Raw genomic sequence first — 223,383 nt, forward strand, 5'->3', positions numbered from 1 at the left:
AGGGGTCCTAAAAGACCAGGTTCAGCCGCTTGCTACTGAGAAAATCCAAAGGCAGAGGGACCGGCATTGGTGAAGCAAGAAAGGAATTATTTCAGTGAGGCCAACACCAGCAAGACATCAGTCTAGCGGCTCAAAGACGGTCTCTGAAGTAGCGAAAATAATTCCAGGTTTTTATGAGGAAAATGTGAGCCAGAGGTCAGAGAGTATGTGCAGGTGGGCAGAGAAGGGCAAATTCATCATCCTCTTGGGGTCAGTCCTGCAGGGTCTTCCTGGGCCAGGGAAGTTCTTATTGCCTGCAGGGGTAGCTTTGGTGCCCATCAGGGGACCCTTTGCCTGCAGGGTCTTTTGCCTGAGTTAAGAGAGAAGCTGGAAAGAAGGATTCTCAATTAGAAAGTTTGAAATCGGGATGCCTGGATGGATGGGTTAAGCCTCTGCCTTCGGCTCAGGTCATATCTCAGGGTCCTGGGATCAAGTCCCGCATTGGGTATCTCTGCTCAGCAGGGAACCTGCTTACCCCCTTCTATCTTTGCCTGTCTCTCTGCCTACTTGTGATCTCTATCTGTCAAATAAATAAATAAGTATTTTTTAAAAAGAAGGAAAGAAAGAAAGTTTGAGATCAAAATTTAGGTTGTTCAAGTCCTCTTTCAATTTTACCTAAAGTTGCAACCTATTTCCCACCTATATCTTACACTTGGCTCTGTTTTATTTCTGCCTCTGTCCTTATCATTATCTAATACACCATTTGCTTTCATTTATTTTGTTGACTGTTCCCCCCACCCCCATGTAGGCCCTGAGGGCAGGGACCTTGCTATCTTTTGGGTGTTGAAGGATTTCTTTTCCTTCCTTCCTGGTCACGCCTTTTGGAAGAATGATGAGGTCAACCAGATAGATGAAGAGTGGTGTAGCAAAGCGAGGCTTATGGAGAGTTTAGTAAGGCTTATTGAGCTGTTGTATCAAGCTCTTCAACAGGGAGGGACCTGAGAGGAGGCGCGGAGCAGCCACTGGAGTTTCTAAGTCTAGGGGCTTGGAGATTTTATTGCCTTGTTGTCACTGTTTTAATCTGATTAACCCTCCGTATGCCGGTCATCCAATCAGGTTTTTGTCATCAACCTATCATGTGGGAAAGGGTGGAGGGCACCTTCCAGGGCAGGGGCAGGCAGGGCTTATCCCTACCGGCCTTTCTCCCAGATGTGCTTCGTCATGGGGAACAGCCCAAATCACCTCCTTCGGGACCTGGCCCTGAATTCAGATTAGTTGAACAAATGAGGTTTTTTCATTTTAACCCAGATGCTGCAAAGGAGTTGAGTCCACACCCTGCTCACTGCGGTAGTGTGTGAGCCCATCGATAGGGGGGCGAATTGAATGCTTTCTGCTTACACACACAGAGTAGAATACTTGGCCGGCATTAAAAGAAATAAGGTAGATTAATACTTCTCAAAATGCTGTCCACAGACCTCTGAGAACTATTTTGGGATACTAAGACCTCATTTGCCTTTTCCAGTATGTTGACATTTGCACCAATGGCACAAAAGCAGAGGTGGGTAAAACTGATGTCACCTTAGCTTACATCAAAGCAGTGGCTCCAAACCTTGCTAAGATTCTCCTGTCCTTCACCTTCAGGCTCTCCTGCTTCTTATTTTGTTTTCCTTTCTTTTGTTTTGTTAATGTAGTTTTGAAAGAGGACTTGAACTACCTTCATTTTGGCCTCAAGCATTCTTTCTTTCATTCTTTCTATTTTTAAGATTTTGCTTTTTTATTTGACAGAGAGACTGTGACAGAGGGAACACATGCAGAGGGAGTGGGATCCCAGGATCATGACCCCAGCCTACCAACCAGAACCAAAGGCAAACACTTAATGATGAAGGAGAATTTTTAATATTTAATTTTATTAGATTCTGATCCTTCAGTATATGTCTCTTTTTTGGAGGGGGCAATAATTAACATGCAGTGTTCATTAGTTTCAGATGTACAATATGATTCAACATTTCTATGCATTTCTCAGTACTCATCAAGGTAAGTATACCTTCCTGGCTGGCTCAGTGGGAGAAGCATGAGACTTTTGATCTCAGGGTCATGAATTTGAGCCCCACATTGGATATAGGGATTAATTTTTTTTTACATATTTTATTTATTTGAGAGAGAGGGGTCAAGAGCATGTGAGAGCATGTACAAGCAGTGGGGATGGGCAGAGGGACAGGGAGAAGCAGACTCCCCCTGAGCAGGGATTTGGGGCTTGATCCCATGACCCCGAGATCATGACCTGAACCAACGGCAGCCGCTTAATCGACTAAGCCACCCAGGTGCCCCAATTAATTAATTCTTAAAAATGGCTAAGATAAGTGTACTTTTTTTTAAAAGACATTATTTATTTGAGAAAGCAAGCACAAGGAGAGATCAAGAGCAGGAGGAGGGGCAGAGGGAGAAGCAGGGAATCCAATGTGGGGCTCGATCACAGGACCATGACCCGAGCCGAAGGCAGATACTTAAGGACTGAGCCACAAAAACAAAAACAAAATCAACCAAACAAAAACATAGGGGTACTTATATCTTTTTGAATCAGAGTTTTCATTTTCTTTCTTTTTTTTTTTTAAGATTTTATTTATTTATTTGACAGATAGAGATCACAAGTAGGCAGAGAGGCACAGAGAGAGAGGAGGAAGCAGGCTCCCTGCCGAGCAGAGAGCCCGATGCAGGACTCGATCCCAGGACCCTGAGATCACGACCCGAGCCGAAGGCAGCGGCTTAACCCACTGAGCCACCCAGGCACCCCAGAGTTTTCATTTTCTTTGGGTAAATACTAAGTAGTGGAATTACTGAATCATATGGTATTTCTGTTTTTAATTATTTTTTTAGGATTTTTGTTTTTTAGTAATCTTTACCCCCAGTGTAGGGCTTGAAACTATAGCCCTGAGATCAAGAGTCACATACTGTAACAACTAAGCCAGGCCAGATGCCCCTGTTTTTATTTTATTTTTTAAAGATTTAATTAATTAATTTATTTATTTGAGATCAAGAGAGAGCAAATAGGCGGAGCAGCAGGCAGAGGGAGAAGCAGGCTCCCTGTGTGGGGCTCGATCCCAGGACACTGGGATCATGACCTGAGCTGAAGGCAGACGCTTAACCCACTGGGTCACCCAGGCATCCTGAGTAGTATAAATTCTTTATGTACTTTGGATACTAACCTTTTTTCAGATAGATAATTTCCAAATGTCTTTTCCCGTTCAGTAGGTTGCCTTTTTGTTTTGTTTTGTTTTGCTTCACTGTGTAGAAGCCTTTTATTTTGGTATTGTCTCAATAATTTAATTTTGCTTTTGTTTCCCTTGCCTAAGGAGACACACCTAGAAAAATGTTTCTTCCTTTTCTTTGTAGGAGTCTATTTATCTGTTTGAGAGAAAGAGTGCATGCATGTGAACTGGGGAGGGGCAAAGAGAGAGGGGGAGAAAGAGGGGAAGTATTTCAGCACTCTGCTGAGCCTGGAGCAGACTGGGGGGGTCTCGATTCCATGACCCTGAGGTTATGACCTGAGCCAGAACCAAGAGTCGGGTGCATAACCAACTGAGCCACCTAGGCACCCCTAGAAAAAGGTTTCTATGACTGATGTCAAAGAAACTACTGCCCATGTGTTATTTTAGGGATTTTGTGATTTCAGGTCCCATGTTTAGGTCTTTAATCCATTTTGAGTTTATTTTTAAGTATGGTGTGAGAAAGTGGTCCAGTTTCATTATTTCACGTGTAGCTGTCCAGGTTTCCCAACACCATCTGATGGAGACTGTCTTTTTTCCATTGTCAGTGAACCCTCTCACTCAACGATAGACCTCAACACACTTCCCTGAGGTTTTGTCAACGACAGGAACATTCTAAGGGCCTGGCCAGAAAGCCCTGATAGCAATGGAACGCCTGGAGGACCACACCCCACAGTCCCCTTCCCCACCCAAGATCAAGGGCTGAACATTCCCCCTTCACCCATGACATGCACTCTTCCTGCGCTCTTGTACCCCCCTGAACCTCTCCTACAACACGGTCGGTGTCCCTCTTGCTGTCAGAGAGGCTGCTTGTTAAAGCCTGAGTCGGCTACCTCCCCTGGCTTCCGGCACCTGAAACGAAGCTCTCCTTTGCTCTTTTCCAAAACCTCCTCTGAGTTACTTGCGTCTGTCGCAATGAGTTTCGATGAGTTTATCTGAGTTTGCTCAGCAACAGTGTTGCAAACCCAGCCATGGTCTACCCTTTCCATTTGTCCAGTTCCCTCTGGATTCCCAGCCACCAAGCCTCTGGCCTTGGCAGCTCCAGGGTTCACCTACCGGCTTCCAGAGTTAGTGGCGCTGACAGGTCCTTTCCTAACACCACTGTATGTTCTTGCCTCCTTTGTCATAGATTAATTGACCATAGGACTGTGGCTTTATTTGGGGGCTTTCTTTTCTGTTCATTGATCTCAGTCCATGTCTTTTTTTTTTTTTTTTTAAAGATTTATTTTATTTGAGAGATGGAGAGTGAGCACGAGAGAGAGAGAGAGAGAGAGAGAGAGAGCATGCACCAGCGGGAAAGGCAGAGGGAGAGGGAGAAGCAGGCTTCCCGCTGAGCAGAGAGACCGTTGCGGGACTCGATCCCAGGACCCTGAGACCCTGACCCAAGCCAAAGGCAGACGCTTAACGGACTGAGCCACCCAGGTGTCCTAATACATGTCTTTTAAATTAATATTTGACGTGATGAAATGGGATGCACACATAAAACTCTTCTGCTAAAGACCAAAGTGTGGTGGTCATCTGTAGAAGAGCATTTACACGATTGATTGAGCTATGAGCTGAACTAGCCGCCTTTCCCAGGGAACATTACTTCTTACCGGAAAGAAGTGATGAACTATGAAGCACCCAGGCATCCCAAAAATGACTTAATATATATATACACACACACACACACACACACACACATTGGGGAGGGTATGTGCTATGATGAGTGCTGTGAAGTGTGTAAACCTGGCGATTTACAGACCTGTACCCCTGGAGATAAAAATACATTATATGTTTATAACAAATTTTTAAAAATTTAATAAAAAAAGAAAAAACTGAAAATATATATATATATATTTTTAAGTAGGCTCTGCCCCACATGGAGCCCAATGCAGGGCTTGATCTCTTGACCCTGAGATCGAACCCTGAGCGGAGATCAAGAGTCGGATGCCTAACTGATTAAGCCACTTAGGTACCCCCAAACATATTCCTCTAAAACAAATAAAAGCCCTGAAATTTTAACCTGTTAAGGAAGTTGATAATGCAAGCACAAGCAGGAGGCAGAATGCCTCCAGGGATGGAAGTGGTCCCAGTTTTCTGCTCTCTTGGAAGTTTTCTTCTTCCAGGAAGTTAGTTTATTCCCTCTTCTTTGTAACTCGAAGGTCAGCCCTTCCCAGAGGGCCTGGAGACCCCTGCCAGCCCATCTGCCTCAAAAAGACATATCTGCTCTTGTCCACATGCCACAGAACTGGGATAGGACTCAGTCCTGCAGGGATCTGCAGAGCGAGAATAGGCATATTCTATTTCCCAAAGATGGCCACAACGGTATGTATCGCATCTCATTTGCTATTCTTAGATGTGATGTTGTCACTCCTCCACTGAGAGGTGGAGATTTATATTCCCTCTCTTGTGACTGCCTTGACCAATAGAGTTCAGTTTTGTGATTCCTGAGCCTACCTGCATCATAAAAGGCAAATCCCTTGGGGTGCCTTGGTGGCTCAGCTGGTTAAGCATCTGACTCTTGATTTCAGCTTGGGTCATGATCTCAGGGTCCTGGGATCAAGCACCACATTGGGCTCTCTGCTCAGTGGGGAGCCTCCTTCTCTTTCTCCTTCTGCCTCAGCTCCCCCTGCTTGTGCTCCCTCTCTCTGTGTCTAATAAATACATAAAATCTTTTTTAAAAAAGATTCTTTTTTAAAAAATATCACAAGTAGGGAGAGAGGCAGGCAGAGAGAGGGGGAAGCAGGCTCCCTGCCAAGCAGAGAGCCCAATGTGGGCCTTGATCCCAGGACCCTGAGATCATGACCAGAGCCGAAGGCAGAGGGTCAACCCACTGAGTCACCCAGGCACCCCTAAATACATAAAATCTTAAAAAAAATTTTATTTTACGAAAGATGGGTCCTATTTGCATGGTAAATATTGATATTAACCCATCATTCAGCAATCATGTTTTGTGTTTGTCAGGCACCCAGCTAGACGCTGAAGGGGAGCAGGGCTTCTCCTTGCCATGTCAGCGATCGTGACTCACCTTGGGTCACTAGTGAGACACTGAGACTTCATTCTTCACGGCTACGTGTTGGCCAGGGAGCATCACAGGTATTGGCTGCTTTGCTGCCAGGAGTGGCCACAGCCTAGGAAGTGTTCCATCCTTTTCTACTACCTCAGTGGCAAGGAAGCTTGGGGGTGCCTCGTGGGCATAGTCCCAAACTGTCCCTTGCAGGTGATATGCCTTTTTTGAAAAGATATTTTATTTATTTATTTGAGAGAGAGACAGAGAGAGAGATCACAAGCAGAGGGAGGGGTAGGGAGAAGCAGACTGCCCGCTGAGCAGGGAGACTGATGCGGGACTCAATTCCAGGACCCTGGAATCATGACCTGAGCCAAGAGCAGACTCTTAATTGACTGAACCACCCAGTGCCCGATGATAATGGCTTTTAAGTGGCACCCAGATGACACTATCCAGAAATACTTCCTTAGAGAGCCACTGACTAACAGAGCAGGTAGTAACAGATGGATTATAAAATCTCAGAGGGTAAATTCCACATTCAGTGTTCTTACCAAAAAACAAAAACCAAACCAAACCAAACAAAAACCAGAGGGACACAGGACACTTTTGGAGGTGATGGATATGTTTATGACCTTGATAGCAGTGATGGTATTCCAGGTGTTTGCCCACGTCCAAACATTAAATGAAGCTGTTAAGAAAGAGTGCTTTCTCCTTTAGCAACACTTAGACAACAAAGTTGAATTGCATTCAAAATCCACTCTAAGTGACATGAGAATTTTCAATAGTATGTTCTATTCATAAGTGAAAGAAAAGGCAAAGCTATTAAGTTGTTTGTTTGTTTGTTTTTTAGATTTTATTTTACTTTGAGTCCTCTACACCCAACATGTGGTTGGAGTTCACAACTCCATGATGATGATCTGGAGGCTCTTCCCACTGAACCAGCCAGGCACCCCTAAATAACTTTTTTTTTCATGTGTCCTCTATAGATGGCTCACCCACCCACCCCTCACACCTCAGCCAGGGCCACAGACTCGCCCAGGCCAACCAGGTGGCCAGAGCAGACAGAGCCCAGGCTGGGGCCGACCGGTATTTGCAGGCTTGGCTGATGTCATAGTCGCCTGTATTAGCCTTCCTTAGGCAGAGCTACGACTGTGCTTGTTTTACCCGCTTGTCAAAAATGCTGCTTTGGATAAGGAAGATGTGGTCCATAGACACTATGGAGTATTATGCCTCCATCAGAAAGGATGAATACCCAACTTTTGTAGCAACATGGATGGGACTGGAAGAGATTATGCTGAGTGAAATAAGTCAAGCAGAGAGAGTCAATTATCATATGGTTTCACTTATTTGTGGAGCATAACAAATAGCATGGAGGACAAGGGGCGTTAGAGAGGAGTAGGGAATTTGGGTAAATTGGAGGGGGAGGTGAACCATGAGAGACTATGGACTCTGAAAAGCAGTCTGAGGGGTTTGAAGTGGGGGGGGGAGGTGGGGGGGTGGGAGGTTGGGGTACCAGGTGGTGGGTATTATAGAGGGCACGGCTTGCGCGGAGCACTGGGTGTGGTGAAAAAATAATGAATAATGTTTTTCTGAAAATAAATAAATTGGAAAAAAAATGCTGCTTTGTGGGGCGCCTGGGTGGCTCAGCGGGTTAAAGCCTCTGCCTTCAGCTCAGGTCATGATCCCGGAGTTCTGGGATTGAGCCCCGCATTGGGCTCTCTGCTCGGCGGGGATCCTGCTTCCTGCTCTCTCTCTCTCTCTCTGCCTACCTCTCTGCCTACTTGTGATTTCTGTCAAATAAATAAATAAAATCTTTTTAAAAAAATGCTGCTTTGTTTATTTATTCTTGAGCTTCCATTTCTCTCTTGTGTGTTTCACAGAAAAAGCTGGAGCCCCTGAAGCCACGCGGGTATCTTGCCTATTGGGGAGCCAGAGTTTTGTCACCCTTGCTCGCTCTCTTTTCTGTTTGCTTATTCGTTTTTAGTACTTTTTAGTATGTTTTAGCATCATTTATTTTCAGTGAATGTCAGAAACTCAGCCTCCTCCCCAAAAAGAAAGAAACTAAGCTCCCCACTCCCTGCGGGCGCCTCCCACTCCCGAACCTCGCGACCCGTGGGTGCCACCTCCAGCCATGGGAGCGCGCGGGTGTCACTCGGGGGCGCTCGGTTTTTCCCACCTCCAGCCTGTCCTGGGTCGCGAGCACCTCCAGTCGGGGTACATCTGGGAACGAGAGAGGAACCGCCGGAACGGTCGTGAAACTTTCCTGCTGCCGTTTCTCCACGGAACTCAGGGTCCCCCGAATCCCTCCGAGCGGGCGCAGGCCTCAAGGTCGGAGCTGATCAGTGGGTCACTTCTCGTTCCGAGGCGCGGTCAGCCTCCAGTCCGGAGTCCCGGGGAGCAGGCAACGGGGTGGGTGGGCGTCCGGTGGACGCGAGAACACCTGCGGTCTCTGGCCGGGAGGGCGGGTCCAGCAGCCGCCGCGCCTCCTTAAAGCCACGGCTCCGCCCCGCCCGCCCCCTTCTCGCGCCCGCGGTTCCACCCAACCGCCGGATTCCGGTCGCCTGGGCAGAACGTCGCAGAACCGCGAGCCCGCTCGGAGCGCGCGGTCCGAAAGTCCCCACGTCTGGTTCTGCGTCCCCGGCTCCCCAGATCCGTCGCCATGGCCAGCCAGGAGCTGGCGCGCAAACTGCAGCGGCGACTGCAGTGGGAGGAGGCGGAGGAGGGCCGCCCCCAGACCGCGTCCTGTGCTTTCGCCGCGCGGGATCCCGAACCCGAGTGCGAGCCCCTAGCCTGGGCGCCCACCGCCAGCGCGGACGCCGAGCTGAGTGCGCAGCTGACCCGACGGCTGGACATCAACGAGGGCACCGCGCGGCCTCGCCGCTGCAAGGTCTTCAACCCCTACACCGAGTTCCCGGAGTTCAGCCGCCGCCTCATCAAGGACCTGGAGAGCAAGTTCAAACTGTGAGCGCCCGCGACGCCCTGCGCACTGCGCCCGGGAGGACCCTGCGCCGTGGGACCCGGGGGGGGGGGAGCGGGAAGGTGGCGATGGGCGGGTCTTTATGGCCCCGAGTCCCCGCTCTGCTATGATGGGACAGGGTAGGATAATTTAGGAGACCCGGGGTGCCCTTAGCATTTAACCCACACCTCAGATCCTGCGCGCCGGGAGCCCGTGCCGGTGCGGCGGTGGTGGGGTTGGGAGGGGAACCTGGCCTGGCCGGGACCCCGAGAGCAGTGGCCGCAGCTCTCCCTGACTGAGCTCTTAAGTTCCCCTGAGCCCCAGGCTCCCGGGTCCCGACGGCCGGTCCCGCCCCCTCCGCCCCTAGCGGCCAGAGGTGCCCGCCGCGCAACTTCTAGGAAACCGTGTCGCTCGGCGCCACACCTGCCAGCATTAACTTTACCGCCCAAGGGAGAAATTAGCCCCATTGTTTATCTTTTCAAACAAAGGAGGAAAGTTATCCCTGGCTGCCGCGCAGGGTCTGATGTACCCAAAGAGGCTGAGAACTGAGTGTTGGTCAAACTAGTTGCAAAAGATCAGGACGTTCCTGGAGCGAGTGTGTCTTGGGAGCCTCCTGGCGGCGTCGCCGTATCTATTTTACCCCTTGCGTTTTGGGTAGGAGGCGCCCGTCGGAACCCGACGAGCTTCTGGCAACCGGTCGGACCGGGGCTCTCTTATGTCCCGCGGTGAAAGCCCCGCCGAGCCCGGGAGCTGCTGGGCATTGGAGGCAGCGTAGAGAGCTTCCAGTATTCGGCCTTGCATTCTGGGAGGTCCTTGGACCTCAGTTTCCAAATCTGTAGAGTGAGGGCGGTAATTGTCCCTGCCTTTTAAGGCCATACGGCATTTTGTACACCCTAAGCTCCTAACCGAGCTATTAATATTATTTCCAGAATTGGACCAAGACCGGAAAAATGCCTGGGGGAGCAGAGGCCTCCGGCCAGGTCATGCTTGGGGCGTTTTTTAAAAGCGCTTGGAATGTGTTTGTCCTCCCGGGTGGAGGTTCTATTTAAAGGCTCTGTGGCCAGCACTGTGTGGCCAGAACCTTGGCCCCTTCTTGAAGCTGGGCTCTCGTCCAGCCTCGGCCTCTGTGGAGGTCAACGGAGGCTGGCACCTGGAGCCTCCCTGCCTCCCTGACAACCTGATTTCCCTGGCTTCCAGGCACTGTTCTGTGGTGTTCACACCTGGTGGGTCTAGTTTGGGTAATTAAGGAAGGCTGAGTTTTGGCAAATGAAAAAAAAAATAATTGGCCTGGGGTGGAGATGGAAAAGCAGTGGGTGAATGGTTTGTGGGTCCCCTTTGGTTTCTTCCTCGTCAGGGCTCCTCTGGCTCCTTTGCTCCCATGTCCCAGCAGTTCCTCACAGTCCAGCTGGACTGGGGGAAGGGGGATGCGTCTTGGGGACCACCGTCCTCAGGTTGCTTTGAGGTGACTTGGGCTGCTTTATTTATGCTATTGCTTTTTTTTCTGCAGAACATCTTTGAAAGGGTAAGTTTATTTGCACACTGCCTAAGGGTAATACAGGGAGTCCACACAGGGTCTTTAGGCATGGTGGCATCCGTGAAGAAACAGGGTCAAGCTAAAGGGACAGCAGTGTGTGGTCTAGGGTCCCAGTGTGTGGCACTACATGTTAGCTCTCTGGACCTGTGGTATAAGGCAGAATTTGAGGTTGCGTTTTTGTTTTTGTTTTTTAAAAGATTTTATTTATTTGTCAAAGAGATACAGGGCGAGAGATGGAACACACGCAGTGGGAGAGGGAGAGGGAGAGGGAGAAGCAGGTTTCTGGACCACAGGGAGCCTGATGCAGGGCTTGAATCCCAGGACCCTGGGATCATGACCCGAGCTGAAGGCAGATGCTTAACCGACTGAGCCACCCAGGCACCCCTCGAAATTGTGGGTTTTTTGTCACCTTTAACCAAAATCAGAGTAAACAAAAAGGGAGGTTAATTGGCTCACAGTTTGTGTCAGGTATGGTTGGACCTAGGTGCTCAGATGATGCTATCAGTGCTGTTTCTCATTTTCTTAAGCCAGCTTCCTCTCTGTGTGGTCCCCATTCTCAGGTGGCTTATTATGCCAGGTGGTGGCAGGCTGGCCACAGCAGCTCCAGTAAGTCCAGAGGGCAAGAGTGACCACAGCAAAGGCTTTATTGTGTGTGTGTCTCTCTCTTTAGCTTTACTATTGTTTCTTATTGGCTCTGAACCAATTGCTGTGGCCCGGGGAATTTGTGGCTGCCATTGGCCAGGCCTGAGCCACGTGCCCCACCCTTAGCCTCCGGGGCTTGGAGGTGGGGAAGACTGGCTTTCACAGGCTCCCTTGGGGCTCTTGCTGAGGGAGGATGGTCAAGTGCTAGTTTGCTGTGAATGACCTTCATAGGTCATCTTGAACCCAGAGTGTGGGCAGGCTCAGCCCTGCTTCTTTGTTCCCCTCCAGCCATGACTGAGCTGTGCCCAGATGGGCAGCTCCTGTCATCAGGGAGTGGGGTCTGAGGCCCAAGCTGGTGCCCAGAAGCCTTCCTAGGAATCACCCCCTTGTGTCTGGAAGCCTGGGGAGGCAGAGCAGCCCCTCTGGTTAGAGTCAGCTGAGCCATAGCCAGAGACACCAGTGAGGCAGGGGAAATAGTATCACCTTCGGATTCTGACAGACATAGGGCTGCCGGGGCCTAGGCTCTGTGACCCTGGGCGAGCCTCATAACCCCTCTAAGTCTTGGTTCTGCTACTGGTAAGATGGGCACAATGGCCTCCCGTGAGGGGCAGGTAGCTGCTGCCCCTGGAAAGTGCTGCCATTCTTTTCCCACTGTGTTTGGCCCTCTGAACCTGGTGTCAAGACCCAGTTAGGCGTCATGCGTGCGGGCAGGGTGGGGACATAGACCCCTTATTCCAGGGTCCTTAGCTGTGACTGTTGGTGGTGGGGAAGTTGTTTAACCACTTGCATCCTGTCATCAGAATGGGGGCAGTTGTTCCTTTCGGTGGGTTTTGGGGAGATGAATGGGTGACCTTCTTAGATGGCATGTGATGTAAAAGGGGAGAGCCCTTTGCTGCAGACCGGGCTTCACATTGGCTCCAGCCCTGTATCCCTGTGCCTGGCCCCAGTTTCAGGCTCCCCATGCTCCCCAGAGACATGGATTGCATGGCCCCAACCCTCCTGAGCTTCCACAAACTCAGCAGCCACTCTCTGACCTTCTTGGTTTTTCCCTCTGCAAGTGCCTGCCTGTTTCTCCCACCACGGAGGCAGCTGGGACGCAGCCGTCCCTACCCTGCCAGAGTCAGCGGGCCCTAGGTTGGGAGATTTGTTACCTGGCTCCTTCCAACCTGGCTCAGCATGTGGCAGTGACTCTAGGCTATGGACCAACCTCATGGCCCAGCCCTGATTCCCTGCTGGCCCTCTTTCAAGGGTGCTTCTCCCTGCTGACCTGCATGACTTAAAAAACAAAACAAAACAAAACAAAAAAAACGAAAAAACCCCCAGCAACTTTTCAACTATGCATAGGGAGGTCCTCTGACCCCACATGCACTCCTGCATGGACCCCTAGCTGTAGTTGCCTTGGCCCCTCCCTGAGGGCAGGGCCAGGAAACCCCTTACTGGGGTCTACCAGGCTCCTTTGCTGCCAGGAGGAGCCCTGCCCATCTGACCCGTCCCTGACTCTCCTCCCTGCCCTGTGAGGGTGTCAGCTCTGCATCCATCCTGCTGGTGCTGGTCATTTCCTGCTTTGCCCCCCAGTCAAAGCATGGCCTCTTCATCCCTTTCCCTTTTTTCCTTCGCTTTTCTTTGCATAAATAAATAAAAGCATAAGTGTGTTAAAAATCCCAGCTTGGGGCACCTGGGTGGCTCAGTGGGTTAAGCCTCTGCCTTCGGCTCAGGTCATGATCTCAGGGTCCTGGGATCGAGTCCCGCATCAGGCTCTCTGCTCAGCAGGGATCCTGCTTCCCTCTCTCTCTCTCTCTGTCTGCCTCTCCGTCTACTTGTGATTTCTCTCTGTCAAATAAATAAATAAAATCTTAAAAAAAAAAAAAAAATCCCAGCTTGCGGGGTGCCTGGGTGGCTCAGTGGGTTAAGCCTTTGCCTTCAGCTCAGGTCATGATCCCAGGGTCATGGGATCGAGCCCCGCATCGGGCTTTCTGCTCAGGGGGGAGCCTGCTTCCCCCCACTCTCTCTGCCTGCCTCTCTGCCTACTTGTGATCTCTCTCTCTGTGGCAAATAAATAAATAAAATCTTAAAAAAAAAAAAAAAATCCCAGCTTGCTTTCCAAACTTAACCCACTGGAGGAGCAGTACCGAGGCTGGGAAGAGCAGGGACGCAGAGCCAGGCTCCCCGGGTTTAGACGCGGACTCTTACCACTTGCTACCAGGAAGGTGACTTAAAAAGCTCTGTGCCTCAGTTTCCCCACCTGTCAAGTGAGGGTGAAATAGTATGGGCTCATGGGGTTACTGTGGGGATTAAATAAGCTCATGCATGTGAAGCAGTTAGCTTGATTCCAGGCCCACGGTGAGGGCCCTGGAGGTTTGTGTCACTCAGTTTTAGAGGGTCACACCCCTGTCATTCTGGTGGATGTGCAAATTTTGTGTTGTTTTCTTTTGCTTAATAATCCAAAACCAGGGGCGCCTGGGAGGCTCAGTCGGTTAAGTGTCTGCCTTTGGCTCACGTTGTGATCTCCGGGTCCTGGGATTGAGCACCCCCCCGTTGGGCTCCTTGCTCAGCAGGGAGTCTGTTTCTCCCTCTCCCTCTGGACAACCCCCCCACTTGTGTTCTCTCTTAGACACATAAATATATACAATCTTTTTTTTTTTTTTCCTGAATATTTTATTTATTTATTTGAGCCAGAGAACACAAGGCGCAGGCTGGGGGTGGCGGAGCAGAGGGAGAAGGAGAAGCAGGCTCCCCACTGAGCAGGGAGCCCTATGTGGGACTCCATCCCAGGACACTGGTATCATGACCTGAGCTGAAGGCAGAGGCCTAACCAACTGAGCCACCCAGGTACCCCTAAATATATAAAATCTTAAAAAAAAAAAAATTCAAAACCACTTTGCAATGTCTGAATTATCCTCTGAAGTTGATTTCCCCTGCAGTTGGAGCTGGAGTGCAGCAGCCTGGCCGCCTGCTGAATGAGTGGTTCCGTGGGGGGCTGTGCCCTCCCTTACTGCCTTTCCAGGCTCTGTGGGTGGGGGTTACTCAGCCACTGCTGGGGGAGTGGAGGAGTATCCTAGGGCTGCTGGGACCAGATCACCATAACTCCGGGGCTTTAAACAGTGTGAACATATTCTCCCGCCTCCTGGAGGTTGGCATCTGAATGCAGGGTGTCAGCAGGGCTCGGCTAGCTATGGAGCTCAGGAGAAGAATCCTTCTGTGCCTCTTGTAGCTTGTGGTGGTCATCGGCAGGCCTTGGCAGCCCTCGGCTTTACAGGCGCCTGGACAACTCCACCTTGCTAGTGTCTGCTCAAGTGTTCTTGATCTTGATGATGTCAGGACACTAGCCTGTGGATGTAGGGCCCGCCCTGATCTAGGATGACTTCATCTGCGTTTAATTTATTACATCTGTGATGATCCTATTTCCAGATAAGATCACAGTCTGAGGGTCCGAGTGGCGGTGAACTGGTGGAGGGGGGGCGTTCAACCTGTTACTAACAATTGAGCAGAGTTCCCCAGTCCATGTGGACCCAAGAGTGGAGGGAGTAGGGGGCAGGAGGGAGAGCCCCCCACATTTGAGCATGTCAGAGCCTTAAAGCCAGCATGATTCCCAACCCCCAGCAGACGGAGGGTCTGTGTTCCCAAAGCCCCATCCCAATGACATGGAGTGGCCATCTAACTACAAACACAAAACTAGTGGAAAAAACCTGACCGCCGAATTCCTGTTTAATCTGAGTTTCTAGATCCAGGCTCTGATGTCGCCTTAGTTCACTCAGAGCCTGACTTGATGGGTAGAAAGTATGCCCATTCTTTTTGTTCAGGGTGAGAGAGAGAGAGAGAGAAAGAGAGCGGGATTCACGTAGATACTGCAGAATGGGCTTTGATCTTCTACATTTGATTTTCCTATTTGAAAGTATTTCGCTAAAATAAAAAGAGAAGGAAAGGAAAGGAAGAGAGGTAAGAAAGAAAGGAAAGAAAAGGAAGGGAGGGATGGAGGGAAAAGAAAGAAAGAAAGAAAGAAAGGCAAAAGAAAAGAAGAGAAGAGAAAGTGTTGCTTAGGGATATCTTACATTATCAAGGCTTGGGGAAAAAAATAGATCCTCCCCAGGCTGTGAGCGTGTTGGGGTCTTGGGCTGGGGGGTCACTTGTCTTCGTATCCTTAGGGCCTCCTGCGCACCTGAGCCTGGCTCCCAAATGGTGTGTTGTAGGAGGAAGAGAATTTTCGAGTGGGTGTGGGAAGCCAGAGCCATCATCCGCCTGGCCAGAGAAAGTTCCCTCTTCATATCCAAGTGTGTTACTGGATAGCCCAAGCCAAGAGAACAGTGGCCTGATTTTAAGTGAACAGCGAGAAGGCCCAGAAGAAACTGACTCTGTGTGTGTGTCCAGGGCTGTAAGGCGAGCTGGTGGAGGTTAAGGCTGGATAGGAAACTTTAATTACCCCCCAGGCTTCTCCAGGGGCCTCTCGCAGAGGGAGGTATGGGGGTGGGGGGGCAAGCAGTGAAGGGCAGGACCCAAATGCAGCAATCTGGAAATGTGCCTGTGATGTCTTTGTAGCTATACTCTAATCTCCAGTTCCCCAAAGAGAGGGTGGGAAGAAGAGCATTTGGCTCTGAGAGAGTTGTCCTTTTATGGAGCATCCGCGTGGTGATGTCATAGCTGCCCTCCGATACCACATCATGGCTGAGCCCATCACGGCTGAGCCTGGGGAAGAGCAAGGATATTATGGAACTAGGGAGGGAGAAAGGGGTGTAGACTTGAAGGGGAGGCATTTGCTGTAGAGATGAAGTCGAGGAGGTTTACTGGAGAAGAGGAAGAGGGGAAGAGGAAGGGTAGGAGGAGGAGAGAGAGCGGACCAGGGGACCCACCCTCAGGTGCATCTTTTTTTTAAGATTTTATTTATTTACTTGACAGAGATCACAAGTAGGCAGAGAGGCAGGCAGAGAGAGAGAGAAGAGGAAGCAGGCTCCCTGCCGAGCAGAGAGCCCGATGCGGGGCTCGATCCCAGGACCCCGAGATCACGACCTCAGCCGAAGGCAGAGGCTTAACCCACTGAGCCACCCAGGCGCCCCAAGGTGCATCTTTTGAGTGAATTGACTTGGAAGATGGGGAAGGTGCATGAAAATAAAAGGAATCTCGAATTTCGGTGCTTTTCTCCTCCTTTAGAGAAAGGCAAGAGCTTCCATCTCCTGATTGCTGCTTTGGTCCATAGTGACCTGCCTTCTATTTGACATTCCCTCACCTCCACTGGGTTTTGCAGCCTTAAACTCTGGCTGCCTTAGGGTGAGGCGCGAGAACCCTGGGCTCTTCGGAATTCCTGGGGAGCATTCAGCCAGAACTCTGACTGGCTTCTGCTTTGAGGCCTCGGCTTCCGGCACAAAAGGCACCTTGACTGGAAACTAGAACTGTTTCTCAGATCCCTTCAAGTACGGTTGTTTCCCTGGGCTTGCCTTGGATGGGGGGCTGGAAGGGTGTGCCCAGTTCTGGCTATGAGACATCTGCGGGGAGTTTCTTCCTCCTTCCCTGCTCCCCATGTCTCTCTCTGGGGAGGCTCCTTCACCATCCTTTTTTTAAAGATTTTATTTATTTACTTGACAGAGATCATGAGTAGGCAGAGAGGCAGGCAGAGAGAGAGGGAAGCAAGCTCTCCACTGAGCAGAGAGCCCGACACGGGGCTCTATCCCAGACCCTGAGACCATGACCTGGGCTGAAGGCAGAGGCTTTAACCCACTGAGCCACCCAGGCGCCCCTCCTTCACCATCCTTAAGGAGCCTTCCCATGCAATGAGAATTTGAATAAGAGGAATTTGAAACAGGAGCGATCGAAGTTGAAATTCAGTGAGTTATTAAAATCTTGCATTATGCAAAAAATATCCTTTCCCCTTTCTCCCTCATATGCTCAGGTTACAGGTGCCTCCTTTCAAAGCTGTGAGGTGTAGGGGACTCCAACTTCACGTATACTCTAGCCCTGTTGGGCCCCGAGTCCAGCGGGTAAATAGAAATCCCTTTCTCGGGGCGCCTGGGTGGCTCGGGTCTTGGTCTCAGGGTCCTGGGATCGAGTCCCGCATCGGGCTCTCTGCTTGGCGGGGAACCTGCTTCCCTCTCACTCTCTCTGCCTACTTATGATCTCTCTCTGTCAAATAAATAAATAAAATCTTTAAAAAAGATACAAAAAAAAAGAAATCCCTTTTTCTGTGGGGTTGAAGGAGGGTTCGATTTCCCCTGGGTTATGCTGCCTCTGGTTCAGGATGCTGCAGAGCCAGTTGGTCCCTAAACGTGCGCTGAGCTGCTGGGGTCTTGGGACCTGTGGCAGCCAGGCCAGTCAGTGACCCGGGGGGGAGATGCTCTGTGGAGGAGCCCAGCACCTGCTCTAGGTTTGGCACACGTCTGCCTTCAGTTTCCTGCTTCATGAAGATCTGTGCCTTTTGTGCACCTTTGCACGTGCGTTTGCATGTGCTGACACACATGCTCTCGTTCACGCTCCCCCCTCGCACACTCAGTGCTCGTGTCCCCTGCGCGATGTAGTCCGGCCCCTAGAGCCTCTTTCGGTTCCTGTGTCCCTCAGTGTTGGTGATCAAAGAGCGCTGTTGGTCCTAAGTCCTAGGTGCTCCTTGGAAGGCCCATGGGCAGGGGCCTCTGAGTCGTTGAGGCAAAGACCACACCATCCTGCAGGATGGAACCTGCCTTGTGGTCAGCGGCCTGCCAAGAAAATGGACCCCAGACATGGATTCATTGGTTCCGAGGCTGTGTGACCTTTTGTGATGCCTTCCCCTGTGTTCCCCGCTCTGGTCTCCCATGATCTATACTTTCGTTCAATGTAATCCATGGTGGTACTATGACGATGGTGACGATGGTGATGGTGAGCCTCCTTCTTATCTACTGTGGCTGAGCTCGTCACCATTCATTCAGTGAAGCTCCTGCCGGGCCAGGTTATACAGACCGATCCGGAAGAGTCACTGCCCTTGAGAAGCTCAAATAAACTTAACAGGGAGCCTGATTTCAGTGATGCCGCTTGACTGGGAGGAATGCAGGTCCTGGAAAAGTCATCCACCACGCCTGTGCAAGATACTTCGCGGGGCCTAGCAGCCTCCCATGAAGATGCTGGGGGGGCACTGGGCTGCTGTGTTCAGGGAAGGGGTCTTGGTCTTTCTGGACACATAGCCAGGGAAGCGCAGCCAGCCAGGTCTGGGAGGGGATCCAGGACCTTGACAGAGAAGCACTGAAGGCCCAGGCATTGAGGGTCCTCGAGAAGGAGGGTGGCGGCCGACAGCTTGGAGCGCGGTGGGGACCCACCTGACCACGGCGGGCACAGGGAGAAGAGACTCCAGCTTGGTTCATTGTGGAGAAAAAAGTTTTCTCATGGTTGGAGTTGCTGAGAAACGGAAAGAATTGTCTGGAAGGTGTTTGGCTCTTTTCTCTGGGGCTTCAGTGGGATGCAGGTGGTCTGACTTCTTGGGCTGGGACTTTGGGAGGCTGGGGGATGGACTGTATGACCTTCTAGTTTCCTTCAAGGCCCCTGGTGGGCAGACTCCTTCAGGAAGGGGTCAGACAGTAAATGTGTTTGGCCTGTGGGTTCTCGGGTCCCTGCTGCCACTGTGAGGCAGAAGCAGCCGTTCACAATACCCACCAGTAAGCCCTGCTCCAGTCAGACTTGGGCAACGGGATTTGGCCTGCCGGCTGTAGTTCACCAGGCCCCATTCTAGGTGTTTAAGTCCCTCCGGAGTCCTCTGAATCCCAAGCCCTGGGAATCTGGGCTGGTCTCTCTCATCCCCTTCCTGGGTTTCACTTCCTGAAGCAGGCTCAGGGCCTGAGGGAAAAAGAGGCAAAAGCCAAAGGGGACGGAGGAGAGAGCCCAGAGCCCTCCCTGGCCACAAATGGCCACCCTGTTCTTTGCCAGCAGAGGGGGCCGGCAGCTGGCACCCCCGCAGCTGGGGTCCCCGGTGCGACACTGTTCCCTGGGAAGGGCTGCCTGGGTGTTAATTCTCCTGAGAGGTGGTCCAAGGTGTTTGGGCTAGGCTGTGGACAAGCCCTGGAAAGACTTGAAAACTCCAGATGAAAAGGAAAAGCCAAAGCTAACTGGGTGGCAGAGACTTTGGCCTTGGGCATCTGCCCTTCCTGAGCCCCGTGGCTAGAGCAGGAGGAGCTCTTCACCTCAGATCTTCAGGCCCCCTGAGATCATGTCTCCAGGTGCAGGTACCGCTTTGCTGAGGGGATCCGGCTTCTCCACGGGGCTTAAGGCCCATTTCCCCGAAGCTGAGACCCACTGGTCTCGAGGAAACAGACCAGAATCTCACAAGTACAGGGAAAAACTTGTAGAAGTATGATGTCCCCGTTCAGAATCTCTTGTAATATAATGAAGATACTGTAACTTGGAGAGTGGAAGCCTGATGGTGTTCTCTTCTAAGGGGTCCCCTCCATCAGATTAGGTACCAAGTCCTGAAGGCACGTGCTGAGACTATCTGTGCCCTTCTCCTCGTGTGAGTCGGGAGGCCTTTGGTTCAGGTGATGGAAAGCCCTGCCCCGAGCTCATCGGTGAAGAATCATCTCGTATAACGGGGAGTCTAGAAGACAAGGGTGGCCCTTGGTGACCCTATAATGGTCAGCTTTATTGATCACCGGCCTCCCCCCAAAACACTGAATGGCCCCCACTTGTCGAGTACCTATGATGTGCAGGCACTTTCTCTTAGCATTTACATAGCATAACACTGTGAGGTCGGTACACTTATCATCCCCCATTTCACAGATGGTGACACTGAGGCAGAGAGAAACTAGGTCACTTGCCCAGCATCACACATCATGTAAGTGGCGGAACTGGGCTTCGAACCCAGAAAGGCTATACTCTTGTTCCCTGTGACACTAGCCTCTCAGTGTCATTACCACCTCCCGCCCCCACCCCCAGCCATCATCTCAGGCCCCAAACCTCAGCCATCCTTGACGCCCTCCCTTCCATAACCAGGCCGGGCTGGGGGTGGCACAGCCTTTGTCAGCTTCCTGACCACCTGGCCTGGGGCAGCTGGTCTACCCCGTCCCTCTTCCATGTTGTAACCTTTTGCCAGAGCCCAAATCTCATTACCTTGCTTCCCTCTGTGCTTGGGGGACAACATACAACATTCAGTAGCTCCCAGTTGCTTAAGGGATAAGGTTCAGGCTCCTCATGATACTGCAAGGCTGGCCCCAGCTGGCTCCACTCTTACTGGTCTGTTGCCTGTCCCTTCCCCGCGACTCTCTCATACCCCCCAATTTCTAGTCGATTGCACTTAGTCATGGTTGATTCTCGTGACATTCCCTCCCTTTCATGGTGTTTGCCCTGGGAAAGCAGAGACCAATCCTTGAATGTGGCTAAATACTTCTAATCCTGGTGCCCACCTTAGGGCCAGCCCAGAGCAAGGGCAGGGTTGCCTTGACCTCTGAAGAAGGGTCTGAGCTCTGCCTCGAGCTGCTGCCCTGTGGCCCTAAGAGCTGCCTCTGGGGTGCTTTGCAGCCCTCGGCCGTGGTGGTGGTGGGGCATTCCTTCTAACAGTGCCACTGACCACGAGCCACACAGACGCAGGCGTCTGTAAGTGAGATGTGGAAACAGGTAAGTGACCACATTCTCAGGTTGCCCCCAAGATCGTGTGACCACTCAGCATGCAGGCAGAGCCTGAATTAGGTCCGCTGGTACCAGCCCCATGTTTTTTCCACTGAGGGCCTGTAGGTCCCTTGGCCCCCAGAAGGGCTGCTGGATTTAAGGTGGTTCCAGCCCAGCAGAGGGACACAGGGAAAGGACTGGCTGGCAGGGAAGTAGTGCAGTGGAGATGGGAGACCCTGGGGTCCAGAGGCTGCCAGCCCTGGTGTTTTTCCTTCCTGTTTAGAGGGACAACTGAGCCCCCCATCATCCACTTGGGTTGGGCCTGGGGCCTTGGGCCTCCACTTCCCTCAGGGCCTCCCCCTGCCATCTGTCTGTCTCTCTGACTCCTGGGTTTGAGGGTGGAGGAGGGGTGGGGCATTGTCAGGGCTGCTGCAGGCCTGACCAAGTTGGTGTGGAAACCCTGGGTCATTTGGGGGAAACGTCCCCCGAGATCCACAAGGCTCTTGGGAATTCCAAGGAGAATTAGGTTTGCAGGGGCATGTCTGGCCTTGTTCCCAGCCACTCAGAACTTTTATAGGAAGTGTTGGGAACTGAGGGGAGGCACCCCATGACCATACCCTTGCAGCAAAGAACTGACCCTTGGTCGTTTGACATTCCTGCTCAGAAGAACCGTTTTGGCCTCCCTGCTGCGTCTACTAGGGATTGCTCGGGGCAGGCTTCCCACGGGACGCCAAATGCCACTTGAGACATCCTATGGGACGCCAGAGCCCTGCCCTCACCACACTGCTCCTCTTCCCTGTCCTTTCTGGATGGATTGCCCGGAACTTTAAATTCCCAGATCCACTCACTCCACTCCCTGTTCCCAAACTGAGTCCTCAGCCACCTACCCTTAACCTAAGCCCCAGCAAGGGTGTCCCCATTTCTGAAGAACCAAGGGGAGACCCCTAGGATTAGGGTCTTTTACTTAACGAGATATTATCAGCCAAAAACAAGTGAGCCCAGAAAGTTAGAGTAACTCGCCCAGAGACACACAGCATCAGTGTTACTAGGGCTTTGCACCAGGGGACCGTGACCTGGGGAACACGCTCCCGGCCACTGCTGTCTTTCGTTGTCCTTGGGAGGAGCCCCTGAGCTCTAATGGACCAGACTGTGCCTGTTACATTGGTGTTGCTGAGTCAGACTTTCCGAGGCCAAGCCCTCACCAGCTCAGAGGGTTCTTGGCATCGGTGCCTTCAATGTGGCCAGAGGACTTTGCACTGCTGACCTATTGTCTCCCTGTCACTGGCATGTTCCCTTGAGGATGGTCATGGGATTCCGGTTGCTTTGTTTCCACGCTGGGCTTCTGGCATCAGCGGGAGAATTTGCATGTAGCGGAAACCTCCCTGTGTGCCCCCCACTGGGTGGGGAGGACCTAGGTAGAGTGAGCAGCCCTTCTCTGAGGTCATTCCCTGCCGTCTCTTCCTGAATCCACAGGGCGGTCCCTGGCAGGGGCCGTGTACTCCCCTGCCATCCATTTGGGACAAAATAGATGTCCTGGGTCCTCTTGAAGGCACTGCCTCCCCTCTGCTGTCTTGTGAGGTGCTGCGCACACAGTGGGTGGCCCAATGCCTCTCTGCCTCCCCACCTTCCTTTATGAACTGCCGGACACTGTGTCCGAACCGAGGCTGCAGGGTGCCATGGCTGATGGGTGGGAGGGACCCAGCCTCCACTGGCCTCCTACCACCCGCAGAGAGGCTGGCCTCTACCAGAAAAGGAAGGATGTTTGCTCAAAGTGAGCCCCTACAACACAGCTTGCACTCACCGCCCCCCTCCCACCACTGTGCCATCGTTCCTGCATCCCTGGGAAAAGTCCAACCCATACCCTGAGCTGAGAGGTCTTTCTGAAGAAGCAGCCTTCTGATGTCCCTTCTCTGGTTCCAGTTCTTTTGGAGGTGGCTCCCATCCCCCCACCCCCACTGCCCTTAGGAAGACACAGAACTCTCAGAATGCCCCCTGGGAGTTGGTTCCACGCCACCCCCACCCCCACCCCCATTCTGGGACATCCTAGCACCTCTGGACTCCTGACAGTGGCTCCCTCTCTTGGCTCTGCACTCTGTTTCCTATTAGTTCCTGCTCCTCTGTGCCGACCGCCTCCCTCCACTCCAGCTCTGCCCAAGTTCCTGCCAGATCAGTGCTCAACGGCCTCTTTGTACATCTGCCTGCCCGCTGGGACTGGTCTTTGTGCTCTTCTGCTCTGGAGAGGCCCCAGGTAGACGGGAGCCAGGTGGTGAGGGAGCGCAGATGAATGGAATGGGGAGCCAGGAACTGATTGGAAATCAAAGACTCTGGGCTCAAGCTTTTATGCAGACTGAACCCTCAGAGTCCCTGTGGCGTTGTTGAACCTGCTCCCCCAGCCTTCCTGGGGCCTGCTTACTCTTACTTTGCATATACTTGTAACACTTGAGATGTGGTTTCTGGGCCTGCTCCCAGCCTGTAGCAAATTGGAGGGAAGGAAGGAAGGAGGAAGGAGGGTAGGAAAAAGGAAGGAAGGGAGGGCCCATGACTTGACAGCCGGAGAGGATCCTCCAAGGATAGGAAACCAGAACCTCAGAGAACAGAGCAAGGAGGGAGATTTGGAAGAGAAATGACAGTCCTGTGACCTTGGGGCATCCTGAGACTCCTCTGGAAAGGCACAGTTCGAGACCCCCAACCTGGAGAAGCAGAGCGCCCCGGAAAGGCCCCTGGCTTTGGGGATAGTCTGACACTGTGTCTTTCTCTGACTTGAAAGTGATTGGGCACCACAGGGTGTTGTGAAAATGTATGTTTTTAATTCATGGGGCAGGCCATTTCTAACAATCCTGGGTGACCTTGAGGCCCTGGTCTGGGGACCACACCCAGAGTCTCGGTGCCTGCCTGCTGGAAAAGGCCTTGCTTGATTTCCATTCAAGGCCTTTCTGTGTAAAAGAAAAGCAGGGGAGTTCCAGTGTACTGGACCAGAGGCAAGCCTCTCAGCACTGAGACATTTTCTGGGGCACTGCCATCCTCCTGCGAAACACCCCCCCCCACATTGCTCCCGGCTGGGATCCCTGGGGAGTTTCTGATGGCTGAGCCTCTGGCAGACAAAGGCGGCTGGCTTCTTTTTTCCTTATTGGCAGGATTATTCTGGTGAGGGGAAAACCAAGAAAACCCAGGGGCTCTGCCCAGTGGAAGCTGAGAGAGCAAGTGATTCATGGAACCCGGAGGGGCCAAGTGCCCGGTGGACACGGGACACCGGCCCCTGTCCCCTTGTCCCCTTTACTAATGGACTTTTGCTGGGACCAGTCCAGGCACCTTCCCAGGGCCAGGGTAACCACAGAAGTGGGCATGCTGGGTGAGGGGTCTCAGCCCATTCCCCTCCACCCACTCCCCCACCCAGGGACGGCCCAGTCAGTACAGAGCCCCGGTCAGTACAGAGCCGTTCAGAGTAAGCCCTGGCAAGAGACCGGGCCTCACACAGCCTGGGCTGGGCTGGCACTGAGCACAGGCTTCCGGGAGATTCTGCATAAGGGGCCTCGCAGGCTGTGCATTTGGGTTTCACCCAGAATGCTGAAGACGTTGACAGCTGTGTGAGGCCCACTCGAGAGAGGGCCGCTCTTCAGAGCTGGGGCCCTGCAAGCTGTCTCCCTCTTCATGGCTGCAGACAGGTAGTCCTTTTAAAAATAGCTCCCTCTCCTTGGCTGCCCATGGGGTGCCCGGGGTGGGGGGAGTGTAGGTGTGTTATCCCCCTGCCGAGAATCTCCCCAAGCAGGTGGCAGGCTTGGGTGTCGATGCCCGCCATGTCTGCAGGGCTATCCCCAGGGCTGATGGGACTAGAGTCCCTCCCTAGCAGATGCTGGAGAGTGTAAAGATGACAGGGACTGAGGATCTGTTAAGGCAAAAAACATGGGAGAAGTTCACCAATTCAGAGGAAGACTAGAAGGAAACCCCAGGAGGCAAACAAGGGTGCAGGGGCTGGAGTTTTTGGATGGTTTTTCTTTACTATCCTGGCTTGTCTTCAATAAGAAAAATCTGGGTTAAAATTTAAATGATTGCAAAAAACTGGTATTAGGAGCTAAGATGTTGGTAGGGGAGGAGCCAAGGGCTTAAGGGGACTCCAGCAGCCTGCAGGCATTCGAAAGACCAAAACTATGGGGAGGGAAAGGGAATATTTTGATGGTTTGAAATAGAGGAAAGGGAATGCAGTTTAGGCCAGGCTTGTAGGGAGAAAGCAAGCGCCAGATGGGCCTGCAGTTTCCCCTGAAGCCCCGGGTCCCACACTCCATTGTGTCAAAGGCTTTCTGTCCCGGGTAGCAGGGGTTGGGGACCTGCGGGAGGTGTCTTGGTCATGGGTCTGGCCTGGGCAGGCTGTTCTGGGTGCCGAACCCTTTCCATGGGGCTGGATTCCACACCAAAAGGAAGGTGATTTTCTTGAGGGCAGGGGAGGAGGCAAAGGAGGTTTCCAGAATGCAGGACACGAATCCAAATGCATTTACCTTTCCCACCGGCATGAAAGTGGGGTAAGTTAGGCAGTTTGCACATGGCCTTGTCTAATGGGACTTCCATGCCGGACTGCTTGTGGCAAGGGCACTGAGCTGGCTTCAGATGGCTGTTTTGCTCCCTGGCCTCACCTCCAGCTTCCTGCAGCCACCCCCACCCTGAGATGTGATAATGAAGAATGTGATGTGAAGCCTGTAGGCTTCAGAAAGCCCTTTGTCTTTTTAATACCATACTTTCCCAGGAATCTTCTCTCTGCTTTCGCTTTGAGGGGCAACCTTGCCATTCTGTTAGGACTGCCTGAATATCAAGTCTTATCTCCCCGCTCCCCCGCCCCAAAGTAATTCTTGTGACTGGGTTGCTTGGCCCAGGGCACGGGCTGTGGGCTCAGGCATCAGGCGAGGGGTCCTAGTGACCTTGGGCTGGTTGATCTTGATGGGCCCCAGGTCTTCTCAAGCTGGTCAGTCCTCCATCCCTCAAAGCAGTGCTGGAAGGTTAAATCAGAGGAAACTTATGTGAAGGACTTGCCTGGTGGGACTGTTTCTGCAGATGTTTGTAAGACGGCAACCTTGGTATTCTTTTGGTCTGAAATGAATGCCTGTCCATGCGGGAGGGGTCTCCTGCACCATGCTTTGAGACCAAAATCCATGCACGTTCAGGACTCAGCAATGTGGCTCCTATCATTTCTGCCAGAGTCTTCAGGTATAATCTGTAAAAGGTGTAAATTGGACAGTCCCACGAGTGGTCTGTTTGTTGGGGACACTGAGTGTGCGCTCTGCCCAGGGGCCCCACCCCACCGCACCCCACCACCCCTGCCGAGTTGTGGGCCAGGTAGTGGAGACTCAGTCCATGACCATTCCTACAAAGCAAGGCGCCTGCTGGGAAGTCCCAGGTTCGTTCTCACCCTCAAGAAGTGGCTTCATGGCACACTTCTGCTTTTCACCATCTATCCAGGGGGGTGAGTAATGACCACTTCACAGAGCTATCTGACTAAACGAGGTGATTTGCACACGGCCCAATGCTGAGTAAGAGCTTGATAAACCAGAAACACAGGTGGCTACTGTTAATTCTCCGTAGGGCTGGTGTAAAGATGAAAGGATGGGCATGTGAGACAACGCTGCGGACCACAGAGCTGACCAGTCGGAGCTGTTAGCTTGAGCTTGACTTTGAGCCCCACGGTGCTGTGAGAGGAACAGAAACAACAGAAAAGATGACGAAGGGGCCCTGGGAGGCTTTTCCTGCCTGTCTTGCAAAGCCAGGCCCTGAAGGAAATGACCACGGACCACCCCTTATAAAGAGGGTCTCTGTGAAGAGGGAAGGATGCCCTTCTCGGTTATAAATCCCAGCTCCACAGGGAGGGGTGAGGACGCCACCCATGTCACTTCATGATCCCACCAGGACTTATCCCTGCTGGCCCGGGGAGTGAACCCCAGTCTTCCCGGCCCTGCTCGGCTTTGGAGATGTCCTTTCTACATCTACACGCCGGCTTTCTTCCTGTGCCAGGCGGATGGCCCGCTGTGCCAGCCAGATAGGCCTGCCTGGCAGTAGCTGGAGCCCTTCCCTCTCTCCCTGGGACTTGCCCGCCGGGGTCCTGGGCTTCTGCTTCCAGGTCCTGACTCAACCACAGCTGTCACACTGAAAGATTTCTGCCCATTGAAAGATTTCTTTAAACTCCCTTAACCTGTTTTCCAGACTTTGTTGAGGCCCTTTCTGAAGTACTTGTCGTTTTTCGTAGGCCTGGAGAATGTTTCGGGCTTGTGGGCCTAAAAGAAAGTTTTTCCAAAACTTATTTTTTATTTTTTAATCTTTTTAAAATATTTTATTTATTTATTTGAGAGTGTATGTGAGAGAGAGCCCAGGGGGAGGGATAGTTGTGGGGGAGGAGAAGCAGACTCCCCAAATCTGAGTAAGGAGCCAAAATAGGAGACTCCTCCATGTGGGTCTCGATCCCAAGACCCTGGGACCATGACCTGAGCCGAAGGCAGAAGCTTAACCGACTGAGCCACCCAGGCATCCCTTTTCCAAATCTTGACTCGTGTGGGTCAGAACCCCAGAAGAGAAGGAGAAGCCTGACTTCTCAGCCTGCGCATGACCCCACAGTGACAGCCCCACTGTGCTGGGGGAGGCCATACTTGCTGAAGGTTATGTGAGCAGCGAACCCTGCTCCGTTCTTCCCCTGCTAGGTGAGGACCAATTCCTATGTGTTACCTGACCTGTTCTTCCCTCCTCCTTTCCAGCTTCTCTCTGGTTTTGGGACCCTCCCCACCCCCACATACCTAGGCTTTTTGCTGCTGCCCTTTCTCTTCCTGTTGAGACCTTACCCCTTTTTGCTTTTGCCCCCAGTGATTCCCATCTTAGATGCATGCCTTTCTGCAAGCCGATGCTCCTCCTCTCTGCAAACTTGGGTGAGACACGCACTGGGGAGAGGACATTTATTCAAAATCCCAGCATAGATGGTACCATCGTCGTAGTTTAACTGACTGTCCTAACCTTGAATTGTTTCAAGAGGCATGTCCCAAAGCATTTTCCTTGGGACACCAGGTTGCCAAGATGTGCCTTCTAGTGGAAAGTTCCCGAACACAGTGGATTGTGTGATCAGATGAGTCTGTGTTCTCTGTTTCCCTGCCGTAGGTTTCAGATGACCATATGAAGGCTCTGGAAAGTTCCACACTAAAAAAGCCTGTTTATTTTGACTAGAACTCTTTGTAGCAGAGGCTGTCCCTCCAGCCTGTTCGTAAGAGCTCTTCTTACCTCAGGTCTTACTCTAGTTGGCTCTTTTTCGCAGAAAGCTCTTCCCTGTGCTGGTTCATATCCTTCTCTGTCATGTCCACACCCACAGCCCAGCTCTTTCTGCTCTTCGGGCACGTTTCTGGGAAGTTGAAATGCATCATGGGAGGACAGTGGCCTGTTTCCCAGGGCCAGATACTGCTGGTTCCTTTCACTCCCATCCTTGCATGGGGTCTTAAGTCCATGCAACCTTTTTGGGTGCCCCCCACTGACTGGGCCCACATCCCGCAATGTGTGGGGCCGGTCTGGAGTGGAGACCGTCACAGGGTTGGGAGGACTGTGGCTCCCTTCCTTCAGGATTTGGGATCTTGGGGACACAGCTGCTACATTAGGAAATACCCAGCAGGGGGAGGCGGCATCTAGTGAGTGCTAGAGGACTGACAATGGGGCTGTTGGCTCTCAGAGAAGGAAGGGGGCAGCTCCCTGAGCTTGGGGTACAGAAAGGCCACAGAAAGGCCGGGTGGTGGGATGTCCATTCAGGGTGGGAGGAATGGCATGAGTCGGCTGCTGAGGCTGGAACAGAGCACGCTGGGGAGTTCTGGGCCTCATCTCCGGCCCCACCACGTGGGCCTCAAAATTCCACCAGCCCTCCGGCTTAGATTTCTGATTGCCCACAGGCTGCATTCCTTGGTGGGTGATGGTGTGGCTGCCAACAATGGTGGGCTTTTGTTGTTGGGAGGGTGGGGTGGGGGATATAGATAGTGAAGGAGCTGGATTGGTTTCTCTGTTTTTACTGTGGGGAAAATACATGTAAAATTTGCCTCCTTGACTGTGTAGGTGGGCCGGTTGGTATACATTCACCCCCTTGTGTGACCATCACGGCATCTTTCTCTGGACCTTTTTCTCATCCCACACTGAAATTCTAACCCATGAAACAGTCACTCCCCCAGGTCCCGGTAGCCACTGTTTTCTACTTTTTGTCTCCATTTTGACTTTCTGGGTCCCTCACAGTTACACAGTATTTATCCTTTTCTGTCTGGCTTATCTCAAGCCTGCCTTAATGTTGCCAGGGTTCCTCCCCAAGGTAGTGTGTGTCAGATTTGCCCTCCTTTTTATCATGAATAATATCCTCTTGTAAAAATATGCCATATTATGGATATACTGCATTTTGTTTATCCGTTCATCAAAAATGGACACCTGGGTTGTTTCCGCCTTTTGGCTACTATGAACTGATTTGCTTTTTTTTTTTAAAGATTTTATTTATTGGGTGCCTGGGTGGCTCAGTGGGTTAAGCCGCTGCCTTCGGCTCAGGTCATGATCTCAGGGTCCTGCGATCGAGTCTCGCGTCCGGCTCTCCGCTCAGCGGGGAGCCTGCTTCCTCCTCTCTCTCTCTCTCTGCCTGCCTCTCTGCCTACTTGTGATCTCTCTCTGTCAAATAAATAATAAAATCTTTAAAAAAAAACATTTTATTTATTTATTTGGCAGATCACAAGTAGGCAGAGAGGCAGGCAGAGAGAGAGGAGGAAGCAGGCTCCCCGCTGAGCAGAGAGCCCGATGTGGGGCTCAATCCCAGGACACTGGGATCATGACCTGAGCTGAAGGCAGAGGCTTTAACCCACTGAGCCACCCAGGCGCCCCTGAACTGATTTGCTTTTTAATGCAAGGTGTTCTTACCTGGAGAGCAAGGGGATCCCTGAGGAGCAGAAAATGGGAAGGACTTGAAGGGAGAAGGGGAAGGGGGTTCTGTGAGAAAACTTTGTCACAGCCCAGGTGTGTAGAGAAGTAGGGGGTGGACAGTTTGGCAGAAAGCAGAGAAAAGAAGGCTGAAGAAGGTTCCCCTCAGCTCAGGCACCAAGGGGTAGAGGGCAGGGCCAGGATCCCCCCACTGTGGTGAGGCTGGGTTTGTTTCTGGGCAGTGGGGGCTAGAGGAACACCCAACAGAGATGCTGGCTTTGTGGTAAAATCCAAGCAACGGGGCAGAGCCTGGTCCCCTCTCGGAAGTCACTTGCACAGATGTGACCGTTTGGACCTGGAGGCTAGATGAGCATGATGGGGTCAAGCATAAAACCAGAGAGCTGGAGCCAGGATAGCCACATGCAAGGGTGGGGACCAGCTGCCACAGGCAGGAGACCAGAAGGATGAACGGAGAAGGGCATCTGTGTGGCGCAGCTGGGTAGGTGTCTTATTCCATTTCGACTCAGGTCATGATCTAGGGGTCCCGGGATCGAGCCCCCAGGGGGGGGTCCCTGCTCAGCATGGAGTCTGCTTCTCTGACTCCTTGTGCTCGTCCCCCTGCTCCCTCCTATGCTTGCTCTCTTTCTTGCTCTCAAATAAATAAATAAATAAATGGGACCCAACGGGCAGCTTTTGGAATTGTCCTCTGGGAGAATGTCGGGGATGCCCAGGCTCGCTCTGCAACTTGTTGCCCAGCCTCTGGAGGTTTGGTCAGTGTTTGCTGACCAAAACTGGGGGATATAAAGGTAACTGGGCATGTTTTTTATCCTCAAGAAATTTACAGCCTCATTGAGGGGATAAAGGACTTAACAACAACCCTGTTGTTAGGTTCAAGATCCCCTTTGAATCATATTGTGCAGTGCCCAAAGGCGTTTCAAGAAGGGGGTCCCTTCTGGTCCTGTGACCCGGGTGGGCACTGCCAAGCAGCAGGTGACTGCATTATTTTCCAGTAAATGAGGCCAAAAGAATTAGGTGTCCTATGACCAAGTGTCCTGTCATCCTGTGTCCCATGATCAAGTGTCCCGTGATCCTAGCCATGGTGGTCCCTTGTTAGCATCCTTCCTTTGCCCCTGCAGGTATGATGCTGGACGGGATGGCTTCATTGACCTGATGGAGCTGAAGCTGATGATGGAGAAGCTGGGTGCCCCCCAGACCCACCTGGGCCTGAAAAACATGATCAAGGAGGTGGATGAGGACTTCGATGGCCAGCTCAGCTTCCGTGAGGTACCCTTTGGCCCTGAGCCCCTGTGCAGAGGGCCCCAGAGAGAAGCCCCACAGTTAAGGGCCCCTGGAACACAAGTAGCTTTAGCCTTTCTAGAGTACTGATTGGACAGTCTACCTAGAGTTCTTTTAAAGATCTCTTTAAGAAGCTCGTGAAGCGTGGTTCATGGGGAGAATGGTCGCTGAGCAAATAGTCACTGTGCGTAGGACAGCCTCCTTTGGGCAAATGTTTGGGTGTTGAGAAATCTGGAAGGATGTTTACCAAATAGTGGATATGTGTGCAAAGTTTTAGTAGATTTATAGTTTCATGTTTTCTTAGATATTAAAACTTTAAACTTTTACAATAAGCTACTTAAAGATGATCAAAAAGCAATTAAACGAAGGCTCTTACTCCGGGCTCCTGGAGCTCCTTGTGTCCCCATAACAGTCCAAGGGTGGGCTTTTTGGCCTTAGAATCCCTGAAATTGCAGGCAAAATTTCCATGTACAGATCTCTCTGGAAGAGTACAAGTAGATTCAAAATCTGATCTCTAAATGTGTGAGAACTTTGGTGGTAAGGCCGTTTCTGGCTGCAGGGAGAGTCTCAAGGACACTGGGTTTCTTCCAAGGCAGGGATGCAGCCCCGCAAGGAAGGGTTCCATGTCTTATGTGCTTGAGTCTTACTGTGAAGCCTCCAGTCGTGTCTGTGTGCGCTGGTGTCAGAACAGGTTTGGGGACAACATCCGAGCTCGAAGCTCCGAGCATTAGCAGTCCCATTCTGTCCTATCTCAGCGGGGCCCTCCAGGTCTGGGACTAGAGAGCACTGTCCTTGCTTCCCGGTGTGTGACCTTGGTTACTCCAGAAACACTGGAGTTCCAGCATCCTGGTTCCTGATGGTGAGAGCTTTGCCCAAGTACAGGTCTTCTCTCCAGGCTCACTAGGGCCCATGGACGTTCTTCCCGAGGTCCCCGGGGCTGAACCGGCAGCAGTGAGTCCCCTCCCCAGCTGTGGTGAAACCAGCCTGGCTTCTCTCTGCCCACAGATCAGCTCCAGATCCGCCCCTTCTCTTCCTTTCCTGAGCTGGCAGATACAGAAATAGAAGATCCCAGAAAACCTGTGTTGGGCATAACCCTCAGGATATTCTAGACCAGACTTCTCGTTCCAGAGCTAAGGAGCTAGAGGGCCAACACGGTCAAGACTTAGCATGAAATCACGTTCCAGCTCAAGGCTGGATCTGGGCAGCAGGCTTGGTGCCCACAGCCTCCCCTTGTCAGCTGCCATTCTCGCCTCCACAGCTGTCCCTCTGGCTCCCCCACCTCTCATTTGTGCTGGGCACTGGCTCCTTCAGCCCAGCTGTCCAGGGGTAGAGAAGGTAAAAGCTTTCGCGTGGATGAAGCTTTGGAGGCAACACCAGGGAAAGAGCATCTGTGGCAAATTGTGACCTGGGGGGAACAGAAATCGAGAGGGTATTGAGAGGGCTGTGCAGGTCACTGGCCGAGCAAAAAGACACGCTTCCTGCCAAATCCAAGATGCTTGGTTTGCTTTTCTTAGCTGCATGTTTGGCCATTTCCCACAGAAATGCCCACAGGTGGACATCAGAGGTTTGGAAATCTCCAAAGTATTCCTGTTACCGCATTTCAAAGCCTCAGTGACATTCCTTTCGGTCCTTTGTTGCTCTGAGTCCCGTTGTGGTCCCATTTGTAGCAGTTGTGCCTGGAGGGGCAGGATTTGGAGGTGGGGATATGTTTGCCGTAAATACTCACAGCCCAACATCCTGGTTTTTTGGTTGTTTTTTTTTTTTTTTTTCAAATTTTGTTTTTAAGTAATTACTACACCCAGTGTTGGGCCTGAACTTAAAACTCCAAGATCAAGAGTTGTACACTCTTACCAGTGGAGTCAGCCAGGTGGCCCATTCTGCTGATTCCCACCAGTACTGGGAGCCGCTGGCGTGCTGGTACTTTGGTTATGTAATGACAAGAGGCTTCTTGTCAGAGATCGGTCTCCACACAGAGCTGCATACCTTGAGCAAGTTATTTTACTTCTGAGCCTTCATTTTTCTGTCTTTAAAATAGGGGTGTTGGGATGCCTGTGTGGCTCCGTTGGTTAAGCATCTGCCTTAAGCTCAGATCTTGATCCCAGGGTCCTGGGATTGAGCCCTGTGTCAGGCTCCCTGCTCAGCAGGGAGTCTGCTTCTCCATCTGCCTGCCACTCCCCTTGCTTGTGTGCTCTCGTGTTCTCTCTCGTGCTCTCTCTCTCTCTGACAAATAAAATCTTAAAAAAAAAAAAAAAAAAAAAGCGAGTGTTAAAGGGCATCTGAATGGTTCAGTCGATTAAGCTTCCAATTCTTGATTTCAGCCCAGGTCATGATCTCATGGTCATAGGATGGAGCCCCACGTCTGGCTCTGCACTCAGTGGGCAGTCTGCTTGAGATTCTCTCTCTCCCTCTGCCCCTCCCCCTGCTCCCACTGCCTGTCTGAATAAACTCTAAAAATATATAGCCGAGTTAATAGCTTTCCCTCAGGACTGTTGTGAGAACAGCGTTCTCTCTCCATGCTGGAATCAGTTGGAATTCCTGATGACTAGTGACAGAGAATGCCAGCTCATTTACACAGGAAAAGAAAAAACAAAAACTCTCAGCTCCCATAGACGGGAGATGAAGAAGTAGAGGTGCGTTGGGCACAGTAGTGCAGCATATTCCTCTGGTCAGAGCTCAACCGTGCTTTCTTCTGTGTCAACCTCACCTTTTCTTTCCACATCGCATGTTCTCCCTGATGCCTGCCAAGATGGCCGCCAGCAGCTCCAGGTTCCATTGTCCCAGGTTAGCAGCCATGGGGGCCTGAACCGGCCTCAGCTGGCCTCTGAATGCTGCTACTGGGGACTTGTCCCCACCTCCTGGACCAGTCATTGCAATCAGGGGACTGTGATTGGCTGGGTCCCTGACATGCCCCACAGGGCATCATAGCCAATGGTCCCCACCATCATCATCATGTGGGGGCCAGGTGGCCAGATAGACAAAATTGCTTACTTCTATAGTTCTTTCCTCACAGCCTGGCATTTAGTAGGTCCTTAATGAATGCTTCTGTTCTCTTTATTTCTCTTTGGATTAACTTGACCAAAGCAAGTCACATCCACATCCCCACTGAGCAGGGAGCCTGATTCAAGGCTTGATGCCAGGACCCTAGGATCATGACCCAAGCTGAAGGCAGATGTTTAACTGACTGAGCTACACAGGTGCCCCTCCATTATATCTCTCTTAAAGAAAAATTGCTCCGGGGCACCTGGGTGGCTTAGTAGGTTAAGCCTCTGCCTTCGGCTCAGGTCACGGTCTCAGGGTTCTGGGATCGAGCCCCACATGGGGCTCTCTGCTTAGCAGGGAGCCTGCTTCCCCCTCTATCTCTGCCTGCCTCTCTGCCTACTTGTGATCTCTCTCTGTCAAATAAATAAATAAAATCTTAAAAAAAAAAAAAAAAAGAAAGAAAGAAAGAAAAATTGCTCCAAGGCCAGATGTGCAGTAGTTTTGTACAAAGGTTGGGTGATGGGTTTACTGGATACCTGTCTGTACTGGGAATTACGGGTTCCATTCTCTCCTTCTACCCTACCTTCCTTTGGGTGGGGCCCTGCCTGGTATTAGGTTGCTCATCAGCATCATTGTTGGTTGGACCATGGATGGACCCCTGGTGGGACTAGGTCCACTAGATTCCCTGTCCTGGGAATTTGAAATTGGGGTGAAGTACTGCAAATTGGTTCTGCAGCTGGCTATTCCTGCAAGAATAAGTCAACATTTTTATATAACAAAGTCCTCCTCTTTGCTTGAGCCAACAAGTTTGTTTCTGTCACTTGTGATTTTAGAGTGCCAATTCAGGGAAGATGTTTGCATTACCGGTCAGGGCCATGAAATTACATTTTTCTTTTTTTTAATTTAGGGGTGCCTGCATGCAACTCTTGATCTTGGGGTCATGAATTTGATCCCCATGTTAAGGATAGCGCTTACTTAAAAAAGAAATTAAATTTAGAAATTCTTTAAATTTATCAGATGTGTTTGTTAGCTTGTGCCTGATATTACTGTTTTAGCCTTGTTAGTTCTCTTTCTCTGTTTCTTTGTTTTCTGCTTCTTCTCTCCCCGCTCCCTGCTTTGCTCATAGTCACAACTAGGACACTTTCCAATTCCCCACAACATACCAGTCTTTGTAGACTATAAATAGGAAGACAAACAAGGCTGGGCAGTCAGAGAAATTGTCATTCAGGAGTTGGTGATTACAATAAAATCAAATAGGAATGCCTGGCATGCTTTTCTGGAAGGCTGAACATATACAGGTTGAGCTGGATTTTCCTTTTTTTTACTTTCTTTAACTGGCTGGCGTCAGGACCCCTAATTTTTTTTTTTTTTAAAGATTTTATTTATTTATTTGACAGACAGAGATCACAAGTAGGCAGAGAGGCAGGCAGAGAGAGAGAGAGGAGGAAGCAGGCTCCCTGCTCAGGACCCTGGGACTCCATCCCAGGACCCTGGGGCTCCATCCCAGGACCCTGGGATCATGACCTGAGCCAAAGGCAGAGGCCTTAATCCACTGAGCCACCCAGGTGCCCCAAGGACCCCTAAATTAAGACAGGGCTGCTTTGGTGCTCTGTGAGCTGGCAGAGTGAAAGTGAGCACACGTGGAGAAAAAGATCCATGAGGAATACTTTAAGCTGCCTGTAAATACCACATACACTGTAGATGTGAGAAAAATGAATCTTGGGGATAAGGAGACACTGCCCTGCCCCCCACCAAGGTCACTAGGATTTTTGCTAAGCTGGGGCCATTCTCCATCTTTTTTTTTTTTTTTTTTTTTAAAGATTTTATTTATTTGACAGAGGGAGAGACAGCAAGAGCGGGAACACAAGCAGGGGGAGAAGCAGGCTTCCTACAGAGCAGGGACCCTGATGCAGGGCTCGATCCCAGGACCCTGGGATCATGACCTGAGCCAAAGGCAGATACTTAATGACTGAGTAACCCCCCTTTTCCATCTTTCTAGAGCTGCCTTCCCAGTGTGGAGGGGCTGTCTATTTTGTATTTACCTTGTGTAGCAAGGGAGGCATGGGGGAGATGTTTCTGTAAGCTGTAAATATTTTAAGGGCGGGCAGGGTCCCGAGGGACAGGTTTTCACTCCTTCCCTCTGCAGATGGCTCACATTTCCATTGCTGACATTTTGGCTACTGCCTTCTCTTCATGAGAGCCCGACTACAACCGTCCCCCTGTAGCCCCCTTGCCCTCCATCCTGTTCTTGGGAGTCTCCCCTCCAAAGGGCTTGTTTTCCGACACTTAGAGCCCATATTCTGACTCTGCTAGTCTGCAGCAAACTGAGTCTTTACCGGCCTCTAGTGAGGAAGTTTGAAGCTGCAGGTGGACAAACATGGCATTTCTGTGGAGCCAAGGGGCCCACCGCAGCCTTCCGCAAAGCTACATATTGGAGAATCCTGCTTCATCCCTTGCTTCGCAAGAATTACAAAGACAGGCTTATCCGCGTGACATTTTGGGGTTAGTGGTGGTAGAGGCTGAGACTTCCATTTAACGAAACACACTTCCCTCTAGGGACTAAAAGTCTTGGCAGGAAAACACACCCAAGGTGGAATTTGGAAAGCCTGTTGAATTTGTTTGCCCTCTCAGTCTACGTTAGGTAAAGTCCTTTTCTCTTGGGGAAACCATTTTTTAGAGGGGATGGGCATGAAGGAAAAAAAACCTCCTGAAACCTCAAAACTCCCCTGGAGACCCATGTGTTTTACATAGCACCGAAAACCTGGAAAGGCTTCTTTCAGTGCTGACTTGGAAAAAAACAATTATAGAAGTTTGGACAATGGTTATTTGACAAATAAATTCGCCAAAATTCTTTAGAGAAGTAAAAGTCTAAAATCATCTTGGGGAAGGGCTGGAAGATGGGAGACTTGCCTTTTCAGCCTGGCTTATTTATTTAAAAATATGTCCTGTGGCAGGGGTAGGGGGATATATCCTGGGTAGGCTTTTTAGAACAAATTGGCTTTAAAGATTAATGCATTCAGGTCACAATTTGGAATCTGGAGGAAGAGGACAGATTATTCCATAAATGGTGTGGAGATCGCCAACTAACCATTTAGAAGAAAATAGGGTTAATGATCAACCTCCCAGGATAGATCAGAATAAATTTCAAAGATTAAATATTTACACGTTTAACAAAAAAGGAGTCATAAAAGCAAGAGACAAAAACATAGGTGATTGTTTCTGTAACCTTGGTGGCAAGAAAGGTTTTTCTCAGCATAACACTGGTATGCTTGTGAGAGAGAAAAAAAAGACTGACAAATCATATAAAATTTTTAGAAGTAAAAAATGATCATAAACACAATGAAAAGGTAAGTGATAGCTCAAGTATTTGAAACATACCAGTTTTTGTAAAGATCTCTTAGAAAACACTTGGGAGGGGCATCTGGCTGGCTTAGTCGGTGGAGCATATGACTCTTGATCTCAGGGTAGTGAGTTCGAACTCCACACTGGACGTAGACATTACTTACAAAATAAAATCTTGAAAAGAAAAAAAATAATAAATAAAAATAGGGGCACCTGGGTGGCTCAGTGGGCTAAAGCCTCTGCCTTCGGCTCAGGTCATGACCTCAGGGTCCTGGGATTGAGCCCCACATCAGGCTCTCTGCTCCTCGGGGAGCCTGCTTCCTCATCTCTCTCTGCCCGCCTCTCTGCCTACTTGTGATCTCTGTCTGTTAAGTAAATAAATAAAATCTTTAAAAAAAAGGAAAAAAAATAGAGAACACTAGCAAAAGCAAACATACGTGGTCCTACGCACGTATTGATACCCTTTCTCGTAGGCGTGGCAATCATGCCTTTCCCCTGGGCTGGAGGGGATCACTGTAAGTCTTCGTGAGGTTGACCTGGACTCTGATCAACCCTTTCCTGCAGTTCCTGCTCGTATTCCACAAGGCTGCGGCAGGGGAGCTGGAGGAGGACAGCGGGCTGATGGCGCTGGCCAAGCTCTCCGAGATCGATGTGGCCCAGGAGGGCGTCAAAGGTGCCAAGCACTTCTTTGAAGCCAAGGTGGGTGTTTCCTTCTTGTGCAGGACGGTCTTCTGTCCCTTCACCCTGCCCGATACGAGCTCCCAGTCAGTGATTGCTTCATTCACTCGCCCAGGACAAGCAGAACAGCAGCAGCTTCAGTGTGTGTATCGTGTGTGATTGAAGAGGAACGAGTGTGTCTGCGTGCAGTCTGAAAATGAAAAGCAAGATGGAAAAACAATTAGATGGCACGTGCGTTCCATCCTGGTTTCTGATTGAAATGGGTTTGCTGGTATGAGGTTCCCGATCGAGTCTGGATCCAGACCTCCCAGAAGAACTCCCTGCAGTTCTGCCCCGAGCTGCAGTTGAATTAATGGAGCAATTTCCTGTACCTTTACGTCTTAAGTGCTTGTGTGTGAACGAGCAAACAGTGGGGCCAGAGGAGGGAGCCCCGGTGGCCTGCCCCCTGCCCCAGTTTGAACCAGTATTTGCTCCACTGACAGTGATGTAGGGGGTTGGGAAGCAGTCTCCAGTGCATGGCTCCAGAGCCTTTCTGGATGCTTCCATTCATTCACACGCTCATCCCGTCATCAGACACTTACGGAGAGCCTACCCCTGGCTGGGTGCTGTCATTTTCATTTCCCCAGAGCACACCTGCAGAAAGAGAAATCAGAGAGCCTTCCAAATCCCCAGTCAGCCAGAATGGTGCAGTGGGGAGGGCTGCCTGGCATCAGGTCCTGCCTCCTCCACTGACACTTTTACCACTCTGTGCCTCAGTTTTCTCATCTGTACGGTGGAGGTGATAACAGGATGACCATGAGGATTAAATGAGCTCACATATTGAAAGTGTTTAGGGGTACCTGGGTGACTCAGTTGGTTAGGCATCTGCCTTTGGCTCGGGTCATGATCCCAGCATCCTGGGATCAAGCCCCACATCAGGCTCCCTGCTCAGTGGGGAGTCTGCTTCTCCCTCTCCTTTTGTAACTCTCCATGTTCACGCTAACTTTCTTCCTCAAATAAATCAAATCTTAAAAAAAAAAAAAAAGTGTTAAGTGAGTGCTTGGCTCACTGTGAGCACTGGGTACGTGATAGGAGCTGTTGGGACTCCCTCCCATCCCAGATGGAAGCCAGCCTCTTGGGGAGTGATGGCTTATTCCAGGAGCTTGCCCAGAAACGCAATGTCCCTGGCAACCATCCTGGCCGTGCTCGCCCCTGAGTAGGACTGGCTCCTTGCATTCCATGATGCTGCTTGGAGACAGGGTCAGTCATCGTTTTGCCAGTATGCAGACTGTGAGTCATGGTGAACCCCTGACACCTGAGTTCCTCCTGCTATCATCTGAGGACTTGGGATAGGCCAGCCACTCATGGCATCTTCAATGCCAGCATTCTGTGTCCAATCCTGAAAGTGGTTTGGCCCTTCCTTCATCACTTAGCATTGATTCAACATAGCTCTGGGGATGCCAGGCACAGTAAACTCTGGAAATAGAGCTCCTTCACAAGGAGCTAGTAGACAGAACTTTTGCCTTCCCCAGGACGGCGCACATAGTCTCATGAGGAAAACAAATTCTCAGCCTTGAAAGAGAGGGAATAGAGAGGAGGGATGGATGGGTTCTGGAAGGATGGGTCCTCTTTAGTCATCGCCCGATAAGCCAACGCTTGGAGATCTTTGGGTGATGGCTGTGGGCAGGGGCCTGACATTGAGACCCAAGTTTTGCATGACACTTTTTGGGCCACTGCTGCAGCTCAGCAAACCGTGCTCTTGTTAAAAGTCCGCATGAAGTCTCTGGAAACCACGAAGGATCTTATGACCCGACTCTGATCCTTGTTCTGGCCTTCCTTGCCGCCCAAGCACATTTCTTCAGATACTGCCATGCCTTTTCACCCCTGGGGCCTAGTGCCTGCTGCCCTTTCCCTGAAATACCCAACCCAAAGGCCCATTTCTGGAAAACTCTATTCCTTTCATGTTAAAGTGTGGAAGGAGCAGAGTTTGGCTGCTTTTCTTGAGAGAGTCCACCCTCTTCTGTGTGCCTTTACTATGAATAGAAGTAGTACTACAATGATCTGTTCAAGGGGTGCCTGGGTGGCTCAGGCAGTTAAGCATCTGACTCTTGAGTTCGCCTCAGGTCCTGATAGGCATGGAGCCTGCTTGAGATCCTCTCTCTACCCTTCCCTCTGCTCCTCCCCTAGTCTCAGACATTTTTGGTGAGAGTGTAGAAATGGTCCCAGCTTTACAGACAGCATTTTGGGGCTGGCTGTGAGTGCTTTGTATCCTTTACTTCTGGGATTCTGCCCCTAGGATTCTATCCCTTAGAGGCACTCATGCAGATAAACGTAGATGTGTAACAGGGATTTTATACAGCATCAATAGAGAAAAGTTGGAATCAACCAAAGCTTCCATTATCAGGGAATCGAGTCCCTGGTGGCACGCCCGCCCGTTTGCACACTCTGAGTATGAACAGATGTACGAAACAAAGGAAGCAGAACATTATGTTTACAACCCAATTTTGTTAAATCCAACCTGGCTAATTACATATCTGAGTATTAGTAATAGCTATGACTGACCAAGGGACTGCTTTTTTATATTTTTGGAATGTTTTATAAGGTGCGTGCACAATTTTTATAAAGAAGAGAAAAGATGAAAAGAATAGCAATGAAATGTTTTGAACTTGTCTGTCTGCCTCTGCAACCCAGACTCAAAGGCAGAATGGGTGTGTTATCTTTGTAATTACAGACCTGGCACGTAATGGCCCTCAATAAACGTTTGCATGAATGACGAGTCGAGGGAATCATCACTCAGATTTGGGAGAGGGCCATAGAGGAGCTGACATTGGCAACAGATGTTCAGAGATGAATGGGGATTCACCTTGTAATCAAGGAGGGGAGGGCGTTCCTGCCGTGGGAACGCAAGCACAAAGGCTCCGAGGCACGGAGGGTAACAAATGTTGGGAGGCTGGCCCCCAGTCCATACCGGATCCAGGTGCACGGAGAGCTCTGGTCTCCCCTGAAGGTCTGTCCTCTCCAGCCTGCTGACCACCAGACCAGAAAAATCTGCAGATCAGCTTCTCGGGTCTCCTCCCCTCCCGCCCCCCAAGACCTACTTGGGATTTCCCAGGGTAGGGCCCGGAAAATGTGGAGCATAATGGGCTCTGCACAGCCTTGCTGGGGGGCCATGGCGGCAGGTGTGGGGGGCCCTCCTGGGGCCTCTACCTGACCAGTGCTGGGCACTGGGGAGAGGCTGGAGTCAGGGAGGCTTCCACAGATGTCCGGAAAATTGTAGGTCCGTTGAGGGTAGTGAGTGGGGCTGGGGAGAATCCCAAAGGAACTAGCAGTCTCAGTATGTAGGAGTGCGTGCTGGGAGGTGAATAGTAAGATGTTCCACCAGGGGGCGCCTGGGTGGCTCAGTGGGTTAAAGCCTCTGCTTTTGGCTCAGGTCATGATCTCGGGGTCCTGAAATCCATCCCCGCACTGGGCTCCCTGCTCAACGCGAAGCCTCCTTCCCCCCCTCTCTCCATCTACGTCTTTGCCTACTTGTGATCTCTCTCTTTCTCTCTGTCAAATAAATACAATATTTTAAAAAGTATTCCACCAGAAGGAGTCTTGTGGAGCTGTGTTGAGAGGGATTGATGATATTTTTAAAATAGAGACAGGGACACACCCCTCCTGTGGGAGTGGTTTGAGGAAGGGGATGGCAGGCACTTTGGTTTGAAGGACACCGTGGGGGCGCCTGCCTGGCTCAGTCAGAAGAGCATGTGACTTTTGATTTCAGGGTCATCAGTTGGAGCCCCGTGTTGGTGTAGAGATCGCTTAAATAAATTTAAAAAAAGAAGAAAATGGAGGGCACAGTGTTTGTTGTAGAGTCTTATTCGTGCCCTGTGGGACAGAACTTGGTCACACTGTAAGACCCACGGATCCCCTTACCCAAGAATTCAACACTACCACAGGATGCAAGCAGCAAGAGGTTCTTTATTGTAGCGCAGGCGCCTGCGGGTGGTCAGCAGCTCCTGCTAGCTGAGCACACCAGGCTGGGGTGGTGCAGGATTTTTATAGATAGGTACAAATAAATTTTTGGAAGGGGCAGGGATGATTGGCTGACAATTTGAACATTTGAAAAAGGCATACTTGGTGTTTGCGGATTGGCTTTGGAGGACCCCCGCGCGAAGAGAAAGGTGGGGAGGGGGAGTTGGGCCTTTATTACTCAGCAGAGAAGCATCCTGCCTACGTGACTATGCGCCCCCTATGCCTCGGCTATTAGCAAAAGGTATCTTATTCAAACAGGAGACCAGTGTCACGCCTTAAAAGCCAAGCGGTTACAGAAAAGCAAAAGAGCGGTTAAGTAATTAACAACTGGGGGAAGGGTCTAACAGGGGGAGGGTGAAGCCAAGCGATTACAGAAAAGCAAGAAAGCGATTAGTTAATCAATGGCTGGGGGAAGGGTGTCTATACGCGGGGTCTTTCAACACCTGCATTGGAGAGTCCAAAATGCCTTTCTTCCTAGGGACCCACGTGTCTGATTATAATTCTGCTGCTAGGAAGAATGGGGATGCTAGATACTGAGGGTCGTGGAGTGATCTTTTCACGCATGTTTGTTGCCACACCGAGCACTGACAAGAGCTGGGATACCATTACCCTGACTGGGCTTTCTTCTGGAGTCGGGGTGGAGTCTGTCTCCACAGACCCTTGGGCGTGCACCAGGGGACCGTCTTGGAGGAGGAGAGAAGGGGGAAATGAACGCTTCACGGACACCCGACGACACAGACAAGGGGAGCCGCCTTCACAAGATCCAAGTACCACCTCGAGATTTCGAGGAGGCTGACTGTGGGGAAGGAAGTGAGCAGAGATAACAAGGAAACCCAGGGAAAAAAGGCCATTTTGGAGGACAGGAGCACTTTGAGGAAGAGGTGAAGTCAGATGAGGCCAGGGTGGGGGTGTTGGCTCTGGCAAGTGGGTCATTGGAGACTTTTGAGAGAGCAGGTTCCTTGGTGGAGGGCAGATGGCAGTAGGGTAAGAGGTGAGTGGGAACTGGGGAGAAACAGCTTGACTTTTCTGTGTAGATGGCGGGCAGAGGAGGTCTAGACAAAGTGGGAATGGTAGCTTGGAATCAGAGAACTTTTGTTTCTGTTTTTGTTTTTAATCTAGAGTAGACAGGTGTTTTTAGAACCCAGGGAAGTGGTCCCCAGAGAAGGAAACAAGATGAAGACACAGAGTGGGGTGATTGGCGAGACAGCACTCACAGACCATAGAATCAAGGTGACTTTTTTTAAAAAAGATTTTATTTATTTATTTGCCAGAGAGAGAGCACAAGCAGAGGGAGAGCAGCAGGCAGAGGGAGAAGCAGGCTCCCTGCTGAGCAGGGAGGCTGATGCAGGGCTTGAATCCAGGACTCTGAGATCATGACCGGAGCTAAAGGCAGACGCTGAACAACTGAGCCACCCAGGCGTCCCAACTTTTTTTTTTTTAAGATTGTATTTATTTGAGAGGGAAAGTGAGAGAGCGCAAGCAAGGGGAGGGGCAGAGGGAGAGGGAGAAGCAAACTCCGCATGCTAAGCAGGGCTTGAATCTAGGACCCTGAGATCATGACCTGAGCTGAAGGCAAATGCTTAACTGACTGAGCCACCCAGGCACCCCAAGAGGTAGCTTTTATAGTGGAGAACAAGGACCCCAAGTGAGGGAGTTGCAAAGGCCCCTCCCCCTCTGACCTGGCCAGCAGTAGTGGGCAGGTGGACCTTAGGTTCATGTCTTATCTAACACATGGGAGGGGGAGAGGTGGTGGCACCCCACTCTGCAGATGAGAACACTGAGGCTTAGACAGTGGTTTGTTGGTGAATGTTTAGCAACTGGCTCTCTGAACAGAGTATGCATATACATATATCCGTATGTTTTTATAAATTTTAATGATATCAAGGATAGATAGCACACAATTTGCAAATAATAAAGTGTACAGTACTTTTATTATAAATTCCACATGGTCTGTTGATTATCAAAGAATGGTTCCTTAATTTTTTCTGGGCTCTGTGTCCGTTGCAAGCCTATGGTTGCAACTGACAGAAGAATCTAGGTCCTACATGAGTGTTGGTTGATACTTTGTCTAACTTAATTCATAAGAAAAAGTGAATGGAACTCAATTTCATTCATTCCTCAATGATGTGAGCAACTTTTTTGCCGAATTTTTAAGAAGATTTTATTTATTTATTTGAGAGAGAAGAGAGAGCACATGGGTTGTGGGAACAGAGGGAGAGGGAGGAGCAGGCTCCCCACTGAGCAGGGAACCCCATGTAGGCTCCACCCCAGGACCCTGGGATCATGACCTGAGCCAAAGGCAGATGCTTACCACCTAAGCCACCCAGGTCCCCCCCTTGCCAAATTTGGTAATAGTTTTCAAGTACTAGAAGAATATTCCATAAAATTCTTTGGAGGTCTTCATAGTATAAAGGCTACAGATACTACACATTTTTCAGCTTAATCTACATTTTTAACATTCCCATTACTTTCTTAAGAAAAGATTGTGAATGAAACAATAAATCAAACCCTGCTTTGTAGCACTTTGTTGGGTTCCGAGGTGTAAATACCCCTGGGCCGGGGGTCGTTGCTTTCAAGCTTCCAACAAGATGTTGCCAAAGGTGGATTTGTAAGTAGCATTATCCATTGTTTCCCACCTTAGAGCTGGAACAGAAACAGACAACCTCCAAAACAGAAAGAATAAAATGTAACAAGATAATTAGGAAGCAATGACTTTGTAATATGTATTTCTCTTTTTTCTAATCTAATTATAGATTTATATAATTTAACTTATAGTATTTTTTTTTAAATTTTTAACACTTAACAGCCAGCTCGTAAAATTCCTGAAAACCAAACAAGGAAAAAAAAAATAAAGGTGAAGGAGGAGAGGTGTCGGAGCTAGGGTCCAAGTTTTCAGCTTGAATCCAGGGCAGTGGTTAACGAGAGTCAGTGTGAGCCAAGCTCTACTATAGGCAATTAAATCTGTCTTCTAGTGACTCCAGTGTAGGGAGCTGGAAGAGACAGAGCAGGGCCTCAAGTGCTTACGAAATACCTGGGAAATTTGGAAAACATAATTTCCTAGTCCCTACCCCTATGCGGTTGATTCTTTCAGAGATATCCTGTGCTCAGACACGGACCCCTGTGCAGTGCAGGGAGAATGTAGGAAGGGATGTTACTATTTTTCATTGAGATGTGAGAGTCTGCATTGTGTCACCAAGGAGGTAATGGATTGAAAACCAGAGAGGATAGGATAAAGAGCATTGTTGGAAATAGATAAATCTCAGCTGCACTGGCAGAGAAGTAGAACATACAAGTAGACACCCAAACGTTGAAGCTCATGATGGAGAAAAGATGGTGGACCCAGGAACATGCTAGTTAAAAATAGTGAGAGATCTGGGTGCCCCACTGGCTCAGTCAGTAGAAGGTGGAACTGTAGGTTACAGGGATCAAGCCCCATGTTGGCCTTGGAGCCTACCTAAAATTAAAAAAAAAAAAAAAAAAAGTGAGTGGTTAGGACACATTGACTTAAAATCATTAAATATTCAATGAAAGGGAATGCTTTTTTTTTTGTAAATTTGAGATAATATGTGGACAATGTGATGAACTATAAAAACATTTAGTAGGTTGACTCCCCCCCCCAAAAAAAAAAAACTCAGTTAAGTGCTGGGGAATTTAGGGATTAATTCTTCAATGTTACACTTTCTTTTCAATGTCACAAACTAGTTAAAACACACTGAGAAAGATTTTATCACATTCATTCTCTAAAGCCATCATGATTCTGATAACATAAGATAAAAACACATCAGAAAGAATATTAATGTAATGAATATAGCTGCGGGGACCTTAATACATTTGAAGTTTATGTTAAGACTGCAGGGATAAGTTTTAAAAATATCATCGGTATCAAATATGAAAAATGTGATCATTTTCAGTGAAACATCTCAAAACATTTGGTAAGCTTAATACTCATTCATTGGGCACCTGGGTGGCTCAGTGGGTTAAGCCTCTGCCTTCAGCTCAGGTCATGATCTCAGGGTCCTGGGATTGAGCCCCGCATTGGGCGGCAGGGGGGGAGTCTCTGCTCAGTAGGGAGCCTGCTTCCCAACCCCCTACCCCGCCCCTGCCTGACTCTTCCTACTTGTGATCTCTCTCTTTGGCTCTGTCAAATAAATAAACAAAATCTTTTTTAAAAAAAATACTCATTCATAATAAGACATTTAAAAATACGAAAAGAGGGGCACCTGGAGACAGTTAAGCATCTGACTCTTGATCTCAGCTCAGGTCTTGATCTCAGGGTCATGAGTTCAGGTTCCATGTTGGGCTCCATCCATGCTGGGCATGGACCTACTTAAAAAAAATAAATAGGGGTGCCTGGGTGGCTCAGTTGGTTGAGCATGCTGCTCTTGATTTCAGCTGAGGTCATGACCTCCGGGCTGTGGATGGGCCTGCATTGAGCTCTGTGCTGGGGGTGGGGGTTAGGGAGTGGGGAGTCTGCTTCCCCTCTCCCTCTGCCCTCCTCCCCACTCACGTGCATGGTTACATTCTCTCTCTCTCTCTCTCTCAAATAAATAAATCTCTTAAAATATACATGAATCTTTAAAAAAAAATAAAAATATGAAAAGAATGTGCTTAGTCAACATAATGGGATATTTTCCTCAATATCAAGGCATTCTGTAAGCAGTAATATTAAATAATGTAGTGCAGGTGCAAGAATGAAATCAGTGGAACAGGATAGAAACAGTAAAAACAGACCTTCTTCATGTGGGAATTTAGTACATAAAAAGATAATTTTCAAATCAGTGGGAAAATGATAGACTATTTGGTAAAAGGACATTGAGAAAATTGGCTCTCCACTTAGGAAAATGAGATAAAATCCTTCTAATTGATAATATTCCTTCACTAACATACAGTGTAAGTGACTTTAAGAGCTGAATGGGAAAATAAAACCAGAAAAATAGGAGAGGAAAATGGGTTCAGAGCCCTGGAATATAGAAGACCTTAAACATGACTTAAGAGAGAAAAGCCCTTGGGGAGCCTGGCTGGCTCAGTTAGTAAAACATGTGACTCTTGTTCTTGGGGTCCTGAGTTCAAGCCCCACCTTGGGTGTGGAGCCTGCTTAGAGGGAGAGAGAGACAAAAGCCAAAATGGAAGTGGTTGAAGATTATGATGATATCAAAATTTAAATATTCCCATGGCCTCAGATAATCTTGAAGTTAGACAAGCAAAAGACTAAGTAACTGAAAAATATTTAACAAGGGACTAAGTCTGAATTTGTAAAGAATGGAGAAGTGGGAAACCCCGGGGATAGGGATAATTCAGCAAAAAGGAAATAAAAGAAGGTGCCAGGTTTGTGGGTTTTTTCCCCTATCTGATTGGCAAACAGGAAAAAGGTTACTGATAAACGTTGGCGAGGCTGTGGGGAAATGAGTACTCAACATTCCATGATGGTGGGGGTGTAAATTGGAACAGCTACTTTGGAGAGCAATTTGGCAATCTTTACTAAAATAACGTGCACACCCAGCGCGTTTGGGAATTTTACCAAATTGATGAGACACTAGTGGGGGGCGGGGGAAGAATCAGTTCCAGAATACAGGGTTTTAAGATGGATGTATCTGATAATACATCTGTAATAATGATATTATTACAGATAAAAGGTTTAAAGAATTGGCACTAAATCCCATTCACAACATCCTCCAAAACACATAATACTCGGAAGTCAATTCAGAATGATTGATCTATTGTAAAGGTATCCATTTGCCACTGGCACAATGAGACAGTTGGAATCAGAATCCCAGCAGGGAGTTCATTAGTTTTGGTTTTTGTTTTCTCCCCCTAGAACAAAACAATATTATTGTGAAATGTAAGGTTGACATGGGAGTGGGTAATAGGCAGGATATGAAACAGTGTCCGGGAAAACAAGTGAAGTAGAAAGAACAGCCCTGGCAGTAGAACCATGTATATAACACAGGGGCAGATGAAGGATGGCATCGTCAGTAGTGGATTGGGCGAACTTGTGAAGCCAAGTCTTTGCTCTGGGGGATGAGGGGGTCCTGCCCCGCAGCAGGACTGGGTTCCCGTGTCACCCGGCTTTAGCCAGCTTGAGTTCTGTTAGATGAGCTGCTCCATCTCCCAAGTTTCTCCTCCTCTCCCTCAGTCTGTTGGTTTGTTTTTGCCATTTCTCTGCAGGTCCAAGCTTTGTCCTGTGCCAGTAAGTTTGAAGCTGAGCTAAAAGCCGAGCAAGATGAGCGGAAGCGGGAGGAGGAGAAGAGGAGGCTCCGCCAAGCTGCCTTCCGGGAGCTCAAGGCTGCTTTCAGCACATAGTCAAGTAACCTTGACCTCCATCCACACAGTGCCTCACAGATGCCCCTGAGAGAGCTGGCTGGGCACCCTCACCCCTGCCACTCCCACCCCTACCCAGCCTCCACACCCACCACCCAGTGCAAACTCCGCAGCCTCATGGGGGGGCAGGAGAGGCTCTCGTCCTTGTGTGGGAGGGGCTCCCACAGGGTCCCAGGGTCCTGGGATGAGCCAACTGGCCCCCTTGCTTCTCTTTCCTGCCCTCCTTCCTATGTAGCCAGATTGTGCCTCTACTTGGCAGTTTGTACTTTTTCCTTGTCCCTTTGCCACTCTGCATCAGAGAGTGTTAATTTGTGCAGATATTTCTTTCTTTGATGGTCCTCAGAGGAGATAGTCCCTAGAGGGCTCTGATGTTAATGTTACCCCCATTTTCTTGGGTGATTCTCTGCCCCTCTCCTCTCTGGGTCCCCCCCCCCACCCTTGCTTTGTTTCTTATCCAACTTCCTGTTTCCATTCTGAGCCTGATTCTGCCAGTTGCTTTTGCATCTTCTGTCTTTTGATGATGGTGAGGTTGAAGGCAAGCCAGGCTGGGCCACTGCCTGTCCCCTCTTCAACAGGGGGAGTGGCATGCTGCTGAGGTGACAAAACAGTAGAAAAATAGAATATTCTGTTCCTTCCTGTCACCTTTCTCCTGTCTCTTAGCATTCCCCACGGACCCGCCCTCTTCAGTCCTCCTCCCTTCATGTCTTCTCATTTCAGCCTTTCCTCGTACTCTTAAATACTGTGCAACTTACCTGTAAGAATAAGAAAATAATCAGAAGTGATATTAATGCATAGAAGAATCCCTGTTAAGTCTGACTATGCAAATTCTAATCCAGCAGACCCCTACATTCCCAAGTGACAAATCCAGAGCTTTTCAAAATCCCCAAGGTCATGACCGTCCTCATCTGGCCAGTTTCCAGCTTTTGCTCCCAAGATGTCGAGGTGATGCTGTTCTTACCCCCAGTGCAAATTTTCATGTTAGGTGTTTCGGGGATGGCTCGCAAATACCAAGCGTTTGCTGTATTTTTACAAATACTTCCTAGCGTCCTATTTATTACTTCTCTTTTGTAACTGCTGTCTTTACCACAGGAAAACATCTGCATTTCTACTTTACAGCTGTCTCTTTTTAAATAAACTGTGCAAGTGGACTTTGTTATCACAGCCATGTGCTTCTGGTCTTCTTCGATTTGGAGGGAGAGAGGAGGGCACTTTTTGCAGGGGCCACATCCATCTACTCCTGGGAGTAGAGTTAGAAGTGGTAATTAGAGGGATGCCTGGGCGGCTCCGTGGGTTAAGCATCTGCCTCCTGCTCAGGTCATGATCCCAGGGTCCTGGGATTGATTCCCACTTTGGGCTCCTTGCTCAGTGGGGAGCCTGCTTCTCCCTCTGCCTGCCACTTCCCCCTCTTGTGCTCTCTGTTCACTCGCTCACTCACTCTCTCTGACAAATAAATAATAAGATCTTTTTTAAAAAGGAGAAAAGGAGTGGTAACTGGAGGGTCAGCTTTCCTCAGGGGCATTCTATGTACTGAGGTTGTGAGTCTGCCGCTCTTCCCCTTCTCATCACTGAGGACTCTCACAGCCACAGGTAAAATCTGAAGCTTAATTTCTTTTGCTTCCTAGACCCTTCAAACTCTGATGAGGGCCAATGAGCCCTCCCACCTTCCTATGTAGATTCTGGGGCATTTGGGGACCTGAGTAAGAACCTCTCTCCAAAGAGAACACCCATAGCTCCCCAGGGAGGATCATTACGGGTTGTTCTTTTTTTTTTTTAAGACTTATTTATTTATTTGATGGACAGAGATCACAAGTAGGCAGAAAGGCAGGCAGAGAGAGAGGAAAAGAAGCAGGCTCCCTGCTGAGCAGAGAGCCTGATGCGGGGCTTGATCCCAGGACCCTGGGATCATGACCTGAGCCGAAAGCAGAGGCTTTAACCCACTGAGCCACCCAGGTGCCCTGTCATTGTGGTTTTTGCCCAAAACCAAGACCTATGATTCTTTGGCATCATTTTTCCAGGTAGGGTCACCCTCCAGCCTCCCTACGTGAGGAAGTGGGCACGAAAAAGAGATGGAGACACTCTGACCATAACAATCCAGGAAGCGTACTTCTTGGCATTTTCTCAAACGAGCTGAGAACCTCTCTCTGTCTACACAAAAGCCAGCCCATGAATGTTTCTAGCAGCTATTTCTTAAAACTTGGGAGCATCCAAAATGCTTTCCAGTAGGTGAATGGATAAACTGGTCCATCAGTACAACGAGATACTAATTCAGCCATGAAAAGAAATACTAACAATGAAAAAAACTGAGCTGTCAAGTCACAGAACGATGGAGGAAACTTAAAATGCATAGTGCTAAGTGAAAGAAGCCAGTCTGGGAAGTTTACACACGGTATGATTCCAACTATGACATCTGGAAAAGGAACTACGAAAACTGAAGTTAAAAAGTCGGTTTGAGGGGCACCTGGGTGGCTCAGTGGGTTAAGCCACTGCCTTCGGCTCAGGTCATGATCTCAGGGTCCTGGGATCGAGTTCCGCATTGGGCTCTCTGCTCAGCAGGGAGCCTGCTTCCTCCTCTCTCTCTCTCTGCCTGCCTCTCTGCCTACTTGTGATCTCTCTCTGTCAAATAAATAAATAAATAAAATCTTTAAAAAAAAAAAAAAAGGTCGGTTTGAGGGATGCCTGGGTGGCCCAGTGGGTTAAAGCCTCTGCCTTCAGTTTAGGTCATGATCCCGGGGTCCTGGGATTGAGCCCCGAGTTGGGCTTTTCACGGGGACCCTGCTTCCCTTCCTCTCTCTGCCTGCCTCTCTGCCTTCTTGTCATCTCTGTCAAGTAAATAAATAAAATCTTAAAAAAAAAAAAAGTCAGCTTGAGAGGGAAAGGGGGCAGGATGAATAGGTGGAACACGGGGGATTTTAGTGGTCCTGTAGTGATCCTGTAGAGGTCGTAACACATTTGTGAAAACACAATGCACAACACTAAAGAGCATGCCCTAATATAAACTATGGGTTTTACTTGATGATAAGATATTATTATGGCACATCAGCTGTAACAAACATAGCGCACTAATGCCAGGTGTTAGTAATGGGAAGGGGGAGGTGCAGGCAGAGAGATATATGGGAAGTTTATTTTCTCCCAAGTTCTGCAAATTTGAAACTGTGCCTGGGTGGCTCAGTGGGTTGAGTGATTGCCTTCAGCTCAGGTATGATCTCAGGGTCCTGGCAATCGAGTCCCTGTTCAGTATAATTACTTCAAACATCCATTGTCCTCTCTGGACAGCTAAGCCCATGTAAGAGCTAAAAACTTGTGACTGCAAATGATAGAAAATGTAACAGAGAAGAACTGAAGACAAAACGAACAAATAAGGGGCGCTTGGTGGCTCAGTCGTTGGGCGTCTGCCTTCGGCTCAGGTCATGTTCCCAGGGTCCTGAGATCGAGCCCCACATCTGGCTCCCTGCTCCTCGGGAAGTGGGCTTCTCCCTCTCCCACTCCCCCTGCTTGTGTTCCTGCTCTCGCTCTCTTACTCACTCTCTCTGTCAAATAAATAAATAAAATCTTAAAAAAAAAAAAAAAAAAGAAAACATATAATTGGACCATGTAGCTGGAGACCAGGGGTAGGACTTATTTGCCTCACCTTGATCACAGAGTTCTCTAGATGTTGTTCTCTTCATGCCTCTCACCCACAGCTCCCACTTGCCCCCTCTGTGGCCATGACCATGGCCTTCAATGGCTTTTTTCTGGGTCTCTGCCATGGCCTCCTGGCTGCTTTCCCTGCCCCCATTTGCCCAGACTGGCCACCCTGCAGTTAGGATAACATTGGTTTCTAACATCTCTACTTCAATTTTTGCTTCCCCCACTTTTGGGATCTAGCCCCTACTCACCTGTCCTGTCCCATTGCTTACCCCTCCTCCTTCCCATCCCTCCTTCCAAACCGCTTTCCAGGTACACAGGATACCTAGTGGTTCTTAGAAAGTGGGGTTCCTGAGAGCTAGGCACGACTATTTCCTCCATCTGGCACTCCCTCCCTCCCCCTGGCAAAGGACTCATTGTTGATGACTCAGCTCAGGGATTATCTTCAGGAAGCTTTCCTGATGGCCCAGGCCAGGTGAGATACCCCTTGGGGTTTGTTTCGTTTTTCCCTACTGTACTCTTTATGACATTATGCAATACCCTTCTTTTCACTTCTCTTCCTCTTTGGACAATTAAATTGAAGGGCAGGAACTCTGCCTTACCCACCGAGGTAGACCTAGCATGCTGCCCGGCCCGTGACAGGCTCCTCTGCCTATTTGTTTCCCAAGGACAAAGCGGGTTTGTCACAGCAGAGATGGGTAAGGAGGACCTCTATCACTGATTCAGGGACCTTCTAAACACCCTGACCTGGGAGCTGGCCTGAGGGAAGAGCTCTGAAAGTGAGGATAGTGGAGATGGTGGGGACATCCTTCTCAATGGAAAAGTGATGAGTCTATTCCCCAAAGGCCCTCCTTTGAGCAATAGGGAAACCCAACAAATCGACAAACCAGTTCTGCCTCTGCCCTGGGGGCTGTGTGACGTAATGGGATTTGGAGTCAGATGGAAGCTAGTAGTTTAGCTTCTCTGATCCTCAGTCCTCCCCCTGTAAAACCCAGATGATGATCACTGACCTGGCCGATTCCAAGCCTGGTACTTATCAGTGCCCAGGACGTGATTGGCTCCCTCTCTATCTTCCACCTCGTACAACTGCAGTCCTGTTTCCTCCTGAGTCTTGGGCAAAGGATCCCAGGCCAGGGTGCCCAGTTCTGGTTGCTGCCTTGGCCCCAAGCTCAGGTGCCCTCTTTCTCGCTTCTCTGTTCTTTTGAGGCTCCTGACCCCACCAGCCCAGGGAGATTCCTGCTCACCTGCCACGCCCCCTGCAGCTGCCACTTGCTGAGCCCTCCAGGCTGGATTGCTGGATCACATGACCTGACATCTGTGGCCTTACCCCTGCTCAGATTTCTCCCTGCTGACCTTGCCTGCCCACTAGACCAGATTCTGGCCACATCTCTGCCTGCAGGGCTGAATTATAGCAACAGTGGTTTCATAGACATCCTCAGGGTCCTGTGCTGGTGAGGGGTCCTGGGGGGCAACTTAGGGTTCTACAACCTAGGGAAGTGCTAAGGATAGACCTTTTCAGGGGTCAGTTTCCCCTACCCTGCATCCTTCCTGAAACCAGTCACTTTCCATACTCCATCTCATGGGATTGGTAGAGGTGCACAGCTGCTCTTGCCTTCTTGAAAGGCAATTTGGTAGACCGTTAACATTGAAAATTTTAGGAGCACCTGGGTGGCTCAGTCAGTGAACTGTCTGCCTTCAGCTCAGGTCATGATCCCAGCGTCCTGGAATCAGGCCACATGTTATCTGCTTCTCTCTCTCTCTCTCTCTGCCTGCTGCTCTGCCTACTTGTGCTCTCTCTCTCTCTGTCAAATAAATAAATCTTTAAAAAAACCTTAACATTGTATTTATCTTTGCTTTAATGAATCATTCCATAACTTAGTAGCTTAACACAGTAATTAACATTTACCATCTCGGGGCACCTAGGTGGCTCAGTGGGTTAAAGCCTCTGCTTTCGGCTCAGGTCATGGTCCCAGGGTCCTGGGATCGAGCCCCGCATCGGGTTCTCTGCTCAGCAGGGAGCCTGCTTCCCTTCCTCTCTCGGCCTGCCTCTCTCTGCCTTCCTCTCTCTGCCTGCCTACTTGTGATCTATCTGTCAAATAAATAAATAAAATCTTAAAAAAAAAAAAAAGACCATTTACCATCTCATGCAGTCTCTGAGGGTCAGGAATTCAGAGGCAGTTTACCAGGTGGTTTGAGCTCAGCGTCTCTCTTGAGGCTGCAAAACATCAGTGGGAGGGGCAGTCATCTGAGGCTCATGAGGGGCTGGAGGATCCCCTTTCGAGAGGGCTCCATCATACGGTTCCCAAGATGCTGCTACCTGTTGGTCAGAGGACTGAGTCACTTGCTACATGAACCTCTCCACCAGGCTGTTTGAGTGTCCTCACAACACGGCAGCTGGCCTTCCTCAAACAGGTGATACAAGAGACCAGAGATCAGCCACATTGTCTTGGCTCAGGTCATGATCCCGGGGTCATGGGATCGAGTCCCACATTGGGCTCCCTGCTCAGCCAGAAGCCTTCTCCCTCTCCCTCTCCCATGGTTTGTGTTTCCTCTCTTGCTGTCTATATGTCAAATAATTAAAGCCATTAAAAAAACAAAACACAAAAAACCCTCTAGCTTCAGGGGCGCCTGGAGGCTCATTTGGTTGAGCATCTGCCTTCAGCTCAGGTTATGACCCCAGGGTCCTGGGATCGAGCCCCACATCGGGTTCCCTGCTCCGCAGAGAGCCTGTTTCTCCCTCTGCCTGCAGCTCCCCTTGCTTGTGCCCTCTTTCTGTCAAATAAATAAGTAAATAAAATTAATCTTAAACCCCCAAAAACCTAGTTTCAGGTCACACTCTGGGGGTGCCTAGCAGGCTCAGTCGGTAGGGTATACAAGTTTTAAAAAAATATATTTTATTTATTTTTTTACTTGACAGAGAGAGAGAGAGAGAGAGCACAAGCAGGGGGAGAGGGAGAAGAGGGCTCCCCACCGAGCAGGGAGTACTATGTGTGGCTCACTCCCAAGACTCTGGGATCGTGACCTGAGCGGAAGGTAGATGCTTAACCAATGGAACCACCCAGGCGCCCGTGCAGGGGTGTATTTAGAGCGATACTCATTACTGTCTTGCTTGTCATAGCAAAACTGCTGGAAACAATCAGGATGTCTATCAGCAGGGGATCGATTAAGTGTATTATGGTACAGACATGTAAATGAACACGGCTAGGGAGTCATTTAAAACATGGGGAGGATGCCAGGGGGTACTGTTTCTTGGAAAAAGGTTAGGGTCAGAGCAGCATGCATAGAGCTTTTGTTTTGTTTGTTTTACAGGAGAGATACAAAATCATGGTTCTGCCCACGCAGACTAAGGTGCATGAGGTCAGAGATCAAGTGGATTTGGGGCAACCATCATATTAGCACTTGGTGGTGCTGAGAATGGAGAAGGACATCATATGTGTCTATGCATCCAATGCTTTGGGGGAAGCCATACCTGAAACTGTCAACAGTGGGTGACCTCACTAGGGGACAACCTGAGGGTCTTGAGTAGGACTTGGGGGGATTTAAATTTTTTTCTTTATATGTGTTTGCATTCTAAAAATGTAAAAACCGTAAGCATGTATTGCTTTACTGCTATTTATAACGGTTAGTGAAAAAGAGAGGAGACTGTCTAGCCACCATGAAACTGAGAAGGGCAGTTTGTACATCCGTGTGGGAACCCTCTGGGACAGCTGCAGTATGAAATCCTAAATATGCAAAAGAGTCAAGAGAAAACAGAAAAAAAAAAAACATTTTGGGACATGTTATGGGACATTTATGTGAAAGGATACATTTATTACATTCCAAGACAGTTTTTTATGATTTAATTTTCTTGGTATACATCTGAAGGTTAGAAATGAGAGTAGAATTTAAAATATGCAAGTACTTTTATAATAAAAATGTTTTCAAACATAAAAATGGATCTGTTTCCATAGTTATCTGAGCAGCATTTCCCTGATGTTTGCTCAGCTCTCTGGCTCTGTATCTTCCCCCACTCTCTTACGTGTGTTTTCTTTTTGGTTTTCAGTTATGAATGTAACAATTTTAGTTAGGGTCCCAATCTGAGTGGCCATTGCCCTCTTCACCAACAAATCCATCCTTCCTTTTCATCCACTTCCAAACTTCTGCATCCTCCCTTCCCTATCTCCTACTCTTTCCTTATATTCTATTCTCCGGCTCTGTAGACAATTCTACTCACCAAATTCAATGGCTGTTTCCCCCACCCCAGACTCCTTGACCATCTTGTAGATTGGGCCCTGCCAATCAATTTCTTCCTGCCTCTGTTCTGAGACTGGCTTCTGCTCCTAACCTGGTCCTACCTGTAACTTTTCTCTGCCACCAGCTGCGTGTTTTCCTCCCAAGAGTCTGTCTTATTTCCATATGTTTCCTTTCTGCAATTTGCTGGTTGTAGGTAATAACCCACAATTTCAAAGATCTCCTTTCTATGGAGGACTCTCAGATCTGTAGCTCAGACCCCTGAAACTTCAGTTGGGGCTGTTGTGGGGGGCAGCTACATGGACCACTCCTTGTAGTCTAGGCTTCTTCACAGAACGGCACCCTCAGACCATTTGGATCTATTACCTGGGAGCTCTATGCTTCAAAAGAGACTGTTTTAGCAAGTAAGGTAGAAGCTCTATCACTTTTGTAATCTAGCATTGGAAGTCACCTCCTTTCACTTTTGCCATATTCTATCAGTTATATATAATAGCCCCAGGGGAAGGGAATTAGATTCTACCTCTAGAGAGGGTAGTGGCAAGGTTCGAGAGGGGTATGTTGGATGGACAATATTGGTGTTGCCATTTTTAGAAAAATACAATCTATGGCAGTGGATCCACCAGTATTTGTTACATACTAAACTTGCTTCTGGTTAAACTCTGTACTCCTTCCTCCCTCCCCCGTCCCCCAGTGATCTATTATTATTAACCTTCTCTGTTTCTATCAATGATACAACACGGGTGAAACTTTGTTATTTTCCCAACTAGAGTGGGTATCAGTCTACTGTTGTAACTTTAAAACCACTATTTAATGAAACATTGGAAAAACAGAATGAATACCAGGAGGGGAAGGCACCCTTCCTCAGAGTAGATAATCAAGAATTGATTTGATTCTGTAGGTATTTACTGAGTGTCTACCATATGCTAGGAAAATGTCAGCTGCTGAGGACATAAAGTCAATTACTCCTTCCCCCTCCTCCTCCCTCTCTTCTCTTCCTTTAGTTTTGGTTCCTGCTCTCTAGAAGCTTTTACTCTGGGGCTAAAAACGTGGCTAAGATGCTCTGAAAAACAGTTGCAGTTTCTGATAAAGTTAAAAACACCACATAACCACTAATCCCATCCTGAGGTATTTATCCAAGTGAATTAAAAACCTATGTTTGCACAAATACCTGCTTCTGAATATTTATAATGGCTTTATTAATAATTTCCCCAAACTGGAAACAACCCAAATGTCCCTCAGCCTGGGAATGGATAAGCAAATACATGGAATAAAATGCTACTCATGAAGAGAAGGAGGAGAAGAAGGAGTAGGAGGAGGAGACGGACAGAAAACATAACAGTGGTTTAGGGGCCAAGAGTGGGGGTTAGTGCGGACTACAAAGGGTTATTGAGGGAACTCTAATGGATGGTGGGACTATTTTGCACTTTAATTTTAGTGGTATTACACACACCTGTATGCATTTGTCAAAAGTTGCAGAATACCACTACAAATGCTAATTTTACTATATATAAATTATACCTTAATTATATATATATTTAAATTATATCTGACACATATAAATTATATATATAATAAAATAAAAAAATATATAAAATTACAGACACTGGTGGCATAGCATCAGAGAGGTGGAGGGGGCATGACAAGGTGGTTGGGGGCATGGGCTCAGTAATCAGCCTGGGCTAGAAAGTCCTGGTTGGAATTTAGAGGAAGTAAGGACTTCTTCCAGGGGCCTGGTTGGCTTTCTTAGTGCACCAAAGTGCCATCCTCAGGATTACAAGAGAGAATGAAAGTCTTTTTAAAGATTTTTGTTTATCGGGGCGCCTGGGTGGCTCAGTGGGTTAAGCCGCTGCCTTCGGCTCAGGTCATGATCTCAGAGTCCTGGGATCGAGCCCCGCATCGGGCTCTCTGCTCAGCAGGGAGCCTGCTTCCCTCTCTCTCTCTCTGCCTGCCTCTCTGCCTACTTGTGATTTCTCTCTGTCAAATAAATAAATAAAATCTTTAAAAAAAAAGATTTTTGTTTATCTATTTGACAGAGAGAGACACAGTGAGAGAAGAAACACAAGCAGGGGAAGTGGGAGAGGGAGAAGCAGGCTTCCAGATAAGCAGAGAGCCTGATGCAGGGCTCAGTCCCAGGACCCTGGGATTATGACCTGAGCTGAAGGCAGACGCCAGGACACAAGCAGGGGAAGTGGGAGAGGGAGAAGCAGGCTTCCAGATGAGCAGAGAGCCTGATGCAGGGCTCAGTCCCAGGACCCTGGGATTATGACCTGAGCTGAAGGCAGACGCTTAACTACTGAGCCACCCAGGTGCCCCAGTATTGCTTTTTTCTTTTTCTTTTTCTCAGAAATAACGGTTCAAGGGGCAAGGTCGGTGGTCTAAGGGAGGGGATTAAAAAAAGCTTCACAGAGGCAATAACATATGATTTAGGCTTTTAAAGATGAGCAGGAGTTATGCAGATTGGCAGCAAGTGGGGTAAGTGTTGGGAAAATCATTGTAACAAGAGGGAATAATACTAGTAAAGGTTAAAACAGAATGGCTTGGGCGCCTGGGTGGCTCAGTGGGTTAAGCCGCTGCCTTTGGCTCAGGTCATGATCTCAGGGTCCTGGGATCGAGGCCCGCATCGGGCTCTCTGCTCAGCAGGGAGCCTGCTTCCCCCTCCCTCTCTCTGCCTACTTGTGATCTCTCTCTGTCAAATAAATAAATAAAATCTTTTAAAAAAAAGAACAATGGCTTATTTGAGGACCTTTATTTTTTTAATTTTTTATTTTTTTGCTTTTTTTTATACCACTTTATTCCAACCTGAGCACCTCAATATAAAACTAAACAACACTGGTGAACTGTTTTCCTTACCAATTCTGAATTACTGTAAGTGTACAAGTTTGGCTAGCAGTTCAACACTTAAATAGATTAAATCATTTCTGACACATGGTAGATTTCATATAATGAACATACCTAAAACAATTAGTGCAATATACTGAACTGATCAAAATAAAATGAACTTTGGAAAACAAGCCTGCAAGATTGTTACTAACATACTACAATACTTATGTTACAAATCACTGGTACATTGTTTATTATGGTTCTAGCCATGTAGGAACAACTGGAGCCCCTTTCTTTCAAAGGGAGAGAAAAGGAAAAATTAGCTGTTTTAGTAACTGTACATTTTGTATACTTTTAAGTAACTCTTAAATATTACAGGAAAGTAATAAACATATATGGAGACTACAGTGCAGTACCCTATTTACAGTGCAGCTGAAGATCGAATTTAAAATAATCAGGTTTGAATGTACATAATTGTTAGTGCATTGACTATATTATAGGACCTTTATTTTAAAAAATATTTTACTTATTTATTTGTTTGTTTAATTTATTAGAGAGAGAGAGAGAGCCTGTGAGCGTGGGGATGAGGGGAATGAGCAGAGGGACAAACAGATTCAATGCTGAGTGCAGAGCCTGATGGGGGCTCAATCCCATGACCTGAGCTGAAATCAAGAGTCGGATGCCTAGGGCACCTGGTTGGCTCAGTCAGTTAAGCATCTGCCTTGGGCTCAGGTCATGAACTCAGGGTCTGGGATCGAGCCCCATGTTGGGCTCCCTGCTTAGCAGGGAGTCTGCTTCTCCCTCTCCCTTTGCCCCTCCCCCTGCTCATGTGCTCTCTCTCTTTAAATAAATAAATAAAATCTTAAAAGAAAAAAAAAAGAACAGGACGCCTAACTGACTGAGCCACCAAGGCATCCTTGAGGACCTTTAAATATGGGCATATCTGAAGCAGTAAGTTCAGGAGAAAAAGGAAGGGAAAGGGGATGATATGGGTCTAGAGTTCAGCAGAATGAGATTGTGAAGGGTCCTTTGGAGATTCTGCATTTCTAACAAGCTTTGAAGTGATGCTAATGCTACTGGCTCATTGACCACATTTTAAGCATCAAGGACATAAAGATCAAGGGAATAAAGTACTGCAGAAAATAGGGAGTGGCCAGTCACATTGAAGATGGGAAAGTACTATATCATGGTCAGTACTGAAAAACTCCAGAAATCAACTTGTAGGTTGAGGTATCTGAGAGCAAGCAAGAGAATAGAAGCCACAGTGTTGTGTTGGTGATTGCTTGCCAGATATTGAAATTGGGTGAGTATAAACAACTCTTTTTCGTAGTTTGAGTTTGAAAGGGAACAGAGAGGTAGGGAGGTCGTTGGTGGGGGAATTGTAGTTTTTACTATTAACTTTCAAAATGGAAGACATTTGAATATTTTATTTTTTACTTTTTTTTAAGTTTTTTTTTTTTTTTTTTTTAAATTTGAAGAGAGATCACAAGTAGGCAGAGAGGCAGGCGGAGAGAGAGGGGGAACCAGGTTCCCCACTGAGCAGAGAGCCTGATGTGTGGCTTCATCCCAGGATCCTGAGATCATGACCTGAGCAAAAGGCAGAGGCTTAACCCACTGAGCCACCCAGGTGCCCCTATTTTCAACTTTTTAGAGTAAGCGCTATGTCCAAAATGGAGGTTGCATTTACAACCCCGAGATCAAAAGTGGCATGCTCTACCAATTGAGCCAGCCAGGCACCCCAACTTTTGAGTATTTAAAAAAACTAAGCCTAGGGGCTCCTGGGTGGCTCAGTGGGTTAAAGCCTCTGCCTTCCGCCGGGGTCATGATCCTGGGATGGAGCCCCACATCGGGCTCCCTGCTCAGTGGGGAACCTGGTTCCCCCTCTCTCTCTGCCTGCCTCTCTGCCTACCCGTGATCTCTGTCTGCCAAAAAAATAAATAAAATCTTTAAAAAAATACAAAAACAAAACTGAGCCTGGGTGGCTAAGTCAGTTAAGCGAGGGGATTCTTGATCTTAGCTCAGGTCTCAATCTGAGGGTCATGAGTTCGATCACCTTCTTGGGCTCCAGTGTGGAGCCTACTTAAAAAAAAAAAAAAAAAGCTGTTGAGAAGGATCTTGTGAGGGGCGCCTGGGTGGCTCAGTGGGTTAAAGCCTCTGCCTTCGGCTCAGGTCATGATCCCAGGGTCCTGGGATCGAGCCCCGCATCGGGCTCACTGCTTGGCGGGGAGCCTGCTTCCTCCTCTCTCTCTCTCTGCCTGCCTCTCTGCCTGCTTGTGATCTCTGTCTGTCAAATAAATAAATAAAATCTTAAAAAAAAAAAAAAAGAAGGATCTTGTGAAAAGGGGAGAGGGTTGGATACACAAGGAAGAATAGGACAAACTGAGAAAGGTTGTGTTGTCAGATATAGAAGTAAAAATATACGATGCCCAGTTAAATCCGAATTTCAGAAAAACAACGAATAACTTTTCAACCCATGTCCCATGTCCCCAGTATTTCTGGTGTCTTGTATCTTATCTGGCAGCCCTCAGAAGGGAGATTCTTAGGCAAAAGGGTTATAGCCCTTAATACAGTACCAGAAGGGGGTTGGAGCTGTATGGTCCTTCTCAGCTGTCCTATTTCAAGACTCTAGAATGAGATCCCAGTTCTACCAGAACCGTTAACAAGTAGAGACACTGCTTTCAATTTCAGCTTTCGTCGTTTCCCTCTTTTCCCTAGGATGGTAAACGGGCAGGAAAATGCTGGGTGAAAAAGCTGTGAAAAAGTTCTAGTGTTGAAGATCAGCTCGTAATTGATGAAGAGCTTTTTGAACAGCGAAAGGGATCTGGATTGGGTGCATAGGACGGTGAGTCACAGGGCGTCTGACCGGAGTCCAACTCTGGACACCAACTCTACTCAACTCAAGGGCAGGCAGGGAGCCCCATCCCAGGGACCATAGGCGCCTGCGCCCTGCCGCGGCCCCGCCCCCTCCCAGCCTGGCATCCGGGGCTCGGGTAGGGGCGTGTCCGGGGAAATAGGGGCGGAAGGCAGCGGAAAGGAAGGATGTCGTGGGAGGCTGGAAGAGCGGGTAGGGAGGCGAGGCGGGGCGGGGGCGGAGCAAGGGGCGTGACGGAGCGGGCGCGCTATCACGTGATGTGCGTGGCGACGTGTCGGCCATCTTGTGTTGTTGAGGCTGAGGACTGACTTGGGTTCTGAGAGACTCCCTGTCCCGGACCGCAGGTAATCAGCCACTCCGTCTTACTCCCTTGCCCGGCTCCGCTCCGCGCCCCAACTCCGCGGTCTCCCGCCACCCCACACGGAGCCGCCAGGGCCTCCCACCTGCGCTCGCGTCCTAGCCGCTCCGGCCTGACCCGGCCCAGCCGCATGGACACCCACAGGCCGCCCCGGCAGCGGCCGCGGTCGGCTCGGGCGTCAGGCGAGGGGACAGGTCAGGTGCGGGGCCGGAGGGATCCTCCTGCCTGGCGGGGGACACGCCGGGCCCGGGCGCGTCTCGGCCGCCGAGCCGGGGAGCCCCCTCCTCCAGAGCCCGTTGGCATCGCAGGGGGAGTCGAGGAGGGGAAGAGGGTGATGGGGTGGGCAGTGTCAGGCCGATTTGCTCAGGGCCAGAGGGTTTGCCTTCTGCTACCTGCTTCTTGGGCCGGCCACCCGCGCAGCCGGGGGTGTCCGGGGTAACAGCTGTTTGGGCCGGACAGCTGCTTCGGCCGGCCCTCCTCCCCACACCTGGCCTCCGGGAGGTGCGCCTTTGCCTTCCTGACCGAGCGTCTGCACTGGGGAGACTCCTTCCGTGGCGAAAGGACTGGGTCTGGACCAGGCCTGAGACAAGGTGGAGTCATGATCTGAACCTGGGACCGAGGTCGGGAAAGTCGAGCCCGAGGCAGCTTTGGAACCCGAACATTCACGTCAGGTTGAAATGGACATTAGTCTTTACGTATCAGCAGTTTCCCACGAAGCACTTTGAATACTTCAGTTCTGTGACTGAAACATAAATCAGATTTATGTTTTCGACCACAGAAGGGTGTATGAAAGAAGCAGCTTGTATGATCGTGTTTGGGAAGCAATAACGTTGATCTGCATTTATGTAGCTCTGTGTTTTTTTTTTTTCCTTTTCCTTAAAGTCAGAGCACTTAAGCACACCTAGTTTCTCTGTAAGGAAGGTAAGTATTCCAATTAAACTTAGAAGAAATTGAGGATGGGGTGAAAACCTGTGAACAAGTTTCTTACCCAGTGTTCCGTATCTTGAATTTTAGGCGGTTTGGATTCCCAGTATTATGTTCAGGGAAGACATTCTCTCCTGTAGTGTTTCCTTTTTAGAATCTAATGACTTCTTAGATTTAAGACAATTTTCTCTTGTCTTTCGTTTTGGTACATTGTTTCATCCATCTAATATTTGCAGTTCTAGCCTTACAGAGTTTGTCCATTTTGGTTAGAGCATAAATGTGTTCTGTCATTCATTGATGATTTTATGTGTTTTACCAATTAGTGTACCAGATTTTGGAGTGCTCAAGCTGGATGGAATATGTACTTTTCTGTTGCATCAGATGTTGACATCAGTAGAGGACACCAGGAAAAAAATTTAGAAGTTGCGGGTATCTGGAAAAATGTCACACAGTTCTTCTTTACATTTAACACCAAGAAGTACACTGGTAATGGTGGTGATTTATAGGAAAAGAAATGGTTTTACACCTTATCTATACTTGACAGAGCGTTTTAGAGTTCGAGGCTGAGGATGCAGAAGGGACTATGTACTTCCATGCATTCATTCATTCATTTATGTATTCATTTATGTGACAGCTGTTGAAACTATTACACGGTTGGGTGCTGGGAGCAAAACAGACCAAAAATTCCTTTCTCAGTGGAACTGATTTCTACACAAGTAAAACCTTAGGTGAAATATATAGTGTTGTGGTAAATGATGTGGGGAAAAAAATGAGACAGGGGAATAAGATTATAGGGATTTGGGGGTTAATTTGGGGGTGGTGGTGTTAATTTTAAGTAGAGTGCTCTGGGAAGGTTGTATAGAGAAGCTTATGTTTGAGGAAGGACCTGATACTGGTTAAGGAGCTATTCCTGTAGCTATATGGAGAAGGAATGCTCCAGGCTAGGAAAGCTAGGGCAAAGATACTGAGGCAAAAACTGAGGTGGGAGCAGGTCAGGTGCTGGGAAAAATATGGAGGCTAGCTTGACCAGAGAGGCACAAGGTTGAGGGAGGCTAGTAGAATATGTGTACCCTACTCATGGGAGCTAAGATGAGAGGGGTTATTCAGTTATTTAGTCAGGGACTTAGAAATTTTTTCTGCACCTCTTATGACTGTTAGAAAGGGAGATCAGATTCTGGAGATTTAGGCCAGTATGCCCAGATCCTCTTCTTTCTGTATGACACACACTCCACCCCAGTTTGGAAAAATTCGGGCTGCTCATATAACATATCTCAGAAAATTGTCATGAAATATCTTTGTTAAACTTTTTAAATGAGATGGATGATAAACTGCCCAAAAGAATTGTTTTCAAAGAAGGGACTCTTTGGAATACTTCTGAATATTTGAAAATGTAGGGAAATTAATTTGCTTTGAAGTTTAGACACATCATTAAGAAATATAACCTGGAAGAATGATTGAATCATCAAATTAATTCACATTGTTCTTAATCTGATTAATAAGAATTGAGAATTTCTCTTAATTCTGTTCTGTCCAGCCTAGTTTAAATTTCTCAGGGTCTCTTTCACTAATTTGTTTGTATGTCTTTTGTAACATTTTACATCTGTAGAACTTTTTGTGCTGAGTTATTTCTTCACTTTTACTTTTCAGATTCGTTCTCCAATTCTTTGATACCTAATAGGCTTTTTTCTATGGAAAGAAATTTTTTTCCGATTCCCCTCTAGCTTATCTCCATATGCTTATTACTGAGCTTTCAAAAATGTTTTCTTTTGTTTTAATTCACCTGAGGAATTTAATATCTTGGTTTTGAAATGCTTTTGCTGGTGAGTCAAGTTGCATATATGAAAAATAATTTGTCATAGCTTGCTTGAAACTCATGAGAAGAGAGGAATTACAGCTTCAGGGTGTGAGTAGAGCTCCTTGTCTAAAAGGAGACATAGCAGTGATAGGGAAGAAGTGGTATCTTAACGAATTGCCTTTTTCCTTCTTGCTCCTTCGTTGAATTTTTGAAATGACATTTCCGTATTCTTTGATGTCGTATCAGCTCATTCATTCTCATGACTCTGCATTTTCATACTTCATGTGTCTTTTTGTGTGTGTGTGTATGTGTTGACTTTCACACTGAAGATGACACTGCTGATAGTGATTGTTGTCTGGGAGCACCTTTGGATGAAAAGATTATTCCTGTCCCTTTTACCCTTGTCATTCTAAAAAAGATCTTTGATTTGTGCAATTTTCAAAGACTGACTTGATTTGTAGTTCTCCATTATCTCTTGCTAATTAAATTTTCAGTACTTTATGTTTTATTCTATTTCTTATAGATTATAGTGGGACCAGTCTCATTAGGTTGAATCTACAGCCTATGTTGGTGTTAATCCGGGTATCTTAGAGGCAAGTTAAGTGTCCATTTTCCTTTAGCAGTTTGAATTGCCTTAACATTATTTGGTCATCGTTGTAAAACTCTGAACCCAAACCTTTTTTTCCCCTTTTAACCCTCCTAGGATTTTATGGTGATCAAGTTCTAGGATTTTCACTCTTTTTTTTTTTTTTTTTAAAGATTTTATTTATTTATTTGACAGAGAGAGATCATAAGTAGGCAGAGAGGCAGGCAGAGAGAGAGAGATGAGGAAGCAGGCTCCCTGCTGAGCAGAGAGCCCGATGTGGGACTCGATCCCAGAACCCTGAGATCATGACCTGAGCCGAAGGCAGCGGCTTAACCCACTGAGCCACCCAGGCGCCCTTCACTCATTTTTAATGTCTTGAAAAGCTACATTTTAAAAAATATAAGTAGATTTTCACTCCATAGGCAAGCTTACTTACAGAGTCCTAATATTTCTTGACCTGATTAGCATTTTTTCATTTTTTATGAAGGCGACTGAGAAATATAGTAGATTAATTAATTATACAGGAATGCAGAATGATACCTTTGTTGAATTGCCCATGTATATGTGTATATACACACACACATATATGAATATATATATGCGCACGCACACACACACATATATATATATATATATATATATATATTTTAAAGATTTTATTTATTTATTTGACAGAGAGAGACACACACAGAGAGAGGGAACACAAGTAGGAGGAGTGGAAGAGGGAGAAGCAGGCTCCCCACCGAGCAGGGAGCCTGATGTGGGGCTTGATCCCAGGACCCTGAGATCATGACCCGGGCTGAAGGCAGATGCTTAACCGACTAAGCCACCCAGGTGCCCCGAGTGTGTATATATTTTTAAGTAAGCTCTGTGCCCAACTTGGGGCTTGAACTCATGATCCCAAGATCAAGAGTCACAGTATGTTCTACCAACTGAGCCAGCCAGGCACCCTGAATTGCTCATAATTTTTTGTGTGAGGTTGAGGGAGGAGATGGAGGAGGTTTGAAAAACCTCCCTTAAGTGGCCACAATTAAGTTTATAAAAATATTTTCAATCTGTTATGTACCTATCTGCTTCAAGTAATTAAAGTACACAATATTATATTTTCTTGTTAACCACAGAGTTTCATTAACTACAAAGAACTTGAACTTAATTTATATGTGTAATGGGGGATACTCTTGAGCTTGTTCTCTTGAGTTAGGCCTAGAGAACTTTATTACTTAGTTCTTCCCCTCTTTTCCTTTGCCTGCCCTTATAAGAATAGACTTAAGTGCATGAAGTTGATTGACCTTTTGGACATTATAATAACATGGCTGCTGTTTTTGAAAAATTAAATCAAAAGGCAGACTTGGCTTACAGTGCTTTTTTGCTGTTAATAAAATTATCAACTTTAATTTGTAATTATTGTTTTTTGACTCATAGCAGCATTCAAAGCATTATTTGATTTTATCTGAGAAACCACTTGAAGCTACTGTTTCAGTCCACTCCTTGTCACTTGAAATATCAATGTCCTGTGGATTTTTAAGATGCTGTCTCAGTAGAGCCTCAGAAGAAGTTGTGATTTTTGCATCGGAAAGTACACCTGGAGCTTTCCTCCTTGGGCATTTTGGCAGTGGTTATATTTCTTGGGGTCCCTGATTATTTGCATAGGATACATCCTGTATTACTGTGTTGTTGGCTGTCATTTTTTTCTATCAGGTATGCTTAAAAATTAATACCAAAGCCCTGTAATGTGGTTTTGAATGAAAACCCTAAGTCATCACTTTCCTAAACCCTGTATTTCCTAAACCCTCATTTGTTAGCTTCATCTGAATCACTTAGAACTTTTGTTAAAAACGTGTTTTTTAGTCCCATTCCAGAGCTACTGAGAGAAACCCTTTAAAAATGAAAGTGGCAGTTTATAAGCACATAACGTTGATTCTAATATTATAACCAGGTTTGGAACTTTTTCTGTAAAACTACTCATGATAAGAAATTATGTTCTTATAGTTTTCTAAGAGATTGATTCTTGGGTCAATTATTTTAATACTTTTGTTATTTACAGTGTTAAAAGGACCTGAACAAAATCTGCTCACACCTCCTGCTGTGAACCAGCAGAACTTTTGAACAGGTGAGTGTTGAAGGGAAGCACAGAGCTGAGGGCTTATATAAACATAATTTTTGCATTTAACATTTCAGGGGTTTTTGCCCTATGTATTTTCCTGAGGTTATAGATAGTGATAAAAACAACTTCTCAGGTACTGCTCAGATTTTTTTATGAACCGTAAGAATAATCATGCCCTTTCTGCATTGATCCTGGTATGGAATTTTTGTCTTAAACTGTTGTAATGATTTTCTGATGGTGTGAAACAGGAAAAAGAATGCTTTGGGGTCAGGAAAAAGGACTGTTGGCTTTCATGAAGGACACAAACCAGAAACTGGAAAACATTCAGGAGCCAAGACAGTCTGGATAGTACTTAACTCTCTGCTGGCTAGTCATTGTCCTCTCTTGTCTCTTTTTAGCCTGCTTTAATTGTCTTTTCACAAACTGGCCTTTTTCTGCTTTAACACATGGGAAGAAAATCACCACTTTATTCCTGGAGCCACATATGAACTCAAGCTTTAGTGCCACTAGCCAGCTGGTTACTAGCTCATTGCCCATGTTTCAGATTCCTGGGAGAGAAAACTTGATTGGTTGAAGTTTGTTCAGTTCTCTGTCATTGGTCCAGTTAGTATGGCCTTAGGGTTGGAGTCTAGAGATGCAAATGTAGTTGAAAAATCTCACTTCTATGAGTGGATGCAGGTCTCAGAGAAGTTGTAGTGCTGGCTCTTCTAGGTAGAAGCCCACAGAACCTTCTGGATGTTTTTCCTTTCCTAGAAAAATTTCCTGTAGTTAGGTTGGCAGTTTCAGTTAATATGTCCTGAAGAGTTAAAGTATATGCTTATCTTTTGGTCAGTGAGGCCCAGTAGGTCTCACTGAGCATTCTTGTTTGAACTTTCTAGTGCAATATTTTAACAAATGTTCTTGATTTAGGGGGTTCAGAGGAGTGTTTGTGATAAAAGTTTAGCAAATGAACATAAGAAAGTGAGAGACTTGGTTTTTGGAAAAATTCATTGATTATTTTTTATTTTTTATTTTTTATTTTTTATTTTTAAAGATTTTATTTATTTATTTGACAGAGAGAGATCACAGTAGACAGAGAGGCAGGCAGAGAAGCAGGCCCCCTGCTGAGCAGAGAGCCCGATGTGGGACTCGATCCCAGGACCCTGAGATCATGACCTGAGCCGAAGGCAGCGGCTTAACCCACTGAGCCACCCAGGCGCCCTCATTGATTATTTTTTATTGATCACTTTTATAAATTTTAATTTCTGGGTACTTTTTATAGTATTAAGCACCCTGGAGTATTAGGAAGCCATGGAGAGTTTGAAGACTGGGTCTTTCTTTCTTTCTTTCCTTTTTTCCTTCCTTCCTTCCTTCCTTCTTTCCTTCTTTCCTTGATTCCATTTGTTTATTTGAGAGAGAGAGAGAGAGCACAAGCAGGGGGAACAGCAGAGGGAGAGGGAGAAGCAGACTCCCCGATGATCAGGGAGCCCGATGCGGGGCTTGATCCCAGGACCCTAGGATCATGACCTGAGTGTAAGGCAGATGCCCAACTGTCTAAGCCATCCAGGTGCCCAAGGGTGGGCCTTCCTACATGTGAATATGTATTCACATTATTTGAATTATAGCAGGGATTTTTCACTGTTGAGAAAGAATCAATGAGATATAGTATAAACTTTTGTATTGACGTGTTTTTGTATTCCAGAATTACTAGGTAATACTGAAGTTTTTTTTAATGGAGCATTTTGAAGCCCTGTTTATTTTTGTTTATAGCTTGTATGTACTTGGTGATATCTAATTTTTTTTTATGACTTAAATCTTGTTGGTGTGTTGGTATATTGAGTTTTTTTTTTTTTTAAAGATTTTATTTATTTATTTGACAGAGAGAGATCACAAGTAGGCAGAGAGGCAGGCAGAAAGAGAGGAGGAAGCAGGCTCCCTGCTGAGTAGAGAGCCCGATGCAGGACTTGATCCCAGGACCCTGAGATCATGACCTGAGCCGAAGGCAGTGGCTTAACCCACTGAGCTACCCAGGCGCCCAGGTATATTGAGATTTTTGATGCAAAGCCTAGGGATTACTAATAAAAGTTATGTATTATAGAGTATGTATTCAATGACAGGCCACGGATGTGACTTCCTCTGATACTTTTTTTCAGCCAGGGTTTCTTTAGCAGATTGCAGCTGAGTTCATTTTTAAGGTAGAATAGTCTTCTCTTATATTGTATGTTTTCTTTAATTTGGATTTTGAGGTAAGGTATATTCAGGCTAATTGAGTTAAGGCTTTGTGCAGTTTAAAAAGATTGCCACACAATCTGTGTAAAACTTCCACAGGCTCTGGGGATCCCTCTCTGAAAAACATTGGCTTGTTGAAGAGATTATCAAATGACGTGGTAATGTTTGTGGTGGTGTAATTTTTTCCGGAATAGTTTACCAGTTGCTAATTTTGTTCTTTCACCAAAAGGGGAAAAACTAGAAATGTTTACATATTGTTCAGAAGCTATGGAGAGAATGACAGTTAACAGCTTTTCTTCTTACTGTGATATCGTGGCCAGTATGTTCTTTGGGAACAAAGCTTCTTTTATTCAAGTTGTCCTGGCCCTGGAGAAAGTCTTGGGGACTCTGGTCTCTTCTGTATTGGTTCTTTGGTTGTGGTTACTGACAGGAATTGGCAGAGGTACTGTCCTGGAACTTTCTAATTGGTAAATCATGGCTCAGGCCTTGAAGGCATGGTCACATCCAGGGGCTCTCATGATTAGCTTCTTGAGAATTGAGGTGATACCGTCCAAACCATGGTCAGTTGAGGGACTGGATATGAGGCCATCCTGTAGATCAGTGGGTCAGAGAGCTTTAATTTATGTTTTGTAATCTGACACTATTATTTAGTCTTTGAAACTATTTCTACCATTTTTTTTTTAAGATTTTATTTATTTGACAAAGAGAAAGAGAGAGCCTGTACAAGCAGGGGGAGTGGCATGCAGAAGGAGAAATTGGCTCCCTGCTGAGCAGGAAGCCCTATACGGGACTCTCTCCATCCCAGAATCCTGGGATCATGACCTGAGCCAGAGGCAGACGCTTAAGGGACTGAGCCATCCCAGGGGTCCCTCCGCCATTGTTAATGAAGTTTCTGATAGTATTTTAGGAGGATCTGTTGTCTTCCCTACCCAGAGGCCTTACTATATTGCTTAATTGAGTGATGCAGAGGGTTAGAAGTGGAAGAATAGTGGAACAGAGTGGGAGATTGGGAAAAGGAGAAAAAGTGACTTCCACAAAATTAATTCCTCTGAAACTTGGAAATAGAGGAAAAAGGAAAATGTAATCAAGCAGTATCGAGCACTGTATCATTACTTAGTTAAAAGTTTGTGACCTTTTAAAGCAGTGTTATGGGGACACCTGGGTGGCTCAGTCATTAACATCTGCCTTCAACTACCATAATGATCCCAGGTGCCTGGGATCAAGCCCCACATCAAAACCCCGCATCCTGGTCCCTGCTCAGCGGGAAGCCTGCTTTCTCTCACTCCCACTCCTCCTGCTTCTGTTCCCTCTCTTGCTGTCTCTCTCTGTCAAATAAATAAATAAAATCTTAAAAAGGGCAGTGAAATGTAGGTTTACTTTTCTGTTAATTATTACTTGTAACTTGAGGTAAATAAGGTAACCTCTTGTAGGCTTATTTCCATTACCTGTAAAGTATATCCTCTCGTGGTTGTGAGTTAAGAGTCTAAATGCCCTGTGTAATGCCTGGCACCTAGTAAATGGGCTCTCAATAGATGGTAGCTTTTATGATTGTTATTGCTATGTAAATAGGTACATTTTGATTATAAAATTTCATCTTTGTAATCTGAATAGAGACATCAGCGATTTTCTTTGTAAGTCTTTTTTGTTTTGTTCTCCAGCCAACAAATATTTGAATAGCTGCTTTGTGATGAGTCCTGGGCTAGCCATAGTGGTGAGCAAAACACACAAGGACCTATCTTCATGGGGCTTATAGCCCAGTGGCAGAGTCAATCAGAAAATGATATAAGTAAATTTCAAAATGTGAAAAGTCTCTCTGTCCTTGGAAAAGATACATTTATTTTTATTTTTTTGGGGGGGATATATTTTTGAGACCTAGATACTTTTTAAGTAAGTGTTGCATTTTGAATGTTGGTGTTCTTGTTGTCAGTGGTATTTTATGCCCCTTGATAATGCTTTTCAGGATATGTATGTTGGTCCTAAGTTAATTTATGTATTTCTTTTGTCTTTTTTTTTTTTTTTCTCTGAGATAGGGATTCTCAACTTCTTGCTCTTAGGTCTTCTTTATCCTTTTATTTTTTATTTTATTTTTTTATTTTAAAAAAGATTTTATTTATTTATTTGACAGAGATCATAAGTAGGCAGAGAGGCAGGCAGATAGAGAGAGGAGGAAGCAGGCTCCCTGCTGAGCAGAGAGCCCGATGCGGGACTCGATCCCAGGACCCTTAGATCAGACCTAAGCCGAAGGCAGAGGCTTTAATTCACTGAGCCACCCAGGCGCCCCTCCTTTATCCTTTTAAAAGGTAGAGTACCCGAAAGAGCTTTTGACTTTAGTTTTGTGTGTCTGTATTATGTTGAAAAATTTAAAATGATTTCTTCATTTAAAAGTAACGGTCATTTCGTTACATGTTAACATAAATATAAAGATTTTATTTATTTATTTGACAGAGGGAGATACAGCGAGAGAGGGAACCCAAGCAGGGCGTAGAGGCAGAGGGAGAAGCAGGCTTCCTGCCTAGCAGGGAGCCCAGTGTGGGGCTCTAGCTCTATCGCAGGACCCTGGGATCATAACCCAAGCCGAAGGCAGGCGCTTAACTGAGCTACCCAGGTGCCCCTATAAATATATTTTTAATGAAAAACACCCATTTTTAAAAAAAGTATTTATTTATTTACTTATCAGAGAGAGAGAGAGAGAGAGAGAGCGCGCGCGCACATAGGCAGAGTGGCAGGCAAAGGGAGAAGCAGGCTCCCTTCGAGCTAAGAGCCTGATGTGGGACTCTTTTTTTTTTTTTTCCCCAATTTATTTATTTTCAGAAAAACATTATTCATTATTTTTTCACCACACCCAGTGCTCCATGCAAGCCGTGCCCTCTATAATACCCACTGATGTGGGACTCTTATCCCCGGGGTGCTGGGATCATGACCTGGGATCATAACCGACTGAGCCACTCAGGCATCCCCAAAACACCCATTTTCTAAAATATTTTTAAGTTTGGTGAAAAGAGTATCATGGCTTTACAAACTTCTCGCAAAATGCTTTTATGTCTTCAGGGAAGGCAGCTGAATTCTTGTATCTGCTTCTGTGTTTAGTCAGTTGCTGTTCATTACTTTGGTTGAAGTATAGGAAGGACATTCATCCTCACAGAAATATGTATTTAGTTGGAAAAGGGGGGAATATTTTAGGACCTTTTCCAGTAATTGCAGATACTCTTTGTACACCAAAATTGGACAGGTGGTAGTTTTTAAAGGTTAGTTGCAACATGAAATTTGAATTCTATCAATGCACCTTTTATATTTTGTTACATTAAAAAGCATTGGTCTGTTTCCCACCTTAAAGGAATATTTTATATAACACAGTATCAAAAAATGCATTCATATAAATCATTACCCATCAGGAAAGCCTTTAATTATTGGGAAAGTCTTCAGTACTGGAAAATCCATCAAACTCATGGTGGTGAATAGTTTTCCAAAATTCCGATTTTGCTTGAAAGCTCAAATTTTATTATTGGCAACAAGTACAGTATTTTTTGTTTTTGTTTTGTTTTTGAAGTGACAGTGTCAATTTGTTCATTTTTGAAAAAATACCTGCTAAATACTGGGGTCTGGGTGTCATTTTCTCTTTGACTGCTTTGCATGATCAGTGCAGTGCCAGCACTGAAAAGTGCAAATAACATCTTAGTATTGTTAAAATAATAGTGTTTTTTTTTTTTTTTTAAAGATTTTATTTATTTATTTGACAGAGAGATATCACAAGTAGGCAGAGAGGCAGGCAGAGAGAGAGAGAGGAGGAAGCAGGCTCCCTGCCGAGCAGAGAGCCCGATGTGGGACTCGATCCCAGGACCCTGAGATCATGACCTGAGCCGAAGGCAGTGGCTTAACCCACTGAGCCACCCAGGCGCCCAAACATCATGAATACCTTGAAAGAGTTTCAGAAGACTTTACCTTGAATTGGTACTCTTGGAAATGGAACAGTTTTCAATGTCCTATTTACATATGATACATAGGGTTTATTTTTATTTGTTATTATTATTATTTTTTAATTTATTTGACAGAGAGCACAAGTAAGCAGAGGGGCAGGCAGAGAGAGTGGGGGAAGCAGGCTCCCCGCCAGGCAGAGAGCCTGACTCGGGGCTCTATCCCAGGAACCTGAGATCATGACCTGAGCCGAAGGCAGAGGCCTAACCCACTGAGCCACTCAGGCGCCCCTAGTTTTTGTTTTTTAAAGCATTAGAAAAATAAGTAATAGTTTGAAATAGAAACTGGAGTAAACATATCATTGAAGTTTTTTTTAGATTTCAGTGAGGTTTTTTGTGCTGGATAGATACGATTTGTTCATAAGTTGTGATTAGTTATAAAATAGTTCTCTTTAGTAGTCTTATAAAATCAGTCTTCTATGTCAGCGCTGTCTTAAAAACTTTCTGCTATGATGGCAATGTTCTGTAAATCTGTACTATCACATACTTGTAGACATTAGCTGCTTACGACTTTTGAGCACCTGAAATGTGGTTAGTGTGATTGAGGAACAAAGTTGCATTTTTTTAAGTTCACAAAACGCTTGAGTTATTACCTTATTTTTATAGTAGTCTTTTTTTAAAAAAATGATAGTCTTTATTTTATTTGTAAGTATTTAGGGATGTCTGGGTGGCTCAGTTGGTTAAGCATCTGTCTTTGGCTCAGGTCATGATCCCAGCATCCTGGGATCGAGTCCCACATCAAATTCCTTAGCCTGCTTCTCCCTCTTCTCTGGCCTTCCCCCTTGCTTGTCCCTACCTCTCTCTCTCTTTCTGACAAATAAATAAAATCTTTATTTTTATTTTATTTTTAAAAAATATTTTATTTATTTGACAGAGAGAGAGATATCACAAGTAGGCAGAGAGGCAGGCAGAGAAAGAAGGGGAGGCAGGCAGAGAGAGAGGGGGAAGCCAGCTCCCTGCTGAGCAGAGAGCTTGATGTGGGGCTTGATCCTAGAACCCTGAGATCATAACCTGAGCTGTAGGGAGAGGCTTTACCCACTGAGCCACCCAGGTGCCCCATAAGTACATTTTCATTGAGTCATTTAAAGGCACATACTATCAGTGTGATTTATCACTGTTAATGTTACCTTGATGTATGGTTGACTTTGATTTCTTGTCAGGTTTGTCCACTATAAAGTCACTCTTTTCTCTTACCCCTTGAGGAGCTGAATTAAATTTTACTAATTTTAAATATAGCCACCTGCAGTGAAAAGGTGCTATGTAAGATAGCATAGTTCTAGACATTTTTCCTTAGTTTTAAATTTTATCAAAAATTTTATTTTTTTAAGATCTTATTATTATTTTTAAAGATTTTATTTATTTATTTTTCAGAGAGAGAGAACGAGCACAGGCAGACAGAGTGGCAGGCAGAGTCAGAGGAAGAAGCAGGCTCCCCGTGGAGCAAGGAGCCTGATGTGGGACTCGATCCCAGGACACTGGGATCATGACCTGAGCTGAAGGCAGCTGCTCAACCAACTGAGCCACCCAGGCGTCCCAAGATCTTATTTTTAAGTAATCTCTACACCCAGTGTGGGGCTTGAACTTACAACCCCGGGGTCAAGAGTTGCGTGCTCCACTGACTGAGCCAACTAAGTGTCCCTAATGTTTATTTCAGTCAATTTAAAGAAGGATGATTTTGGGGGCGTCTGGGTGGCTCAGTGGGTTAAGTCTCTGCCTTTGGCTCAGGTCATGATCTCAGGGTCATGCTCAGCAGGGAGCCTGCTTCCCCCTCTCTCTCTGCCTGCCTCTCTGCCTACTTGTGATCTCTGTCTGTCAAATAAATAAATAAAATCTTTTTTGAAAAAAGGATGATTGGGACGCCTGGGTGGCTCAGTTGGTTGGACGACTGCCTTCGGCTCAGGTCGTGATCCTGGAGTCCCGGGATCGAGTCCCACATTGGGCTCCCAGCTCCATGGGGAGTCTGCTTTGCTCTCTGACCTTCTCCTCGCTCATGCTCTCTCTCACTGTCTCTCTCTCTCAAATAAATAAATAAAATCTTTAAAAAAAAAAAAAAAGAAGAAAAAAGGATGATTTAATGTAAAAGAAATATAAAATGTTAATCATGGAATGTATTATTCTCTGAGGGAGGCAGTCTATTTTTAATAAGCTTATTAGTCTTTTTAAAATTCACCTGTTTTTTGAAGTATAACTTACATAGAATAAAATGCCTTCGTTTTAAGTATGCTCTATATTAAATGTACATTTTGATGAATATTGATAAATGTATATACCTGTGTAGCCATCACCACAATTAAGATATATAACATTTCCTTCACCTGTAGAAGTCGTCTTCTTTTATAGTCATTTTTCCTCCCCCACTACTGAATCTGTTTTCTGTGACTGTAGATTAATTTTGGTTCTTCTAGGATTTTACATAAATGGAATTATTCCGTATATATTCTTTTTGGGTCTGGCTTCTTTTGCTCAGCATAATGTCTGGTTCATTCATGTTGCTGCATGTATCAGTAATTAGCTTTTTGTTGCTGAGGATATTGGGTATGACTACTACAGGATTTGTTTATCCATTCATCTTTGGATAAACATTTGGGTTGTTTTTGTTTTGGGGTTGTTAGGCATAAAGCTGATCTTAGTTTCATGGCATGGGTAGTGAGTGATTCAGATTTTGCTGGATAACAGTGCTTGTCACAACACTGTGTATCTGGAATTTAAATTTCTTTTAGGGTGAGGAGAAAAGTCAGTAGAACATCTATAATTTTTTTTGAACATGTGCCATAAAAATAGTAAGAGAAATAAATAGTATTTTGCAAGGTCTCATATATACTGTGTGGTCCAGATAGATGTAGATAATTCTTTTGACTTTTTATCACTTTCTCAGAAAAAAGTTCTTTGTTCCTTTTCCTAGGGTTAACTGTCTAGTAATGAAATGAATAACTGAAGTCTAATTTTGCTTCATGAAGTTTTGTCATCTGTAAATGTATTTATACATCAGTAAATGTATTTATTTATTTGACAGAGATCACAAGTAGTCAGAGAGGCAGGCAGAGAGAGAGAGGAGGAAGCAGGCTCTCTGTGGAGTAGAGAGCGTGACGTGGGGCTCGATCCCAGGACCCTGGGATCATGACCCAAGCCGAAGGCAGAGGCTTTAACCCACTGAGCCACTGAGGTGCCCCAGTAAATGTATATTTTTAAAAAGTTCAAAAATGTTTGCAATTTGGGGTTCCTTGGTGGCTCAGTTAGTTAAGCATTTGACTTCAGCTCAGTTTATGATCTTGGGGGCCTGGAATCAGGCCGGGCATTGGGCTCTGTGCTCATCGGGGAGTGTGCTTGTCCCTCTCCCTCTCCCCCTGCTTGCGCTCTCTTGCTATCTCTCTCTCAAATAACTAAATAAGATCTTAAGATGTTTGCATGTTAGTGTACCTGCTGGCTCAATCAGTAGAGCATTCAACTCTCGATCTCAGAGTTGTGAATTCAAGCCCATGTTGGGCATGGAGCCCAGTTAAAAACATTTTGCATGTTTAAAAATGAAGATCAGATGGGTGCAAAAGGAAAAAGTGTTTTCTGTTACAATAGTTGGGAGTAGAGTTTCCTTAAAAAAATTTTTTTTAAAGAAGATTTTATTTATTTGACAGAGACACAGTGAGAGCGGGAACATAAGCAGGGGGAGTGGGAGAGGGAGAAGCAGGCTTCCCGCTGAGCAGAGAGCCTGATGCAGGGCTTGATCCCAGGACCCTGGGATTGTGACCTGAGCCGAAGGCAGACACTTAACGACTGAGCCACCCAGGTGCCCCTAAAATATTTTTTAAGGTTTTTTTTTTTTTTTTTTAGTAATGTCTACACCTAATGTGAGGCTTGAATTCACAACCCTGAGATCGAGTTGCATACTTCACTGACTGAGCCTGTCAGGTACTCCCTTAAAAAAAAATTTTTTTTTTAAAGATTTTATTTATTTGATAGAGAGACATGGCGAGAGAGAGGGAACAGAAGCAGGAGGTATGGGAGAGGGAGAAGCAGCCTTTGCGCCGGGCAGGGAGCCAGATACAGGGCTCAGTTCCAGGGTCCTGGGATCATGACCTGGGCAAAAGGCAGACGCTTAACGACTAAGCCACCCAGGTGCCCCTTAAAATTGTTTTTTAAACTGAGTTAATGTTCAAAAAGATACTGACTTTTAGGGGTGCTTGGGTGGCTCAGTTGGTTAAGCGTCTGCCTTTGGCTCAGGTCATGATCCCAGGGTCCTGGGGTTGAGCCCCATGTTGGGCTTTCTGCTGGGCAGGGAGCCTGCTTCTCTATCTCCCCCTCTCTCTCTTTCTCAAATAAATAAAAATCTTAAAGAAAATTAACTTAAATTTTTTTTGGGGGGCGCCTGGGTGTCTCAGTGGGTTAAAGCCTCTCCCTTTGGCTCAGCCCCACATCTGGCTCTTAGCTCCACAGGGAGCCTGCTTCCTCCTCTCTGTCTCTGCCTACTTGTGATCTCTGTCAAATAAATTAAAAAAAATTGTTTTTTTAATTTAAAGATTTAAAATTTAAAGATTTTATTTACTTATTTGAGAGTGAGAGAATGCATGTGTGAGCATGAACGGAGGGGAGGACACAGAGGGAGAGGGAGAGGGGAGGGCTCCATTCCAGCACATTGGGATCATGCATGACCTGAGCTGAAGGCGTTCAATGTTATTTTCTGTTTTTCTTTTTCTTTTCTTTCTTTTTTAAGATTTTACTTATTTTACAGACAGAGATCACAGGTAGGCAGAGAGGCAGGCAGAGAGAGAGAAAGGGAAGCAGGCTCCCTACTGAGCAGAGAGCATGACATGGGGCTCGATCCCAGGACCTTGAGATCATGACCAGAGCTGAAGGCAGAGGGTTTAACCCACTGAGCCACCCAGGTGCCCTCTGTTTTTCTTTTTAAGATTTTATTTATTTGAGAGAGAGCACATGGCCAGGTATGTGCCCAAGTGGTGGGGAGGTAGAGGGAGTGGGAGAAGCAGACTCCCCACTGAGCAGGGAGCCCAGTGTGGTGCTCAACCCCAGGACCCTACAATTGCCACCTGAGCCGAAGGCAGGCACTGAACCAAGTGAGCCATGCAGGTGCCCCTTTAATGTTATTTTCTAGGAATAAGAATATTTTCCTACATAATCACAGTAAAAATTTCAGTCATAATTAACATTAATATAGTACTATTACCTAACCCATGACTCTTATTCAAGTTAATAGTTGTCTCTTTAATGTTTCTTACAGCATAATTTTTCTTGTTTCAAGATGAAGTTAAGAATCATACAGGCACTTGGTCTTTATATCTCTAAGTCTCCCTTAATCTGGGATGATTCTTCAGTTTTTTTGTTTGCTTTTTGTTTTTTATTTTGTTTTTTAAAAATATTTTATTTATTTATTTGACAGAGAGAGAGAGATTACAAGTAGGCAGAGGGGTAGGCAGAGAGAAAAGGGGAAGCAGGCTCCCTGCTGAGCAGAAAGCCCGATCCCAGACTCAATCCCAGGATCCCAAGACCATGACCTGAGCCGAAGGCAGAGGTGTAACCCACTGAGCTACCCAGGCACCCCTTGTTTTTTTTTTTTTTTTTTTTGACTCTTATGACTGATATTTTTGGAGAGTATAGTTGATTGATTTTGTGTCCTATCAGGTTGGGTATATCTGATGTTTTTTCAAGATGAGCTTCAGTTTATGGATTATTGTCAGGAATGTAACAGATACTGCATTGTTCTTCTCATTGCATCAAGTCAGGAGGCACATGGCGTCCATTTGTTTCAGTGTTAATGATGTTACCTAACTTAGTCAGATGGAAGAGATGCAGAGGGCAGGTACGTGGGAGTGGGTGCAGAGCTTCAGTGCTCTCTTTGCATACCACCTTCTCCTTGAAGCTCCACTGTAGTTTGTTTATTCGTTCATCTGTGGATGATCATTTGTGGTGATGAACACAGTAGCCAAATGTCAGTTTTTAGTAATTATGAATAAAGCTACTTGAATATCTTATCTTTGTCTTTTGGTAAAAATTTCCCTTGAATATATATCTAGCAGTGGATTATGGGATTATGGGGTAGGCATATATTGAGATTTTGTAGATATTGCCAAACTGTGTTCTGAAGTGGTTGAACTAATTTGCACTAATGGAGTTATTAATGTTGTGTTATCTTAATCCAGATCTAAGGTAAAAATAGCTTGCTGCTGGAATGGGGGTAGAACTATTCATTTATTTGAGACTGTGTGTGTGAGGAGTGCTAGAAGAGTAGCTCTTTTTTCTGCCTTTGGGAAAATGGAGGTAAGGAAGTGTGGGGGGAGTTTCAGTTTCCCATGTGTTCATTCTGGTAGTCTTTGTCAGATGTGGATAGTACAGCCTGTACTTCATCCCAGATTTGCCATAATTTGGGGGGAGCCAAATTTTACATCCAGGAGATGGAGATTTGTAGCAGTGGACAGTTTTTATAAGAAAAAATAAAAAAGAAAGATTCAGGAGATTTTAAAGGAGTACATGTTTTGAATTGTTAGTAGTGGTAGCTAATTAGGTTTCACGACTTCTAGAAGCCATATCAGGGAACACTTTCAGAGTCAAGCTGTCAGCTGCTGTGCTGGGTTCTGATTCTGCTTTGGCTTCTTCTTGCTATGTTTCTCCAGTTAGAACTTAAACTACATAGATCTGCAGCTCCTTCATGTTAGTAGTGATTGTGTGTGCCTAGAAGTTGTCTGGCTTCTTGACACTTTGCCAAATTGTGAGAAAATGGTAGACTTAAGAGCTGAGAGGCCAAGGTCTCCCTTTTCTTTGTTGCATACCCAACAATAAAAAGAACTGGGTTGATGTCTTCTCTCTCCTCTTTTATTTATTTTTTTTAAAGGTGTTTTTTTTTGTTTGTTTGTTTGTTTGTTTTTTTTTTTAGAATTTTTATTTATTTATTTGAGAGAGAGAGACAGTGAGAGAGAGCATGAGCGAGGAGAAGGTCAGAGAGCGAAGCAGACTCCCCATGGAGCTGGGAGCCTGATGTGGGACTCGATCCCGGGACTCCAGGATCACGCCCTGAGCCGAAGGCAGTCGTCCAACCAACTGAGCCACAAAATTTATTTATTTGACAGAGAGATCACAAGTAGGCAGAGAGGCAGGCAGAGAGAGAAGGGGAAGCAGGCTCCCTGCTGAGCAGAGAGCCCGATGCGGGGCTCAATCCCAGGACCCCAGGATTACGACCTGAACCGAAGGCATAGGCTTTAACCCACTGAGCCACCCAGGCGCCCCTCTCCTCTTTTAAAAATGTATTCACATGCATATAGAGTGATAGATGTCCCAAAGAGGAGCTGAGGAACCCAGGAAAACTAGAAAAATACATAGAGAAAAAGGAAAATAATTATACTAGTAATCAGAGATAAAATAATTGCTAGTGAGGACTAATTTAGTATAGAGTTGTTAAGATGTTGACAAAAAGGCCAGGTTATATTGTATTGGTTGTTAAGTATAGGATGCAGTTTATCAAAGAAAACCAATTTCCTGGTGTTAATCATAGAGGGAATATATTAGTTGAATTCACTTATAAAGAATTTTGAGTAATGGACAATGTCTGAAAGAGTGGTTATATAGGTTATGTAGCTATTTTTAAGTCAACTCTCAAAAATTTGAGCGTAGACCTATGTCTGAGGTCCTTATCCCAGAATTGGAGTAGCCAAATGAGAGAAAAGGTCAGAGGAGGGAGATGAGAGCCTTACCTTCTGTTCTGTCATAGTTGCTTAGGTATGAGAAAGGTATGCTAATAGGGTGGTCTTTGAACTAACAGTATTTTGCATGCATTCTATCTGAAACACTTTATACCATTATGTCCACTATGTCTTTTTCCAGCTCCTTCCTCAAAGGGTGCTTCTATATTTCAGAGACGCTAGGATGAGGACTTGTCTCAGAATTTTTGAGGACTGCTAACTCCATTGTGTCATGTGTTACTGTTATCACTGGGCATGAGATGAATGAAAGTCCATCTGGTTATTCATCCCTTTTGTTGTTTCATCTCCATAACCACTGAGTTTTTTCCCCCGTTGACCCAGTCTCATGGTTTAATTTCTTTCCAAGAACTTTTTTTTTTTTTAAAGATTTTATTTATTTATTTGACAGAGAGAGATTACAAGTAGGCAGAGAGGCAGGCAGAGAGAGAGAGAGGAGGAAGCAGGCTCCCTGCTGAGCAGAGAGCCCGATGCGGGACTCGATCCCAGGACCCTGAGATCATGACCTGAGCCGAAGGCAGCGGCTTAACCCACTGAGCCACCCAGGCGCCCCATCTTTCCAAGAACTTTTATTGAAGTTTCTGAGGTGTCATTTTTGGGGTTGCCTGGGTGGTTCAGTTGGTTAAGCGTCTGCCTTTGGCTCAGGTCATGAGCCTAGGGTTCCGGGATAGAGTCCCGGGATAAAGCGCAGCGTGGAGTCAGCTTCTTCCTCTGCCTTTCCCCTTGGCTTGTGCGTTCTCTTTCTCTCTTAAATAAATAAAATCTTCAAAAAAAAAAAAAAGTGTCATTTTTGTGTGTTAAACCTTTTCATATGTTAAACTGTTCATAGGCAGTTTTTCAGCTTTATTAAGGTAACTGAAGCCCATCCTGCCTTGATATTTTGCCTTCTTTTTAGCCCTCTGAGGTTACCAGTACATTTCCCTGCACAGTGGTAGCTGTGTTGGTAGGCACAATCAGGAACTTGATTCTCTTCCATTCATTGCCTGTTCTTTTCCTTTGCAAGGGTCACCATTTAGTCTGGTTTACTCTTGTTGTCTCTATATAATTATTAATACTCTGCTTGTACACACGTTTTCTGTGTATGTATGTACATAAACTGTACCCCTCATGTGGGGCTTGAACTCAGAACCTTGACATCCAGAGTCCCATGCTCAACCCACTGAGCCAGCTAAGTGCCTCCGCTCACCACATTTCTGTAACTACTCTTCAGATCACCAATGACTTCGTTGTGGAAGCTAGTGAAGACTTTTCAGTCTTTGTCTTTTTTGATTTCAGTGTTTGAAACTTTTGAACTATAGAAACTTTAGAAAAAAAATTGTGCCAGTACTGTCTTTGTTGTATAAACAAATTAGAAACTTACTAGGAGAATTACTGTATATAATTCTACCATTCAGAAGTAAATATTAACATTTTGGGACATCCTTATGTATACCTACTAAGAATATATTTTAGAATGTGTCAAATGTTATATTGTCTGTACTCTATAGCCTGCCTTGAACACTTAATACGTTGTTGACATCTTTTTATGTCAGCGAATGTAGTTATTTGTTATTATCACCTGTCTCTCTCTAGGTATGTAGGTCTGGCTTCCACAGTATCTGCTGAATTTCTAACACCCCTCCTTTCCTTTTAGCTCTTGCTAATTTGTTCTCCTCCTGGTGTCTTGAATGATCTTCCTAAAGTGCCAGTTTCAAAAAAACAAAAACAACAAAAAAATGAAATACCAGCTTCATCCTAGACATTTTCTTGTCCTAATCTTTTATAGCCTTTCATTGCCCTTGGGATATAGTGTATAAAGTCTTCTATGGTATGGCCACGAATTTACCAATCTTCACTTTAGTTTTTAGCTGTATTGAATAAATGGATAATCTCCCCAAATATCGTGGCTCTTTCTCCTATCTGTTTAAATTCAGTGAATGTGGAGAAAGTGAGAGTCCATGATAGGATGCAAAGTTAGTGCTAGAGATCTCTAATCTTTCTCTTCTTGCCAGTATTCTCCTGCATTATGTTTGCTGAGCTTTGTTCTTGTCTCTTGAGCTTGTCCTTGCTTGACTTCTGCTTTGGGGTAGTTTCATTCAATTTTTGGTTATAGTTAAGTAGATTTATATCCAAATCTATTTTCTCATTCCCCCTGACTCTGTAGTGGAATATAGTCTTTATTAATGGTGTTTTGGGGTATTTCCCCAGGTGCTTTCATTTTGACCAAAACCACGATTGTCTTTCCTCCCAGATTTTATTTTTCTAACTTCTGTTTACTTTCAGTTCTTACATGCAGATTGAAAAAGCATTCCACCTCAGTATAGAATCCTGTAGGTCCCGTTCCATTTCTGCATCCTTTGTTTAGATTTTCCTTTCCAAAGGGACCAGTGCTGTTGCTGCTGAGGAAATGGAGTAGATACTTAAATAGACCTTGGTTTTATGCATGCCATTGTAAGAGAGGGAGGACAAGGCAGTCCTGGCTTGAAGGAATGGCATGAAGAGACGAAAGAGAATGCTGTGGAGAGTAGAAAAGTTCTCATTTGGCCTTGAGTTTGGAGGTGAAACAGTAGGAGATTGAATTGAGGAGGTATGGGTTATCAGATTGCTGGGGACCTAAAATACCAGGAGTTTTGCTATACATGGTAGGTTTATTTACTTATTTATTTTTATTTTTATTTTATTTTTTAAAGATTTTATTTATTTATTAGACAGATTACAAGTTGGCAGAGAGGCAGGCAGAGGGGGAGGGGGAAGCAGGCTCCTTGCCAAGCAAGGAGTTCAATGCGGGACTGGATCCCAGGACCCTGGGATCATGACCTGAGGCTAAGCAGAGGCTTAACCAACTGAGCCACCCAGGCGTCCCAATTTATTTATTTTTAAAGCTTTTATTTATTTGAGAGGGAGAAAGAGAGAGCCAGAAAGAGAACACAGGCAGGGAGGGGGGCCAGGGGAGAGGGAGAAGCAGGCTTCCAGCTGAGCACGGAGCCGATGCGGGGCTTCATGCAGGGCTCAATGCAGGGCCCACATCCCAACCTTGGAATCATGACCTGAGCCAAAAGCAGAGGCTTAACTGACTGAGCCACACAGGTGCCGCATACCCACACAAGCGTCAACCATATTGACCGTTTTACAGGGGGTAGGCATGACCAGAATGGTGCTTTGGGAAGAATAATCTTGTTGGTTGTGAGTAGTTAGTGATCAGGAATTAAATTAGAAATTTTATTGTAATAATCCAAACATGAGTTAACAGAGGCTTAACTATAATGAAAGGAGAGTGCAAGAGGAATCTTGAAGGAGGAACTGACCAAATTTGAGACAAAATGACAGGGTATAAGGAAGCAGGGAGGAAGAAGTTGCAGATGATTTTGTACTTTTAAGCCTAGCTGACCACTGAGTTCTGAGAACTAGGGTACCTTGATCAGTTGTTGACGAGGTAGATATCTAGGAGGAGCAGGGAACTGAAAATGCCTTCTAGGTCATGGGAGAAAAAAATCAAGTCTGTAATTCAGAGCAGGGCGAGGGTGGTGGTGGTGGGGCCCTTCCCAGGGTGTTGAAAGTCTGGAAATTTCCTTGCTCTTGTTATGATGACAACCCCAATCTCCAAGTGTTCCTTATTCTGTGACTTAGTAGGCAGAGTTCTACCATTGTGGTAGAGAATACCATTGTAGATTAAAAAAAGGTTCAAGACAGTATCTAAACAGAGTTTATAGTTAAACCATAGGTATGCTGAGGGAAGTCAGAAAAGAGAAACTTTTGGGGAATGGCAACTAAATCGGAAGGAAACACAGGAAAACAGTACTAGTACATTATTGGTCATGGAAGGAAAAGGAGAAGAGTTTTGAGAAAAGGCAATCTAGAAAGGCAGAAGAGCACAGCATCCAGAGTCTGGTTCAAATCCTGACTTGTTGTAAAAATTCAGGACTGTTTTCTGATGGTCAAAAGTCTCCTGGGGCTTTGAGTTGACCACATTTAGCTCAAGGCCGAACCCCTATGCATTTCAGGACCTCCTTGCATCCTTAGAAAGACCAGTTGAGAAATAGGCCCACTTTCCATTCTGACTAATTTATAATTCAGAGGCATTGGGTAAGACAGTCTCTCTAGTACATATATAAACACATTAGAACTGGTGTCATTTAAATGAATGTGGAAGGAGCAGTCTAAAGTGGGGAATTCAGAATTAAAGATTATAATACTGTAAGCATTTAAATGAGATTTCTTCAACAGTCATGACTCTTAAGATTTCCTGTTTTAATTCATAAAAGAGAACAGGTAGAACACCATTCTGAGTAATATAGGTCTCTTTAGTGATAATTAAATCACAGATTATTATTCTTGGTTCTTAAGAGTTTTTGAGAAGGGCGCCTGGGTGGCTCAGTGGGTTAAGCCACTGCCTTCAGCTCAGGTCATGATCTCAGGGTCCTGGGATCGAGTCCCACATCAGGCTCTCTTCCCAGCAGGGAGCCTGCTTCTTCCTCTCTCTCTCTGCCTGCCTCTCTGCCTACTTGTAATCTCTCTCTGTGAAATAAATAAATAAAATCTTTAAAAAAAAAAAAAGAGTTTTTGAGAAATTTTTACATTAGGAAGTAATCTTATGGAAACCATGTTATAAGTGGTAGTTAGGTTTCCAGCTCAGGGCATTAAAAAAATAGCTTTTAAAAAAAAGATTTTATTTATTTGACAGACGGAGATCACAAGTAGGCAGAGAGGCAGGCAGAGAGGGAGGGGAAAGCAGGCTCCCTGCCGAGTAGAGAGCCCTACGCGGGGCTCTGTATCAGGACCCTGAGATCATGACCCAAGCTGAAGGCAGAGGCTTAATCCACTGAGCCACCCAGGCACCCCTAAAAAAATAGCATTTAATAATTTGTGTAGTATGGTTAGGTAGTTTGGCACTACCTGAAAGGTTTATAGGTGGAATGGTAAACAGGACCAGAACAGGATTTCCTTGCTTGTTCCTTAGATTCTGCCTAAGTCTAGGGCTTCTCCTGTAATTTAGTCCTGCTTTCTGCAGTTGGAAAGGTTAGGCATTACACAGCTCTAGGGACTCCATTTGCATCCTTTATGGTATTAGTGGCCATGGAGCTTTCTGCTTCTGAGGCCTGCATCTCCTTAAAGTAATAAAGGGGGAATTAAAAAAAAAATCTCTTAAGTGATTCTAATATCTTCATAACTATCAAATCAGTTTTTATTTTTTTAAAAATATTTTATTAGTGTGTGTGAGAAAGCACAAGTGGCGGGCGGGGGGGAGCTGCAGAGGGAGAGGGAGAAATAGGTTCCTGGTGAGTAGGGAGCCCAGTGCAGGGCTTGCTGCAGCGCTTGATCCCAGGACCTTGGAATCATGAGCTGAGCTAAAAGCAGACGCTTAACCAACTGAGCCACCCAGGTGCCCCCAAATAATTCAGTTTTTAATGGAGAGTCATTTGCCTTGTAAATTCAGTCTGGTTCAAATCTGCTTGCTTTATAAAATCAGAGCTGTTTTCCGATGGTCCAAGTCCCACGGGGGTTTGAGTATAAAACATTTGGCTGGATAGGGTGTAAAATGGTAGTAAAAACACTCCCTCAGGATGTTTTGTCTTACAGTGAAGTCTTATGGTTGATGTAGCCTCTGCAGGTCTTTAAAAGCCAAGTAGGTCCACTTTTTAAAAGCACACTGAATTGATTTATGCCAAATATGGCCACAGGACTGTATTGATTTACAGTGGGCATCTTCTTGGGGTCTGATCATCACTACCTTGGCAAGTCATTTCAGTTGGAATGTACCATAATTTAATTGAATCCAAGTGTTCATCAGTTGTGAGATTCTTTATGTATTACTGAAGAAGAAATCCTCATACTATGACGTAAGCTCTGCTACAGAGTTTTTTAATTACTTAGATTTTTTTTTAAGATTTCATTTATTTGACACAGAGAGCACAAGTAGGCGGAGCAGCAAGCAGAAGGAGAGGGAGAAGCAAGCAGAAGGAGAGGGAGAAGCAGGCTCCCTACTTTGCAGGGAGCCGATGTGGGACTCGATCCCAAGATCCTGGGATCATGACATGTGCTGAAGGCAGATGCTTAACCGACTGAGCCACCCAGGTACCCCCCCCCCTTTTAAAAGAGATTTTAATTATTTAAAATTTTTAAATTAAATTTAATTTTTTTAAAGATTTTATTTGACAGAGATCACAAGTAGGCAGAAAGGCAGGCAGATAGAGGAGGAAGCAGGCTCCCTGCTGAGTAGAGGTGGGGCTCGATCCTGTGACCCTGGGATCACGACCTGAGCTGAAGGCAGAGGCTTTAACCTACTAGCCACTCAGGCATGCCTAATTACTTAAAATTTTTATTTTCATTATTTTCCCTTCAGTTGTCTGCAATGGCTCGCTTATTTTACATTTTCAGATTCAAAAGACATTTTAAAATTATTACTTTTTGGGACGCCTGGGTGGCTCAGTGGGTTAAAGCCTCTGCCTTCGGCTCAGGTCATCATCTCAGGTCCTGGGATCGAGCCCCACATCGGGCTCTCTGCTCAGCAGGGAGCCTGCTTCCTCCTCTCTCTCTGCCTCCTTGTGATTTCTGTCTATCAAATAAATAAATAAATCTTTAAAAAAAAATAAAATTATTACTTTTTAAGTAATCTCTACACCCAACGTGGGGCTCCAACACATGACCAAGCTCAGGAGTTGGATGTTCTTTTTTTTTTTTTTAAAAGATTGTATTTATGAGACGGAGCAAGTGTGTGGCACACAAACACGCATGCATGCGGGCATGCGTGAGTGAGCAATCATGAGCTGGGGGCGAGGGGGGTGGTGGGCAGAGAGAGAGGGAGAAGCAGACTTCCTGCTAAGCAGGGAGCCTGACTCAGGGCTGATATCAGGACCCTCAGATCATGACCTGAGCTGAAGTCAGTTTCAGGAAGTGAACCACCCAGGAGCTCCAAGACTTCCATGCACTGTGTCATCCAGGTGTCCATTATTTTACATTTAAAAAAAAAAAGATTTTATTTATTTATTTGACAGACAGAGATCACAAGTAGGCAGTGAAGCAGGCAGAAAGAGAGGCAGGGTGGGTGCTGAGCAGAGAGCCTGATGCGGGACTTGTTCCCAGGACCCTGAGATCATGACCTGAGCTGAGGCAGAGGCTTTACCCACTGAGCCACTCAGGCACCCCATTATTTTACATTTTTAAAAAAGTTCTTTTAAATTTATTTAAGTGTAATAGATTATTATTACATAGTATATATTTTGTGTATATTTCAAAGAGACAATAGAAGTGAAATATATTGGTTAAGGTACTCCTCAAATTTCTGCATATTATGTCTGACTCTTCTAAATAATGAAAAATTTAGGATTATGGAAGTTTCCTTCCTCCCCTCTTCCCCCTATTATGTCATGTTATTAAGGGTATTCATAATGAAATGTTTCTTAGGGGACTGCTCCGTTGTTTTCTTACCAATGTAAAATTCAGTGATTTCTTGCTTCTGAAGTTCTTAAAACCAGTCCAAGTTGTTTAATTTCCCCCTTTAAGTACTTTTGCAGCTGGTGCAGATGGCCACATGTGGGTTGTGCATTGCCCAGTCTCTGCAGCAAACAAGAACAAGCTTTATCTGTGTGTGGTTTTTTTGGTTCTTTACCTCAGGGTCTGTAAAGCACTTACAGTCACTTCTCTGATGGTGAAAAGTTATTTCACTAATATCCCATTGCTGTTTGCTTTCTTTTATATACTGCATTTCATTTCAATTTAGAACCATATTATAATCTTTTGGGAGACATTTTAAGCAGCAGTTTAAAATCGGATACTAACAACAATGCAGTTGAAAGGATGCTAGTAAACAGTAAACTCAGTAAATGACTAAGTTTACTACGGGCAGACAGTGACACCTGTGGCACAACTTTATTTGGGCTGAAAGCAGTGGTAACAGGACACTAATTAAGATGTATTCCAGTTTGGGAGAGGTTAAAATGTTGGAAACCATGTGTCTTGTGGTGTTGTTATTGGTTTGTTTGTTTGTTTGTTTGTTTTTAAATAGAATCACCAGTTACTTAAGAGGTGGAGGAGGGCACTAAGTTGATCTTAAGCTTGAGTCTGGTGTGGAAGCTTGTGGGGCCATGTAGCAGTTCAGAGTTAAGTTAGAATATTGGGTATCTCCATGGAACCCTCAGAGTCGAACTGGGGCTAGAAAACCTTCCAGAGAAGGGCAGATAAATTATTTTTTATTTACTTTTATGTTTTTCCCCACCCACTGAGCTTTCCCCCCTTTTTCTTTTCTTCCCAGAAGGCAAATAAATTAATAGCTGATTATGGATGTTAACGTACTTTTACTTTGCCTTTTCTTCATTTTTGACCAATTTCTAGTTTATATGTATATTTTGTTAAAAAAATTTATTTATTTATTTATTTATTTGACAGACAGAGATCACAAGTAGGCAGAGAGGCAGGCAGAGAGAGAGGAAGAAGCAGGCTCCTTGTTAGGCAGAGAGCCCAGTGCAGGGCTTGATCCCGCGACTCCGGGATCACGACCTGAACTGAAGGTAGAGGCTTTAACCCACTGAGCCACCCAGGCACCCCTCTAATTAATATTTTTAAGCTATCTCTATACCTAATATGGGGCTTGAACCCACAATCCTGAGATCAAGAAGAGGTTTGGTCTACTGAATGCTGTACTGAGCCAACCAGATGCCCTGAGGCATTTTTTCTATTTAATATTTTTTAGATCTGACAAACAGAAATAAAAGGGTGATGTGAATTTATCTTGGAGATATTTACAGTATATTTACAATACTTATATTTTGTCATTTTTAAGCCGTAATATTCTTTTTCCATTCTGTCTCCAGCTTTATGGAGATATAGTTGACGTATAGCATTGTATAAATTTAAAGCATATGTATAGCATTGTATAAGTTTAAAGCCTATAATGTATTGATTTGATACATTTATATATTGCAGAATGATTACCACTATAGCATAAAGCTAACACCTCATTCCATCACATACTTACTATTTCTTTTTTTGTGGTGAGAACATTTAAGATCTAATCTCTTCACAACTTTCATGTGTATAATATGGTAATCACTTTGCTGTACATTAGATCCCCAGAAGTGGGACTTTGTACCCTGTGAACACAAAGCTCCCTATCTTCCCCACCTCTCAGCCTCTGGTGACTCCCACTCTACTCTATGTTTCTCTGAGTTTGGTTTTTCTTTAGATTCTGTATATGAATAATACCCTACAATATTTGTCTTTTCTTGTCTGACTTCACTTTAAACTCTGATATTTTATAATGGTTTTTGAAAGGTCACTAATGAAACTTCCTAGCAAATTATTTTAACTTGATGGTTCAAGATAATTTTTTTTTTTTAAAGATTTTATTTATTTATTTGACAGAGAGAAATCACAAGCAGATGGAGAGGCAGGCAGAGAGAGAGAGAGGGAAGCAGGCTCCCTGCTGAGCAGAGAGCCCGATACGGGACTCGATCCCAGGACCCTGAGATCATGACCTGAGCCGAAGGCAGCGGCTTAACCCACTGAGCCACCCAGGCGCCCCAATTTTTTGTTTTTTAAGATTTTATTTATTTGACAGAGAAATAGAGAGCACAAGCAGGCAAAGACAGAGGGAGGGGGAAGCAGGCTCCCCACTGAGCAGAGAGCCCAATGTGGGGCTCGATCCCGTGACCCTGGGATCATGACCTGAGCTGAAGGCAGAGGCTTTAACCTACTGAGCCACTGAGGCGCCTCTCAAGATAATTTTTTTAAAAGAATCACTAGTGTATAAAATGCTAAGCAGAAAGTGGGGAGAGTTGTGGAAGCTGTGAGATAGGAAGGGGGGATGCTTATTTTAAGAATCTTTAACATACCTCATGGTAATGGGAGAACTGTTGCAAGGGAGTAATATATATTAAAATGTCAATCTGTTACCTTCATTCACTCCCTATTGCTCAATGGCTAATGAAGAAGGTCCTTAGTTTGGTCCCTGATGTCCTGCCTGGTCTGTTCCCACCTATGTCATTGGGTTCATCTTATACCATGCCTCCTTTCCCCCAGATAAACATAAGAAGATGGTGAATTGAAATGTAAGGGGATTTATGAATTTTACTTTTCCTGTTATACTGTTATAAATAGGGATTAAAAAATATTCTGTTGGCTCTGGTTAAATGGAGCCAGGGAATAAGTAAAACACCTTAGATATAGTTTCTGGGCTGGAATTCTGATTTCCTCTTGATTAACTGGATGGAGATATTTTTCTCATTAACAGGTTTCTCCACATATAAAAATCTGTTGTAAAGATACCGGAAAATAATGGCAGCGGAAACGCAGACACTGAACTTTGGGCCTGAATGGTGAGTTTTCAAAATCTCATCCTATCTGATATTGGCTGTACAACTAGTACAGTAGTAAGGTATTTGTACAGATATTGGGTGGTTTGTAAATGTATATGTTTTTGAGACTTTGATTTTTGTGCCTAGTTGAAAACAATGTAGCTTCTCTAGGAATAAATTATGTTTGGTTAGTGTCTGTATTCTGTATTTAAAAAAAGCTTTCTTGGTCTGGCTTTGTAATGATAACAAGATATTCTTGGTCTGGTTTTGCACTGGTAATGGTTATGTAATGATAATGGACTTCTTGCAATCCCACCACTCTAGCAAATTATTTGCCTTTTTTTTTTGAGCCCTTGTCTAAGTGCATATAAAATTTCACCTATAATTGTAACATTTTTATCTGTATATGTTTTCTGCTACAATGCTGTTTCGTGAGTGCTATTCATAGACTTATTTGAAAACATAGTTTTTATTGAATTATTATTTGAATTTTATTTTATTGATGGTCTAGGCAGGTGGTCCAGAATTATACTGGCTATTAATTGTAGCTCATCTAAGATTGGGATAGCATTTGCCATAATAACAATTAATTGACCTTTGAGTCTCTTACAGATATGTTTGGACCCTGAATATGGAATTCTCATGGAATTTTGAGATCCATCACATTGTAGTGTGATTTTCCCCCTCTCTTCCTCCTTTCCCCCCAATGTTGGTGATTGAAGATCCTCTCGTCCGTGGCATGAATAGTTGCTTTTTTTATTCAAATCTTGGGCCAGAGGCAGTATATAAAATAGATAAATTGGAATGGTGTCTTAAATATTCTTGATTGTTTAGGTGAAAAATGGTGCAGACCTCTCTAGTAACTCTTTGCTTGAAGACACTTATTAACTTATTTTATGCATTTCTTTTTATATGTAATTCCTAAATTTGTTTGGCCCTTATAGCTAGCATTTGGAAACTGAGGAGAAGTCACTACTTGAAGTTCTAGGAACTGAAGCAGCTTTTCTACTTTGAGAATTATTTTGAAAATGTTGACCTAAGTAATGCTGTACCTGTTTTAGTTCTTAGTTTGTGTTTTAAAAATAGTTTTATTGCCGTATCAGTATATGTTTCTGAAGAAATTGGAGATTACAAGTGAGCCAGAGGAAGATCTAATCACCATAATTTTACCATCCATGATATAACTACTGTAAATAGGTTAGTTTATCTCTGTGGGTGGTTTTATGTATGCTTATTTGTGTATATGTACATTTATTTTCACAAAAATGGGATCATACTGTACATTCAGCTTTGTAACCTGCTTTTAAAAAAAGAGCCACATCAAAAGTATCTTTTTTTAATAAATGTTTTCTTTATCTTAAATGGTTGCATTGTATGATGTACCATCATTTATTTAGCCTTCTAGATGTAGCATATATAGGCTGTTTTCATTATAAAAATATTTTTGATGAACATTCTTACAGCTAAATCTTAATTCACATCTTACTAGCTTTATAAGGTGGGTTTAAATCTGTATAGCTCACTTGTTGAACTGTTTTGTGTGTAACTCTTCTGCCTTTGTCTAGAATTTGTAACCGCTTCTCTTTTGTATTTACACACTTTTCTTTGTAAAAACATGATTAAACTTGTCAGCTAATTTAAGGAAGTTGTCTTCTCCCGCCTTTTAAGAAAAAGAGACAACACTAGGAATTCAGCCTAAAGAAAAAACTGCTGGAGATGTTCTAGAGTTAAGTTAGTACACATTTAGCTTGATGCCCTGTATCATTGATTGACAAACTATGGCCTGTGAGACTATAAATACAGTTTTTATGAATAAATTTTATTGGAACATAAAACATACCCATTTATTTCCGAATTATCTGGCTGCTTTCATACCATAGTGGCAAGGTTGAGTAGTCATAGGAGAGGCCATCTGGCTCTGAAAGCTTACATTTACTCTTTGGCCTTCTACAGAAAAAAAAGTTATTTGGCCTCTGCCCTAAACCATGAGTTTCTGGAGTCGTTTCAGTGTGTCACTGACCCAGTCTACCAGTAGCACCATACACATTTTTTTCATTGGTACTCTGAAGTTTTGTTTGATCAGTCCAGGTTTTATACAAAATTTGAACTGAAGTAGCTTTAGTAGAAGTCCCATGCTTAAACAGTAGCTTTACTGAATTTTTACTGTGCAGGCATTATTAGAGCTTAGGGTCCTTCCCTTACTCACCTGGAATGCTTTTAAACTGAGGACTGGAGGTCTAAATAGGCACACTGCCTTTTTGGTAACATATATCAATGTTTCTTTTGGGAAAGGGAATATATGAGACCCTTAAGTAACTCAGATAACCCTGAGCTTAGAAGGTGCAGTATGAGTAGAAGCTGCTGCTGTGTTTCCATGCATGTAACATTGCATTCATTGTGGAACCTGAAGTAAGGAGCTGTGCCCGGAACACTTGAGAATCAAAATTTAGAGTGATTGCATTCCATTAGAGTGTCGCTCTGAACCGTACAGAAACGAATTCAGTGATGCTTTATTCTGTTCGCTAAGATAATTATTTCTATTATGATGTAAAAACAAAAGTTCAATAAGAAATGGATGAAATGAACAGATTTACTGATACTTGGGGAAGTAGTAAAGATGGGAGAATGTTGAAAATTGTGGTAGAGACAGACCATGAATGACCATATACATAGACTTTTTAAGGTAGGGATGTGGGGTCATTAGGTCTTAGCTTACCTCTATATTTAGAATAAAAATATGTATTATATAACACTAAAGCAATTTAAAAAAGGTGTGATAGATTTAATGAAGGAATAAATAGTTTCTAGGAATAAAACAATAGTCTTTACTCAAATGTTACTGCCTTAGACCTCTCCTGACCCATCTGTATATAATACCTTCTCCTTATTTCCTATCTCCCTACTCTGCTTAATTTTTCCTTTTTCTTTTTCTTTTCTTTTTTAAAGATTATTTATTTATTTAAAAAGACAGACAGAGATCACAAGTAGTTAGAGAGGCAGACAGAGAGAGGAAGGGAAGCAGGCTCCTGGCTGAGCAGAGAGCCCGATGCGGGCCTTGATCCCAGGACTCCGGGATCATGACCTGAGCTGAAGGCAGAGGCTTTAACCCACTGAGCCACCCAGGCGCCCTTAATTTTTTCTTAATGGTCTATATCTAAATGGAACGTGGCAACTATTTTACTCACTTATTCTCTTTATGATTTAAATCCCATCCTCCAGTTCCCACTAGACTGTGAGCTCCACAGAGGGCAGGTACTTTGGTTTCAGTTTTTGTACAGTTTGTTCATTGCTGTATCTCCAGTGCCTGCATTATATAGTAAGTGCTCAATAAATATTTGTTCATTGAGTGAATGAGTTGTTGGAAAGTAAAGTTGATTTTTAATGTTTTGTTATTATAAATATGTGTGTGTATATATCCTTGAACAATTTTGTTGGTACTGCTGATTATTTTGGAGTAATTCCTTGGAAGTAGAATTATTAAAACAAAAATTGCAGTTTTAAGGCTTTGGATGAGGTGTGGACAGATTGACCACCAGAAGGGTTGTGTGATTTTAATTCCCATCCCATGCCTGTTTACTTCACCCTTGACAAAACACAGTACTACCTTACAAAAAAACGAAAAAAAATGTTTTTGTTTTGTTTTTTAAATATTTTATTTATTTATTTGACAGAGAGAGATCACAAGTAGGCAGAGAGGCAGGCAGAGAGAGAGGAGGAAGCAGGCTCCCTGCTGAGCAGAGAGCCCGATGTGGGACTCGATCCCAGGACCCTGAGATCATGACCTGAGCCGAAGGCAGCGGCTTAACCCACTGAGCCACCCAGGTGCCCCAATGTTTTTGTTTTAAATCTGGTAGATTTAGGTTTTTTTGATTTTTAAAAAAAAATTTTTTGTTTGGTTCAGTAACAAAGTAATTCATGCTTATTCTAGAAAACCATGGAGGAAATAGTAGTACAAAAAGAAAAAGAAAATACACAAGTTATCCTTAATTCTACCGTTCAAAGAACCATTGTGAATATTTTGGTTTGTATCCTATTTTTTCCCCTGCAAATGTTTATATATATACTTAAAGACATTTAAAAAAAATTCATTATTTACTTGTTTTTGGGGGGATTATTTTTATTTTTACGTTGAGTATTGTAAATAGATAAATGTAGATGATAAAGGAATCTATCGTAGGGGAAATAAGCGCAGATAGTTACCTGGCTTTATGGGGAAGAAGCCAAGGAATCTCCTTCTGGTTTTCTTCCATCTCATCTCCTTGGTCTTAAGGAAATTTTTTCTAGGTCTTTTCCTTGCAAGAAAGTGAGGCACTTATTTCCCCCAAAGCATTTTGTTTATACCTGTGTTAAAATAGTTACATTTTTGTGTTGTGTCTCTGTGTTTACCTTACTCAGAAAAGAACATAAGAAAGGCACTGTATTTCTCAATTTTGGTAAGCCCATAGTTTACCCATGTGTACTAAACATAGGCACTTAGTAAATATTGGACTCAAGTCTCATGGGGGTGGGGAGAAATGAGGGCAAAGAAGAAAAACCTGTTACTGTTGGGTTACTAAGTATCATCTTATGGGCTTGGGGAAAATGAGAGAAGTTCTGAAGAATGGGATGCATTAATCATCCCAGTTTTCCAAAAAGAGTGAAAGATATTTGTGCGGTCTGAAGGGATAAGTAATTTTGGTATTATCCAGGGGTGTAATTTATTTATTTATTTATTAGTATTTTATTTTTATTTATCTGAGAGAGGTGGGAAAAAGAGGGTGCGCACACATGTGAACAGGGACAGGCAAAGAAGGAGAAGCAGACCACTGCTGCAGGGAGCCTGACATGGGGCTTGATCCCAGGACCCTGGTATCATGACCTAGGTTGAAGACAGATGCCTAACTGACTGAGTCTCCCAGGCACCCCCAGGGTATGTTTTAGAAGAGAATATTAAGATTTGTTTAGAAAATATTTCTCACATGCCTCCTATGTTCTATGTCTTGTGTTAGGTGCTGAGGCAACACGGTTGAAAGGACATGGTACCTGCCTTTGAATTATGTAGTGGGGAAGCTGACAGTAATTTCACTATAATGTTGACGTGTGAAGGAAGCGTAGCGAAGAATAGTATATTCATCTGCTTATTTGATGCCTATAGACATCTCATCATTCATAATTTTCTGAAACTGAGCTCATGAGTTTTTCTGTTTTAGATTTATTTAATCTTAAAATACCACAGTATGCCCATTTGCTCAGTCCCAAAGTCTTGGAGTTATTCTGGGTATTTCTTTTACTTCTGTATCTCTACATCTAGTCAATTCCAGTGCCATTTCTGTTTCATCTCCAACATATCTCAAATCTGTTCATTTCTCTCCACCTGCATTGCTGTCACCCTATTATAAGTTACCGCCATCTCTGACATAAATAATTGCAGGAGTGGCCTGATGTTTTCTGGCTTTCATTCTTCTCATTGTTCAGCAGCCAGAGCAATCTTAAGATATAAATTGGGTCAGATTTTCTCCAAAATCCTTCAATAGCTTTATGTCTATTTGCATGACTTTTTATTGGCTTTTTCTTCCACTAGCCAGTTAGTTCCATGAAGGCTGAGCTGGTACTTGTGTCTAGCCCAGGTATTGAGGATTTTGAGCTCTCTTCCCTGTACCATTCTCTTTCCAACTCCTCCTCCTCCTCATTCTAACTTGACTCTTCCTATTCCTTCTTGGCACTTAATAACTTCTCTGTTCCCCCAGCAGTCTTCCCTCCCTACAAGTGAAAATGGCTTGAAAAAATAAAATTTTCCTGATAGCAGAAAAGGCATGTGTGAAGACAAGGGGGCAGGGAACAGTAAGTTTAAGAGAGGAATTCTGAGACACTGTCTTTACTATACTGTGAAGTGTGGGAGAGATGAGCTTGGAGGCATCCTTTCTATGTTAAGAAACTCGATTTTATTTGATCGTTGCGTGCCAATGAAGAGTTGTTAATCAGGGAACATTTTATTTGGGTTTGCATTTTAGATGTATTTGTAGTAGTGTGGAGGATGAACGATGACTAGTTATATCACTTAGGATGCTGTTGTAGCAGTCCAGGTAAGAAAGAAAAGTGTGGATAGTAAGATCGATAGGATGGCTTGAGAGATTTAGGATCTAAAACTGGTAGGATGTGATAATTGGACATGGGACATGGTAGAAGGTGAAGAGTAAAGGATGACTCCCAGACTCTTAATCCAGTGGTTGAGTAGATGGTGATGTCCTTACCTACCTTAAGGTGATGAAGGGGTTTGGGATGAGTAAGCTGATGAGTAGGGTTTGGGTGTCATGTTAAAGCAAAAGCTGAGAGGCTCATATGGAAGACTTAAAAGCTCTAGGGAAGAGGTCAGAGATGGAGTTGAGAATCAGGAGCTTACCCAGAAATGTTTTTTGACTCCTATACTTTCACACATCTACATGGATACTCCAGATTGCCTTCATAAACTGAAGTTTGGATTTGGAACAATAATAAGTGAAGATTTGGGGGTGTCATGGGGTTTTAGAAGGTCTTCTAATGCTTCCCTTTAGTTACTACTGCTTATATTAGACCTGGGCCTTTTGTGTTAAACAGATCTCAGTATGACCAGAAAGAAGAAGGTGACTGATGGGAAATTGTCCCTTGGATTTGTGTGAGGTTATTGATGAACTTCACTGGAGCAGTGGAGTTGTAGGGGAGAAGCCAGATTATGCCAGTGTGGGTTTTTTTTGTTTGTTTCTTTTTTGCTCTGGGTTTTTTTTTTTTTTTAAAGATTTTATTTATTTATTTGACAGAGAGAGATCACAAGTAGGCAGAGAGGCAGGCAGAGAGAGAGAGGAGGAAGCAGGCTCCCTGCTGAGCAGAGAGCCCGATGTGGGACTCGATCCCAGGACCCTGAGATCATGACCTGAGCCGAAGGCAGTGGCTTAACCCACTGAGCCACCCAGGCGCCCCTTGCTCTGGGTTTTGAAGTGACCACAAGTATGGATGTGGAGATGTTTCTGAAATGAAGAGGAATGATGAGCAATAGTGCATAGCTAGAGGGGATGCTGCATTAAAGGGGTTTTAAACAACTCACTGTCAGAAGAGAGGTTAAAGATCATTGGTGGGTTTTTAGGGAGGGATGTTACCCAGGTGTGTTTTTAGCTTTTACAAATATCTGTAGGTGAAGAGGGACTTGGAACAGGATTTGCCAATTATTGAGTAGAGCACAGATCTCCTCATTGAGGCTACTATCTTAGTTTGAATTACTCTCTGTTTGCCTTAGTTCATTCTCTTCACAGTCCTGGAGGAATCTCTTGAGAATGCACTCTGGTTGTGTTACTCTTAGATCTGGGGCTTATAAGAAATACTCAGTCCTTGACATTGGACATTCAGTCCTTGGGCAGTGGGTGTAGGGTCCATTGGAAGGGACCAGGGTGGTAAGTGGATTTGAAACCTTGTGAGGAGCAGATGAAATTAATGTTGAGCCAGGAGAAGGAAAGTCTCTAAAGAGACATTGTGTCTATTTGCCAGTACGGGAATGTTTTTCACTTGAAAGAACGTCTAAGATGTGCCCTCTAGTGGTTGGAAGGAGTGGCAAGCATACTGGTTTAGTATCAGAAAGTTACTTTAACATAGTTTCTTTTTTAAAAAAAGATTTTATTTATTTATTTTAGAGAGTATGAGTGTATGTGTGGGGGGGGGGCGCAAAGAGAGAGGGAGAAGGAGGATTTCAGGCCAGCTCCCTGCTGAGCATGGAGCCTGCCGTGAGGGGCCTGTGGTGAACCCGAGTTCATGACCTGAGCCGAAATCAAGAGTTGGACGCTCAATCGACTGAGCCCCTCAGGCGCCCCTATTATAAAATAATTTATAATAAAATATGTATGTTTTAGGGGAAGTGAATCATGAGAGACTATGGACTCTGAAAAACAATCTGAGGGGTTTGAAGTGGTGGGGGGGTGGGGGGTTGGGGTACCAGGTGGTGGGTATTATAGAGGGCACGGCTTGCATGGAGCACTGGGTGTGGTGAAAAAATAATGAATACTGTTACGCTGAAAATAATTAAAAAATAAAAATAAAATGTATGTTTTAAAATTAATGTTTGGCAAAGTAAACCTTGTCTATTTGATTGATTGATTTTTTTTAAGGTTTTATTTATTTGAGAGATAGCACAGGCAGAGGGAGAAACAGGTTTCTCACTGAGCTAGGAGCCCGATATTATGACTAAAGCTGAAGGCAGATGCTTAACCAACTGAGCCACTCCCAAACCTTGCCTATTTTAAATAAAGTTTGGGAGTTTTGATCTTTTTAGTCATGAAAACCTAGGTTTGAGACTTTGTTTTGTTGGCTGAGTGTGGGTAAGTTGTTTAACCCTCATCTGTTCCTGGAGTTGTTGTGAAGCTGAAATGAAATGATGTGAAGTAATTCCTATGTAAAATTCCCAGCTTCAGTTCTCAGCGGATATTCCACTTTTTCAGGAAAAAGCCCAGCCATACATGAATTTGGTGGAAAGCAGTTTGTGGAGGGCCCTCTAGCAGTGGTTCTTCATGTGCATGTTGTTTTCTAACCTGGTTGTTCCAACCTGTCTTACAGGAGTTGGACTAAATGACCGCTATGTCCAATATTTGGAAAGAAAACAAAAGACCAGCCTAGTAGCAATAAGCACTTCTAGCACCTAGTTTGCATTTTTAATATGCATTAAGGAGAATCAGGCTCCCAGGAGAAATGGTTGATTCTAGGCCTGAGGCAAGAAATACAAGCTATGCCTAGAACATAGAACATATTGACATAACAGAAAAGAAGCTGTTAAAGACTGTTGGGGTGTGTCAGAAGGATTTAGGAGCATACCTGAAGAGTCTCCTGCTGGTCAAAGATGAGACAGTTTGAGGGGCACCTGGTTGGCTCAGTCAGTGGAGCATGTGGGTCTTGATCTCAGGGTCATGAGTTTAAGCCCCTCATTAGGTGCGTAGCCTACTTGAAAGATGAGAATTTGAATACTGTTAGTAATTGCAGTGAAATAACTTAATTAAAATTATTTGTTATCATTGGAAGATGCTAGGGAATTAAGTCCCTATTTTGAAAACTAATTAGAAGAATCAAGACTTTTCTTTCCTATATGAACTATACTATTCGGTAACAATACTAAATAGTGTAAGAGAGAAATTTCTCCTTATAGAAATACTCCAGCTAATAAAGAAGGAATAATAGAATAAAATCACTTTGTAACCTTAGTGAATGAACTTAGGCACCTTGGCATTGGTCTTCAGGGACTGCTAGACTCAAAAAACGAACCAGGCAGTAAGTGCTTCCAAATGGCATAACATACCACTATATGGAAGTAGTCTTTCCAGATCAGATCAGGTCTTTACATCCAGTCACCAATGTACATGAAATGCAGAGAACAGAGAAATATGTTAAGGTATATCACAGAGATAAAAATCAGCAAAATCCAGACTAGAAAAAATTCTTTTGGAGAGGACATTCCAGAGTATTTACTGATGACAAAACTTCCTTTCAAAAATTTCCCCCAGGGGCGCCTGGGTGGCTCAGTCGAGTTGAGTTAAGCATCTGCTTTCAGGTCAGGTCATAATCCCCGGGGCCTAGGATCAAGTCCCGCATGGGGCTCCCTGCTCAGCAGGAGGCCTGCTTCTCCCCCATCCACACTCCCCCTGCTGTGTTTCCTCTCTCCCTGTGTTTCTGTCAAATAAATAAAATCTTTAAAAAATAAAAAAGTCCCCCCAAAATCTTGGAAAGTTTCCTTCAAAAATTTTTTTGAAAGCATATGATTTCCTTGAAAACAGTATCAGAGGAGGGTTAGATGGAGTGGTAGAAGGAGCAGGGTTGGCCATGGGTTATGGATATGGGGGCTGGGTGAAGGTATGTAGGAGTTCGTTGTGTAATTCTTGGTGTTCTTATGTATGTTCAAAATCGTCCATAAATAAAATGTTAAAAAAAGTTAAGTAGAAAGAGAAGATAAAAACATTGAAAAAAGACCCTAGCAATCTTGAGTTTACTAATATATCCCCCCTTTTCTCCGTATTGTACATATAAACACTTTTTTATATTTATGCACATATAATTTTTTACTAATATACAAGTAATGTTCTGCTTTCCTTCATATTTTTTTAAAATGTGTGGATCATTCCCTTTTTTGAGTATGTGAATAAAGCTGAACAATTTGGGGAATATATTTTAATGCTTCAATTGAATTTTCCTTTAGGCTAAACTACTGAAGTAAAGTACCTTGGTCCCCTTTACCCTTGATACTTAACTACTTTATAGAACTTCAGGCAGCCCTCAGATAAGGAGCTCCTGCTGGTAGTGGTTTTGCTACTTGCTGTTTGACACAGTGCTGCAGTGAGATTTTATTATGGCCATTTTTTGCTGAGTTTCACCCACCTTTTTTTTTTCCTCTCTAAATAAAAGCATCTTATAAAAATGCTCCTTCTTCCCCAGTTCCATTCCTTTTGGAGTATATTTTTATTTTTTCCTAGAAGTAAATATGGCTTAAAATTTTTTTTCTTGTATTAACTCTTCAGTGCATTTCACATTCAACATACTGATCATTGCTTCCAGTAAAAATGAATTCTGAAATACTGTAGGCATATAAAAGTATAAAATTTGTAACAAACATTTCTGTATAGCATGAATGAGAAAATAAATCATGCAGGTATAATTAAAACAGCCTTTATATTTCCCTTCCCTTTGCAGATAGAACCTTATCCTGAATTTTGTATTTGTCAATTTATGTTTGTTTTTATACTTACTATATTTTATATGTATTCTTAAACAGTATAAATTTATTTTCAGGTTTGCTTGTATATCTTTGTTGTAAGCTTCTGTGTTTTGCTTTTTCTTTTGTATAGCATACGTTCTTATTTAACAAATACTAATGTTTTATTAAACATTAGCAGATCATTCTTTGAAGTGGTGGTTCCACTGTAATCCCACAAATACTGCTTGATAATTTCCATTGTTTTACATCCTTACCAACAGCTGGTATTCCAGATTTATTAATTGGTATTGTCAGATTCATTAATTCTTACTAATCTAATAGGTATAAGGTGATATTTCACTTATGTTTTAATTCTGTTCCTTTTATGATTTGAAATAGTCACCTCTTCACTGCCAGACTTCTCAGGGACATGCCATGATAACCTTTTAAGTAAGGAGTTACCGCATGGTCGTCTGGTTATTTCTCAATGAACTGTTCTCTTAATGTGCTATGACAGCAGGTTGTATTAAAGCTAAAATCTTGGATACCTTGAGAAAATGGGATTTCTTTCTGCTCTTTTAAAGAACTAAAATGAACACTTTTGTAGTATATAAAAATAGAAGTTCTTAGTGCCAGAATATTTGACATTTCATTTTTTATGTCTCTCCTATTCTAGGCTCCGGGCTCTGTCCAGTGGTGGGAGTATCACGTCCCCTCCTCTTTCTCCAGCTTTGCCGAAGTATAAGTTAGCAGACTATCGTTATGGTCGAGAAGAAATGTTAGCACTTTTCCTTAAAGATAACAAGGTAAGAGAAAAGTAAAAAGTTCAGAATTATCAATGAGATTTTAGGGTAGGTACAGTGATACACTGATAGATGAAGTACCCATGGTTTTTCTGGGTTTTTTTCCCTGCTTTGAAACCTGCAGTCATTGACAGAGAATCTTCTAAGTGTGAGGAGCTCAGTATGTTTTAGAGAAGACCTAAGATTTTGTTACAGGAGTAGAAAACTTCATGGAAACAGGGAATATTCAGCACTTAATACTTTAATTTCCTTTTAATGCCTCCTTCATGTCCATTTCTATCCCAGTTTGATGGCTGCACCTCTCTTAGTTGCACCTCTTACTCTTCATTTAGAAGTTAGGAGTGAGAAGAGGAGCATTTTTTCTTTCCCTTTTTGTATTAAATATAGACAGTTTTCAGTTGAGAGAATGTCTTAAAATGTATCATGTTTGTGTCACTTATAACGGATCAAAACTCAGTGTAAAATACTTACTGTCTGACTAGTGAGAGCTAATATTTTCTATTTTTTAAATATACTTTGTTTTTACTTTTACTAATGGTTTGTGGAATCTCAACTTTTTTTTTTTTTTTAAGATTTTATTTATTTATTTGACAAACAGATCTACTTGTGATCAAGTAGGCAGAGAGGCAGGCAGAGAGAGAGGGGGAAGGAGGCTCCCCATTGAGCAGGGAGCCCGATGCAGGGCTCGATCCCAGGACCCTGGGATCATGACCTGAGCTGAAGGCAGAGACTTGAGCCCACTGAGCCACTCAGGCACCCCCGGAATCTCAAATTTTAATGATGGTTGCTAAGGACAGATGAAATTGTTGATGAAACTCTCATTAATACCTTGTGGCCTTGAGTTAAACGTAAGGATTTTTATTCCTCCACTCTGTACTCTGGAATACCGGAGTTAGTGCTGTATATCATATCTGAAAGTGGTGGTCTGATGGGAAGAAGAGGAAGGTGACTGGGGTTTTTAATATTTGACCCTCTCAGAATATGTAAGTACTACTGAAGGTAATTGTGGTTGAAGAAGCTTTACTCCATATTTATTATAATCACCAAGATGCAGACAAAAGTGTATTTTTTCTTATAATTTTTGTAGTTGGAGGGATAGCATTAATTTCATGGTCATGTGTTTGGTCATACAGATACCTTCAGACCTACTGGATAAAGAATTTCTGCCTATCCTACAGGAGGAGCCCCTGCCTCCGTTGGCTCTTGTACCCTTTACAGAAGAGGAACAGGTTTGTGCTTACCTTTGAACCTTAGGTCAAACCCTTGTTCCTTTCCACTGAGTCTTGAGAATCGGAAGTTACTACTTATGCCCTCAGGCCTTCCATCCCCACAGATCTGTTTTCTTCTTTCTGTTCACTTGAAGTGTGGATGTCTCTTATAGTTGGCGAGATTCTGCTTTAGTCCTGAAGCTTTTTGAGTGTTACATAGAGCAAGGAAATGTTTCTAGATCCTTAAGGACAATGGGAATCATCCATTATAATTTATTTGAGTAAAGAGGTATTTTTTGGGAAGTAGGGCCTTCTTTTCAGAATAATAATAGTTTTTCAGAAATAATTGGTAACCTGAATTCTCACCAATGCATTCTTTTTTTTTTTTTTTTTTTAAGATTTTATTTATTTACTTGACAAAGAACATAAGCAGGGGGGAGTGGCAGGCAGATGAAGAGGGAGAAAGGAGCCCAATGTGGGGCTCGATCCCAGGACCCTGGATCATGACCTGAACCAAAGGCAGTTGCTTAACCCACTAAGCCACCCAGGTGCCCCCATTCTTCTTCTTCTTTTTTTTTTTTTTTAATTAATTAACATGATGTATTACTAGTTTAAGAGGTAGAGTTCAGTAATTCAGTAGTCGTCTAGTGCTCATTATATCATATGCCCTTCTTAATGTCTGTCCATCACCCAGTTACCCCATCTCTCCACCACTCTCCCCTCTAGCAGTCCTAGTTTGTTTCCTGTGATAGAGTCTTATGGTTTGTTTCCCTCTCTGATTTCATCTTGTTTCATTTTTTCCTCTCTTCCCCATGACCCTCTGTTTTGTTTCTTAAATTCCACACATGGGATCATATGATAATCATCTTTCTTTGATTGACTTATTTTGCTTTGCACAAATACACTCTAGTTCCATTTGTGTTGTTGCAAATGCAAAATTTCTTTTTTTTTGGTAGCTGAGTACTATTCCATTTTATATATATACCGCATTTTCTATACCCATCCATCTGTTGATGGACAGCTGGGCTCTCTTTCCATACTTTGTCTGCTGTGGACTTTGCTGCTGTAAACATTGGGGTGCAGCTACCCCTTTGGATCAGTACATTTGTATCTTTTAAGTAAATACCCAGTAGTACAATTGCTGGGTCATGGGGTAGCTCTATTTTTAACTTTTTGAGGAATCTCCACGCTGTTTTCCAGAGTGGTTGCACCAGCTTGTACTCCCACCAACAGTGTAAGAGGGTTCCCTTTTCTCCACATCCTCACCAATATTTGTTGTCTCCTAACTTGTTAATTTTAGCCATTCTGATCAGTGTAAGGTGATATCTAATCGTGGTGTTGATATGTATTTCCCTGATGCCAAGTGATGATGAGCTTTTTTTCATGTTTCTGTTGGCCATTGATTGTCTTGCTTTAAAAAAAAAGAAAAAAAGAAGTTATTTATTTATGTGACAGAGAGAGACACACACACACACACACACACAGAGTGAGAGGGAACACAAGCAGGGGGAGTGGGAGAGGGAGAAGCAGGCTTCCCTCTGAGCAGGGAGCCCAGGACCCTGGGATCACGACCTGAGCTACCCCGGCGCCCCATTGGTTGTCGTCTTCAGAGAAATGTCTGTTCATGTCTTCTGGCCATTTCTTTTTTTTTTAATTTTTTATTTTATTTATTTATTTGACAGAGAGATCACAAGTAGGCAGAGAGAGATGGGGAAGCAGACTCCCTGCTGAGCAGAGAGCCAGATGTGGGGCTTGATCCCAGGACCTTGAGATCATAACCTGAGCTGGAGGCAGAGACTTAACCCACTGAGCCATGCAGGCACCCCTTCTGCCCATTTCTTGATTGGATTATTCATTCTTTGGGTGTTGAGTTTGATAAGTTCTTTATACATTTTGGATACTAGGCCTTTTCTGATCCAACATTTGCAAATATCTCCTCCCACGCCGTTGGTTGTCTTTTGGTTTTGTCAGCTGTTTTCTTTGCTGTGCAAAAGATATTTATCTTGACAAAGTTCCAATAGTACATTTCTGCCTTTGTTTCCCTTGCCTTTGGAGATGTGTCTAGCAAGAAGTTGTTGCAGCCAAGGTGAAGAGGTTCCTAGCTATGTTCTCCTCTAGGATTTTGATGGATTCCTGTCTCACATTTAGGTCTTTCATCCATTTTGAGTCTTTTTTGTGTATGGTGTAAGGAAATGGTCCAGTTTCATTCTTATGCATGTGGCTGTTTAATTTTCCCAACACCATTTGTTGAAGAGACTGTCTTTTTTCCACTGGATATGCTTTTCCTGCTTTGTGGAAGATTAGTTGACCATGGAGTTGAGGGTCCTTTCTGGGTTCTGTCTTCTGTTCCATTCATTGACCTTTGTGTCTCTGTGTCTGTTTTTGTGCCAGTACTGTACAGTCTTGATTACAGCTTTGTTTGTAATAGAGCTTGAAGTCCGAAATTGTGATGCCGCCAAGTTTTTGTTTTCTTTTTCAATATTTCTTTGGGTATTTGGGGTCTTTTCTGGTCCATACAAATTTTAGGATTATTTGTCCCAGTTCTGTGAAAAAGTTGATGGTATTTTAATATGGTTTGCATTAAATGTGTAGATTGCTCTAGGTGGCATACACATTTTCACAATATTTATTCCTCCAGTCCATGAGTATGGAATGTTTTTCCATTTCTTTATGTCTTCCCCAGTTTCTTTCATGAGCATTCTGTAGTTCTCTGAACACAGATCCTTTGCCTCTTTTGTTAGTTTTATACCTAGGTATCTCATGGTTTTGGATGAAATTGTAAATAAGATTGGCTCTTTAATTCCTCTTTCTTCTTTTAACTCATTGTTAGTATATAGAAATGCAAATGATTTTTGCTCATTGATTTTATATCCTGTCACTTTACTGAATTCCTGTATGAGTTCTAGCAGTTTTGGTGTGGAAATTTTGGGTTTTCCACAGAGTATCACGTCTTCTGCGAAGAGTGAGAGTTTGATTTCTTCTTTCCCAATTCAGATGCCTCTTATTTCTTTTTGTTGTCTGATTGCTGAGGCTAGGACTTCTAGTACTGTGTTGAACAACAGTCGTGATAGTGGACATCCCTGCCATGTTCCTGACCTTAAGGGCAAAGCTCTCAGTTTTTCCCCATTGAGAATGATACTCACTTTTCATATATGGTGGGCTTTTCATATATGGCTTTTATGATATTGAGGTAATGTTCCCTCTATCTTTACACTGTGAGCTGTTTTCATCAAAAAAGGGTGCTGTTCTTTGTCAGATGCTTTTTCTGCATTTATTGAGATGATCTTAGCGTTCTTGTCCTTTCTTTTAGGAGTGTAGTATATCACATTGATTTGCAGGTATTGAACTACCCTTGCAGCCCAGGAATAAATCCCACTTGGTTGTGCTTAGAAATGCATTCTACCACTAAGGGAAAAAATACAGATCTTCAACTCGAAATGTACTCTTCTGTCACCAAATTTTGTTTATGATAGTGTGAGAAAGTTAGATTTTTGGCTGAAAAGTAGGTTTTGTGTTGTCTTTATGTGTCTGTGTCTTATGTCTTATGTCTATGTCTTATGTCTATATGTGCTATTTCCAAAGATAAATATGAGTTTCTGATTTCAAGAAATTTGTTATTTATTTATTTATTTTTAAAGATTTAATTTATTTATTTGACAGACTGAGATCACAAGTAGGGAGAGGCAGGCAGAGAGAGAGAGGGGGAAGCAGGCTCCCCGCCAAGCAGAGAGCCCGATGCTGGGCTCTATCCCAGGACCCTGGGATCATGACCTGAGCCAATGGCAGAGGCTTTAACCCACTGAGCCACCCAGGCACCTCTGATTTCAAGAAATTTTAAAGTAATTGTAGTAAAATGGAAAAAATAAGAACTTTGTTGGAATGTTGGAATGCCACTTTCTTGATTCATTTATATTTTATAGATTTATTTATTTTAAAGAGAGAACGTAAATGCTCGAGAGTAGGGAGGGGCAGAGGGAGAGGGAGAGAATCCAAAGCAGACTCCGCAGAGTGTGGAGCCTCACATGGGGCTCGATCCTGTGATGGTGAGATTATGACCTGAGCTGAAACCAAGAGTCCGATGCTCAACTAACTGACCACTCTGGTGCCTATGGAATGCCACTTTAATAGGAGAATCATCATTGCTTTTGAAGATTTTATTTATTTATTTGTCAGAGAGGGAGAAAGAGCAAGTGAGCACAAAGGGGGAGAGCAGCAGGCAGAGGGAGAAGCAGTCTCGCTGCTGAGCTGGAAGCCCAATGTGGGACTCAGTCCCAGGACCCTGGGATCATGACCTGAGCCAAAGGCAGCTGCTTAACTGACTGAGCCACCCAGGCATCCCTTGTTTTTATTCTTTATTTTGTATTTTATTATTATTATTATTTTTTAAGATTTTTTTTCCCCAATTTATTTATTTTCAGAAAAACATTATTCATTATTTTTTCACCACACCCAGTGCTCCATGCAAGCCGTGCCCTCTATAATACCCACCACCTGGTACCCCAACCTCCCATCCCCCCGCCACTTCAAACCCCTCAGATTGTTTTTCAGAGTCCATAGTCTCTCATGGTTCACCTCCCCTTCCAATTTTTTAAGATTGTATTTATTTATTTGACAGAGATCACAAGTCAGCAGAGAGGCAGGCAGAGAGAGAGGAAAGCAGGCTCCCTGCTGAGCAGAGAACTCAATGTGGGGCTTGATCCCAGGACTCTGGGATCATGACCTGAGCCGAAAGCAGAGGCTTTAACCCACTGAGCCACCCAGGCGCCCCTGTTTTTGTTTTTTAAAGCAGTTTTTTTGAGACATAATTCATGTCATAATATTCACTCTTTCAAAGTATACAGTTTGGCCGGTTGTATAACCATCATAACTCTCTATTCCAGAACATTTCACCATTACTTTTATGACAACCCTCTGCCATTATTTTGCATGAGGAAATCACTCTGTTTAGAAAGAGACGCTTATTAGAAGATCTCTGTTAAAACTGTGTTAAGTTCTAAGGAGGTGTGATATTAATCTCTTGTGATTTTTATTGCCATAGTATCATAAACATTTTTTGTTTTGTTTATGATTTCTTCTGAACCAGGCTATTCTGTCTTTATTCATGAAATCCAGTATCATCCAGGATTTTCAGCAGATATTTTCATGGCCAGGAGGTATTTATTGATATAAAAAGCATGAAATAAAGAAAGGGTACTGTCTCCAGTGATGGCTGAAAAGTTTCTTTTCATAATTTGCCAATTTCCTTTTCAAATAGGTTTGATGTATGGCAGTAGTTTGGTTTAATTTTTCTTTTAAAGATTTTATTTATTTGACAGACGGAGATCACAAGCAGGTAGAGAGAGAGGAGGAAGCAGGCTCCCTGCTGAGCAGAGAGCCTGATGTGGGGCTTGATCCCAGGACCCTGGGATCATGACCTGAGCCAAAGGCAGAGGCTTTAACCCACTGAGCCACCTAGGCGCCCCTGGTTTAATTTTTCTTAAAAATATTTTTACTATGAAGTCTTTCGAACAGACAAGTATATAGAACATTATTATAAATCCCAGTATATTTATAATTGAGATATGTGAATCTTAAAATTATTACACATTTGTGCGTTTTTTTAAGAAATAAGACTTCTCATATTGTGGGTGTACCCCTCCCTCCTTTCCTTCCCAGAGATTACTTTGAATTGGATTATTTTTCTCATATTGAATATTTTCATTATGTGTTTATGTATCCATATGTCATGAAAGTTTCATTTTATAGGGTTATAAATTTTTTTTTTAAGATTGTAATTTATTTGAGAGAGGGAGATAGCACAAGAGACCATATAAGCAAGGGGAGCAGCAGAGGCAGAGGGAGAAGCAGACTCCCCACCGAGCAAGGAGCCCGATGTGGGACTTGATCCTAGGACCCTGGGGTTATGACCTGAGCCGAAGGTAGGCACCCAACCTACTGAGCCACTCAGGTGCCTGGGTTTTAAAATTTTTTAAAAAGATTTTATTTTATCATTGTTATTTTTTAAAAAGACTTTATTTTTAAAGATTTTATTTATTTATGACAGAGAGATAGCGAGAGAGGGAACCCAAGCACAGGGGAGCTGGAGAGGGAGAAATAGGCTTCCCACTGAGCAGGGAGCCTGATATAGGGCTCGATTCCAGGACCTGGGATCATGACCTGAGCTGAAAGTAGACGTTTAATGACTGAACCGCCCAGGAGCCCCTAAAGATATTTTTTTGAGTAATCTCTACATCCAGTGTGGGACTCAAACCTATAGCCCTGGGATCAAGAGTCACATGCTCTATTGGCTGAGTCAGCCATGTGCCCCTAAATATTTTATTTTTAAGTAACTGTGCACCCAACATGAGGCTTGAATTTATAAGCCTGAGATGGAAAGTCATTCACTCTACCTACTGAGCCAGCCAGGTGTCCTTTTAGGGTTATGAATTTTATATTGAGGATGGCATACTGTAGTTTTTATTCCGCAGCTTGTTTTTTTCTTTCAGTAATGATTTTTATTTTTTTAAAGATTTATTTATTTGTCAGAGAGGTAGAGAGAGAGCGAGTATGCACGTGCACGAGCAGGGGGAGCAGCAGGCAGAGGGAGAAGCAGTTTCCCTGCTGAGCAAGGAGCCCGATATGGGACTCTATCCCAGGACCCAGGCATCATGACCTGACCCAGAGGCAGAAGCTCAACTGAGTGACCCACATAGATGTCCATCAATAATGATTTTTAGATTTATCTATTTTGATACACATAGCTTTATTTTGTTCATCCCTGCTGTATAGTATTCCGTATGTGAGAAAAATCCCTAGATTTTCTACTCTCCTCTGGTTATATATTTAGGTTGTCTTGAAATTTTGCTCTTGCCAATTACGCTGCAATAATCATTCTTAGACCTGCGTTTTGATATTGAATTTGTTGGATTTGGTTCTTTGTGTTTTTTTGTTTGTTTGTTTTTTAAGATTTTATTTAGAGTATGTGTGACTGTGGGGAGGGATAGAGGAAGAGGGAGAGAGAATTTTGAGCAGACCCCACACTGACATGGGGCTTGATCCCACATCCTGAGATCACAATCTGAGCTAAAACCAAGTAACAGAGGCTCCACCAACTGAGCCACCCAGGCACCCCAGTTCTTGGTGTTTTTTTAAATGCACAGATAGAGATAATGTAATGTGGGTTTTTTTTTTTTTTTTTTTAACGACTTTATTTATTTATTTGAGAGAGAGACAGTGAGAGAGAGCATGAGAGGAGAGAAGGTCAGAGGGAGAGGCAGACTCCCCATGATCTGGGAACCTGATGTGGGACTCCATCCCAGGACTGTGGGATCATGACCCGAGCCAAAGGCAGTCACTACTCAACCAACTGAGTCACCCAGACACCCTGTAGCGTGGGTATTGCTATGTTTATTTCTATAGTGATTTAAGCCATTTTGCATTTCTACCAGCCACATATGAGAGGTCTCATTTTTTTTCTTTTTTACAGATTTTATTTATTTATTTGGCAGAGACACAGTGAGTGAGGGAACACAAGCTGGGGAAGTGAGAGAGGGAGAAGCAGGCTTCCTGCTGAGCAGGGAGCCCAATTCGGGGCTCAATCCCAGGATCCTGGGATCGTGACCTCAGCCAAAGGCATCAGCTTAACAACTGAGCCACCCAGGTGCCGCAGGAGGTCTCATTTTTATGCAGCCTTCCAGCTCTTGGTTTTTAAAGTTTGGCCGAAACAGTGGTTGTGGTAATTGTTTTTTATATTTCACTAGTCACTAACAGCTTGAGCACCTTTTCATATCCTTATTGCCATTATGGTTTTTGATTTGCCAATGTTCTTTGTCCATTGTTTTATTGGATTGTTTGACTTTCATGTTGATTTTATAATTTCTTTATATTTCCCTTAACATCAATAAAAATCTTACAGTTATTTTAAATGAAAGGTACTCAGGGGCACCTGGGTTGCGCAGGGTACTGGGATTGAGCTCTGCATTGGGCTCCATGATCAGTGTGGAGTCTGCTTGAGATTCATTCTCCCTCTCTCTCTGCCCCTCCCACTCATACTCTCTGTTTCTCAAATAAATTTTCTTTTTTAAAGACTTTAGTTACTGACAGAGCACAAACAGGCACAGTGGCAGGCAGAAGCAGGCTCCCCACTGAGCAGAGAGCTGGACATGGGGCTTGATCCTAAGGTCCTAGGATCATGACCAGAGCCGAAGGCAAATGCTTAACCAACTGACCCACCCAGTCGACCCTCAAATAAATAAATCTTTATTTTATTTTAGAAATCTTTATATTTTATATTTTATATAAATTTTTAAAATAAAGATTTATTTATAAAATAAAAGTAATTGTAGGAAATACAGAAAGGTATAAAGGAGAAAATCTTACCCATAAACTCACCGTGTAGGGAAAATTACTTGTTAACATTTAGTATGTTTTATTGCAGTCTGTTTTTCTTGTGTATCTCTAGTTGTGAAAATATAGTAATATAGACTGAGTCCAATAGCATATTGAAAGGATTATACACTGTGACCAACTGAAATTTATCCCCAGAATGCAAAGGTGGTAGAACATGAAATCATTGTAATAAACCACTTAATAGAATGAAGGAAAAACCACTTGATCATCTCAGTTGATACAGAAAAATTATTTGAAAAATTCATCACCTTCCTTGATAAAACTTAGAGTGAACTGAGACCTCAGGGACTTCAGTGTACTGAGAACTGAGGGACCTTTATCTGTATGATTAACGGCATTTATGAAAAACCCACAGCTAATATCATTCTTAGTTGTGGAAGACTGAAAGCTTTTCCCCTAAAATTGGGAACAAGAAAAGGTTACCTGCCTTTACTGATTGCCAGCATTGTGTTAGAAGTTCTAGGCAGAGCAGTTAGGCAAGAAAAAGACATAAAGGTATCCAAACAGGAAAATAAGTAGAAATTATTTATATTTTTGGGTGACATGACCCTACATTTAGAAAATCCAAAACATAAAATCCCACACATAAAAAACTGTTAGCACTGGTAGATGAATTTAGCACAGTTGTAGGGTACAGACAGCATCAACACTCCAAAATCAGTTGTATTTCTATATGCTAAAAATAACAATCCTCAAAGGGAATTAAGACAGTTTCATTTACAATATAATAAAAAATAATAAATTACATAGTAATAAATTTAACCAAAGAGATGCAAGACTTTTTTTATTTTTAAGATTTTACTTAATTTTTTGACAGAGAGAGGGAGATCACAAGTAGAGAGTCAGGCAGAGAGAGAGGGGAAGCAGGCTTCCCGCTCAGCAGAGAGCCTAATGTGGGGCTCAATCCCAGGACCCTGAGATCATGCATGACCTGAGCCAAAGGCAGGGACTTAACCCACTGAGCCATCCAGGCACCCCCATCATATATTTTTGCAAGGAAATATTAAATATGTCTTCCCCCTTTTAAACCATTTTTAAGTATTTTTTTTTAAAGATTTTTTTAAATTTATTTATTTGACAGATCACAAGTAGGCAAAGAGGCAGGCAGGGAGAGAGGGGAAAGTAGGCTCCCTGGGGAGCAGAGAACCCGACTCGGGGGGCTCAATTACAGGACCGAGCTGAAGGCAGAGGCCCAACCCACTGAGCCACCCAGGTGCCCCTATTTTCCCCCTTTTATACAAGTGATAATGTACATTAAGCATTGTTCTGCACTTCCAACATTGAATAATTTTATTAAAAAAATTCTCTGCAAATTTGGCAAAATGTTCTTCTATTGTTTTAGTTTGCATTTCTTTCCCCAGTGTAGTGACGTTTTTCAGATATTTGCATTTGTTTTTTTTTTTTTCTTGTCTTTGTTGATTTTTCTTTGGATAGTAGTCTTTTTCTAGTCTCTGTATGTATTTATGTAAGCTAACCCTAATCCTAGCCTGTTTCCTAATTTTTTAAATTTCACTTAATGCCTTAGTATACCAGTTCTTACCTTTTGTGATTATCTTGCAACTTTTTAAGGTATTTATATATATTTTTAATAATTTCTCTTTAGTTTCCTTTTAATTATTTCCTAGACTTCTTAGAGATTAAATGGGCCAGAAAAGCTTTTTAATATAGTAGGGAGGACTTGCTTTTAGTTACCAAAACATGATAGATATTTTAATCAATAGAATGAGTAATTGATTCATCCAGGAACATCCTGTAACACTTCTAAGAAATTAGAATTAGTAAGTGCCAAATTTTTTGTAAAATCAGAGATTATTCAGCAGAGTGCTGCTGGGAACTCTTCTTTAACAATTTGAAGGAGTCAAGTTAGGTTTGCCCTAATACCTACACAGCTAAAGTAGCTTTGGAATGACTAAGGAGGTAAATCTTCATTCTGCTTTTATAATGGGAAGGTTTATTTCAAAGTGCTAATAAGGTCTGGATAGATACTGTGATTATGGTAGTCACAGAAGATCATAAGGTCCATTTTTGGACTCATTAAAAATGTATCGTTTTGAACTTCCTGACACTTGGTGTTCTTTGTTTATAAAATATGCTGAAATAGGGGCACCTGGGTGGTTCAGTCGATTAAGCTTTGGACTTTGTGATGGTCTCATCGGAGGTGTGATTGGCTCTGTGCTCAGTGGGGAATCCTCTTGAGATAAAATTGAGGGCGCCTGGGTGGCTCAGTGGGTTAAGCCACTACCTTCAGTTTAGGTCATGATCTCAGGGTCCTGGGATCCAGTCCCACATCGGGCTCTCTTCTCAGCAGGGAGCCTGCTTCCTCCTCTCTCTCTGCCTGCCTCTCTGCCTACTTGTGATCTCTCTCTGTCAAATAAATAAATAAAATCTTAAAAAAAAATAAATAAAATTGATGCTTAAACATCTCATCACTGTTTTGGTTTGGCATTTCCTTTGTATATATTTCTCAGTTTGAGAAGCATGACATAACTGCTACCTTATTTAGATTGTTGTATTTTATTTATTTGACATCAAAGAAAGTTACTTATTTTTGGATAGATGATACATGTATATATATAAAAAATTCAAAAAGCACACATAGTGAAAAGCAGTTGTGTGAATCACCCTGATTCTACCTACCTACTGTTCCTCAGGAGTAGCCACTGTTTCAATTTTTTTGTGTTTCCTCCCAGGGATAGTTAATAATTCTATAACTACTTACATATTTATTCTTATACATGCATAAACATAAATGACAGTATGCTGTGCACATAGTTCTACACTTCACTGTTTTCACCTAAACATGTATTGAGGAGATGATAGCAAATACTTGTTCAGCTTTTAATGTGTCAGATACTGTTGTAAGCACTTGTCACATCATATGTTAAGTGCTGGCACCAACCCATGAAGTAGATGTAAATATTTTTCCTATTCACTTTATCTAGATGAGGAAAATAAGCACAGAGAAGTGGAGTAAAGGAACCACAATTCAGTTTCAGACAATCTGGTCTTTCTGTGCTCCTTACTACTGCTATGCTTTATAACTTTATGCATTTGGTTGACCATATGAAATTGCAGTTTTTGTGGTTAAGAATTGGTTGAATATTAGGAATATTGGTGAGTTCAACCCAGTAAATAGAGTTGCCTCATTTTTTAAACAACCTCATAGCTGCATAGAATTCCACACGTAGATGGCCTTTTTTTTTTTTTTTTTAAAGTCAGGTGTGTGCCCAAGGTGGGGCTCGAACTCATGACCCCAAGATCAAGAGTAGCATGCTCTTATGGACTGACCAGCCAAGTGCCCCATGATTTTTAAATTAGCTCCCATTGATTGATACTTAGGTGGTTCCTAAATTTGATTTTACAAACCATTCTGCAGTTTACCATCTTTCTGCTTTTGTGATTTTTCACATGTTTTACAAGAGAATTGTGTCAAAGGGTATAGACATTTGAATACACTTTGAGAAATTGTCTTCCAGATATGATAGAAGTTTGCACTTTCAGCTACCTTGTGTGAGGGTATAGGAAGGCATATGCAAGTTTCTCTACATCCTATTGATAAGTACATTTGAATTTTATACATGTTTGGTAATACGTTCATCTGCATGGGATCCTGGCATACATAATATGGTTAGCTCTGGACTCTTGTTTTTCCAGTGTTAGAATATATCAATCTAGATTTTGGGACTTTATAGTCTTGCTTATGACCCTGAGATCATGACATGCGCTGAAATCAAGAATTGGATGCTTAACTATCTGAACCACCCTGCTGCTCTTCTATCCAACTTTTAAGCCTCGCTTCTTGCCCCTCTGCCACGAGGACCCTTAGCTGCAGCCATGTACAAGTTGCATTTTCTTCATGTACCACAGCTCTGCATTTTTACACAAATGTCTGTGAGATTCTAACGGTACAGAAAGTATTCAAATAAGCATATATTCCAACATTCTCTGAGTTTAAAAATGCTACTGCAGATTTTTCCTTCAAATAGCTAGGATTTTTATATTTTTATAAGTCATGTTTACAATTTAAAAAATCGCTTCTTACTCTTCTTTTCCCAAGACCTTTGTATTCCATTTATCCAGAAGTGTCAACTAAACATTTTTGGCTCCCGGGCTTCCTGTGTTCTTGTGTCTTCCTCTTCATATTTGAAGGTTTCTCACTCACTACTATCTTACTGCATTTGGCCCTATCCAGATTGGCTCTGGATGCAAGTCAGGCTTATGACTGAGAGATTAGGGTTTTGTTCATTTTTTTTCAGGCATTCCTTTCCCCACTCTGTTAAGATGGTTGATCTTATTTATGTAGATTCTTATTTGGCACTTATTTATTTATGATTCTTGTCGTTCTGTTAAATACTACTTGGAGTTGCTAATTCATGTTAGTGAGCAGAATAAGGCAAAAATGATGATTTTTCTCCTTACTATGCTACTCTTGATTCATATTTCTTGTGATCATCTCTTGTTTCCACCTTTCACTAGTTAAAGAATCCTTTCAAACCGGATTTCTTTTACTAAAAGTTTTCTCTATTACAGTGCATATTTACCCCATTTGTTTCTGGATACATTAGAGATTATTTAGTATTTCCTCACAGAATCTAGTATAGTACAACGCATTGGTGGTTTGTGTTTGTTGATCTGAAATGTTAATTTGAGATTTACAGGTAAAATCAGGTTTTGGATCATCTTAGGATGTGGTGTAGTTACGGTTTCCCATTGCTTGTATTTAATGAGATGCCATTTTATAGTTGAAGTGGGAGACGGGGAAGAGCAACATACGGTTTGATCTGTTTCATCCATTTTTTCTTTCTTTTTTCCTTTCTTTCTTCTTTTTTTTTTTTGGCAGAGAAACTTTTCCATGTCTGTAAATAGTGCTGCTGTCCTGCGATTGACAGGACGAGGAGGAGGAGGAACAGTGGTGGGGGCTCCTAGAGGTCGAAGTTCTTCAAGAGGGCGAGGTGAGCTTATTCATGTGGAAAACGTGATAACAGAGGGAGAGAGAAGTCACTTTAAACATATTTTAATACTTGATTTTTAAAAAACTGTTCTTTGACATTAACTGTATACTAAGTGTCCTGAACATTTGTTTTCTGAACCATTTTTCAGGGTATCTGTTCCACAACCCCTGATTTGGAGCAGAGAAGGGTAATTCTTGAGTGTGAAGGATTTGAGATGGTCCTAGTTAACTTTGGCAGAACTTTATCCGTATTCCTCATGCCCAGGGAACCTTGCACTTTGCCATAGCTCCCAGAAGTGTCTTGGCTGCTGGTGAGGCACTGAAGTCCCTGTAGGCCTCTAGGACACAAGATTCTGTGTAAGGTGGTGTGCCAGGAGTATTCCCAGCCAGAAGAGAGGCTTTAGGAAAAGCTGCCTCATCAGTTCTTGGGCTGTTTTAGAGGTAGAGCAGAAATAATAAGCAGTCACTTATTTAACCTATGGTTTTATAGATATATCTCAGAAGAATTATTATTTTGATATTACTTGGGTTTTTTTTTTGCTGTCTATTCTGTTTCGTGTTCACTGATTTTCTGTAACATAAAGATGTTTGTAATATAAATATTTAGCATTTCTTTCTTAAGGTGGTTAAGTCATAGCAGTAGCCTAAACGCATCCTGTTGTTTTTGAAGAAGTGCTTTAGAAGTGGAAAAATTGGGTATCTACAAAATTAGATGCCATTGTCTCCACATACCATACCACCTAGATTGACATGATCAAGAGTGTGGAATATTTAAATTATTTTTTTTAAGATTTTATTTATTTGACAAAATAAAGAGAGAGAGAACACTAGTGGCGGCAGGGAGGGGGGAATGTAGTGGGAGAGGGAGCTTTGTGGGAGCTAGTATAGGGCTTGATCCCAGGACTCCGGGATCATGACCTGAACTGAAGGCAGATACTCAGAGACTGAGCCACCCAGGCAACCCTCTAAATTCTTTTTTCTTAAACTGATGCCTTATGAATAGAGTCATTTACATCTAATCTTTACAGAGACTATATGAGATTATGCATTCCTGTGAAGAGTTTGCTTTCAGTCATCTGTTCAGAATGTGGGATTGCAGGTGTGGTGAATAATGAAGAGGCTAACTAAAGTTCTGCACCTGTAGGCCAGGTACTATTACCAAGGCGTCATGGTTTTTCCTTCTGAATTTGTCAGTCTCTAGAACACCAGTTTTTAACCTAAAGAGTTGTTAGAAAATACCTCTGCAACAGAATACGGGGTGGTGAGATTTAGGCATGTGTGTACTTCAGAAGCTCTATGTGCAGATTTCCACATGTAGTTAGGTTCCATTTGTCCAGAATTCATCTGAGATCTGCATCTTGATGGTGCGGTGGTGTTTTGGAGATGGCTCTGCTACTTTCTATGGTGGGCTGGCAGCAGAAAGAGAGGTCATACTTAGGCAATTTTGCCTATTATGGTCTTTAGGGCCATCAGTCCTACTGAGATGATAACTCAAGAAGTGTGCCCCACAAACCCGCTGTTTTTTTGTTTTTGTTTTTGATCCTGTATATTTAAAAAAAAATTTTTTTTTAAAGATTTTATTTATTTAAGAGAGAGCATGAGAGGGGAGAAGGTCAGAGAGAGAAGCAGATTCTGTGTGGAGCAGGCTCCCGGGACTCCGGGATCATGACCTGATTCGAAGGCAGTTACTTACTTAACAAACTGGGCTACCCAGGCACCCAAGCCAGCTGTTCTATGAACTTCAAGGCATCACCAACTTTGTGTGCTGCAAATACTAACCACTCTCTCCAAACAGTCTTTAAAAAGTTCTGTGTTGAGAAACAAAGATTGATAAATTTCTCCCTGTTTTATGATTTCTTTGAAGTAGGGGGCTATCACATATTATCCTGCAATCAGAATTTAAACAGGGCATGTGCAAGAAAGATACTGTGACAAAAGTAGTGACTTAATTGACATTGATGTGAACACATGGCATGAAACTAGCTCAGTGAATGAACGGACTCTGGGAAAAACAGTTTTTTAAAAAAGATTTTATTTATTTATTTGACAGAGAGATCACAAGTAGGCAGAGAGGTAGGCACAGAGAGAGGGGGAAGCAGGCTGAGCAGAGAGCCGGATGTGGGGCTTGACCCCAGGACCCTGAGATCATGACCTGAGCCACCCAGACGCCCCCAGGGAAAAACAGTTCTATACTATTGTCCGAACTGTGATTTCTTTTTCTAATGATTGCATAAGACCATTATCTGGTTTTGTTTTTTTCACTTAGTACTTAATTTTAATTTGTTGGTTAAGTAATGATTATTATGGCTTTGTTTAGAATGGGCAGAGCTAAAATTAGATGATTATTTTGGCTCTTTTTAATTTGAGGAACTTTGATGTGAAAATTCACTGACTTCTAGACTTCTAAATATCATAAACTACTAAAATTTAAACGAACAAATGAGCGAGAAAACAAAGTTGTCATCTTTGTATTTTATCTGGTTAAGATGTTTAATAATACAGCAAATCTACATAGCTGTCAGCCACTTGTTTTCATCAGCATTAAAATGAAGTGGGGTGTGTGTGTGTGTGTATTTTTAGAGGAAGTATATTTTATTCTCCCAAAGTAATCTGATGAAATCTTAGACAATAGGGCAGTTCTTTAAATACTTAGCTATGTGAAAGATTCATCATGTTATGTATACTTGCTTTTTCTTTTCTTTTTTTTTTTAAATATTTATTTATTTATTTGACAGACAGAGGTCACAAATAGGCAGAGAGGCAGGCAGAGAGAGGAGGAAACAGGCTCCCTGCGAAGCGGAGAGCCCGATGTGGGGCTCGATCCCAGGACCCTGGGATCATGACCTGAGCCGAAGATAGAGGCTTTAATCCACTGAGCCACCCAGGCGCCCCTTGCTTTTTCTTTATAAGAACTTTATTTATAGATGATTTTGGTCCTAGTACTTTGGATATTGTTCTTTATGTTGTACAAACTGGAGACCTCTAGAATCTGATTATTTTTGTGTGCCCACTCATAAAACTTGAGTCTGATACCTTGAGGACCAGTACCGATGCTAGTTAAAACTGGCAGAAAATACTTTGTCTGTGGTTTGCTTGTTTTTCTGGCAACCTGAAGGCTCTTTTTTCTATTCAAATTTTCAAAATAAAACTCGTTTTCAGGATGCCATGTACTTAATGGTTTACCTGAGAAAGTTGTTCTCTTTAGAAGAGGGGACTTTCACCCTAAAAAAATCATCATTGTGGGAATTCACCACAGTTTTTGTTTGCGTTGTACTGTTTCAGGATTTTATTTTTATTTATTATTTTTTTAAGATTTTATTTATTTATTTGACAAACAGAGATCACAAGTAGGCAGAGAGGCAGGCAGAGAGAGAGAGGTGGAGGCAGGCTCCCTGCTGAGCAGAGAGCCCGATGAGGGGCTCAATCCCAGGACCCTGGGATCATGACCTGAGCTGAAGGCAGAGGCTTAACCCACTGAGCCACCCAGGCGCCCCTGTTTCAGGATTTTAGATAAAATGTATACATATCCTAAGGAGAGAGGTACTGGAACTGGGAGTCAACCTTAAGTTGATGTATATTTAGATTGACAAAACTGGAAGATAACTTTAAGATTATTATAGGTCAAGCCTAGTCCTCACTTCCATTTTATAGATGACGAATTGGATTATCTGGATTAGTTAAAAGGGTGCCCATTGTTCCTAAGATTACCCAGATACAATTGTGTGTGTTTCATAATAAGGTTGTATAAGGTACAACTATATTCTGAGGTTTTGATAAACTTTAAGGAAGAAATAGAAATCCTGCTGGATATTTGCAATAATTATTTAACTCAGTTGTTTTTAGCTTTGGAATGCATTCATGCTTTTGTTCAAGATTTGTCATCATTTTTCTTCTTTTTTTAAAAGATTTTATTTACTTGTTTGACGGAGAGAGACACAGCGAGAGAGGGAACCACAAGCACTGGGAGTGGGAGAGGGAGAAACAGGCTTCCCACTGAGTAGGAAGCCCAATGCGGGGCTCGATCCCAGGACCCTGGGATCATGACCTGAGCCGAAGGCAGACGATTAAAGACTGAGCCACCCAGGTGCCCCCATCATCATTTTTCTTTGGGTGGGTTTACACTGTTAAAGAAGTCACGCTATGGATGATGGCGAAGATTTCATCTAAGTACAGCCCTGGACTCCCCACCCTTTCCCAGTTTTCTGACCTGTGTGTTGAATACAGATGTGCATGTTAGTTGAGAAAACCTCACATTGCACAGAAAGTATAAAGCTAAAAGTTCATATTTGCTTTCTGCCCCTAGATTAGCAATTGGATGTACATTCTTCCAGACTCTAACTGCAGCTCTATCATTTGTATAAGTGGAGTTATTTATTTATTTATTTTTAAAGATTTTATTTTATTTATTTGATAGAGATTACAAGTAGTCAGAGAAGCAGGCAGAGAGAGAGGAGGAAGCAGGTTCCCCGCTGAGCAGAGAGCCTGATGCAGGGCTCAATCACAGGACCCTGAGACCATGACCTGTGCCGAAGGCAGAGACTTCAACCCACTGAGCCAACCAGGCGCCCGAAGTGGAGTTACTTATTTAAGTATTGGTCTTTGGCATGCTTTTGTCATTCAACAGGATCGTTGTAGATTTCTTTCAATGTCAGCGTTTTATCTTCTGTGGCTTCATAGTGTTCTCCCAAATTATTTTATCAGAATTAATTTATTGATTAGGTCGTTTCTGGTGTTTTACATTGCAACAAACTCCTTAATATATATTTATTTGCATATTTGTGTATTTCTGTTAGGATAAGTTGTAGTTAGAATTGTTGAGTCAGTTTTTGATAGATCTAACCACATTGCCTTCAGTAAAAGCCAGTTTACCCTTGAACACCTAGAGCCTCTCAGTACCTCCCTGCATTTGGCACATTCTCACCAGACCTCTGGTTCATATTTGGTCCTGATACTTTTCCTATTTGAAGATTTGAGCAGAGGGGAAAAGAGTGCCTTTGTTGCTGTGGAATATCCTTTATGGGTTAGTTCACAAAGTAACAAACCCTATGAAATTAGCCTTTCTGTGGAGTTAGATAAATTATTTTAACATTTATGCTTGGCTTTTATACTTTATCTGCTCTCTTTGCAAGCTCTCTAAATCTTTCAGTTTTGTTGAAAACAATCCAATAAATACCCAATTTGTAGTAATAGTTTATTGATCTTTTTAGAATTTTACTGTTGAACTTTTATGTCAAAGAACTGAATGTTGATACTGTTTCTTGTTCAGGCCTGGGACTGGGACTCTTATATCCCTTTCTAACTTGTTTCTCTAAACCTCCTGTGGTGTAGCCTCTTTGGTGCCATTATTGGTTTCTCAGGTAAAGATCCATCAGGCCTTGCTAAATGTTTAAATATAGACCTTCTCTTTGTGTAGAAACAGAACTTCAGAGATTAACCTTTGGTGTTGAATATGTTCCAAAGTTGACATCTGAGTATCATTTTTTCTGTTTTCTTATTTTCAGGCAGAGGCAGAGGTGAATGTGGTTTCTACCAAAGAAGCTTTGATGAAGTAGAGGGTGTGTTTGGTCGAGGAGGTGGCAGGGAAATGCATAGGTCACAGAGCTGGGAGGAAAGGTAACTAAAAGATCCAGATCTTGGTATAAAGGTTTCTTTGGTGTAAAAAAACATGTTTTTCTGCTTTCTACAGAGGAGGTACTTCTGTGTATAGTTACACAGTTTCATTTAAAAAATGCTGTTGAGTATCAAGCTATATAAATGATCCTTATTTAAAGGAAGAAACATTCTAGATAAGTAGGTTCATGTTTTAGTGCCAGCATGGATATTTCATAGCTAATCAGATTTGCTCTTTGCTTAGCATTCAGTTGGAAGCATTGACAATTGACATTTTATTGATTGTTGCTGTTAGTCAAAGCATCTTCTCTGTTCTTTATGACTTTATGTGATGTCTGTTGGATGAGAGAGGGCAGTTGCACAAAGTTATGTGTACAAAGATGTCTACTGTGATGATGTTTACAATGTAGTTCGAAACAAGCCAGACAGCTTAATATCAGTGTGGTTTCTTAAATGATGGTACATCCACACAGTGGAATATTTATGTAATCATTAAAGTTAGGATGATTTTGAAAATATTTAATGATGTAGGGAAATATATTTTTAAAGCAGTATATGAAACTATGTATAGTGTGTATCTAAAATAAATCATGTATCTAAAAAAAAATCTATAAAAAGAACAATTCTGGGTCAATAGAATCTAGCTTTTGGTAAGTGAGATAGTGGATATTTCTGTTTTCATCTTTGTGCTCTTCTGTATTTTCCAAATGTTAGGCAGTAACCATGCATTTGTTCTATAATTTGGAAAAGAAAGCAATGCTATTGGACCAAGATAGGGCAGTGGGTGTCATAGATGGGAAATCTATATATTACTCTCAAGTCTTGTTTGAAAACTTATTTTATCTTTTCTAGAGGTGACAGACGTTTTGAAAAACCAGGACGAAAAGATGTAGGTAAGGCTTGCTTACTGTTTTGAAGTATTTTTATCTGGATTTCATTGATAGTAGTTGGTAACAAGGCTCAAAGATCCATTTATTGAAAATTGACTCCATTACCTGCACCTCTCCAGTAGATGGGGTTGTAGCATCACTTGCATTTGTACTTCCATGGTTATTTAAGGGCTCTTCTGTATGAAACCAGGGGTAATGAACATAACTATTAGGATTTACTTGGTTTAACTTTTTAAGTTTGTGTGTTCTTTGTGAGGCATATATTCTCTATTAAGACTGTCTGGTGAACTGAAATTCAGTCTCTTAACTCCTTTTTTCCAATGTAGATACATCTCATGGGGTGAGAGGAAAGAAGGAAAATGCTAGAAGGCTTGTTTTTGTATCAGGGAGCATTGAATAATTCTTACTCTAGTTTTTTTTTTGTTTGTTTGTTTTGTTTTTTTAAGATTATGCTTATTTGTCAGAGAGAAATATAGAGAGAGAGCACAAGTAGGGGGAACAGTAAGCAAAGGGAGAACCAGGCTCCTTGCTGAGCAAGGAGTCCAATGTGGGATGTGATCCCAAAACCCTGGGATCATGACCTGAGCTGAAGGCAGAGGCTCAACCGACTGAGCCACTTAGGCATCCCAGTTACTTTCGTTTTTTATTCATCTGATTTTTTTTTTTTTTGGATGTATAATCTTTTTGTCTTTTTTTCTTGTTTTGAGATGAGCGCAGTCAAAATAAATTATAGTTAAGGTAGCCGCTGACTTAAAAGATGCATAGTAAGAGAACATGATTTCAGTGATTGTGGTTTATGTTAAAGAATTAAAGAATCTGGGGTGCCTGGGTGGCTCTGCCTTCGGCTCAGGTCATGGTCCCAGGGTCCTGGGATCGAGCCCCACATCGGGCTCTCTGCTGAGTGGGGAGCCTGCTTCCCCCCCTCTCTCTGCCTGCCTCTCCGCCTACTTGTGGTCTCCGTCTGTTAAATTAAAAAAAAAAAAAAAGAATTAAAGAATCTAAAGGTTAAGATGGGCTTTCTGACTGATTAAAGGTACTACCTTCCAAACTGCCAGTAGGTGTTAATGTCTGAGAGGAAAAAAAATGCTGATTCACAGTAATGTTGGCGTTATAAAAACCACATGCAAGTTCCAAATTCCCAGAAGTACCAGAAAAGTTCTCCACAGCATGATTACATCTGACAAGAATAAACATTTCTCAAAAATGTGTTAAGTATGTAAATAGCACAGAGTGATTTGTGAATTTTTTTAACACTAGTAATTAAAACAGTCAGATTTGCATCACTGTTTTCATATCAAATCCATTTTAGCAGATCAGTAGTTTAAATTTCTCATTAACCTGGCATCGGGAATGGTCAATTGTATTTATATTGAGTGTAGCACGAAATTTAGAAGTCTGGGTAGATAACTTACTGTTAGTTGAATGGCTTTACTTGTATTGTAGACTATTGGATAAATATTATTTTGGGACGGTTTTTAGGACTTCTGCTCCCATCCATGTCTGGTACAGTACTTTTGCCAGTGAATAGGAGAGATGATGAGGGGTAATTTAAAGAATATAGGGTTTCAGGTCAGAAGAACACCAGTAATCTAAGTTCTCAGATATTTAGTAGTCTCTAATAAATGGAGGTAGAATGCCTTACAGAATTTTTAGGATTAAGTAAGAGTGTATGGACTCCTCTTTATTTGTTCAACAGTTACTGAATTCCTATTCCTGTGATAGGCCTTGTTCTAGGTGTTATATAAATATTCCTTTTCTTTAGATGACAGTGTTGGTGTGTGATCAGATTTTTAAATCATTCGGTATTTAGAGGGTTAGCTGTAGAATGGCACAAGTAGCACTTGAGATCAGAATTAAGATGGAACAAGAGATCAAGTCTAATCAAATGGAAGTTTAGGGGCGCCTGGGTGGCTCAGTGGGTTAAAGCCTTTGCCTTTGGCTCAGGTCATGGTCCCAGGGTCCTGAGATCGAGCACCGCATCAGGCTCTCTGCTCAGCGTGGAGCCTTCTTCCTTTCCTCTTTCTCTGCCTGCCTCTCTGCGTACTTGCGATCTCCGTCTGTCAAATAAATAAATAAAATCTTTAAAAAAAAACAAAAACAAATGGAAGTTCAACAATAGAAAATGGCAAGCAGTTCTAGCATAAGCTCTAGAAATGAAGATCTGGAGTAATGGTGTCATAGCACTACGGGCTCAGTGTTAAACCAGCAGCAGAATGGTGCCGAGCGCAGCATTTACTAGGACTAAAGTGTCCTCATGAGGCAGGCGCTAGGGACGCCCGCTGTCTTTTATGTTGACACAGGACAGCTTAAGTATTGTGTGCAGTACTGGGGCCACACCTGGAAGGGATCCATATGTTGGAGTAGGATGTTTGGCACATTTGACCTCCTGTGATGGGGGATGCATGAAGGAAAGGGGAGCTGTTTACACAGCAGACAAGAGTATGGGCAGGACGGGTTGGGGAGGAGGGTTTTTAGGGTTACTCTCTGCAAATATTTACTTAACAGTCATAAAAGAGGAATTGAACTTGATCTGTATGAATATAAAGGGCAGGTTTAAGGAGGCAGAAACTTGACACAATCTTAAGGTCTGATAGAGTTGTCTGAAAATGATTTGGGTTGCCTGGGAAAGCAGTGTTTTCCCTGTTAAGACAATAGCTTGGTTTTAACTATTTGACACATTGTCATATTTTGGTGGTTTGGATAGAGTGTAAAGTTCCTTTTTCATTGTTATTTTAACTATATTTATTCAGTTTGGGTTATTTCCCCAACCACTCTATTAGGTTTTTTTCCTTTGCCTCTGTAGGTGTATCTTTTAAAAGATGAGTTCCATAAAGCCAAGTTGATGTGAAGTGGTTAAGAATATAAGGAAAGTTTTTCTTACTAAAATATCAGGGCAAGTTTCACATACATATATTCAAATAAATCATAGTGGATTTTATTGAATGTTTCATGACAAGATGCTCACTTCAAGTTGTATTAACTATGCTGATAATTCTGAGACTTTCTTTTTATAAGTAATCCTCTTTTGTTGAAAATATTTATAGATTAAAGAAATCTCATAATTGTATTGTGCACTCTTCAAGAACGGCAGTACTAAAGTAATTTGGTTGGGACAGGGTGATATATTGGTCAGTTGTGAGATGTGCTATGACATCAAATTAAGATAATTTAAGTATTAAATGTTCCAGAATACCAAAGTTTCCAGAATGACTTGTTGGTTTTAAAATTAGAGATGGTTCATATCATATATTTACTTTTTATTTGGAGAGAAATGGGTGTGTTTACAGACATCTGGGCAAGAATCCTGAATATTTTCTGTGAACACAGTAAGGGAGAAATGTGGAGGTGGAGAAGGCCTCTAACCTTGGAATTATAATTGCTATTCAGTAGGAATTGATGGCTGGGGAGGGAGAGATCAGTTCTGGTGATAATCTTGTAGTATGATTTTGTGAGGGTGAAATTGGAAGATCATTAAGAAATAAAAATTGATCTAGTTGATACCAGTAGGTTCAGCCCAGTGTGATATCAATTAGTGCATTTTGGTGTGAAATTCTTTAAAGTAGACATAGCAGCTTTTGGTTATAAGGCTGCTGTTAGCAGTAGGTATTATAGGCTTATATGTGCATAGATCTAGGCCTTATGATTTTTAGTAATTACTTATCTAGTTTGTTGGGATTGTCATGCTATCTGTATTGGTTTCCTGAGCATTTTTTTTTAAAAGATTTTATTTATTTATTTATTTGACAGAGAGAGAGAGAGAGAGAGATCGATCGATCTCATGTAGGTAGAGAGGCAGGCAGAGAGAGAGAGAAGGAAGCCGACTCCCTGCTGAGCAGAGAGCCCGATGCGGGACTCAATCCCAGGACCCTGAGATCATGACCTGAGCTGAAGTTAGAGGCTTAACCCACTGAGCCACCCAGGCGCCCTCCTAAAGCACTTGTAAAGTTAATTCCAATGTGGTCTTCTAGTCATGTGCCCAAGATAGCATCACTGGGCTCCAAGGTTAGTGAGCTAGAGAACCAGGAGTTAGAGCTGCTGTTCCCACCTCCCAGTACTTACCCCTCTTTGCGTTTGCACTCCCTTCTCCTGAAAGGATACTGATATCTTAGCAGAAAACTTAATCCTTAATGTAGAAACTGCGATTCTCTGAAGTAAGTGAAAGAATCATGAACAGTGCTTTCAGAAGCTTTCAACTACCTAGACAGAAGTTTTTGATTGCATTTCTTAGTTGTCTACTTGTGAAAAACATTTATTAAGTAGCATTAGTGTATCAACACAGTTGTTTTGGGTGTGTGTAGAGAAGTCACATCTAATTTTCAGATGCAGAGCTTATATATACATAGTGTACTTTGGGAGTTCTGTCTCTTGGATGGGGAACATGCTGGGTCTGTGGAGAGACTTTTCCTGGATCTGCTCACTTCCTTCTGTTACTTTGAGCAGCTTCACTTAAGTAGTGGAGTTGTGATCTGCGTAAGTGATGTACAGCTCTTAGGAAAAAAGATACCATGTAAATCTTTGATACTACTTTATTTTTACAGGTTAGATGAATCTGGTTCCTTTATTATAGAAATAAGAATTTCTGCTGTCTGTATGTGTTAACGACAGTTCTGGGTTGGAAAAAAATTCTATTGGTCTGACTAGTGTTTAAGAATGCCTAAAGTTTTTAAACAGCAAAAGTTTACAATTACTAAGTTTCTGTGTCCTTGATATTTTTTTTTGCTGTTATTGCTCTTAGAGCACTCCAGAGTACTTTATTTTCTTTTCCTTTTCATCAAAGAGTAGAAAAATGTGACTTGCTGCTCTGTCCTACTCTTCACAACTGATTGCCTTTACTAGGCTCGTGTTTATTTCATGGGATGATTCCTGGCTGGATCGTTATTAATGGGGAGAGTTAAGTCTTTCATTTTTCCTACTAAACCTGAATAAGGGGAATTCAGAAAAGAAGAGCAGCCATGAACCTACTTGAATTCTGATAGGGTAAGCTTTTTTGGTTTTTGTTTACTTTGAGGACAGTTTTTTTTTTTTTTAATCAAAATTAAAAGTATGCAGAGAATGGTTATAAATTAAACTGGAGGTAAGGGGAAGAGTTCATCTAACTATATGTAAAATAAAAATTGAAGCAGAGAGAGCATAATTTTCATGGAGTATTAGACTTGGTAAGAAATAATAGAGTTTATCTATTCCAACCTCCTACTGGTGAATAAACACTCATTTTGTGTTTGTAGAAAAAACTATTTGAAGTTGGAAACAGGAATTTGGGTTTGAAAGTACTTTGTTGCCCAATTTTTTGATTTATCTATTGGAGATGTTTTTCCTATTTAATATGTAACTAAACCTTTATAACTACAAAAACTTAAATATATTTGCATTTATGAGTTACTTAGGGTGTCTTTTTTTATACCATTGTATAAAGAAATTTATACATAAATTTTACATAGGTAAGAAGGGAATGTTTTTACTTAGGTCAGAAGCCATTCAAATGAATCATTGATTATAATTTTTAAATCACTATTTGATTTTTATGCAAGGTGGCTTTATAGTAGATAGAATTTTGCATCTCCTTACAAAAATACCACCTTACTGGTTTCATTCAGGCTGGATCTGTTACTTGATCTGATCAGTTTCTACCACAAATACATGAATATGTGCATGTGTTTGAGTATCATGCTGAAATGCTTTTAGAGCTATGTATAAATCTATACTTTGCTGGGTTTTTTGTGTGTAAATTTTTGTTCTTAGATGTCAAAAAATTAAGGGGGTAATACTTACTCCAGTTTTGTAGTATGAAGAACCAGAGGAGTGATCTTGTTGTCTTGAAAAAATAACAGTTTTAGAAGGATGTTCATTAAATATTGTGAAACATCATTCTACCCAGGGAGCTAGGTTTAAGATAAGACTGCTGCTTCAACTTGCAGATGAAAATGAGAGATTTGTGGTTGATTTTAGAGTTTGGCTGTGTTAAACTTAATTGTCCTGTTTTACCTTCATTAGTGGTATCATACCACTTTATTATAAATCCACCAATATTTATGTATAAATATCTGTCATGTTGAGATGCATTGATTTCAGCAGATAACCACAGATACAAACTTGTAAGGTAGAATGTTATATTTCCAGAATGTGTGTATTGTTAGCTCAGCCATTTTTATGGGCACAGGTTTGATTACCATGATGTAATCGGAGAGATGTAATCAGCATTGAAAAAAGAGAAAACATGAGATATGAAGAAAAAGTAGCTGCATAACTGGCTGTGTATATTTAATACATTAAAAAATAGGGTGTAATGAAGACATCTTATTCTGTCAGTCCTGTTTCCGAGATCTGAAAATTGTCCATGCTTTGTCCGTTGATACGGATGTCCAGGTCAGTCCTGTTTGGGCTCTTGGAGACTAGAGGAGTTGGAAGTTCAGGAACAGTCTTGTCAAAATTCTCCATCTTGATTTGATATTCACCTTTGGAACCCCGGGTCAACAGAGAGGCAAAACAGTGATGTAACATGATCTCGGAGGGTAGGTAGGATGTCCTCCTTTGGCATATTTCTCCAGTGCCTTCCTGCATTGCTGAGAGGAACACAACTAATTCGAAGTGGGGAGGACTTTCATGCTGGAGCAGAGTAGCCAGAGGACTTGATGGTATAATGGAGTGATAGTAGGTTAGTGGAAAGATAAAGAATGGACATTCCTCAGAACTGATGCCATCAAGATGGAAGTCCACACTGGTCTGGTTGAGTTCACCGTTTTCTCTTTCCTGATAGAGTACAGCTGAGACCCGGACACTGGTCAGAGGGCTAGGTCGAGTGTTGGCCACTTGGAAAATTAGATTAGGTTTGCCATCTATGTGAGCTACTACTGCTAAGTCTGTAAAGCGAATTGAGAAAGCTCGATTTTTTGGCCGGGCAATCTTCGCCACAAAGGCACCTAAATTGGAAATCATTGAATTTTTTTAGAACGAACACTTAAAATAAAATATGAATACCTTTTCTGAATGAGAAGGATGTATCAAATAGTTATACATTTTTTGATGCCATGCCTTCCAAGTGAGTCAAGAATTGATGAACACATTAATTTGGGTAGTCTCATTTGCCTGAAGAATTTTTCACAATGTACATACATCCTTGTTTAAAAGCTGTGATTTCAAAAGGGTTAAGCAGAATTCATTTTGTTACATAGAAGTGTAACTTCGTCTTCTCATTTCTTAAAAAGTGTAAGAATGGTCATTTATTACATTTCTGCCCCCACTTAAAAAAAAGCAACAAAATAAATGAATTTCATTTGTAATGATATTGTTTCAAATTGAAGTAAAAATTAGATTGAGAATAGGATGATTTTGGGGTAGGGAGGGGACCAGTAGAATGAGTGACACATTTTGAGCAGTTTTTTATCTCTGAAACTTATATAACCTTCCCTCCTCTTTTTATTTTAGAAGGCTCTGGCTCTGTGGTGATTTCAGTGTACTTTTCCAAAGTGCATCTTCTGTGTGCCCCCAAGCTGTGGGTCAGGATTTCTTAACTACTTCAGTCCCTCAGATCTTATTGGCAGGCTGGAAAGATCTGTGGACCTCTTCTCAGAATTATGCTTTAAGTGCATAAACATAAAATACATATGAAGGTAGCAAAATACACTGAAATTGAGTTGAACATTTAAAAAACTAGTATAGTACTATTTGTGCTTTTTTAATGCATTAAACAATAAAATATAGTGGCGGGTTTAATAGTATACTTTTGAAGTACTGTAGTGGGATACGAAAATATCTGTGATTTCTATTTGTATCAAAGTTACCAATATTGCTGATACTATTGTTTTTTTGTTGTCTGTTTGTAGTAGAAGGACATGACGATTTTCAATTAGGGGCTAGTGGAAAAAGATTAAAGTTTTTCCTAATTTCATGGATCCCCTAATTTTTATCTAATGACCGACCTAGTTTAAGAATTCCTGTAGGGAAGTTAAGTGATTTGTTACAAATTATAGAGCCAATTGGCAGCACACTGGACTTCATTCCAGATTGTTCTTCATTTGGCCCTTCACTTAACTTTTTCAGAATATTATTGTGTAATGTGTTAAAGCCAGGTCTTCTTTTTTATTTGTTTTTTGATTTTTAAACTATATATATATCACTTATAAAAGTGACACTAGCCCTACTTTAATTAGAGGAAAGTCTAATGTGTTATCAGGGTTTATAAATAAAATTTCATAATCTTTGTAACCATATTTCCAGTAAGGATGTGTATACTTACTTGATCTCTAAATATAATGCTGACTATTGTGCTCTGGGATCACTGATGAAGAATAAATGTTGAACTGATAAACTCAGAGGAGGATATTCTAACCCAGTAAAGGGGAAAAAAATAAACATTTCTCTGTTAGGTAAAATGATTGTCAAAATATGCATTTAACATATTTATCCACTTATTTGACGAAGTATTTAGCTTCTCTGAAAAATGCTTTTTAGACCTCTTGTTAATATTTTTTGGTGTAAGATGTTGCTGCAAGTTAGTGTCATAATGGTCCTTTTTTTTCTTAAGGAGTTCCAACAGGTAAAATTTAAGTGTAGAGTCAGGTTTCTTATAATGTCACCTCTCATTTGGCCCTTAGACTTTTCTTTTTCAATCTTCGACATTACCTGCTAATAGTGCAAATTAAATTATTCTACAGCACAGTTGCTTATAACTGAATCCCCTCCCCAAACCACTTGTAATTTTTTTTTTTTTTTTTTAAAGAACAAAAACAATTACCTGTGATAAAAGCCTCTAGCATGAGGCCTAGGAGCATTTGTATGGCAAGTAAGGCGATTGCACTTGGACAGTCACCACTGGGGAACATGGTACCATAACCAATTGTGAGTTGTGTCTCCAGGGAGAAGGAGAATGCAGCTGTGAAACTGGTGATGTACTTCACACAGATAGTGTGGTTTTCAGGTGGGGCATCATGATCTAGTTCCAGATCACCATTCATCTCAGCTAGAACATACCAGAGCACTGCAAAGACAAGCCAGTGAACAACAAAAGAAGCAGAAAAGACCAACATCATCCAGCGCCAGCGCATGTCCATTAGGATTCCCCAAGCATCTCGCAGATATGCAAGACCTCTTTGAGCACCATCCATTTGAAGTGTGCTATGGCCGTCCTTGGTGACCATCCTCCGGTAGCTCTGAGTTAGAAGAGGAGCAATAACTTTGCAGTTACTGCCATCCATTTCAGGCTGTAATTATCTGAAACCAAGAATAAATTAGTAAGCTCTTAACTGTTTTACAGTTAATACTAATAAATTCTGAGACCTCATTCACTTGCTGCTCTCTTTGGAATGCTTCCCTGGCTACTGGGCAAACTTTCCCAGTCTGACAGCTCTCTCTCTTTTCTCTTCACGGAAGGGGGCATTTATTGACTAAGCCATTCAGTTGCTACCTTATCATGGCTTGCCTTAGGCTGTCTGTTATTGTTTCCTTGAATGACTGTTAAAATATTGTTTGGCATTTTAACATTTCCAAGTATATTTCAAAATCACTGAAGGTTGGTGTTATGGTTTGTGTCTCTTTGACATCCTTGTCTCTTTCTTGTGCAATTCCAGACATAAAGTATTTATTGGTTTGACTAAACATATTTGTGTAAATAACAATTTTTCATAATTAATAATTATGGATAATTCATGACTAAAAGAAATAAGTTAAATGTATGTGCTCCTCTCTGTAAATAACTAGAAATCATTTGAAAATGTAGTGTTAAACTGCCTGCAGATGTTTTGAAGCTGAACTCTGCCCTATGACAGGACTAAACTTTTAGAGATCCATAGTTCTAATGTATGCTTTTTAATTAGCCTCTTCAAAATTTTATGAATAGGCTTTGTTTTTGTCACTTTGCAGCCATTTTCATGGATTCTTTCCATGTCTAATGGATTGCCATCCTCTGAATATTCTAGATTCTGATTAGATTGTGGGGTGAGGAGAAAATTATTTTCTTGGAAAAATAAGAGATTCTAGGTGGAGATTCCTAGGTAATACTAGTTTTTTTTTTTTTTTGTTTTTTGTTTTTTTTTAAGATTTTACTTATTTATTTGAAAGAGAGACAGCACAAGCTCGGACAGATTGGGGAGAAAGCAAGCAGGGAGTGCTCAGCAGGGAGTCTGATGTGGGGCTTGATCCCAGGAGCCTTGGATCCTGACTTAAGTGGAAGGCAGATGCTTCACCGATTGAGCCGCCCAGGTGTCCCAATAACACTGATTTTGAGAGTAAGTAAGCCAGGAAAAAAAGCTTCAAGTTTAATGAACTAAAATAACCATTAAGGCACCAAATGGCAATTTTAAAACATTTTTAAAGATTTTATTTATTCATTGGAGAGAGCAAGAGAGAGAGAGCACGTGCGTGCGTGTGCACACAAGAAGTGGGGAGGGGCAGAGGGAGAAACAAGCTCCCCGAGTCTGATCTGTGGCTTGATTCCAGGACTCTGGGATCATGACTTGAGCCACCCAGGCATCCCCCAGATGGCAAGTTTGTTTGTTTGTTTAAGATTTTATTTATTTGAGAAAGAAAGAGAGGTAGAGTGAGAAGAGAGCGTGAGAGGGAAGAAGGTCAGAGGGAGAAGCCGACTCCCCGTGGAGCTGGGAGCTCCATACAGGACTTGATCCCCGGGATTCCAGGATCAAGACCCTGAGCTAAAGGCAGTCGCTTAACCAGCTGAGCCAACCAGGTGTCCCCAAATGGCAATTTTTTTTTTAAAGATTTAGTTTATTTATTTGGGGCGCCTAGGTGGCTCAGTGGGTTAAGCTGCTGCCTTTGGCTCGGGTCATGATCTCAGGGTCCTGGGATCGAGTCCCGCATCAGGCTCTCTGCTCAGCGGGGAGCCTGCTTCCCTCTCTCTCTCTGCCTGCTTCTCCATCTACTTGTGATTTCTTTCTGTCAAATAAATTACATAAAATCTTAAAAAAAAAAAAAAGATTTAGTTTATTTATTTGACTGAGAGATCACAAGTAGGCAGAGAGGTAGGCTGAGAGAGAGGGAGAAGCAGGCTCCCTGCTGAGTAGAGAGCCCGATGTGGGACTCAATCCCAGGACCCTGAGATCATGACCTGAGCCAAAGGCAGAGGCTTAACCCACTGAGCCACCCTGGCACCCCCCTCCCATGGCAATTTTTAAAAGATAATTAATGTAATTGGTTTTTAGCTGTAAACAGTTGAACTATAAAACAGTAGGTATGCTTTTCTCTGTGTTGAGAAGAAGTCTAAGGTATGCTTTCTGTGTGTTGATTCTTGCTTTTATCAAAGCTGTCTTAAGACTTTTATGTGGAGCCTCACAGGAACAGAATGGAAGATGCAGCTATGCTTTCCCTTTCTTTTTGCCACAGGACAGTGCTAGGAATTTACATTTGACTCTGCCTAGCTGCTTCCCTCAGAAATAGATGCTCTGGAGAGTATTGTGTATTCCCTTCCTTACTTTTTGTGTGACAATGGCACTTAAAGACTAGAGGCTTTTGGAGCAGCTTGTTGCTTGTGCTTGCTGAGTCGTTCCCATTCTAGAGACTTTGGGGCTGTGGGCCTTCTTGTGATACTGGTATTGGACATTGGCCAGCTGGGTATATACTTTCCCTCCTCCCCTGAGGCTAATTTAACACGTATTGTGATATTAGAGACATTCTCTTGTATTTTCTTCAGATTGTATTACTCATGGAACACTGGGATAATGGTTAAAGTGTATTTAGAGTAACCATAGAGATAACCATTTTATTTTCATATTATAAAGTCATTATATATATTAATACTTTATAATTCATTATTCTAACAAGTGGTCATTATCTTTTGTGTATTTTTTTTTCTCAGCAAAGCTATTTAATGACTCATTTTGTTAGATTTTTAAGTGTTTTAGGAGACCTTATCTATTGTTTTGAAAGTAAACAACAACAGCAATAGTAAAATTTTCATAGGCACTGTGCTAGGTACCTTCTATATTGCATTATCTCTAATTCTTTGGTATCTCAGCAAGATAGTTTTGGGTTTTTTTTAAATATTTATTGAGAGAGGAGGAGAGTGGGGGGAGGGATAAAGGGAGATGGAGAGAGAATCCTCAAGCAGACCACACCCCCTCCCCTGCCATGGTTGCAGATCCCCACACCAGAGGTGAGTCTCAGTAGAGAGATCTCACCCTAAGATCATGACCTGAGCCAAAATCAAGATTCAGAAATCTAACTGACTGAGCCACCCAGGTGCTCCAGCAAGATAGACATTATTGTCCCGTTTTCTAGATGATGTCACCAAGGATTAGAAACATACACTAGGCAGATGGGGGCCTTAGATTATTTGTAGTATTATCAACATCTGGCTAACTTAACAGGTTAATTTTCTTACTACAAGAAGCTGTTTAGAAAGTTTGGTGAAAAAATCTTTCCCAAGATGACTGACATTGTTTTCATAAGATAGTCTTTGACGGCCATGTTTTTAGCATTGCTAGTAGATGTTCTTCTGGTCCCCATAACTATCTCAGGTATCTGTCTTAAATCATTGTTAACCCCATACATGATTCTTATGACAGTAATGATTAAAAATATTAGCCAGTATGTATTACTTATTATGTGGCAGGAATTATGCCAGTTACTTGTGTTAACTCATGTGAAGCCCATAGGCAATGCCTGGTGCAAAGTAACCTTTCAGTCTTGGCTGCTTTATTATTATTAATGTTCCTTAAATTTTGAAATAGTAAGTACCGTTTTAATTCCCATTTTACAGATAAGCTGAAGCATAGTGAGTTTCCTAGGATCCCAAAGGTAGTAAGTGTTCATGAATTCCATACCAAGTCCAGAGTTCAGAGTCAGTAATGTTTTGCTTAAAAAGTAGACATTTTGATCCTGGTTAGCCTTTGTGAATAATACTACATTCCATTTGACTAGTTAATTGTTTAAGAGTCATTACAGAATATTTGGTCTTTAGGAGTGTTTAGGTTTATACCTATGATTTGTAGATAAGAAATGTATTTTCAGTTAAAGAAGACATAAAATTTGAAGATCGGCACCACTACAATTACTACATAGTCTAATCTTTTGGATATTATAAACCAGTACAAATTAAAGCAAAATGTGGAGAGGAGACTTCCTACATAGCATTTCCAAATTTGTATTTTGCCAGGTGAGAAAGTAATTTTTAGAACGTATCATACTAATTTTATAAAAGAAAATGCATTTTGACACTTGAAGAAGATATAATAAGGATATAATAAGGAATGATAATAGTCTGCCTTCAAAAGATTGTAAACCATTGCACTGTCCTTTACGGTTTTTTTTTCTTCTTTTGAGGTGAAATTGGTATGTAACATTATATTAGTTTCACCTTCGTTGTTTGTTGCTTCCTGCCTATGTGAAAATGCCCATCATTTACCTTGTACCCTAGTGCTTACTGCAATTAGGGAACCACTGTCCTGGTGAACGCTACTAATTGCTGATTGTTTCACGGTAGTTTTTTGGGGGAGGGAAAGTTCCTTGACTCTTGATTTTCAACCTACTTTATTAAGTTCTAAAACTCATTACTCAGGGAGATAGCCCTTCTGTATATATTATAGCTAACAAAAGTATTATCATTTGGGCTTTTTGAGGGTTATTACTTGTTACCTACAGTTTTGTAACAGTCACTATAGGCTTCAACAATTTCTTTTTTTCGGGGCGCCTGGGTGGCTCAGTGGGTTAAGCCACTGCCTTCGGCTCAGGTCATGATCTCAGGGTCCTGGGATCGAGTCCCACATCGGGCTCTCTGCTCAGCAGGGAGCCTGCTTCCTCCTCCTCTCTCTCTGTCTGCCTGCCTCTCTGCCTACTTGTGATCTCTCTCTGTCAAATAAATAAATAAAATATTTAAAAAAAATTTTTTTTTTCTCTTGCAGCTAACTAAATACATGGAAAAGCCTGTGAACAGGAATGTCAAGGCTAATATCAAAACAGTGAAGCAATCTCCTTTTTATGTACATGCCAATCTTGTTTAGGTTGTGTGGTGGGGTGGAGTCATTGAGAGAATAAGATTTTGATCTCCATTTAATGGATTATCTTGAATAAGTCCATTTTTGCATTCATGTAAGCAGTATGGGTTAGTAAATGAACATCAGGTGGGGAATCTAGCGGACCCTGCTCTGGCTCTGTTGGTTCCACAGCCGTGTCAGCTGGGCAAGCCACCCAATCTCCTTGGCCAGCCTTCTTATATTAAAAAAAGAGAGAGACGAAAGGGAATTAAGTAACATGCTCTCTTAAAACTCTGTAAGTTTAAAAATTTCATTTCCCTCAACTGACAGAGGTTTTTTAGATGATATTTTTTCTTTTTTCTCCTATGTCGTTTTACATCTGCTTGTATGGTATTTAAAAATTACATTATTGTTGCCTGATACATGTAGATTTTCTCTCCAAGTAGTTTTCATATCTTTATAGGTGTACAAATACCGTTGAATGTGTTTTTGTTTTGGTTTGTATTTATATGGTTCTCACAAACTGATCCCAGTAGAAAATAAAATTGAAGCTTAGGAAGGTTTGTTTGTATCTCTGTGTGTGGGCTGTAAAGTATTTGCTCATTTACAGACTTAAAAAAAAATACTTTATAAAAATGATAGTTTGGCTGCTTCAGTGGCTGTGAAAATTAGGATTCATTTTTCTCATTTGGTTTGTAGCACTTAAAATTGCATATTTTCTATTGCCATGTTGTAAGGTGGTATTGTAGTTCATATTAAACAGTTAATATAATAGGCTATAAATACAGATGTTAAATGATCACAGTATTACTATGTATTTGCTTATAACTGGTGTAAAAACTGATTGTTTAGAGTCTTAGAATCATCTCTCTTACCCTCTATAACTGGGGCAAACAGTGTGAGTTCTAACTCTCTTATATAAGCTCAGAGATTCTTTTCTATTTTAATTTCTTATTTGTAGAAGCATCTACTAATTTCGGTAGTACTGGCTTTAAAAAGACATTTAAAATTAAGTATTCATCACTTTTCATGGCTTAAAAATATTTTTTTGGGGGGGCTCATTTGTTCTTGTACACTCATGTTGGTTTTTTTAATCCCTTCCAAAAGAAAGATATCTATATATATATATTTAAAAGCCAAGGAAGGGGGATAAAAACAAAAAAGCCACTGTATTTTTTCTAGGGCCTTTCCTTTCTACTGATTTCCATATTATAATGTGGAATTAGTATTCATTTAATAAAACAGGAAAATTTCTAGTAACGCTCTCACATGGGCTATTAATTCCGTTTTCAAAATTTAAGGAAAAAGCATAAAGAATCTTAATGTATGACTCTAGAGGTAGTATCTTTGTTTTAAAAATCTATTGGCGATGTCTGGCTCTGTCCCTATTTGCCACTCAATTTCTTTCTCTGTTCCCCTTAAGGAAAGAAATAAGAATGAATATTATTTCATGTACTCACCAGTTCTTTTGCTGGGTCAGCCTGTGTTTGCACAGGTAGGTCTTGAGGAAACTTGCGGAGTCTGTCTTTTTGATAAGGTAACTTTAATCTACAAGTCTAGCTTGTAAGTTCTCTTCTTGGACTGGGTTTACAGTTCACATTCCTCTGTTTATAATGTCGTGGGGGCTAGTTTCAGCTGAAGCTGATGTGATTGGTCACTTAGTCTGCAGGGGGGCCAATTAGCTCTGATCATGTGGAAAAGAATGCTGGTTTGTTAGGAAGTCTTTCTTTACCCAACACAAACCTTAACAATTCTGGAGAAAGCCTCCAGAACTGACTTGGAGAAGGGGTGCATTTTTTCCCTCTAATCAGGACCGGTCTTTAGTAAGTTTGCATAATCTTACTTAAGAGTTTATTTGAAAGTTCAAAGGGATAAAATTCCCTGCAAGATTTCCTTTCAGCCGTCTTTCCTTATATAGCATGTTGAAGTGTGAGATACTGCCTTTACTATTCTTTTTAAAATTTTTTCTCCATTTCTTTGGGGAAGATTTTCCTTGGGTGAGGACTTCCAGGCATGAATTAATTAATTGATTTTATTAGTTTTCTTTTCATATTCCACCTCACTAGAATGCCACTAATTCTAGAACTGGTAATATATGTAATTTAGTTACCTGAATTTTGGGGAGGAGGGGCAAGGAGGCAGGCTTTTTTTTTTTTTTTAAAGGCTATGTGGAGAGATCTCAAGTAAGAATAAAACTTGTTTGGTACCTTGCACTTACCTTTGAAAAACACACATATGTGAAGGAGCTGAAGAATTTTCTTAAGGCATGCTTTAGTAACGTTTAGGGGATGATTTTCTGAGAAGCATATGGTTATGTGCAGTAAGATGAAGTGTTCAGGGTACAGAAAATTTAACTTAACATCTAAATAGTGTTCAGCTAGAAAACTTCCAGCTTGTAGCAACCTTGAAATGAGCTATGGGATGGCTTTGTGTAATGCCTTTACTGAGCAGTACTTTTCTCCACCTCCGTTAGTTGCTGATTTTAAAACTTTGATCAAATGTCACATGTAAGAGGATCTGAGAAACAAAGGCTGTGATTGTTCAAAGTAAAATCATGGAAGAAGGCCTGCTGGGAAAATTATTAATGTAGACCAATATAATGCTACTTAGAAGGTAAAATCCGCCTTTGTAGATTCCTTCCCCTCCCCCACAATTAAGAAAAATATTAATTCCTTCTTTGTTTTATGAATGCCAAACATCTTAGTACAAGTTCAGACATAACCTAGGAAACTTTGACCTTCAGAACTAGAGAAGGTAAAAGCATAAAGTAGGGACTTGTGATGTGATGCTTATTGCCTACGCACACTGGTAGGGAATTATACTTTATATCAATTGACAGTTGATGGATTGCGGGGGTAAAAAAGCCAGAGCAAATACAGTGTGACACTGCCTTTAAGAAAGTATGGGAGTGTATTTGCCATGTGTCCTGCATCACCATTATAATTAGCCAAGATGGTGAAGGATTTTACCAAACTTAGAAGCCTCTTTCCATAATATACTCTGTTTCAGAATATGTTAAGGCAAGAATGATTTGGCAAAATAATTGTCAAGAAAGAAATGTCTTAAGGGAAGAAGGGTTCTGGTTTCTCGATTTCTACAATTTGAAAGTCTTGCTATGGTCTGTAGATCGTTCCTAGTTGCTAATTATATGGATATTGTAGACTGGTTTTGGAGTGTCCACTGAGGAGCATAGTACTCCCATTTTAATAGCCTGAGCAGTTCCGTTTCTTTCTGGTTGAAACCTCAACCAGGTTAGTTGAGATGGAACTGATTTTGGCATAGATGGTACGGAAACTTCACCTTAAAACACATGGTCCCTTCTATCTAAACAGAGTTACTGATTTCATTTGGAGATGGCTCTAAAACATTTCTTCTGTGAATGAACATAAATGCTAGGTATCTGTTCTCTGATTTATTTTTTATTAAAAATTTTGATTAAGCAAGGTGCCAAGACTAGATACATTATTCTTCATTAAATTCAAATCTCTGTCCCTAAAGGTGTTTGATTTTCTCTCTGGCTAAAGTAATCTAGTATATAGTCCGTAACTATACCAACTTGTACTTGAGAATAACAAATGCTGTAGCTGGAGTGTAGTGTCCTGCTGTGTGCATGAATAATCTCCCAATTTTGCAACTTTAGCCCTGTCTCCTCTGTTCTTTCTTACATGGTGTACTTCGCTTTCTTTAGAAGGTGCCTAGTCCCTTTTCGGTTCTGCATCAAGTCCATCTATTAATCTTCTTCTTCCCCAGAGATCTGGAGGCAGTGCCTGGGTATATATCATTACATTTGTACATGAGGCTTGTAGGGTATGGGGTATATTCAAAGCACAAGAGGTATTTTTTCAAGGAGATTTTGATATGCTGCAGCCCCTCCAGTGTGTCTCCCAGCCAGGAACTGTTGTGTTTTCGGGAACAGTGTTATTGAGTGGAGCAGTTTTCAACCTCTTAGGAATTAGGATGGGGAAAAAGTTACAAATCTCTGGATATAAGATTTAAACTTCTCCTTCCTAGCCATGGTGAGTTTTGTTTACAAATGATTATAGGGAAAGAAAGTAAATAACAACTGGATGGGATTTCCTTTCACTACTTTCTCTGGTGTTAGAAAATATTTTTAGTGTTGATCAGAGACTATATATCTGAATAGAGGAATACAAAGTTTCTTCCTAGAAAAATTTGCACATAAACAAGCTTCAAAGTCTGTCCCATAATTCCACTTTTGCTTTTGGAGTTTGGGCACTTGTAAGTTCCAAGTCTCACAGCTGTAGATTTTATTGGCTGAGTGCCTCTTTGCTCCATCTGAAGTTTTCCATAAACACCGTTTTTGGCTGTGAGTCAAACATGCACACAGGTGCCCTTTTACTGCTCTTTCTCCTTAGGAAGTCTACTCAATTAGACCAGACTAAAACCAATATTACATTTTAATTTTATTTAATTTTTAGAAGAACCCTATTCATACTTAATACATTAAGTCAGAAACAACCAAGTATTTACTGCCATTGGGAAAATGTTTATGTATGTTGTACATTTACATTTTAGCAACTTTTATACATTTTCAGTTACTGTTGATATAAGAACATAACATGTATTATATAGATATAGTTTGATTATAAAACGGTCATGTTTGCTACATTGAAAAGAAGAAAATACATTTTAAATTTGTGTTTCTTTATCTTTTGTTGAAGGTCATAGATACCTTTAGGACTCTACAAAAACCTTAGACCCTTTTCCCTGATAAAAGAAAGCATGCCAGCTTAATATGTGTTTCTTGTTCAAAGATTCATTACCCCTAAGTTCATTTATGGACTGTAGGTTAGGAATATTTGGGTCAGGCATTACATTTGTAAATTGTTCAATTACGTTTACTTTCAGTCTTGTTTACACGTTATTCTGTTAAGAATTTAAGAAGTAAACTAAAATACTTGGTTACTCAACTTGATTATTGTGCTGGTATTATGGAAGGAGGAGGACTTTGGTTTGAAATGCTGAGAATGGCCTTTTGGGTGTTCCTCATGGGCCACTGTGGAATTCTGGAGTTTGTAGACATGAAAGGAACTTTAGGTAGCATCCTCTAAGTAGCCTGGGAATGACTTCTGATATTTAGCTTTTATTTTAAATTATATTGGTAATACACAAATGTATATATATATTTTAAAACAAATCACATAGATCTAATTATCTCTGACATTTTCACTCCCCACTCAGATCTACACAAATACAAATATACTGTAATCGTTTACATAGTAAAAGATGTACTTTGATGTTTTAGAGCAGTTCTTGCATGCAGTATACGTTTTAGTTCTATTAGTAGTAGTTGGAAATGTTTATTTTATTAGATGGTGCTTGAAGTCATTTTTTCCCCTCAAAATAATTCTAGAATATAATTTTCATAGTGAAATAAAATTTTTTCAGAGGTATATATTTTGACATAATTTTATTTGGGATAGAACACACAAGCAGGGGGAAAGGGCAGAGGTAGAGGGAGACTCAGACTCTCCACTGAGGAGGGAGCCTTGATTTCGGGTCTCAATCCTATGACCCTGAGATCATGACCGGAACTGAAAACAAACTCTAAACTGACTGAGCCACCCAAGCGCCCCTTGACATGATTTCTGTTGGGATATTAATACCTTTAGTCCCATCTTCCCCTTATAGAGATGTTGGTAGTCTTGATCTATAAGCTGTGCCATGTGTAGTATGTCTGTTGCCATTTTAGAGTTTGTTAGACTTTGATCTCAGAGCTGCTTCTTTCTCCATTAGTTTTTCTGGAATTTTTGCTTCTTCAGTGGGTTAAATTTGTGAGTAAACCCAGGATTAGGAGTTTAATATGTATATATATATTTTTTTTTTGGTAAAGATTTTATTTATTTATTTGACAGACACAGCGAGAGAGGGAACACAAGCAGGGGCTGTGGGAGAGGGAGAAGCAGACTCCCCACTGAGCAGGGAGCCCCATGTGGGGCTCGATCCCAGGACCCTGGGGTCATGACCCAAAATGAAGGCAGATGCCTAATGACTGAGCCACCCAGGTGCTCTGAACACCCATGTTCTATTTCTGATTTGGTCACTACTCAACTGTGTGATCTTGGGAAAACTCCCTCTACAGGTATCCCTTTCCTTACAGGTACAATAGAGATGATAATGTTTAACTTAATTTTTGTGGTTAAAATGATGATTAGATGAGATAAATGGATTCATTTGTTTACATGTTTGTCTCTGAGCTATGGACCTAGAGGGTAGATGCTATGTCTAAGTCTCCTTTATTTTTAATCCTTCATCTTTAATTGTGTTTGTCTGTAGAGGAAGCACTCATGTTAATGTTTCCTAGAGGTCTGAGTAAAACAGGTAAAAATGGTAGTTAGTACTGTTTTTATGGGAAATATTTGGTAGTGCTTACTGAAGTTGAAAATACCTTATTTTACTCCTGGCAATTTTACTTCTAGGCATAGACCAACAGAAGTACAACCTTTTACTAAATTTCATATCCAGGAACGCTCATAGCAGCACAATTGATACAGCAGAGAACTACAAACAGCCTAAATCAGCAACAGAATAATATATTGTGGTCTGCCCATACAGTGGGATTCCGTTAGCAGTTTAAAAGAACAAGCTGTGGTTCTCTGTAGCATTGTGGATGAGTCTCCCATAATGTTTAGTGAAAGAAGCCAGACATAAAGGAATATTTCATTTGCATAAAAGGTTAAAAAAGCAGAACTAATCTTTGGAGATGAAAGTCAGAAATAGTGCTTACTTTGGGAAGGGTTGACTGGAAGGACATCAGGAATTTTGAGCACTCTTGATATATTTTTTAAATTTTTATTTCTGTTAATTTTTTATTTTTTAAGTAGGCTCCATGCTGAGTGTGGAGCCCAGTGCAGGGTTTGAACCCACAGCCCTGAGATTAAGACCTGAGCTGAAATCAAGAGTTGGAAGTTTAATCAGCTGAGCCACTCAGGCGCCCCAGATATTTTCTTTTTTTAAAATATTGGTTATGTGAATATATTTGCTTTATGGAAACTCTTGGAATTGTACATTTGTGATTTATATACTTTTTGGCAAGAATGTTATACTGCAGGAAAAAGTTTTCATAAAGGGAATGGGGAGAGGAGTTGAGTGAAATCCACTTAAAGGTTCTTGAATTAGTTTCGTCTTTCTCTTGTGAAAATGAGTGAGAGGCGCCTAGGTGGCTCAGTAGGTGGGCATCTGCCTACACCTCTGGTCGTGGTCTCAGGGGCCTGGGATCGAACCCCACATTGGGCTCTCTGCTCAGCTGGGAGTCTGCTTCTCTCTTTCCCTCTGTGCTCTCTCTCAAATAAACAAATAAAATCTTTAAAAAAAGAGTGAAAAAGAAAATGACACTGACCCCCTGAGGTGGAACTCCATATACCTTTCACTTAATATGGGATGTTTGGCACGTTAGAATTGTGTTATTCTGGCTTTTTTTGGTTTACTGGAGAAGTTGTCATTTCAATCTTCTTCTTCTTCTTCTTCTTTTTTTTTTTTTTTTTAAGATTTTTATTTGAGAGAGAGAGAGAGAGAGAACACAAGCAGGGGGAATGGGAGAGGGAGAAGCAGGCTTCCTGCTGAGCCTCTGTGCGGGGAGCCTGATGCCTGATGTGTGGCCCAAAGCAGGGGTGGATCCCGGGGCACTGGGATCATGACCTGAGCCAAAGGCAGATGCTTAACGCCTGAGGATCCCTGTTACCTTAATATTTCTATTATAGTTATTAATTATGTAATATGTGACATATCAAAAACTATATTGCAGTTGAGGAAATAAGCATTCAGTAACAAAATTTGAACTACTTTGTTACAGGATTTTTGAGCTAGAATGGGAAATTCAGGCAGCCTTACCTACACACACACACACACACACACACACACACACGCACATATCATACTTTTAAATTGGGAATTGGGCCTTTTTTTTTTTTTAAGATTTTTATTTATTTATTCGACAGACAGATCACAAGTAGGCAGAGAGGCAGGCAGAGAGAGGGGCGGAGGCAAGCTCCCTGCAAGCAGAGAGCCCGACTTGGGGCTCGATCCCAGGCCCCTGGGATCATGACCCAAGCCGAAGGCAGAGGCTTTAACCCACTGAGCCACCAGGTGCCCCTTGGATCTTTTCTTTCTTTCTTTCTTTTTTTTTTAAAGCCAGGGTGTATAAATCAGATTTGGGGCCAGAAGTAAAATCAGGTGTAGTGAATGCAAGATTTTTATTCTTTGTTTAGTACTGTGCTCTTCTATATCTTCAAAATACCAGTCTCAAATCGTTTTTGGAACAAGGTATGGCATAGTCCTTCAAACATTATGAAAATTGTTGAAAATTAAAAGATGATTTTCAATAAGTAGAAAAGCCAGATTTTGTTTCTTCCTGTATTTTCCCTATTTTTGCCCTGTTGTTTTTTCCTGTTTTTCTTTTTCCTTAAGATTTTATTTTTAAGTAATCTCTACATTCAGTGTGGGGTTTGAACCTATAGCCCTGAGATCAAGAGTCACATGCTCTTCCGACTGAGCCAGCAAGGTGCCCCTGCCCCATTGTGTTTTTTATTTTTTTATTAGGTACTAATATGAAAAATACATGTAGGACTGAGAGGTCCAAAGGTAAAGAAGCTGTTAGTTTAAAAGATATATAAAGTTTTCACAAAGGGACATAAAGTCAGTAAACAACAGGAAATATCTTTGATATGAAAAATTTATATTTGAGCTGCATTAATTTAGCACTTTACAACTATTAAAGTAGTAAAAAAGTTTTGAAAGGGTATCAGCACTTAGTATCAATAATGTGAAATGGTGTGTTGATCTGACCTTCTTTTTTCAGGGAAAGAGGCAGTGGACAAAGTCTGTCTTTTGACCTAGTAATTGCACTCTTTTGAGTTTTTTTTTTTTAAGAAGACATAATTCAGAAAAGTATTTCTTGTCTAACTATCTATATAGTCCACAAAAAATTGGTTATAAAGTAAATGTCCAGTGGGCAATAATCTAGTGGATTACACTATGGCTGGAAAGTATACCTGGTATGTACCCATTTGTATGATTGGGAAGATGTATAATCACAGAGAAGTACTTGCTATGAAAATAGTAGGTATACTGATTGCAACTATAAAAAAAATATAAAGTTAAATAAAAGCTAACTACAGATAGAGTTCTGTTTCTAAGATTGAGGGATTACTAGTATTTTTTTTTTAAGATTTTTTATTTATTTATTTGACAGACAGAGATCACAAGTAGGCAGAGAGGCAGGCAGAGAGAGAGGGAAGCAGGCTCCCCGCCGAGCAGAGAGCCCAATGCGGGGCTCCATCCCAGGACCCTGAGATCATGACCTGAGCCGAAGGCAGAGGCTTTAACCCACTGAGCCACCCAGGCGCCCCGGGATTACTAGTATTTTTATTTTTAACAATTTTAATATTTTGTAGTGTATCATCTGTTACAAAAAAATTATAGTGGTCAGTTTTGATGAGTTAAGCATTTTGCAATTTCTGCTTTTTGCTTTGCTGTGTTCATTAGTTTTTCAAAGGCTTAGTGTAAAAGTAGGTAAAAGAAAGTGAGTGTTTCGTCTCGTTCATCCATCATGTGATTACTACTGTATTCCCAAATCATTGCATGGTACCTGACATATACTGCTTGTGATTGATTATGTGGATTAAAAGCCATTTCCCATCATTTATCTATATAAGTTTCTATCATCTATCTATCTATCTATCTATATATTAGGGATTTTTTTTAAAAGATTTATTTTAGGGGCGCCTGGGTGGCTCAGTGGGTTAAGCCGCTGCCTTCGGCTCAGGTCATGATCTCAGGGTCCTGGGATCGAGTCCCGCATCGGGCTCTCTGCTCAGCAGGGAGCCTGCTTCCTCCTCTCTCTCTCTCTGCCTGCCTCTCTGCCTACTTGTGATCTCTCTCTGTCAAATAAATAGGTGAAATCTTAAAAAAAAAAAAAAAAAAGATTTATTTTAGAGAGCAGAGAGCATGGTATGGGTAGGGGCAGAGGAAGAGGGAGAGAGAGAGAGAATTTCAAAGACTCCCTGCTGAGCATGGATCCTGTTGTGGAGTGATCTCAGAACTCTGAGATCATGACCTGAGCCAAAATCAAGAGTTGTATGTTTAACTAACCGAGCCACCCAGGTGCCTCCATATTAGGGGTTTCCTTAAGTTTGCTTCTTTTTTATGAGTATAGCTACATGTTTCACCAAGTCATATAGTAGATGTGGTACTTTGTAAAGCGGGTTGCCTTCTTATTCTGAGCAAGAGAACCTAGAAGACCTCTGAACCCAAGGGCAGATATATATCTGTATTTGATTTCATAAAACTTGGCACTTAATGTGCAATAAATATTTGTTGAATGAGAAGATTAACATTTGCATCCTTTCTGTACCATTTAAATAGTGTGATTTTGGACAGTTCTCTTTTGTTGTTCTTTTGAGCCTCAGTATTCTCAGTTACAAAATAGGAAAAATAACTTCAAATATTTTTTAAAAATTATTTGTTTATTTCAGAGAGAGAGAATGAATGAGCAGGAAGAGGGGCAGAGGGAGAGGGAAAAGGAGACTCTGCCTGAGTAGGGAGCCCCACATGAGGCTTAATCCCAGGATCCTGGGACCCCGGCTGAAGGCAGATGCTTAACCAACTGAGCCACCCAGGTCCCCCAGATAATTTCTTTTTTCAAGATTTTATTTATTTATTTATTTATTTGACAGACAGACAGAGAGCACGTACGCACAAAGGAAGGGGGAGCAAGAGAAGGAAAAGAAGGCTCCTTGCTCAGCAAGGGAAGCAGGGAGCCTGATGGCAGGGCTCAATCCCAGGACCCTAGGATCATGACCTGAGCTGAAGGCAGCCACTTAACTCAACCACCCAGGCGCCCCAAGAAAACTTCAAATATTGAGGATTGTTGGGGTGCCTGGGTGGCTCAGTTGGTTAAGTGATTGTCCTCAGCTCAGCTTATGATCCTGGAGTCCCAATATCGAGTCCCACTTCGGGCTCCCTGCTCAGCAGGGAGTTTGCTTTTCCCTCTGACCCTCTCCCCTCTCATGCTCTCTCTCTCTCTCAAGTAAATAAGTAAGATCTTAAAAAATAAAAAATTAAATATTGAGGATTATTATGAAGAATAAACAGGATGGATAAATTTTTTTAGATGAGTGTTTTTATTATCTATGGTTTTGTAACAAAATACCTCAAAACTTAGTAGCTGAAAACAACAAGCATTATCTCAGTTTCTGTGGGATAGGAAGAAGCAGCGTAGTTGATTGACTCTGACCTGGGTCTCTTATGAGACTGCAGGGCTACAGTCAGGTGTCAGCAGGGCTGTAGTCATCTGAAGGCTTGACTGGGGTTGGATCCACTTCCATGCTTACTGATGTGGCTGTTGGCAGGCCTCAGTTCTGTGCCATATGAGCTTTTCCACAGGGCTGCCTCATGACATGGCAGTTGGATTGCTATGGAGAGAGCATCCCAGATGGAAGTCACGGTTGTTTTTAACTTAATATTGGCATTGACATCTTATCACTTCTGCTGTGTTCCGTTCGTTGGGAGCTAGCCAGTAAGTGCAGTCCACACTTTAGGTGCAGGGATTCCACAATAGCCAGGCCGGGCTTGTTGGGGACTATCTTAGAGGCTGCATGCTGTAATAAGAAAGCAGGTAGCATTTTGCCCAGCAGATTTCTAGATATTTTATCTTTCAATAGAATAATTTGTGGTAATAACCTAATAAGTGTTTGGGCAAAAAGGATATTGAATCTTAATACATATGAAGTGGAACTTAAGAGGATGACCAGAATTAGAATTCCCTCATTTTCAGATGCAACTGTACAACTTTCTTTCACTTTTTTGGTGGTTTAGTACAAGGAATTGAGGTTGTCACTGAAGTATAGTTAACTGTAGGTCATAAATGGAAGATATCAGTGTATGTTCTGGGTTTTTAACTAATTTAATGTGAGATTTTATATAATCTGTTTGAATTGTTTATGTTAGCACATGTGGGATGGTGAGTAAAGAAATAGTTTGTTTGCACAGTTCGGAATTATCTTATCTTTTGAAAGTACCAATTTAGTTCACTTAGTATACCAGGCTTTCTTTCATCATTAATGGAACCCTTGACTGGCATTAGGTTACACATAACTTAGTTTTGCATTCTGTCCAAAACAATTTGTTGTATGCCTATAATGTAATAGATGTTAGAGTAAATGAAAATGAAAAAATTATAGTTCACATTGTCTACTTTTGAGTGTACAGTGTTCTTTATAATAAAAGGTAGGTTGAATTTTATAGATTTCTATTTGGGCAAATTTCTCTCCATGGAGAGCCTGCTTCTCCCTCTCCCTCTGCCTGCCGCTCTGCCTACTTGTGCTCACTCTCTATCTCTGTGTCAAATAAATAAATAAAATCTTAAAAAAAAAAAAAAGATAAAAAATTAAAAAGTAATTGCCCAGTCTGTGACTGTTGCCTTTAAGAATTATGACTAGTACTAGATGCTTATGTCCACAGCAGTTCTGTTACTCATGCTTCCTGAGCATTGGGGTAGGCACGTATGCACAAAAGCGTGATCTGAGCCTTCTGATCTGCTTTCAGAATCCGTATTGGCTGAGGCACATGTTTCCTTATTTTCATTATAGGGAGACCAAATTTTGAGGAAGGTGGACCAACATCTGTGGGAAGAAAGCATGAATTTATACGATCAGAAAGTGAAAACTGGCGTATTTTTAGAGAAGAACAAAATGGAGAAGATGAAGATGGAGGTTGGCGACTAGCTGGACCGAGACGTGACGGAGAGAGGTGGCGGCCCCACAGCCCTGGTAAGGCTCCTACTGAGTGAGTGCAGGGACCAAAATAAGGGAGTATTTAGTGGACATTGTTACCAATCAAGCAAGAAAGATGAATAGGTAAAGTTAAAAAAAAAGAGGACTCAGTTATTTATGTCACACACTTTCATCATCACATCACACTCTTATCACTACAAAAAAATTTCAGCATGAAGATTCCCCCGTATCTCTTCAGTTGATGAAAATCATTTTTATTTTTCTGGAGCAAGTAGTGTGGTTTAATGGAAAGCACCTGTCTTTGCAAAACCGTGAGAGGGTCTCCTTCAGTTTTGTTTAACACTGAATTGTTGTATCTTTTCAGCATACTTTAAAACTTACAAATGTGTAATTATATGCTCACTAAGGAATATGTGCTTTCCCTAAAGTGGGTGCTTTTCCTGTATAATAAAAGATGTATTCTTTCAGGGTTTTTTGGTCTTGAATAAGTGATTTATGCTTATTTGAAGGATAAACTCTAAGCCCAGGTCAAAAACATAATCGTAAGTTCATTCTTTTGTCCTAAGAGAGAGAGAGAATAGTAGTGATTAGTGGTTTTGTAAGTTCTTCTGTTTGACTCTTAAGAATGCTTCAAACTGTTCTTCCCTGACATTAGATATGCTGGTAATTGAAGACACTGGTGCTTTGTGTCAAAGTTCATCCCCTACCAAAGTGCTGATTCCATGCCTCATGATAATCAGATGCCACTGTAGTTTGAATTGTGGGGTCATGCAGAACCAGAGTGCACAAAGAGTGTATATTTGCCTTATGAATTTCATGTGCACAACATTATTTTATCTATCGACCATATGCCAGAGAAGCTCACTTTTAGTAGAAAAAATCATAATCAAACTGTTTTCATTTACATTTTAAAATCAAGTTATTAGCAAAATCACTAATCTCAGCCCAAGTAAACATTATAAAAGCATTCAGAGTGCTTTAGGTTTATGGATAGATGGACACATAGTGAAGTTAATCTTTGTATATAGTTTTGATGCTTTTATGCCAACTCCTTATGGCTGACTCTTGGGTGAGTTTTCTGTCATGAGTGGGCATTGTTTACATCACAGTTATCTAGGCAATTCTCATGAGTCTGTGTGCTGGGCAACCAGATGTTACAGTTCTCTTCAAGGCATCACAGCATTTTGTGCTGAGCTTGCCTGTAAGCAAAAGGGTTTGTAGACTATGTTCCCAACAAGCATTCAGTGAAAGAATGGACAGGGTCCGGGCTGAGCGAGAAGAGAAATTCCAGCGGATCAAAAACAAACAAGGTGAATGTTTTGGAAGACCAACAGTGTTTGTGAGGCCAAATGTCTGATGTCGATTCTATTAAAGGGAGTTAGTTAAACAAAGTAAAATTTTAATGTATTTTCTACCACTGACCCTCCTCACCCCAACTTTGATTTGGACATATGTTGTCTTTTTAAAAAATCTTTGTCTCTGATTTGATTTCCATGTCCGATTTATTTGTCATTAACTTAACAATTTCCCCCCAATATTTTACTGATACATTTTTAAAAGACAGTTTGGGGTATATAATATACAGGGCTGGCTGAAAAAACACTGGAAATAAGCATTTTTAAAAAAGAATACCATCTAGTTTTTCAACCCAGCATTCTTAAAAGTTGTCTGATTATATCAGTTGTTTTACTCTTAACATTTCTTAGATTATAGTTATTTTATGATTTGATTAAAAGTTTAAATATAATGATTTTGACTAATTTTTATAGTATAAAAATTGTAGCAAACTTTTATTCTGTTATTGGGAGGATGTTAAAAAGCAGTGGTTAGTCTTTATAAGCTAGGGATTTCTACATTTGTTTTAAGTAGGGCTGAAAACTGGATATGTATGGGAGATGGGACGATTAAGGACAGCAAAGCATCCACTCTGGGAGCTGAACTTAAGAAACTCAGTAAGAGGAAAGCATGAGCCAGATGCCTAGAAGGATAGATTCCTATCACGGTGCATACTTAGCAGACTTCAGAAATGATAGTAATAGAGAGAGTATTCTGGAATTCAACATTTGGTCATGAGTGCTTCTTTTGAGTAATGATTCTAGGTTTGCATTTAAGCAGCCTGGGTGTAAAGTTCTTCAGTTTTCACAATGTAATAGTTCTAAGTGAACAATGGGGGAGCATGGGAATAATGTTTTCTTAACTCATTTGTGAGTGATTTGTAAGTAGGTACCTCTACTGGGCATTTTAATGTTTTGCCTTCTTATTTTCGGTTTGTTTTAGATTGCTGGTTTTAGCAAATTGGGCCTCAGTAGTAAGAACATTGAACTTTTTGTCTCATTTCTTTTGTGTATCTCCCACAGAGAAAGCTGAAAACCTGCTTCTTTTTTAAAGACTCTCTTAGACTCGGTTTTATCAGATATTAACAAGAGTTCCCCTTTCTTAAAAAAACAAAATACCTCAACTGGCATCCTTTATTCTTAGGCAGCCTTTTTTCTTTTGGAAAGTAGATGTAATAAACAGTATGGTAGGGTGGATTTAGGAATGTCCCTGGGGGTATTACACAGAAATAAAAACTTCCTAGGGAGAGTTGAGAGATGAGAATAAAGGGAAGGGAAAGTAAGCATGCTGTTGTGGAAAAAGCAGTAGAAGATGCAGAATTAGATTCTTGTTCTGCTTTGCCACTATGCAAGTTACTTCTGTCAGAGTTTTTGTTTCTTAAACTATAAAATTAGGATAGTGGGGCTATATAAAATCTCTGACATCTGTCAGTGCTGTAATTCCATGCCTTTTTTGGGGGAATCAGAATTACAAATGGAATCTTGGCCCTTGCAAGTAGGCTTGATAAATTTAATATTAGGATTTGCCACAGGGAGTTCGTGGTATACATCATTTTCGTGAGAAGAAAGAAACATGTTAAGGCCTGCCAGAGGGAAGGCATAGACTTTAGTATGGAAAGATGACCAGCGTTATAAGCCTGGGCTAAGAGTATGCCTTGTGAATGGCTAATTGACATTTCAGTCAGATACCTAAAGCTTATCCAAAGTGTATACTTCAAATCAAGTGTCCTTTAACAGTAATTTGTTTAAAATTTATTTTTCAGAGCTTTAGAGGAGTTGTATGGCTCAGTACTCACCAACAATAACTCCTGTTGCTACTTAGTGATGTCATATGTATGCTGAGCTCTGAATTTCATGTACTTTGCCTAATTTTCTCTTTAGTAGGTTGATCATTTGAATTCACAGCCAGTCATAGTTTTCTTCTTTATTTCCTGTTTTGATTTTTTTTTTTTCTCAAGTACTGTCCTAAAAATTTTCTAAGGTTTGTATCCTCCTCCTCATCCCAGATGGCCCTCGTTCTGCAGGCTGGCGGGAACACATGGAACGACGGCGAAGGTTTGAGTTTGATTTTCGAGATCGGGATGATGAACGAGGTTACCGAAGGGTGCGTTCTGGCAGTGGAAGCATAGATGATGACCGGGATAGCTTGCCTGAGTGGTGCTTAGAGGATGCTGAAGAAGAGATGGGCACATTTGACTCCTCTGGAGCATTCCTCTCTCTAAAGGTAAGAAATTTGTTTTAAATGTTACAACAGGCACTGACCTGCCACCAGAGCCAAATGTATTGTTGACCTTTGGCTTTATTAACACAGAAAGTACAGAAAGAGCCAATTCCAGAAGAGCAGGAAATGGACTTCCGGCCTGTAGAGGAAGGTGGGGAGTGCTCTGACTCTGAGAGCAGCCATAATGAAGAAGCCAAAGAACCCGATAAGACAAATAGGAAAGAGGGAGAGAAGACAGATAGAGTGGGAGTAGGTAAGGCTCATATTTGTCTTTTACCTTCTTGTTTTCATCAGACTCAGAATTTCCCCAAGTTGTTAACTTAAGAATGCTTCATGTTACAGAAGCCAGTGAGGAAATATCCCAGACCTCCTCATCATCTGCTAGACCAGGTACTCCTTCAGACCATCAGCCTCAGGAAGCACCACAGTTTGAGAGGAAAGAGGAACCCCAAACTGAGCAAACGGAAAAAGCTGAAGAAGAGAATCAGACAGAAACTAGCCTACCGACCAAAGTGCCCAGCAGAGGGGATGGTATGTATTTATGAGAGTAGACAAGCTAAAACAGGATTCTGCTCAGGCAGGCCAGTGATCACTGATAAGATAGGATTCTGTTTATGCCTTATAGAACCTCTCCCAGTGGTAAATTACTGGAATAGATTATTTTACCAGTAAACCCCCTCAAACGCTGCTTCACATGTCTTGTTGTTCCCCAAAGTCACCAAAACAGAGTTAGAAACTCGGGATTCTTACTTAGGATGTTATGACATAGCCACCTTGGTATTGGTTGAGCAGACAGGGTTTAGGATCCTCTGCAGTAATTTGATCCCCACATCAGACAGGTACCTTCCTTTCATATAGTGGTTGGATGTGTGTCCAGAAGGCACACCAAATTGCTGTTGTTCTAAGAGAGGCCAGAAAGAACATGGATGGATCTGCGGAAGTCCTACCACCTTTGCTAAAGACCATCTATTATCTTTTTTGCCTTATAGACTAATATTTATAGGGCTTAAACCAAGGGTATCTTTTCAGAGTTCTGTGTCTAGAGCAAAGCTTAGTGAGTGATTTCAAATATTTGAATCTCTGTCAGGCACTGTGGGACTTGTCCATTTTGAGACCTGTTTGATATGTAGTAGTCATTTTTCAGTTATGATGTGCCCCCAAATTACTTGTGGTTCATTCTCTTGAATGTAGATGCCTGGGACCTTATTCTAGGAGATTTTAGGACGGAATCCAGATGTGTATTTTGAGAAAGCTTCGTAGATACCCATTAAAGATGAAACTCCAGATTGATAGTCTGTAAGGGAGATAAAGCATATTAGTCATCTAGGGCAAAATTCCTATTTTTAGAGGATAGGTGAAGAGTAGCCAGAGAAAATCTTCAGAGGCAAGAGTGGCCTATAGTGAAGGACAGTAAGGAAGGGAGAAGGTTTCGATTCAGGATTGGGCTGCTAAGGTCAGATGGAGAGGACTAGGAAAAGCCATTGGGTTTGGGGACTTTGAGTCACTGCTTCTTTGTGGGAGAGAAGCTGTATTGGAGGTTGGAAGTGGAAGTCACAGTGTAGCAGGGATGGTGGTGGTTGTGGTGGATCAACTGTTCTTTTAAGAAGTTTGGCAGAGAGAGGAAAGTGTTCCTGAGAGGGGCAGGGATTTGGAGAAGCTGTCTGTAATTGAGCAAACAAGGTTTCAAAGGAGAAACTGCATTTGTATCTAATTACTCCCATCCCCCCTCCCTTCTTAAGAGCCTGCATACTGAGAGGCTAGAAATAGGGACCAACACAGAACCTCTTTTGCAGTCTGTGTTTATACTGAGAAGAACTTCCTGACCTGTCTAGGTAAACTCCCCAATGCTCTTCATTATCCTAAAGAATAATGTATTGAATTACATTAATTATCACCTGAAATAGGTATTTATTCAAGATAATTGCCAATGCACTTAATCAAAGTTTTGATGATGAGCTACAATATTTTTGAGAAGATTTGCAGTGCTTTGTTAATCGTCTGCTAGTGGATACATGTTATAAAGAAGGGATTGGACTGATAGTTAGCTCTCAAAAGGAAATTGTATAGCTGTTGGGCAGTTGCTCTAGTGACCCAGTCAGGTACTGTCTAGATACCTTTTTTAATCCTTATGTTGTGTCATTTTGTAGAGGTACTTCTGTCATCATAGGGAGAAATACTACCCTTCTCCATAAGAAGTAGCTGCAGTGGACATTTCCGTTGAGCCCATTTAGTGAGTGGCCCAACTTGGTGATATATTCTTCATAAGACTCTACTGGGCTCCCTGCACAATGGGGAGCCTGCTTCTCCCTATGCCTCTGCCCTTCCCCCTGCTCTCTCTCTCTATAAAAAATAAAATCTCAAAAAGAGTCTCTATATTCCGTGTTTTTTTCCTTTAGAAATAGTTTCTGATGTCCAGCAGCCCCTGTCACAGATTCCTTCAGATACAGCCTCTCCTCTTCTCATACTTCCACCGCCTGTTCCCAATCCAAGTCCTGCCCTCCGGCCAGTTGAAACGCCGGTCGTAGGTGCTCCTGGGATGGGCAGTGTTTCCACAGAGCCAGATGATGAAGAGGGTCTCAAACATTTGGAGCAGGTAAAAATCATGTAATCCTTTTTTTCTTTCTCAAACTACCATAAAATTTGGAAGCATTAAATGAATATTTAGAAATGGAACTTCTGTGCATTAGATTTTATGTACTGGAAAAGTTGTTTGTAAATCTCGTATTTTTTTGTATGAGTAATTGTCTTTCAAATCATTTCATGCTTATAAGTTTCTGCTATGTAGTAGTCATTGTGTCAGGTTATTTTTTCTCTTCTGAGGTTGCCCTTAGCTGTTTGCTTTTCTTTTTTCTTTTTGGAAATTAATGGAATGCCAAAAATGGCAAATACAAGCAGCTGTGGATGGGCATAGCGTCTTCTGTATTTTTTGCCTAAAGTATAACTGGGAAAATAGTTAAACTCAGGATTTTAACATTTTATTTATGCCTCTAGATTTTCCTAAGATTAGATATACTTTTATTGTGTATATAAAGTAAATGATAGCTTGTTTTCTGTAGAAGAATTTCTCTTTCAGGGTGGGGTAGTTTTTGGTGGCAGGAAATGCTCAAAGAGAGGAAGAAAAGGCAGTGTCTTAGTGAAACTAAAAAATTTTTATTTGTAATCATATTAATTGAGTCTTTGTTGTATTAACACCCATATTTTTACAGGTTTAGTTTATTTGCTTCAGGATTGACCAGTGGCTTATTAGTTTAAAAAGTAATCTTATTAGTGTGTTGATTAGAAGCCTAGATTTTCATCCATACCAGTTTGTGTTTTAATCTGTACGGTTTGCTTAAAAATTTTGAAACTTTGAGCAAGATTTGACCTCTTTCGGCCTTAGTTTACCCCTCCATAAAATGGGGGTAGTACATACTATATGACCTTGTTGGAAGAAGTAAATGGTTGCCTGCTGTGTTTCTTGCATTGTAATACCTTTCACAGGCCAAATCATTCATAAAAAGGTAGGCATTTTTATTATATGTTCTAGTATTAATTTGGGATCATTTGTTTCCTCAATCCTTTTTTTTTTTTTTCTCCCTATTAGCAAGCTGAGAAGATGGTGGCTTATCTCCAAGACAGTGCACTAGATGATGAGAGACTGGCGTCGAAACTGCAAGAACACAGAGCTAAGGGAGTGTCTGTTCCGCTGATGCACGAAGCAATGCAGAAGTGGTATTACAAAGATCCTCAGGGAGAAATTCAAGGTAGCTCATTCCATTCTACTTGAAGCCATTACCTCCAGATTCTGTAAGATGGTCATTATTTAATGTCAGTTTGCATAATAGTAGAAAACAATCCATTTTTGCAGGACACACACATGCACACACACACACGTAGTAGAGAACAATCCAGTTTTACAGGACATATATACACACACACCCACACATACATACATATATATGTATGTATGCATGTATGTATGTATATGGCATTTTTGTAGGTTTCTCCCATAGTACTTTACAATTTCAGTGTGGGGGAGGGCAGTCCAATGAAAATTGTTTGACTGTAAGGCAGAATGTGATTACTAATATGATAGGGATGTAAACAAAATGCTCAAGACCCCCTCAGTTCTAGCTACCCAGCTGGTTAACTAGGCAGGTGAATTCTTTATCATCTTTGTACTTCAGTTTCCCTCCCATAAAAAGGTGATGGCAGTAGTCTTGGAAGACTGTACTTCAATGTTTTGCTGAAGTGGAGTTGATTCCATAAATGATAAAGATCTGTTAAAAATGTGGGAGAAAAGGTCATACCATATTTTATGTTAATCCCTTAAAAATTTGGATGGTGCACAAGTTAGATTAGAATAAGGAGAGAATGCTGTAAAAGATATTTGTTGATTGTTCATTTCTGCTTTTGAAATCTTTGTTTATAACTTGAAATTGGTTGACTGTGTTAACCGGTTTCATGATAGTGTTTTACCAAACACACCCTGTGACCTCTTTCCAGCATACTAACTCCTTTTCCACACTCAGTCCCCTTACCCTTTCCCTTTATTCTCCTTCGCAACATCTGTTGCTGCCTGGCTCTGTATATATTTGTTAATGATCTGTTTACATCCCTGTAGAATGTAAGGTACATGGGATCAGGACTGTGCATTTGTGGGTTTTTGTTTGCTTGTTTTGTTTCTGGTAAAACAATCAGAAGCATTTATTCGATGTTTTAGGGATTGCAGCTGGAGAGACAAAGTGGGCTTCCAAGTTGAGGACTCTGTGTTTTAATTAAAACACATGGTTTTAAAAACCAAAAAAAAAAAAAAAAAAACCCACCCCAAAACACATGGATGTGTGTTTTAATTAAATTTACTTTAAGATAATTGTAGCTTCACATGCAGTTGTAAGATATAATAGAGATTTTATGTATTTCTTATCTAGTTTCCCAGTACTGGTAATCTCATGCAAAACTGTAGTACAGTATCCAGCCAGGATATTGCCTTTGATATAGTCAAGATTCAAAACATTTCTATTTCATATTGCCCTTGGATAGACACATGCATTTCCTTCCCATTGGTACCTACTCCTTAACACTTGACAACCACTACCCCCATTTCTATAGTTTGTCATTTCAGGAATGTTACATAAATGGAATTCATTTCCAGCTAATTTTTTTTTCACTCAGCATCCTGCTCAGGAGATTGATACAGGTTGTTACATGATGTCAGTGGGTGGTGTTTTTTGTTTTTTTAACTGAGAGTACATTAGTGATGTGGATGTATCATAGTGTAGCCATTCATCCATGAAAGGTATCTGGGTTGTTCCCATTTTTGACTATTCTTTTCTTTTTTTTTTTTAAGATTTATTTGGGCACCTGGGTGGCTCAGTCATTAGGCACCTGCCTTCAGCTTGGTCCTGATCAAATCCTGCATCAGGCTCCCTGCTCAGTGGGATTCCTGCTTCGCCCTCTCCCACTCTCCATGCTGTGTTCCCTCTCTTACTGTCTTTTTCTGTCAAATAAACAAAATCTTAAAAAAAAGATTTATTTATCTTAGAGAGAGTATGTGCAGTGGGGAAGTGGGGGTGGGGGGAGGGAGGAAGAATCTCAAGCAGACTCTTCACTGAGCTCAGAGCCCGATGTGGGGTTCGATCTTATAATCCTGAGATGATAAGGTGAGCTGAAATCAAGACTTGAACCCTTAGCTGACTGTGCCACCCAAGCACCACCTATTTTGGCTATTATAATAAAGCTGTTAAACATTTATGGGTAGGCTTTTGTTATAACAAACTCTTCATTCCTCTTGAGATACAAACGTCCAGGAGTGCAACTGCTAGATTATATGGTAATGACACATTTAGTTTTTTAAAGAAACTGCCAGACTTTTCCAGAGGGCTGACCATTTTGTATTTCTGCAGCAATCTATGAGTGATTTGGTTTCTCCACATTCTTGACAGTATTTGATGTTGTTGCTATTTTTTATTTTAACCACTTGACATAATGTGTAATGTATAGAGTATACAATATCTCATTGTAGTATTTGGTTTGCATTTCCCTGTTGGGTAAAGATGTTGAACATTTTTTTATATGTTTATTGGCTGTTTATTCTCTTAGGTGAACTATCTCTTCATGTTTTTTTACCCATATTCTGATTAGACTGTTTGCTTTTTTTTTTTTTTTTTAAGACTTTATTTATTTATTTGACAGAGAGAGATCACAAGTAGGAAGAGAGGCAGGCAGAAAGAGAGGAGGAAGCAGGCTCCCTGCTGAGCAGAGAGCCCGATGCGGGACTCGATCCCAGGACCCTGACCTTTTGAGTTTTGAGATTCCTTTATATATAGGTACTAGTCCTTTGTTAGATGGGTGGTTTGCAAATACTTTATCCCAGCCTGTTTTTATCTTTTTATCACAGATGAAAAGTTTTAAATACTGATGAAGTCCAGTTGATTAATTTTTCCCTTTTATGGATTATGTTTTTAGTATTAAGTCTGAGACAGAAGAACTCTTTTCCTAGCTTCAGATCCCAAAATTTCCTTTCCAAAATAATTGATAGTTTTTTGTTTTATATTTAAGTCTTGGGATTTTTTTTTAAAAGGTTAATTTATTATTCAGTTTAGAGAGAGAGTGTGGGGAGGGGCAGAGGGAGAGAGAGTCTCAAGTAGACGCCACACGGAGCAGGGAGCCTGATGTGGGGCTTCATCCCATGACCCCAAGATCATGCCCTGAGCCAAAACCAAGACTGCTCAACTGACTGCAGCACCTATTAATTTTTGTATAACGAATGGGATTTAAATCAAAGTTTATGTTTTTGCTGATGGATGTCCAGTTTCTCTGGAACGTTTTGTTGAAAATCCATCTTTCCTCTTTTGAATTACCTTTCTCAAAATTCATTTGGGTGTATTTATGTTGGTCTGTTTTCTGTGTTCTTTTTTCTATTCCACTGATCTGTGTGTCTGTCTTTGTGCCAGTATCACAGTCTCGATTACTATAGCTATATAATTATATATGTCTTGAAGTTGGATAGACTGGTTCCTCCGTTTTTTTTTTTTCTCCCAGTTTATTTTTATCAAAACAGTTTTTAACTTTTCCAGTTCCTTTGTTTTTCCATATAAATTTTAGAATAATCTTATCTATATTTCCATATAAATATTAAAAAATCTGTACTTAAATATCTTGCTGAGATTTTAATAGGAACTATGTTAAACCTTTATATCATTTTGAAGAGAATTGATAGCTTTCTCATGTTGAGTCTTCCAATCCATGAACTTGTAGTTTTCAGCACATATTCTGTACATGCTTTAATCAATTTGTATCTCCTTGGGTTTTTTTGAGTAATTGTAAATTTTATTTCAGTGTCTTTGTGTTCATTGTTACTATATAGAATTGAATTTTGGATGTTTGTCTTTAGTCTGTGACCTTGCTGAGCTCATTATTAAGTGTAATGTTAGCTTCTGGCTTTTTATAGATGCTCTTTATGAAGTTGAGGAAGTACCTTAGTTTTTGAGAGTTTCATTGGGTATTGGATTTTGTCAAATGCTTTTTCTGCATTTGTTGAAATGATCCTATTATTTTTCTTCTTTAGCAACTTTGATATGGTGGATTAAATTGATTGCATTTTGAATATTGAACCAGCTTTGTACTCTTGGCATGAACCCCATTTGGTCATGGTTTATAATTTTTTATATATTGCTGACTCCTTTTAGGTAATGTTTAGTTAAGGATTTTTGTGTCTGTCTTTATGAGGGATGTTGTTTTGTGGTTTTGGTATCCTCATTGTCTGATTTTAGTATCAGGATAATAATTAGCTTCATAAAATTAGCTGGGAATTATTCCCTCTCCTATTTTCTGGAAGATTATTTAGAATTGATGTTAATTCTTCTTCAAATGTTTTGTAGAATTCTCCATTGAAACCATCTGGGGACTTCTTTTCAGGATTATTTTTAAAGTAGGCTCTATTGAAAAAAAAAAAAATAATAAAGTAGGCTCTATGCCCAGCATGGGCAGGCTTGAACTCATGACCTTGAGATCCAGAGTCACATGCTCTACCAATTGAGTCAGCCAGATGCCGTTTTTGTTTTTTTTTTTTTTTTAACTTTAAAATTAAAATTCAGTATCCCTAATAGTTACAGGGGCTATTTAAATTACTGATTTAATACGGGTTGATTTGGTAGGTTTTGTTTTGTTTTGTGTTTTATGAATTCATCCATTTCAGCTAAGATGTCAAATTTGTGTGGGTAGAGTTACTTGGAGTATTCCCTTACTCTCTTTTTGATGTTTGCAAGTTCTGTAATGATAGCTCCTGTTTCATTCCTCATGTTGGTAATTTGTTCATTTCTCTTTTGTCATTGTCAGTCTTGCTACAGATTTGTTAATTTTTATTCATCTCTTCAAGGAATCAGTTTTGTTTCATTGATTTTTTTTTTCACTACTCTTTTTTGTTTTCAGTTTCATTGAGTTCTGTTCTTATTTCTTTCCTTCTTCTTAGGGTTTATTTTGCTTTCCTTTTTCTAGGGTCTTGAGGGTGGGTGCTTATATAGTATTGATTTGAGACTTTTCTAATGTAAGCATTTAATACCATAAATTTCTCTTTCAGAGTCCATTAACAAATTGGAGACATACCTTTTCATTTTCATTCAGTTTAGTATGCTTTTTTTTGTTTTGTTTTTTTCTCTAAGATTTGTTAGAGGAGGAGAAAGAGTGCACATGCAGGGGGAGCTGCAGGCAGAGACAGAAACAGGCTCCCCACTGAGCAAGGAGCCCAATGTGGAGCTCAGTCCCAGAATCTTGGGATCATGACTTGAGCCAAAGGGGCAGCTGCCTAACTGACTGAGCCACCCAGCTGCCCCTCCCCCTGCTTTTTTTTTTTTTTTTTTTTAACTTGACAGACATCAGAAGATCCCAGAGATCACAAGCAGGCAGAGAGAGAGAGAGGAGGAAGCAGGCTCCCTGCGGAGCAGAGAGCCCAGTGCAGGGCTGGATCCCAGGACTCTGGGATCATGACCAAAGGCAGAGGCTTTAACCCACTGAGCCACCCAGGCGCCCCCCTCCCTTTTTTAAAGAGGTGAGGAAGCTGCAGAGGAAGAGGTAGAGAGAATCTTAAGTAGGTTCCACGCATAGCATGTGATCCTGGCATGGGGATTGATCTCACAGCTCTGAGATCATGACCTGAGCCAAAATCAAGGGTTGGACACTGGAGTACCTGGGTGGATCAGTGGGTTAAAGACTTCCTTGGCAGGGAGCCTGCTTATCCCCCTCTCTCTGCCTGCCTCTCTGCCTACTTGTGATCTCTCTCTCTCTGTCAAATAAATAAAATCTTTAAAAAAAAAAAAAAAAAGAGTTGGACTCTTAACTGACTGAGCCACCAGGCACCCCCCAGTCCAGTGTATTTTGTTTTTTTTTCTTGTTGAGACCTCCACTTTTGAAAAAAATATATTTAAGTAATCTTTACACCCAAGTGGGGCTCGAGCTCATGATCCTGAGATCAAGAGTCATTATGTTCTTCTGACTGAGCCAGCCAGGCCCCCAGGAGATTTCCACTTTTACTCCTGGATAATTTGCAAGTGTGTTGTTCAGTTTCCGAGTGCTTCAACATTTTCCTGTTACCTTTCTATTAATGATTTCTGGCTTGATTTTATTGTGGTTGAAAAACACACCATATATAATTTTAGTTCTTAAAAATTTATTGAGATTTATATATGGCCCAGACTATAGTTCTTTTTGTTGTATGTTCTGTGGGTACTTGAAAAGACTGTGTATTTTGCTGTCTTTGGAGCATTCTATAAATTAATCAGTTGGACCTTGTTGATTGATGGCTTTGTTGAGCTCTATAATCTTGTTCGTTTTCTGTCTAGTTCTGTCAGTTGTCATGAGAATGGTGTCGAAGTCTTCAGGTATAATTGGGTATTTCTCTGTCTTCAATTTTTTTAGATTTTGATTCACGTATTTTTGCAGTTTGTTTGGTGTATACATTTATGATTGCTGTGTCTTCTTAGTCTTCTTGATGGATTGACCCTGTACTGATACATAATAACCCTCTGTCTCTGGTAGTTTTCTTTGCTCTGAAGTCTACTCCTTTCTACTCTTCAGAGTCTTCTCTGGTATATAATATGTAGGGCTTTTGTTGGATTTAGCAGGAGGAGAAGGGACAAGTACATCTATTCCATTTTTCCAGAACTGGATGTTCTAGGGACTTGTTTTATTTATATTGTGTTCCCACTGCCTGGACCTATGTAATTGGTATTCATGGTTAGGGATCAGAGTGTATTTGTTAGTTTTATATATAAAATGTTTGATTTTTAATTGTAAAAACATCTAGAGAATGTCATCACACCCCCACCCTCAGCTAGATTTAGTTGTACCTGGGTACATCAATTGTAAGTTATCTTAATTTAATAGATTATTTATACTTTGCTAACCTTTAATTATCTGGCAGAAAATGAAAATTAGAGGAAATTATATTTAGCCTTACATATTTATATTCCTTATGCCGTAGTGATGCACAGTGTAACAAAAATACTTTTCAGTTTTAGTATACTTTTCTGACAAATGAATTTGTAGAGATTGAGTGAGATGGAGATAGTTATGTTCCTTAAAATTTGGGAAATATAGACAGAAGTCTTATTTCTTCCCCTCCCTCCCCCCCAAGAATTTATTTATTTATTTATTTGTCGGGGGGTGGGCACGCGCGTACACACAAGCAGGGAGAGCAGTGGGTAGAAGGAAAAGCAGGCTCCCTGCTGAGCAAGGAGCCTGATGTGGGACTCAGTCCCAGGACCCAGGGATCATGACCTGAACTCTGAAGGCAGACACTTAACCAACGGAGCCACCCAGGCATCCCCAGAGTCTTATTTCAAAATCATTTCTGTTGTATTTTACTAGTTAGAAGCCTATTTACTAACTTTGCAGATGGATTACATTAAAATCTCTAAAAAAATATTTGATGGGTATCACCTGAAATAAGTTGTACCTCTGGATAAGGATCAGATTCAGGTAATAATTTTTTTTCCTCTTCAGTCTGAAAGGATTTTTATTGCCCTTCTGTTTAATTGGTGCTATTATAGGTCCCTTCAATAATCAGGAGATGGCGGAATGGTTTCAGGCGGGCTATTTTACTATGTCTTTATTGGTGAAGAGAGCATGTGATGAAAGCTTCCAGCCTCTTGGTGATATCATGAAAATGTGGGGAAGGGTTCCCTTCTCTCCCGGTCCAGCTCCCCCTCCTCATATGGTAAGTACCTTACAGCTCACCCAGAATACATACTAGCTGCAGAAACCCTTGCTTCTCTTTGTAAACACAACCCAGATGTTGGATCTGATGAGGAAGAAACTGCACTTTTGAGAGTAATTGAAACAGCAGTGGGCAGTCTGAATTGCAGACTGCATACCCAGCTTTAAAATCTTTCCAAAATTCAAATACCTGTGTTCACCCCTCTCCCCCCACCTCTCCATTCTCCCCACCCCTGCCCAAATTCTAAAGAAACAAAATCCTTTATTAGTAGCTTTCCAGCAGGTGTGGAAAAAAAATCTCACCCTGTTTTGCCTACCAGGTCCTATATGTTCTGGTTTCTCCTTTTTCTCTTTCTTTCTTTTTTTTATTTTATTTATTTGTCAGAGAGAGAGAGAGTGTGCACAAGCAGGGTGAGCAGTAGGTAGAGGGAAAAGCAGGTTCCCGCCTGAGCCAGGAACCCAATGTGGGACTTGATTCCAGGACCCTGGGGTCATGACCTGAGCTGAAGGCAGACACTTAACCAACTGAGCCACCCAGGCATCCCAGGCTCCTTATTTTTGTAAGCTCACTTCAGAGCCTTTACTTTTATCTACTGTGCTTCAATTCAGTTGACCTTTTAGAGTTGGTTTTTTTGTTGTTGTTGTTTTTTGCTTCTAATTAGAATGCACATTCTCCCTTCTTCCTCTTCCCTTAGCTTTATTTGGTTTTTGCTTTCTGACTCAAAAAGTTCCTAAATTATAGGTTTACCTTAAAGCAAATAAATGTTGCTAACAAAAAATTATAGAGCTTTGGAATAATTTGAATTGAACACTTTTTTTAAAAAAAATATGTTAATAATATTTTTAAAAAATTTTTATTTATTTATTTGACAGAGAGAGAGATTACAAGTAGGCAGAGAGGAGGAAGCAGGCCCCCTGCTGAGCAGAGAGCCTGATGCAGGGCTTGATCCCAGGACCCTGAGATCATGACCTGGGTCGAAGGCAGAGGCTTTAACCCACTGAGCCACCCAGGCACCCCAAGTTACTAGTATTTTTAATGAAAAATGGGATCATAATGTAACCTCCCTTGTATACTGGCACTGGAATGCATTTGAAGGGGAAATCTTAATTCTCTGCAGCTGTCTCTGGGCCTCTCCTTGTAGAGTTCCTTTTGGAGGGCTTCGGATCTGTGCCTTGCTTTTCTTCTCTAGGTTGGAGTCTTGGGTGGCTGCCACAGTCAGAAGTGGCCATAGTCAAACACCGTTAGTGTGAATACTGGATCACTGCAGTAACATATACCTTTGATTTATTCAGCAGCTACATAGTTAGGGCCTGTGCTAGCCTTGTGGTAGGTTCTTGCGAGGTGAAGATAAATGGGACACAAACTCTCTTACGGTCATAGGGATTCATAGGTGAGAACAATGGCCAATAAAATTGTTTGGCCACAGCCCATAGTAAAATAAGTGGTTTTACATCAGTACTCTGTACATTCATAACTGTACATGGATATTTGTGAAACAAATTTGACGAAAGATTTTGTGCCATGCACATATTTTCTTCCCTGCCTTCATCCCTTCTTTTTATATAAATATTGATCTTGATCCAGTAATTGATGTCACTGTCCACTGATGGGTTGAGACCACCTGTAATTTGGAGAACAGTGATGATTCCTAGGTGAGGGGAATTATTTCTGACATTTCTGTTATAAATCCAAAGAAAAATTAATTGTGTATTATTGTATAAACATTTTATTTATATACCAAGTTTTTGCTTTATTTCCCTTTTCTGAAATTGGGATGAATTATCGTGCATGTTTCAGAGCTAGAAGTGCATACCTTGGAGCTTGGCATGTTTGCCCTAGCCCATTTCCTGACTTCTATTTAGGGGAAGAACTATGGCAAACTCTGCTTCTGTCAGCTGTTAACTGCTATTGCCCTGAGTAATGCTGATAAGAGAGTTCACACTGATGATGAATATACCTTGAAATGTAGGTTTTGATGTAGAAAGTTTAGATTAACCTAGTGTAGCTTCCATCCTCCAGTGTTTAATTGGAAAGAAAAATGTCTCTGAATTTCAAATGATCTCCACCCCAAGAAATTGTATATCCAGTATTTTATTCCAAAGCATAATCTGTGTATGGTAAAGATATAAACTATTCACTAATGATTTGCCCTAATCTATGTCACCCCCCCACCTTTTTAAAAAAGATTTTATTTATTTATTTGACAGAGACGCAGTGAGAAAGGGAACACAAGCAGGGGGAGTGGGAGAGGGAGAAGCAGGTTCCCTGCTGAGCAGGGAGCCCAATGCAGGGCCTGATGCCAGGCCTCTGGAATCATGACCTGAGCCGAAGGCTTAAAATTTCCCAATTTTAACTTTTCAGAATTTAAATTCCAGCTATGTCATTTGAAACACAAACTAAAAAACAATTTTTCCTACTCATTATATATATACACATACATTTATATTTTAAGATCTATTTATTTATTTGACAGAGAATGAGAGCACAAGTAGGCAGAGTGGCAGGCAGAGGGAGAGGGAGAAGCAGGCTCTCTGCTGAGCAGAGAGGCTAATGTGGGGCTGGATCCCAGCCATGGACCACCTCATGACCTTAGCTAAAGGCCATCACTTAACTGAGCTACCCTGGTACCCGTCTAACTCATGGTATGTTAGTAGCAATAGAAACACCTAGTTTTGGGGTGGGGAGTTAAAATTTTGCAAGCTCTTTCATATTCTGTTAATGTAAAACTTGTCAGCATCTTTAACAAAATATACTTCTACACTGCTCTCTATATTCATTACTGGCCCTGGTCATATTCCTACCACATTAACGTCAGATAATTTTATTCCTTTCTGAAAGTTTTACCCCATTTCTCTAATTTCTACATGATCTCCAGGTTTACAGATCACTTTTAACATTGGGAAATAATACATTTTTTCATTATAGTAATGACTCTTGGGTACAGTACAACATTCAGCTTCAAGGGTGGGAGGAGAGAACAGCAGCTAAAGGGGTCCCTTTCCCACCAAAGGGAATCTCTTATAATGCAGACACCATCTTTTCCCACTAGATGGCATTGTTTAGCTCTTTAAGAGTTTTTGTAATAGTTGAGCATTTGGGGCATAAAGGTAGAGTGGGAAGTCAAGGTCTAAGATACAGTTTGCTTTCAGATAATATGTAGTAAATGGCTTTTAAGCTTTTTGCAATTTGTTCAGTGGTATTTCTTCCCCTACCTTTTCACTAGGGAGAGTTGGACCAGGAACGACTGACCAGACAACAGGAGCTCACGGCCTTGTACCAGATGCAGCACCTTCAGTACCAGCAGTTCTTAATACAGTAAGAGCAGTAATGCAGTAGAGTACACTGCAAAATGCCTTTATTTAAAAAAATTTTTTTGAAGATTTTATTTATTTGAGAGAGAGTATACACGAGTGGGTGGAGGAGCAGAAGGAGAGGGACAAACAATCACTCTTGAGTGCAGAATTGGGGAGGGAGAGTGTAGGGGTAAGGGGTGGGTGGGTGGGGATTGAAACCAGGAGTCTGATGCTCAACTAAGCCTCCCAGGAGCTCCCCAGGTGCCTTTAGATATAATCTCCTAAATTTTACTTTTTATAGCAGAGGACTACAAGTTTCTATGATACTTCAGTCACCTAGCCAGGCATGTTACCAATGTATATTTGGAGTTTGGTCTTTTTAAATACCAGAAATTTGCATAAAATGACACATAACTATAATTTCACAAGCTCTTTAGCTCCTAAAGCAAGAAACAACAAGCATTTTAAGAACTTAAATGCCTCCTAAATGGCTCAACTTTGAATGCCACAGAGGAAAAAAACATAGATGAGAGGGCAAGAAAGAAGTAAAAATTTATGCTGTTAGCATTGCTGTGAAACGATGGTAGAATCACTTAGATTATGTTTCACTTTAGTAGAAGAAGTAACATTTGCTGTCATCTGCTACAGAGATCGGCAAACTGGTTTGATCCCTATTGTCATTAGTGAGATTTTATTAGAACATAGCCACAAGTGTTTGTTGGTGTGTTGTCTACAGCTCCATTTGCAGTGCAGTGGGAGAATTAAATAATTGCATGTGACCTGCAAAGCCGAAAATACTTGCTGTCTGGCTCTTAATAGATATTTGTCTACCTCTGATCCAGTAGAAAAAAATCTTAACCTAAAATTTTCCAAGTTGAAACATAAATTTTGAGAATTTTTATACAAGTGATTTTATTTTTGCAAAAAGTGTTTCATGTGAAAGTAATTATTAGTTCAAATCTCTTATTTTTCACTTGCTTTCTGATATTTTCAGAGAGTTTGACAGTTTTTGACATTTTACAATTTTTTTTGCTGTCCTCTTTGAGCATGTTATCTAGAAGTTCACAGTTCTTTTTAGAATGAAGTAGAGAATTTTCTGTGTAACTATTCTTATCATGAAGTATTGTTAAAACTTATTTGATAGCTATTTCTAATGGTACTTTTGGGGGGTGGTGGACCGACCTTTGTCTCTCGGTATCTTAGTAAAGTGTACTAAATGTACATAGACAGGTTATACTTTATTTTACTTTTTGAAGACAACAGTATGCCCAGGTTTTGGCTCAACAACAGAAAGCAGCCTTGTCCTCGCAGCAGCAGCAACAGTTGGCACTTCTTCTCCAACAATTCCAGGCTCTGAAAATGAGGTTGGTGGTCAGTCCATGATGTGTCATATTGCATATGTGTGTGCGTATTAAAGAAAAGAAAGGAAATTTTGATATAATGTGTGAACTCTGGTATCAAAATACCCACACACAACACATACGTGTATATTGTGTGTAAAACCAGAATATAGCTTTTAAAAATTGTAATTAAGCTGGCAGTAAAGCAGTTTTGGTCTTTTTACTCATAGAGGATAAATTTGGAATAAGAACCACAGAATAATGAGAACACTGGAAAAGCAGCGTATTCTTACAGAACCAGCAACAAAAAAACTGTAGTCTAGAAGTTTAATTTCCTTTCACCCGTGAGATCTCAAGAAAGATAGTCACACTGCCACACAGAGTAAAAGTTCCAGAACCCAAAAGCCATTAAGATAAGTCTGAGGAAAAGGAAATTATGCCTAAAAGTCTTAAATTTCTGTAGTTTCAGATTATCATTTAAGGTAATACATGTTGTATTTCCTTCAGAGTTATCAATGACTCTCTTAAAAACCTTACTGTCCAATTTAACCGAAACCTTTCACATTTCTCTTTTGAGTCCTAACCCATCGAGTGAGGTGGGTAGGTTAGGTGGTAAGATGCCAGTTTACAAATGGATAAACTGGTACACCGAGAGGCTAAAGAACTCGGTTGACATAATACACAGAAAACTTCAGAGCTAGAACTAAAATGAAGACCTTTAGACTTAACGGTCTGTGGGTTTTTGATTAGAACAGGCTGCCTCTTTTGCTCTTGTGGACGTATTCTGAGTTTTTTTTAGGACCATTGGTATATGCATTATCTAGAAATCAACATTTGTTAATACCTTGATTCCAGAAGTGTGATGCCTGGGCCTCTATCTTGGTTCCTCTTCTAATAAACAAATACTACATTTTGGTTAAAACAGTGAAGGAGTTTTCTAGCCAAATAGCCTGGAAAACCTACCAATCATGTAGAAATTCCTCTTTATCTATTTTTGCAAATGACAAGAACAAGTTGATTTTTTTATTTCCCTTTTGCAGAATATCTGATCAGAACATCATTCCTTCAGTAACTAGGTCTGTGTCGGTGCCAGATACTGGTTCTATCTGGGAGCTTCAGCCAACAGCCTCACAGCCTACAGGTAAAAATTTAGATTGGCTTTCAGTGTAGCTCCAAAGATTAGACTCTTAGGTTATAATACAATTTTTTAAAAATGTGTCCCATTTTTGAGCCATTTTATATTGAATATTAACAAATAGTCTCATTTTTTTTTTGATTGCAGCAAAGGATTGAACATATCATTGAAAATATATTGTTAAGGATTTGCTAGGAGTGTTTATTAGATAAATTTCATGAAATTGAATCAGCCACTCTTTTTATGTTGCTCTAACCAATGTGGAAGAGTCCTATGAATTGTTTTTTGACTTCTTCTGTCAGCCAGAGTGGAAAAATAAAAATAAAAAAAAAAAAAGCTTAAGTAAAAACATCTATTCTTTTGAGTGAAGGGTTAATATGTAGCTTAACACTGCAGGTACCCAGAAGTTTTGGGATGAGAAAAGCCTGCTTTAAAGTGAATATCCTGCCCATTGATTCTCTGATGTTTTTGCATCAAACTAGAAGATTTGGATCTGGGATTTTTTTTTTTTTTTTTTTTTTTTTTTAAGTCTTGATATTGGTGGAACACTTGAGGTTTTTAAAGTTTGATACCTGCAGAGGTAGGTAGTTTGAACTGTGGATAGTCCTTACAAGAGGTTATAGTTGGTACTGACAGTTCTCAGGAACCATAGGCACTGATGGATTTTTTTCTTAACAGCCTTGAGCTTTTCTTTTCTCTTTCTTTTTCTTTTTTTTTTTTAAGATTTTATTTACTTATTTGACAGACAGAGATCACAGGTAGGCAGGGAGGCAGGCAGAGAGAGAGGAGGAAGCAGGCTCCGCTGAACAGAGAGCCCGATGTGGGGCTTGATCCCAGGAGCCTGGGATCATGACCCGAGCCGGAGGCAGAAGCTTTAACCCACTGAGCCACCCAGGTGTCCCGCTCTTGAGCTTTTCAGGTGGTAGTTCTCTTGCTAACACTCATCCTGGGGATTATAGAAGGAAAAGGACTGATAATCATCCCTCATCAATTTCCTCTGCTCTGTGTACCGTATTTTTTCTTGGCAGTCATTTATAGTTAGGATGTGAAAATATTCTCCAATCTGGGGGAACTATTTACAAGTACCTTATTAAATGATTTCTTTCTTTGGGTATGATATGATCAAGGCTCTTTACAAATAGTCCATTTGTTTTATATAACCAGCGATTTATAATGTGGAAATAGGAGTGTAGGGAATAGAGAATGCTGACAGGTGGTATCAGCAACCCTTTTGCTAGCAGTAGGAAAACAAACTCAGAAGCCTTTACCTATTTGTTTACTTTTGCATCTGACCTTGTGGTGCCTTGCAGGTCAGCAGGACCCATTGTCATTTGTGAGACCTGCTCAGCCTTTCCAGAGGCCTCCCCAACTCCAGCTGTACCTCTTTCTTTATCTTTGAAGTGAAATTCACATAACATAACATTAACAGTTTTTAGATGAGCAATTCAGTGGCTTTTAACATATTCACAATATCATGCAACGACTTAGTGCTCTAGAGTTTCATAGTTATATACCTCTTTTGACCCCACTCTCTACTGGGTGTTCAGTAAGAGGTTGTATAGCTACTGGAAATACTGTGGGCTTTGGGATCTAACACACTGGGATTTAAATCCTTGCGTGGCCATGTGCTTGGTGTGTCTCCTTGGTAATGTTATAAAACTATGTCTGACCCTTAGTTTATTCATCTATAAAGGTGGGGGATATTAACAAATATCTTTCTTTGTTTTAAGAGAGGGAGAGGGAAAGCGGGCAATGGGAAGGGGCAGCGGGAGGAGGAGAGAGGGAATCCTAAGCAGGTTGCATGCCCAGTGTGCAGCCAGAGACAGGGCTCAATCTCACGACCCTGAGATCATTACCTGAGCTGAAATCAAGAGTTGAATGCCACCCAGGTGCCTCCTTATAGAGTTTTTGACGATGAAATTAGTTTCCTGGCAAATGTCTGGTAATTTCTTTCCTTCTAGATGTGTTGAAGGATATTGATTTAAACCAGAGCTCTCTGGCAGTTTAGTCTACCTAAAAGCAGCACAGACACACATGATGGAGCTCATTCGGGGACAGGGAAATAGCTTTTTTCATTAATGCTTGTGGATATGTGATCATGTATGTAAGCTCCAATATCCTTCACGTTTCCCCTTATTGTCTTATAGTTTGGGAAGGTGGTAGTGTATGGGATCTTCCCCTTGACACCACGACTCCAGGACCTGCCCTTGAACAGCTTCAGCAGATGGAGAAGGCCAAAGCTGCAAAGGTCTGAAATGCTTTTTTCCATTGCAGTGCGTGCTTTCCATCTGTAGGATATAGACATTTGTTAACTGATGTCTCTCTCTGGCTAGCTCTACTTTTTCCTATTAGTTTACTGTTACTTAGCTGGAGAAGCACATTCATTTCATATTTTATCCTTACTGTTCCCTCTTCTGCCAAAAAAGACCTCAAACAATGAAAATGAAAAAGTTTAAATTAAATCACTTAAAATTGGTTTGCTGACACATTATTGATTATGATCATATGTATACTTTAATTACATTATTCATGGTATAAACACTTGTTACAAATTCTAGGACCTACGAAAACATACTACGTTATTTATCAAACCCTTGATCTGTGGCTTGAGTTCCCACGTTGAATCTATATGGTGATGTCAGTTTACATTTCTTACTTCCCCAGACATGGGGTTGAAAAGCTCAACATTAACATTAGATCCCATGTTCCATTCACATCTTCTGGAGGAGCAGGGAATCTTGAATTCTGGTTTTTAGTACTTTCCAGCTGCAGATGTCTTATCAGCACTTAGTGTCATTTTAATGATTCTGGATTCTTACACCTCTGGGAGAATCTGGTTCCTATTTTATACGTAATGTGTTCTTATCCTCTGAGTTAGTGACCGTCTCCTTAGAGTGCCCAGAAAGGGTTCATGGTCACGGTCAGTCTCCATAAATGAATGAGAGACCATAATTCAGCTAATTTTTGAGAGTGTTCTAGTACTATAGTGGTTTGTGCTGGAAATGCATAGATGATGAGGGAAGAATAGGAACTTGCAGTCTTTTGTGTCTGGAATGTGTGAGTGTGTGTGAGTGTGTGTGTGTGTGTGCTCACGTGCATGGAAGTAAGTAGTGGGGCTATGACACACAGGCAGGTAACACTTAGAGTTACAGGTTAGTCAGGAAAGCACTTGGGCTAGCTGTTCTCATGCATTTGGAGAGGTGGGCATCAGGAATTAGATGACAATTCATCCAATGATGAATTGTTGATGGACTGTAGTACATGCACTCATTTTCACTTGAAGAACAGTAGACTTTATCCCAGCTGAAGGAAACAACTCCTGTAAAGGCTCAGAAATGCACGAGAACGTACTGGGTCAGGAAGCAGCTAGTTTGGTCTGGCCTGGAGTTGCTGTGCGTCTGAGGGATAAGTGATGAGTGAGGAGGCCAAGATGAGGCAAGCCGGTCACGAGTTCCCTTACACATGTCCTGTTAGAGGCTTAGAATTTATTTCAGGGTGAAGGATGGTGTTATAGGTTAGCCGGGAAGGATTTTTTTTGGTGGAACTTAAGATGTGCTGGGGAATGTGGGCAGAATGGATTCTGGAAAACCAAGTAAGAGACTTTCAGAGATACGGGTGAGAAAGTAAAAGCCTGAACTCTGCGTGTGGCAGAGAATGGACACGAGGTGCTAGAATGGACTAGTAACCAGGAACTACAAATGATACAATTTGTTAAGTTCTTCAAATTTTGAAGAACTCTGTAATTTTTCACACTAGCAGCTTTACAACATTGCTACAGACACCTTGTAGACATAGATCTCGAATCAAAAAATCCTTTTAGGTATGAACAAAAGTGCCACCCCAAGAAAATTCTGATGTTACTTTCCTGGTGGTCACTTTCTCCCGTGTCTAAGAGATGGGGTGTGGTAATGAGGAGGTAGGTAAATGTTGGGGGAGAGTCCATTCAGTTTTGAAGAGCATGACACTGTTCTGCTGCCACATACCAGAGTTGAGTTCTTCCAGAGCTGGTTTCACTCACTCGAAGTACAAGCCACTGTGAATGGTGTAGTGTCTGCATCTTCTAGCTACTCCTAATGGTACTGGTCAGTGATGCTGGAGTGTTTCTGTGCTTGGCTTCAGGTTTCTAAGAGTATTTTCTTATAATCACAGCTAGAACAGGAGAGAAGAGAGGCAGAAATGAGGGCAAAACGGGAAGAGGAGGAACGCAAGAGGCAGGAAGAACTGCGGAGACAACAGGAGGAAATTCTTCGAAGGCAGCAGGAGGAAGAAAGGAAGAGGCGAGAGGAAGAAGAGCTTGCCCGAAGGAAACAGGTATACCTCGGGGAACACGAACCCCAGATTTAGCTCTGACTGCGTTCGTGGTTCTAGGGAGATGGTCTGTCTGAGTTTGAGAGGGAGTTAATAGCAGGATTGGGATTAGAGCATTAGGAGATTCATTCCTTTAGAAGAAATATCTGTGACCCAGTAGCAGCCCCTGAGGGGTAGTTGCTTCAGTCCTGGTAAATTACTAGAGTTGATTTCTTTTGAATATTTTCAGTTAAATTTTGGAAGTAACTAGGTTTTTGCTTAAGTATTTATAACCAGTGACGATGAATAGTTTTCATGCATTTTGCCTGTTTATATTAGTTTTTGGAATTCTCTGTTAATATGCTGGACCCACTTTTCTGTTGGAATTTTTATAAATCCCAGTTGAAACAGTCCACTCTGTAATAGCCCCAAAGTCTACTTCATCTCACATTTCATGCCCATTGTTGGCCCCAAGAAGTACTCTGAAAAACAAAAGGGTCCGTGCTGAGATTAGGTTTGAGCTACTAATGTTTCTTAGGGTTGCTCTCTCTACACTAGCATGTAAGGGCTCTAAGAAGTAGTACAGTGAAGAAATCAGTTTAATTCTCTGTTGCTCAGTATTTCCTAAATTATTTTGGCAGTGAGACACTCCTCCCTGCCTTCTGTAAGATTTTACTTTATTTGAGGGAGGGAGGGAGGGAGGAAGAGAGAGAGAGAGAGAGAGAGAGTGAGTTATCACAAGCAGTGGGGAGGGGCAGAGGGAGAGGGAGAAGCAGGCTCCCTGCCAAGCAGGGAGCCCGATGAGGTACTCCATCCCAGGACCCTGAGCTCATGACCTGAGCCAAAGGTAGCCACTTAACCGACTGGAACATCCCAGCAGCCAAGACCCTTTTCTTTATACTTGACATGTGAGACTTTGTTTTTCAAAACGTATTCTAGAAGACACAGCTTTGCTCAGTACTTTTGACTAGAGAACTTACTTCTATCACACCGGGCATTTCTGGTTGCTGTGTTGATTTGACCTATGTACTGGGTTCTCAGTTGATTTTGGTGGGGTGGGGTGGGGGGAAGGGGTGATAAGGACTAATGGTACCAAAGGGAAACCAAGCCTCAGGCCTCATGTAGCCCTTTCTGGGGTTGATTAGTAAGTGCAATAGCTAATGTGGAAACTAGGATAGACTCTCAGTGTAGTGCTATTTAACTGCTACTATTTTATTTTATTTGTTTATTTTTTAGAGAAAAGAGTGTATGCATTAGTAGGGGAGCGGCAGGGATGGGGCAGAGGGAGAGGGAGAATCTTATTTATTATTATTATTTTTAGAGAGAAGGGAGGAGGAAGGGAAGGGGGGGAGAGAGAGACTCTCAGGTGGACTTTACATTTAGTATGGCCCCCAGCATGGGGCTTAATCTCTCAACCCTGAGATCATGACCTGGGCCAAAATCAAGAGTCAGACAACCGACTGAACACCCAGGTGCCCCACTACTAATACTTTAAATACAAATTATTTTAATTGTTGATATGTCTACTTCCCAGCTCTTTTTACTTTTTACTCTAGACCCTTGGTTGTATTCTTTTTATATTTAAAAAGAATAAGGCTCTGTTACAGAACCTTAGCAGCACAGTCTGTTTCTTTTCAAATTATAATGAGATATATTAATCAGGATCCAGAGTTTCTTCCCCCCCCACATACACTTTTTTTTTCTTTTTTAATTTAGGAGGAAGCTCTGCGACGCCAAAGGGAGCAAGAAATTGCATTAAGGCGACAGCGAGAAGAGGAAGAAAGACAACAGCAAGAAGAAGCTCTTAGGAGACTGGAGGAGAGGAGGAGAGAAGAGGAAGAAAGGCGGAAGCAGGAGGAGTTATTACGCAAGCAGGTGACCTAGATGGTTTGCTCTTTTCATTTCTTCTTTGAAGCTAGGGATTTGTGATTAGAAAGGTTTTGGATATGAGGATAACCTCTTTACTGAAAATTATTAGAAGAGACCTAACTGACTTTTACGACTTTTGTAATGACTGTCCCACAGGTAATTATAAAAGCCAGACAAAATATCAAAGAAGCAAAAGCCTCCCAGAATACCAGAGAGAAATCTAAAGAAGGTCTACCCTTTAAAAAACCAAATGTGAGACCTGCAGGTTGACTGCTTTTGCCTCAGGGTACTCTCACTTTCCTAAAGTGCCAGTCAGTGCTGCTTCATGTTTTCACAGGCTGTGTGACAATGGGCACTATGCAGTTCTAGTCCAGCCAGGTCATTCTGCCACTACAGGCAGCCAGAACCCCTAAAGCATTTCCTTGTAATGTTTAAGAACTTAGATTTTTTTTTTTTATTAGTAGACTTTATTTTTAGGGCAATATTAGATTTTCAGAAAAATCTGGATGATAATATGGTTTCCTCTGTTGATATCTTACATTAATGTGGTATATTTGTCACATTAAACCATTACTGATGCATTATTAACTAAAATCCATGGTTATTTCACATTTCCTCAACTTTTTCCTCATGTCCTTTTTCTGTTCCCAGATCCCAAATCCATAGTATTATATTTAGTTGTCTCCTCAGCTTCTTTGAATGACAGTCTCTCAGGTCTTTGGCAGTTTTAAGGTATAATGGTCCATATGTTATAGGGTAACTCTCTCTTGGAATTCATCTGATGTTTTTCTCACAGTTAAATTGGAGTTATGGGTGTTTGGAAAGTAGATCACAAAGAGGCAAAGTGCCATTTTCATCACACTCTATCAAGAATACATATTATCAACAGGACTAATGACTGCTGGTATAGACTTTGGTCACTTGGCTACAGCAGTGCCTGTCACTGTAAACATTGCTCTTCTCCCCACACACTGTACTCTTTGTGTGAAATCACTGTTATTTCACAATGTGAAATCACTGTGGTCAGTCCGCACTTACACATGTAGATTAACACAGGCTAGACATTACCTGCTTTTGCCTAAATTCTTGATTGAAACTCTTTGAGCAACCTCAGTACTGTTAGAGGTAGATAGGCCTCAAGGGTAGATTGGAGGACAGCTCATCATTGGGCTTATTCATTTGACAGTTGACATAGTTAAGGCATACTATATGCCAGTTACGGTACTTACTTCCTGGTGGACTATGAAAGTTTTAAATTGTTTCTGTCCTTAAGCTCACAGCCTATGTTGGTAATGATTGTACAAGAAATAAATGCCACAGTTAGGATGCTTTGAGCTCCAAAACAAAAATAGTCACCTAAAAATAGTTTAAATAACAAATGCCATGTCAGGGAGATAAGGCAGTAACTCAGCGATGTCATTAGGGATCCAGGTCCTCTGCAGAATTCTAGCCTACTGTTTCTGGAGGGTCTACTTTGACTTCAGATTTTTCACCTCATGATTAGGAGTTTTGGGAACCATGCCCTATGCAGCCTGCAAGGGAATGGGCCTTCTCTTGTGCTGCTTTTGTTTCAGAAGAATACCTTCTCTAGAAGAATACCTTCTCTAGAAGCCTCCTGGCAGACATCCCTTTGGCCTAAATCATATCACATGGGTGCCCCTCATTGTATTGGAAGCTTAAAAAATGAAATATGGCAGTGTAGATGTCGAAGGTGACAGAGCCTCTGACCACAAGGGAGAAGCCTGAAAGGAATGGTTTTTGGATAGGAAATAGTTGTTGCTATGGGTGGACTAGGAGCAAACAGAGAAGGGTGAGGTATTGGGCATAATGAAATGGCAGAGGGGAAGACTACCTCCTTAAGGCTAGGAAAGTCCTCATAGAGTGGTTGATACTGCCCTGAGTTTTGGAAAATGAGGGGAATGCGCTATCTGGATAAAAACACAACATTGTAGGTAGAGTTAGCAGACTCTGTGAAGAAGGGTGAGGAGAGTTCCACAGGGCACATTGGAATGGTTTTGAAGAAAAGCAGAAGGACAAGGAGCTGAAGTACAGGACTGAGTAGTAGAGGGATGGACGATAGGTTGAGGAGAGATGTTCCAAAGGACCCAGGGGCCATAAGGGGGTATGAATCAGGGATGGAATTAAGTGGTCTTATAAGGTTGCTCTGGTTCCAGAACTGGTTGACACTTTCCTGCTAATCTGTAATCTGCCCTTGCAAGGTCCTGGTGGTTTTTCAAGCTCAGCACCCTGAAAAGCTAGCTCTCCCTCAGTATAGGAACAGGCTCCAGAAGATTATGCTGCAGTTGGTGGTTGTCTCTTAACGAGATCAGTGCTTACCACAGATGTTCAGAATGGCATTACTTTCACGAAGAAATTAGCAAATAAACTGAAATGTTATCCTGTAAGCATGCCAAGCCTTTGTAGCTACTGTAAATACCTTTTAAAGGAAAACTTAACCTCTGCCTTATGTCATCATAAACAGTTTCTGCTTTCTGTGTTACTTCTATAGCTTTTTGATAGAATCCTTCAGAACTGACTTGGACTTTTTAAAAACACAATTAAATTTTATTCTCTTTTATTTTTCCTTCTGGGAAGGAAGAGGAGGCTGCAAAATGGGCCCGGGAAGAAGAAGAAGCCCAGCGTCGATTAGAGGAGAACCGGCTGCGAATGGAAGAGGAGGCAGCCCGACTCCGGCATGAAGAAGAGGAGCGGAAGAGGAAAGAGCTGGAGCTCCAGCGGCAGAAGGAGTTACTGCGCCAGAGGCAGCAGCAGCAAGAGGCTCTCCGGAGGTTGCAGCAGCAGCAACAACAGCAGCAGCTGGCTCAGATGAAGGTAAAGCCTTGACACCAGCCAGAGGAGCTACTTGCTGGTGTTTTTAGGTAGATGCTGGCAGGATCAATAGCAGTAAATCTGGGTACTCTCTTTAGTACGGAATGTGACTACTATTTTCTTTTTCTTTCTTTTTTTTTTTTTCTCCTAAGTAAGCTCCATGCCCAGTGTGGGGCTTGAACTCACAACCACGTGCTCTACTGACTGATCAAGCCAGGCAACCAGCAAGACTTAGTGATTGTCTGGATCTGGACAAAGGCAGAGCTGGTGGCTGCTAGATAGTAAGCCTTTGGTGACCATAAAGTCATGGCATTAATGATGGAATAGGAGTAATTAGGTAATGGCAGGGTCCAAGTAACTCTACATGGGATCTGTGGTCAGACAGTGTGTGCTCCCCTGTCTTCAGGGAGCTCATGGGATAGCAACGTATAAATAGGAAATGTGAATACAAAGAGGTGAGTGTAGCAAGAGAAGTAAAGGTTCTCATGGTGCGAGCACGTGGCAGTTTGTTAGGAATGCAGATTCTTGGGTCCCACCCCAGACTTCCTAAATCAGAACCTTTTGGAGATGGGACCCAGTTATCTGTGTTTGAACAAAGCCTCCAGTGGGTTCTTCTGCTTGTGAGAATCACCATCCACATGGGAAGTATGGAAAGGCTTCCTAGAAAACGGTAACTTTTAAACTGAGTCATTAGGGAGGGAAAATTAAAAACAAGGAAAAGCTTGTTTGGAGTTTGGAGACTGGAGGGGTTTTTTGAGCGAGGAGACACAGTGTAAGCAGAGGACTGAAATGCAGAAACACTGTGGTATGTTTGGGGGAATTTAAAAAGTGGTATGAGGTATGAGAGAAGCATGGGTAGGGTCTGTGTTGCTTGGGGTTGTATATACTCTTACTAAAGATTAGGACTTGGAGGTGTGTAAAACAGAGTGGGACACTGAAGTGTTTTCATCTAGGAAATAACACTGTCCAATTTACAGGAGCAAATATTAGTTACTTTGAGAACTAAACAGAAGATGGACTTGTAAGGAACAGAACTGGAGGTCAGCAGGGTACTTGTGAGGGGCCGGTGGAGTGGTCCAGGTGAAGGAGAGGAAGGTGGTAGTGGGATTAGAAAGTTGGAGTTGAAGATAGCACTAATGATCGAGTGCTTGCTTTGTGTCAAGCACCAGACCACAGTTTTTCGTCCGTTACATCATTTTATCTTCACAACCATTGTTAAAAGCTTAGGTGTGGTTAGCATGTTCTTCCAAAGAGGAAAAATGTTCAGGAACTAAGTTTTAGCTTGCTTTGGGTCCAGCTGAGAGTTGAAAGTAGAGCCGCGTATTAGAACCCATGGATCTTTGGCTCCGGGGCCCTGAAAAAACTGTCAGAAGACTGTTCTTAGAGTCCACATCATAGACCGCGGTGACTGATAAGAATATGGGGATAAAGGCAAAAACAAAGGCATAGATGACTTCCAGATCTCTGACTTCTCTGGCTGTCTTTTGTGTGTCTGGTTTTGGCCTCTTATCTTCCAATAAAGACTGTAGAGTTGGTTTTTGTTTGTTTGTTTGTTTTCTTTAAGATTTATAATCCTATGCAGGCATCAAGAGAAACAAAATCTTGCCATTGGCAACGATGTGGATAGAGCTAGAGGATATTACGCTAAGTGAAATCATTAGAGACAGACAGTTATCATATGAGGAATTTGAGAGGCAGGGCGGGGGTTCGTTGGGGGAATGGAGGGAAAAAAACAAAACAAGATGGGACTGGGGAGGGAGACAAACCATAAGACTCTTAATCTCAGGAAACAAATTGAGGGTTGCAGGGGATGGGGGCAGGGATAGGGTGGCTGGTTATGGACGTAGGGGAGGGTATGTGCTACAGTGAGTGCTGTGAATTGAGTGAGACTGATGGTTCACAGACGTTTACCCTGAAACAAATAATACATTATATGTTAATAAAATAAGTAAATCTTAATGTTACATGAACTGTCTCAGGGAAAAAAAAAAAAAAAAAGATTTTATTTTTTTGAGAGAGAGAAAGTGAGAGACAGAGTAGGAGTGGAAGGGAAGGGACACAGAGAGAAGAGGACAGGGAGCCCGATGTGGGGCTTGATCCCAGAACCCTGGGATCATGACCTGAGCTGAAGGCAGCCTCTCGATTGACTGAGCCACCTAGGCGCCCCGATAAAAAGTTTTTTAAAGAGGGCTTTATTGAGACACAACTGAACCAGTTAAAGTAGATAATTCAGTAATTTCAGTATTTCAGATACGTGCACTGTCACCATGCGGATTTTAACCTTTTCAGTACGCTCTAGGCCCCCCAAAATACTCTCTGGCTGTCACATCCTATGCCCTGTTCTTCCCAGCCCCAAGTAACCCCTAATCTACTTTCTGTCTTTATAGATTGGCATATTCTAGACATTTCAGATACATACAGTCTCATGATATGTGGTGTTTTGTGACTGGCTTCTTTGAAATAGCATAGTTTCAAGGTTCATTCATACTGTAATATGAATCAATACTTTATTCCTTTTTATGACTAATACTCCACTGTGTGGACTTACCAGAGTTTGTGTATCCATTCCTCAGTTGAGGGACATTTGAGCTGTTTCTGTCTTTTAGCTATTAGGAATATTGCTGCTATAGATAAATATTCATGTACAAGCTTTTATGTAGATGTATAAACCTAAGAGTGGAATTGGTGGACCATATGAGAGCTATGTGTTCAATGGTTTGAGAAACTACCAGACTTTTCCAAAGTGGCTGTACTATTTTACATTACCACCAGAAATATATGGGAATTCAAATTTCCCCACATCTTCATTAATCCTTATTATCTGATGTTCTGATTGTAGCCACCCTTGTAGGTGTGAGGTGATAGCTTGTCGTTTTGGTTTGCATTTCCCTGGTGATAAACGACTTCAAGTATCTTTCCATGTTTATTGGCCATTTGTTTATCTTTGGAGAAATGTCTTTTCAAATCCCTTGCCTGCTTTTATCTAGGTTGTTTGTCTTACTGAGTTATAAGAGTTCTTTATTCTAGATATTATAATTCCCTTATCAGATACATGATTTTAAAATATTTTTTCCTGTTATTTGGGTGGTCTTTTTACTTCCTTGATGCAAACTTCCTTGATTACATTCCTTCGATGCAAAAAGCATCGAAGCTTTGTGAAGCTCATTTTTTTCTTTTGTTGTTTGTGCTTTTGGTATCATATCTAAGAAACTGTTGCCAAATCTGAGGCCATGAAGATTTATTCCAGTGTTTTCTTCCAATACTTTTGTGATTTTAGCTGCTACATTTAGGTCTTTGATCCATTTTGAGTTCGTTTTTGTTAATTGTATGAGGTATGAATTTGACTTCAATTCTTTTGCTTGTGACTAACTATCCAGTTGTCCTATGTATGCCATTTGTTAAAAAGACTGTTCTTTGTCTGCTAAATGGCCTTGACATTCTAAAGATATTTATTTATTTATGTATTTGACAGAGAGACATCACAAGTAGGCAGAGAGGCAGGCAGAGAGAGAGAGAGGAGGAAGCAGGCTCCCTGCTGAGCAGAGAGCCCGATGCGGGACTCGATCCCAGGACCCTGAGATCATGACCTGAGCTGAAGGCAGCGGCTTAACCCACTGAGCCACCCAGGCGCCCTGGCCTTGACATTCTAGTTGAAAACCTGTTAACCATGAACATGTGGTTTCATTTCTGGACTCTGAATTCTATTCAGACGGTCTATACATCTGTTACTATGCTAGTAATACACCATCTTGGTATTTTATTGCTTTAAGTTTTGAAATTAGGAAGTGTGAGTCCTCCAGCTTTGTTCTTTTTCCAGATTGTTTGGCTCTTCTGGGTCTCTTTCATTTCTATATGGTTTGTAGAATGAGCTTAAAGTTTCCACAAAGAAGCCAGCTTGGATTTTGACAGAGATTGCCTTGACTCTTTAGATCAATTTGAGGAGCTTGACTCTTTAGATCAATTTGAGGAGCTTTGCCAGCTTAACAGTATTAAGTCTTCTGATCCATAAACATGGGATGATTTTTATTTAGATCCTTTTGAATTTCTTTCAGTATTTTCTAGCTTTTAGAGTATAGCTTTTATATTACTTCTGTTAAACTTACTAAGTATTTTGGGGTTTTTTGTTTTTTGTTTTAAGATTTTATTTATTTGACAGAAAGAGAACAAGTAGGCCCAGTGGCAGGCAGAAGGAGAGGGAGAAGCAGGCTCTCCGCTGAATAGGGAGCCCCATGCAGGGCCCAATCCCAGGGGGATCCCAGGGGGATCCGAACTTAAGGCAGCTGCTTTAACAAACTTTAACTGAGCCACCCAGGCGCCCTGTTTGTGGGTTTTTATTTTTGTTTTTGTTTGCAGATGTCCTTCATCAAGCTGAGGAAGTTTCCTTCTGTTCCTTCTTTGTTGAGCATTTTTATCCTGAAAGGATGTTGGATTTTGTCAGATGCTTTGTGTCTGTTGAGATGATCATTTTTTAATTTTGTTTCGTTTCTATCAATATGGTATATTGCATTAATTGATTTTCAGATGTTGAACCACTGTTGGATTCCTGGCATAAATCCTACTTGGCAAATAATTCCATTTTTATATGTTGTTGGACTTGTTTTGCTGGTATTTTGGTCAGGATTTTTGTGTTCATATTCATAAGAGATTTTGGTCTGTAAGTTATTTTTTCTTTCTTGGGATGTCTTTGTCTTATTTGGTGTCAGAGTAATGTTTGGCTTTGAAGAATGAGTTAGGAAATGTTTCCTCTTCTATATTTTGGAAAAGTTTGTGAAAAAGCAGTATTACTACTTTTTAAAATATATATATTTTATTTATTTATTTGACAGATCACAAGTAGGCAGAGAGGCAGGCAGAGAGAGAGGGGGGAAGCAGGCTCCCTGCTGAGTAGGGAGCCCGCCACAAGGGCTCTGGGATTATGACCTGAGTGAAGGCAGACACTTGACAGACAAGTCTCCTCACAGGTGCCCCCAAAGTGGTATTAACTTTTTAAAATGTTTGGTAAGATTCAGTGGTTAAACCACCTAGGCTTTTCTTTGTGGATGGTTTTTTGGTAAATATTTCTGTGTCTTCACCTTTTTTTTTTTTTTTTTTAAGATTTTTTTGTATTTATTTGACAGAGAGGGACACAACAAGAGGGAACACATGCAGGGGAATTGGGAGAGGGAGAACGGGCTTCCCCCAGAGCAGGGAAAGCGATGTGGGGCTCTATCTCAGCACTCTGGGATCATGACCCGAGCTGAAGGCAGACACTTAATGACTGATTCACCCAGGCGCCCCTACTTTTTCTTTTTTATTTAAACTGCAAAGAAAATTTATTTTACATATCAGTAGCCATGAATTTTTGTCATTTGGTTTTACATAAATACTGCCTAGTGCCATTATCCAAATGACAGGACCATTTTTTTTTTTTTTAAGATTTTTAAAATTTGACAGAGAGAGATCATAAGTAGGCAGAGAGGCAGGCTCCCCCACCCATCAGAGAGCCCGACTCAGTGCTCGATCCCAGGACCCTGAGACCACAACACTAGCTAAAGGCAGAGGCTCAACCCACTGAGCCACCCAGGCACCCCTGGCAGGACCATTTTTTGTCCACACTTCACTTCTGTATTTACAAAGAGAATTTGTATGACTTACATAATTGTAACTATCAGGGCTGCCTGGGTTGCTCAGTCAGTTGAGCATTAGACTCTTGACTTTGGCTAAGGTCATGATCTCGGTCGGAATCATGGGATCTCCTCGCATCAGGCTCCATGCTCAGTACAGAGTCTGCCTGTCCCTTTTCCTCCCTCCCTGCCCCTCTCCCAGTGTGCACACTTGTGCTTTCTAGCTCTCTCAAATAAATAAATAATGTAACTGTCAGTGAAGGCTTAACAGTGGAGATGCAGTCTAGCATCCATAGTATCTAATGTTTTGCAGATAACAATGTAGGGGAGATGTATTTTTAATTATTTTAATTACCTTTCATTTGAGTGATCTTATTTAGTCTCCTAAGGAGATTTTCAAAAGCAGGTAATAGATGGGGGTGCCTGGGTGGCTCAGTGGGTTAAGCCTCTGCCTTCTGCTCAGGTCATGATTTCCGGGTCCTGGGATAGAGCCCTGCATCAGGCTCTCTGCTCAGCCAGGAGCCTGCTTCCTTCCCCCCTCTGCCTGCCTCTCTTCCTACTTGTGATCTGTGTCTGTCAAATAAATAAAATCTTTTTTTTTTTAAGCAGGTAATAGAAATGGTTAGTGAGATTTTTAAGAAATATCTTCCATGTCCACGTCCTGTTGTAATTTCTGCACCATTTTTTCTGGTTTCCTTTGCCTGCAAAAGGGGCCAGGATAATGATGTTTTGCTTGACTTCTTTGATGTCCTGAGCATTCTGTAATTCTTTATTTTTCCTTAATTTGTTAATTATAAATTTAGCTTTTTTGTTTTCTGTTTGATCTCTTCAATTCTTTTCATCAGTAGTTTTATACCATAGCTCTCATATTTGACTGGTTCATTTGTACATTTTTCAAATTCAAATGAATTATCTACTATAAGCTTTTTACCACCTGCCATATAGAATGCTTTAGTCCATCCGACCTTGTGATGATTGTGCTTCTTTTTAAAGTTTTTAATGAGACTTGGATTTATAGAATCTGAGTACCTTATAATTGTTGCAGACAAACGTCATGCCATGGCTGGGGTAAATGAGCCCTGAACAGAAATAGCACTTCTCAGTACACTTGTTGAAACTGTGTGGGTTCCCACTAACCAAATGCCAGTATTGAGTGGAATTCTCAGTGTCTTCTTAGAGGTCTATTAACTTGTCTATTTCTTCTTGAGTAAGTTTTTGATAGATTGTCTCTTTTTAAGAATCTTCTTCATCTAGGTTATCTATAGGTTGTCAAATTGATTGGCAATACTCCTTTATATTCCTTTTTGTTTCTGTAACAGCAGTAGTGATGTCCTCCTTTCTTTCCTATTGTAGTAATTTGAGTCTTCTCTCCTTTTCTCTTGGACAGTCAAGCTAAGCCAATTTTGTTGGTCTTTTTAAAGAATCAGCTTTTGGTTTTATTGATCTTTTTCTATTTTACCTGTTTCATTAATTTCTTCTCTAATTTTATTATTTCTTTCTGCTTGCTTTAAGTTTATTTTGCTCTCTTTTTCTAGTATCTTAAGGTAGAAGTTTAGTCTGTTGATTTGAGATCTTTCTTCCTTCTCTATAGACATTTGCAGTTAGAAATTTCCCTCTAAGTATTGCTTTAGTTGCTACCCATAAGTTTTGACTTGTTTTTAGACTCATTGGTTATATGAAAGTGTTTTGTTTAATTTCCACTTATTTGTGAGTTTCCAAAATTTGTTACTTTCATTTCATTGTGATCAGAGAACATACTTTATATTCTTTTTCTTTTCTTTTACTTTATTCTTTTTTTTTTTTTTTTTTAATTTTAAGTAGGCTCCTTACGCATTGTAGGGCTTGAACTCATGACCCTGAGCTTGAGTTACATGCTGTACCAAATGAACCAGCCAGGTGCCCCTATTTTTCCCTTTAAATGAATTATTGAAGTTGGTTTTGTGTCTTATTTTACCTTCCTTAGATCTGTCCTGGAGAATGTTCCATATTTCTTTGAGAAGAATGTATATTCTACTGTTGTTGGCTGGAGTGTTGTATATAGAGATCTTTTAGGTCCAGTCAGTTTATAGTGTTATTCAAGTCACCTAGATCCTTGCTGATCTCCACCTAACTGTCTATTACTGAAAGTGGAGTATTAAGGTAATGAAGTCTTTTAAGTATTATTGTCTAAATATTGTCAAGGTACTGAATTGTCTGTATCTTCTATAATTTCTGTCATTTCTTCCATGTATTTCAGTGCTCTGTTGTATGGCAAATATATATTTATGTATGGATTTATTATACAAATCTTCCTGCTGAATTGATTCTTTGCTATACTTAAGTGTCTCTCTTTATCTCTAATAGCATTTATTTTGAAGTACGGTCCATGCCCACAATGAGCCCAACATGGGACTTGAACTCATGACCCTGAAAGACCTGAGCTAAGATTAAGAGTCAGCTGCCACTTAACTGACTGAGCCACCCAGGCACCCCGGTTTATTTTTGTTTTAAAGTATATTTTATCTGATTCTGATATAGAAACTCCAGCTTTCTTATGTTTGCTGTTTGCCTGATAGATCTTTATCCATCCTTTGACTTTCAACCTGTTTATACCTTTGAATGTAAAGTGTCTCTTTGAGACAATGTAGTTGCATCTTATTTTTGTTGGATAATCACTGCCTTTGATTGGATTCTTTAATCCTTTATGTTTAGTGATATTATTGATATAATTGTATTTATGTCTGCCATTTTACTTTGTTTTTTATGCCTGTCTTTTTTGTTCCTCTATTCTTCCTTTACTGTTACTGTTTTTTTTTTTACATTAATATTTCCTGTTGTAACATTTTAATTCTTTTTTTTAAGATTTTGTTTATTTATTTGACAGAGATCACAAGTATGCAGAGAGGCAGGCAGAGACAAAGAGGAGGAAGCAGGCTTCCTGGACGTGGGGCTTGATCCCAGGACCCTGAGATCATGACCTGAGCTGAAGGCAGAGGCTTAACCCACTAAGCCACCCAGGCGCCCCATATTTTAATTCTTTAATGGTTTAAATCACTATATATTTATTAAATAATCTTATTTATCATCTCTTCTCTTCTTCATTTGTACCTGTGAATTCATGTTACCATATGAAGTCATTTACTTAGCCCAGTACTGCTTCTTTCCCACTCACCTCCTTTGTACTGTTTTTGACAATCATATTAGATTTCTGTTACAAACCCAACTGTCTGTCCTGTTTATTTAGACACACCCACCAGTTTTATATTTATATACACATACACTCTACACACACCACACATTTGTTTTTGTGCATTTGCTTTGTATTTTTTATTGGATTTGTATTACTTTCTGGGGTCACTTATTTTCAGCCTGAAGAACTTCCCATTAATATTTCTTGTAAGGGAGGTCTGCTAGCAACAGATTCTCTGAATTTATCTGGGAATGTCTTTATTTCACCTTTATTTTTGAAAGAGTTTTAGTGGATATAGAATTCCTTGTTGATAATTTCATTCTGTGAAGACTTTGGGTATCTTATCCCACTGCTCTCTGGCTTCCATTGTTCTAGATGAGAAGTCAACTGTTAATTTTATGCTGATTCCCTTGTAAGTGACAATTTGTTTTTCTTCTTCCTGCTTTCAAGATTTTCTCTTTTTTGACTTTTAGCAGTTTTAAGATTATTTATTTATTTATTTGACAGAGATCACAATTAGGCAGAGAGGTTGGGAGGGGGGGCGTTGGGCAGGCTTCTGGCTGAGCAAAGAGCCTGATGTAGGGCTTGATCCCAGAACTCTGGGATCATGACCTGAGCGGAAGGCAGAGGCTTTAACCCAGTGAGCCACCCAGGTGCCTCAACTTTCAGCATTTTTATCATGATAATATATGTTTGTAGATCTCTATGTTTATCATGATAACTATGGTTAGGCTTTCTGGATGTGTAGATTAATGTTTTTAAGTAAGTATCAGCCATGGTTTCTTCATATATTTTTCTGTTCCTTTCTCTCCTCCTGGTATTTGCATTGTGCACATACTGGCACATTCAGTGGTATTTCTCTCTGTTTCTTAGATTGTGTAATCTCTGTTGATAACACGAGTTTCACTAATTTCTTTCTTTGGCCCGTTCAGATATACTTTGAGCTCCTCTAGTGATTTTTCGTCTTAGTTATTGGGCTTTTAAACTCCAGGATTTCTTTCTGGTCTAAAAAATAATCTCTATCTCTTTATTGATATTCTTCATTTGGTGTGACATTGTCATCATGCCTTCCTTTACTACTTCTTCCTTTAGTAATCATGGTTTTATTTAGTTCTCTGAACATATTTACAATCTTAGACGTTTTGTTAAATCTGATACCTGGTCACTCTCATAGGTGGTTGCCAGCTTTTTTCCTGGTGTATAATCCATTCTTTGTTGTTATTTTACATGTCTCCTAATATTTTGTTGGAAACTAGAGTTTTTTGATAACACATGGTAGTTAACTGGTCATGCATGCCCCATCATAATTTTGTGACTGATTGGATTAGTTTAGCGAAGTCCCAGTGTCTCCCTACCTCCCTTACAGGGAGCCCTCTGCCGCTGCTTGCTGCTTGGCTGCAAGGCACATCATTGGGTTTGCAATGATCTCAGATCACTGTTTTTGGCAAGACTGTCTTTGATTATTTTTTTTTCGTGTTGCTGTTAACTTCCACTAGTTGCTACCTGAATTGCTCTACTGTTCTCAGAAGTGCCCTGGAGCACAGATTGCTTCACAGACTGATCCAGTCAAATTCAGGCTTCTTTGAAGAGGTAATTCCTGAAGTCTGTTTTTGAGATTGGTTCTGACCCTAGAACTTCTTCCAGCTCTTTTCTTGGTTCTCTGAGACCAAGTTGGCGCCTGCAGTTTGCCCTCTTCTGAGGTTAATCTACCAATTTCCTAATTGCTTTTCACCCAGGCTGTACTGCTTTAAAAGTGCCCTTTGGCTTGGACTCCTCATTGTCCATACGCTGTCACAAATAAAGTCAGTTCCTTTAGGAACCATAGTCCAATCTGTTTCCCTCACCTCCACCCCAAGGCAAAAACCTCTAAGTCACAGCTCTGGCACTGGCAGCAGTGGTGTGCTTTTCTCAGTGGCACTCCTGCTTAGAAATTGAGCCCTTGAGGGAGGAGCAGTAGCCTCAGATTTTCTTGGCTTGCCTCTCCTGGTGGCATGGTGACCTTTTAAGCTAGGGCAGTGGCACCCAGGGCCCTAGGAGTCCCAGTAGTACTGTGCTCAGGGTAGTTTTCACCCCACAAGTTGGAGGCTAGGCATAAGAAGGGATCCCTCACTTCTCAGCAGTACTTGCCTGGAACTTAACCTTTACAACAGGTGGCTGTAGCCAGGATGGGAAATGCTGTTGTTGTGCTCTTTGCGGGAAGCCAGCCCACTGACTGGTAGCTGACAGGGAGAGAGAGGCCTCTGTTCTTAGCTACGCTCTTCTGGAGTGAAGTTTTGGTCTGGTTGAATTGGGAGTTGAGAGTAGATCTTGGCACAAGTACCACAGACTCTCAATTCTTACAGAGTTTTAGCAGGTTTTCTTTTTCTTTTTCTTTTTTTTTTTTTAAAGATTTTATTTATTTGACAGACAGAGATCACAAGTAGGCAGAGAGGCAGGTAGAGAGAGAGGAGGAAGCAGGATCCCCGCTGAGCAGAGAGCCTGATGCGGGGCTCGATCCCAGGACCCTGAGACCATGACCTGAGCCGAAGGCAGCGGCTTAACCCACTGAGCCACCCAGGTGCCCCATTTAGCAGGTTTTCTTAAAGAAAAATTCTGCTTTTGCTATATTCCCTTCTGTTCATTTCCAGAGGCTTTAAGTAATTTTTTGAAAAGTAATTTTCACCAGTTTCGCTGGGAAAAGGGACGTACAGAGCACCTCGTGCTGTCATATTAGTATAACAGTTGTTTTTCAAAATAATAAATAGTGCTGAAAAGTAAGGTGGCAATATGATGGCAGAAAAAAATAGTAAATTTTCTTAAATCACTGAAGGATATTAGGCATTCAGGGGATACAGAATGTGCCAAACTCCCTATTTGTTTCTGACTTGGGAATGAAGTTGTTCCAAAAAGTATGATTGATAAACTGCAGTTCTCTGGGCAGTACAGGATGTTGGTTGAATTGGAAAATGTCCTGAGGCAGTATTTACAGAATGATGGGGTATTATTTTCTATGTACAAATAAGACTTAAGGAAAATGATAGCTATCTGCAGACATTTGTCTGTCACGTGAGGAAAACAGATTTGTTCTGCCTTATTGCAAAGAGCAGTCCTGTGAGTCATGAGCATAGAGTACATTAAAGTATATTTTGGCATAGCAGTGGGAAAGATCTCTGAGGTGCCTGAAAGAGGAAGGAGTCATTTTCAGGGGAGAAAGGTACATCTCTTCTGGCTGCTGACTAAGGTTCTGAAGAGGACTGGGGGTCGTTTCCTAGGGTAGTCTAGGGTGAGACATCTACTGGGCATTTAGACAACATTGGGAGCGCCTGGCTGAATGTCTGCGTCAGAATTAAAAAGCGTACAAATTCTCTGGCCTCACCTTTGGATCTTCTGATTCACTGAGTGAGGGGCCAACACACATGTGTTTTTACAGGTCCTCCCAGGTGATGCTTCCAGGTTTGAGATCTGCTGCCTTATTTGATCTTGACATCGCCTTCCAGTGTGTCATTTCCTGTGGATAATATATGAGTTCATTTATGCTTGACTTTGCCTACCTAGTCCCCAGTCTTTCTCTCTCAGCTTTCCTTCTCACCTCTCCCCCATTATAGCACGGGTGCATTTTGAGAGAAATGGACCTACTGCTTATTGTATTAGCCCCCAGGTGTTAAGGATTGATGATGTTCTGTAGTGCTGAAGATAATATCAGTAGTCATTTGGTAATATCAGTGACAGTTTAAACTGTTTGTGCCCTTATCCAGTCCGCTCTAGGTTTAGAGATTTCAGCTATAGAGCCATTCTTCTTTGGGCTTTGGCATTTTGTTCGATCCATGTTTATTTTTTTTTATTAAACACATTTCAAATTGTGTTAGATTTGGGTTTGTTATTTTTGTAAGGGCCACAGGATGTTTCAGAAATAAAGTGTATCTTTTTCTGGCCTGAAAGACCAAGAGATTCCATTAGAATAATCAGACATTTGAGAACTTAAAAGTATTCAGGACCCAAATATTTATACTTTATTTTAGTCAATTATTTTATTTTATTTTTTTTTTTTAAGATTTTATTTATTTATTTGATAGAGATCACAAGTAGGCAGAAGGCAGGCAGAGAGAGAGGGGGAAGCAGGCTCCCCGCTGAGCAGAGAGCCCAATGTGGGGCTCGATCCCAAGACCCTGAGATCATGACCTGAGCCGAAGGCAGAGGCTTAAACCACTGAGCCACCCAGGCGCCCCAATTTTAGTCAATAATTTTAAAGGGTAGAAAAAATTAGAATTTATTGATTAAAAACAGCGTAGTCCTCATGACGAGAAGCTACAGCCTGGTGAACAGTGACTCTTTTTCGTTAAAGACTGATTAAGAACTATGCCTGGCATCTTCCATTAGCTCCCCACCTTGACTTTGCCTTCAGAAATCTTATCCTTCAGCCTTTCACTACTAGAAAGGAGTATATCATGTCCTTTATTGCCTCCTTGGATTAAGAATTTAGTGATTCTTCTGTTTACTACTTTCTCTTTATGTCTGTATATTGCTGTATATGTTGGTGCTGGATGTAACAAATTTGTAATCCCAAAATGGTAGATCAAATAAAAATGTATTGTGTGTGTGTATATATATATATATATATATATATATATATTTTAAAATATTTTATTTATTTATTTGACAGAGAAAGAGAGAGAGATCACAGGTAGGCAGAGAGGCAGGCAGAGAGAGGGGGGAAGCAGGATTCCTGCTGAGCAGAGAGCCTGATGCGGGGCTCTCTGCTTCGAGGATCCCAGGACCCTGAGATCATGACCTGAGCAGAAGACAGAGGCTTAACCCACTGAGCCACCCAGGTGCCCCCTATTGTGTATATTTTAAGTTCCAAAATAATCTTGGGTTTGGGAGAGTGACCAAAAAATCATTTATTTATTCATTTATTTTTTTAAAAAGATTTATTTATTTATTCAAGAGAGAGAGAGAGAGGTTGAACACAAGTGAGGGGAGGGGCAGAGGGAGAATGCGGACTCCCCGCTAGGCAGAGAGCCCAATGTGGGACTCTATCCCAAGACCCTGGGATCATGACCTGAGCTGAAGGCAGATGCTTAACCAACTGAGCCGCCTAGGTGCCCTAAAAGTTTTATTTTATTTCTTTTAAGATTTTATTTATTTATTTGAGAGACAGTGAGAGCACGAGTGGGTAGGAGGAATGGAGGGAGAGGGAGAAGCAGGCTCCCTGTGAGCAGGGAGTCTTATGGGGGCTTGATCCCAGGACCTGGGATTATGACCTGGGCCAAAGGCAGACGCTTAACCAACTGAGCCACCCAGGCGCCTCTAGTGACAAAAAAGTTTTAAAAACAAACTGAGAGAATTCTAAAATGCAAAGGATTGCAGGAGGAAATTTGAATGTTGTCAGCGGAGTTGAAGGAAACATGAATGTTCTGCCTGTACATAAATGTGCAGTATTTCCTCTGTTTCCTGAGCACATTTCCTCACAAGCTCTTCTACCTTCCTTTTTTGTTAGCTTCCCTCTTCTTCCACGTGGGGCCAGCAGTCCAATACAACCGCGTGTCAGTCCCAGGCAACGCTGTCATTGGCTGAAATCCAAAAACTAGAAGAAGAACGAGAACGGCAGCTTCGAGAAGAGGTAAATTTTAAAATTCTAAAAGTAAAAGTGGTCTCATTAAACAGTCTTCCAGAACGGTTGGTGTACATTATGGGTGAGGGTTAGTAAAGGTCATGGTTATCGTCAGAATTGCTGTGTATTTGAATTGGATGTTCATTATTAAACTCTTTAGCGTATAATAGGAATAACATTAAGATAAGGTAACATGAATGTTCATTTACCTTAAACATTTTGTTGTAGCTCTTGAGGAAGTAGCTCATAAGTAAAAGTGTCATGGGTTTTTCAGAATTTTGGTTTTTATGCAGATATCCTTCTTATAAATTTGATTTTAGTGTGCCAAATACATTTTTTTTTCCCTAAGGATATTGGGTTTTCTGACCAGCTTTAAAAACTTAAGTATGATGGAAATAAAGTCTCTCTGCTTGTAAGTCTATAACCTGTTATCATTAGGATAAGAAGGATATAAAAGAGTAGAATAAAGGGGGGAAAAGGAAGAATACAGTTCTTGACAGAAAAGAAATGAATAAGTAAAATGGTTTGGTTCAGCATGCCAATAAGGTGCCATATTAATTCATCTGTCCATCTATCCATCACATACTTGCTAACACCTGCTCAATTACAGTCAGAGGGTATGGCTGAGTCTAAGACAGATGAAATTCTCTGCTTTTATAAAGTGTGCCCTCGGGTTGAAGGGAGATGGATAAAAACTGCTGGTAGTGATGGATTGTCTAGTTTTAGGTAGTGTGATCTGGGAAGGTCTCTTGAAAAGATTTCATGAGGTAGCAGAGTCCTGCAGAAAGTGTGTTACATGGCTGTGAGTTGAGGCAGAGCAGTCAGTTTGTTAGAGAATGCAAGTTGTCATTTTTGGATCTGGGTGGTGTGGTTCACTGAAGGTCATGGTTACACAAACAGAAGGGGGAGTTGTCTGTACATATTCACCGTGTGGTGTGCTGGATCTTACTAGTGGGTGATACTGTTTCTTCACTTTAATCACCTTATTTCCCACCCTCTAAAAAGACCGCTTTCTCTGAAATCATTTCTTTTCTAAAAGATTATCAACAAGTAGATGCAGAAAAGGGTATTATCTGTTCCCGTCAAGACTAAAAATTGTTCCAATATTTCTGGTGTCCGCTGTTTGAAAAACATACTAGTGGTCATGAGTTGGAATCCCGGGTCTTGTCTGGTTCATGTTTGTCAGAAGTGAATGATCACCTCAGGGTGCCTGAGTGGCTCAGTCAGTTGTGTGCCCTTAGCTCAGGTCATGATCCCAGGTTCCTGGGACAGAGCCCTGTGCAGGGCTTCCCTGCTTGGCGTCTCCCTCTTCCTCTGCCTGCTGCTCCCCCTGCTGGTGCTCGCTCTGGAGCGTGTGCACATGCGCACTTGCTCTCTCTCTCTCTCTCTCTCTCTAATAAATAAATAAAATCTTTTTTAAAAAGTGAATGATCACCTCATATGTATTTTCATTAGATTCTCTTTGAACTGTTAGGTTTTTCCTACACTCTTCAAAAGGTTGAAAATGCTACTCAGTAGATATTCTTATGTAGGGAAACCTAAAATAATTGTGTTTCATTCTTTTCCTGGAAGTACTGTTTCCATGACTGCCTAACCGGTTCAAGTCTGGATGGTCTTAGGTTGCTGCACAGCTGTTCTGTTTTCTCAAATTACTGCCATATGCATGATGCCTTCCTGGACTGATTTTTATTTTTTTCATGCTTTCTCATATTTTTAATCTGTGTCATTTTACTTTTTTTTTTTTTTTTACCTTTTTTGCTGGAAGCATTTCCTCAATCTTCTGTTTTAATTTTTCTATTGAACTGTAATGTATGTGATCTTACTAGAAATTTCTCTGAGTCCTTAGTTTGTTAGTGTTTTTTTGTATCGCCTCTTTTTCATTGAATTCACATCTTACTTCTCTAAAATTACTAATGTTTTTAAAAAGATTTTATTTATTTGGCAGAGAGGCAGGCAGAAAGAGAGGAAGGAAAGCAGGCTCCCCACTGAGCAGAGAGCCCGATGTGGGGCTCAATCCCAGGACTCTGAGATCATGACCTGTGCCGAAGGCAGAGGCTTAACCCACTAAGCCACCCAGGCGCCCCTACTTACTAATATTTTTTTTGAAAGCTAATCACCATTTTCCCTTCTCTTGTTTCTTTTTCCAGTGAATTTCATTTTTTTAATTTGGTCTTTGGCTTTCATCTTAGAAGTTCAGGTCAAATGTTTGTTGATCCTGGGCTGTTGTTCATATATAGGATTAAAGGTTCTGTATATACAACACCTTGATGGGCTTCGCTGTAATGGTCTCTGGCAGGGCTATTGCGTTGGGGAGTCCTCCCATCTTTTCACATCTGTAGGTGTATTCTTCTGTGCTGGGTGGTCAGCTTCCCCACAGAATGATCACCATTCTGGCTCAGTCTCTCTAAAAAGGAATGTTTGAGTTTCCTGTTAGGGAGAGGAAGAGATAGCTGCCCAACTGCATCGGGTTGCAAAGGCAGTCTGGGGTCTTCCTGCTGCTTTTAGACTTTCGGACAGTTTATTCTCTCTTACCCATACTTCTAATTACGGAGTTTTCTAGACGAATCTGCCTCTTTCTGAGCTTCCTTTACTTAGGTTTCAATTTACTGGTACCTGTTGGGTATCAATATTTGTGTGCTTTTCAGCTTTTAGGATGTATTCTATTCCTTTTGTCCTTATGGGTGTATTCTTTTTAACTGTGTGTGTGTGTGTGTGTATTTTCCCCTTTCATTTTGGGAGGACTTTAGGAAATTCATATGTATTTCCTTTCTATGCCTAACCGAAAGTCCTGCTTAATTTTTAAAAAGTAATTCTGTGTTTGATCTTTTTAGTCTGATCTTTTTTTAGTCTGATCAATTTAGTTTGCTCTTTTTAGAGGTACTTTTTAGTACCTCTGGCAGTTGACATCCTTATTTGCAGCAAAGTGGCTAACCCTGCAGAGTGTTTTAATTTTGTGTAGCTCTTATGTATTTGCATTCCATTTACTATACCAAACAGGAGTAACTAATGCTTTTGAAAACCAGAATCTTAAGCTAGCTCCTGTTGTTGTGCAACAGCAAAGGCGCCAGCAGAGGGAACTGATGAAAGCTCTCCAGCAGCAGCAGCAGCAGCAACAGCAGAAGCTCTCTGGCTGGGGGAATGTCAGCAAACCTGCAGGCACTGCGAAGTCTCTCCTGGAGATCCAGCAGGAAGAAGCTAGGCAGATGCAGAAGCAGCAGCAACAGCAGCACCAGCAACCAAACAGAGCCCGGAATAATACGGTGGGTCCATCTTCCTAAGCACTCATTATATGGATTGGTGTAAGAAGTTCTCTTTTCTGACTTTGGTGGACTCTCTTTTTCTCTTTTCAGTATTGTTAACTGAGTCATTTGTCTCTTTAACAGCATTCCAACCTGCACACCAGCATTGGGAATTCTGTTTGGGGCTCTATAAATACTGGTCCCCCTAACCAGTGGGCATCTGACCTAGTCAGTAGTATCTGGAGTAATGCTGACACTAAAAACTCCAACATGGGATTCTGGGATGATGCAGTGAAAGAGGTGGGACCTAGGAATTCTACAAATAAAAATAAAAACAACGCCAGTCTCAGGTAGGGCTCAAATGATCAAACCTATGCTTCTTGGAGGGTTGGGGGACGGGGCATGTGGGGAGTGGGTTATTGGGTGGGAGGAAAAGATAGTTATTTAGTTTTTGCCTATTTTCATCTGTGTCTAAGCATGGGAGGTTGTAGTTTGGTGATTGTTTTCTTCCCCATGGAAACATATCTGTGCTATTACTAGGGGCTCTTTGTACTGCTGGGCACTTAGTCCATTGCCTGTCACATGGTAACCACTTAATAAATACTAGGAATAGTATATTTTTGTTGTTTTTGAACATTTCTCCAAGATACTCTCTAGATCTTAGCATTTTTCTTTATAAATTTGTATTTTTAAGTTAGCTAGACTATAGTATTATAAACACCTCTCTAATGACCTTAAACCTATTTTTTTATGATAAATTAGTTACACTTCAGCTTTGTCTTTTCTTTCTTCAGTATGCAGTGTTAATGAATGAACATGGGTTTTAATGATAAATATATGAACTCAGTTCCCAGCACTGCCACTTATTAGCTGTGTGACCTGTGTGACCTTGGGCAAGAGGGAACCTCTTTGAGCCTCAGTTCCCTCATCTGTAAAATGAAGATAATGATGACTTCATGGGTGTAGTTGTACAGATTAAATGAATGCATACAAAGTAGTTAGTGAAGTGCCTGGCACATAGTAACTACTTAATAAATGGTAGTATTGTCAGATTGTTTCTTCTTGTTTGAGGGTCTAAAGTATTAAGAATAGGACTCAATAAACAACCGTCAGCTTACTGAGCATCTTTGCCAGGCACTGTGCTCTAGGCTTTTGCATACAGTATTTTTATTCCTTGTGATAACCCAAAGAAGTATTAGTACCATTTTACAGATGAGTAAACTGAGGCTTAGCAAAATTTAAAAACTCACCAAAGGGCACATAGGAAGAATTTAATCATTTCTCTGGCAAGAAGCCCTGTCTTAACAAATGAGAATATATTAGCTGAGACTAGATTATAAGAGGGTATTGAGTTCCCCATCCCCAATCCAAATATTTGAAGCTTTTATTTATTTATTTTTTAATTCGTTTTTGGACCCAAGCATTGGATAACTGACAGCCATCCAGTGTTGCCAAGACGTTATCTGTTTATGGTGTTGTAGTATAATCATATAGTAACAGTTTCTGGGAATATAATATCGCCCTATTGTTTTGCTTTAGTAAATCTGTAGGTGTGTCTAACCGGCAGAATAAGAAAGTAGAAGAAGAAGAAAAGTTGCTGAAGCTCTTTCAGGGAGTAAATAAAGCCCAAGATGGATTTACCCAGTGGTGTGAACAGATGCTTCATGCCCTTAATACGGCAAATAACTTGGATGGTAAGAATTGGGGAGGGAAACCCAGCATGTGAAATGGCAGAGCAGGACCCACAAAGAGGTCGACAAATTGGAACGATGGGCCAAAAATCAGGAGGTGAAAGCTAATGGAGGTCAAATTCTAGATCTACCATAAGAACTTGACCCTTCAAGTACTACTTGTGAGAAAAGTCCTGTAATATTGTGTTCAAATAGGTTCTCAGTCATTGCCAAAAAGTAAATGGTGTCTGGTGTCTCAGGCTATCTTAATAGTGTTCAGGACAGAGGAGTTCATAGTTCCATACAGGTCATTTTATGGGGGACGTTGCCAGCCAGGCCAAGTCCAAAAAAAGGTAACTCATGGTGGAGACAGAGGTCATCCTGGACACGAGAAGGCTGAGGTGATGTGAGATCGTTCCCATCCTGCCTTTGGGGGCGGGTGGGAATCATCTGCCAGAGCAAGTAGACTTATTTTATGCACAATGAAACTAGGACCAGTGAGTGGAAGTGAAAAGGTTCCAGCACAATTTGAAGAAAAACTTGCTAGTTATTACTGATCACAAAGAGAATTCTCTGCCTTAGATGGAAGTGAATCCCTGCTCTGACCCCAAATATTTGAACTAGAGACTAGTAAGCTTAGTGTGGAAGATCCAGATTTCCTATAACTGATCGGCTAATTTGAATTCATCCACCTACAGTGTCTTAACTAAAATCAAGGATCTTTTCAAAATGGAATAGTAAAGGAATAGAAGAGTTCCTTTGCAGCATTATAACAATATCGTACGGTCTGAAAGAGCCAGGGAAAATATAATAAATAATAGTAAATAATGACCAGCTACCATTCATTAAGCAGCTATTTTGTGCTAGGCACTTTCCAGCAGTTAGCATATGTTACTCCAGTTCTTTAATTTTTGCGGTAACTTCATAAGATGCCTTTGCAATGTAGGTGCTATTATCCCCATTTTATAAATTAGGAAACAGAGGCTCAGAATGGTTAAATAACCCATCAAGGTCACACAGCGAGCAAATTTCAGAGTCAGTATTTTAACCCATGTCTGTCTAATTCTGATACTTGTGCTTTTTCTGCTGCACCACACTGCTTGCACGTTCCACTTGATTCCTCTCTGAACATTAGCTCAGTGAAGTGAAAGTTCCTGGAGAGTGTGGCTCTATTGTTAGTACCTGTCATGGTGCCTGACACACATCATGGCACTTAATAAATATTGACTGAATTTAAGGAAAGAAAGAATGACTTTCCAGATAAGTCTTAGACAAGCAGTTGTTCTAGTCTCAACATAACATATGGCTTTTACCAGCATAACATTTAGTGAAACTAAACATGTGTGATATATCTTTGTTTGACTCTGCTGCTTGAGGTAATTTGGGGCATTACAATGACAGCGCTTCCACCCCACCCCGCCCCGCAGAGTAGTTAAAGAGTATTTAACACAGTAGCTGCATACCTTCCCCATTTGCATCAGTACAGTTGGCAGTAGGTGTGACAGTGTATTAAAAACTGACACTGATTCTTTGCATGTGATATTTCATTGTTACTCTTTATGTCTTCTCCCCTCTCACATTGCAGTTCCTACTTTTGTTTCTTTCCTGAAAGAAGTAGAATCTCCTTATGAGGTCCATGATTATATTAGGGCCTATTTAGGAGATACCTCTGAGGCCAAGGAGTTTGCCAAGCAGTTCCTCGAGCGCCGTGCCAAACAGAAAGCCAGCCAACGGCAGCAGCAGCAGCAACAGCAACAGCAGCAGCAGCAGCAGGTACGAGGCAGTGGTTGGCGCTGTGCCCCTGCGAGTGCGTAGTAAGACCTCGCAGTACTGGCCGGCCAAAGAAATGAAAATTAAAACAAAAGATACCATTTTTGTACATCAGATGACCGTAGCTTCTTAAAATGTGGTATATTTGATATTTTCAAATGGCAGGTCCAGAGACCTTTGTGAATTTCCCAGATAGCAAACATAATCATTCTCTGTTAGGCATACTAGTTGCATTTTCCTTGGTTTGTGTATGTGCCTCAGTCAGATTGCTAATTCCAACTTGTCACAGATCCATACATTTTTTTGAAAAGTTAACACCTACAAATGTTAAATCTCCAGTGCTCAGGATGCGCTGTACCCAATATTGACCATACCATAGCATGCCAGACATGTCGTATGTTGTTGATGGGCAGTGAACGGTACCATCAGTTCTCATTATTTGTGGTAGTTACGTTTTGTAAAGTCGTCGCTACAGCTGAATTAGCGAATACTGAACTCTTGCTCCAGGGAAAACACCCAATTAGATTTCTGGAACCTCTAATCACAACATTTTTATCAGCTGGTCAATATATTACTTTGTTTTATGCGTGTTTCTCTTTAAGATGCCTTATTTAATATATTGTTGATTCCTTAACATTGAACTCATGGCCAGCAGCACTAGAGCCGACCCCTGAGTGAAGCTTATCTAGCATATGCATTTTCTCCCTAAGGCATGTTACAACCTTTTTGGAACACCAGACAACACTTAATACTTGGGAACCATTTTATTTTTTAGATTTTGTTTATTTATTAGAGCTTATGCACGAGACAGAGAGAGAGCAGGGGTGAGGCAGAGGGAGAAGCAGACCCCGCTCTGAGCAGGGAGCCCAACTCAAGGCTTGATCCCAGGACCCTGAGATCATGACCTGAGCCAAAAACAGATGCTTAACTGACTGAGCCACCCAGGTGCCCTTCTTGGGGGCTATTTTAAACAGTGACAACACCAACAAGCATAAAATGTGAACATCAGGACACTATGGAGACTGAAAAAGATGCTCCTTTACTGTATGAGAACTGAGACAAGAAGGCAGAATACTCCCCTGTTCCACCTCAGCTGAGAATGTGTTCCTTAGGCAACTCACATTTTAGCAGCTGGGTGTTCAGGAAAGCCATAAATGCTTCACAAGTTTTGATTTTGGGGTTACATGTAAATTATAGCCAGTAAGTGAATTTGCATATATGGAATTGTGAATAATGAGGATCAGTTATACAAGTTTTCTGAAGGATGAAGTGGCAAGGCACACAAAGAGCTTAAAATGATTTATATCCTTTAGTTCTGTAATTCTGCTAGAGATAATTTTTGTTATATCAGTCATTTCTGGGGATATAAAAGATACAGCCAAGTACATGGCATTTAAAATCCATTTGGGAAGATGGACTAATAGGGATTAAGTGAAAGATGTCAATAGAAACAGCACTAGGAAAAATAAAGAATCAGAAGGGAAGACATTGTATAGTAATACAGAAAGTTCTTTACGTTTGTGAAATGACTGCCCCGTGTGCTGAAATTGGAAGTTGGGGCCCACTGTGCATGCACATGCACATGTAGCCAGCCTTGTCCTTCCACAGTGCTTTCTCTAGTCTTCTCCTCATCCCCCACTGCCACTACCTGTGCCTTCAACCAACTCATTGAATCGGATCTCAGTTTAAAATGAATTGCTCTAATAAGAGCAGCCGGTAAGTGTGAATGTCTGGTAGACTGTTTCATAGTTGGACCAGTTGGTAGAAAGTGTATGGATATTTAGGGACCAGATCTCTTCTAGGATTGCCAACAGGAATAAAGTACATGATTGTGATTTTGTTTGGTAAATGCTACTAGCTAGTCTGCATCCTGTCCTTTCTGTCGTGGGGCTCAGAGACAGAGGAACCATATGCTTTGGTAGGTGAGGGGTGTGGATTGTTGGAGTACAGAGGTCTGTTTGTGATTATTTGCTGTATATCTAATTTCCTAGTGGATGGTATGGACTCTCTGTATACCAGAGAGGGTTTTTTTTTTTTTTTTTTAAGATTTTATTTATTTATTTGACAGACAGAGATCACAATCAGGCAGAGAGGCAGACTGAGAGAGAGAGGAGGAAGCAGGCTCCCTGCCGAGCAGAGAGCCTGATGCGGGGCTTGGTCCCAGGATCCTGGGACCATGACCTGAGCCGAAGGCAGAGGCCTTAACCCACTGAACCACCCAGGCGCCCCTACCAGAGAGGTTTTGACAGCTGTGTTGCCACTGGGATGAAAACCTGGAGCTACCAGGATGTGCCTTTTGGAGGCCCAGAGCTTAAATGTGATATCTGAATCTAAATGAAGGGAAAGGGTGGCTCAGGGGACTCTTCATGGTTTCGTTATTACCAGAATCCATGGTGGGACCTTCTCTGTTTTTAATCTCATACTTGGTAAGGTGACGGCCAATCAGTCATTTTCTTAGATGCCACACTTGCATCCTCTGTGTAACCTCAGTTGTAACATCTTATCTCACAGGACTCTGTGTGGGGAATGAACCACAGTGCACTCCATTCAGTATTTCAGACCAATCAAAGCAACAACCAACAATCCAATTTTGAGGCTGTACAAAGTGGCAAGAAGAAGAAAAAACAGAAGATGGTCCGAGCAGATCCCAGTTTATTAGGTGAGCAAAGCCTAAAGTCTCAGCTGGGTGTTAGAGGGGAGCAGGTTATAGCAGTATTATATGTGAGTCTCCTAGTGGAATGTTTTTGATAAAGGGAAATATTTCTTATACAAAATTAATTTTTAAAACCATTTAAATAAGTAATATTTACTGGGCACATCAGTGCAAGAACGATGCTGCATATGCTGTAGGGAACAAGAAAAGTAATGACTTAAATTGTGTGGCACTTTAAACTTTGAAGAATTGTTTCAGATACAATAAAATTTCCCTAGAAGGCCTTTTAGTTTAATTGGAAAATAATGCTAATGGAGAAAAGGAAAATTGTAAAATTTAAATGCTGATTTGTATAGAAACTGACCATAAATCCAGTCAGGTATTCAAACCACTAATACTTGCTGATATCTATTATATATGTGTATATATACTTATGATTTTCAGAGTCACTCTGCATTATGAGATTCATGTTTCAGTTTACCAAAAAGTAAACCAAAGCCCCGAGGGTTTAGAACATTTTCCAAAGTTTCCAACACAGCTGTTCAGCAATGGGGCTGGGATTTCAGAGGAGGCCTGTTTTCTTTCCACCCTTCTGTTAGCCACAACTATTCTCGTCTAGCATTGAGAACCAGAGTCTTCACACAAGACAGCTTCATGGAAATGGTGACACCAGAATTGGGGCTTTGAAAGACTGGCGGGAGGGACAGACAGTGGTATTTCTGGAATAATAAACAGTCTAGGCAAAGCAGTTGCAGGCTGTTTGTGTTTCTTCAATTGGCCTAACGGCCTCACAGACAATGATGAAATTAAAATGATTCTCTGTTTATGAATGTAAAGTAGAGTATTAAAAACCATGCTGTCTGGAGTAGAATGATTATATTGGCGAAGACGGCAGGTTGGGATGTTGGCCCAGGCAGGAGGCAGAGTGGTTAGGAGGCTGAAGTATAGACCAGGTAAAAGATCCTAGTGGCCTGGAGAACAGGGATTTAGGCAGTCAAGATGGAGAGGAGTTAGATGGGGTTCAGAAACTTAGGGGACTGAATTGGCAGGGCAAGGGGAATGGAACGGTTTGGACAGCAAGATGGGTGGTGCTTCCATTTGCTTAAAGGATGAGCCCTGGAAAATGGAACAGGCTTATGGGGTGATGATACGGAGTTGAGGTGTGGTGGGTGGGTCAGTGTGAAATGCCTATGAAACTTCCAAGTGAAGGGATGCCTGGGTGGCTCGGTTGGTTGAACGACTGCCTTTGGCTCAGGTCATGATCCCGGAGTCCCGGGATCGAGTCCCACATCAGGCTCCCAGCTCCATGGGGAGTCTGCTTCGCTCTCTGACCTTCTCCTCGCTCATGCTCTCTCTCACTGTCTCTCTCTCAAATAAATAAATAAAATCTTTTTTTTAAAAAAAAAAAGAAACTTCAAGTGAAGATACCCTCGTGAAAGAGGAGAGAGCACATGCACAGCAAGAGGGGGATTGCCATCCTGCCCTGCCCTCAGGAGGGTCCCTGCTTTCCCTCCTGGGTTTTGTACTCTGGAGAAAACAAAGTGTTCGTAATAGAAACCTAACTTTGGGGGCACCTGGATGGCTCAGTCATTAGGCATCTGCTCAGGGTCCTGGGATCGAGCCTTGCATCGGGCTTCCTTGCTCGGCAGGGAGCCTGTTTCTGCCTCTCCCACTCCCCCAGTTTGTGTTCCCTCTCTCGCTGTCTCTGTCTGTCAAATAAATAAATCTTAAAAACAAACAAACAAAAACCTAACTTTGAGGATTTCCCTTTGGAACTGGGGCCTAAAAACTGGCTTAGGTATAGAGAACAGTCTGGTGAAATTCTATTTTCTTCTGCCTCAGAATTGTATTTTATTTATTTATTTGTTTGTTTATTTTGCCTGTCTCTGAAATTTCTGTTAAGAGTAGATGAAACAGTCTAACATTTTACCCAGTTTTGACAGAAGTGGGTGAATATAGATTTACAAGTGTCCCTGAAATTCTGGGTGTGGGTTCTAGACAAGAAGCCCTTGTTGCTCTTCAGCTGTGACACTGAAAGGGTAGGCTGTCACTGAAAGTGAGGTGTGAAGCTTTTTGAATTAAATATTCAATCTGACTCTACCCCTATTGCAGACACCAGAAAGAAAGGAACACTCTTCAGAGGGCATCTGGGTGGCTCAGTCCTTGGGTGTCTGCCTTAGGCTCAGATCATGATCCCAGCATCCTGGGATCGAGCCCCGCATCCAGCTCCCTGCTCAGCCAGAAGCCTGCTTCTCCCTTTCCCACTTGCCCTGCTTGTGTTCCTTCTTTCGCTGTGTCTCTCTCTGTCAAATAAATAAATAAAATCTTAAAAAATAAATAAAAAGAAAACACTCTTCAGGGAAATGAGAACTTATTTTAGGAATAGAGTTTAAGGAATTTATATATGTTGAAGGAGCAGAAAAAATGCATATATGGGAAAGGGGAGTAAAAGTTCAGCAGTGTTCAGAAAGCTCTCTTACGTAAGTGTGGACTTCTTAATGAAATTTTCTACTCAGCTAAATCTCTGAAAATTCCTCTGATAATTACTAACTTCTTTTTTTTTTCTTTTTAAATATTTTATTTATTTGACAGAGATCACAAGTAGGCAGAGAGGCAGGCAGAGAGAGAGAGGGAAGCAGGCTCCCTGCTGAGCAGAAAGCCCGATGCAGGCCTCAATCCCAGGACCCTGAGATCATGACCTGAGCCAAAGGCAGAGGCTTTAACCCACTGAGCCACCCAGGCGCCCCTGATAATTACTAACTTCTGCCCTTTACCTACTCATTTCCACTTATTACTATTTTTAATTGATGTACAGATTGAGAAAAATTAGTAAATGTCCATCAGTCACAGTTCACCGTGCACAGAATGAGACAGTTCTAATTTGATCCAAAAGCATCCAATTGAGAAGGTAGTCACTGATCAAAGAAGAACTTTGCATCTAGAACAGACCATCAGAGAGGCCCAGGCTTGTTATAATGATCCATTACCTCCATTGTGCTGTGTCTTCTGTAGTTTTTAGAGCTACAAGGTGCCCTTGTGAACCAGTATCTGTTACTCGGATATGATAATAGTCCACACACAATGGCATTTTCCCCAGTCATACTTTACAGTCTCTCAACCTTAAGAAATCATGCAAGTGAGTTGTAGTCAGTTCTGATCCTAGCAGAAAGTAGTCTTTAGAGCCAGGCAGAGTGGGCTTAAATCCTCCTTTATATTGCTTTGGACTTTGTGGTATCCCAGAGCTTTCCCTTCTGTCAGATGTGGAGTAGATGTGCCTACCTTTCTGGGTTTTATGACCCGTCAGTGAGACTGTGTCTGCTTAAAGACTTAGCCCAGTAAGCAATATATTGTAGTCATGAACAAGTACCTTTTTTCCCTTTTTTGGCCCCAGGCTGCTGGTTTTTTCCTGTCTTTCCATGATTGTGTTTAAGGTTTTATTTATTTGCGAGAGAGGGCGAGGGAGAAGCAGATTCTGCTGAGCAGGGAGCCTGGGACTCAGTCCCAGGATCCTGGGTTCATGACCTGAGCAGAAGGCAGATTCTTAACCAGCTTAGCCACCCAGGTGCCCCCTGTGTATGTGTTTAATACATTTCTGCTTTTATCACATATAGCTTGTTTTTATCATAGTTCATCTATTCCTGAGATACATGTGAAGTCAAAACCCTGCTTCAGAAGAGTAATAGCTCATTTCATAGGCTGTTTGGTCTTTAAGGTTTTTTTTGTTTGTTTTGTTTTTGTTTGTTTGTTTGTTTGTTTTAATTTTTTTATTATTTATTTATTTGTCAGAGAGAGAGAGCAAGCGAGCACAGGGAGACAGAGTGGCAGAGGGAGAAGCAGGCTCCCTACAGAACAAGGAGCCCGATGTGGGACTCGATCCCAGGACGCTGGGATCATGACCTGAGCGGAAGGCAGCCGCTTAACGAACTGAGCCACCCAGGTGTCCTGGTCTTTAAGTTTTAATACTTAGCTAATTAAATTGTTAATTACAAATAGGGACACTAAGCGTTTTGTTATTTTCAAGGGAAAAGGTCTTGTGGGTTGTGGCAGTGCTGTTGATGGGCAGAGCTGAGGCTGGGGTTTGGAGCCCTGGCCTCTCCTCGCCTGAGGCCTTGTAAGCAGCTTGAACCACAGCTTCCTTGGTTAATAAATAGTCATGTTTATGTTTTTAAATCATGATATTTTGAGTCAAGAATATAATTAAGCTATTTTTATTATGTAAGACTTTTTTTATTATTGGTACATTTAAAATGTGTCTTTGTTTGAAAACTTGAACATTAAAGAACAAAAAGTGGGGACAGAACACAAGTAATACTAACTGCTTTTAGACAGGAGAGCTTTGCCTGTTTACTTTTTTTGATATTCAAAGAGCAGTTAAAACAGTTTGAGATTTTGTTCAGGGTGGGTGAACTGAAAGCTCTTTTTCCTCATTCCAAGGAAGCCCTATTTATTAATACTTTTTTTTTTAAGATTTTATTTATTTATTTAACAGAGATCACAAATAGGCAGAGAGGCAGGCGGGGGGGGGGCAGCAGACTCCCTGCTGAGTAGAGAGCCCGATGTGGGGCTCGATCCCAAGACTCTGCGATTGTGACCTGAGCCGAAGGCAGAGGCTTTAACCCACTGAGCCACCCAGGTGCCCCCTGTTAATACTTTTTATCAATCTTTGATTGTGGAGTTAATAGAAAAATTGCATACACGGGGCTGATGGGATTAGGTTTTCAGAACATTAGTAGTGTTTGTGACTACTGCTCTTGCCTTCAGTGGGGATGCTAAACCTGCTTTCTCTAAACTAGATTCTATTTTGGTTTATCACTATGGCTAACTGAAATCCTTTCCTTTTGAAAGCCTACTTACAATAGGTTGAGTTGAACAAAGTACTTGAATCTTTTTGTGCGGTCTACCCTGTGAGAAAACATCTGAGGGCTGTGAGGATCTTCCATGAAGCCTTCTGCCCTCGAATAGCAAAAGCTTTTGGCTGAAACTTTGAAAAGGTTTTTAACCCCGGGGGGTGGGGTGGGGAGGTAGTCCCAATAGTGAGGGGGACTGAAGTAGTGTTACTCCCACTTAGATTTCACAGTCATCTGGTCAGGTAGTTACAAAGTATTTGGTATGTGTTAATCCTCCCCTCGCCTGTCCCCATCTCTGTTAAGATTCACCTCCCGAATGAACGTTCCCCACTAGCCAGCCTCACTTGGCCTTAACATGTGCTCACAGCCCAGATTCTTCTCAGGAATCTCTAACGTACTAGTTTGGAATTCTTTTTTTCCCCTCCATTCTTAAATTATACCAGAACCCTAAGAAATAAATAAAAACGAAGAATCTCTCTTTAGAAGAGCAGAATACTGCTCTCTGACCTTTATCCATCCTTCCTTCTTCCTTTCTTTAGTGTATCTGTGGTATGCTAAAACATGAGAGACTTCTCTTCCAGCCCAGTGTCCGGAATTGGAGCCCCATGGTTGTCTGGATGTGGTCACTTATTGCCAATTTTTCCCTGCAGGGTTTTCAGTCAATGCTTCATCGGAGCGACTCAATATGGGTGAAATCGAGACTTTGGATGACTACTGAGCACCTGCCAGTGGACTGGCCTTCCTTCTCCTCTCTGCTGACCATGGATTCTCCACCTTTGGACACAACACTTACTCACCATTTACTCTTTATCACTCTGCAACAAATCACAGAACCGATCATCTCAGGCTTTTTCTTCTAGCCCTTTGTGTCCAAGATTCTTTAAACTGTTTTTGTTGGTGAGCATCTCAGACTGTAGATAAGTGGACCGGACCCTGTGTCTTGGGGGTGGCAGTTGGGATTACTCCCCAACAAGGCTGATTTTGGGCAGCACCTGTTTACTGTGCCGTGATTTCATCTACTGTGTCCCAGAAAGTATGTTGGGATCTGCCAATAGCTATTTACTTTCTTATGTCACTTTTTCCCCTTCTATGTTGTTGTTCTTTTTAACCCCCCATAAGGGTAAGGGGTCTAACTGGTGCAATCATGAAGAGAGTTAATGGTAACAGACGTTGGCCAGCAACACCATGCCATGGACTGTGACTTGAGTATCCAACAAGACAGAGCGTCCCCAGTCTGACGGCTGCACTGCCACTACTAACTTTGGGATTGCATCAAAGAGGCCCTGAGTGGGGTGGAGTTTAGATTGGATTGGTTTGATGTTGCACACCCCTCACCTGTTCTTTCTGAGCATCCTTTCAGAGAAAGGATTCATTTTTTTCTTCATTAGATAGTGACTTCCAAGCAAGCTGACTTCTCCCCTGGCATTCTCCAACCTTATTGGACAAAGGAAACCCTATGGCCTGGGAGAAGGACTTACTCTTTAATTTTTCCTTTCTTAAAAAAACTGATTTTTCCCATAAATATTTTTACTTCAGAGGACTAGGACCAGTTTGTTTTGGGCCTTTCTGCTGAAAATTTGTCTCGTTTAAGAGGCAGCTAGGATCTTTACCATATGTATGAATTTGTATAATTTCATTTTGGATAGGGATAAACTTTTGCTTCTGATAAAAGCCCGGAATTTCATCTGGTTCCTCAGAGCATTGCGTGTGTGTCTTGCTGTGGCCCCAAAAGGTTTTGTTTAAAGATTCTAGAATGGCAAGTTGCTTGCCTTTTCTGGAAAGAAAAACATACAAAACCTAACCATCTTTAAGACCTTCATCCATGGAAACCACTACACAGGAGAATGCAGTGGGATGGAGGGGATGGGAGAGAATCGGGGAGAGAAGCCTGGTTCTGGCTTCTGATCATGGCCTCCTAATACCCCTTCACTTCAGTTATAAATGTATTCAAGCCCTATTTATAAACCAGTACTCTTCCTGCCTCCCCCAACCCCCGCAGAACATCACCTGGAATTGCCAATCACACTTTAGTCTGGAGCCATTGGACCATCCGTCCCTGTGTGAGAAGTGCTGTGGTTCGGGTGGCTCCTGGTAGAGCACCTTTCCTTTCTGTCATCATTGCCTGAAGAAGGCTGGAGTTGCTCTGAGAGCATTTTGGTTTTGGCTGATTATATTTGGTTTCTATTTTTATTCTTTTGGATCTCCATTCTCCCTATCCCTTCTTGCCTCCCTCCCTCCCAGACATGTACAATAACTATACAGAGACTGCTACAAACTTGTATATAGTTTTTGGATCAAATAGCATGAGGAGATGGGGAACCATTAAAAGTTGGGACTCCTGCTCTCCTTTGCTTTGTAAATTCAAAAGTGGGGGGTGGGGAAAGAGGGATAGTTAAAATGTTTACAAAACTTTAAGCTCCCTCGGAACTTTTGCCAGTGTGGAGGAAAATAAAAAAGAACTTAAATAAAACATGGTGGTATTCTGTCTGAGCACCTCTTGTAGCTTTTGTCAAGGCTGAAGTCTTGCACTAAACCATTATCTTGGCACCTTGAAGACGCTCCCAATACATGAGCGCCCGAGACATGGAGGCAGCCATGGCTTTTCCTGCCAGGCTATGGAACACTGGCTGGCTCTGTATTTAGGACTGTAGAGGTCAAGATAAACACAGGTAAGTTTGACCAAATGTCTTTATTCCTTTCACTGTCCCTGTCTGCTGATTTGTGGATGGTCTTCTGCCCTCATACCACAGACACATCCTCTGAATGTGCCTGTCAGAGCCTGCCCACACCTTCCAAACTAGACTCCACTGTGTGCTTGTTCAGGGAAAATAAAAACAAATAAAAAAGGACAAACATTTGGGGTGGGGTAGGTGGATTTGGCGTAGCAAAGTCATTTTTATCACGGAACATTCCATTTACTTAACCAGGAAACTTGCTTCAACTTGAGGAATTTCCCACTTAGTGGAAAGAAACCACTGTTCCCTAGGAATGTTCCTCTGTCTCAGTTCTGCTCTTTTTCACACTCCCATCTCTCCACTGACTTCCAACTACCACGTTATATCCTTTTCTATAAACTTAGCGTACAAATTAACTACTTCTGAGTTTATATATATATATTTTTGTTGTTGTTGTTGTTGTTGTTGTTGTTTTGTTTTTTAAGATTTTATTTGAGAGAGAGCATGAGAGGGGAGAAGGGCAGAAGGAGAAGTAGACTCCCTATGGAGCTGGGAGCCTGAGACGGGGCTCGGATCTTCGGATTCTGGGATCCTGACCTGAGCCAAAGGCAGTCACTTAACCAACTGAGCCACCTAGGCACCCTTTTTCTGAGTTTCGAAGTATTTCTTTTGTACATAGTTTATTTTTACTTACTCTGATTTGGAGGCTTAAAAACATACCCAGACAAGATAGTTTTATTATGGAGACTTTCCCCTAGATAGTTGGTATTCTGGTTACTGTTGCTGCCTAACAAATTACTCCATACTTACTTAAAACAACCCTTCCATTTTGTTGGTAGTTTTAGGAGTCATGATTTTGGGGAAGGGCTCATCTGGACAGTTCTCCTGTGGGGCCGCCTCTTATTGTGGTCAGATGTCAGCTGGGCTTCAGTCTTGGGAAGGTTTGATAAGGTTGGCTGGCCAAGATTGATCACTCATGACTGGCAGCTGATTCTGGCTGATTCTGGCTGTTGGCTAGGAGCTCAGTTGGGTTCATGGTCATGGGTTCTCTTCACGATATTTTCAGAGTAGGTGGGCTGCTTAGGTGGCAGTTGGCTCCCCACCAGAGGAGAACCAAGCAGAGTTTGTATCACCATCGGTGACCTGAACTCAGAGGTTACATAGTGTCATTTCTGTGGTACTTTTATTCTGTCAAAGTCCCCACACACCCACTGAGACTCAAGAGGCTGGGAACATGGGACCCTCTCCTTGATGGAAGAAATAAGGTTACATTGTAGGAAGAGCATGTGAGGTGGGAGATGTTGTTGCCACTTAGGGTAATTATCTGCATAAGATGAGTCTATGCCACATACATCAAGGAACTTGTAACTCTTCATTGGCTCTAAATTGAGGGATCATTTTTTAATTTCAGGATAGTAGTATCTCTGGCTTTATCTTCGTTATTTCTTTCCTAGGCAGTCATTTTATAAATATGTAATAAGTGCGTTCTTTCATAAACACTTTTTTTCAAACTGATAAGGTAAAGAATTTGACATTTATTTTATACAAAATGCCCTCTGCATTATTAATAAAAATAAAAAGTCTGTAGGACTGACAGAAATGCCACTGTAAAATGAAGTTATTTCTCTCTTGTGCTTCCAGTCTGGGAAGTAGAATTTCCTCACAAGAGCATCAGGCATGCACATTCCAAACAGATGTGTGATGTTTCTTTTAGAGATGTCATTAGATGTCCTGGGAATGATGAACCTATACAGCTCTTGGTAGTGCCAGTTCCAGACCGGGAGCCTTCGAGAAAAGAGTTTCCCTCCAAGGATTAATAAGGGGGAATATGTTGCAACTAAAACAGCATTGCTGTGCTTCACGGTATGGGAGGAACAGCACATAAATGACAGGAAGCAAGGGAAGAGAAGTGGGCTCTTGCCCCCGTTGTTGCTCTGTAGCCTAAAATCTTATCACTGCACCTGTTTCATTGCTGGCAAACGGATGGCAGCATGAGGATGAAATTCAGAATAGCTTCAGTACTCAGTTCAGTCCAGCTGGTCTTCAGCAGAGCCATTGTTTATTTCCTAAAGATTGTTTACTTGTCGCCCCAAGTGTAGGAGTGGTGGACTAGTGTCCCTTGACCAAAAATCATTTTTTCCTTTGAATTTCTCTTTTAGCATGAGAAATGATTCTGAAAATTGTCAGCGGGTCAGTGTTAGGTTTGGCTGCGTATAAGACAAAAAAGCAAAGTGACTTAAACAGATGGTTTATTTCTCAAGTTCGGAGGCTGGCATGTTGTTCAGGGACCTTGGTTCTTTTTATTTTTTAACCATCCTGATTGTGGCTTTCATACTCACGGACATTCATGGTCCAAGGTGACAGAGCACAAATCATCAAATCCTGTATTCCGGACAGGAGGAAGGACTGGGGTGGGGCAAAAGGAGCGCACCTTCCTGCTTACTCAGCTCTTTATAAGGGGCTTTTTTGGGAGCCCCACCCAACATCTTAAGTCTTAATTGGAACATAAATACGTAATTATTGCAAGAAAGACTGAAAATTTCAGGATTTTATTTGACTGCTTTACCACCCCAAATACCACTGGGGTTCTGTTTCTAAGAACTGAGGAGAATGGATATTGCATTGGTAGTTAGCAGTTTCTAATACTAATTATCTCTACTGTTTTGAAGTTGCAAGGGTTTGGGATAGTTTGTGCACGCTGACCATGGGAAAAGAATCTTAGCAACTACCCCAATTTGGCCTGAGGACTGAGGATCTCAGTCTTTTCCAATGAGGAGGCTCAGAACAGGTTGTTTCCCTTCTCGTGCAGAGCTGGGAACCCAGAGCAGTTTCCAAAGGCCCAGCCTTGCTGTGTCTGGCGGCATCTAGTTGGTTTGTTTAAGGTGCTGTGTGGAGTGAACCTGCAAGTGGTTTTGTGAATGGAGTTCCTGGGGTCAAGCTGTCAGATTTGAATGCTGGTCCCACCACCTACCTTGGACAAGCATTTTTTTCCTAATCCGCGAAATGGAAACTCTCAAGTCGTTGTGATCAATAACTTAAAATGCAAGTGCAGAGTTTAGTGCCCAGTGCATAAATGCTTGATAAACACGATTTGTAGGCCATTGTGCCAGGGAGAAGGGCATTTTGGGGTTCATGTAGGTGCAATAGAGTGTTAATAGGGGTAAAGTTTCTGTTGGACACCTTGAAATTAGTGCAAAGGAGTTGCCCTTAGGCAGTGTGGGTTCTGGGAGGCTGTGTGTTAGCTAGCGCCAGATCACCTGTGGAACTTGGAGTCAAAATCAGCCCTTGACCTCCATGACCCAGAGTTTCTAATTTGGGGTGGGGCCCAGCACTGGACATTATTTTGAAGTACTGAGTAGGCAGTCTGAGTGGGGAACCGTCGCCTGCCTGAGGATCTGTGAGTTTCATTCAGCTCTCACCTCCAGAGTGTGTGAGTGTGACCTGCACATGCATCTGCACGTCCTGGCGGCACGCTGCTGACTGGGCTGTCTTCAGATTCAGCACTTGGGTTCCAGCGTGGTGTCTGGATGATGCCTGATAATCATCCTTCACAGTTTCACTGAAGCCGGCTGAAGCTGAAATACAAGTATGGTGAGCTGTGGCCACTTAACCTGACTCTTCGGTAACATGAAATTAAGCCGTAAATGGGTCAGGGTTCCGGTCAACACTCAAGTCAAATGGAAAAAAAAAAAAGTTGGTGTTGAAAAGGTTGATAGCAAAATAGGGAAAGTTAAGGTTACTGAAGGATCAACCAGTAATTATAGGGAAACCGTTAACACCATATCCAGTAATCCCATCATTCTGTCCATTTCTAAGTGAATCTACTGTTTCTCCAGTTCACTTAAATCTCATCTGGATACTGTGTGTGTGTGTGTGTGTGTGTGTGAATAGGAATATGGAAAAAATAGAAAAATTGGTTTATATCTACAAATACGTGTATATAAAAGAAGCAAGGAGACGGGTCTCTAGCTGGCTCAGTTGAGGGAGCATGCATCTCTTGATCTCGGGGTTGTGAATTTGAACTCCATGTCAGATGTAGAAAAACTTGAATATAAAATCTTGAGAAGAGGGTAATACCACCCGAAATAAGCTGTGAATAGAATATCTGTAACTACAGTTCTTGTTCTGTACCACCTCCCAAGGCTATGGGTGATACTTGTACAGCTTCTTTCCTTACTACCTGTTCCATATTCTTTTGTCCCTTCCAGCCCCTCAGGTGGTGGGGTCACCTGAACCATCATTCTTGAGGGGTCTGAGTCCTTAATAGTCCTGAGGTTATTTTAACTTTTGTCTTTAATTAGCTTTCCCCTGCCAAGTTCAGTTGTTTTTTTGTTTTGTTTTGTTTTGGGAGGGTTTGGGGGGTTTTTTGTTAGTTTTTTTTTTTTAAATGCAAGTTTTCAAGCATACAGAGAAGTAGACTAGTATCTTAGAAGTGTCTGGGAAGTCTCTGGATCTAAGTGCCAGCAGATTCTGTGTCTAGTGAGGGCCCTCTTCCTGGTATGGAGATAGCTAGCTTCTAGCTGTGTCCTTGGGTGGCAGAGAGATCTCCTGTCTCTTTCTTTTTATCCACCTTTTGATTTTATTTACAAAGAAGAATTTATTTGGGGGATGCCTGGGTGTCTCAGTGGGTTAAGCCTCTGCCTTCGGCTCAGGTCATAGTCCCAGGGTCATGGGATCGAGCCCCGCATCGGGCTCTCTGCTCAGCGGGGAGCCTGCTTCCTCCTCTCTCTCTGCCTGCCTCTCTGCCTACTTGTGATCTCTGCCTGTCAAGTAAATGAAAAATTTAAAAAAGAATTTATTTTTTATTAAGATTTTAATTTTAATTCCACTATAGTTAACATGCAGTGTCATAGTAGTTTCAGGGGTACAATGTGATTCAACAGTTCTATACATTTAGTGTTCAGAGTGAATGTACTCTTAATCCCCTTCACCTATTTCATCCATCCTGCCACCCACTTCCCCTCTGGTAACCAGAAGTTCTTTAGTTAAGAGCCTGTTTCTTAGTTTGTCTCTCTTTTTTTTTTTTTCTTTTTCTCATTTGTTTTCTCTCTGTTTTGTTTCTTAAATTCTACATATGAGTGAAATCATATGGTATTTGTCTTTCTCTGACTTCACTTAGCATTATACTCTGGTTCCATCCACATTGTTGCAAATGGCAAGATTTCGTTTTTCATGGCTGAATAATACTCCCATTGTTTTTTTTTTTTTTTTAAGATTTTACTTATTTGACAAAGATCACAAGTAGGCAGAGAGACAGACAAGGGTGGTGGGGAGCGGACAGGCTCCCTGCTGAGTAGAGATCCGGATGTGGGGCTCCATCCCAGGACCCTGAGATCATGACCTGAGCTGAAGGCTTATTAACCTACTGAGCCACCCAGGCACCCCCATTGTATATATTTTTACCACATCTGTATCCATTCATGTATTGATGGATGCTTGGGTTGCTTTCATAATTTGACTATTGTAGATAATGCTACTGTAAACAGATGTGCACATATCCTTTTAAATTAGTGCTTTTGTATTCTTTGGGTAAATACCCAGTAGCGATCACTGGGTCATAGGATAGTTCTAGTTGTAATTTTTGGAGGGCTCCATCCTGTTCTCTGCAGTGGCTGCACCAGTTTGCATCCCCACCAACAATGCAAGAGGGTTCCTTTTTCTAATTGCATCCTTACCAACACCTGTTGTTTCTTGTGTTTTCATTCTAGACCTTCTGACAGGTATGAGGTGGTATCTCATTGTGGTTTTGATTTGCAGTTCCTTGATGAGTGATTTTTGAGTATCTTTTCATGTGTCTGTTGGCTATCTTGTCTTGTTTGGAGAAATGTCCATGTCTTCTGCTCATTTGGTGAGTTGTATCAGTTCTTTATACATTTTGGATACTAATCCTTTGTTATCTTTAGCTCTTTTAAAAATCATCTTTCTTTCCCTTTGTCAGGGCCCCACCCCCATTACCTAATCTAACCCTAATCACCTCCCAAAGGCCCCATTTCTAAGCACCATCATTAGAGGGCGAGTGCTTCAACATAATGAACTTTGGGGGACACAAATAGTTAAAGCAACTAGTGTAATAAACTTCTACTTCTAGCTTCAACAGTTCACCAATTTTTTTTTTAAAGATTTTATGTATTTATTTGACAGAGAGAAATCACAAGTAGATGGAGAGGCAGGTAAAGAGAGAGAGGGAAGCAGGCTCCCCGCTGAGCAGAGAGCCCGATGCGGGACTCAATCCCAGGACCCTGAGATCATGACCTGAGCCGAAGGCAGTGGCTTAACCCACTGAGCCACCCAGGCACCCCAGTTCACCAATTTTTATTTATCTTTTTTTCTTAGACCTTTTTTTTTTTTTTTTTTTTTTTTAGGGAGGGTGGGGACAGGAAGAGAGTCTTAAGCCCAGTGCGGACCCTGATGTGGGGCTTGATCACACAACCCTGAGAACATGACCTGAGCAAAAATCAAGAGTCAGATGCTTAACTGACTGAGCCACCCAAGTGCCCCCCCTTTTTAAAAAGATTTATTTATTAGAGAGAGGGGGAACACAAGCGGGGTTGGGGGGAGAAAAGGACCCGCTGAACAGGGAGCCTGATGTGGACCTCGATCCTAGGACCCTGGGATCATGACCTGAACCAAAGAGCACAAGTAGGGGGAGCAGCAGGCAGAAGGAGAGGGAGAAGCAGCCTCCTTGCTGAGCAGAGAGCCTGATAATTCAGGGCTTAGTCCCAGGACCCCAGAATCACGACCTGAGCTGAGCCAAAGGCAGCTGCTTAACCAACTGAGCCACCCAGGCACTCCCCCACTTTCTTTAGACTATTTTAAGAGAAGGCCTAGATACATCACTCACATATTTTAATGTGCATGGTAACAGATAAGGATGTCCTTTTTTTTTTTTTAATTTAGGTTAGCTCTATATCCAGCATGGAGCTCAAACTCAAAACTCCAAGATCAAGAGATGCATCCTCTTCTGACTCAGCCAGCCAGGCACCTTGATAAAGATGCCTTTTACATGAAATCATCACATTAACAGTGTTGATTAATATCTAAACCCAGTCCATACATGATTTTCTCAGATTTGTCTAAAGGTGTCTTTTTACAAAAGTTTGAATCAAAATCCAAATGAGCTCATGGATTGCATTTGGTGCAATCTAGTTCCTCCTCAAAAACAATGTTGGAAAAACTGGATTATTTATCCATGGACCATCCTGTATTTTGAATTCAGCAAGGAGCATCCTTTTTTTTTTTTTTTTTAAAGATTTTATTTATTTATTTGACAGAGATCACAAGTAGGCATAGAGGCAGGCAGAGAGAGAGAGAGAGAGAGGAAGGGAAGCAGGCTCCCCGCCGAGCAGAGAGCCTAATGCGGGGCTCCATCCCAGGACCCTGGGACCATGACCTGAGCGGAAGGCAGAGGCCTTAACCCATTGAGCCACCCAGGTGCCGCAAGGAGCATCTTTATCGTGTCAGTTTGTTCATCTCTCTCACATTTTCTGTAAATTAGGAGTCCGAGCTAGAGGCTTGACTATATTCAGATTCTCCCCTCCCCGTTCAGGAAGACTTAACTACGGGCATTGTGTGCGTCCTGTTGCGTCCCATCAGTCTCATCCGCAGGCAGGATGGCCCGTTTTTCACTCACCCATTAATACCGCTCTGTTGACCATTCATGTGGCAGTTTTAACGTTCCTCGGTGGTCATTGTCTACATCCTATTATTGCATTTGTCATTGAAAAGGAGTGACTTTGGGGGGAAGAGGGGACCTTAATTTTGAATAATTCAAGACTTAGAACTTGCAAGAATGGTAGAAAGAACTCCAACATGACTTTCACTCCCACCTGCTAACATCTTGCCACATCTGCTTTATCAGTTTTTCTGGGTAATCAGTTTTTCTCAATAATGACTCTCCGTAACTATATATTTTTTAATGAACCAATTGGAAGCAAGCTGCAGACATTATATTCTTTACCCCTAAACATTTCAGGGTGTGTTTCCTTGAAATAAGGACATTTTCTTATATAACCACAGTTAATTATTAAAGTTAGGAAATAAATGATAGAATAATTAATATGTAGGTTTCATTCATATTTCATCAGTTGTTCCACTAATATCATTTATAAGAAGGAAACCAAAAGGTGCAGGATGCCATCAATGATTACTTTTTGTATTTGGTTGTCATGTTCTTGTGTCTCCTCTCTTCTGGAACAGTTCCTCTGTCTTTGTCTTTCGTATCTTGACAATGGTGCAGGACGGTGGTTTTGTAGAATGCCCTCAATTTGGGGTGGTCTGGTGTTTTCTCAGGATTTGGTTGAGATTATGCAATTGGGCAGGAATAATATAGAAGTGATGTCCTGTCCTTGATGTATCATATCATTGATGATGTTGGTTTGAACCATTACTGGTGATGTTCATTTTAATCCCTTGCGAGCGCCTGGGTGGCTCAGTCGTTAAGCCTCTGCCTTCGGCTCAGGTCATGATCCCAGGGTTCTGGGATCGAGCCCCGCACTGGGGTTTCTGCTTGGCGGGGATCCTGCTTCTCCCTCTCCCACTCCCCCTGCTTGTGTTCCTCCTCTCACTGTGAGAGTGTCTCTCTCTGTCAAATAAATAAAATCTTAAAAAAAAAAAAATTAATCCGTTGACTGAGGTTTGTCTGCCAGGTTTCTCCACTGTAGTGATTCTTTTTTATGGGAGATCCTTTGAGACTTTATAAACATCTAATTCCTTATCAAAATTTTTTAAAAAGATTTTAATTATTTATTTGAAAGAGAGAGGGCATGAGTAGGGAGGAGGGGCAAAGGGAGAGGGCGAGGTTAGAAGCAGGCTCCCAACTGAGCAGGGAGCCCAATATGGGGCTCGATCCCAGGACCCTGGATAACCTGAGCCAAAGACAGATGCTCAACCGACGGAGCCCCCCCAGGTGCCCCTCCTCATCAGACTTTTATCCACTAGTTGTAGCAGCGGTTGATTCTTGCTTGAACAATTAATGCTTGCCAAACTTTCCTTTTGTATTTATCTGCACTCTAAGGAAGCACTTTCCACATACACATGCATGTGCACACACTGTATGTTACAACCTGATAACATCTTTTGTGTGTGCGCATGTTGTTCAGTTGGTGCCCTCCACGTTGGCTTTTGCGTCCTTTCGCTACGCCCCCATCATTTTGCTAGCACTTCCTTACTTAGGCATGAGATGTTCTAGGCTCTTCCTCTACTTTTCCCTTCCCAGATTTGGAATTAGCCATTTCTCTAAGGAGTCTGCTGCTCTTGCAAGGGAGGCTGAAGGATTTGTGAGTGGAAGAGTCTCAGACTGTTTGAGTCTGTCTACCCAACTATCTCCGTTGCAAATCAGCGTCTCACTCCTTTCCGGTCAGTGCCATAGGTTTCACCTAAGAGAATGGGCACGGTCGTGAATTCAAGACTGTGTTTCTGCAACTCGCACAAACTTGAGGCCTGGTTTGCAGCCAGTGATGCCCTCTAGCCACAAGAAATAAGATATTTCTTTAAGACTGACACAGAAGAGCTCTAGTTTTCTGATCCTGACATGACTTTCAAAGTGAAAGCCTGAACCTGTTGTTTTCTGCGAGCGCCCAAATGCAGTAAAAAGTAGCCGGTCCATCGCACTGTTCTGTTGATCATCACCACCACTGTAAGTGTCAAGTGCATATCTACTTGGTCTTTTTTTTTTTTTTTGGTCTTTTAAGCCTTGTCCTCAATAGCCATTTCATGCAAAAACAACCCAATAGTCTTAACACACGGTATGCCATACGTTACCGGATCAGATTTTCCGCTGGCAGTGAGGTCTTCCCTGCAATTCAAACTCCAACATGGTGGTGAGCCAAAATTCAGAAACACATCTTCGAGGGCCTGTTTCTCAGGACCATTCCAGGTGCAAAGCTCTGTATGGGTCAGGGTCTGACTTGGAAACAGAGTTCGCTCAAGGTATTTCAGAGAGGAGAGATTTAGTGCAGGTATCAGTTTTAGGATGTCTGAAGGACTGAAGGAGCAAAGAAGGGAAGTTTGCACATAAACTGACAACCACACCTAGGCAACTGACGTCAGCCAGGGCTGGAGAAAGATTCCCCAGAGGCTGTAGTGCTGTCGACTGAGGCTCCTGGCAAGGACACAGAGCCTGGACTTTCAACTCGATCTGGCTGCACGTGAGGCCACCACCTCCTAACCCCGAGTCCCTGATGCTCTTAGCTGTCAGAAGGGGTCACTTCTCCCCTTCCCCTTGCATCTCACAAAAAATGCCTCCCATTGGCAGATGCTAACAGGAAGTCAGCGAGAAAGGAAGTTTCAAGGGTCATGTGGGGACATGACTACCTTCTGTTGGTACATTATGTTGCAGGGCACAGAAAGTTGAGGGTGGGAGACTCAGAGCAAAAAACCAACACAAATGAATAAACCCATGAGAAGATACTCCCTGTTAACTCTATCCCAGAAATCCCAGGTGACCGAAACCAAATACTGAGTTCCTGTTGCGTGCGAGGCACGGTGGTGCTAGGTTTTAGAGTGCACTGGTGAACAAAACACAGCTGCTGCCGTCCTGGGATTTACAGTCACAGGGTGGGGAGAGAAAACCCACGAACGCTTCATCTAGTGGTACCATTACCCGTATCTGACAAAGGATGTTTATCTTGGATTCACACATAAAGCAAAAATAAAGAGGTAGACCCCTCCAAAAAATGGGCAAAGAAAATTGAGCAGATCATTCAAAAAAGAGGATATTCCTTTGGTCACAAAACATGAAAAGCTGCTCAACTGTGTTAGTCATGCAAATACAACCACAGTAAGACACTGTTACAGATCTCTCAGGATGCATAGAAAACAAAAGACTAGCAATGACCGGTGTGGGAGAGGAGGTAGGGCAACCAGAACACACACACTGCTCCTCAGAGTAGGAACTGGAACGAACCCTTGGGAAGACGGGTCAGCAGCATCTCCAGAAGCTACCGTCTGCCTCCCCTCTGACCTCACCATTCTGTCGTCGAATTTTTAACCAAGAGAAGCTAGCGGGTCTGTTCACCAAACGAAACACTCAAGAATATTCACAGGAGCCAGATTCATAGAAGTTCTAGAAATAACGCCAACAGACACAGATAAATGGCAAAATGGACAGCAGAATGGTTGAGTGCGGTAAAACAAAACAAAGCAATAAAAACAAATGAGCTGCCACATGCAGCAACGTGGATGAAATCTCCTGGAATGTGGAACAGCAACAAAAGCCAGAAGCAGGAGTTCATACCCTATGATTCCGTTTATTTGAAGTTCGGGAGTAGACCAAACTCCTCCACGGTGACGGAAGACAGAATCGTGCTTTGGAGGTACTGATGGGGTGTGGGGACAGGAAGGATCCTGCTGGTGTGTTGGAAATGTCCCATATCGATTTGGGTGACGATTGCCCTGGCGTACACATGCATAAAATCTCCTCAAGCTGTAAACCTAAGATATGTGTTTTTCATGGTATAGATGTTACTCCTCAGAAAATTCACCTAAATAAATAAATAAGTAAATGTGGACCAAATGAGAGTTTTATGTAAATGTAAGTGCTGAGAAGATATTAAGTGATGTGTTGGGTAGATGGGAGGTTGACTGATCAGAGCTGAGACCTGAA

General features: G+C 42.3%; 3 protein-coding genes and 1 pseudogene across 5 annotated transcripts; 2 read left to right on the forward strand and 2 right to left on the reverse strand.

The window, feature by feature from the left end:
* Positions 1-8,765: 8,765 nt before the first annotated feature.
* On the forward strand, positions 8,766-49,568 carry EFHD1 (EF-hand domain family member D1). The gene is made up of 4 exons (XM_044241862.1): positions 8,766-9,192; positions 30,935-31,082; positions 37,980-38,114; positions 48,255-49,568. The coding sequence occupies exons 1-4, from the start codon at positions 8,891-8,893 to the stop codon at positions 48,387-48,389; spliced, it is 720 nt and encodes a 239-aa protein (XP_044097797.1). The 5' UTR covers positions 8,766-8,890; the 3' UTR covers positions 48,390-49,568.
* Positions 49,569-62,210: 12,642 nt separating this feature from the next.
* GIGYF2 (GRB10 interacting GYF protein 2) lies at positions 62,211-211,597 on the forward strand. 3 transcript variants are annotated; one of them, XM_044241863.1, is made up of 29 exons: positions 62,211-62,297; positions 67,661-67,726; positions 91,804-91,888; positions 103,219-103,348; positions 104,479-104,574; positions 117,782-117,893; positions 123,394-123,505; positions 124,355-124,395; positions 150,920-151,099; positions 154,404-154,621; positions 154,709-154,871; positions 154,961-155,149; positions 157,015-157,211; positions 158,202-158,361; positions 165,646-165,812; positions 169,036-169,127; positions 170,362-170,469; positions 171,486-171,586; positions 173,728-173,828; positions 175,730-175,891; positions 177,584-177,742; positions 180,332-180,568; positions 194,814-194,936; positions 197,984-198,187; positions 198,311-198,516; positions 199,706-199,860; positions 201,422-201,609; positions 204,118-204,265; positions 209,757-211,597. In XM_044241863.1, the coding sequence occupies exons 3-29, from the start codon at positions 91,848-91,850 to the stop codon at positions 209,822-209,824; spliced, it is 3,858 nt and encodes a 1,285-aa protein (XP_044097798.1). In that variant the 5' UTR covers positions 62,211-62,297; positions 67,661-67,726; positions 91,804-91,847; the 3' UTR covers positions 209,825-211,597. The 3 variants fall into 3 exon arrangements, with proteins under 3 accessions (XP_044097798.1, XP_044097799.1, XP_044097800.1); XM_044241864.1 differs by having other exon boundaries at positions 154,422-154,621; XM_044241865.1 differs by lacking the exons at positions 123,394-123,505; positions 124,355-124,395.
* KCNJ13 (potassium inwardly rectifying channel subfamily J member 13) lies at positions 130,531-139,879 on the reverse strand. The gene is made up of 3 exons (XM_044241866.1): positions 139,772-139,879; positions 133,124-133,599; positions 130,531-131,309 (listed from the first exon to the last, which is right to left on the reverse strand). The coding sequence occupies exons 2-3, from the start codon at positions 133,581-133,583 to the stop codon at positions 130,687-130,689; spliced, it is 1,083 nt and encodes a 360-aa protein (XP_044097801.1). The 5' UTR covers positions 133,584-133,599; positions 139,772-139,879; the 3' UTR covers positions 130,531-130,686.
* Positions 186,803-190,546, reverse strand: LOC122902071 (annotated as a pseudogene).
* Positions 211,598-223,383: the final 11,786 nt, after the last annotated feature.

The sequence above is a fragment of the Neovison vison genome, chromosome 3 (genome assembly GCF_020171115.1).
Source record: "Neovison vison isolate M4711 chromosome 3, ASM_NN_V1, whole genome shotgun sequence".
In the NCBI taxonomy this organism is placed as follows: Eukaryota; Metazoa; Chordata; class Mammalia; order Carnivora; family Mustelidae; genus Neogale; species Neogale vison.

Coding starts and splice junctions, on each gene's coding strand:
- EFHD1 (XM_044241862.1), top strand. CDS start 8,891: ATGGCCAGCCAGGAGCTGGCGCGCAAACTGCAGCGGCGACTGCAGTGG. Junction 31,083..37,979: donor GCCAGCTCAGCTTCCGTGAG/GTACCCTTTGGC, acceptor CCTTTCCTGCAG/TTCCTGCTCGTATTCCACAA. Junction 38,115..48,254: donor AGCACTTCTTTGAAGCCAAG/GTGGGTGTTTCC, acceptor ATTTCTCTGCAG/GTCCAAGCTTTGTCCTGTGC.
- GIGYF2 (XM_044241863.1), top strand. CDS start 91,848: ATGGCAGCGGAAACGCAGACACTGAACTTTGGGCCTGAATG. Junction 171,587..173,727: donor AACAGCCTCACAGCCTACAG/GTAAAAATTTAG, acceptor ATTGTCTTATAG/TTTGGGAAGGTGGTAGTGTA. Junction 180,569..194,813: donor AGCAGCTGGCTCAGATGAAG/GTAAAGCCTTGA, acceptor CTTTTTTGTTAG/CTTCCCTCTTCTTCCACGTG.
- KCNJ13 (XM_044241866.1), bottom strand. CDS start 133,583: ATGGATGGCAGTAACTGCAAAGTTATTGCTCCTCTTCTAACTCAGAGC. Junction 131,310..133,123: donor GCTAGAGGCTTTTATCACAG/GTAATTGTTTTT, acceptor TTTCCAATTTAG/GTGCCTTTGTGGCGAAGATT.